Source organism: Chlorocebus sabaeus, chromosome 8 (assembly GCF_047675955.1).
Source record: "Chlorocebus sabaeus isolate Y175 chromosome 8, mChlSab1.0.hap1, whole genome shotgun sequence".
Classification (NCBI taxonomy): domain Eukaryota; kingdom Metazoa; phylum Chordata; class Mammalia; order Primates; family Cercopithecidae; genus Chlorocebus; species Chlorocebus sabaeus.
The window spans coordinates 21,378,141-21,617,866 of NC_132911.1; the positions used below are offsets into that span (position 1 = coordinate 21,378,141).

The 239,726-nt window shown below is 48.9% G+C and overlaps 8 protein-coding genes, 1 non-coding gene and 1 pseudogene across 32 annotated transcripts; 6 read left to right on the forward strand and 4 right to left on the reverse strand.

Moving 5' to 3' along the window:
• Nucleotides 1-10,921: 10,921 nt before the first annotated feature.
• Nucleotides 10,922-22,309, reverse strand: DOK2 (docking protein 2). 3 transcript variants are annotated; one of them, XM_037983732.2, is made up of 5 exons: nucleotides 22,199-22,309; nucleotides 13,955-14,236; nucleotides 13,631-13,718; nucleotides 12,400-12,584; nucleotides 10,922-11,981 (listed from the first exon to the last, which is right to left on the reverse strand). In XM_037983732.2, the coding sequence occupies exons 1-5, from the start codon at nucleotides 22,199-22,201 to the stop codon at nucleotides 11,361-11,363; spliced, it is 1,179 nt and encodes a 392-aa protein (XP_037839660.2). In that variant the 5' UTR covers nucleotides 22,202-22,309; the 3' UTR covers nucleotides 10,922-11,360. The 3 variants fall into 3 exon arrangements, with proteins under 3 accessions (XP_037839660.2, XP_007960012.3, XP_037839661.1); XM_007961821.3 differs by lacking the exon at nucleotides 22,199-22,309 and adding an exon at nucleotides 15,280-15,449; XM_037983733.2 differs by lacking the exons at nucleotides 13,631-13,718; nucleotides 22,199-22,309 and adding an exon at nucleotides 15,280-15,431.
• On the forward strand, nucleotides 21,384-109,770 carry XPO7 (exportin 7). 4 transcript variants are annotated; one of them, XM_037983731.2, is made up of 28 exons: nucleotides 21,384-21,513; nucleotides 69,589-69,735; nucleotides 72,224-72,317; nucleotides 72,874-73,040; nucleotides 74,618-74,710; nucleotides 77,427-77,531; nucleotides 79,075-79,240; nucleotides 80,766-80,839; nucleotides 83,021-83,140; nucleotides 84,659-84,805; nucleotides 85,538-85,710; nucleotides 87,543-87,736; nucleotides 88,484-88,589; nucleotides 90,056-90,191; nucleotides 90,689-90,762; nucleotides 91,901-91,981; nucleotides 92,899-92,962; nucleotides 93,368-93,476; nucleotides 94,422-94,528; nucleotides 96,924-97,012; nucleotides 98,055-98,162; nucleotides 101,891-101,973; nucleotides 102,225-102,439; nucleotides 102,667-102,805; nucleotides 105,283-105,443; nucleotides 106,387-106,485; nucleotides 107,082-107,209; nucleotides 108,174-109,770. In XM_037983731.2, the coding sequence occupies exons 1-28, from the start codon at nucleotides 21,496-21,498 to the stop codon at nucleotides 108,265-108,267; spliced, it is 3,291 nt and encodes a 1,096-aa protein (XP_037839659.1). In that variant the 5' UTR covers nucleotides 21,384-21,495; the 3' UTR covers nucleotides 108,268-109,770. The 4 variants fall into 4 exon arrangements, with proteins under 4 accessions (XP_037839659.1, XP_007960016.1, XP_007960014.1 ...); XM_007961825.3 differs by having other exon boundaries at nucleotides 74,618-74,683; XM_007961823.3 differs by lacking the exon at nucleotides 21,384-21,513 and adding an exon at nucleotides 68,992-69,044.
• Nucleotides 109,771-128,133: 18,363 nt separating this feature from the next.
• Nucleotides 128,134-140,198, forward strand: NPM2 (nucleophosmin/nucleoplasmin 2). The gene is made up of 8 exons (XM_073018633.1): nucleotides 128,134-129,190; nucleotides 129,320-129,405; nucleotides 129,535-129,660; nucleotides 136,423-136,516; nucleotides 137,386-137,552; nucleotides 137,787-137,821; nucleotides 139,737-139,770; nucleotides 139,880-140,198. The coding sequence occupies exons 1-8, from the start codon at nucleotides 129,133-129,135 to the stop codon at nucleotides 139,922-139,924; spliced, it is 645 nt and encodes a 214-aa protein (XP_072874734.1). The 5' UTR covers nucleotides 128,134-129,132; the 3' UTR covers nucleotides 139,925-140,198.
• On the forward strand, nucleotides 135,609-135,711 carry LOC119618971 (small nucleolar RNA U13). The gene has a single exon (XR_005235313.1). It is a non-coding gene; the product is annotated as a small nucleolar RNA U13 (small nucleolar RNA).
• Nucleotides 140,199-152,322: 12,124 nt separating the features above from the next.
• DMTN (dematin actin binding protein) lies at nucleotides 152,323-185,622 on the forward strand. 13 transcript variants are annotated; one of them, XM_037983699.2, is made up of 16 exons: nucleotides 158,146-158,305; nucleotides 170,223-170,411; nucleotides 170,603-170,677; nucleotides 171,046-171,201; nucleotides 172,882-172,926; nucleotides 173,290-173,389; nucleotides 173,748-173,804; nucleotides 174,049-174,201; nucleotides 175,981-176,105; nucleotides 177,361-177,466; nucleotides 184,051-184,115; nucleotides 184,283-184,331; nucleotides 184,489-184,496; nucleotides 184,676-184,741; nucleotides 184,984-185,064; nucleotides 185,216-185,622. In XM_037983699.2, exons 2-16 carry the CDS (start codon nucleotides 170,394-170,396, stop codon nucleotides 185,327-185,329), a joined length of 1,218 nt encoding a protein of 405 aa, XP_037839627.1. In that variant the 5' UTR covers nucleotides 158,146-158,305; nucleotides 170,223-170,393; the 3' UTR covers nucleotides 185,330-185,622. The 13 variants fall into 13 exon arrangements, 1 of the variants encoding a protein (XP_037839627.1); XR_012093653.1 differs by lacking the exon at nucleotides 158,146-158,305 and adding an exon at nucleotides 152,323-152,534 and having other exon boundaries at nucleotides 184,489-184,741; nucleotides 185,216-185,325; XR_012093655.1 differs by lacking the exon at nucleotides 158,146-158,305 and adding an exon at nucleotides 152,323-152,534 and having other exon boundaries at nucleotides 170,356-170,411; nucleotides 184,489-184,741; nucleotides 185,216-185,325.
• On the forward strand, nucleotides 185,329-186,388 carry LOC140712268 (uncharacterized; annotated as a pseudogene).
• Nucleotides 186,389-191,068: 4,680 nt separating this feature from the next.
• Nucleotides 191,069-205,999, forward strand: FHIP2B (FHF complex subunit HOOK interacting protein 2B). 4 transcript variants are annotated; one of them, XR_490149.3, is made up of 18 exons: nucleotides 191,076-191,225; nucleotides 196,145-196,223; nucleotides 198,031-198,203; nucleotides 199,167-199,271; nucleotides 199,369-199,491; nucleotides 199,720-199,962; nucleotides 200,075-200,271; nucleotides 200,595-200,703; nucleotides 200,934-201,010; nucleotides 201,354-201,543; nucleotides 202,227-202,372; nucleotides 202,477-202,605; nucleotides 203,040-203,130; nucleotides 203,308-203,451; nucleotides 203,779-203,919; nucleotides 204,134-204,234; nucleotides 204,399-204,791; nucleotides 205,688-205,999. XR_490149.3 is itself a non-coding variant. In XM_007961860.3 (17 exons), the coding sequence occupies exons 1-17, from the start codon at nucleotides 191,181-191,183 to the stop codon at nucleotides 204,535-204,537; spliced, it is 2,232 nt and encodes a 743-aa protein (XP_007960051.1). In that variant the 5' UTR covers nucleotides 191,069-191,180; the 3' UTR covers nucleotides 204,538-205,999. The 4 variants fall into 4 exon arrangements, 3 of the variants coding, with proteins under 3 accessions (XP_007960051.1, XP_007960047.1, XP_007960049.1); XM_007961860.3 differs by having other exon boundaries at nucleotides 191,069-191,225; nucleotides 204,399-205,999; XM_007961856.3 differs by having other exon boundaries at nucleotides 200,078-200,271; nucleotides 204,399-205,999.
• Nucleotides 206,000-208,523: 2,524 nt separating this feature from the next.
• On the reverse strand, nucleotides 208,524-211,088 carry NUDT18 (nudix hydrolase 18). The gene is made up of 3 exons (XM_007962372.3): nucleotides 210,781-211,088; nucleotides 209,780-209,993; nucleotides 208,524-209,544 (listed from the first exon to the last, which is right to left on the reverse strand). Exons 1-3 carry the CDS (start codon nucleotides 210,940-210,942, stop codon nucleotides 208,949-208,951), a joined length of 972 nt encoding a protein of 323 aa, XP_007960563.3. The 5' UTR covers nucleotides 210,943-211,088; the 3' UTR covers nucleotides 208,524-208,948.
• A 5,225-nt stretch (nucleotides 211,089-216,313) lies between these two features.
• Nucleotides 216,314-232,055, reverse strand: HR (HR lysine demethylase and nuclear receptor corepressor). Of its 4 annotated transcripts, none has more exons than XM_037983695.2 (19): nucleotides 231,945-232,055; nucleotides 230,090-230,736; nucleotides 228,568-229,360; nucleotides 227,121-227,271; nucleotides 226,850-227,043; nucleotides 225,180-225,344; nucleotides 224,321-224,410; nucleotides 224,034-224,149; nucleotides 223,146-223,227; nucleotides 222,600-222,763; nucleotides 222,251-222,493; nucleotides 221,878-222,043; nucleotides 221,640-221,709; nucleotides 221,295-221,425; nucleotides 221,035-221,154; nucleotides 220,818-220,933; nucleotides 218,777-218,941; nucleotides 218,202-218,330; nucleotides 216,314-217,673 (listed from the first exon to the last, which is right to left on the reverse strand). In XM_037983695.2, exons 2-19 carry the CDS (start codon nucleotides 230,693-230,695, stop codon nucleotides 217,611-217,613), a joined length of 3,564 nt encoding a protein of 1,187 aa, XP_037839623.2. In that variant the 5' UTR covers nucleotides 230,696-230,736; nucleotides 231,945-232,055; the 3' UTR covers nucleotides 216,314-217,610. The 4 variants fall into 4 exon arrangements, with proteins under 4 accessions (XP_037839623.2, XP_037839621.2, XP_007960055.2 ...); XM_037983693.2 differs by having other exon boundaries at nucleotides 225,180-225,347; XM_007961864.3 differs by lacking the exon at nucleotides 218,777-218,941.
• A 61-nt stretch (nucleotides 232,056-232,116) lies between these two features.
• HRURF (HR upstream open reading frame) lies at nucleotides 232,117-232,221 on the reverse strand. Its single transcript, XM_073017983.1, has one exon. The coding sequence runs from the start codon at nucleotides 232,219-232,221 to the stop codon at nucleotides 232,117-232,119; it is 105 nt and encodes a 34-aa protein (XP_072874084.1).
• Nucleotides 232,222-239,726: the final 7,505 nt, after the last annotated feature.

A 239,726-nucleotide genomic window follows, 5' to 3' on the forward strand; every position in this document is an offset into this window, starting at 1 on the left:
AGTGCTATCTCCTTGTTTTAGGGTAAGTTCTGTCCCAGGGAGTTCCTCTTTCCCTCATGTTACTGGACCCACCCTACCATTGCTCTGGACATAGCTGAATCCCAGAAGAGAGCCCCATAGGGTTTCAGTTAAGACTTTGAACCTATATTTTCCTCATTCCCTCTTAGCAAAGTCATTCCTGCTGACTTGCTCTCCTGACAATTTCCCCCAAACAAAAGACTATGTAGCATTAATGGGAATTTTGAAGATCTCCTGATCCAGGCCAGGATCATTCTGCAGATGGGAGAATAAGGCCCAGAGAGAGAAGAGACTTGCTGGACAGCCCATGGCCAGTTAGTGGCAGAGCTGGGGTTAGAGCTCCTAATTTAGTTCCCTGTCTAGTATCCATTGTCACGGACCTACGGAGGTTATGGGTTGATGAACAAGCCACAATGTCCAAGCACAGCGCCCTCTGCCCTACTGCGTCCTCACCTGCCTTCCCCATCAAAGAAGTCAAAGACCAGCCTGGCCAACATGGTGAAACCCCATCTCTACTAAAAATACAAAAATTAGTCAGGTGTGGTGGCAGGCACCTGTAATCCCAGCTACTTGGGAGGCTGAGGCAGGAGAATCTGGGATAGAACCTGGGAGGTGGAGGTTGCAGTGAGGTGAGATCGCGTCACTGCACTCCAACCTTGGGTGACAGAATAAGACTCTATCTTAAAAAGTCAAAGGTGGTCGGGCGTGGTGGCTCATGCCTGTAATCACAGCACTCTGGGAGGCCGAGACGGATGGATCACGAGGTCAGGAGATCGAGACTATCCTGGCTAACACGGTGAAGCCCCATCTCTACTAAAAATACAAAAAATTAGCTGGGTGTGGTGGCAGGCGCCTGTAGTCCCAGTTACTCAGGAGGCTGAGGCAGGAGAATGGTGACAACCCGGGAGAGTGAGCTGAGATCGCACCACTGCACTCCAGCCTGGGCAACAGAGCAAGACTCCATCTCAAAAAAAAAAAAAAAAAAAAAGAAAAGAAAAGAAAAGAAAAAATCAAAGGTGACTTTTTTTTTTTTTTTTTTTTTTTTTTAGGAGGCAGCTCTATTTTGCCTGATGGGGAACAGGGCCCCATGCTGGGCCAGCCAAGCCAGAAGTCAGGACCAAGAGAACAGAGATTGGCTGTCTGGAGGGTCCGATAATACCTGAAGATCCGAATGCTCTGCAGAGAGCTGGCCCAGTCTCCGCTGTAGGTTCAGGCTAGGTTTGCCGGGCATGGCTGGTCAATTCGGTCCAAGTGTCCCTGAGGGCCCCAGACCCTGAATGTCTGGCTCTGGGCACCAGTCCTTACTTTCAGCAAGGCTCATCTCCAGCTTGCCAGGCCTGCCCATGAAAGCCTACTGAGTGCTCTGTGTCCAGTCCACCCTGGCTGGCCGTGCTTCTGTGAGCCCTCAACCCCTCCTCCATACCTACCTCCTACTCCAGAGCCAGCCAGGTTCCCATTCTCTTTCAGCTAACAGTCTGAGAAAACCAAATTTTTTCTCATTGCTTCTCTGCCATAATCCCCAGGTTCAGACAAACCAATTTTGTTTTTTGTGTTTTTTTTGTTTTTTTTTGTTTTTGAGATGGAGTTTTGCTCTTGTCGCCCAGGCTGAAGTGTAATGGCAGGATCTCGGCTCACTGCAACCTCCATCTCCCGGGCTCAAGCAATTCTCCAGCCTCAGCCTCCAGAGTAGCTGGTATCACAGGCATGCGCATGCGCCACCATGCCCAGCTAATTTGTATTTTTAGTAGAGATGGGGTTTCACCATCTTGGCCAGGCTGGTCTCGAACTCCTGACCTCAGGTGATCTGGCCACCTTGGCCTCCCAAAGTACTGGGATTACAGGCGTGAGCCATCGCACCCAGCCAGACAAATCAATCTTGCAGGCAGTTTGGCAGGGCTGGAACCTGGCTTTAGTAACTACTCCAGCAACCTCTTGAGGCTTCTCCTTGCCCTGTGACCCAGCAGGATCATCTTGTCCCAGCTGCCCTCCCTCAAGCCATTCCTAGATGACTCCTCATCACCATGGAATCTCTGGTTCCTTTCCTAGACCCCTTGTTCCTTCGTATGTCCATTCCTTCCCCTTCAACCAGACCCATCCCAGTTACTTCTTCACCCCATCAGCCCTAACCCTGTATGGCCTCATGCATACTCATGGGCCAAATGGTTCTTATTTGTAGGTGGAAGCAGGAATTGGAGCCCAGAGTTGGCCGCTGTACCTCCTCTGAAGTTGCCTACTGGGAAAAGCTACCCCTCAGGGATCCAGGTCAATGGTAACATAAGGGGAGTAGTCATCAGAGGAGGATGGAAAGAGAGTAAGTCTGCAGAGCTTTCCTTCCAGCATAGGCAGCGAGGTACTAGCAGGAAAAGAGCAGCTCAGCCTCAGCTGCCTGTAATTAGCCTGGGCCCCTCACTCATTCCCCAGTGAATTTGCTCAGAGCCATGCAGTGATGGCCTTAGGGAGGGGAAGAAACCCTTGCTGAATGATAGTAGCCCTTGCAGGAAGGTAGAATGGAATTAGAAATCTCCCTCCCTTTTGCTCTCCCTCATTCGCATAAAAGGTCAAAAACTATTTCCCATTGGCTGGGCATGGTGGCTCACGCCTGTAATCCCAGCACATTGGGAGGCCGAGGCGGGTGGATCACCTGAGGTCAGAGGTTCCAGACCAGCCTGGCCAACATGGCAAAACCCCGTCTCTACTAAAAACACAAAAATTATCTGGATGCAGTGGTGCATGCCTGTAATCCCAGCTAACCGGGGGTGCTAAGCCAGGAGAATTGCTTGAACCTGAGGCGGAGATTGCAGTGAGCCAAGATCGTACCACCGCACTCCATTCTGGGCAACAGAGTGAGACTGTCTCAAAAAATAAACAAAGGAGGCCTGGCGCGGTGGCTCACACCTGTAATCCCAGCACTTTGGGAAGCCGAGGCGGGTGGATCATGAGGTCAGGAGATCGAGACCATCCTGGCTAACATGGTGAAACCCCGTCTCTACTGAAAATACAAAAAATTAGCCGGGCATGGTGGCGGGCGCCTGTAGTCCCAGCTACTTGGGAGGCTGAGGTGGGAGAATGGCGTGAACCCAGGAGGCGGAGCTTGCAGTGAGCCGAAGTCGCACCACTGCACTCCAGCCTGGGCGACAGAGCGAGACTCCGTCTCAAAAAAAAAAAAAAAAAAAAAAAAGAAAAAAAAAAAAGGAAGAAAAAAAATTTCCCTGTGGATGCAGGAAGCCTTGACTTTGGTGATTGAGTCCTTTCCCTGAAGCACAACCATAAACAAATTCTCATAAAATGTAAAACACCTGAGAGGGATTTAAAAATTAACTTGTCCTCAGTTTCCATAAGTACGAAAATAAGGCCTTAGGCTGGAGTGCTGTTAGGACCTTTCCGGATCAGACACTGTGCTCCTCAAAATCTCCGTGATGAAGAGTTTCTCAGCCCCTGGGGCTTCCAGACAGCCCCATCCAGTGCAGGACGAGGGCTGAGGTGAGGACATAGGCACATGGAGAGAGGTGGGAAAAGTGTCCATGCCCTGTCTGTGCCTCCATCTGCAAGCCTGGCTGCCAGGTTCTGAGATTGCATCAGAGATGCAACACCAAGCAGCCCCCAACTGCAGGTCCTGCTCAAGACCATTCTCACCCTCTGGGGGCCCTGGAGACCTCATTCACTCCAGTGATGCCTCACCCCACAGCATCTATGTTTTAAAAGAAGCCTGCTAGGAGAGGGAAGGTGCTCTACCCAAAATGCAAATGGTGGGATTCTTGGCATCAGTAGGGGCTGTATTTACGGAGACAGAGTCATTTAGAGCACCACAACTCATTACATACTGGAGATCACCTGTGTTCCTCAAAGGCAAAGTGGGCTTCATTTATTTTTCCAATCAAGAAGCAGTTATTTGTACCTACCTCGCGCCAGGCATTGTGTTAAGGGTCAGGCATAGAACAATGGACCAGGTAAAGTACGAACCCTGGCCTTGGAACATTTGCAGTCCAGTGGGAGAGATGGTAAACTCCTTCCGAATGTTCTCTTGGCTCCTTTCTGCCCACCTCCTCCCCAGCTTCCTCCTCTCAGAAGGGTTACTGTTCCCAGAGCTCCTCTGGCTGGCTGCAGGGCAGCGGCCGCGGGGGTCTGTATTGATCGCATCAGTTGGTGAGCCCTGTCAAATGAATCAGGTGCTCCTGCCCAGCAAGGAATCTGCCTCTGCACCCCGATGAGCCGCCTGCTGTGCGGTGAGTGGATGTGGCAGCTCAGATGAAAGGAGGAAAGCCCCCGCCGTGGCTGCCTGTTCTCCAGCCTTGCCTGAAGCCAAAGGTCTTCTAGTCTGTGAAGTATCTTCCCTTCCTGGCTCTCCCATTTCTGGGCATAATAGGCCACTTGAGCATTGCTCTGCCCTGGCGTGCAAATTCGCCCCCGCTAAAGCCCCCCTGTCCAGCAGCTGAAAGGCCATTCATGCTGCTCTCTTCACCTCTCCTGAAACACTCTTCCGCTTTTGTGCTTTCCTGTCAAAAGACTAGCTCCTTCCCAACCAAGTCCTTCTACCCGCAAAGCCTCAGTTCACCCTCCGAAGACAAGGAGGTCTCTGCTCCTCTATGCCTCCATTGCCTTGTTGGTAAGATAGGGATGTCTTGCCTTGCCCACCTGGCAGAGCTGTTGAAGGTGAAATGAGATCATGGATAATCCCGGAGCTGTGTGTGTGGCAGGCACTGTTCTCCGAGCTGGGCATTTATTCACTCATTTCGTCCTCACCACAAGCCTCTGAGACACATATTATCATCATCCTCATTTTTCATATGTGGAAACAGATGCAGCTGCCCAGAGACACAGCTAGCAAGTTGCAGAAGCAGATTTTGGACCCAGATAGTCAGGCTATGGTCTGTGTGCTTAACAGTCCACATTCAACTGCCCCCAAAGCAGTTCGGAAACAGAAAGTGCTGTATGAACTCAAGAATATTCTTATCATCCTAAATGCTGGTGCCCCCTCCGGCACACCTCTCACTCCACCCCACCCACCCCTCTCCAATCAAACACCTGGATGCACAAGGCCAACCCCGCCCTGGATGCAGGTCCCTGAATTACTTAGCCGAGCTCTGGGACCCCATCTCCCTCACAAGTCTGTCAGAACCCAGTGCTCCCCCTACTCCATCCCCGACCAGCCGTCTCTGGCCCAGAGATCCAGGAGCTAGAGTCAAGAAGAGGGTTCTGACCAGGTATGGTGCCTCATACCTGTAATCCCAGCATTTTGGGAGGCTGAAGCTGGCGAATGGCTTGAGCTCAGGAGTTTGAGACCAGCCTGGGCAACACGGAAAAACTCCATCTCTACCAAAAAAAAAAAAAAAAAAACACAAAAAAAATTAGCTGGGTGTGGTGCATAGCTGAGTATGGTAGGCAGGTCTGTCCTGTAGCCCCAGCTACTTGGGAGACTGAGGTAGGAGAATCACCTGAGCCCAGGAGGTCAAGGTTGCAGTGAGCTGAGATCACGCCACTGCACTCCAGCCTGGATGACAAAGCGAGACGCTGTCTCAAAAAAATAAAAAACAAACAGGGCGCGGTGGTGCATGCCTATAATCACAGCACTTTGGGAGGCCAAAGTGGGTGGATCACCTGAGTTCAGGAGTTTGAGACCAGCCTGACCAACATGGTGAAATCGCGTCTCTACTAAAAACACAAAATTAGCCAAGCGTGGTGGTGTATGCCTGTAATCCCAGCTACTTGGGAGGCTGAGGCAGGAGAATCACTTGAACCCAGGAGGAGGAGGTTGCGGTGAGCCAAGATCATGCCATGGCACTCCAGCCTGGCCAACAAGAGCAAAACTTCATCTCAAAAAAAAAAAAAAAGAAGAAGAAGAAGGAGAAAAAAGAAAAAGCAGAGGGTTCCAAAGGTTGCAGGAAGGCAAAGGAGGAGAGAAGCAGGTCTGGCCAGAGCCTGGAGATTGATGGGTTCTGCTTCATGCTGGCCAGCACTGGACCCGCCCGGGAGCTGAAGATGGGAGCAGAGCAATGATGAACAGCCTCCTGCCATGGGGAAGCCAGCTTGAGGCCTAATCAGATCAGATACCCGGCTCCCAGCTCCTCTGGCTCCTCTCCCTCCTCCTTTCAGCTCACCGACCTCCCGCACTTACTCCCCAGCCATGCCCTGCCTGAGGTCTCCAGCCACCCCAACTGGTTTTATTAATGGCCCTTGCAGGCGGTGGGCACCTTGGCTAATTGAGTCAGCACCCATGAGGCAGGAGGCAGGAGGCTGGTTAGCATCATGGCTGAAAGGCAGTGACAGCAACAACTTGAGTGGAGTCGTCAGGGAGGAGCCTGCAGGAGCAGAGAGCGCCAAGGAGCTGGGTCTTTGTAGATTCTCAAGCTCCAGGGGGAGAACTCACGGGGTGGGAAGTGGGGGGACGACCTGGCCACCCCCACTGTCACAGGCTTACACCATGGACTACAGGCCAACACACACACACACACACACACACACACACACACACATCACTTCTATGCTTTGGAAAAAGAAAATCCAAGGTGAGGCAAGAGAAGCAGAGAAGAAAAGGAACGGGAAGAATGATGTTGTGTGCTGTGTGTGCACATCTCTATGCTAGATGCCAGTCATGCAGCCATCCTTACCTGCCCCGGTGTCACCTCTGCATAATAACTAGCAAATGAAACCAGTTTATAAGAATCCTGGTGACAGCAAACCTCATGGTGTCAACAGCTGTCTGACTTCGAACCTTGGAGCTTTCAGGAGGCCCTTCTGGGTGAATCAATCACTTGCTGTGACATTGCCCTGTCCCCTTTGAGGGCAGCTGTTTCCTTACATATGAATTTGCCCCTGGGCATCCTGGTGGCATAAAAACCCTCCAAGGAGGCCCGGTGCAGTGGCTCACACCTGTAATCCCAGCACTTTGGGAGGCCAAGGCAGGTGGATCACCTGAGGTCAGGGGTTTGAGCCCAGCCCGGCCAACATGGTGAAAGTCCATCTCTACTAAAAACACAAAAAATTAGCCAGGTGGGGTGGCAGGTGCCTGTAATCCCAGCTACCCGGGAGGCAGAGGCAGAATTGCCTGAACCCGGGATGTGGAGGTTGCAGTGAGCCGAGATCTTGCTGTTGCACTCCAGCCTGGGCTACAAGAGCGAAATTCCATCTCAAAAAAGAAAGAAAGAAAGAAAAGAACCCTCCAAGCAGGCCCTCACTGCCGTGTGTCTGTTTGAGGAGGGTGATCCCTCAAGTAAGCTCCTTCATTCCTGTGTTCAGTGAACATGTGCCTGCCCACTCCACACTGCAGGCCCCGCGAGGGTGGGATGGGTTTGTGCTGCTCCCCAGCTCCTAGGCGGGGCTGGTCCATGAGAGATGCTCCACAGCATTTGCTTTTTTGTTGTTTTTGTTTTTGAGACAGGGTCTCACTCTGTCCCCCAGGCTGCTGTGCAGTGGCTCAATCACAGCTCACTATAGCCTCAACCTCCAGGGCTCAAGCAATCCTCCCACCTCAGCCTCCCGAGTAGCTGGGGCTACAAACAAGCACCACCAAACTCAGCTAATTTTTACTTTTTCTTAGAGATAAGAGTTTCCCTATGCTGTCCAGACTGGTTTCAAACTCCTGGGCTCAAGCGATCCTCCCACCTTGGCCTCCCAAAGTGCTGAAATTATAAGCATGAGCCACTGTGCCCGGCCCATGGCATTTGTCAAATGGAGGAAGGTATACGTTGCAGGTGACCGTGGTGCCACTGAGGTTGGTTGTAGTGGCACTGACACCATTCTCTGGAGGGTGGCGCACCCCTTGGATCAAATCTTCTGAAAGCGACCCTGATGGCATGATCAGCATTTTTTCAACAACTGTCTTAAGGACTTTCATTACCCCTCCCAACTTCCCCAAACACTACTTCCCCTGCCCGTCCAGCCCTCACCCCACCTTTCCCAAGAGCCCCAATCAACCACTTCCCCTTGCATGGCACAGAGAGCATCACAATGGAAGAACCCAAGTGCCTAGATCTGGAAAGTGACGAGAGGGGACAAAAAGGCGATGTCCAGCTTAGGACCCCGAACTTCTTGAAGGCAGGGTCCACACATCTGGGAGTAGGATTCTGAGGCTCTGAAGGGACAAGCTCTGACATGCAGATTCCTCAAATTATTCCCAAGCCCTTTGGGTAGTAAATGCCTTCCTTCAGAGCCAAGCCCCCAAGCCTGGTGGTGGTGAAGCCCCCAGTGGCCTTTTCTACAGGTTAACACCGCCCCCTGCCGGGCTAAGCCGGGACAGCCACTTCAAATGCCACCTTAGGAAATCGGAAACTTGGCTACCTGGCCAAAGAGAACACCCAACTCCCACAGCTGGCCTGAAGAGGGGAAGAGTAAAATCTTTGGAAGTGGGGCCTTCTAGCCTTCAGTGATCCTGAGGCTGGGAAGGGAGGGTGACAGGGGGCACCTTCCGCACAGACAGGAAGGCCCCTCACTGGCTCTCTCCAGGCAGCTGATCCATTGCTCAAGTTCCTTCAACAAGGGAAAAGGCCACAGTGAGAGGAGAAACAGAGGTCACAGCACACCTGGGAGGTCGATGTCTATGCCTATGTCTATGCCCCTCTTCCTCCTAAGTGCTAGCTCTTCTGCCCAGTTTCAGGACTCGTCTTGCCGGATCAATACCAGCCATCTCCATCTCAATGCATCAGACACTAAGTTCATCTTGTTCTCAAATCCTGAGTCTCAGGTTGGGCACGGTGGCTCACAACTGTAATCCCAGCACTTTGGGAGGCGAGGTGGGCAGATCACTTGAGGTCAGGAATTTGAGACCAGCCTGGCCAACATGGTGAAATTATGTCTCTGCTAAAAAAAAATACAAAAATTAACCTGGCGTGGTGGCTTACACCTGTCATCCCAGAACTTTGGCAGGCTGAGGCAGGCAGATTACCTGAGGTCAGGAGTTTGAGATCCGCCTGGCCAACATGATGGAATCCCATCTCTACTAAAAATACAAAAAATTAGCCGGGTGTGGTGGTGCACACCTGCAGTCCCAGCTACTTGGGAGGCTGATGGGGGAGAATCGCTGAACCCAGGATGCTGAGATTTCAGTGAGCCGAGATCGCACCAGTACAGTCCAGCCTGGGTGACAGAGCAAGACTCTATCTTAGGAGGAAAACAAACAAACAAACAAACCCGAGTCTCTCTTGAAACCCTGTTTCTCTGTGTTCCACATCCACTAGGAGTCCAAGATCCACAGGTGCTAGCTCTATACCATCTTTTGAATCCAGTCCTTTCTGAATTTCTCCCTTTCCCACTTTTCTTGAGCCAGGATCTTGCTCTGTTGCAGAGGCTAAATGATTCTCCAGCCTCAGCCTCCCAAGTAGCTGGGACTACAAGTGTGCACCATGACACCTGGCTAAGTTTGTTTGTTGGTTTGTTTATTTTTATAGAGACAGGTCTCATCACCATGTTGCCCAGGTTGGTTTCAAATTCCTGGGCTCAAGTGATCCTCCCACTTTGGCCTCCCAAGTCGCTGGGATCACAGGTGTGAGCCACAGTGCCCAGATGAATTTCCCCTTTTCTTTTTCTTTCCTTTTCTTTTTTTTTTTTTTTAGACAGAGTCCTGCTCTGCTGCCCAGACTAGAGTGCAGTGGCGTGATCTCAGCTCACTGCAAGCAATTCTCCTGCCTCAGCCTCCCGAGTAGCTGGGATTACATGTGCCCGCCACCATGCCCAGCTAATTTTTATATTTTTAATAGAGATGGGGTTTCACCATCCTGGTCAGGCTGGTCTCGAACTCCTGACGTCGTGATCCACCCTCCTTGGCCTCCCAAAGTGCTGGGATTACAGGTGTAAGCCACCTTGCCTGACAGATTTCCCCTTTTCAATTCAGCCCCAACCTACCCCCTCCCACCTCAAGTCCATCCTCCATAGGGCTATTGGGTTATTGCCCTAAAGCTCAGCTTTTATAGGACTCCTTGTTCAAAAGCCTTTAGTCATTCCACCTTTCCCTCTAATTAGGTACAAATTCCCCTTAATACAGTCAGAATCTGCCTTCCCAACAAGATTGTCTCACCTTCCCTGCACTCTGAGCACAGAACTCCGTCCTGAACACGACACATCCATACCTCCCCATGGCTTCACCCACACTCCCATTCCTAACCAAGATGCTCCTTCACACTCCCTTAATCTCCAAAGAACTCCTTCCCACCCGTAAACGCCCACCTTACATGGTACCTTTGATAGGAAGCCTTTTTGCACTCCCAACAAATAGTTACCTCTCTGGCACTCACGGCCCTGTCTGGCCCCTTGTGGCACTCACACCCACTCTGTGACAGACACCTGTGCCTTGTCTCATCTCATCCCCTTCTGGGCAGTGTGCCTCTCACAGGCCAGGCAGTCTACAGCCTCCCACAGTGCTCATGCTCTTGGCGGACTGGGTTGATAGCTGAAGTCCATGGACACACCCTGCCAGAAAAGCAGGTTTTGATAAGAGGAGCAAGCACAAGGACACAGGCTGAGCTGCGAGGAAATGGTGTGCGGGGACCTGGGAACCCAGGCCCAATGAGAATCACAGAGCTGGAAGGCTCCTCCTTGTCCACATGGTGCAACCTCCTCATTTTACGAAGATGTGCACAAATCTCAGGGAAGGGAAAGGGCCCAGGACCACACAGCTGATGACTCCCACTCCTGGTGCGTAAGAGGCTCCATCAATCCAATTATTTCCTTCCTTGCAGTTCAGCTTTGCCCCGCTCCCCAGTGCTTCCCCCACCATTTTTCTGACATCGACCTTATCCCAGCAAAAGGGAGACATGCTTGAACACTATTCCCAGGGTGCCCTGACTTCTATGGGCCTCTGTGAGTAGATGCTTGAGGCCCAGCCTAGGCCCCAGGGGGACCTTGCAGCTGGAAGAGGGTGTGATCAAGGGTTGTCAGCTGGAGCCTTCTCTCACATAGCATTCATGCCACACAAAACATTCCAAAAATGCTTTAATGCCACCGAGAAATCTGAAAGGTGCAGGAAGCTGCCACCATCCACCTGGGTGCCTGGGCCCAGGCTGTCCCTGAAGTGGCCATGAGCAGGCAGGAGGCTTGCATAGCCAAGCAGCCCAGGCAATTGCTGACATCCTTTGCCCTCTGCCCTAAATGCCCCAGGTTCCCCCTCAGCTGGGGAAAGAAAGAGGAGGAAGTGGAAAAAGAGTAGGAGGAGGGTGGTTCTCTCCAGGGCACCCTTCCTGCTTTGGGATGGTGACTCACCCAGCAGGCCCTGGGAGAGGCAATTTATCAGCCCCAACGAAGGCAGGCTAGGCCTCGGGCTCCAGAAGGGGCAGAGGAGGTTCTTCTGATGCAGTGGTCAGGAGGAGTCACCAGCAGAAGCCAGGGGGCGGTGGACCATCCCTCTGCTGCCTCTGTTACTTCGGGCCTTTCTTAAGTACAACATTGTCATACTCAGTTCCTGGCTGCCAGCCAGAGGCAGAGAAATCCTGCCCGGCTGGGTGGACACGCTGGAGGCCACCAGGGTCCCTGTCAGCGGTTGCCTGCCTCCTCCATGCCTCACCCCGGGGCTCCTGCAGGCTGTCATACAGGGACAGGGCAGCCACTCCTTCGGGCTCATCGTATATGTGGTCGTGTCGAGGAGGAGGGGGCTCCTCAATGCTGTCGTACAGAGGGTCAGCCAGGAGCTGAGGAGGGACTGCCAAGATGCCCCTGTAGTTCTTCCCCAAGGAACGGGCCACCGCATCGAAGGGCATGGCATACTCCCCCTCCGGGCCCCGAGGCCGTGGAGCAGGCACCGGTGTGGTGGGTGAAGGCGGTGGCAGTGAGTCATGGGGCCGGGAGTAGGGGCTCTCAGGCCGGGGCAGCGAGGCGGGGATTGTGGCTGGCTGGGGTTGCAGTGTAGGGGGTGCAGCATTCTTCTGGGCAGAGATGGCCTCTTCCAGGGCCAAAAAGATCTCATTGCCTTGCCGGGTTTCGAACTCAAAGTTGCCCTCTCCAGAAATGCAGCGCCGGCCTGCCTCAAAGGAAAAGGTTACCTGGGCCAGGGAGAAAGGAGGTTATCGGTCAGGCCACAGGGCAAGGATGCTTTTTTTTTTTTTTTTTTTTTTGAGACAGAGTCTTACTCTGTCTCCAGGCTGGAGTGCAGTGGCACGATCTCAGCTCACGGCAACCTCCGCCTCCCGGGTTCAAGTGATTCTCCTGCCTCAGCCTCCCGAGTAGCTGGGACTATAGGCACGTGCCACCACGCCCAGCTAATTTTTGTATTTTTTGTAGACAGGGTTTCACCATGTTCGCCAGGATGGTCTCAATCTCTTGACCTCATGATCACCTCCTGCCTCCTCCTCCCGCCATTCTCTCTGCCTTGGATGTCCACCTCTGCCTCTCCCCGATCACCCCTCTTTGTTTGTAGCTGATCCTTTCTCTCAGCCTGCCCTGATGCACCTTCCCACTCACCTTGTCCCGCCCAAAGCGCCGCAGAAACCTGTAGGGCCAGTTGTACAGCTGGGTCCCTGGCTCGGGCCCACCCCACAGCTCCAGGGCGCTCTCCCCAGCCCGGAGGGTATAGGACCCCCGCAGGTGGCACCTCTCGCTGGCTTCTGTAGGTCTCATGGTCACAGCAAATTCCTTGTGGGGGGCAACTGGGGAGAAGAAGAGAGAGAAGGTGAAAGCAGTTAATGGGAAACAACTGGCCTGCCTCACCACTGCCCAGTTCTAAATGAGTATACCGGAAGTTTTCTAGAAAGAGTATTATCCACGTACTCATGGCCCCCTACCTAGGCCTTGGAGGCTGAGCTGCTCTGTACCAGGTCATACTCTCCAAAAGGTCAGGTACCTCCACCACCTACCCTAGTAGGCATCACGCCCCTACCCACATCCACCCCAACCTCATGCCCACATCCTTCCTGCCCCTGTCGCCAGAGCCACAGTCTTGTCTTCCCCACCCCATCTCTCACCCCAAACCAGCCACCACCCCAGTCCCTATGGTCACAGCTGCAGGTGAAGCCTTGGCCCTGCCCTCCCACTGCTGGGGCCCTGGGGGTGGAGCTTAGATGGAAGACAGATGAAAGCTTCTCCTTCCTCCACCAGCTCCCCAAAAGCAGCACCCAGGGCCGGGCACAGTGGCTCATGCCTGTAATCCCAACACTTTGGGAGGCTGAGGCAGGTGGATCACCTGGTGTCAGGAGTGCGAGACCAGCCTGGCCAACTTGGTGAAACCCCGTTTCTACTAAAAATACCAAAAATCAGCCAGGCGTGGTGGCAGGCGCCTGTAATCCCAGCTGCTCAGAAGGCTGAGGCAGGAGAATTGCTTGAACCTGGGAGGCAGAGGTTGCTGTGAGCCGAGATTGTGCCATTGCACTCCAGCCTGGGCGACAAGAGCAAAACTCCGTCTCAAAAAAAGAAAAAAGCAGCACCCTCACCTGGGTCCCCAGCCTCCCCCTCTCCCACCAGCAGGCCCTCGGTAAGATGAGGTGAACCCAGGGAGAGACTCAGGGCAGGGCAGGCTCCCCTAGGTTGGGCTGCACCCGGAAGCGAAAAGGAGAGGCTGATAAGGGGGCTGACCCAGGCTGGGAGTAACCACAAGGCAGGAAGACTCGGGGCCAGCAGCTAGCCAGCCCACACCTCCTCTCCACCTCACCCTGGGGAGAGCCCCCGGGGGAGAGCAGGGCAGCCCCCGCCCCCTCACCTGTGGCCGCGCTGCTGTACAATTCATTTTCCTCCATGCAGGGCCGGCTCTGCTTTCCCTCTGGCCCCGAGAGCTCCTTCCTCTGCCCCTAGGGAGGAGGCCCCAGGTCTCACCACCTTCCCCGACCAGGCCCCCCTCTGGCCCAGGCCTTCTTTCAGGCCACCTCAGCCTGCTGGCTTTGTCTGCACACTGGGTTCGGGTCCCCGCCATCGAGGAAGCACCCCATTACCCTGACCTTGACTCCTCTAACACTTGCCCACAGGAAGCATCTAACACCCTCGGTCTGCACGCCCCCTTGCCCTTTCGGCACCCCGGGCGACTCACGGGGAAGGCCAGGAGGCAGATGGCCTGCACCCAGTCGCCGCGCTCTGCAGCAGGGGCCGCCAGCAGGTACAGGCGCTCCTTGGTCTCCAGTAAGAAGGCACTGGTGTCCCGGGGGCTGCTGGCCTCTCCGCCGGCCTCGGCCACCCGCAGGCAGTCACTGAGGCGGATGACCTTCCGGGCAGCCTCACCCCGACGTGGCTTCTCCGGGCCCTCCTGCAGCTCCAGCCGGGCCAAGGCGCAGTCCGATTCTCCATACAGTGAGGCCCCGAAGCGGCGCCATTTCTGTGCCAGAGGCGTGGGAGGCGGGGGCGGGAGGGAGCCACCCAGAGATGGGAGATGGTGAGCCAAGGGGAGAAGAGGAACCGTGGAAGGGGCACTGGGGCAGCCACTTGGAGATGGGGAGAGAGAGGTGAGGATCACAGGACACCCAGGGAGGCAGAGAAGAGGACAGTGACTGCAGGAATTAGAAAATCGGAGATCAGCCGCCAGCCCCGAGAAAGAGGGCCACGACCAGGAGCAGAAACTGCCCAGGCAGAAAGCAACACAGGGATGAGCCCAAAGCAGGCTGCAAGAAGGTCAAACAGGCCCACCGCAGCGGACTCCGGTCCCGGAGAGGAAAGCCGGGCAGTGGCCAAGGCCCAGAGGAGGGAGTGAGGAGGGCGGCATGTGACCCGGGCTGACGACTTATTTTCCTTCCGTACAAAATCCTGATGGCGGCCCTGTTCTCCAGGAACTTCTCTCCACCCTCCTGAACCTTGCCGCCTCACTGCTTGATAGGTTGGGCCATGAGAGAGAGACAGGTATTCCCGCCAGTATTGGTTGGGGAACGAGGACTTCCTGGTTCAAGGAGGCCAGGGAAGGAGAAAGAGGATGGACAGCCGGCTGGGGTCCAGGCCCCTAGAGGCCCCAGCCCAAGCTGAATACCAGCCACATGCACCCCACTGGGGTGGGGAAGGAACCTCTACTGTCATCCTAAACTATCCCTCCAGCTGCCCATTCCATTCCCTTCCAAGGTGTCCGGTGAAAAGAAGTCAACACAGAGCAAGAGAGCAAAAGAGGCAAGAGATGAAGCCAGCACAGCGCCCTACCCCCACCCAGGGCAAACAGCCCTCAGTAAAGAGCACAGTTTGGGACCTGGTAGGGGCCTGGTTCAGGAGACAGAGTCTGGTAGGAAAAGAGCCCTCCCAAAGTTGAGCTCTGGGTCTAACTTGGTGGGTGCACAGTCAGACCTATAAGGGTTTTGAGTATGAAACTCCCTCTCCACCCCAGGAATTCTAGCAGCCCCCCAGGCCTCCTGTCCAACCCCAGCCCAGCCTCACTCCTACCTTTCCAAACGTCTGTTGCTGCTGAAGATACAGGAAGCCTTGTTTCACTGCCCCGTCTCCCATCCTCTGACCATCTCCGGGCCCCAGGCTTCAGTAATCTCCTTCTCTCCTGCCCTTGCCTCTCTCTTCTCAGCCGTGTGTTCCCCTTCTCTGAAGTTCATTTCCTCTCTGCCTAGGGTTTTCTACACTATTCTAGTCTGCTCGATGACGACAGGCCGATAGGCCCTGTGGTTTCTTCTGAGTGTGTGTTCTTTTTTTTTTTTCTGAGTGAGTTTTATACTCAAGCTTCCTGCATTTTCAGTGAGCTAGAGACAATTGCCAAAAAGCCAAATGCCAGCTCTTCAGTGAGCAACAGTTCAGGTACAGAAGTTGGCACAGGGAGTCACCAGCAAAGAGTGGCTGACCCGCTGGAAAAGAGACCCAGAAACCAAACTAGACAGTGAAATCAGTAGCAGAAGGGCCCCACCTTAAGCTGTACACAAGTTGGAAGGGACAAACCACTAAGTTACCTGAGGCTTGGAAAGTCTGAGGAATTTATTTGAGGCCACCAAACCAGAACCCAGCCCTCTCAACTCTTAACAGCTAGAACCATACACATGGCATTACACGGAGAGAAATATAAGACAGCTCATGTGGGCCTAACCAGATACCACTTTCACATATACATACACACACACACACACACACACACACACACACACAGAGAGAGAGAGAAAGAGAGAGGCAACCGTTGAACTACATGGGACCACTCCCTGCCTGCCAACAACACACACTCACACCAACCCTGTAAAGATTCTAGAAACATGATCATCCCCTCTGGATGGAGATCAGGAGAAGGGACTGACTCCCCAAGTACATTTCAGCTGTTGGATTTTTGCCTTCAGGCGTTCCTGAGCATTAGAAAGATACTGAGGTTTCATCTGCAAATTATCTTGTTTCAATAGCAATCACTTTCATATACATTTTGAAAATGCTTCATAGTTACCGAAAGTGCTTTGCAGCTCACAAAGCTTCTAGGTACCCACTTTTCATCAGCCACACTGTCCCTTGACAAAGGCAGGGCTGGTGTGAACACATTTATTTGCAACTTGCCTGAGGTCACAGAGGTAGTTGTGGACAGAGGGAGAAGTAGAGACCAAGGCTCCTGATCTGTAATTCGACATTTTGCAGGGCCCCTAAATGGAATCCAGATCCATGCAAAAAGATCCATTGCTGTGGAGAAATCCAAGCTGCTTAGAGAAGTTTAACTTAAAGCCAGATGGTTTAGAGAAGCAATCTGTATGGAAGCACAGTGCAGAAGTGTTGGAAAAAACTTGAGACTCAGACCAACACTCTTGGGGTTAATCCCATAACAGGTGCTTATATAAACAGGCCTGTTTCCTCTACAACAGGGGTTCAGTTACCCTGGCAAGGAGCAAGCAGCACTGTGCACAGCTCAGGCCTTCTGCTATACATGCCATGGACTGGACCAAATCAGCTTGAAAAAATGAATGTCATGAGCTCTGTGAGGACAGGGCTGAGTCACTTCAAGCTGACTGCCCTCAGCCCTGATGCCTGGGTTTGAAGAGGTTGATCCAAAGCTCCAGGGAGAACCAAGGATACTGCTTTGGGAAAAGCACACCTTGGGAAGTGGTTAGGGGTATGGAAATGGGATGTGGCCTAATCTTCCTCTTTAGTCCTTAGGGAGAGTCAACTCTGCCTGGGAGCTGCATGGTCTTCGGCTCAGTGAGTGAGAAGAGGAGGGCTTTAGGGCCATCCTGGGGGCTGCCAGAGCAGTGCCTTCCAAACTGTAACATGTAGATCTTGTTCAGAGTAGATTCCAATAAAGCAGGTCTGGAATGAGCCCTGAGATCCTGCTGATGGCAGCTGGGCAAAACTACACTGAGTAGCAAGGTGACAGAGGATGTCTCCTGCTACCCTGCTCGCCTTCCCCGAAGGTAAAACAGACACGTTCCACTCAGAACCACAGGGGGGCACCCAAGTTTACCAGATTACTTGAAAGCTGTTTAAAACCGGAGGCCTGAACCCCAGGCAACCCAGACACTCCCAAGTCATCCGTTGCTTATGGAAGTTGGAGGAGTTCTCCAGTATCCGTTGTCTGCAGAAGATAGGGCGGCAGAGTAATACCCTTGCAATCCTTCTAGGCTCCTTCAACTGTCCCTAGCAGGATTTGTGGCGACCCTGATGTAGAAACACTCACCCCAGTACCTTCTTCCTAGCCATGGGGAAACCCTGTAAGGAGGAGCCCAGAGACATTGCTCCAAGACACAGCAGAAGCACGGAGAATGAGAGGCCCTTAAGGTCCGTAGTCACCAATGATGTGTAGAAAAAGCACTGTAAAGGAGTTTAGCGTGCCTCTTGGCTTTCAGGAAGAGGCACTCCAAACCCCACCTGTGGCTCATTCTAAACCACTGGGATCCTGCCCTTTACAATGGTTTCTCTCAGCAGGAGTCAGGAACCACAGCTCCAAGAACTTTGTTACTATTCTGCTGCAGTGATTAGCAACCCAATCCTAACATAAGAGGGCTTGGGACCTTGTCTTTGGGGCAACAAAGGAAGAAGAGGAGACTTTGTCTGACTCCTTGGGCAGGCTTGGGGATTAGGTAACCCTCAAATGATGTGGAGGTAGGGAAGCTAGCTAAGGGGTAGCTCTGGCCACACAATAGGTTAAGTACATATAGGATGGGCAGAGAACTGACATGGGCCTGCGACAGGTGAAGGACCAAGTGAAGAAATCAGTGAGCGTGTATTCTGAAGGATCCCATCCCTGGCCTTTCCACCCCCAGTGGTCCCTGACTGTGGGGGGTGGGAGGGGGACAATGCCAATCTCTTGAGCTACATTTGTAGCCCTCACTCTTTCTCCATTAAGTTTATCACTTTTCTCAGTACTAAGAGAGAACCCAGTTCTAGAAACCTGCTGAGAGGAAGGGCCTATAATATAACATAACAGAACATGTTACCTAACAGTGACATAATATTTAGAATGCTTTGTCTTCATATGAAACCCACATGCACCCTAGAATGAGACATGAAGAAGTTAATACTTCAACAATTTTTAAAATTTATTTTTATTTATTTTTTGAGATGGAGTCTCACTCTGTCGTCCAGGTTGGACTGCAGTGGCACGATCTCGGCTCACTGCAACCTCCACCTCCTGGGTTCCAGCCATTCTCCTGCCTCAGCCTCCTGAGTAGCTGGGATTACAGGCGCACACCACCATGCCTGGCTAATTTTTTTTTTATTTTTAGTAGAGACGGGGTTTCATCACGTTGGCCAGGCTGCTCTCAAACTCCTGACCTCAAGTGATCCACCTGCCTCAGTCTCCCAAAGTGCTGGGATTAAAGGCATGAGCCACCATGCCCAGCCTCAACAATTGTTTATTGAGCATCTACTCTGTGCAGAGGTACTAGGGATACAACATAGACAGAATCCTTGTTTATACTATGTCTGCCTCTAGTTGGAGAGACTGACAATGAGTGAGTAATAATACGTAGTTTTGGACAGTGATCAATGCTATGATAGTGATAGGCACAGGGGACAACTTTCAAGAGGGTACTGAGAAAAGCCTCTCTGAGGAGGTGACAAGTGAGCTGAAAAGTCCATGAGGAGAGTGAGCCAGCCACTGCAAGATCTGAAGGGAAACCAATCCAGGCAGAAGTTACTGCAAGTGCAAAGGGCCTGAGGCAGGAGACCCTGGCTTTGCAGAACTGCAAGGCTAGAATGACCCCAGAGCATTGAGCCAGAGGGGGCATGGTAGAGATAAGGTCAGCTCATATGACCTCTTGAGCCACAGCAAAGATTCGGATTCTAAATGCAACATGAGGCCACTTAAGGATTTTAAGTAGGAGTGTAAATTACCTGAATTATGATTTTAAAGGAATGTTCTGGGCAGGCACAGTGGCTCACACCTGTAATCCCAGCACTTTGGGAGGCAGAGACGAGCAGATAACCTGAGGTCAGCAGTTCCAGACCAGCCTAGCCAACATGGTGAAACTCTGTCTCTACTAAAAATCCAAAAATTAGCCAGGTATGGTGGTGGGCACATGTAATCTCAGCTACTCAGGAGGCTGAGGGAGGAGAACCGCTTGAACCAGGGAGGCGGAGGTCGCAGTGAGCCGAGATCGCGCCATTGCACTCCAGCCTGGGTGACAGAGCAAGACTCTGTCTTAAAAATAAACAAACAAACAAATAAAGAAAATAAAGGAATGTTCTGCAGCCAGCTATATGGAAAATGGGTTATCAAGGGGCAAGACAGGAAGTAGGGAAACTAATTAGGAATCTATTACCAGAGCACAGGAGAAATGTAATGGTGGCTTGGACCAAGGTGTTCAGTGGAGATGGGATGGAGAAGTGGTCACACTGGGTATATATTAGATACAGATTCAACAGGACTTGCAGGTGACTTGCATGTTGGGGACTGATAAGACTTGAAGAATCAACTCCTGAGTGTTTATTAGGAGCAACTGGATGAATCGTGGTACCATTTACTGAGAAACGGAAGACACAGGGAGAAACACAGGGAGATTGGGGTTCAGGGGTGGGAGATGGGAAGGTGGACAGAAATTTGGGCTTGGCCCACTGTGAAACTGTTGCCTCTATTAAGTCCAGTAGCTAATCCAAAGAATTTCCATTGCAATTGTGACTCTGAGAGTATATCATTGCCCGATGCCAGGTTCAGAAAGCCACTGACCCCACCATCCTGCCTCTTTATACTCTCGGAGCTAATGATTGGACACTGGGAGGTTTTGGGGAAAAACAAAAACCCAACATCTCAAAAGCTCTATGCTTGCTAGAAGTAACAGTCAAAAGCTATGCCACTTAAATCTTCTGCCTCTTAAATCTCTGAGTCAGCCTAATTGGCAGAGCCAAACTTGCATACAGAACCCTAGCTGCAAGGAAGTTTGGGTAATGTAGTTTCCAGGTGCCCTACCTCTGCAAACCAGGAAGCCGAGATCTCAACTAGGAGGACGTAAGTTGAAATGAATGCTGAGCACAGGTCCACTATATCCACCAAGGGTGTGTAATTCACTACCACCATCGTTTGCATATGATGGTAGCCCTCTGTAAATACAAACTTCAAACAATCAGTGTTCTCAGAATCCAGCTATGATCTAATCTGGGGGCCTTGAATGGAAGCCACAGTGGAATCCAATGGAAAACAGGAACCGGCATTATCTAACAGATAATTCCTAGTGAGGAAGACTGGAATTGGCCTCAGCATGCAGGGGCTGACCTTATCTGACCCAGAGAGATGGCTTTCCCACTCATACCTCCACAAGACCGAGCCTAGGAGTCCTAACCACCAGCCCCGCTGCCTCTTCCAGCATCTAATCCCTCTCGGGAGGTAGTCTAGAGTACTGGTGACGATAACAATGTCTTTGGGAAGATAGAACTTTGCCTTCGTATGTTTTGATCATCACCACTATTCGATGGTTATTTCCGTGAATGTTTATCAAGGACGAAAGGACAGAAATGAAAAACACGAGATCAACCACCGGGGTTGCTGGTGAAATCCAGACCAGAGAGCAGTGGCCCTGGTCCAGAAAGCTAGACAGACACAAGCACAGAATCGGCCCCCGTTGAGAAGAGGGCACTGGAAAATAAGGAATCTCGCAGGTAGCCTAGGTGGGGTGTGGGCGCGGGTGCCCCGGAAGACTCCTCCCGGGTGTGGGGGTCACCGTAGCTGCACGGTGGGGTGGGGGTGGGAGACGTCCAGGGGCGAGACAAGGGGGAAGACGGTTGGGAAGAGAGGAAGCCACTGCGTGCAGGAGTCCCGGGGCGGCGACAGATCCCGGCCCCCATCCAGGAACCCTCACCACGCAGACGAGCAGAAGGCAGCGCCAACTCCCACTCCAGCGCCCGCCAGCCGGAGCGAGCGCGGCCCCTTTAAAAACCATGTAAACAAAGCTTTGTTCCCCCAGCCGCCCCTCCTTCGCACTCCCCTGGCCCGCTCCTTCCTCCCACCCGGCGTCTCCGTGCCGCTGACGTTGCCCGCGCCTTTACGCCGTCCCAGCGGTGCTGCGCATTCTCCAACCACGGCCCGAGCCGCCGGGGCCTGCGCAGCTGAGCGGCGCTACGCCACGAGCGTAGCGCGACGAGCCCCCAGCGCGCAGGCGCAGCGGCGACGGCGTCGGCGGCGGCGGCGGCGGCAGCGGCCCCGGCCGAGGTGCGCGCTGGGGGGGAGGGGGGGCCGGAGAGGAGCATGAATGGAGCAAAATGGCGGATCATGTGCAGGTGAGAGGAGCCGCGGGGGGGAGGGGGCGGCCACGGAGAGCGGCGAGTGGAGTGGGGGGCGCACGCGGCCCACAGGGCGCCAGCCGGCTCGGGGTTCGCCAGGCCCACGCCGCCGCCACTCGGGGCTCTGGAGCCGCCGCCCGTCCCAGAGCCCCGGGGCCTTTCCCGCCTCCCGGGCCGGGGGCCTCCTCCGTCCCCTCCCACCCGGTCCCACGCCTCGCTCGCGGGGCTGCAGGAGCAGGAACGGGCGTCCCGGCGCGCGCAGCCCACAACGCTCGTCAGTCACTGTCTTCGTGCCCAGGGGAGGCCTCCGTCAAGTCCTCGGGGGGCCCCCCCGCCCCACGGTGAAGCTAGGGGGACCCCCTTGCTGACTCTCTCCTGAGGGGGACGCTCCCATTAGGCCCGCCATCCCTCAACAGATAACAAAAAGGAAACCTCGCGCTGATAAACCTCGCTCTCCGGAGTCTTTCCCGCCGCCTTCCTCTCACGCCCTGGAATATGGGAGACCCCCCAGCAACCCCGGCCTCCTTCCCCCTCCCACGGATGCACCCTTCGCTCCGACACTCCAAATCGCACAACCCGGAGGGCCGAGCTCCCCGGTCCTCCAAAATGGGTGCTCAGGCCTCGGCCCGCCTCTCCTCGCGTCCTCCTAGCCACAGTGAAGGAGTTGAGCGCCCACACCTACCATGAAACACTGGGTGGAGGGGGGTGTGTCTGAAAGAAGAGATGAAGGGTTGGGTGCAGACGTTGCTTGGAAGGGTCTTGATCCGGCTCAAGAGCTGCCCCGAGCGTGCTGTGGGACCAGGCCACTCTCCTCAAAGACAGGCACAGGCCCTAGAAAGGGACAGCCCACACCAAACCCAGTAGCAGCTGGAGGACTGCAGGGTTTAATTTCTTGCAAACTAGATAAAAGTTTTTCCTGTCCGTGCCTGAGATCTGATATTTTTAGGACAGTTATTGATGCACGTCCATTGTGGGGAACCTTCCAATTTTCTAGGTAACCAACTGCACAGGTTTTGTGTTGTGGGAAGGAAAGATGAGAGGGCAAGAAATGTCGCCTTTATACTCTATGGCATCATTCCTCAAGTGAAAAGAATGATGTCATTCTTAATACGTCTGCAAGAATCTGGAGTGATGTGACTTCTGCCCCTTTCTTTGTAGAGAAGGGACTAAATAAAATACTTAATTTTCGGGCCAGAGATCAGTAAAGTAGATCTTCGGAGTGTGCGGAACAAGCAGTCAGGACAGAATTATAGCAAGAAACGTAACCACAGATGGAAAACCACGGGATTTGTGTTTCAAAGTCAGTACCTTGGCTTAATTCAGAAGTGGCAGTAAAAGTTGATACAAGGAGATGATGATAATAATAATAGTGTAGCACCTTGAGTTTTATAGCAGCCATTTCTAAGAAGCGTGAAAGATTTTATGTGATTTTTAAAAATTCTTGCATCTTAGAAGACTCAGTAAGCAGGAATTACTTCTGTCATTTAAAGGAACAAAAACCAAAGCACAAGAATGATAATGAGATTTGCTTAAGATAAGGCTAAGTGTCCCAAAGTCTTTGGAGGCTGGATCTAGTGCGCTTCCTTACTGGGGAATGGGGGGTGTCTATGAGCATTCTAGAACAGACTTTTAGTAGATAGCATTTCTGAACCGTGCTTTGGAATGCAGAGGGGGTCAGTACTTTTATGAATATGCATCGTGCTATTTGCTGTTTCCCGTAAAGAAATCTCTCTTAATGTGATCTCCCACGTTTTTGAAGCGAAAAGGTTGTCATTCCTGTGAAAGTCAGGATGCATCAAAGCAATCTTCACAGCATTTGTCGCTCCAAGGAAGGTCTGTTTTATTTTTAGTAAGATGTTGTTCTCCCACTCACCACTCAGAAATCTACGGAAGTAAGAATTTATTAACTTTTCAAAACAAAGGGGAGCATCTTGGTCAATGTTTTATTTGTAGCCTTTATTTACTTTTAAGAGCTACAATCTGTTGGTCTAAATTAGTGCTTAGTGGTCTTCATATCACCGGGGTAAGTTTGTGAGTGAATTTTTTTCTCTTTGGAGAGAATGGGACATACTGCTTTTCTTTGTTAGACCAGTAAATGTTAATAGTATTGGGCACTCACAGACTTTAAGGTGGTACTTTATTGTGGCAGAAAACCTTCCTATGAAAAAGGTACACCCTTCCCTAGGTAGAATGAGTAATTGAAGGATTCATTAAAGACCTGTCTGCAATGAATTGTGGGGAGGGTGGCAGGGATATTTTTCTCATAACACTGATCAAACGTGAAGTTTATATAGGTGTCTGTTACAGATTCATGACTGATTATTTGAGAGTTGCATTTGTAGAACTAAATAGTCGAGTCATTATATATCTAGTGCTTTTCTGAACCACCAGGGTGAGCAGTTTTTTCATAATTCAGGCTGAGTGTCATGATTCTCGGGTTCTCTCAGGCTTATGTCTTGGATATTTCTCTTCTAAGGATATGTGTTTTATGGACGATTTTAAGTGCTATAAAACTTTAGTAATGGGGAAATTACAATATTTGGTTTGCTTTTTAGCTCTGTTGATGTTATAGGCAAGCGTCTGTAGAAGAGTGCCCTTAAGCAGCTCCTCGATGTGATGGGTTTCTTACTCTTGGTCTCAGATAACCTTATCTAACTTTCACCCTGAAGAGAGGGTGGTTACAAAGCTTTGCCTGGGAGAAAAAAAATCAAACTTGTGTTTTGTGTTTAATTATCTTTAGTTGCCATTCCTTTCGTGTTTTTTTTTAAACATATCTAAAGCTGGCAAGTTATTGCAAAGAGATGAAGACAATGCTCAGTGAACAGTGGTGATGAAAAAGATTAAGAAGAATCAGATGTTTTAATAGTGCTAGCTGGTGTTCGGGAGCTCGAGAGGAAAAGGAAAGAATATAATTTATATGTCGAATATGCTATTTAATATGAATTAGCTATACTATAAATAATGGAAATGAAGACTGATTTTAGGATTTTGTTGGAATTACTACGTTGTTGTATTGGGTCTTATTCCAAATCCTGAAGTATTATTTAGTGGACTCTGCATTATGACTATACTAGCAGAATGTACTATTTGCAAAGTAGTCATAGTTTGTTTTAAATTCCAGGCACAGTAATTAAATATTGACTGCCAGTTTAACTCTAGGGAGTTGCGAAGAATCATTACAACTTGTCAGGTTAAATTTTAGCAGGGTGCAAAAATTCGGCCTGATTATAGCAAAAGTGATGGTTGTTTTTTCAGATTTTAACAATACGCAATGATAAGTGCTATGGGTAGTCCATTTTGAGAAGGGAGTTCCGTATAACTTTTGAGAGTTTTAAATGTGAAAAACAATAACTTTTCTAACTTTTTTCCAGTTCAACTAATACCAGAATGCTTAGTGTGTGCAAGGCCCTTTCTGTGCTGGGCACTGCAGAGGATTCAGAATGAGAAAGACACTGGAGCCAGGCTGCTGAAATGTTCAATTCTGTTGCTCTTTTGGCAGGCTTCAGGAGCACACACGTAGATACAAGAAAGAATACATTGATTTCAAATCCCAGCACTTTGGGAGGCCGAGGCAGGCGATCAAGAGGTCAGGAGATCGAGACCATCCTGGCTAACACAGTGAAACCCCGTCTCTACTAAAAATACAAAAAAATTAGCCGGGCGTGGTTGCGGGCGCCTGTAATCCCAGCTACTTGGGAGGCTGAGGCAGGAGAATGGCGTGAACCCGGGAGGCGGAGCTTGCAGTGAGCGGAGGTCGCGCTGCTGCACTCCAGCCTGGGTGAGAGAGGGAGACTCTGTCTCAAAAAAAAAAAAAATAGAAAGAATAGATTGATTTCAAAACATACTACATCTGTGTTGGGTGATAAGCAATAACTATGTCCCATTACCCACTCCCACCCTGATATACCTCTTTCGTGGGTTTATACAAATAATACATGTGTGTTTTATTTCATTATTTTACTTCCATTCACACTGGAAATGTCTGTATTTAAAACATATATATATATATTTACTTGATTACTCTGATTTTAGTATATTTCCTCTGAAAGCCTTGGGAAAAATTAAGGGATGTATATGTACATGTGGGATCATTCAAACACTTAACATACACGTAAAAAATACAGTACAGTGATGGAAGAATCTCTAATTTAGATGAAGGTATAGAAAGAAGTATCAGGAAGATCTCTGTTATATATCTTACAGAGAAATTAGCTTCCATTTGACCCAGAAATTGATGTTCATAACCACCGGCTGTATTTTTTCTTTGTTGGGTTTTGAAAGCAATATTGTACCACAGCCTTTCAAGGTGGGAAAGTTGCCGGTTTAAACCAATAAGCTAATGTCTCTCTGTAGCTACAACTACTGAGGCTACTTTCCCCACTTCACTATGTTCAAGGAAGATAGTGTTTTGAAACTACATCTTTTTTTTTAAACACCTAACATTATCTCACATTTTCTCAGAGTTAGGAATCTGGGAGTGGTTTAACTAGATGGTTTTGGTTAGGGGTCTCACTTGCAGTCGAACTCTTATCTGGGGCTCCAGGCTGCATTCAACCTCAGGGTTTGACTTGAGGATAGATAATTCTCTTTCAGGTTTACTCACAGTGGGCCTGGTCAGGCCTCAGTTCCTCACTGGCTGTTGTCTGGAGACTGCAGTTCGTTACCAATGGACCTCTCCTAGTGCATCATTTTTAAGGACTTCATTAAATTCTGCAATGATATATGCTGTGTATAAGTGACCCATCTTGTTATTTGTTTCAAAAACGTTTTATTGAAATATATACCTGCAGACAGGTACAGAAATCGTAAGTGTTCAGCTTGATGAATTTTCACAAAATGAATACTCCTTTGTAACCGGCACGCAGATCAAGTCAATATTATCGGTGCCCCAGAAGTCCCCTGATAACCCTCTCAACAGCTACCTGTAGCCCCCCACACCCTGCCACTAACTACTATCCTGTCATTTGAGTTTTAAATCTGCTTTTAGAACTTAAGCTGAGTAACTTGAGAGTTTTAGCTTCAAAGCCAGGGGGAGAAGCAGTACAGAGCAGTGATTATACAGCTTTGGGGGGATTTATTTCAGAATGTGATGGAAGCTATGCTAGTGCTCTCTGGTAGGGGTGGGGAGAGTGTGCCTACACAAAATTTTACCTACAATTTTAGGCCATTCATGAACCTTGTTAGAGTTTAAAGATGGGTGCCTTTTTAGATGAAAATGCTTACAATATTTTATTGAGAAACTGATTTACAAGTATTTCTCTTTTGACTTATTTGAAATCTAGTTCAGGACCACGATAGATGTTCCTGGAGAGTTACATGCAAGCTGAATTTTTAAATACTGAATTAAATTCTTGAGGATGATTAATGGTGACCACTTAAGCATCTACTAATATCCCATTTTTGTTACTGTGCAAACACATAGAAGGAAATATAACATGTGATATTCTACTTTCAGGGCCTTACATTGAATTGAGCATCATAACAAGCCTGGTCATTGAGTTGTGAATTTGTAATGAGACTGGTTTTGTCGACATGTCCCTGATTGAGGGGGCAGTTACTACCCCGTTATATTTTTCCCCCATTCCAATACATCTGAGGAATACATTCATTCCTAACATTTATAGTGACTCATTACTAGGAAATTCTCAATGGAATGGGATTGGTACCCGGGAGGCATATCAAAATCTTGGGGGAGGAAGGACAGTTGTAAAAACCTAGATCCTAAGTATTTCTGATATTTGTTTCGATGGCTGTTCACCCCTTCACACATGTGTGCATACACACAGGGACACACACACTCCTACTGCCATAAAATGGGAAGGATGTATTTAAGAGAAGGCAGAATTGGAAACTTCATGCCAGCATTAATTGATCTTATTTAATGCTCACCGCAGCACTGTAACATCGGTATAGAGATAATAGTAATAGAATTTTCCTTGAAATAAGCTGATTGAAAGACCTCATATCTCTGCAAGACCGGAGAACTCGCTGTTGGAAGATTTAGATGATGTTCGTGGTGGTGGTTATTGTAAGACTTACTGGAGTGTGACTTGGTTGGGCATAGGGAAAGGGGAATACCAATATTAACTGAGTGTCTGTTATATGCCAGGCACCATTCTAAGCCTTTTATAGTGTTATGCCATTTAATTGGGAAACTCATTTGGTCTCTGAGCCTGGATTAAGTGATCTGTGAAGTCCCTTGTACTTCAAGCATTCCAGGTGGGATTTCCAATTGTCATCCTTGTATTCTCTCCCCAGTATACGACTGTGTTCTCAATTCTTTTTTTTTTTTTTTTTTTTTTTTGAGACAGAGTCTCGCTCTGTCGCCCGGGCTGGATCTTGGCTCACTGCAAGCTCCGCCTCCCGGGTTCACGCCATTCTCCTGCCTCAGCCTCCCGAGTAGCTGGGACTACAGGCGCCCGCCACCTCGCCCGGCTAGTTTTTTGTATTATTAGTAGAGACGGGATTTCACCGTGTTAGCCAGGATGGTCTTGATCTCCTGACCTCGTGATCCGCCCGTCTCGGCCTCCCAAAGTGCTGGGATTACAGGCTTGAGCTACCGTGCCAATCCAATTCTTATGTACATGTTTGTAAAATTTCTTAAAATATTTATGCTCAAACTAACATTTCCATTTCATCTATGTTAAATATCTCTTCCTCTTCTTTTTGTCCAATTTCTTAAACTCCCAGAGTTTTTTTCTGTAAGATCTAGTCATCTGTAGCACTTCTCACAAATTGAGCTCTCTTATTCCCCAAACAGTAACAAAAGAGGTCACTTAGTTGGACAATAAGCAGTGAAAGATATTTCTTATGGGACAAGAAATGAACATTATTACTCAAATGTTGATGCCCGTAGGCTGAGAAATGATTCTCACTTAAAACCCCTGGGTTTTAAACCTCTCTTAGAAAAACATTAGTTAGATGAAAAAAAAAATCAAAATAATTTTCTCTGGAAAATAAGGTTCCTCTGAAAACAAGCAGATTATTAAAATATCCCTTATACTACTTCAGGAAATTGTAATGTTATAGCTGTGGTGGCCTTTTAGCTTTTAAGTATATGAACTTGTGTTGGACACATGCTGATCTCGTTGGTATTTGCATAAGAATAATATTTAAAGTGTGCAGTCTCAGAAAGAATTGAGAGTTTTGCTAGACATTTGCCCTAAAGTTTTAGTCAATTTATGATTTAAAGGGGTGTATTTAAGGCTAGAAAAGGGAAATGAAGCGTTTTCTTAGGATTTTTTCCAATTCTACTTAGAATTGTTTGCAAAGTTTTGAAAGCATATGTCATGAGTTTGGCAAAAATTATTTCAAAGCTTGTTTGTTGTTTTTTTAACCTCATTCACCTCCACTAACTCCTGAACTCGGTGCTTTATTTCTGTCTTCCAAAAAGACATCTAAAATCAGTTATGAAATTTAACTTAACTCTAAGAACCTGTAACATAAAGTTTGCTCTGAAAAACATCTGGGAAACCCGGTGTATATTTCTCATATCTATACATCTGTACTCAGTTGAAAAAAAATCTAAATTTTACCCAGTATATAGCCACAAATTATTTAGAATATAATATTTTGTGTCAGTAGGTGATATTTTTATCTTCAGCTTGTCATTGACCCATGTGAGGATCCCTGCAAGGTCTTGTCAAAAACTAGTCTGGGGCATACCCAAGAATTTTAAAGATTAAATAAAACTTACTGGAAAATGTGACCTTGTTTTCCTTAGTCTTAATATTTTGAACTGATAATGTTCCAGAACTGACCAACTTTCTTCAGGCTTTCATAAAACCAGTATTAAATTGTTTTTAGGCGAATTGAACCTGAGCAACAGGGAGTATGTAAGGATAAGCCAGGCAGGGGCACAAATGCTTATAGTCCCAGCTACTGGGGAGGCTGAGCTGGGAGGATCACTTGGGTACAGAAGTTCAAGTCCAGCCTGGGTAACATAGCAAGACCCCAAGTCTTAAAAAATAAAATAAAATAAAATTCAAATAAAATAAGGACATTATCCCACAGGTGTTACAAATGAAAATTTGTTGTAATGTAAAAGATTATTTGCTAGTTCTTGGAACTGCAGTTAGAAACACTCCAAATAGGGAGAGCAGAATGTTGTGAGCAAGACGTTTTAATTTCATATAATTCCTAAAACCTGTCCATTCAGAGCTGTTTGGTTTGGGTTACTATTAATGTACCTTAGAGGTTCCCAGAGGCACGTTTCTTGTCAATATTGATAACATTGATAGAGTGAGACTTAAAAACCAGCTTCTTTTTTTTTTTCAGATGGAGTTTTGCTCTTGTTGCCCAGGCTGGAGTGCAGTGGCGTGATCTCGGCTCACCGCAACCTCTGCCTCCCGGGTTCAAGCAACTCTCCTGCCTCAGCCTCCCAAGTATCTGGGATTACAGGCATCCACCACCACGCCCGGCTAATTTTGTATTTTTAGTAGAGATGGGGTTTCTACATGTTGGTCCAGCTGGTCTTGAGCTCCTGACCTCAGGTGATCCTCCCGCCTCGGCCTCCCAAAGTGCTGGGATGACAGGTGTGAGCCACCACGCCCACCTGACCCAACTTTGTATCTATTCCTCCCATACCTGTCACCTCTAATGTAAACAGCATTCACGAAAGTAGATATTTGGTTCATAAAAAGATGACTTTTGGGTAAATCTGATGCCAGTGGAATAAAATCTTTCCTTTTTACTCAGATTTTATGTGTACAGTAAACGACATCCATTTAAAATGCACAAATTGACAGATACATATACCTGTGACTCTGGGATCAAAATATGGAACATTTCCATTTTGCAGTCTGTCCCTCCCTCAGCTCTCAGCCCCACACAACCCTGTTCTGCTTTCTGTCACTATAAATTAGTTTGCGTTTTCTGGAATTTTATATAATGGACTTATTGTGTACTCTTGTTTTCTGACTTTCACTCAGCAAGGTGACTCTGAGATTCATTCTCATTGTTGCATAATAGGAGTGCTTGGTTACTTTTCATTGTTGACAAGTATTCCATTGTATGAATATATCACACTGGATGTATCTATTCACTCTTTGGGAGACATTCAGGTTGTTCCCAGTTTTTAGTCATTGTGAATAAAGGTGCTGTGAATATTCATATACCAGTCTCTGTATGGATGTACATTTTTATTTTTCTTGAGTACCTGGGAGTAGAATGGCTGAGTCCTATGGGGTATGTTTACTTTTTTTTTTTTTTTGAGATGGAGTCTCACTCAGTTGCCCAGGCTGGAGTGCAGTGGCGCAATCTCGGCTCACTGCAAGCTCCTCCTCCTGGGTTCACACCATTCTCCTGCCTCAGCCTCCCGAGCAGCTGGGACTATAGGCACCCACCACCACGCCCGGCTAATTTTTTGTATTTTTTTAGTAGAGATGGGGTTTCACCTTGTTAGCCAGGATGGTCTCGATCTCCTGACCTCGTGATCCGCCTGCCTCGGTCTCCCAAAGTGCTGGGATTACAGGCGTGAGCCACTGCGCCCTGCCATGTATGTTTACATTTTTAAAGAAACAGGCAATTTTCCAAAATGACTGTACCTCAAGTTATTTCATAACTTCACCAATATTTAGTATGTCATTCTTTTGCCATTCTAGTAGGATCTTGTGTTTTTAGTTTGTACTTCTTTGATGACTGACATGTCGAGCATCTCTTCACGTGCTTACTGACATTTGTATATCTCAGACTTGCAAACCAGGCTGGTGTTTCGGCCTGACAGCCTATTTTTGTATGGCCTGCACCCTGAGAATAGCTTTTACATTTTAAATGGTTGAAAAAAATCTAAAAGAATAATACTCCATGTTGCATGATAATTATATGAAATTCTGATTTCACTGTTCATAAATAAGTTTTATTGAAACACGCATTCGTCTCTGTATCCTCTATGGCTGTTTTTGTACCACAGTGGCAGAGTTGAATAGTCTTGACAGACATTTTGGCCTAAAACATTTACTCTCTGGCCCTTTAGAGAAAACATTTGCAGACTCCTGGTAGATTTTCTTTGGTGATGGATCCCTTCAAATCTATTGCCTGACTTTTGGGTGGAGGAGGTACCAGCCCAGTATGTTTCTAATCCAAGCCCAGTTTGACAGGAACTGCATCAAGTTCTTCAGTCGTGCCAACCACGTTTCAAGTGCTTAGTAGCCACATAAGGCTAGTGGCTACCATATTGCATAGTGCAGATATAAAATATTTCCACTATCATGGAAATTTCTATTGGACAGTGCTTCTCTAGAATAAACTTGCCACTGAACGAAAGGGATTAGAAGCAAAGTGGAACATAGGTTATAGGATTGCTTTCCTAGATATCAGTAAAAATAAGCTAGATCCTCGTCCTCTCAGATGTGTGTGAATGCAAATGGATATATTTTGTTATCCATGTATGTCCTGTTCTCTTGGCCAAGTGATGAGAGAAAGCAGTTAACTCATAAAAGAAATTCAGAATTTTACTGATAGGAAATAATTTTAAGAATAAAAACACAAGTGTTAATATATTATCTCCCAAAGCATTTTGCAAAGAACAAACCTTCTAAAATTCCTATGTATTTGTAACTATTTTACAGATGACATGGAGGATACGGAGGGAAATATTAAACCATGAAATCACTTTTTCCTGGTGCTAAGTCCTGATATACTAGCAATCCTAGTTCTCTTCAGCTTCTAATTTTAAAATATTATTTACCATAACGTTTTTCATAATAGCATGAGCTTTGAAAATAATGCAGAAATATTCTAAGTTGAAATGGCTAAGATAGCCTATTTTAAGATTGAATTTAAAGGGTTTTTTTTTTTCCACTGAAAACTGTTTTGTGTGACTGGGCTGAGGGGCAGGCATAACTGACTCTAAAGAGTGAAGTGAAAGTCAGTAAATCTATGATTACATAGTCATTCTCTTTGGCAAAAATATTATGTAATTATGCATTATTTTGTTCTTAACATAGAGATGTTTGTAAGTTTTTGGTGATTCATCACTCATGTCAATAACTTCCTAATCCATCCTAGAAATAAATGTTTTGCTGAAGTGGGAATATAAATGCACCAGCTAACATTGAGAAAGTGGAGGAAATGTGTAATGAGTAAATGTTTTAGAGGCATCCAGAAAGATACGTTTTAAAACAACTTCTACCATTTCTGGTTTCAAACATGGTTTCTGTCACATTCTCTAATTGACTAGATATATTTTATGTGTACCCTAAATGTTCACGTATTTAATAGAATAGTATTGTTTAGAATACTATTATCCTCCTGGTTATTTGGTGAGATACACACATCAGTAAACATTCCCTCATTTGGCTAGTATTGTTTGGTCATGTATTGTGTGCCAGATTGTTAGGCAATGGGAATATAAATGTGAATAAAATACAGTGTCCTTGTTCAAGGACCTGAATAGATAGAAATGTACACCAATAAGGGTTATAGAGTGAGATCAGTGATAGGACACTTTTATGCATAGAACATAAGACACAAGTGTCAGTCCTCCCTTGGAGATCCAGGAAAGCCTTCTTAAAGTGGTGAATCATTAAGCCAGATCTGAAAAGGCCTGGTGTTCTCTGGATTGATAAGAGCACACCAAGCAAAGTACCATAGATAAAGCTATATATATGTTCACGTAACATTCCAGGAAAGCAAATATGGCTTCTATAGGGGAAATCAATGTAATGGTAGGAAGAGACCAGAACATGAAGTGCCTGTTGTAGCATGATAAGGAGTTTGTACTGTAGGTGTATAGTTGAAGGTTTTTAAGTAGAGTGACAGAATAATTACTGCAACAGTGGTATAGGAAATTGATTGTTTATCTGTTATCAAGTTGAATTAGAAGTCACATTTTTTTGATAGTGAAATTCCATTTCAGTAGTCTTTAGATGTTGTAAATATCTCAGATGTCGGCTGCTTTGTTGCCCAAGCTGGAGTGCAGTGGTGCGATCTCCACTCACTTCTGGGTTCAAGCATTTCTCCCACCTTAGCCTCCCAAGTAGCTGGGACCACAGGCACACACCGCCACGCCCAGCTAATTTTTGTATTTTTTGGTAGAGACAGGGTTTCATCATGTTGGCCAGGCTGGTCTCAAACTCCTGACCTCAAGTGATCTGCCTACCTCTGCTTCCCAAAGTGCTGGGATTACAGCCATGAGCCACTGTGCCCAACCCATGCCTATCTTATTTCTCTCTCTCTCTTTTGTTTTTTTAGACAGAGTCTCGCTCTGTTGCCCAGGCTGGAGTGCAATGGTGCAATCTCAGCGCACTGCAACCTCCGCTTCCCGGGTTCAAGCGATTCTCCTGCCTCTGCCTCCCAAGTAGCTGGGACTGCAAGCACCTGCCACCACACCCAGTTAATTTTCATATTTTTAGTAGAGGTGGGGTTTCGCCATGTTGGTCAGGCTGGTCTCGATCTCTTGACCTCGGCCTCCCAAAGTGCTGGGATTACGGGCATGAGCCACCGCACCTGGCCCATGCCTACCTTATTTCTTATTAACTTACAGCAACTGCAAGACTTGGGTGAAACACTGATACTTTATTCTACTTTGTTTGCTGGAACAGCCTCAGATTCTGTTACCACTGACAAGAGTAAAATGTTTTTTACAACCAGCAATGAAATAGGCATGCATTTAATGCAAAAAATAAGAGGTCGTAGTCTCAGGAGTTTGAATAAATCATGAAATGCTGACTAGTCTGGCCGCCAATACCCCTTAAAGGTTTATACCAATTCTGTCTTACGTACCCTTGGTCTGTTTTGTTTCTCCATCCCATGTTTTAACTGTTAGAAAATCAGGTTCATTTTCTTTATCCTTTATCAACTGTTGTTTCAAGGTTATCTAGAAAAAGACTTCTTTTTTAAAATCTTCTATTCTGTTAGATTATTTTATTTATTTTGAGACAAAGTCTTGCTCTTGTTGCCCAGGCTGGAGTGCAGTGGCGTGATCTTGGCTCATTGCAACCTCTGCCTCCCGGGTTCAAGTGATTCTTCTGCCTCAGCCTCCTGAGTAGCTGAGATTACAAGCACCAACCACCAAGCCCAGCTAATTCTTTTATTTTTAACAGAGACGGAGTTTCACCATGCTGGCCAGGCTGGTCTCGAACTCCTGACCTCAGGTGATCCGCCCGCCTCCCAAAGTGCTGAGATTACAGGTGTGAGCCATCACGCCCAGCCAGAAGCTTCTTTTAAATATGCTGTTTGCCTGGTCTTCCTTGTTTGCTGACTTGATTAATAAAAAGCATTTTCCATAGATCATACAGCAGTGTAAACTTGAAAAGCTAATTGATATTTTACAAAACTGTTAAGGGAAAAATGATTTAGAATTCCAGAGAACAAGAAAACTAGCAATATGTGGGGCATGTATGTCAAAACTTCCTAAGAAACATTTACTTAATATTCTTTTTTGCTTTTTTTTTTTTGTCAGAGGGTAAATATGAAACCCCGAATTCTTTGCTTCTGTGAATCAAAGTTCAGGGTTCCAAGATTAAGTATTGTGATTGCTTTTATCTTTCTTCCCTTTAATGCTCTCTTTTGAATTTCTTATGCTTCTTTCTTGCCGAGTCTTCTAAAGGAGTACACACAGTATTTAGGGTTTTCTCGTGGGAAAAGAGATAAGGAGGGCTGAAAAGCTTTCTTTTGAATTTTTGTGCCAGTTAAAACTCTGTCTTCTTCCTTTATGCCTTTATTTCTTATCTCTTCTTTTATTATTTCTAACTTTTAAATGTTTTTTTTTGTGTTTTTTTTTTTTTTTGAGATGGAGTCTCGCACTGTCACCCAGGCTGGAGTGCAGTGGCGCGATCTCAGCTCACTGCAAGCTCCGCGTCCCAGGTTCACGCCATTCTCCTGCCTCAGCCTCCCGAGTAGCTGGGACTACAGGCGCCCGCCACCTCGCCTGGCTAATTTTTTGTATTTTTTAGTAGAGACGGGGTTTCACCGTGTTGGCCAGGATGGTCTCGATCTCCTGACCTCGTGATCCACCCGTCTCGGCCTCCCAAAGTGCTGGGATTACAGGCTTGAGTCACTGTGCCCGGCCTAAATGTTTTTATAATAATTGGACCGCAGTTCAGTAGGCCAGAGGGGATGCTAAATGTTAATGTAGTCTAGCAGCTAGGCTATTCGTTGTTTATACCTGTGATACAAAGTTCATACCTGTCTAAACTGTAGGCTATTCGTTGTTTTTACCTGTGATATAGAGGCGTATACATGAATAAATAACATACAAAATGGGAGCATTCAAGGAAAGTTGGCTGTAATGTATATTTAATATTCACATTGACCTCTGTTAGAGAATCAAAGGTGTGTTTCTACAGGCAAGAAAATATTCATTGGCATGTGGTATACTGTAGTATTTTACTGCCAGGATTATAGGCATACATCACATTCTAAGGTTTTAGAACGTGATGGAAATTTCCTTCTCCTTTTGCTGGATTTTTTTTTTTTTTTTAAGATGGAGTCTCGCTCTGTTGCCCAGGTTGGAGTACAGTGGCACGATCTCAGCTCACTGCAACCTCTGCCTCCTGGGTTCAAGCGATTCTCCTGTCTCAGTCATCTGAGTAGCTGGGACTACAGGTGCATACCACCACACCCGGCTAATGTTTTCTATTTTTAGTAGAGACAGGGTTTCACCATGTTACCCAGGATGGTCTTGATCTCCTGACCTCCTGACCCACCCGCACGGCCTCCCAAAGTGCTGGGATTACAGGCTTGAGCCACCACACCCGGCCCTTCCTTTTGCTGGATTTTACAGTGTTATTGTTGTTACTGTTATTTAATAGATAATATACAGTTTGAAAATTTCTCTAATTTTTGGCTTCAAGGCTATATCTATCATTACTTTCCTGAGCACATGTACACAAGTCTATTTAACATTGAAATATTACCCTGACTCTTGTTTTTAAACAGAAACAGCATTATTCTATTAACAGTGTAACATTTTTTTTATTATATTTTATTTATGTGGTGGGTCTATTAAGAAAGCATTGTTAAGCCAGTTAACATTTCTCTACCGGGTCCACCCCTTTTGTTTGCCCATAGCTGAATATTTGTAGTGTTTCATTTGTGAATGCAGAAATTTTACTGTGTATCCATGGTGTTCAGAATAATAACTGTCATCAGGTTAATGAAGTGATGTTAGAATCACATAGTTTTTAAGCTAGAAAAAAATCTTAGAGTATGATTATGCAGTAAAAAGAATTCATACGCCATTTTTGTAGAGGGTAGCTAACTGTATATTGCCTGTTAGAGATAATGTATGAATTTTTAACTTTTCCAGCCATCAAAATCTTAATTTTGTTTCATTGTTAGCATAATGAAAGAAAATGTACAAGTAAACATGCTTAAGGTTTAAACGAGAAAATTTTTTTCCGGTTGTATATTGTTACGGGGCAAATACTGTGCTACATACTAGAGATAAAACGGAAAACAAAATAGACATGTCCTTGCTTTCATAGTGTTTATAGATACTCAGTAAATTATACCAATAAATATATATTTATAAATTGCAATGAGTGCTGTGAAGAAAAAAGTTGTAATGAAATATTTTTATTTTGCGGTGACAGTATTCACTGAAAGAAGGGGACAGTGTGCCAGACAAAAAGAAATAACATGTTGAAAGTTCCTGAGGTGAGAAAGACCCGGAGGAACTGTAAGGAGACATCCCGACTAAACCTCAAGGAGCTAAGGAGGCAATGGGTCTCAAGAGATTAGCAAGAACTAGAATATGATAGATTGCTATGCAGGCATTCAAGTCAGATTTCCAGAGATTTGAGTGATTTATTAAAATGCGAATTCCATAAATTAGGACAAAGCAAAGAGTGAAACCTTGCGTAAACATCTTGACTATGATTTTCAGTTGCAGGGTCTCGCACAAGGTGGATTATAATAGCAAAAAACTGAAAGTACACCACAAAGCAGGTTGTGACATCTGTGTGATTAATGAAGGAAAAATTTCATATGTTTTCAGTTGGTCTGTTTGTTAGAATTAGATCATGAGAAATGATAAACTGAACTAAGGACATTTGCATTGTATGCAGGCATTACCAAGACCAAAATCCACACTTCCCGTTTGCATCAGGACAGTCACAAAGGAGCTTTCCTGCTTACTGCTCTGGGTTTTAGTTCTCTTCGGTTTGGGCTCTAATTGATTTTGCCTACTCTTTAGTTAATACAGCCAGGCATCTAAAAGGATTTTTGTATTTAAATAGCTGCTGTAGATATTTGTGGCAGGAAGTTTCGATGCTAACTAGTTTGCCATATTGCTGGAACCAAAAGTCTCAACCTAGTTTACACAGTTTTCAAATGCATTATTTCTTTTGATTTTTATGTCAAGGTGCAGGCTTCTTTCAGGTGAACAAACTAATTGGAAATTAAAGTAATTTGGACATTTTGCCTAAAGTCCTACAAACAGTGAGAGTCAGGATTAAAACTCTAGTTTTAAGCTTCACGTTCAGGTATCTTTCCAGTACTCCCTCCTTTCCATTAAATACAGATAATCTTAACTCATGTATTTGGCGTGTCCATTAGTTTTCACTGATTAGCTTGACCTTTTACTTCTTTCTCATAGATAGAATTTTAAGAGGAATTTGTTCCATTAGACCGAATTTGGAGGGCGCATTGGATTTTGAAGCAAGATCTAAATTTTTTTTTTTTTTTTTTTTTAGATGGAGTCTTGCTTTGTCACCCAGGCTAGAGTGCAGTGGCACGATCTCAGCTCACTGCAGCCTCTGCCTCCCAGGTTCAAGCGATTCTCCTGCCTCAGCCTCCCAAGTAGCTGGGAATACAGGCACATGCTACCGCGCCTAGCTAATTTTTGTATTTTTAGTAGAGGCGGGGTTTCACCATCTTGGCCAGGCTGGTCTGGAACTCCTGACCTTGTGATCCACCCGCCTCGGCCTCCCAAAGTGCTGGGATTACAGGCTTGAGCCACTATGCCCGGCCAATGCAAGATCTAAATTTTAATCCATTTAATAGTGGCATGACCTTGGACAAATAACTTGAACCTTCAGAGCTTTAGTTTTCTTATATATAAAATGGTGTTGGGCTTCCTACTAATTAAAACCATGGCCCTTCTCATGCCCATGCAGAGTCCTCATGAGGGGTGATATGGGGCCAGATCTCTCTCTCTCTCTCTCTCTCTCTCTCTCTCTCTGTGTCTCTCTCTGTCTCTCTGTCTCTCTGTCTCTCTCGTCTGCAGATCCCACAGACTGAATCAGCTTTCCTCATTTTTTGGTAGTTGCCACTATTCTGTTCCTTGGGGTTTTGTTTTCTGAAAACCCTTTTGTGGACTATTTCTCTCCAACAGTAACAACAGTATTTATTGAACTCTTGTCACCTATCAGACAATGTCTGCTAACCCTACCTCTGTTAAAATTGCCTGGGACCACATTTGAACCTACTGAATCAGGGTTTCGTTGTGGCGTGTTAATTATTTTTAAGATCAACACCCTCAAGTCATTCCGATTAGCAGCCATTTGTGGATCACTGATAATTATTCCTTCTACCATGGCCTCTGTCTCTGTGTCCAGAAGATGCAGTCAATCAACAGAACAATTTTTTCCCTTTTATTTCATAGATGTAATTTGAATATTGTAGTCTGCAGTCTTGCCCAGTATGCAGGTCACTAGATTTCTGCTCTGTAAAGAATGTTTGATGCTTGTTTTCACCAATGTTACTATGTGTATTAAATGATACATATTCTAAAGATAGTCTCAAAAGATTAATCTCCCAATTTTGATGACTGTTCAAATTTTGTGAAGCCACAAAAGCAGCATTTCCTAAGTATTTTGTGTCTCGTTGGTCTATCACCTATTGCCCACAACAAGGATTATTTGATCTTAAAGTTGGAAACTATGTATTTTATCTTTCTCTTAGAAATTTTTGGCATATATTAGCATACTAAAGACTCTTACGAGTTCTTCTGTTTAAAAACGGGTTGACTTCTGTTTAAATTTGGTTAACTGGGCAGTTCCCAAATTGGAATTTTTTTTATCGTGTAATCCTATTAGTGGTCAGTGTGAAACACCGACTGCTCTATAGGTAGAATTTTCTGGGGGTTTTTCTCTTTTTTTTTCATTTGAAAAAGAGGAATAATATTTACTTTATATGGGGTAGTTTTGCAGGTGAAATGGGAGTTGAGGGGAGAGCATTGTTGAGTGGTTAACGAGGCGACGGACTACTGACCTAAGTGCCTTGCTGTTACATACTGGCCTTAGCAAAATAAAAACTCACTCTGCCATCAACCTTTAGATCGCGCTTAACAGACTCAGACTTTGACTAATCTGTTCCAAAATTATACCTTATTTTTAATGCATAGCACAATAAGAGGTTAAAAATTTCAAAACTGCCTATCTTGTGGAATTTTTGGCATGGCTAGAAAACATTTAGATTAACGTGTAATTTATATAATCATTGGTAGATTATGAACGACCACCATGGGGCATACACAAATTCATATTAGTCGAATAAATGAATGAATCTTATTTGGATGTGTTAAATGTATTTCCAAAACACACTTGAGTTCGGTCATTAAACTGTTTGCTTTTTAAAACATCTTGATCTGTTACGTTTCAGGCTGAAGCACTTTTAATATCTTACGGTAATAGTTACCAAGAAGATTAAACCTCTTAGTACTCATATAATAGGGAAGACTTTTAATTGATGTTTTGCTGGCAGACTCCACAGGAGCTGAGTTTAGTGTACTTTTCAAACTGTGCTTGTCTAATTTCCTAGGATTCTGAAGTAGCTTATGGCTGTTTCCCTCTGTTCCCGTCACTGCTCCTGTCACTGCAGTGTCCCCATCTACAACAGCTGCCATTTGTCAGCACAGGGAAGAGATTTCTCTTTGGAGTTAGTTCATTAATTATTAAAAGGTTCACTAAAATCTTCAGAAGTTATTTATTGGTAACCCTGTTTAATTGTAGAGGATCAAGCAGAAATTGAAGTACCCTGGACCAAAAAGGAAGTCAGTGTCCGATTCTTGGTATCTTTGTTCCTCTTTTATAAAAGCAGTATATATTTGTTAAGCAGATATGTTCAAATTAATCATTAGTTTTTGCAAGTAGAAATGTTACGTGAGTAAACGAGAATCTTAGAAGGTTTTGGAGTAATTTATAAAGTAGATATAAATTTTGCATTAAACTCCCACTTTCATTAAACTTTTATTACTAAAGTTTCAGAGAAATAAAATATAGATAATATTTATGAGCCTTTCATATCAGTTTTTTTTCAAACTTTCTTAATATATTGCCCCCCTTTAAATGGCTATTGGTGTCTCACAAGCCCTCTGGTATTGATTTAAATTATTTTGGTTTTAATGCAACAGATATTAACAAACATAAAAATAGATGTAAATTCCTCAGGGTTGTCTTCTTGTGCAACTATAAACTGATTTACAGATTTAAAACAAACCACAAAACCAATTATGTTCAAATTAGCAACATATATTTAATATATTAAATGATAATGTCTATAATGCTGACTGGTATACCATACTTTCTTTTCTTTTATACTTTTGTTAACATTTACATAACATAAAACTTAAAATTTGAAAGTTAGAGAATTCACTGACTTCCAGTACATTCACAATATTGTACAACCATTAGCACTATCTGCCTAATTCACAACATTTTCATCACCCCACAAAGAAACCCTATACCCATTAAGCAGTCACTGTAAGTTCCTTTTTAGTTCAGTATATCAAGACTGCTGGTATGCCATGTGATGACTCAATTTTCTCACCATTTTTCTGCATTCAAGGCACTGAGAAACTCATTCATAATGTAATTTGGCTTTCACTTGGTAGGATGCATCGTTTACATATTAGGTTCACCTCTGCTCCTTTTATTTAGTCCTCGACGATTAAATTATAGCTACTTGACACTAGTCACCCCTAAACAGGAATGTGAAAACCAAACATGATACAGTACTAGATATGAAGGTGATCAGCCAGATGATTCCGAATACCCTTATATTAACTTTTTTAACAGTCATAAGAAAGAAAATACATCATTAAAAAAAAAAACTCATGGAGAACTCATGGAGCACTGAGACTTATCTCAGGATCCCAGATTGAGAAACATTATAAATGATCCTTGAGGTTTTATGCATGCTGCTTAATGAGAATGAGGAGCCTGGGCCTTTTAAATCTCGTATTATACTTTTAAATGTTTAGGATAATTGCCCTTCTGTCTGAAAATTATCTTTTTGGGAAAGTCTTATTCATGTCTCATTTGGTAACAGCAGGATTTTATTTACATAATTTTTTTTCACTGGGAACATGAAAAATACTCCTCTTTGGAAATTTCAAGGTGATAATAAAATGAAATAATGTAGTTTTTAGCTCTTGTATCCTTATTTTGTTCTTTACATATTCTTTCCATCTTAAAAATAGATAGGTGTAGGTTTTGCCTATGGAATATGCCCATTGTTTTCAAGCAGTAACTTGGTTTTGGGTTTTGTTTTTTTTTTTTTTTTAAAGGTGGAGTTTTGCTCTTCTTGCTCAGGCTGGAGTACAATGGCGCAATCGCAGCTCACTACAAGTTCTGTCTCCTGGGTTCAAGCGATTCTCCTGCCTCAGCCTCCCAAGTAGCTGGGATTACAGGCATGCGCCACCATGCCCAGCTAATTTTGTATTTTTAGTAGAGACGAGAGTTTCTCCGTTTTGGTCAAGCTGGTCTCGAACTCCCGATCTCAAGTGATCCATCTGCCTTGGCCTCCCAAAGTGCTGGGATTATAGGCGTGAGCCACCATGCCCGGTCTGTTTTGGATTTTTAAAGTTGCTTTAGGGCAATTCCTTCCAACAACCAAGTAATGATTTTTTAATGCCAAAATTAATTGAATCAGATTCTTGTGGAATACTTGTTATATGAGCTGTCTCTAGATTTTTGTGGATTAATTTTTAAACATATCAGGAAAACAATATCTCCAAAATGGACAACCTTTTTTAATACTACCTGAAACGATCAGAGGATAAATGACAAAGTGGCAAGAAATGAGACTGAAGAGACCAAATCATAACATGCTTTATGAGCTAAGCTAATGAGATTTAGTTTTATTCTGAAAACCAAGGGGAACTCATTGAAGAATACTTTCAAATGTAATTGGCAAACATTTACTAGTCTTTTAAATTTTATCTGAATTTATTTTCTTTGTATATGTGTTCAGAACGTTATATTTTATAATATCCCTGAATTCTGTCGTATTTTTGAGAACTAATGAGTTATTATCCTTTTCAGAACTGAAATACCTTTGCTGATGGAAATGTACCTTTTCAAATGTGAAGTTGATCTTCACACTCCTAAATCTAAATAGCTAAATCTAGTCCTTAGTAGCCAGAATGTGCTGTTTGAAAATTTGGCAGAGATTGATCAAATATGTTTAAATCCATGGGTTCTTAATGATATTTTAAAAGTAATAGTAAAAATAACACCACTTTCAGAGGATGGTAGAATACTAATACCAATTCATTATCTTGAAAATTGATATAGGAAAAGAATCAAGTATTTACCCTGCCCTTTTGTGAGCTAAACCAATAGATAACCAAATAGTAGATGAGTAATAAAATGTTTTGTTAAGTGTATTCTGACTAATAACTGAAAAAGAAATGGTGGAATTAAAGTATCACCATTTTGTAGTCCCCACTGACTGGAGAGACGTGCGAAGTATGGGTAGTAAGCAACAGTGGCTCACGGGATTACACGGATCCCGGGATTACAAAAAGATACAAAGTCAAAGTCAGGCTTTTTTTTTTTTTTGGAACTGGAGTCGTTGCTCTGTCACCCAGGCTGGACTGCAGTGGCATGATCTTGGCTCACTGCAACCTCCATCTCGTGTGTTCAAACAATTCTCCTGTCTTAGCCTCCCAAGTAGCTGGAATTATAGGCATGTGCCACCACACTCGCCTAATTTTTGAATTTTTAGTAGAGACAGGGTTTCTCTGTGTTGGCCAGGCTGGTCTCGAACTCCTGACCTCAGGTGATCCACCTGCCTTGGCCTCCCAAAGTGCTGGGACTACAGGCATGAGCCACCATGCCTGGCCAGTGGTCAGGCATTTTGATCATCCTGTATAAGTCTTGCCCAAAACACTACCTGTATGTAACCTTGCCATTAGAAGAACCTCAGTCTGATCCAGTCTCTGGATCCATCTGTTAGTTTTCAGGAAATACCCCAAACAGAAGTACCTGCTGGATTATACCAAGTATCTGTAATCAGCACAACTGATTATAGAGGGAACTCTATAGGTCAAACAGCCTGAGTTCTTCAATAGGTAAATTACAGTCATGCCTTTGTGTCTATGGAGGATTGGTTCCAGACCTTCCCCATATATGTAAATCTTGAGGATACGTAAGTCCCTGATAGAAAATGGATTAGTATTTGCATATAATAAGCATATACTCCTATATGCTTTTTTTTTTTCTTTGAGTCAAGGTCTTGCTCTGTCTTGCAGGCTGGAGTGCAGTGGCACAATCCTGGCTCACTGCTACCTCGACCACGCCACCAGCCCACTCCTTGGACTCAAGCAATCCTCCTACCTTGGTCTCTCTAGAAGGTGGAACTACGGGGGGTGCCACCTGACTAGTTAAGAAAATTTTTTTTGTGAGACGGGGTCTGGCCCCATTGCCCAGGCTGGTCTCAAACTCCTGGGCTCAAGCAACCCTCTTGCCTTGGCCTTCCAAAGTGCCGAGATTATAGGCAGGAGCCACTGCACTTAGACTCATATACTTTAAATCATCTCTAGATTACTTGTACTAGCTAATACAATGTGAATGCTATATAAATAGTTGTTATACTGTATTTTTTGGGGAATAATGACAAGAAAAACAGTCTATACATGTTCAGTACAGACAGACAAAATTTTGTTTTCCAAATATTTTCAATCCATGGTTGGTTGAGTCCATAGGTACAGAAGGCCAACTATATAAGGAAATGAAAGGGATGCTGGAGAAACCTATGGATTAAAAGAGACCTAAAAGGTATTTTCATTTGTTTGTTTGTTTGTTTTTCATAGACTCTATCTTCTAGGCTTAAGCGATCCTCCCCGCCTCAGCCTTCCAAGTACTAGCTGGGACTACTGGCATATGCCACCAGTAGTGAATTTTCTAAATTTTTGTTGTTGTTGAGTTGGCGTCTCAGGATGTTGCCTAGGCTGCCAGTTTTTTTTTTTCTGATGGACAAAATAAATAAACTGTAATGTCTAAAGAAGCACACATAGATGCTAAAACCATAAAAAGAAAATGACAAGGAAGTGATTACTATAAAAGTCAGTAATGGGCCGGGCGCGGTGGCTCAAGCCTGTGATCCCAGCACTTTTGGAGGCCGAGACGGGTGGATCACGAGGTCAGGAAATCGAGACCATCCTGGCTAACACGGTGAAACCCCGTCTCTACTAAAAACAAAAAACTAGCCGGGCGAGGTGACGGGTGCCCGTAGTCCCAGCTACACGGAAGGCTGAGGCAGGAGAATGGTGTGAACCCGGGAGGCGGAGCTTGCAGTGAGCTGAGATCCGGCCACTGCACTCCAGCCCGGGCGGCCACTGCACTCCAGCCCGGGCGACAGAGCGAGACTCCATTTCAAAAAAAAAAAAAAAAGGCAGTAATGGTTACTTACATCAGGGAGGGGAGGGTGTTATGTTTGGGATAAGGCACATGGAAAAGGGCTTCTGGGGGTGGTTGGCAAAGTTCTGATCCTGGACTTGAATGATGTTCTTATATGTCCTTATAATAGTATCATTGGTCATACATTGCAATATTGGAGAAGATACAGAGGTAGCAAATAGTATTCCTAAGTATTTCTTGGTAAATAAGATAAAGTAGATCATTTGTAAGTCCTACTGTGTGTAAAGTGGCGCAGGACTCCCCATGGGGAAGCTTTTCATCTTCTGTAGCAGCAGTTCCCAAATTTTTTGGTCTTAGGGTCTTTTTACACTCTTTAATATTTTCAAGGACCTCAAAGAGCTTTTATGTGGCTTACAGCTAAAATATTTGCTGTAGAAATTAAAACAATTTTTAGAATATGTGATTCATTTAAAATAACCTTCTTAAACCCGTTATAGACATTATTGTGAAAAGCTTTTTCAAGCCAAAGCACACAATTTTAGTAAGGTAGCATTATTTTATAATTTTTTGTAAATTTCTTTAATATGTATCTTATTAGAGTACAGCTGGATTCTCATAGTTACTTCTGCATTCAGACTATGATACATTGTTTTTGTTGAAGTGTGTGATAAAAATCCAGCCTCACACAGATACGTAATTTGAAAGGGGAGGAGTATTTTAATAGCCTTTTAGATAATTGTGAGTGTTCTTCAACGCTTCTTCAACAAGTGATAGTTTTGTAAAGGTTAATTGCAGTGTGGAATCTGAAACCATATCTGAACTTTCCTTTTACATGAAAACCCCTTGGTATGCAGCAGAAATATTTATTTATGCTTCCCATATTGTTGTATGGAATAGTACAAAGATGTGTCCTCAAGTTGAGATTTAGTAAAAATAATACTTTTTCTGCTTCTTTATGAAGGGCAGTCTTACTTTAAACTGGCTGGGTTTTTGTTTTGTTTTGTTTTAAATGAGTGTGTGGCAGTGAAGAATATAATGTCTCCCACTCCACTTTGATGCCACTGCCTTAGTTTGTGATAAAGTACCAGCTGCTTTATCCACCATGGCCTTTGTACCTTTGGTGTACTGTTTGTGCAAATGTCAGTATAGCAAAGTATATAAATAATGTCTTGGTATTGCTATGAAAATAACTTAGCTCTTACAGACCTCCTAAGTTTCAGTAACCCTCAGGAGCCCATGGACCACATTTTGGGAACCTATGAACTGGGGAACTTCATATATCCTCACTGGCTGTTATATCCAGCACTCTCAGGTTAATTTTTTAGAAAGATGAAACTAACTTCTTGGATTTTTAGGGAATTGGCACACAGTACAGTTTTCCCTGGCTTGTCAAGAATTAAGAACTTGATATTTTATGGCAGTTCCCTTTGAGTGTCATGAATTAAATAAAATATTTGGGACTTTAGTGTCAGAATGCTATGGTGATTGACAGCATGTTTTAAAGTATTCTAATTCACATCATGTGAGAAACGTATAGCCCCTTTTATTCTTCGGATTACTGTAACTGAATACATTTTTCTCACAAGCGTTTCTTGCCGTAATTTATTTGAAGAAATTTAGATTTAAGGATATAAAACCAGATTTTGATACTATTAAAGGGTGAGTCATTTTGTTAAACGCGTAAAATGTTCCTTATTTCCCTCCCTTGAGAGTAAATACAGAATCCTATTTTTTCCCTCCTGTTTTCCCACTAGTGAGAGTAGGGCTAAGATGAGAATTCTCATTTTCTCACCCAAATATCTCACACATTTGAAAGACATCCTGCTATTAAAAAGCATTTATTTATTGACTGCTTGCTGTATGTTCAACACTGTGGAATATCATGGGAAGATAAGTTATAATCTTACTAAATAGTCAAAGAAAAAGGCAGCATACGGTTAAAGTATTTAAAAAGTATATTGCTGAATTCAAAGTTGTGCCGGAGAGAGTAATATGGTCTGAATATTCAGAAAAGCTTCATGAAGGATGTAAGACAAGCTAATAATGTTCGTAGAAAAGGGAAATGTTAGAGACAAAAATGTATCTGGAGTTTAACAAAGCATCTGATAAAATCTCTCTGAATACCCTCATAGACATTAGGTAATTGACTAAAATGTAAAATTTAATGCAGTCTCAAATATTCGTTGAATCATTGAGTAACTAGTTGAATGGCCATATCCCAGAGTGGTAATCAGTGAATCACTGACAGCTAGGAACAAAGTCTAAGGCCCAGGACTCTGACCATGAGCTTGTCCTGTATCAGTAACTTAGATAAGGACATTCATTCAGTATGCATTTATTGAATACCTCCTGTGAGTTATACATTCCACATGCCATCAAAAATAAAAAATAAGGGCCAAACGCGGTGGCTCTGTAATCCCTGTACTTTGGGAGGCCTAGGCGCCTGGATCACCTGAGGTCAGGAGTTCGAGACCAGCCTGGCCAACATGGTGAAACCCCATGTCTACTAAAAATACAAAATTAGCCAGGCGTGGTGGCGCACAACTGTAATCCCAGCTACTCAGGAGACTGAGACTGGAGAATCGCTTGAACTCAGGAGGCAGAGGCTGCAATGAGCTGAGATCACACCACTGTACTCTAGCCTGGGCAACAGAGTGAGATGCCATTTCAGAAATAATAAAATAAAATTTTAAAATAAGGAATATTCTTTCCTTTAATCTCAAAGGAATTATCCTTTGCTCGCAAAGGAAACTCACATGAAAAACTGCTGGGATAAAAGTCTTAACATGCTGGTCATAGACAGAGAGGGGTAGATTATTTGATAAGAGCTAGAAAGATGTCTAAATTATACTGGAACAGTTCTCCAAATCTGACAAGATAAAATTTCATGCAAATGCAAGATCCTGCAGGTAAGTATGAAAAAACTGCATAGGTATAAAACAGGAAAGATATAGTTTAACAACATGTTTGAGAAAAAATAGGTCTAATGAAATTTTTAGCGTGTGGCATGGTACATTATCTGAAAATCCTCCTACTATACAACATCCAAAAATGCTTAGTAAATAAAATATTGAAACAAATCCTTTTAAATACATAGCCTTACTCAAAGTAAGGAAAATCCCTTGGGAGCAAAAATGAGTAAGAATTCCATTTCCTATTGTATGGCAAACCAATTATTCTAAAGTGCCTTATCACCGTACTATAAGTAGATCCTCTTTAAATTTGAATAAGCCTCCTTTTTAAATACATTGACAAGCTTGCAAGAAATAAGGGAAATCTCAATACCCTCACTCCCATTAATTAACTTAAATGAACCTGTTCATCAAACTGGAGTGTTGGGAGTAGTGAAGTCAAAATTGCTGTAGGGTCAAATGCCAAAGTGAAACACTTACGCCCGCTGCCAGATGAGGAAGCCGAAGCTGAGACTTCAGGACCCTAGAAAGCACCTTGGAGTTGTTAGCTCTCCATAGCCACTAACAGAAACAGGAAAATGGAGGTGCTCGGGATTTCCATAGATTTGTGTCAACATATTACGAGCTTATAAACAAAAACTACCACACATACATGCATCTGCATGGGAAAAGCCACCATAGAAGAGATTCAGCACAAGCTGCAAGTAGCAGGTTTAGGTTACCCCATCCTCCCATGCTCACACATCAGATACTGACTTCAGATACTGGAAAATCATCAGATACAGAATTTTAAAATAAGTTAAATGCTTAACAAAATAATATTTAAAAGGAAAAATAAGCAACCAAAAAGTGATCGTCAAAAACAAGGCATACTTGAAAAAGTATCAAATATAAGTTTAAAATATAACAGTTGAAATTTAAAACTCAGTGATTAGATTAGCGTATTAGATAGTGTAGAAGAGAACTAGAAGATCTGAAGATACTATTCAGATTACAACACAGGGTGACAAAGAACATGAAAAGTACAAATGGTTAAGAGACATGGAGGGTAAGATACCATGAAATAACTAGAAAGAGACTAGAGGAGAGGCTTTTCTAGAATGGAAAAAAAAAAAAAAAGCATGAATCTAAGTTAAAGAAGTTCCACATATACAAAACAGGATTTTTTTTTTTTTTTTTTTTTTTTTGAGACGGAGTCTCGCTCTGTTATCCAGGCTGGAGTTGCAGTGGTGTGATCTTGGCTCACTGCAGCCTCTGCATCCTGGGTTCAAGTGATTCTCAAAACAGGATAAATGTTTAAAACTCATACCTACACACTTTATAGTAAAGCCACAAATATTAAAGACAAAACATCTCAGAAAGAAGACATCACCTGCAGAGAACAGACTGGCAGATAAAGACATCTCAACAGCAACCTGGAAGCCGAAAGAAAAAAGTGAATGTCAGCCTAGCATTGTGTGCCCAACAAAATTATCTTTCAAGAATGAGGGCACTAAAAGTCATTTTTAGATAAACACAAACTGAGTTTACCACCAGCACATCTTTACTTAAGGAACTTCTGTAAGGGATATACTTAAAGAAGGAAAGTCCCATAGAAGTGTTTGGTTATGAAAGAAGTAAAGGTGACCAAAGAAATTGGTAAGCATAGGTAAATCTAAACATTGTATGATATAATAGTATTGTTTAATTTTTAGGGCTGTGGAGACAAAGCCAAAATAAGGGACAGTAACAGCGTAACACAGGAGACAACTGATTGGAGTTTATCTTCTAAGGTTACTCAAGACGGAAGGAATAAGATAGTGCCTAATTTTGGACTTTTTTTAGAATATGTGATAACTAGTACTGGGGAGAAAAATGGAATTCAAAAACAAGCAAAAACTTTAAAAAAGGAAAAATAGGACAAATATAGCACAAAGGAATAAGGGACAGAGGAGTCAGGTATATTAGTAATCACAAATATTAAGTAACCTCAAAATGAAAAGCCAGGTTACATGAATTGAAAATAATACTGTAAAGGAAATTAAACCTTACTAATACCATCACCACTACCCTTGCAACGTAGACACACATCATACACAATACTCAACAGGCTTTTAGATCTTGGGTGAAAACAAAAGAAACAGAGCTCTTAGAAGATAATAGAAAAGAAGATGTTTATGACTTTAGGATAGGGAAAGATTTCTCCAACAGGGCAAGCAAAGGACTCATCATAAAGGAAGATAATGATAAATTAGGCTGTGTTAAAATTAAGAATGTATGGTCATCAAAAGATGACCACACAAGGGAAAAAGCCATCTACAAAGTGGGAGGAAACATTAATAACACGTTCTGACAGAGGCCTTTACAGATTACAAGAGTCACTAAATAACAAAAGATTGAGCTCCTCAAGTTGTATGTGCTTTGTGAAATAGCTTCAGAATATATACAGTAAAAACTGATAGAACTATAGGATAAAACTACAAAACAAACAAACAAAAAACTAGCAGGTCTGAAGCCCAGAGGAAGAAGGAGCACAGTGGATTTGAAAACCAGAGAGACCAGAGGATTCTCATTGAAGAGTAATGAGAGAGTAAGTTTAGAATAGATGAATTCAAAGTCAGATTACTTATCAAATTTGTAATAGCTCTTACTCTCATATATTGACCTAAAAGTGAAACCCAACCCTTCATTAGAAGCAGAGTGCAGATTTCAAAGTGCAGTCATGCCCTGAATAGCGACATTTTGGTCAACGATGGACCACATATATGACAGTGGTCATGTAAGATTATAATGTAACTGAAAAATTCCTGTTGCCTAGTGACATAGCTATCATAGCACAACATAGTACTTTAAACATACCTGCTTATGTGTTTAGATACGCAAAGACCATTGTGTTACAGTTGCCTAAGGTATTCAGTACAGTGACGTGGTACAGGTTTGAAGCCGCGGAGCAGTAGGCTATACCGTATAGCTTAGGTATATTGCGGGTATGCCATCTAGGTTTGTGTAAGTACACTCTGATGTTCACACAACAGTGAAATTGCCTAAGGCTGCATTTCTCAGAATGTATCCCTGTCGATGAGCAAGGCATGACTGTACTTTAAAGGAGTTTTTAAATGTTTTTGTATACTAGATTGACTCACATAAAATTGTCATTTTTACCAGTCATAAATATTTGGATATTTGACATTTTCATATGGTTCAACCTAATATAAGATGAGGAACTGAGCTTTTCTAGTTTTTTTTTTTTTTTTAATTCATCCTTCTCCAGAAAAATAAGTATTGAGAGACCAGAATTCAACATCCTATCAAAAGCATCTATGCCAGAATCTTCCTGAATTCATTTAACATTTTACACACCAGACGGCATCACAGGTTTTAGGAATGACACATTCTCAAACTAGATGGATGTGGGATTATTTCAGAGAAACCATTTGGTTCCTCCAAGGATCCTTTAAAAAGTCACCCTAAAGAGCATAGCTACTGATTGTGTAGACTCATCCATAGTTACTTGAGTCATTACCAGGAAGTATGCCCCTCAGTCTGTGGGCTTCTGGCAGCAGTCGCAAGTTATGGGCCCTGAGATGAGAACGGATGAAGGTTTCCACAAGTCAACTTAGTTTTCTAAAGGTTTGCTGATATCTCTGTTCAAATGATATCCCTGCTTCTAATTTCTGTTTTACTGTTGAATCACATTTTTCAGAAAAATCTCATGAACTGACACATTAGTTCCAAAATTAACATTATACATAAAATTGTTTATTCTCACCCTGTGAAGTTTAATTTCTGCATTTATAATTAAGTGACTTTAGTTCCTAGGGTAGCACAAGTCATGGGGATTCCGTTGTTGCTCTGCCAGCCATCAAAATACTGACCCAGACGTCCTTAGCCCATTGCCTGCCTAGAGGCAGTTGCCCATATAGCTGCCCTTGTCTGAAGCCTACATACTGATAGCATGGCACTGATAATTCTTAGATTCTTACTATGTGTGATACTTCTCCCATTGTTACCACTCAGATGGAACATCTTTTTTATGCATTAATTATGTCAGGGTAGTTACAGAAAGGGTTAGCATTTAAGAATTCAGTTAAAAGCAATGTGGTGGGGGAAGAAATTTTAGAAGAGCAATATAGTGAACACTATAGGAGTGTTACCTATAGTGTTAAAGGCCATGTGGTTCATGACTTTCTTCCCCCCATGTAACAACAAAGGCATGGCAGCCACTGCCCTCTGCCAGGAGTCAGGGTGAAGCTCAGTCATGCCCAGGCTGGTGGTGGTGGTGGTGGGTGGTTGTTTTTGAAATGGAGTCTCACTTTGTCGCCTAGGCTAGAGTGCAGTAGCACGATCTCGGCTCACTGTACCTTCCATCTTCTGAGTTCAAGCGATTCTCCTGCCTCAGCCTCCCGAGTAGCTGGAATTACAGGGGCATGCCACCGAGCTAATTTTGTATTTTTAGTAGAGACGGAGTTTCGCCATGTTGGCCAGACTGATCTTAAACTCCTAACCTCAGATGATCTGCCTGCCTCGGCCTCCCAAAGTGCTGGGTTTACAGGTGTGAGCCCCACCGTACTCGGCCCTAGGCTGTGTTTTTAAAAAGCACTTGACCTCGGCGTCTTCAGTCTCTTGCTCTCAGGTATTGTTCAGTTCTGAACTTGACTGAACACTGTTGGTCATTTTAGGTAGAGATTTGCAGGTAGACCTTTAATGTATTGCAGTTTGGGAAATCTTTTACATTTCTAAAGAAAATGTGGGTAGTTGTAAGGATTTTGCTTTAAACCTAATCACCAAAGCAGAAACAGAAATTTAAGTTCCAAAATAAATTTTAAGGTCATTTTTAATCTCACTTGTTTCATAGACGTTCAAGGACATTTTCAAAGAAACACTTACCTGAAGGTTTAATTAGCTTTAGTGCCATTCATTGATGGAATATTTCATATTCCTAAACTATAAGATCTAATTTTTGTTCTTCTGAAGAGAACAAAAGTGAGAATTACTCTCTCCATCAAATGAGTAAGATTTGTTGGTGAGGTTATGTTGACATGTTTAGGTTGCATCGTGTGTGTTTTGGGGAACATTAGCGGTGTTTTCACTTAAGTTGCTAGATTGTCAAATTAGTTTCAAGTTATCTTTATTAGTCTACAAATAATATTACATGGACTTTCCTTAGATGAATTCAAATTGATGTATCTTGCAACAGATGATTGTTAATTTAAAAGAGTTCTATGAATTAAAAACATATAGTATATACATATATATTCCTATTTGTTTTTCAGAAGCCTTTCCTTGAATTAATTTGTGTAAAATTTATATTTGCCTTTTACTTTTTAGAAAATGAGAATACCAATGGGATTTTGATATTCTACCATAAATTTATATAGAAAATGAGGTATATATAAAGTACCTAGGGCCTGGCGCGGTGGCTCATGCGTATAATCCCAGCACTTTAGGAGGCTGAGGATGGCGGATCACTTGAGGCCAGGAGTTTGAGACCAGCCTGGCCAACATAACAAAACCTCGACTACAAAAAATAGGAAAAAAAAAAATTAGCTGGGTGTGGTAGTGCATGCCTGTAATCCCAGCTACCCAGGAAGCAGAGGCTGGGGTGAGCCGAGATCATACCACTGTACTCCAGCCTGGGCAACAGAGCGAGTAAAATAAATAAATAAGTAAAGTAAGTAAGTAAGTACCTAGCATAGGGATCAGCACATAGTTGGTACTCAGCAAACTGACAGACTTTCCCTTTTGAGGACTTGGTGGGCATTATCCAGAGAGAATCCTTGTTAGGTGACATAGGTAGATGTGCTCACCTCTTTGGTTAAGTACCTCCTTTTCTTTTTTTTTTTTTTTAAACCTGCGAGGCCTACCTTAATTACCCTTTTGAATACTGCAACCTGCACTTCTATATACCCACATATACTCTTAATCATCCTTACTCTTGTCTGTTTTTTTCATAGTATTTATCACCTGCTAACATACCCTATAATTTATTATAATATGTTTAATCAACCATTTAGAATTGTGCTTGGTACAAAAGTACTCAGATATTTGTTGTTGTATGGATCCTGTTTCCCATGTAATGAAATAGAAACATTCAAGAATTAGGGGACTTCAGAGTCACATAGTCTAGGGCAGAGCTGCGCATAAAACCACCAGTTAAAGGCCTTTTCTGATTTGCATGTTCAGTAGTCTGCTTTTCTGCCCGTTTTGTTGAATATTAGTGCAGCTTGTCAGCATCTGGTCACGCTTAGAAGAACCAATAGCCATGTAAGTGTGTTGTCAACTGTTTTGTTATTGTCTCCAGCTATTGCTGAGCTTTCTCAGAACCTCATGTTCTCAACCCAGTATTTTGGAAAATTCTTTCTGAAGAGTATGTATGGTATTGGAATTTACATTAAAGTCATATTAATTATGAGTCTTATGACTGTCGATCCTGATGCTGTCTCTACAGTGTGAATCCCTAGAAGTGATGGAGACACAGCAATTAATCAAAATAGGAGGGATTGATGATAACCAGCCCAGTCTCAGCAAATTTCAGTAAAAATCCAGTATCATCCCCACATTGTGGAAAAATGTCTCCTTGGCGTTAATAACCTGTTCAGCAGGTGTTACTTCTCTCCTTTCATAGGATGGCCTGCCTTCTTCCTTTGTGAAACTTTGGCCCAAAAAATATGCCACTTTAGGATGTGAGGGATGGTAAAATACCTATAGTCATTTCCTGCAACAAGTTCTTAAATGAAAACTATTAGGAATATTCAAAAATAAATGTATTGGTATGCTGCACACTGACTTTTTTGTTACACAGTAACATATCTACTGTGTAACAACAAATCTGCTACAATTTACTATCAACCCTGTTCTTCAGGTGAATGAGTATTGTATTTTTTTTTTTTTTTTTGAGACGGAGTCTGGCTCTGTCGCCCAGGCTGGAGTGCAGTGGCCGGATTGCAGCTCACTGCAAGCTCCGCCTCCCGGGTTTACGCCATTCTCCTGCCTCAGCCTCCTGAGTAGCTGGGACTACAGGCGCCTGCCACCTCGCCCGGCTAGTTTTTTGTATTTTTTTTAGTAGAGACGGGGTTTCACCGTGTTAGCCAGGATGGTCTCGATCTCCTGACCTCGTGATCCACCCGTCTCGGCCTCCCAAAGTGCTGGGATTACAGGCTTGAGCCACCGCGCCTGGCCATTTTTTTTTTTTTTAATGGAAGCAAATGCTTGATTGAGCTGCAGGAACTTACAAAGAAAATATTTTCAACTGTTGAAATATGTCAGAATTATATTCAGAATTTTGAAAGGAGGGTAGAACACCAGAGACGCTATATAAAATAGAAGACCCATACAGCAAACTAAAGTATACTTTGCTGACCTAACTGTAGAGACATATGTTTGGATAGGTGGCAGGCAATAATTTAGAAAAGTAACAGTAGATTATTTAATATGAGCATTACTTAGAAATGACTTTATAAATCTAACTAATTGAAGGACTTTCTATATAGATCCTCTAGCAGAAAAATATTTTATACCAGATAGGTACAGTATGGATTCTAGTTTAGAATGGCAGAGAGCCACGCTCGGTTACATTGGCTTTGACAGTGAATGTCAGTGTTATAACACCTGTGTTTTCAGCTAGAGAATTGTAACCATTCTGTTTCCGTGTCAGGTGGTAGGGAGTGGGAGTTAGGTGTGAAAGCTAGGATATAAAATGTCATGTTTTAGTATTAAATATTCATTAGTAAACCAGCCAGTATTAAGATAAAACTCTGGAAGGAAGAATAGGACGTCTTAAACTGGCAAATTAGATGTTTTTACTAGACTTTATTTTTTAGAACAGTTTTAGGTTTATAGAAAAATTGAGCAGGAAGAACAGAGTTCTCACATACCCTGTTACCCCGAACATCTTGCATTGGTATGGTATATTAACAGTTGATGAGCCAATAATGATATATTATTAACAACTGAAGGGCACTCTAAGTGTTGTGCTCTGTGGGTTTTGACAAAGAGACAATGACATGTATCTACAATCATAGTATCAAAAAGAACAGTTTCACTGCCTTAGACATCCCCTGTGCTCTGCTTCTTCATTCTTCCCTCCCTGCCTCTGTCACCATCATTTCTCCCCGCTGCAAACTCCTGGCAACCGCTGTTCTTTCTGCTGTCTCTATTGTTTTGCCTTTTCCAGAATGTCATATAGTAGTCGGAATCATCCAATAGTGTAGCCTTTCATATTGGCATCTTAAACTTAGCAATATGCATTTAAATTCCTCTGTGTCTTTTTGTAGCCAAGTTTTGGTAATTATGAATAAAACTGTTATAAACATTTGTTTACAGGTTTTGTGTAGACATAAGTTTTCAAGTCATTTGGGTAAATACCAAGGAGCGCAATTGCTGGATCATATGGTAAGAGTATGTTTAGTTTTGTGAGAAACTGCCAAACTGTCTTGTAAAGTGGCTGTACCATTTTGCATTCTCACCAACAGTTCCTGTTGTTCCACATCTTTGCCAGCATCTGGTGTTATAAATGTTTTGGGTTTTAGCCATTCTAATAGGTATGTAGTAGTATCTCACTGTTACTTTAATTTGCAGTTTCTTGATGATACATGATGTTAACCATCTTTTCATATGCTTATTTGCCATCTGTATATCTTTGGCAAGGTGTCTGGTCAGATCTTTTGACTATTTTTTAATTGGGTTTCTTATTGTTGAGTTTTAAGAGTTCTTTGTATATTTTGGATATCAGTCCTATATCAGATTTTTGCGAATGTTTTCTCCCATGTCGTAACTAGTCTTTTCATTTTCTTAGCAAATTAGATTCTGTTTGTAAATGCAATTTCTGTCAATCCTGAATATTTTAAGAACTAGTAACATTATAGAAAGAAAAGGGGCACTGAGGAAGATATTCTCTGGGTCATTTTATGTATTTGGCTAACCTAATAATAAACCTGACTATAATTGCTTGAATCTAAAATCCTTTTTATCTAGTCATTGTAAAACATGATGATAGGGCTTAGTGATTGATGGCCTCAGAGAATTGGTGATTGTGTGTTTTTGATCGCTTCCTTTGCTCTTATTGTATATAATGCAGTGTTTAAATGGAGGTTTTAATAGGATTCTGTACAAAATACACCCAATAATCCGTTTTGAATGTTGTATCAAATTGATAGTAAAAACATAAACTTAAAATAATAAATGTGGGCTGCGTGCAGTGACTTACACCTGTAATCCCAGCATTTTGGGAGGCCGAGACAGGCGGATCACAAGGTCAGGAGTTTGTGACCACCCTGACTAACATGGTGAAACCCCATCTCTACTAAAAATACAAAAATTAGCCAGGTGTGGTGGCACACATCTATAATCCCAGCTACTCGGGAGGCTAAGGCAGGAGAATCGCTTGAACCCGAGAGGTGGAGGTTGCAGTGAGCTGAGATCTTGCCACTGCACTCCAGCCTGGGCAACAGCGAGACTCCGTCTCAAAAAAATATAGATAGATAGATAGATAGATAGATAGATAGATAGATAGATAGGCAAATAAATAAATAATAAATGTGTCCCTCTGCAGTATAGCTTACATAAGAACTCAAAAACAAATAGCTCTTGGAAACCAGAACTTAATGAAGTGAGTTTATACAACTCTTTCTCATATTTTGACTCCTTTAATATCTAGCCAGTAGGTTATCATTTTCTGAACTTCAGAAGTCAGTTGTTTGACCTTGCTTGCTATATGGTAAACACTATTTGTAAGGAAAAAGTTGATAAGACATTAAATCGATCACATCAGTTTAAGTTATTTGAGATGTTGGTTAACATTCTTAGGAGTACTGAGCTATTACAGGATTGTTCTCCCAGTATAGACCTGCTTATAAAAATGCAGTTTTTAGGGAAATGGTAATATAGCAGAAAAGTTTTATTTACATACATGGTTGTTTCACATTGCAAATTTGGGTTCTCAAATAGCTGGATATTGGCATCCTTTCTTCAAGTAATCTGCCTGGCCTGTATAATCTTTCATACTCAGCCATTTTCTTTTTTTTTTTGAGACGGAGTCTCGCTCTGTCGCCCAGGCTGGAGTGCAGTGGCCGGATCTCAGCTCACTGCAAGCTCCGCCTCCCGGGTTTACGCCATTCTCCTGCCTCAGCCTCCTGAGTAGCTGGGACTACAGGCGCCCGCCACCTCGCCCGGCTAGTTTTTTGTATTTTTTAGTAGAGACGGGGTTTCACCGTGTTAGCCAGGATGGTCTCGATCTCCTGACCTCGTGATCCGCCCGTCTCGGCCTCCCAAAGTGCTGGGATTACAGGCTTGAGCCACCACGCCCGGCCTACTCAGCCATTTTCATAGTGGAGTACATTGTTTTGGTCTTTTAATATTGTCCATGCAGAATCAAGTTCCATAAAAGACATTAAAAACCTTTTTATAAAGAAGGAGTGAAGGTGGCAAAAGCCAAGTATATTGGTTTTTTCTCCTCATCAGAATTCAAACTGTCTTTTGTCTTTGGAACATTAGTTAAAAATGGTGGTGCACCTTTGTAGAAAAACTTTCCAAATTTAAAGTACAGTGTTTACTTTGTCAATCGAGGGCTTTTCTGTGCACTAAACTTCAACATGGATTAAGGTGAAATCTTAAATGAGAATTCTCATCCAGGTATTCTGTCCTCAGGTTAAAGCAGGCAGTGGTGGCAGGGATCTTGGTGATGATTCTGTGAACATGACTTGTCCCTAAAGCCACACTGCTTGAATAAGACCTGGTTGCTCTTAATGGCCAACTCACAGTTGTTGTCCTGTGCCCTTCGCCGTCGTTCCAAGGGTTTCCTTGACATCCCTCTTCTCTGTTGGGTTTCATAGGATCAGCATGGCCGTATAACTCATGGCCTGTAGTCTTACCTTATTTATTTATTTATTTATTTATTTATTTATTTATTTATTTATTTATTTTTGAGACGGAGTCTCGCTCTGTCTCCAGGCTGGAGTGCAGTGGCGTGATCTCGGCTCACTGCAACCTCCGCTTCCTGGGTTTATGTGATTCTCCTGCCTCAGCCCCCAGAGTAGCTGGGACTACAGGTGCCCACCACCACGCCTGACTAATTTTGTATTTTTAGTGGAGATGGTATTTCACCATGTTGGCCAGGATGGTCTTGATCTCTTGACCTCATGACCCACCTGCCTCAGCCTCCCAAAGTGCTGGGATTACAGGCGTGAGCCACCGCGCCCGGCCCCCGTGCTTACCTTTTTATGGAACTACACTTTACTTTGGCGTGAAGTATATTCCTTAGTAGCTCTTCAAAAAGGGGAGCATGGAGGATAGATTTTTGTGATCTTACACCCTCAAAGATAGCTTTGTTCTAATCACACATGATTCCTTCCTTGACTGAGTATAGCCGCCTATGCTGGAGCTCTTTCTCTAGAGGATTTCATAGGAATTGTTGTGTTGGCTTCTTGTGTCCAGTGTTCCTTTTGTGATGTCCAGAGCCATCTGATTCCTGATCTTGTTTTGTTTTCTAAGTTTCTGTCTCTGCTAAAAGCAGCTTATAGAATCTTCTCTCTGTCATCAGATTTCTGAGGTTTCCTAGTGGTGTGCCTTGGGTGTGGATTGACTTTCATGTATTATGCTGGCATTAGGTGGACACTTCATTCTGGCAACTGATGTTTCTCAGTTCTAGGAAGTTATCTCAAATTATTTTGTTCATAACTTCCTTTCCTTCACCATTCTCTGTTCTCTCTTTCTGTAACTCCTGTTAATTGGATGTTAGGCCTGTGGAACTGGGTCTCTGATTTTTTTAAACTTTGCTCTTTCCATCTTGGTCATTTTGCTCTGTTGTCTGTGAGATTTTAACTTTATTTTCCCACCTTTCAATAGAATATTTTGTCTCTGTCATTGTATGTTTATTTTCTAACATCTCTTTTTATGTTCTTTGAATGTCATCTTTTTTTTTTTTTTAAAGCATATCCTGTTATTCCACACTTGCAATATTGGGCTTAATTATATGTTTTCATCTTTCATTTTTTGGTCAAGTTTCCTTCTCCCTTTATAGTTTTTACTTGTTTCAGATTGCTTTTTGTGTGCTTGTTTAGCTCTCCATCTTCTATGTTGAAGACTTTCTTCAGATTTCTGATAATACTTGATTATTTGCTCATGATGAAGATTAAGATAATACAGAGTTGACTGGAAGCTCTGAAAACGTGGCGAGGCGTGTCTGCTGAGGTATCACAGGAGAGTAATCGGGTGTGCCATTTGTGGGGTAACCTGCATATTAGTGTATCTGCACCTTTTTGCTTTGTAACTAATGAGATTCTCAGGGGAAAATCTTCCAAACTCCTTCCTAAAGAGTATGTCTGCACACTGAAATTTCTCGGTGGAACCCAGTGAGGGAAGACTCAGCGGCACTCCCACTTCATCAACCTATTTGTTACAGGGTGCCCATAGCTTCAGATGTGCTTTTGACTGGCTTGGTGTCTCCCAGTCCGAAGAGAGGGACAGTTACTGAGAGGCATACAGTGAGGAGGACTATCTGGGAATCTTAACTTCTCAAAGATACTTTCACCCGGTTTCTCCTTCTTTGGGCCACCCCACTTCACCTTAACATCTGAGCATGTAGTGTAAATGAGATTTGTTTTCAGCTTTTCTCACTGCTGGCTAGGGATTTGGCTTTCTTAGGTCATTTAAGTCAGTTACCATTGATTTTTCTATATTCCAAAATTATGTTGCTATTGTCCCGTTCCTGTCTTCCCTATCTATCTTTGTGGGATCGTGAGGGTTTAGGGGTTTTGTTTTGTTTTTAATACCATTAGTGTTGTGTTAGTTGGGTTTTGGGAGGGAGTAAAATTAGATATGTGATCAATCTGCCATTTTAATACGAAGCTCCTTTGAAAGCTTTGAGAGTTAGACTTACCCAATGTTAAGACATTCTTAGGAAGCTCTTACTCTGTGCCAGACACCCTTGTACTTTCCATTTCCATACCAGTGCATGCACTGTGCTCACTAAAGTCATAATTCCTGTGTAATTAATACAATTGGCGATTTAAGCAAACATTTGAGACAGTTGTACGGACATTAATTTGGAAATTACATAGGCTAACAAATACTTCTATTTGAACAAATAGCTTTAAAAAGTGGCAATAAATATAATTAAGTTTCTGTGGGGAAGTATGTGCTGAATCCCACCCAGTGATGCCAGAAATAGAACTGATCCTCATTCCTTGTTGTCATGTTCTATAAAAGTCACCGAGAACACAGTTAGCAAATACTGACCCATTGCTCCTAGGGGAAGTATAGGATTAGATCCAGGCCAGCTCCTGGTCGCCACATTTGCATCAAACAAGCAATATGTAACCATGTTTCATTTGTGTTTTTGTTTAAAGATACTTTAACACATATTGTTGATTTATTAACATTAAACTAATAGCCAAAAGCACAGTAACTCATAACTGAATGAAATTTATTTAACACACACAATTTCACCATAAGTTACATCACAGCCTTCTTGCACTTAGGAGCTAGATGTAGACAGCACTTAGCACTCTGTGGGCCATTTTAAGCAGTGGAATTAGCAATAAAAAGCACAAAACTGCAAGAAACAAGCAGTGAAAAAAAAGACCCCGAAAAGGACCTTACAGTTGTTTACATTGTGAAAGCTGAAACAAGAAGACAAAGCAAGGCCGGGCATGGTCGCACATGCCTATAATCCCAGTGCTTTGGGAGGCTGAGGCGGGCAGATGACCTGAGGTCAGGAGTTGGAGACCAGCCTGGCCAACATGGGGAAAACCCCATCTCTACTGAAAATACAAAAACCAGCCGAACATGGTGGCACACACCTGAAATCCCAGCTCCTTGGGAGACTGAGGCAGCAGAGTCACTTGAACCCTGGAGGTGGAGGTTGCAGTGAGCCGAGTTCACGCCACTGCATTCCAGCCTGGGTGACAGAGCAAGACTCTGTCTCAGAAAAAAAAAAGAGAAGGCAAAGCATGGCAGTGTTCAGCCTCAGCTGGGAATGTGTAAGTCAGGTAACTCAAATTGTTGATCACTCTGTCCATGTGCATGAATGACTGCGGAAGCACCCTGAGCGAATATCGATTTGATGATTACAAATACATTTTAGTGAGTAGGTGAATTCACAAAACAGAATCTCCGAATAACAGGGATCAATTATATATTTTATCCCTGATGCCCCTGGCCCTACAGGGAAAGGGTGTTTATAATCCCCTTAGAAGAAACAGTGCAGATTTTGTGTGCATTTATGCAAGCAATAAAAAAGCTGCTCTTCTCCAGAGGTTTTGATAGCCAGTATAATCGGTAATAGCCAGTAATAATTAGCAGTGCACACACATTACTTCATTGATTTTTACAACCTTGTACAGTGGGTGTTATTTCTATGTAAAAGAAAGAGAAAATGTTTGAATGATTTGAGTAACTTAATCATGCTCCTACAGTAGACGGAGGAGTAGGGATTTGTCTGGCGCGTAAAATCTTACCCATTACTCTGTATTGAATCAGCTCCAAAAGAAACCTTGTTCCTGTTGCTAGGTCACTGAAGTTGTTTGTGGGTAAAGATCCTATGCTACAATCACAAGGATGTGAGTGTTACCCAATTTATTTTTTAAAATATCATTCTCACTTTAAAAAAAAAAAAAAAGTCCTAATCATCATTTTCATGATCATTTTAACTTTGGTATTTGTTTACTTGGAATTCTGATTCACTAATATAATTAAAATATGAAGGATAGTATATTACAGTCGAAGAATTTTAGAACTGGAAGTGTCTTTTAAAAGTCATATAATAAAATGCATTTACTTTATCTATAGAGAAACTGAAGTTCCTGAAAGTTAACTCACCCACAGTCACACATTAAGACCAGTATCTAACGATCCAGTATCAACCGAACTCTTCTTTGCCTAAGTTTTATGTAGTTCCTTGTGTTTTAACCAAATTTGGTGAAGCAGTAGTACCCAAAGGTAAGCCCAAATCTGTTGTCCTATCATGCGTGCTGCTTTTTAAATTTGACATCCAGGAATGAACCACTGATAGGAGACAAAATTGCCGGAGATCAAGAGGAGAAAACAGCTGTCTACAGAGGAGCCATGGGGAACTAAAGAGAACCTGCCCAGGAAAGCACTCCCTCTGTGACCCTTTGCAGACCCAGTGCTTTCAGAGCTTCTCATTTTTCATAGGAAGCTGGAAAACCAGATAGTGTGAAATACTGCCAACTGTGTCACTTTAAAACCACAGTTCAAGACAAAAACCAAAAATGACTGTGGGCCTGTTTCAGGGCACCAGATTGAAACCTCTTCTTTAGCGGATTCACCTTGCCCTGCAGCTTTCATTCCTCTGCACCATTAGTGGCAATGAGAAGGAATCCAAGCTAGTTTCTAGTGACAACTTAAGTGAATGCTTTTGGGTTAAACTTATAAGTCAATAAACCTTTAAGTGACTAGGTGCATTCTGGCTATTTATTTCATGAAATAATTTGTTTACATGTGTTTTGGCCACATATTACCCATAACACAAAGATCATCTGTGTTTATTACAAGTTAGAATTGATTAGTATTTTGAAGTAAATGTAGAATTTTGCAGTCTCATGTGGTAGCAGACTTGCCATCCTTATCTCATGCACGCCAGGCTCTGGCATAGTATTATCACTTGCTGAAAATATGTATTTTATCTTGTTTTACTGTAGTAGACATACACAGCATCTGCAACCAAAAGTGTTACTCACTGTCTTAGTCTTACCTTAGTTCTTCCTGAGAAATGAATGAGAGTCATGGTTATAACAGCATTTAGTGTTGTAAAACTAAAGCATTCTGAATCTGAAGTGCAGCTGTAGGTTGTTGATGAAAACTTCTTTTCCATTAGTATTAAAAAGTAATCTATGACAATAAGTAACTAGAAAATTTGGGCAGAACTATGGCATTCATCCATCCATATACAAAAATACATGAATTATAAATGTACAGATAATTAAAATATGCAAATTAGAAATACACAAACTCAGTGAATTTTCACAAACTGCACATGCCTGGGTAACCAGCACACAAATTAAGAAATGAAACATCCATACTGCTACTGATGGGCATTTGGCTTTCTATTTGGGAACTGTTAACGTTTAGTGCTGCCATGAGTGAGCTTAGTATGCATCTCTATTGAGTGTATATCTAGGAGCGGAATAGCTGGGTTGTAGGGTGTTTTTTGTTGTTGTTGTTGTTGTTTGAGACAGAGTCTTACTGTGTCACCCAAGCTGGAGTACAGTGGCATTATCACAGCTCACTGCAGTCTTGGCCTTCCAGACTTGGGCAATCCTCCTGCCTCGGCCTCTTGAATACTTGGGATGACAGGGGCACACTGCCATGCCCAGCTAATTTTTTTGTTATTATTATTTGTAGAGACAGAGTCTCCCTGTATTGCCCAGGCTGGTCCCGAACTCCTGGGATCGAGCAGTCCTCCCATCTCAGCCTCCTGAAGTGCTGGGATTATAGGTGTGAGCCACTGTGCACAGCCTCCATATGTGTACCTTTACACTCCCAGTTTTCCAATGTATTTGAATCAATTCAGACTAAATTAGCAACATACGAGTTCTAGTTGTTCCACATGCTAACTAACACTTGATGTTGGCTTTTTCATTTTAGTCATTTTTTTCATTTCGTTTTGTTTCTCTGAGACAGAGTCTCACTCTGTCGCCCAGGCTGGAGTGCAGTGGTAGGATCAGTGGCAGGATCTTGGCTCACTGCAGCCTCCACCGCGAGTAGCTGGGACTACAGGCACATGCCACCACATTCAGCTAAGTTTTGTACTTTTAGTAGAGACGGGGTTTCATCACGTTGGCCATGCTGGCCTCAAACTCCTGAGGTCATGTGATCTGCCTGCCTCAGCCTCCCGAAGTGCTGGGATTACAGGCGTGAGCCACCACGCCCTGCCTCATTTTAGTCATTCTAATGGCTATCTTATCGTGGTTTGAATTTACATTCCCTGATGATTATTGAGGTTGCACACCTTTTCATTTGTTTATTGGCTGCTTGGCTTATTCTCTTGTAAAGTACGTAAACAAGTATTTGGCACTGACTTGGTAAACTTTTTCCATAAAGTGAGTTTAAAAAATAAATAGTGTGCATTTATAAACATTCAAAGAGCAAGCTAGTTTGCCCTGTGAACTCCACTGTAGTAAGTAACTTTTGAGAGGTCTACTGATACATCTGTAAACCAAGACGACTTTGGCCACCACAATTGCCTTTCGTATAAATTTATAAACAAGAAGAACCCTTGAATGTGCTTTTCAGGCCACTGAGGCTACCAGCATTGGTAAGAAAAAAGAAAATAAAATTAGCAATAAATGCAAATGCAGTTTTTTGTTTTTTAGCTTTGGGAATAGCTTTTTGTCTGTTTGGTTTTATGAATTGTTATATGAATTCTGATTGGTAACAGAATCAGCTGTTAATTAGTAAAATGTTACTAATGTGAAGAGTTAATTTAGGAAAAGAATGTAGCTTAAATTGCCCTTTTAAAAAATGCTTATCTTTACAGTTGTTAGGATTTTTTTTCTGCTTACAGAGGAATACGTGGTTGTGGTCAAAATTTCCAAGGTTACAGAAATTGAATATTCTCACCTCCCAGAGACGATTAAGTTTGGTTTGTGTTCATCCAGGTTTTCTTCTATAAATTTACTAACATGTATCACAAATGGTGATAAACTCAACATACTGTTTTGCCATTTGTCTTCTAATCTAACAATAATTGTTGTTACTAAATTTTTAAAGTTTCTTTTATTATCTATGATAATTGGATACTCAATTACTAAAAGAATGCCTTGTTAAATAGATAAAAATGTAATTTATATGTCAGTTAACCTTCTAGGTCCTTAAAATGATTCATTTTCTGGCACGGTCCAGTATAAATATTTTAATTTACTCAATACAGTGTTTCCCAGTACACAGAAAAATTGCAACTAAGGGGGATGTAAATTAAAAGGGTTTGTGAAAAGGGTGAAAGTAGCTTGGGTTTTTGACCATTCTTTTTATATTTGTGGCATTAGAATTATGATAATTCAGCTACAGAATTGGTAAATCTACTCTAAGTTTGCTAGAACTTCTCTGGATTGAGCCTATATTTTGTAACATGATGGCAGCTTCTGCTCATCTCTGATGGCCGGGTGGCAGTCAGGTTAAGAATGTGCTCTTCAGAACACCTGCAGATCTGACTGGTCACCCAAGGATTATGCTTGTGTATAGTTCAGTACTCAGTATTATTGGGAGTGTCATTAACTCCTTCCTAAAAGCAAGAATCCCGTCTCTGATTGGAACTCTCCATGTGGATTTTTTTTAAGCAGTGAGGCTAATTTTAAAATATAGACCGGGCACGGTGGCTCCCGCCTATAATCCCAGCACTTTGGGAGGCTATGCCGGGCAGATCATGAGGGCAGGAGTTCAAGACCAGCCTGACCAATATGGTGAAACCCCATCTCTACTAAAAATATAAAAAATTAGCCAGGCGTGGTGGCACGCGCCTGTAGTCCCAGCTACTCGGGAGGCTGAGGCAGGAGAATGGCTTGAACCTGGGAGGCAGAGGTTGCAGTGAGCCAAGATTGCACCACTGCACTCCAGTCTCTGGATGACAGAGTGAGACTCCATCTCAAAAAAAAAAAAGTATAACCACTGGGCTATTTAAAGAGCAATTCTATACAAATAAAGTAAAATCTGAGGTATTCTGCTTTGTGGAGTAATATAACATCTAATGTACAAACAAAATCTTTATTTTCCTCTAATTTAGAGGCAACTTGCCAGACAAATTATTATATTCTAAGGTCTGTAATCTCAACAAATCTCGCCTTATGTTGAAATAAGAATAACTTAGCTGCATATCCTCTATCCAAGTTGAATAGACTAAAATACTGGTGTTGCTAGATATTAAAGAAGATGCATTATTTTAATACCTTCATCGTGATTGTTGTTGGTGAAATCTGTCTGATTCTAGGTTTGGGAATTAATCCTCTTGAGTTTCTTATGCTAAAAAGCAGTATTTTGCTAGCTGAAGATCACCTTTCACTTTTATAAAGCATTTTACCAAATGTGCTTTTCTGTTTCAGCGAGACCAGGCAGAATTTTCTCCGTGGATTATAGGCAATTTTTCAGGAACAAAAAATAGACATTCTTCTCTGGAGGATTTTCTCTGACCAAAGTGGCATCACAGAATAGATATCCTTAATAAGAACTGGCGAATAGGAAAACATTTGACATAGATGTTATCATGCCAAGGAGAGTGCCGTGGTGTGTTTTTGGCCACCCTTAGTGTGAAGTGCTAGTTTTAATAGCTAATCAAATAATTGTAGGATAAATTATTTTATGCTAGGCCAAAAAGAAGGTGATTCAAAAGAACCTAACCATTAGTTTTGTTTGGGAAACGCTGGTAACTAAAAAACCATAAATGTTAATGTCTCATTCCTCTCTCCTTCATTGGTAGTGTGGGCAACCCAAAGAAAATGACCCTGTTTTTCAGATGTTTCCACTAATTGTTTGGGAAAACAAAATTGTTTCCCATTTGTTCTTCTGGGAACAAAAAAAAATGGAGCTGTCGTTCTTCAAACTGTGTAAATGGTCAAATTGCGTTTTTGTTTTTTAAACAGTCTTGTTTCCTGAGCTGAGAATGCATTACCAGACTTACCCTGCAGTATGTTTTGTCTGCTAAATTAAAGCAAATCAAAACAAAACAACAACAAAAAGCCCACCATAATCTGCATGTAGGTTTTTAGCAGTAAGGAATTACCTGTGACAGATGCTTAGCCATTGTCATGTGAACAACTTTGTTGTAATAAACATAAACAAGAGTTGCATGGGGGAACCATGGGAACTGATTGATCAGACTTTAAGGAGAGCCATTATACCGTAAGCATCAGGACTGTTTAGGGAGTGTCTGTTCAGGATGTTGGAAAGCTCAGTGTGTGATGGCTGCGGAGATTCTGAGGCTGCTGCTACTCCCGGATACCTGATGCCAGGTTTTATAGCAGCTTGCGTTTTAGTTACAGTGTCTTTCTCTTGATGTCTTTCTTGTTACCTGTTTTCCTAAATAATTTTTTTCAATAAGGTCTTGAGCAGTACTGGCAAGCATAAAAATGGCATTTGCATGTATTTTATGGAATGTACGTAATTAGCCTTATCTTCTACATGTGTTCATAAGCCATGTGAATAAACTCAGGTCCTACTTGTAGAACTTTATTGCTTGAGATCTGACTTTGCAATTGCAATTTTCTCTGTGCTCTTGAATTGAAGAAGATATTAAGTGGGACCCCTGGAAATCAGAAACAGGTTAAATATAAGCCTAATCAGAGTCCCAAGATTATTCGAAAGATGGTTTGTTTTGTTTTAAGGGCAAGGTTGTTGTGTTTGTTCTTTTGGGGGCTCTCTGAAGTGAGACTGATGATCTTAGGGTGTCAGTATTCATCGTTCTTAGGGTGTCAGTATTCATCGTTCTTGTTTCCTTTCAGTTAGTGTTGGAAATTTATTAACCAGGTTGAGTAAAATATGAATCATGCCCTAAGGGCTTTCCTGCTTAGTGGAAAAGCTGTGATTTATAAAGACACAGTGTAATGAAATAAAGTGATAATGAAAAGCCTTGGGCAGACTGGCTGTGTAATGTATTTTAGGCAATTTACACAGGTTGGTTTAATTATTATTATTTTTGTTCTTGTCAGAATTGTCCTTTCTAATAGTAGGATCTCTCAGACTATCCTTGCTGCTGGTGAAAATAGGCTCCAGTTTTTTCTTAAAGTCCAAACCATTCCTTTAAAGGCTAACAGATGTTTACTCTCCACTTCAGTCAGTGAAAGGTGATATTTAAGTATAGTCTTAACTAGTTACTTTCCTCTTTGCCTTTAAATGCCACATTAAGTGCAAGTATATATGCATCCCTGTGGGTTTTTGACCAAAGCACACACCCATACCCCTTCCTGCCTCCCTGGAACTGGTTCAAGATTTGGAGAGAAGAGTTTGCTTGTGGGTGTTTCCCTTGTCTTATCTCTGAGTGAGCATATGCTAGGGTTGAATTTATTTTGATCCTTTCATTTTAAATTTGGAACCGAAGTAAGAGTTTAAAGTGCAACAGAAGAGAGTCTGCTGAACTTTAGACATGAGGGATCCAGGGAGGAAGGTGCGTAAATACATCCTGAAGCTTTCTCTAGAGGTTTTCTCATACAGGTGACCATCTTTACACATATACAGTATTGTAAGCTAATAACTACTATTCAAAGGAATATTTAAAGCTATATGAAAATGTATGTGGCACTTATGTCATGTTTATGTGCTTAATTTTAGTAGCCGTGCCTCTGGTGTTTCATACTTTTTACATTAATAGCAGAATAAGTAAATTCTGAATTTTTATTTGAAAGCCTTTTAGGAAAGCTTAGGAGGCTGGGTATTTGTAAGGGGAAAAGTGTATCATGTATGATTGATCTTCAAGGGAATGATGAAAAAGTATATAGGTATTTTAAGCATTTTATCATTTTGTCTTCTATAGCATCAGATAAAGAGACCTATAAATGGTTATTAGGTGAATGTTACCCAGGTCCTCCTCAGAGTTCAGAAGCAATTCTTTTTTTACTGATTATTATTTATCTTTGTTCATTAGTTTTAAGCACAGTTGCTTGCATTTGTAGTAGGCTGAACTGATTTCTTTCCTGACTGATCTTTTCCAGAGCCTGGCCCAACTAGAGAATCTGTGCAAACAGCTGTATGAAACCACAGACACAACCACTCGACTCCAGGCAGAGAAAGCCTTGGTTGAATTTACCAACAGCCCCGATTGCCTGAGCAAGTGCCAGCTACTCCTCGAAAGAGGAAGTGTGCGTAAGATCTGAAAATCCTAAAGGATAACGGGCACTTAGGAAACTTTATTCTGGTTGTCTGTGTAGGGATGGCTTGGGATAGCTTCTGTTTCCTGATTTTTCTAGCTGTCCCTGACTTATTTTCACTTTTCAAAAGTACCATACCTACCAGGTTGGCAAAACGGCCATACAGCCTCATCAAGAAAATCTCTTTGAACATGCATTTCTGTTCTGTAATTTTTCATCCTAAATTTCCAGAACTTGTTTTCTGCTTTTACATTTAAGTGCCATATCCTATCCTTTCCAGAATAAGATAGGACTGTAGATAAATGACCTTTTTATTTATTATGTTTTTCTTTTTTTTTTTGAGATGGAGTTTCAAAAAAACTCTTGTTGCCCAGGCTGGAGTGCAATGGCGCAATCTCGGCTCACTGCAACCTCCACCTCCTGGATTCAAGTGATTCTCCTGCCTCAGCCTCCCGAGTGGCTGGGATCACAGGCATGCACCACCAAGCCTGGCTAATTTTGTATTTTTTTTTTAGTAGGGACGGGCTTTCTCCATGTTGGTCAGGCTGGTCTCGAACTCCTGACCTCAGGTGATCCACCCGCCTTGGCCTCCCAAAGTGCTGGGATTACAGACGTGAGCCTCTGCACCCAGCCAATAAATGACATTTTTAATCCGAAGTCCTAGTACAAGATCCTCAGTCTTCTCTGTGTTTTGTGTCCTCTCTGCCACAGCTGCTGTTTATTGCCTTGCAAGTCCAGGAACAGTGACCTTGACAATGAAATTACAGGAGATTGTAGGATTTTAAATGGAATTAGAACCTCCTCCAGCTTAAAAATGTCATTGCAGTGATCAAAATAATGTTCCTAATGAGATATAATTTGATAAAATCACTATCTTTGGCAAGATGGAAGTGTTGGGAAGGGCAAGATCCCCCCAGGGTCCCATGAAAGGGCATCATGAGAGGCAGATCCCAGCTAGACTTCAGCAGCAAGCACTGGCCTTCTTTAAATAAAGTGGCAACGTACAGTGCAGTCCTCATATTTTCCCTAATCCTCAAACAGCTTCCCAGTCGTGCTTACCTATATTACGCTCTTTCACAGATGAAAGAGAAGACACCAAGAAAAGGCACATATATTAACCATCATTCTTGTGTGTGTGAAAAAAGAAATGATAATGCCATGTGGTATTCTGAACAATCCCTAAAGAATTAGTTAATCAAAATTTGCTTTCCAAAAGTTTCCATAAGACTGGAATGAAATGTGAAAAAATGAAAGTTAATTGGTTGAAAGGATAGAATTCTAGTTGACTTTATTTTTGACTTTTTATAAGTATTATAATATTGTTTATACAATAAATAGAACAAATTATAATTGGTTGAAATTATCCCTTAGTAGCTGAGGGATATAACTTTTTCCCCAAGTGTCTGAATGATACAAAGTCATGGTCAGAGATTGTGTGGTGGTCTGTTCTGAGTTTTATGCACATAGTGTTTTATATATTTCTCTTAAATCAGTTGGTGTTTGGATTGATGCGCTTGTATTTGTCCTGTGGGAGATGCCCAGCTAGCTCTGCCAGCTAACTCCTGCTGGAGCGACAGTACAGTCTCTCTCACCACTAATCTTATACCTGGTGGTATTATGTAATACTAACATAAATGGATAGTCTGAAGGACTACCATCTTAAGGACTTTCTGTGTCATAGAAAATTGTCCTTGACCCTTGATTAAAATACTTTAATGGTTCTGAGCCTGTTCCTGTTTTATGGCATTGTGTATAATATAGCCACATGGAGGAATTCTTCCATGGCTCCTTTTTAGGCATTTTGATCAAATGGAATGCTTTGAGTCTCCATAAGGTTAATACTTGTTAAAGCCACATTTGAGAATGTGATGAAGCTATTCCATTGCTTAAGGCATAATTTTTATTTCTCACAAATAACCTTAAGTTTACTTTTAAACTATCATATACATTTCCCAGCACAATAGCTGATTGGTAGCTGCACTGATGGAAAGATACAATTTGGAGATTAATTATACAGCATAGTATGGTGGTTTCCTCTAATAATTCTTTTCTTTTTTCTCTAATATCATGCCATAGAAATATTTTGAGGTGAAACTGTTTGAAATGTCATTGTAACAGATACTGAGGGTAGATTTCTTGGTTTAAATAAGGGGAGAGATTTTTTTTTTCTAATCTCTCTCTTTCTGAAAAGATGCCCTCTAGTGTCTGTCCCTCAGAGTGAAGCAGATATCAGTATTAGATTCAGTTTGATCATACTGCTACTTTATGTTTCCCATTGTTCATTGTTGAAGTCAGCTAAATAAACTTATGCTGTGTGGTTCATTTTTCCTCAGAGCAGTAGACCCTCTAAAATCCAGAGGATCAAATCTGCCAAAACTGATTGCCTTTTCTTGAGTCTGAGCACAGATCTCCAAGTTAAAAACCTTGTGGCTGGCTTGCTCAAAACAATTTTAAGTCCTTTTTCCCTCTCTTTTCACAGTCCTCTTACTCCCAGTTACTGGCAGCTACATGCCTTACCAAGCTTGTATCACGCACAAACAACCCCCTACCATTGGAACAGCGAATAGATATTCGTAAGTGGAAAATTTTCTGTTCTGTCTTGAAGAAAATAGTTTGTTTAGTGATGCGCTAGTAATAGTCAAATGTACGTCTTTGTTCAGTGATGTGCTGAGATTGCTAACCGTACAAAAATGTCTAGAATCCAGCTTGTTTCCAGAATTTGGGGCTTGTGAAAGTGAAGGGCCCAGCGCAATTACTTCTGAATAAAGCCTAAGTCCTCCCTTTTGTCATCAGAAGATTTCTTTCATTCATCTTTTCTTTACTGTCACTAATAACTAAGAAAAACATTATTAACGATTTTGAATTCTGTGTAGACCACATTCTTTAGCTACCTAGGAGTAGAGTCATGGTGGCTATACTGCAAATTCTTCACGTGACAAAATAAAATTCTGAATTAGAACACCTACTAATCTTAAATTTGGAACAGTAGCATAAAGAATTAAGACAGTTTGGGTTAAATAGTCTAAGTTTATAATTTCTTGGCCATTTAGCATGTCTAAAGATATACACGCTTTTCTGGCAGAGCTTCTATTATGTGGATTGGTTTTGTTTGTTGTTTTTTTTTAATAGGGAACTATGTGCTCAACTACCTTGCCACTCGGCCAAAGTTGGCTACTTTCGTGACACAAGCACTTATTCAGTTATATGCCAGAATCACAAAACTGGGCTGGTTTGACTGTCAGAAGGATGACTATGTCTTCAGAAATGCAATCACAGATGTCACAAGGTTTTTACAGGTACAGTGTATATATTTGATGTAATGGGAATGACAGAGCCAGCATATACATATATATAAACACACACACACGCTTACGTGCTTATCTACTTTTTAAACATGACACAAAATAGAATTATTTGATATATTCTCTTCTGCATGTTTTTTACCCTTAGTGTGTCTTGGTAGTGTTTGCATGTTGGCAAAAACCTTGTCTCAGTCTTTCAAATCCCTATATATGGTCCCAAGCGAAAATATGATAATTTAATTAATTAGTTAATATTTTATAGATGGGCATTTCTTGTTTTTTTTTCTGTTTTTTTTTTGTTTGTTTGTTTTTTGAGTGTTAAATTAATACTTCAGTGAATAGCCTGGTAGATTTATTTTGAATAAGTGTGTTTGTAGGGTCAATTCCTAGCCTAGGAAAGATATTTCCAAGTTATCTTCAAAAAAGTTATACAGCATGCACTTCATAATGATGTTTTGGTCAACAGTAGACCACATACACAACAGCAGTCCCATAAAATTATAATGGAGCCTAGTGATGTTGAACTGTCTTAATGTCATAGCACAATTTATTTTTTAAGTAAATTTAGTGTAGCCTAAGTGTACATATTTATAAAGTCTGTAGTGGTGTACAGCAATGTTCTCGGCCTTCACATCCACTCACCACTCACTCACTGACTCACCCAGAACAACTTTCAATCCTGTAAGCTTCATTCATGGTAAGCGCCTAGACAGGTGTAGCTTTTTTGAAAAAAATCTTTTATGCTGTATTTTTACTTTATCTTTGCTATGTTTAGGTACACAAACACTTACCATTGTTATAGTTGCCCACAGTGTAGTCATGTGGTATACAAGTTGGTGCCTAGGAACAATAGCCTGTACCATATAGCCTAGGTGTGTAGTAGACTGTACCACGTAGGTTTTTGTAAGTACACTCTATGATGTTAGCACAACAGTGAAATTCTCTAATAACACATTTCGTAGAATGTATCGCCATCATTAAGTGACTCATGACTGTATCTACTTCCACCAACAGTTGATAAGAGGACCTGCTTACCTCAGCCCTGGAGGCTAAACTTTTTACTTTTTCCCATTTAATAGGTTAAAAAAATTGGTATCTTATTGTTTGGGTTATGAGTGAGACAAATTTTCATATGCTTGTATTTATTGCTTATGTTTGTTTTTCTGTGAACTTCTATTTATATCTTAAGCACATTTCCTCACATTCTTTACCTTTTGCTTATTGTTGTATACAGTCTCTTTGTAAAATGTGTTGCTTACTTGTCATTTACTTTAGTGATGTGTTTTGCAATTTACCTTTTTAAAATGTATGTGCTATAATGTTTATGGGAACTTTTTTAATGTAAAAGTTTTAAATTTTGATGAAGTCAGATTTCTCAGTGTTCCTTTGTGGTGACAGTTAGGTTTTATGTCCAGCAAAAAAACAGTTTTAAACTATGATTCCTTGCTGCCTTGTCTAGGCAGTTTTACTAATGACACAGGAGGCCATCATTCAAAAGTATGAGTGCATGCCAAATGCCAAAACCGAGCACCCATGACAGCTCTTTCTACCTTATGCTTTTTTTTAACCAGGATAGTGTTGAATACTGCATCATTGGTGTCACAATTTTATCTCAGCTAACCAATGAAATTAATCAAGTAAGTGCTACAGCCTTCCTCATTGAAGTAAGTGCCATATTTTTTCTTAGTATTGGTGTTTTCTGCTGTGTGTGGGATGATCTTTTTTGGCAGTTGTGTGCTTTTGCGGTAAGTGATTAATGCCCTTTTGAAACAAAATAGTTCCATTGGGTTTTCCTCTGTAAGTGCAACTCACTTTTTGTCCTGTTCCCCTTCTGTCTCCAGGTTATTTTCCCCTTTTCCATTTTAGCTTTTTTTTTTTTTTTTTAATTGGTACTAATTTTCATTTTAGAGATAAAAGCGATCCCAGCACTTTGGGAGGCCAAGGCAGGCGGATCACCTGAGGTCAGGAGATCCAGACCAGCCTAGCTAACATGTTGAAACCCCGTTTCTACTAAAAATACAAAAAATTAGTCGGGCGTGGTGGCATGTACCTGTAGTCGCAGCCACTTGGGAGGCTGAGGCAGGAGAATCGCTTGAACCCGGGAGGTGAAGGTTGCAGTGAGCCAAGATCGTGCTATTGCACTCCAGCTTGGGCAACAAGAGTGAAACTCCATCTCAAAGAAAAAAAGGGCGAAATACTACTGCTTTGCCCATGAAAGAGAATGACTTCAAAAAAGGGACCGTAAAGGTCGACCTTTTGTGTGCCCCTTCTGCTCCTGTATACCTTGAAAGTTTTAAATGGTCATTGATGTCACAGAATACTACAGAGGAAACACCAGTGGCTTTCTTTTGCCCTGGCTATATTTTAGTCATTTACTTTTTTATCCAGCTAAAAATTTGTGATTATAGAACAGGCCCGTATCAATATTAGTTATAACATCTCACCCTTAAGTTGGAAGCATATTAATGATATTAGCATTACTGTTGCTATTGCTCATAATTCTGCAGACATTTTTATTAACCCTGAGAAATCTTAACTGTGAGTTGGTCCTATTTCAAATGTGTTAGCTTAGATTAGCCTGTGAAAATTGGGAGTCCATATTGTGTTCTCTTGCCACATGCAGTCCCCATTGTGATCAGTAATTACCAAAATAATAACAGCTTACACTTTTGAGTGATCACTGTTACCACCATTCTAAGCACTTTATAGTAACTAATTTTATTCTCGAAACAGTCATATGAGGTAGGTACTGTGTTTATCCCATTTTCTGGATCAGGAAACTGAGGCACATAAAGATGAAATCATTTGCCTAAGGTTTCACAAGCAACGAATGTGATTCAAACCCAAATAGTCTTATCCTAGAGCCTGTGTTCTTAACAACTAATGTGCTGTTTAACCACTCTTACCTTTGCAGCAGAAGAGCAGATGCATTAACTAAGGATAGAGATTGTGGACTTAATGTTTTCCCCTTTGAAGCTTGGCCCCACAGAGTACATACATCTTGATATATGTGTAATAAAAAACTTTTCAAGATTTTACTTTTCTAAGAAAATGATGAAATTGTGTGTACCATTTAGTGTGTAGTCATTCTCTGTATTATGATCAGTATAACAGATTATATGATATATAATTTAGCAAGACCTTTATTATGTAAGACACATGATAACACAATGACAGAAGCAAAAATTGGAGAATATTTTGAGCCTCTAAATCATTTGAATTTTCCATTGTTTTGTGATTGTCAGATTCAAAAAAGAAAGTATATTTCTGCCACTATTCTTACTTAGAACCTAGAGATAAAATTAGGAAGACTTGTTTGTCAGTAATCTTGGCTGCGTTACACTTTAATGTGGCAAAAACAAAATGAGTCTCCTCTTGGATGAATTGATCAGTAAACAGAAGAGATTTAAGCTTTCAGTACGTGGTTAGACTGAAAATACTCTTGACAACTTTGAAGTTATTTTATTCCACATGTTGAGTACCTACTGTGTGTTAGGACTAGGAGCATACTAAAGAAGTAAAAGGTTTAGTTCTTAGCCACAAAAACATTTATAATTTAGCTGAAAACACAAGAACAGCGAAATAAGAGACCAATACAACCACTTAAATTAAGTTTTCACTTCTGCGGTATAGACAATATGTTGAAATAGGTTAGAAAAGGAGGCAAATATTGTGGGCTGTTGTCATCTGGAAATTCTGCAGTAACTTCACGTTGAGGTTTTGTTTTTATTTTTGTTTTTGTTTTGAGTTTTGCTTACCAAAATCAAAGCCTCGTTACTCTGTCTGTGAGTGTTTAAGAGACAGGATCTCACTCTGCTGCCCAGGCTGGAGTACAGTGCAGCCATGAATGCCTGGACTGAAGGCCCTCCTGAGGAGCTGGGACTTACAGGCATGAACCACCACACCCACTTTTTTTTTTTTTAAATTTTTAGAGGTGGTGGGGGGGGGGGGGTCTCACTGTGTCTGCTCCTGGGCTCAAGTGATCCTCCTGCCTCAACCTCCCAAAGTTCTAGAATTACAGAGGTGAGTCACCACGCCTGGCCCATTAACCCACAGTACAACATGAAAGTAATTATCAATAATGTCTGCCAACAATTTAAGTTTTACCTCCCTGAATACAAAGGAAAATAAGAATTTGCAGCAGAGATTATCTATCCTTTTGTTTTCCTTCTGTAAGCTAGAGAGAAAGGATACCCTGGCTATTAGCAGTTTACTATCCTACATCCTTTCACTAGATATGGTTTCACAATAATTTAAATGTTAAAAATGTATTTTATGTTTATGTTACTCTTACTGGAAATCCTTCTAGCTTATTTGAAGTCTACATGAAAAATTCTTTTTTTGCAGTTCTTTGCATTGGTTTCTTCTTTTTCTGCACAGGCAGACACCACCCATCCTTTAACCAAGCACAGAAAAATAGCCTCTTCTTTTCGCGATTCATCATTATTTGATATCTTCACACTTTCCTGCAATTTACTAAAACAGGTGAGCATGTAGTTTGGGTCATGTTTCCCAGTTTCTTTTGAAAGAATGAGAATAGATGGGAATTTGTTAAATGTCAGCTTTTAACTGACCCTATGAGAGTTTATGCATCTCTTTAATCATCATCTCTTACATAAGACTCATAGAGGTGTTGAAGGAACTGGTCAGAGTGACCACTGAGGTTGGAGAAATGATTGTCACTTCCCTGTTTCAGATCAATTCCTCTAGGTAAAGAGAAGTAAGTGAGCACTTATCCCATACTCCTATCTTAAAGGGATCTGGTTTACCTAACTCAAAGTTTGAAGTTCTGTTGTTGTTGTTTTTATAACCACATAAAATATTTCTATGTAGTGTGAAAAGCATGTTAGTTTTATGGTGTTTAGACTACATTGTTAGCATACAGAAATCAGGCTGGTTCCCCTGTCCCCCGCTGAGTTAAAAGCAGCACATAAACAAGCAACATCTGTAAGGAAAAGTAGATTTTGAATTTTTAACATCCATTTGGATTTAATAACCTGGAGGGGTAGACAGTATCACATAAGGAAATTACCTGTGTTAAAATTGAAAGTTGGTGTTTCAGTTCATTTATTGATAGAGCTGAACTGAGAAAGAAGTGTTAAGCTGGGAGTTCCACACAGTTGCAACACAGCTCGGATGCTTTGTCCCTATAGAAAGCTAAATAGGGTTGGCCTCTGGCTTTTTGTTCATTTTTGTGGTTTTGTTCTCATTTTCCAACATTTCCCAATTTTAGTTTTAGAAGCCAGTTTGTATTCTTTCTGTTATTCCAGTTAATGATATTCATCTTTTTCCTCAATTACTTAGTTTTACCTTAGAATTCCCAGATAATCCTCAGGTTAAGCAAAGCTGCCTAGCAAAAGCTGTTGCACCCCCTGGAGGGGAAAAGCTTTTAAGAAAACTAAGGATTGAATCCTCCTTACTGATACCATCAGAACAAATAATTAGCCAGCCAGTCACGAAGGCTCAGCTAACCTTGGAAGGGACAGGCACGGTAGCTATGGCCAGTCCTCACCTGTAGTCTGCAGGTACATTGCAGATGAGTAAATAAAATTCAGTGATGATTTTAATTCTGGTTTGAGAGATTTTTGGTAATAGTGGTTGTAAAAACAAGGAAAGAAAGTAGGGCAGGGTGCTACTTTCTCAGAGCTCCCTCCAGAGTTTAATCCCTGCCCTGTCTAGAAATAACTAGGATCTCACATGCCAATAAAATAATCACAGGAGCCATATTGCTTCAGAATTCTCTGTGACCATTATGTCTACATTGTGTGAGGAATAAGTGTGTTAAAACGGGGCTTTCTTTAAATACCAACTTCATGTTTTTATAGCAAATATGTTTTAATAGTATATAAGGAGCTAGGTAATTTCATAGTAACAGGTGATAGAAGTATAGTATCTTTGGAGAGAAGGGGACATTTTACTGTGCTCCCACATAGCCCTCCTTTTCTGACTTAACAGCTTTGTTGAGTCTGGTAGCAAGCTGGGAAGAGAGGAGTGATTTTGGGGGCTCATTATGTGGTAATTTTTACAGGCTTCAGGAAAGAATCTAAACTTGAATGATGAAAGTCAGCATGGCTTGCTCATGCAACTGCTCAAGCTCACTCATAACTGCCTCAACTTTGACTTCATCGGCACTTCCACTGATGAGTCCTCAGACGACCTGTGTACAGTGCAGATTCCCACCAGCTGGAGATCAGGTAACAGAACTTTCTCCACCTCAAAGGCTGTCACTCCCCTACAGAGTGTCTGTAGGATGATCTAAAGAACTCCTGGCAACCCCTGTGTATTCCTTTTTTTTTTTTTTTTTTTTTTGAGACGGAGTCTCGCTCTGTCGCCCAGGCTGGAGTGCAGTGGCGCGATCTTGGCTCACTGCAAGCTCCGCCTCCCAGGTTTACACCATTCTCTTGCCTCAGCCTCCCGAGTAGCAGGGACTACAGGCACCTGCCACCTTGCCCGGCTAGTTTTTCGTATTTTTTAGTAGAGACAGGGTTTCACCATGTTAGCCAGGATGGTCTCAATCTCCTGACCTCGTGATCCGCCCGTCTCGGCCTCCCAAAATGCTGGGATTACAGGCTTGAGCCACCACGCCCGGCCAACCCCTGTGTATTCTGAGGGAGAATTGAGAAAAAATTCGAACGTCTTTTTTGTTTGTTTTTTAAAGACAGGGTCTCACTCTGTCACCCAGGCTGGAGTGCAGTGGCATGATCACAGCTCACTGCAGCCTCAACCTCCTGGACTCAAGCAGTCTTCCCATCTCAGCCTCCCAAGTATCTGGAACTACAGGCACATGCCACCACACCCGGCTAATTTTGTTTGTTTATGTTTTGTAGAAGTGGGGTCTCACTATGTTGCCCAAGCTCGTCTTGAACTCCTGGGCTCAAGTGATTCTCCTACCTTGGCCTCCCAGAGTGCTGGGACTACAGGTGTGAGCCACTGTGCCCGGCCAGTAACATCTATTTTATAATGTGGGGGAGGTTGTTGGAGTGATCTTATAGATCTGCCAGTGTCAAAGAACTTTTAAAATTGCTGATTAATAATAGTTACGTATTTCACCTTGCATTAATTGCCCAGAGACTTCTGTAATCTAGTTAGGATAATAACTGTCTTTAAAAACAAAATCAAACAGAACAACTTGTTCTTATGTTTGTCTTTGTATTCCAGAAGGATAAAAGTTTTGAATTCTTTTTATGGACAGAGGTGTTCAGATTAAGTTCTCAGAGAATTGAAAGAATGAATCTGTTTCTTAGAGAAGCTAAAACAGTACTTTCAAAAAAAGAAAAGAGGCTGGGCGCGGTGGTTCACACCTGTAACCTCAGCACTTTGGGAGGCCTAGGCAGGCGGATCACGATCTCAGGAGTTCAAGACTAGCCTAGCCAACATGGTGAAACCCTGTCTCTACTAAAAATACAAAAATTAGCCGGGCATGGTGGTACGTGCCTGTAATCCCAGCTACTCGGGAGGCTGAGGCAGGAGAATCTTTTGAACCAGGACCCAGGAGGTAGAGGTTACAGTGGGCTACAGAGGGAGACTCCGTCTCAAGAAAAAGAGAAAAGAAAAAGGAAAACCAAAAAGCCCCTATTTGCTTATCACTTCCAAATGAAATAAATGCTCTGTCAGATAAGTAGGCATAAGGATGTGCTCCCTGATGTACAGTGCTGGAAGTATGCCAGCGGCAGTGTTCATCCCTAATAAAGTGATGTCTTTTGTCTTTTTCTTCCCCAGCATTCTTAGATTCTTCAACCCTGCAGCTGTTTTTTGACCTGTATCATTCCATCCCTCCTTCATTTTCACCTCTGGTGAGTCAGGACTACTGTTTCTTAAAGCAAACCTATTTCTAGAAGATAGCAATGGTGAATGAGCCTTATATTCATTTTGTTTTATAAAATTATACAAGTAAAGCATAGAAATACTAGGCTAGTTATCTAGTCTTTGGAGATTAAGCTTGTAGCCTAAAGGTTCTAGCCATAAAGTCTTAATTATTTTTAAGTTATTCCTGTCTAAAGGCCAATTCCTGCAGATGGTCAAGCTCTTTTGGGTCTCATCGTGTGTCTGACTTTATGCTGTTCCTGAAATGGCCACAGGCTAGCACCTGGGGATTCACCTAATACTGTCTAGTTGAACTATTAAGATTGTCCTGACTTAGAAAACCCCTCAGGTGTACGTTAGATTGTCATAAATGGAAACTGTAATGGGAAGGCTAATTTGCATACTTACCCTGAATAACATTTGAAAGCTATTGGGAATGGTGTATTTCTCCTTTAAAGCCATAATTAACCTAAAACCTCAAAATTCATTCAGGTTCTAAAATACTATTGGTCTGGTATTTCAGATTGTTGGTGTAAATTACTGGTTGGTGTTGTACACAAAATATATAAAGAAAACACAGTGAAGTAATGAGTAGTATGCGTAGTGTTTGTGCAGTAGAGGACTTTTCTGGTCATTGTAGCACTTCTCCAAATTAATATAGACCTTTATGGTCGCTGAAACATGATTTCAGTGTTGTTGGATGTATCGTTAAGGTTACTGCAAAAAAAAGTAGCACAGTCAAGAGGGATAATTAAGAAAGTACTTCTTGCAAAGGTGTGGTTACAATGAAGGGACACCAACACGGGTTGGTGGTGCATGCCCCTGGGGCTGGCAGTAGTGGGGAGCCTCAAAGGGCAAGTGAAGGAAATCTGGAGAGAGTTGAAGCTGTGGCTTAGAGGAGGGCTGGACAACAAGAACCATGGCCATCACTAGAGAAACTCTGCCACCACATAGCCAGGTGGATGGTCGGAAAAGGGGTACCATCTTCCCTCTGCCCTCTGATCTCCTGCTGGTGCTTTCCATTGGTTGAAGCCAACTAGAAGCCAGAGGGCAAGGGAGCCTGGCTGCTGTCCTCAACAGAGGTCAGCCTCCTAGGGAATAGGGCAGGGTAGAGAAGGGTCAAAAGCAGATCTAGAGGGGCAAACACAGAATATAAATATCTGACAGCAGGAACAGGGGGAAATGTCTTCAGGGATAAAGCTGGCTTGTGTTTTTTTGTTTGTTTCTTTGAGGCAGAGTTTTGTTCTTGTTGCCCATGCTGGAGTGGAATGGCACGATCCATGGGTTCAAGCGATTCTCCTGCCTGAGCCTCATGAGTAGCTGGAATTACAGGCATGAGCCACCATACCCAGCTCATTTTGTATTTTCAGTAGAGACGGGGTTTCTCCATGTTGGTCAGGCTGGTCTCAAACTCCCAACCTCAGGTGATCTGCCTGCTTCAGCCTCCCAAAGTGCTGGGATTACGGGAATGAGCCACCATGCCTGGCCAAAGCTGATTTTTTTTTTTTTTTTTTTTTGAGACGGAGTCTCTCACTGTTGCCCGGGCTGGAGTGCAGTGGCACAATCTCAGCTTACTGGAGCCTCCACCTCCTGGCTTCAAGCATTTCTCCTGCCTCAGCCTCCCAAGTACCTGGGGTTATAGGTGCCCGCCACCATGCCCAGCTAATTTTTTGTATTTTTAGTAGAGACGGGGTTTCACTATGTTAAGCTGGTCTCAAACTCCTGACCTTGTGATCCGCCTGCCTCAGCCTCCCAAAGTGCTGGGATTACAGGTGTGAGCCACCACGCCCGGCCGATATGCTTATTTCTTTATAGCATGTATTGACATAAGCACATAATATCTACATGTCAAGCTCAGATTAGCCAAGAAAACTAAATCTAAAACTTTTAAGTATAAATTGCTTGATATTTTTAAGGGTGAAGTAATATATCTTAGCAAGAACAAAGATGCCATTGGAGTGGTCAAAGGAATTTGTACCTAAAGGAATTTCCAAACTGAATTTAAAGGGCTGCTATGGTCTGGTTGGATCTATGCTCTTTTCTTTTCTCTTTTTAAAATAATGTTGTTTCAGATATCCTAAAGAAGGATATTGTAGGAGGTGGAACGTTTCTGGTGAAAATAACTGTACAGTCTTTTTAATCATTGTGTTTGGGTTCTGCCCTGCATTTAGGTATTATCCTGCTTGGTACAGATTGCCTCAGTCAGAAGATCCCTGTTTAACAATGCAGAGAGGGCCAAGTTTCTCTCTCATCTTGTTGATGGTGTTAAACGAATACTGGAAAACCCACAAGTAAGTTTACCTGAGAATTTACATATGTATAGAATTAGTGTGCGCCCAGCTGTTATGAGTCAGAAGGAAATCCATCCCAAGGTCCAGTAAACAATTCAGACTGTTGTTCTTCAGGGAAGACTGATGTGAATCTCTATTTGTAGGCCAGTTCTGAGAGCATTTGCCCAAAAGAGGAGCTTACATCCTCCAGCTTCAGAAATGTAGGAGTTACGGGAAAGAATCACTTTGCTATAAGGAAATAAGGAAGAAGCTAGTCATTTTTCCCCCAAGAAATTAAGAATCTAACATCGCCAGGCACAGTGGCTCACACCTGTAATCCCAACACTTTGGGAGGCCAAGGTGGGCATATCACTTGAGGTCAGGAGCTCAAGACCAGCCTTGCCAACATAGTGAAACCCTGTCTCTACTAAAACTACAAAAGAAATTAGCCGGCCATGGCGGCACGTGCCTGTAATCCTAGCTACTTGGGAGGCCGCTTGAACCCGGGAGGCGGAGGTTGCAGTGAGCTGAGATCGTGCCATTGCACTCCAGCTTGGGTGACAGTGAGACTCTGTCTCAAAAACAAAAAAATGTAACATTTGCTTTTTGATTTTGTTTACCATTTTTAAAAAATGTTTATTGGTAACCTAAGTGTATAGGACTGCTTTTAGGTGGGAAGGAATATACTTCTTTCAAATGTTCATTTCATAACTCTATTGCCCTTTTTGTCTTTTGAAGTCCCAGTGATTCAGTATTTTTTTGAAAGTATCACTTCTCTACACTAGAAGAAAATTAAAAAGCAGTTTATTTTAAAATATACTCAGTTTTGTCCCTCTTTTTAAAATTCATTCATTCATTCAACAAATTATATTGAGTACCTACTCTGTACCAGGGATACACCGGTGAACAAAACAAAGTCTTATTCCACATATGCTAACAGAGGAAGACATATCAGGAAACATACAATTAAATATACTGGTAGAATAGATTTTAAAATATCTGTAATATTTGTTATAACTATATCATATAAACAATATATGAATAAATTACAGTAAGTGATATAAATATATGAAACATTTGTATAACTTTGCTAACTATTGGTTAGTTTTGCTTAATGATCAGTTTGACAGATGTGGAAATGAAAATTTCATTAGATTCCTTTTGTTGGTAGCAATCAATAAGCAGACAAGCTAGTCACGTCTTAAGTCGTGCCCACTTCTGCCATAATGAGCTTTACTGCCTCAGTGTGATCCTCCTGGGCTTCTGTTTCAAACTCTGTCCATTGAGGCTAATAATGTCATCTCATGGGATTATTATTGTGAACATATGAAATAATAAATGTGACTGTCCCTTTTCAAAGTGACTTTTTAAAAAATTGTTTCTGAACATTATACAGACGTATCATTCTGAATCATGACCTGCAGCCCAGAAGTTAAAAAGTAGATTTTACCCCTTCCCCCATGCCATCTCAAGTATACATCATTCTTGAAGTATGTTGTCACATTTTACATTTTTATTTTTCTCCTCTGCTATTGCCAGAGTTTATCAGACCCAAACAATTACCATGAGTTTTGCAGACTACTGGCCCGATTGAAGAGTAACTATCAACTGGGAGAACTGGTAAAGGTGGAAAACTACCCTGAGGTCATCCGATTGATAGCCAACTTCACAGTGACCAGCCTACAGGTTTGTCTTTGATTACTTGTGTCTTCCTTCCTAAATACTGTAATCTCTTCTCTTGCCTGTTGGTTTTAATCATGTAAGAATATATTTTTTTTCTTGGCAAAGGTAACCATAAATATAGTATGGCCTTGCAGAGTAGTTACTATTGTGGCCTGTGATTTATATTTACACAAGTGCAAGTAGTGTGGGGAGAGGAAAATGTGGGAATTACTAGGATAATATTTAGATTCATCCCAGAGAGAATTACCTCATAGTCACCCCAAAAAAGCCAAGGTTGGAACAGGGAGCTAGACAGAAGAGTAAAAAGAGAGTTGATGGCCTATCTTTTTTATGCCTTGTATCACAGTCATCTAGGGGACTGATGAAAAAATATAGATTCTTGAATCTTATCCCCATAATTTCTGGTTCACTAGGTCCTAATGGTAGAGCCTTGGTGTGTCTTAACAATTTCTTCAGGTGATTCTGATACATACTAATGGTTGAGACCCACTTACACATGGCTTTCCTTGTGGTAAGGCTTACACAGCCAGCATAGAGCAGCCCTTCTCATTAGATGCTTACTCTCTGAAATACTAATAAACACATTTAACTAGTTGTCATACACAGACCAAAGCCCACAAAAGTCTATCCTCTTTTTTAAAAAAAGAAAAAAGTCTTTATCTTCTGTGTTGATAGTATGGGACTAACGTGTACAGAAATGAAAAATGTGCCTTCTGCTTTTCTACTTTTCTTTAGCACTGGGAATTTGCTCCAAATAGTGTGCACTATCTTCTGAGCCTGTGGCAGCGTCTGGCAGCCTCTGTGCCGTATGTCAAAGCCACAGAGCCCCACATGCTGGAAACTTACACTCCTGAGGTCACCAAAGCCTACATCACATCCCGGCTGGAATCTGTGCACATCATTCTGAGGTAAGGAAACTTAGCCTCATTCATCCCTGCACCAGTGGTCTACTGTCACACTTCCTAGAGATCAGACACCCCATTGGCAAAAAGGTACTAGAAGGTTGTCTCATTGGAGCTGCTGCTGTTCATTGATTCTTTTTCCTTGTCAGCAGAGTAGCCTGAGAGCATAAAGCCTGATAGAATGGTCTTGTTGCTTGAACCTTTATATTCTATTCATGTTCCCCCTTTTCACTGTCCATAGCAATATCTTTGAATACCGAGTATATCCATATGTTTGTCCTTGTCGCTGTTTTTCTTTCAATGTGAGAAACATTTATAAGATATAGATGATAAGAATTATAATGTGTAACTTATAGTGCTTAATGTGAACTCCTAAAGAAATAAGTAGATAAAGATTACACAATCTAGTTGTCAATTCTAATGCCAGAGCTAGAACACATAAGAATTCTAAGCCACTGATCACTGATTGCATTACATTCACACATGGTTTCTGGCTGCATTGACTTAACTGAACCAAAAACCCGTAGCTAAAGAAGGGTCAAGCCCTTTCAAAAATGACCTATTTTAAATGAAATTATCCCTGTTTAGGTAGCTTTCTTCTTTTCACTGGCTGTTTGTCAAGAGAATTTACTTGGAGTCTAAGGGTCTGGGGCCTTTTTAAGTTGGATTCTTAATTTGCTTAGCCCCAAGTGCATTGAATAGTCGTGAGTTATAGTCTTAACTGTTTATGACTTGAATCAGTTCAAAATCTGAGTATTCATGAAGTTCACCAGCAGGCCTTCTCCTGTCACCTCCATAGCTTCCACTCCTGAGGATTCAGCTGGCTTTAGTGAGGCATTGTTGGGGAGTGGTTATATGTTTGTAGGCTCTGGGGCCAGATAGCCAGTTAGTAGCTGTGTACTCTTGGGCAAGCTGCTCCATTTCTGTATTTGTAAAATTCAAATAATAATAGGCCTACCTCATAAGATTCTTACAAGGATTAAATTCGTATGACCTGGCACAGTGTGTAGCACATGGTAAGCACACAGCTAGTTTTAGTGCTGCCGCTGCTGCTGCTGCTGCTGGCATTATCATACTGCAGTGTAACAACAGAAAAGCTCCTCAGTGGACAAGATGTTAAAATCTAGGAGCTGGCAGATAAAGCAAGACCTAGTACAGGTCCACAATGCCTTGTCTGCAATTGCAAAGTCAAAGGTGTGACAAAAGAAATTTCCTCATCAGTTTGGCATTAGAATTCACTTGTTACAAAACTGGACAGGAGTTGGTATGAGACCATTTATAGTTTTTTTTTTAAATCCTACTTAGTATGACCATTTATAATATTCGTAAGTTTTGCTATAGGAACGTTGAGTTTGATGTGCCACAAAGCTCATCAAGGGTTTTATATGATGTGGTAGAAGCATCATACTGCCTTCCTCCAATCTGAACAGTTCTGAATTCCAAGACACATCTGGCCACAATGGCCTCCCACACAAGACTGTGTACTTATCCTATAGTTTACTATAGTCAGGAACAAGCGAAAGACTAAGAGTCAAGAGGTCAGAGAGGTGAGAAGGGCAGGACTTTGAGGTTTAAGGCAGAAAAACATTAAGAGTTGAGAATTCAGATTGTAAGATTTGACGCCAACAAGCAGAATATACCTAAGGGAGACTGATGCTAGGGCGAAGACATTGGCCTTCTGCCTCATTAAACATTCTTCCTTGGGAAAAAGTAATGTTGGGATGTAGGCCTCTACAGTCGGAAATGGTGGCTAAGTGAAGAAATCAGAGAGCTGCTATAATGGGGAAATCAGTAGTCATATTTTAAGAGCGCTGCCTTCCTTCTTCCCTTGGGAATAGAGATGGCCTGGAAGATCCTCTGGAGGATACGGGGCTGGTCCAGCAGCAGTTGGACCAGCTGTCCACCATTGGGCGTTGTGAGTATGAGAAGACCTGTGCACTCCTCGTGCAGTTGTTTGACCAGTCGGCCCAGTCGTACCAGGAGCTGCTACAGAGCGCCAGCGCAAGCCCAATGGACATTGCAGTGCAGGAGGGTGAGTGTGCAGCATGCTGGGAACTCAAGACCTGTGAGGAGATATCGTCCGGTACCCCTTCACTTATTGCTACCTCTTTCCTACCTCCCTGCAAAAGGATTCTTTCATCATCAGTTACCTCCATATGCACAAAAGTCTTTATGAATGAATAAATCCCTCAGGGGATTAGGGAAGAAGAACTGAAATCACATCTGCAGTGGGATTTTGTTTTACGAGATGAGGTCTTGCTATGTTGCCCACGCGGGCCTTGTACTTCTTGGCTCAAGTGATCCTCCTGCCTCAGCCTCCCAAAGTAGCTGGGACTACAGGCATGTGCCACCATACCTGGCTCCTGTCTACTTTTTAATGCCCCACAGCACAGCTGGGACCAGGCCGAGAGGTTTATGACTACTAAATAAAGGCCTAGGGGAAACAGGGAGATAAGTACAGACAGTAACCTGGGCTTCCTCTTTTCACCAGGCCTGGCTGGTGTTTGTAACATAGCACTGTGCCCAGCTTGGGTGTTTTAACTCTAAGGAAATACTACACTAAAAATAATGGCCTTGTCTGATACAGGAACGTTGGTTACCTAACGAATTTCCCCGTTCGCATTGCTCTTAACCAAAGCAGAGAAGTAGCCATTCTCTGTAAGAAAAGTAAGACTTTATGGTTTCACCATAGTGTTCTTAAGATTAAGGAAGTTCAGAGTGAGGAATGTCTTCAAGAAACTATCACTGGAGGTGACACTGGGTCTGTCTTCTGCTGTAGGAAGGCTGACATGGCTGGTTTACATTATTGGAGCAGTGATCGGTGGCCGGGTTTCTTTTGCCAGCACTGATGAGCAAGACGCCATGGATGGTGAGCTTGTCTGTCGGTAAGTGCTCCCTACAGAATCTCTCCACTCCACCTCGCTGGCACTTCTCCACTCCCCGATAGGGTCCTCTCCACTTACAGAACATAATCTTAACATGCTAACTACCCATGAGACACAGCTTTCAAGGCTTTTATAAGTGCCGTGATAACTCTGCCTATGATCTTTACTTCAAAAACAAAAACAGTAATTCAGCCAGGAAATAATGGATACAGAATTAGGAAAACTAAAGCAGAGATTCTCTGTTAGGTCTGTTTAAGAACAATACCTCAGAGTTAGTAAAATATGGATTGCTTTTGCCATCCCATAATGGTTCTTTAAAGTTCACCAGCGATGGAGTTACAGAGTTCCTACAGCCTTTCAAACCTCTTGGCCATACATTTCAAGTTATTTTGCATCTGTGCAGTTCTCATTTTATCAAAACTTTTTAAAAATTTTTTTGGAGATGGAATATCGCTCTGTCACCCAGACCAGAGTGCAGTGGCGCTATCTCAGCTCACTGAAGCCTCTGCCTCCGTGTCGCGGGTTCTCCCAGGTTCGAGCGATTCTCCCAGGTTCAAGCGATTCTCCTGCCTCAGCCTGTCAAGTAGCTATGGTTACAGGCACATGCCACCACATCTGGCTAATTTTTGTATTTTTAGTGAGACGGGGTTTCACCATGTTGGCCAGGCTGGTCTCGAACTCCTGACCTCAGGTGATCCACCTGCCTCGGCCTCCCAAAGTGCTAGGATTCCAGGCATGAGCCACTGCGCCCAGCCTTCAATATATATATATATCTTCTGAAAATCCTCATTTGTTTCTTTCCACCCCCATTTTGTTTATCAGATGCCCATCTGCCCAGAGGTCCCTTAATCCTGACAAAAGTCTCCGTAGCATTTTCCCACTGGCGTTTTTTGAAGAGTTGAGCAAAGCTTTAAGTAAGAATGAAATCTAATGCTTTCTGATTCTGCAGCCCAGTTCAGTACTGTGTGTGTCATAATTTTAGTTCAAACAATGTCTTGCAGACTGGTTCTGAGCTTGAGTGTAGCAACACAATGATGGAGTCTCATTCACTCATGGTGTGTCACAAATAGTTAACTATTCCCACACTCAAATGTCAAATGACTCACTTATTATGACATCTATATTTGCATTCACTCACTTGCATTCCCATATCCTTTCTTTTGGGGAGAGGGTACAGAGAAAAGGGATGAAGTCACAGGTAGCATTTCTGCTAGTAATCCGTGGAAGTGTTACCTACCTGTGAACATCATCCTTCATGTGTCACCATTCCTTTCACGGCTCTGTAAGAAAAAAAGATCGAAAACTCGTGGTCTAGTCCTGTCTCCCTCATTTATGTAGATGAACTTGGTTGCAGGAGATTGCTCTACCCAAGTACAGGCATATATGACCATGTCAAGATAGCTTGGGTTGTCTAGAGTAACAAGGATGTCCTGCTGTTGAGAGAATCATTGCTCCTCTTCCTCCAGGGTGCTCCAGCTGATGAACCTAACAGATTCTCGTTTGGCCCAGGCGGGTAATGAGAAGCTAGAGTTGGCCATGCTGAGCTTTTTTGAACAGTTTCGTAAGATCTACATTGGGGACCAAGTGCAGAAATCCTCTAAGGTAACAGCCTGTTAATTGGCTCCCCTTAGTTCTCACTTCTTCTCATTTGTGCGATTGCCGATAGAGGGAAACAGTTGCTGATAGTTCACATAACCTCCAGATTTCAGGTAATAGGACAGTGCAAATGTTTTCTCTTAGCTTTTAAATTCTGGGAGATTCATCAAAGAATTGGGCCTCTAGTGCTTAACAAATGGCCAATCAAAACATCTGTTGTTCTCCCACAAATGGGCAATTCTTAGTCTCCATGCATGAATTAATATTCAGAACAGCAGAAGATTTGGACTGTCTTTTTGTAATTTCAGGATTGAAAGGGACCAGTAAGATTGCTCAGCATCTGTCCAGTAATACTTAGAAACTAGCTTATCCCTTCGGTGAAGTCCTCTCTGGGAGTCTTGTCCATTTTCTTCCACATCTTACCCACGAGTATGGGCAAAAATAGTACCGGGATGTGATTGTTCTAATTCATGTGTTCTGGTTACTTTCTCTTCTTACACCAGCTGTACCGCCGACTCTCAGAAGTTCTGGGCTTGAATGATGAGACCATGGTCCTAAGCGTCTTCATAGGAAAAATGTAAGTGTTTCAGCTTGCCACCAGCAAGAGTCCTTTGCAATCCTGTTGCAACTGTAAAATGTGATCTTGGCATTGTGCTGCCAGTGCCTGGTATTCCAGCATTGATCGTTTGCGTCAGAAAATTGTGCATTTGAGTGTGTGACAAGCTGTGCTTAGAGATATGGCCCGGCCCCAGAGCATTCCAGGCTTGTACAGGCAAGGATTTAATTTTGTTCTTGCAGAATCTCCTCTTCAGCCTCTGGAATCACAGGTGAAACCCTGTCATGTCATTAGCAAAACAGACCTCCACCCCAGTAATTGCTGCTCAGCCCCTCACCCAGTTGCCGTGCTCCAGGGATGCCCAGCGTAGGCATTCACTTTCTGTTGCTGATTTCCTCTAGTTATCCCCTCGAAGGGGAAAGCCCCACTTAAAAATGGGCTTATTCCTCCCAGAAAACATCACACCGTTTAAGAGTGTTGAGTCTCCAAAATCTAGTGCTGCTGTTTGAACTGTCTTCAGAGTTGGAGCTCCTAATTGGCCCTTTTTTATTTTTTTACGTTATACCCCTTCGGTTACATTTTGCCCTTTTTAGGAGCTCAATTTATCAAAGCACACACTAGGAGCCAAATATATTACCCAGGGCTGTGTGCAGAGTGACATTTTGCCTCCTACCAACTGTCCCAACCCTAAACACTCATATCCATGAGCTGGTTAATAATTTAAGATGGAAAAAGCAAAGGGGGTCTAAAGGACTCTGCCAGCCAAGAATCCAGAAGCAAGGGCTACTAGAATTCTGCAGCTGACAGTGGATGGTGCAGGTGCAGAATTGCATACGTCTGCATGTTATCACTGCCGCAGAAATCTCTTACCCTTGCTGCAGAAATCAGCCCTGGAGTGCCCCAGAATTCCAAGGGCCTGGGTATGGGCCAGTGTAGCTTTGGAACCAAGTAGTGAAGATTATCTGAAGGATAATTTTTCTAGTCAACCAAATGTAAGTACAGAGATTTCCTACCCATCTTTTTTTGTGGTCGTGATGTCTGTGAATTGGTGGTGCAGATGTGTGGTGACTTTTGATGAATGACTTTCTCTTCTCCCAGTCCTCAAGGAAACCAGCAAATCAAAGGGGTCTCCTGCTTTTTTTTTCTTTTTGTCCTCCAGCATCACCAACTTGAAGTACTGGGGCCGTTGTGAACCAATCACCTCCAAGACACTACAGCTTCTCAATGACCTCTCCATTGGATATCCTTTTCTAAGCTAGTTTCTGTGCACAACAGAAAGTGGCATGCCACAATCTTAGAATCATGGCCTCCTGCTCTTTCCACTTCAGTTTAACTTTAGGGTGTACTCACATATCTTCCATTTTCCTAGGAGTCCAAAAACACCAATGCCCATGCAGAATATAGGAATAATTTCAGACCCCAAAAATGAGCTGACACCCGACCTGATAGTTCAGTACAGATTTATCCCTGTCTATTCCTAAGTTCCAGAAGTGCATAGTAGCCCCATCTCATAGGTACACACTGTGTGTGACCAAGGTTTTAGTATCCTTAGTAGAGACAAACTCCTTAGGTTGTCCCATCAGCTGGTTGGTAGAAACATCCTGATTCCAAACTTTATGATTGAAGTAATGACTATACTTCCTCTTGACTTGAACTAGATCTGCTATAAAGTTTGAATTGCTGTAGGGCAGCTTTTCACAATCAGGGGTCTGCAAGAAGGGTAAACCCTGTAAAATTATTGAAGTGATTTTCTTCTCGCTTCTCCAAATACTGTATATAGCTAGTACCATTCTAAATAGGAAAGAAGTTCATTAATTGTACACAATATATGCCTCTTAGGCTGGGGTTTAGGGCCTAATTCTCCCTTGGAACACCCACTGAGAAAAGCCATTTTAGGATATTCATGATTGTTTGGGGAAACTGCTAGGTTTATCTATTTTCTTACAAATAGGAGTTTGGTATAGGTGTTTTCTTATTGATTAAATAGTGTTTAGAAGAGAACACATTTTTTCATATTTGGCAGTGGTATACTCAAGTTTTTTTTTTTTTTTTTTTAAAGATATTTGGGTAAAATGTTCTTTATTCTGGAAAGTTTCCGTCTGCCTTAGAGTCTCGGTCTGCTTCACACTTTCCTTGACCTTCTTCCTTTGTCTTTACGTACAGTAGTGTAAGGAAGCTAGTGAAGCTTAGTGCGGTACAGTTCATGCTGAACAATCACACGGTGAGTGATTTTAGCTTTTTTTCCTGCCCCTCCTACCACCCACACATACACTTTCTTGGCACACAAAGGAGATATTTAAATTGAGGTCCTGGGTATTGCTACAGCAAAAACTGTGGTCCTGATTCCCACCACACTGCCAGATTACACTTACTGTCATCAGAATGGCTCTTTGAGATCCAGATGATCTGAGTTATGGTGAAGTCACCTACTGCTACTCATACTGCAGATAAATTAGTAATAGTAACAACGGTAGCCTGCCTTCAGAAAAAAAAAAAAACCTTCAGATCCTCAAGGAATGACTACATAGCCGTTGGCTTGAAGGGCTCAGTACTTCTCTGATTACTGGCTTGTATTCTGCCTCTAACTCATGTTTTTACCTTTAACTTGTTTTCTTTTTTTCAATAGAGCGAGCACTTTTCATTTTTGGGTATTAACAATCAGTCCAACCTGACAGACATGCGGTGTCGAACTACCTTCTACACAGCACTGGGGCGTCTCCTCATGGTGGATTTAGGTACTGTAAGAAATCGTAGTGGCTCATGAAGTCATCTGGCACTATTCTAAATTTTTATTTGAGGACTGAAAACTAGATGTTGGGGAGGGCTTTTCTGTTATTTCAACGTAACAAAACTATCTGAAATAACAGTCTGATTTCACCAAGAACAGAGCATGCTGTCGAGGTCCTTGTAACTGAAAGAGAGTAACAGTCTGCTCCTGAAGTTTTCATCCGACATGCAATGGCTTTAAAATTTTCTTCATATTCTTCAGGTGTTAAATAAAGGAATTGAGATTCCTAAATATATCTTGTTGGCCAGATAACTTCACCCCACAGGGAGGTATACACCCACTTGAAACAATCAACATGACTTTTTATTATCCAGTTTTCTAGCACAGATGAGCCAGAAGGGCTTAATCACTTTTGTAGCAGTAGTGGTGATATTAGCAGTTTCAGGTCAGTTAATAACTAAAGCTCAGTGGTATTACTCTAATTTTCAGCTGTTTAAATTTAATCCTACCAAAATGACATAAAACCTTCTAGGTTTATGAAAGATGACTTTTTAAAAAATTGAGTGTGAATGAAACCTCTGTACCCATTTGAAGTTTGAGTCTCATCTAGTTCTCACGCACCAGCTTCATTCTTTTCTCCAATGACTTGCTAATTCTCAGCAAGGCAAAATAAGTAAATAACATAGTACCTTATACACATACCAATCTCTAATACTGTGGCTCAGCATCAACAAACCTAGCCTAGACTAGGTGATTTGTGTCATCTTCTAGTTTAAAAATTCTGTTTCTATATATACATGTTATTCTTAAATTGCTACCAATTCCTGTTGGGATAATAAAGGGAACCCCTTGAGTTCTCCTGGGTCTGCTCATCTTTCATCCCATCTTCCCATGTATGCACAGCTTTGAATTCTTGGTATTGGGGTAATACCCTGGGATGTTTCCTTTACAGGAGAGGATGAAGATCAGTATGAGCAGTTCATGCTGCCACTCACAGCAGCGTTTGAGGCTGTGGCCCAGATGTTTAGCACCAATAGTTTCAACGAGCAGGAGGCAAAGGTGAGTGAGTCTTTTACCCAGTAATTAATCAGCTTCTGGTTTAGGGCAGTCCCTGATTGAAAATTGTGCTTGACCGTAAACTATCCACTGCCTTAGCTTTTTTTAATATCTTGTACTTCTAGGGTTTTGGAATTGCAGAACCAGATTTGTAAACTTCTATTTTTATATTACAATGTATTTGCTTAAGTAGCTCTTAGGAATTTTTTTATCTGAGTTTTCAAATATATTAGCATAAAGTTGTTTACAGTTTTCTTACTGCCTTTTTAATCTCAGTTTTATCTTTAATTACATCCCCTTCTCATTTTTAATACTGCTCATTAGTGACAAGTTGGGTTTTCTTAAAATTGTGGTAAAAAACAAAGTTTACCATCTTTACCATTTTTACATGTACAGTTCAGTGATGTCAAGTATTTCTACATTGTTGTGAAATAGATCTTCAGAATCCATGATTTTAATATGGAACATTTTCATTATTCAGTTTTTTGTGATTTCTAATATCCACTGAGATTTCTTCTTTGATACTTGAGTCATTTAGAAGGTTTAAGAATTTCCACATATATGAGTTTTTATTTTTAATTTTTTTTTAGAGACAGAGTCTGACTCTGTTGCCCAGGCTGGAGTACAGTGGCATGATCCTAGCTCACTGCAAGCCTTGAACTCTCGGCTCAAGCAGAGTCCTCCTGCCCCAGCTTCCCATGTGGCTGGGATTATAGGCATGAGACACGATGCCCAGTGAATTTCCACATACATGGAATTCTAAGTTCTTGTTTTCTAACTCTTAGAATTATCATTTCTTGATTGTTGCTTTCCTCATCTTTTTACTTCATACATACTGTTCTCTTGACCTTTGTCAAAATCAGAAGACACCAGGATGTTAGTATTGGTAGGACTTTTTACAGTATTCCTCAGGGCACCAAGGCTGAATGGTAGAACTACCAGATAGCCAGGGTATTGCCAGAAAAAAATGCCAGGCTTTACCTAACATTCTAAAGCTCTCCTTTTTCATCTTTAGCCTTTTCTTTTTCCATCTACAAATCAGCAGGGTAGACACAAAACAATACTTAATCCAGACCTCTCTCCCCTTTATACTTGTGTTTTAGGGTCTGAGATAGGTACCATTCAAAGCCTGGGTTATTCTGGACCATATTAGCAACTGTAGGCTAGAGTATCAACCAGTATCAAGGATTTAGGGATATCAGTGAATATCAGCCCTGTTCCCATTATATGGTATTAGTTTCATGTAAAGCAAGTAAAATTAACCAAAAGAACAACCTTGGTAGTGGACTACAGCTATCACCCACTTCTTTGTCATGTCCCATGTAGTCTTTTAAGATACTGACCCAGTCTTAGACTGGAAAACTGAGCTTGTGGTATCAGCTTAGGAGAGAACTGTTTGCTTACAAGCAGACTGTTAACAGAAGGGACGTTTTTGCCAAATGTGTCAAGATCCCCAAATGTGCAACCTTCTTGAGCATATTGATGACGACCAGATATTGTTGTTGTTCTGTCTCCACGTTTGGAGACAAATCCCAAAGTACGATTTTTAAAGTAGTTTTATTGCTGTTCATGTCCCAAGTAAAAGTTTTATTGAGAGAGTGAGTATTGGATTTGGAGTCTTGGTGTTATGTGTGAGTCCTGATCTGGGCCCTCCTACTACCTGGCAGCATGACTGGGGGAAGTTTTTTGGCCTTTTTAAGCATCAGTCTCTTTTTCTGCAAATGGAGAGTACAGATTAAACATAGTCTCATCTAGATGGCCCACCCAAAGGGAGAGGTGCTGTGTGGACTCCCCTTTGTCTTCCTCTTGGCAGGGCCTGCATCTGACTTCCTTTAGGGTATAAACCATTAGGGTATATATGACTCTTCTACCTCTTCTTCTTTGGGACTTCTGTTTTTCTTTTTTGCTTTTTTCTGGCTTTTTGAGTGGGTTTCTTTGCCATGTGTTTCTCTGTCTCTCTCTGTCTCTCTCTGTCTCTTTGTCTCTCTCTCCCTTCCTCCCTCCCTCCCTCCCCGCCTTTCCTCCCTCCCCGCCTTTCCTCCCTGCCTCCCTCCCCTCCTTTCCTCCCTGGGTGGACTCAAAGCTTTTTCACTTTTTACATGTGATATATTACTTCAATGTCTTAAAACCTTATCAGCCTCTATTTTTGCTATGAACCAGGAACCTAGTTTCTTGGCAAAACAAACTTCCAAAGCTAACAAACTTCAAACTTCCAAAACAAACTTCCACTGCTAGAATGAAAATATGCCATTCTAGCATAGAAGAGATTGAATCAGAATATTTGAGAAGGAGTGTTTGTTGAACAGTGAGAGGAAGAACTTGATGACACATGTGTGGAATCCTCATTAGACTGTTGCAGTTTTGTCTTCTATTTTAACATTTTTGCCTTCTACTACAGCGAACTCTAGTTGGCCTAGTAAGAGACCTGAGAGGGATCGCTTTCGCTTTCAATGCCAAGACCAGCTTCATGATGCTCTTTGAATGGATGTATCCTAACTCAAACTAGGAGCACACTGCAGCATGCCTTAACTGGAGTGTGATTGGGTGATGGGGTCCAGAGAGGGTGTGGGGGGAAGGGAGGGTAGTGAGGCGAAGAAGATGAAGAGTTACCCAGAAGGCCTATATATGCCCTGGAAGCCACCTTATGACAGACATAAGGTTGTCTGAGGTTAGAACATGAATGAGGTAGTCTCCCAGTTTTTCTTTTGGATCTCAAATATAAATGCCTGCGGAACTATATACCACTGTAGGCCTGTTGGTTTTGCTATATTTAGAGAGATGTTTCAGTCTACTAAAAAAAATTAAAAGGCCGGGCGCGGTGGCTCGCACCTGTAATCCCAGCACTTAGGGAGGCTGAGGTGGGCGGATCACGACGTCAGGAGATCAAGACCATCCTGGCTAAGATGGTGAAACCCCGTCTCTACTAAAAAATACAAAAAATTAGCCGGGCGTGGTGGCGTGCGCCTGTAGTCCTAGCTACTCGGGAGGCTGAGGCAGGAGAATGGCGTGAACCTGGGAGGCGGAGCTTGCAGTGAGCCGAGATCGCACCACTGCACTCCAGCCTGGGTGACAGAGCGAGACTCCGTCTCAGAAAACATAAAAATAAAAAAAAAAAATGATAAAAAACAACTTTTACAAATTAGGAAATCTGACTTTACTGACTTCATACCCTTATGCAGATTATTTCAAATCCAGTTGCCTCTTTAATAGCTATGTAAAGGAAATGAGCTGATCCCCTCTAATACCATAGAAGTGATGAAAGGATAAGTAACAATATGAAGTACATCATACTCTTCAGAAGAAGGGCACTTTGTAAACTAAAATGTATTATTAGATGCCTTTTACAGGTTAAAGAACGCAAAATCACTTTAGTATCTTCTGGTTAGAAAGACCCTAAGATTAGCAAGCAAGAGACAGGAACTTAAAGAACTGTAATTTGACAAGTTTGTGCTTGGCTAGTGCTGAAAAACACTTTTAAATTCTGTACCTTTCTGGAATCAGAAATTTTTCCTTAGCTTCTCATTTACAGATATCCATCCTATATGCCAATTCTCCAACGGGCAATTGAGCTCTGGTACCATGATCCAGCCTGTACTACACCTGTACTCAAGTTGATGGCTGAGTTAGTTCATAATAGGTAAGCAGGAGGCAGAGTTTGCAAGGGCACATCTGCCCTGTTATCTGAGAGAATTTGCTGTATCTAGTGCTTTGGGCAGATTGTAGGAGATAATAAGATTCGCTGCTGCATTTTAAAATTTGAAAAGTTTTTGCGTTTTTGTTTGTTTGAAAGAATAGTATTCCTAACTACACAAAACCATAGTCAACTGCAGGAAATAAGTCACTTTTTTTTTTTTTGAGGTGGAGTCTTGCTCTGTCTCCCAGGCTGGAATACAGTGGCACAATCTTGGCTCACTGCAAGCTCCGCCCCCTGGGTTCACTCCATTCTCCTGCGTCAGCCTCCCGAGTAGCTGGGACTATAGGTGCCCACCACCACGCCCGGCCGATTTTTGTATTTTTAGTAGAGACGGAGTTTCACCATGTTAGTCAGGATGGTCTCAATCTCCTGACCTCGTGATATGCCTGCCTCGGCCTCCCAAAGTGCTGGGATTACAGGCATGAGCCACCACACCCAGCCAGTAAGTCACTTTTAAAAAGTCTCCAGTGGGGCACGGTGGCTCATGCCTGTAATCCTAGCTCTTTGGGAGGCCAAGGTGGGCAGATTGCTTGAATGCAGTAGTTCTAGATCAGCCTGGGCAACATGGTGAAACTCACCTCTACAAAAAATTAGCTGGACATGGTAGCACACAACTGTAGTCCCAGCTACTCAGGAGGCTGAGATAGGAAGATCGCTTTAGCCTGGGAGGCAGAAGTTGCAGTGAGCCAAGATTATGCCATTACACTCCAGCCTGGGTGACAGAACAAGACCTTGTCTCAAAATAAGTAAAATGAAAAGAATCTCCAGATGTCCATTCTGAGGAGAAGTAAATTTGGCAACCAAGATTCTGATTTCCTGCCCACAGATACAAAAGTTAACATCTGGTAATGGTGTCTTGTCCATCACATTTCATGGTTAGAGACATTGAGAAGAATAGGTATTAGAATACCCTTCCTTAAGAAAGGTATTTATTAGAGAGGTTGTGGCAGGATCAATAAAAATTTGCTTTTAAAAAGTGAGAAAGAAGGCCGGCCGCGGTGGCTCACGCCTGTAATCCCAGCACTTTGGGAGGCCAAGGCGGGCGGATCACGAGGTCAGGAGATCAAGACCACGGTGAAACCCCGTCTCTACTAAAAATACAAAAAATTAGCCAGGCGCGGTGGCAGGCGCCTGTAGTCCCAGCTACTCGCGAGGCTGAGGCAGGAGAATGGCGGGAACCCAGGAGATGGAGCTTGCAGTGAGCCGAGATCACGCCACTGCACTCCAGCCTGGGCGACAGAGCGAGACTCCATCTCAAAAAAAAAAAAAAAGTGAGAAAGATTTTCAAAACACCAAATTAAGGATAGTGAAAAAGAAAAGTCTAGCATCTTAGCTTTCCTAGAATTTCAGGAATGGGCATTGGTCTCTGATGGCAGTCCTGAGAGAATTAATAAGGTCTTTATTTTTATTATTTATTTATTTATTTATTTATTTATTTATTTATTTATTTATTTTGAGATGGAGTTTCGCTCTTGTTGCCCAGGCTGAAGTGCAATGGCACTATCTTGGCTTACTGCAACTTACGCCTCGGGTTCAAGCAATTCTCCTGCCTCAGCCTCCCAAGTAGCTGGGGTTATAGGCATGCGCCACCACGCCCAGCTGATTTTGTGTTTTTAGTAGAAACGGGGTTTCTCCATGTTGGTCAGGCTGGTCTTGATCTCCCGACCTGAGGTGATCGCCCGTCTCGGCCTCCCAAAGTGCTGGGATTACAGGCGTGAGCCACCACGCCCAGCAGAATTAATAAGTTTTAAAACTGCCTTACGGAGTAGGTAATACTTAAAGAGGCTATAACTTCCCAGGAGACCTATATTCAAGAGTTATTCTTTTATAAAATAGATACCTGAGAGCACTTACTCTTTGCCAAAACCTTTTTTTTTTTTTTGAGATGGAGTGTGACTCTGTCGCTCAGACTGGAGTGCAGTGGTGCGATCTCGGCTCACTGCAAGCTCCGCCTCCCGGGTTCACACCATTCTCCTGCCTCAGCCTCCTGAGTAACTGGGACTACAAGCGCCCACCACCACACCTGGCTAATTTTTTTGTATTTGTAGTAGAGACGGGGTTTCACCATGTTAGCCAGGATGGTCTCGATCTCCTGACCTCGTGATCCGCCCGCCTCGGTCTCCCAAAGTGCTGGGATTACAGGTGTGAGCCACCGTGGCCGGCCTCTTTGCCAAAACTTCTTAGCCACTATGCCAGACAAAATCTCTACCCTCTTTGATTTTACAAATGGTGGGGAAGACAGACAATAAAAATACGTATGAAAGATCTTTCCAGTGATGAAGGGCCATGAAACAAAATAAAACAAGGCACTAAAATAGAGGGGAATTGAAGGACAGGAGGGTCAGGGAAGACCTCTCAGAGAAGGTAATATTAACTAGAATCTAAATGACAAGAAAGATTCCAGTAGCCCTGCAAAGATAAGGAGTCTTCTAAACAGAAAACAACTGCAGGAGTCCTGAGATAGGACAAGCTTGTTGGGACTTGTGGCAGGAGCCTGGTTGGTGGGGGAGTCTGTGGGAGTGGGTCAGACCAGCGAGCGGAGCCAGATCATCTAGCACCTTTGCACAGCAGTGATGAGGAGTGGCATTCATTCTCGTTGCAGTGGGAAGCCGCTCGAGTGTTTTCAACAAGGGATTAAAATGGTCTCATTTAAGTTTTTGAAAGGCTACCATGTGAAGAATGGAACTGAAGGCAGATAAGAGTAGAAGCAGAGAGAATATAAGGGAAAGGTGGATTTGGGGTTATTTTAGAGTTAGATGTTGATGGATTCAGTGTGGGGGTGTAGGAAAGAGGAAGTAGGAAGGACTCCTGGGCTTTTCAGGTCTTACCAACTTGAATCTAATAAAGCTCATCAAAACATAGAGCAGACAAAAGAGTCAGGAACTTAAAACCAAGATGGTTACAAATGTTGGCCTTCTCTGTCTGACTTCTTTTGGACCGTTCCAAGTCCCTGTGCATCTTTTCTTCATATAAAATGGCAACAATGCTTTGGCCCCTCCCTCAGTTGCCACTGAAGCCGTAAAGGTGAAGGGCTCTGCGTTAGTATCAAGAGGCGGTGGGTAGAAAGTATACTTTAATCAAGGCCAGGCGCAGTGGCTCACGCCTGTAATCCCAGCACTTCGGGAGGCTGAGGTGGGCGGATCACAAGGTCAGGAGATGGAGACCATCCTGGTTAACACAGTGAAACCCCGTCTCTACTAAAAATACAAAAAATTAGCCAGGCGTGGTGGCTGGTGCCTATAGTCCCAGCTGCTTTGGAGGCTGAGGCAGAAGAATGTTGTGAACCCGAGAGGCGAAGCTTGCAGTGAGCTGAGATCGCGCCACTGCACTCTAGCCTGGGTGACAGAGCGAGACTCCGTCTCAAAAAAAAAGAAAATATACTTTAATCAAATAAGAATTTTCAAATAGTAATTTTATCTGCTGCTGCATTTTTTTTCTTATAAATGTTTTTAATTTGAGCAGCAGAATCTGAATCTAGCATGTTGGTCTTCAAGGTAGAAGCTACTTCATGGTTAAATGTCTATAACTTGGTTATTCTCATATTAGGATAGGCAATTGCTTATCTTAATGTAAATACAGGATCACCCAAAGTACTCAGATGAGAGCCTCAAGTACCCCAGTCTTCTAAGAAAACACCTCTGACTTTTTCTCCTTCTGTGCTCTCTGCTCAGATCCCAGCGACTCCAGTTTGATGTCTCTTCCCCCAATGGCATCTTACTCTTCCGAGAAACCAGCAAGATGATAACAATGTATGGTAAGTGCTTCAGATAATCATGCCTCTAGAAGTTAATTCCAGCTCAGTCACCACACTGTAACCAGCATGTGGGTCTCCAGCCAGCCCTGGCAGGAGCCAGGACAGCATTCCTATTTATGCTAATACGTGTGCATTAGAGTGCCACCTGTCACCAGGGACCTGCTGGAACTTGTATGCCTTTGGAGTAGGAAGGCTGAACTAAACGAGCGCTTCTAATGTGGTTGAATAACATATATGACATGTCTACTCAGGCAATCGCATCCTGACACTAGGAGAGGTCCCAAAGGATCAGGTCTATGCTCTGAAGCTCAAGGGCATCTCCATCTGCTTCTCCATGCTGAAGGCTGCTCTCAGTGGGAGTTACGTCAATTTTGGAGTCTTTCGTCTCTATGGAGATGATGCCCTGGACAATGCTCTGCAGACCTTCATCAAGCTGCTCCTCTCTATTCCCCACAGTGATCTCTTGGTAAGCCTTATGCTGCATTGCCAGAATCTTGTTCCTCATCACATTCAGCCTTTTTCACCTGAGACCATGATTAAACACTGCTCTTGAGAAACTATATAAGCTGGCTCCTTTTGCTGTAACTAAGTCTTCTGTTTTCCCAGCTGAAAGGAGCTAAGCTATTTAAGATCGTCTCCCTGCATGCTGGAGTGCATAGTGCCTAAGCTGATTTTCTTCCTCCTCTCCCACAGGATTACCCCAAGCTCAGCCAGTCTTATTATTCACTACTGGAAGTCCTGACCCAGGACCATATGAACTTTATTGCAAGCCTGGAACCTCGTGTCATCATGTATATTCTCTCTTCCATTTCTGAAGGACTTACTGCACTTGGTAAGCACCTGGGTGGGGTGAGTTGGTAGCTTTGTTTTTTACCACTTAACTAAACAGAAAGAGAGAATCTTGCCCCAGTGTCCAAAAAGATCACTGCCTTGGGGGTTTGGCCATAACAATAAAGTATATAATGCACAGCACATGCTCATCCAGCAGACATTCACTGATCGCCTCCTAAGTACAAGGCACTGTGGAAGCACTGAGGATACAGTAATTAACAACATATAGTCCCGTCCTTAAGGGGCTTATCTGGTGGGTAGAACAGACACATGAGCAAACAACTGCCTGTTTACCATACTTAACCACTTAAACATTACAATAGGGGTGAGTACAGAGTGCTACACAAGCCCTCAAGAATACCTAGACTCCTGGTTATGAGGAGGTCAGGATCAAGGAAGACTGGCTGGAAGACTTGGCATCAAAGCATAAACCTAAAAGCTGGACAGGTGTTACTCTGGTTAGCCAGGGAAGGTTCCTAGCAGCAGAAACAGCAACCACTTGCACCTGTAGACGAAGGAACCAGGAAATCCAGATGGCTGGCACACTAGTCCAGAGGAGTCAGGAATGAATTGAAGCTTTAGAGATAAACAGGAGCAAATCTGGAGATCTTGAGGGGGATCCGCCCATAAGCGGTATCAGGCTGTTTGAATTCTATCCTGAGGGCCGTGGAGGCTGGGGAAAGGTTTCATGCAGCTAGCTCCATAAGTTTTTTCATCCTAGTCCATATGGCTCCTGTCAACCATTTTGTTTCTAGGCTACCTTCCAACAATGTTTTTTTTTTTTTTTTTTTTTTTTTTTTTTTTTTTTTTTTTTTTTTTTTTGGAGACTGAGTCGCTCTGTTGCCCAGGCTGGAGTGCAGTGGCGAAATCTCGGCTCACTGCAACCTCTGCCTCCCGGGTTCACGCCATTCTCCTGCCTCAGCCTCCTGAGTAGTTGGGACTATAGGCACCCACCACCACACCTGGCTAATTTTTTTGTATTTTTAGTAGAGACGGGGTTTCACCATGTTAGCCAGGATGGTCTCGATCTCCTGACCTCGTGATCCGCCTGGCTCGGCCTCCCAAAGTACTGAGATTACAGGCATGAGGTACTGTGCCTGGCACAACAATCTTCTGTGTTCAGGGAATAAAACACATTTTTATATTAGGCTGAACAAAACATAAGTAGGAAGATTAAGTCAACTGCCAAATAGTGATGATATATTGCAAATACACATAGACTGACTTTTGGATTATCAACTGTGGTGAATTATCCATGCCTCTGTGCCACTTTGATACACATTGACTTCCATCATTCTATCAGGGTACGTGGCCATACGTAGTACAGTCCAATCAAGGTATCAGCCCTTGTTTTGGAAGACTTTTTTTATATCTTATTAAAAATACAGGGACCTGGCTGGGCATGGTGGCTCACGCCTGTAATCCCAGCACTTTGGGAGGCTGAGGCAGGCAGATCACAAGGTCAGGAGTTCAAAACCAACCTGGCCAATATGGTGAAACCCTATCTCTACTAAAAATACAGAAATTAGCTGGGCGTGGTGGCACATGCCTGTAGTCCCAGCTACTTTGGAGGCTGAGGCAGAAGAATCGCTTGAACCCAGGAGGTAGAGGTTGCAGTGAGCCAAGATCGTGCCACTGCACTCCAGCCTGGGCGACAGAACAAGACTCAGTCTCAAAAAAAAAAAAAAGAAAAGAAAAAGAAAGTAGAGGGACCTTTGCATAAACCGTCAGTCCCGTAGGAATCAGAGACTTGTTTACTCTTTTAAGGGTTCAGCCCCTTAGTCCTTTGGCCTCACCTCATCAGAGTTCTGTCCACAGGTTGTGCTGTACTGTTGCCTTTGTAAAGATGCATAGTTGAGTCTGCAGCTCCCCCCAGAGATGCTTTGGAGATAAACAGATGATGCAGCACACCCTATTCTAACAAACAATAAACATTCAGAGGCTACATCAATCTGGGTTTAATTACATCCCACTGGTAACTCAGAGCATAGGCTCATAAGCCAGGCTTCTTGGATTCTAATCACAGCTCCTGCAGTTACTAGCAGTTGATCGTTAGGCCGATGCATAACCTCTCCTAATTCCAGTTTCCTCATGTGTAAAACAAAAAACCTACTTCCTGAATTCTTGAGAGGATAAATTAGAGATAACACCTATAAGGTACTTAGAACAAAATCTGGCACAAAAGAAGCACTTGCTGAATCGAACTGTTTGTTATTTTGTGTGAGGCAGAAGACGTATGTACATCCACAACCCATTGAGCCAATAATTTCGGTATTTTTTATTACCACATACTCACTTTCAAACTTAGAAATTGAGCCCTGCTATACAGTGAGTGTGAGAGGTTAACACGAGTCATCTTGAGCAACTGCCTTGGCTGAATTGGCCACAGTACCCTAATGGATCTCACCCAAAGATAGTCCATATTTGCTCAGGCCACCATCAGCAGCTCTGCCCTACCCCTGCCTTTCTTTCTTACAGACACCATGGTATGCACAGGCTGCTGCTCCTGCCTGGACCATATTGTAACATACCTCTTCAAGCAGCTATCACGTAGCACCAAGAAGAGGACCACACCCCTGAACCAGGAGAGCGACCGCTTTCTGCACATCATGCAGCAGCATCCAGAGATGATCCAGCAGGTAAGAAAGTGGAGGCATAGGAGGCAGTGATGGGGTGTCCCACAGAGGAAGGACCTCTGCAAGACAGGGGAGCCCACACATGATTAATGTAACATCTCATCAGGTTCCTGCTGCTGAGATGAAGTCCGTGTCTTAAAGTTGCAGTGGATTTTGAGTTTGCCAGGTAATCACTGGATGTAGAAAAAACTCAGGTTCTGGATTATTATTATTCAGTGTCACAACGACCCCTGTGCCCTGGACCTATCTCATGAGCACTATCCTCTATCCGTGAAAATTACTTCGCTCACCTGCTGCTATAAATAGAGCAAGAGTTAGCAGCATCCAGCTTTCTAAAGGCCTGCGTTCCTGTTTACAAAACAGGAACAAGAATGTAAGACAGAAGGAAATAACTGGCCACAGAGAGATCAAACCATATGCTTGCTTTTATTTTATTTGTATGTGTCTTGAAGTAACTTACAGAAATACATGCTAGATGAAAATAGATAAGGAAATGGGATCAGTAACTATTGAGATTTTAGCCAGTATTACCTTTGTCCACACTGTTCTCTAAAGAAGCAGAGAAATAATTCAGAACTCCATCACGTTCACAAAATGTCATAAAGCTGTCAACTCTGAGTACCTGGAAGGGATCATACAAGGTGGTTTTGCTTACTGTAATTTTGTTACGTGACCCCATCCCATTCCCCACAAGTCGGGGTGACCTGGAAAGATCCATTTGTAAGTGAAGTAATCAAACCAATTTTAAGAATAAGAAAGGAAATGAGTATCTTAGAAGAAAAGGTAACCTTGAAATATAAGACTCAGATGAAGCTTCACAAACTATTTGTCTGATTTACCCTATACAGAAAAGGCCTTCAGCCTAATATACTCCTGTATTTGGAATCTGTCGTTTTATCTTGGGTAGCAGTACATTAGGTCACTGCCTCAAATTCTCCATTTTCAGATGCTGTCCACGGTGCTGAACATCATCATCTTTGAAGACTGTAGAAACCAGTGGTCTATGTCCCGACCACTACTTGGCTTGATATTGCTTAATGAAAAGGTGAGAGAGCCGGCTCCCTGGTGCCAACCCCAGAAGCAGTGGCAACCACGCACTTGCTATCACCAAGCACTGGGAGAAATGTGTATAGAAACACCCCACGGTGGTGAAACAGGGAAAATGGGTCATTTACTGAGCATGTCCCTTGCGATTCACATTTGTGCTTTCAATATCACATAATCACTTAACTGTTAGAAGTCAGCATGTGTGGTGGCTCACAGACACAGGATAAAGGAGTGTTTCCCCTAGGCAGTAAAAGAAACCTTTCAAGGAAATAATTTACCTGCGTATCAGAGGACCTAAAACCTAAGTTCCAGTTCTAGCTCTGCTATAAACAAGCCTTGAGATTCCAATAAAAGAAAGGTCTGGATCAGATGTCCCTTTTAAAGTACTTTACAATTTAAAAATTTTTTATTTTCTTAGTAGGATGAAGACATATTATCCCGCAAGTGCTTGCCTGAAATTTTTTTTAAGTGTCCAATTTTAGTAGATACTCCATTCCTCCTTAGCGAAGAACATTCTTCAACCCTGCAGATGACAGAGGGCTAATCTGCTTTCCCCTGCTTCTCTTACCTTCTGTTCCACTCCTTGCCCCACAGTATTTTTCTGACCTAAGGAACAGTATCGTGAACAGCCAGCCACCAGAGAAGCAGCAGGCCATGCACCTGTGTTTTGAGAACCTGATGGAAGGCATTGAGCGAAATCTTCTTACGAAAAACAGAGACAGGTGAGTATAGAGCGTCCTGCCTAGAAACCTCAATTGCTATTTTTCAAATCAACGAAACAGGCAGTTCCTTTAAAGTGTTTGTACATCTGTGTTTGGAGGCCATCTAAAGCAGTGCTATCCAATAGAAAAGGGAGCCATGTTAAACAGGCAAAATTCATTTTAATAATATATTTTATTTAACCCATTGTATCTAAAATACTGTATCAATGTGTAATCAATATTTTAAAATTGTGGGTTTTCACATTCTTTTTGTACTACATTTTCACAATCCTGTGTGCTTTACATTTAACAGCATATGTCAGTTCATATATTTTCATCAGAAATACTTGATCTGTATTTAGATTTCATAAATTTACAGTTGACAAAGTAGGTTCCTATAATACCCAGATTGTTTCAAACATACCTAGGGATTTTCCAATAACTGCATTGTGTATCTGGGCTTTGCAATTAATTTTTAAATTTTATTTAATTTTAATTAATTTAAAATAAGGCATTTTAATTTAAAATTAAGATGCAGTTGGGGAGCTGAATGTTAAATTGTATTTAATTTGGATTCATTTTCTCAGTCACACTGGCCATAATTTAGGGGCTCGGTAGCCGTATGCGGTTATCAGCTGCCCTAATGGACAGCACAGCACTACACCACCTGGTCTTGCTGCATTAAGAAATGAGATGGCTTCGTTGGCTTACTGCCCTCACATGTGAGGGCAACTTCCTACCTCTGTGAGATTTCTTTTGTGCTGCCATAAGCCCATGGTAGACCTCAGGGCCCCAGATTTGACCAGATCTCTAGGCCAACTTTCTCTTAGAGTCTTAAGACTGAAATTAACTGATCTTTGAAACAGAACCCATCAATTCATACATTCTACTTCCCATGGTTTAAAAAAAAAAAAACCTGTTAGGCAAATACCTCCCCCAACCCCCGCCACTCTCCTCCCCCAACCCACATGCATCCTCTCTGCAGGTTCACCCAGAACCTGTCAGCATTCCGTCGAGAAGTCAACGACTCGATGAAGAATTCCACTTATGGCGTGAATAGCAATGACATGATGAGCTGACACCTCCTTGGACTCTACCTGTACAGAGCAGCGTCCCTTTGGTTTGGCCCAGAGGGGCGAACAATTGCAAGGGAGAGGGCCTGGCTGATCCTGGCTCTTTTCTCCAGGGGTGTGGGGAAAATGGCAAAGGTCAACTAGCTACATCCCCAGGGAATAGGGGTGTGAGTGCACTCACTAGGGGGCAGGGCGCTGCTGGTTCCTGGGGGACTGGGTGGGAAGGGTGGTGGGAGGAGATAAGAGACACAAACTGAGACTCCAGCCTCTCTTCCCGGGGCCACCCAAGCGGGGAGAACCCCTAGTGTCCTGCCACAACCTGCCTTGTATAAACATGTACATTTTTTCATAACATTTTGAACAAGGTTTATATTGACTCAAGTTTAAAAACAAAAAGTGTGACTGAAAAATTTTTACAGAGTCTAGTGCACCAATGCTGATGTGAGGGGTTGTGTATGCGAGTGAAGAAAATGTGTATTCTGGTGGCCTGAAGCTTTACTGGACAAGGATGTGTGAGAGTGCAGAGATATATTTAGTGACACAGTAGAGAGGCAAAAAGAAAAAAAAGCTAAAATTCCAAATGTATATTTTTTCGTATTGCCCTGTCCTCACCCAGAAATGATCACTTCCTGTTACTGTATTAACCCTTGTTATTAGGAACTCTAAGCCATGCCAGAACACCGTCCCTCCCCTTGGACCATATAGATTCTGCCCTGGGTCCCTAGCCCCTTGCAGTGATAAATAACTCCAGCTAAAAGTGTTTGGTGTTCTTATCTCCATCCTCTTTCCTACTTTGCTTACCCTCATCCTCAGACAGATGCCTCTTGCTTTTAAAAGTTGGATTTAACGACGTGTTGTAGGGTTCTTGGTCTCTGTGAAGGTAGAGACCAGAGAGAAGGAAGTGAGCCCACTGCTCTCCTGTGGAGCAATGTGGGTGAGTCCACCAGAGGCCCTGCTGTGTGTGGCCAATAAATTTTAGTCTTCCCCAGCCCTCGAGGCAGTGTGTGTGGATGTATGCGTGTGGATATTTATATATGTACCCTGCACTCATGAATGTATGAACTGGAGGAAGTTACTACAGTGGAGGGGTTCTTAATAACAAGGTCTACCTAGCATGAAGTATTTAACATTCTCCCACCCCTTAAAAAATATACATTTTTATAAAATGAAAACCATAATAAATGTTTTGAATATTAAAAAAAGAAATAACCTACAGAGGAAAATTAATGGAGAAAGCTATTTGCCTTGTACTTTTTCCACAACTGTTGCTGCTAGTTGTACACATCTCTAGTTCAGCTCTTGCCCACAGGACACTCATCAATTAGGTTTTATTTTTATTTCTCTCCTCTACCCTCAGAAACAAGCCTGTTAATTTTTTTCCCTTCTCCTCTGGCGACTGTGTGATGAATCCTTTCTTGCGTGATCAGGTTGCGGATAGACTTGTAAGGGTGTTTGCTGCATACAGTGTAAGCATTGTGACCGCCAATAAACTTCAATGGTTTCTACTGACCTGGCTTCAGCAATCATGTCCAGTGTGCGTCCAAGGACATGTGTCACTCAAAACACGTGAATATGTGTGGAACCTTCTTTAAAAGCCCGTGAATGACAGGGGCCCCTCCACCTGATCAAATTCACTTGTTTCTCATTGTACAAAGTCTGACTCAGTTTCTTTCAAAAGTATATGATTGATATATCTCTGTCAACAAAACCAGTCACATGCTATTGTCCACAGCTATGAAGCAGAAGCCATTCTACTTTTCTATTAGCTTTCAAATAATAACATGGCTACTAGCAGACAAGTAGTAATTGAAGAAAGCCCACGGTGTTAATATTCTGACATCAGCTTCTCTGGTGTGGACTGGGTTTCATTCATTAGACTATGACAAGTTCAGGGGCAAGTATTATCCCCCTGGAATACTTTGCAGACCTCACAGGCCAGATTTATCAAACGAGGAACGCTTGTTAACAGAGACTACTTCTAACCCCTGCACTATGTATTCAGAGTACCTGAGTATGAGGAAATTTGATTGCCAGAAACACAGAAAATTATTAAGACACAGACGTGTGTGTACCTTAATGCAGGTTTCCATCCCATGACTCTCAGGCGCTAGGGTGCCATTCTTGTCTGCCTTGTGTAGATGTACTACTGCCTTTGCAGTTTCAGCTCTCTGGGAACTGCTATAGCTGCCTCGGTTCTAAGTTATTTCAAAGGCAAAAAAAATATTCTGATGGCTACAAGGCAAATGGAGTTGATTCATCTTAGCTAAATTCCATCTCTAAGCCTAACAAATATTAAATGGTGAGTTTTCATTAATATGCATATACTTCTGACACATGACCCAGGGACCTGGAATTCTGATTCTATAGTTAGGTGACACAAAATAACTTTCTCATGGATACTTGAAGAGGAGTCCCCTTTCCCCAACTGTTTTGAGATGCTAATTAATCAGCAAAACCCCAGACCTCTCCCTTCCCTGGGCAAGAAACTCACCAAGGATGGTGGTCTCCTCAGTTCAGCCCTGAGTGTAGTCCAGTCACAAGGAGCCATGATTAAAATCTTCCACAGCTTCATCAGATTTCTTAAACAGTGAAGCTTTTCCCTCCTCTGCCATGGTTAAAATTTTCCACAACTTCATCAGACTTTTTGAACAGTAAAGCTGTTCCTTCCTTTGCTGACAATTCAAAGAGGGGGCACCAAATCACCTTTTGGTCAAAAATGGTCAGCGATTTCATATGATTCAACTTAGTAAATGTAAAAGTTGATTTTCTTTAGATTTTGGTTTCGCCAGAAATCATGAGATTTTATTCAGTCAAAACAAAAGTGTATTTGGGAATTTCTAGGTTTATTCCCTAGGCACTGTGTTCATCAAGTAAAGTGTCTTTAGATAGTGTTTCCTGACACAAACTATGCCTTACATTGAAAACTTTCTTTACTACAGATTAGTAAATTGTATTCGTGTTCGTTGGCTCAGCCCAAGGGTTATCTATTCCCACTAACGTGTAAATCAGACAAAGGAAGAAGGGATTTGGCGCAGGATTGCAATTTTAAGTTTTTAAATTTGAAGTAATGACTTTGGACATAAGTGTCCATTTTCTAATGACAAGTGACAACCTAAGAAATAAGTTTTTCATTCTCTAAAACATTGGCTTTATTAAGGGACTTTTTCCCCTCCCCACAACCCCCCACTGGAAATAATGTTTTAGTACCTTTTGAAATTTCAGCTAAGTACATCAGACCACTTTCCAAAATATCCATGCTTGTGGGGTAACATGAATTAAATCTAGAAAGCCAGAAAAACTCCCTATATCATATTTGCCACCAGCCAAACCTGTCCAGGCCAACCCTAGCCCACGATCTTTGGCTAGATCTACGAGCCTAAATTGACATATAATGCTGCCAAAACTGTCAAATGCCAAAGCCAAAAAGGAAAGGAAAGATAGTTATAGGGACCCTGTAAAAGCTGCAAGCTTGTTGATTAGGTCTTGAAAACTGTAAGTGATACTAACTACTTAAAAGTCCTGGTGGTTCTTTAAGTATTTGAAAGGATGAAAATGTGTTCATCAGCCATAATTAGATACTAGGTCATGTCTAAAAAGATTCTTGCCTCTGTAGCTTGTCCTCTGGGTCCATTACATTTATCTTGGGTGTCTTTATCCTGAACTCACTGGTCGGCTGCCACTTGGTGCTTTTCAGGAAGAGCAGATCAACTAAAGGAATCAGGTGCCAGACAATGGGACGTGAGACTGTCAAGGTAGAGGATGAAATTAAGTTTGGAAAATCATTCCCCTTCCTCAGAAAAGCCTTCTGGTTCTCAGGACAGCCGGACTGCTACCCTTTGTCATCTGTTCATCAAATACTTATTCAGCATCTATTATGGGCCAAGTATCTTTTTGATGGTCAGCAATGGAAAAGGAAACTCAAAAGTAGAAAAAGTCATTTGCAAGGCAAATTTATCTCCATTCTTCTGTTTTGTGATCACTTAGTAATACAAACTGACTCTAAAATACAGTGAACAGTACTTAGAAAAGCACCATGCACAATTATTCTACTTGATAGCCATGAAGACAGCTCAGCACACTTAAGCATATGGCAGCACCCATATGGCCTAAAAGAATGGCAAGTGGGGAATCTCCTGACCCTTGCTATTGAATCACAAAGTTAGCAAGTCAGAGCGTCTGGATTCAAGGTCTGGAGGACAGACTCAGGATAGAAACTAACTAATGGGCAGTGGATCAAGCCTTATGTAAAGCTCAGAAGGGACAATAAAGAGTCTAACGGGCACTCCCTACAACTAGTGAAAGGGTGGGAGAACGTAAGAGCCGTAGTCTCAAAGTCAGAAAATGCAAACTTCTCCCTAGTTGACTATACTGTGTAAAGACGGTAAAGCATCCTCTCAAGGCCAAATTCAACTGGAAAATGGTTGAGTGTGCCAACTAAGATGATGGAAACAAAACCACTTTTAAGTTTAGAAGAATGCAGGCCATTATTTCACTAGGAAACTAGGTATCTACCCTTTAACACTTTGCAGTCCAGGGCATGTGTCACAAGTTAACTTTTATCAGCCAAGCTACGAATGCTGCACCAGAATTCATAAATTCAACGATGCGGATACAACCACGATCTCTGCCTCCATATCCTACGCCTGGCCTTTGCAGGTCTGCAGAACTCTGCCTTCTCAGTCTAAATTTACATGCCCTTTGCTCGCCTACGTTTTCTTTTTTTTCTTTCTTTCTTTTTTTTTTTTTTTGAGACGGAGTCTGGCTCTGTTGCCCAGGCTGGAGTGCAGTGGCCGGATCTCAGCTCACTGCAAGCTCCGCCTCCCGGGTTTACGCCATTCTCCTGCCTCGGCCTCCCGAGTAGCTGGGACTACAGGCGCCCGCCACGTCGCCCGGCTAGTTTTTTGTGTTTTTTTGGTAGAGACGGGGTTTCACCGCGTTAGTCAGGATGGTCTCCATCTCCTGCCCTCGTGATCCGCCCGCCTCGGCCTCCCAAAGTGCTGGGATTACAGGCTTGAGCCACCGCGCCCGGCCTCGCCTACCATTTTCTAAACCCCAAATTGGACCCAGTCCCTCTCTCAAGTCTCCCCTTACTGTGCCCGTTCCTGAGAGCCTTAGAGCCCACCTGCTCTTGTTTGGAGTGCTCCTAACCTCAACCCCTGCCTGTCCCAGTAGCCAAAGTGTGCTCCTTACGAGATGCGCCCAGACCATGGTGTCATGGGCAGTGACAAGGATGTACAGTTTCTGGGGCGTGTACAGTAAGGGGAGCGGTGGAACTAATTTGGGTGAAGCCCCAGCAGAGAGATGCCAGACTGTCTGATTTATGCGGGTTAACCTCACATCGCTGCCATAGCTCACTACGACAATGAAAAGAGCAAAAGCTGTTGACACCATCCCGCCTGCACCCTGCGAAAGAAAGGGCGAGTTCCTACCCCACCCGGCCTGACCCTCCGCGGCCAGCGCCGCAGCCCCGGAAGTAATTTCGGAAGACGTTTCTTCCACCGGGAGGTGGCGCCTGCGCACTCAGGTGTCCGCGCCCTCTGGTCCGGCTCTCGCCCCGCTTACGCTGCCGCGCGCAGGCGCAGTCCAGACTCGGTCCTGGCCGGGGTTTCTAGTGTTGCCGCTGGAAGAGCGAAGGCTTTAATTGGTTTGCGGTGCTTTGCGGGAGCGTTCTTGGGGAAGTCCAAAGCTGGGCTCCTGCGGCCCTTGGGTCCCCACGGCGCCGTGTGCCTGGCAGAGGTTCGAGTTCACAGCAGGCAGCCGCAGTGCTAATCAGCGGCGCTGTTCCCGGGCTGGGTGCAGCTGCTAAGGACAAGGTCCCTGCTCCGAAGAATGTGGTGGCGCAGGGATACCCTGAAAGGGACGGCCATGGCGCACACGAGATGCCCTAGGGTTCGTGGGAGGGCATGCAGGAGCAGCCCCCGCAGGGTTTGGCCCGCCGGAGAAGGCAAAGGAGAGCACTCGAAGCTGCACAAATGGCGTGGCTGGAGGGAAGGTGCAGCCTAGTGTGTGTCTGGATGAGGGCTGGCACAGGAGCTTGGTATTTGATCCTGAACGCTCTGCATTTCCAAAGGCCACTTGGCAAAGCAGCCTGGTGACCAGTCTTTGTTTAGCCCACCAGCTAGTGGGGAATACAGACTTGGACCAAGACAAGGACTGCAGGGAGAGTTGGGCGATGTTAGGAGAGGAGGGCTTTGTGATCAGTTGCATTTGGAGTAAAGAGGATTCAAGTATGATTCCCAGGTTCCAGGATAGAGCGGCAACTGAGTAAGGAAGAGGGAGTGTGGAGCACTTTGGGGATGAGGGTGCAGGAGCAAAGGCACCGCGCTGGGTGAGCCTGAATGGGACTCCCATCCAGAGAATTCCCTGCTCTTGCAGGCAGAGCACTGGGGAGATTGCTACAGAAGAAAATGCCAGTCCCACAAAAGCTCAGAAAATAGTATAAAGGGGGCCACGAATGGTGGCTCATACCTGTAATCCCAGCACTTTGGGAGGCTGAGGCAGGAGGATCTCTGGAGCCCAGGAGTTCAAGACCAGCCTGGGCAACATGGGGAGACCTTGTCTCGATTTTTCAAAACTAAAAATAGTGGTAGAGGGAACACCTCCCAGCTTACTTTGAAATAAGCAGTTTCCAAATACCAAAACCACAGACATTAAAGAGAAAAACAAAACCTTTTTAGACCACTATCCTTCATGAACACAAATGCAAAACTCCTTAACAAAATAGAAGCAAGTCAAATCCAACAGTACATTTAAAAAGTGGCTGGGCACAGTGGCTCACACCTGTAACCCCAGCACTTTGGGAGGCTGAGGTGGAAGGATGACTTGAGTTCAGGAGGTGGAGACCAGCCTAGACAACATAGTAAGACCCCATCCCTACAAAAAATGAACAAGACTCACGAGCATATTGGCACTTGCCTGTGGTCCAGCCACTCTGGAGGCTGAGGTGGGAGGGTCACTTAAGCCCAGGAGGCAAAGGCTGCAGTGAGCTATGATCCCAACACTGCACTCCAGCCTGGGTGACAGAGCAAGACCCTATCTCAAAACCAAAAAACACTAGGGGGAAGGGGAGGCATATAAAATGACCAATGGGATTGATCCTAGGAATGCAAGGTTGGTTTGAATTTTTTTAATAAATGTAATTAACCACATAAAATAAAGGATAAGTAATGGCTCATCTCAATAGATAAAGATGTGACAAAACTTAATATCCATCCATGATTAGAAAATAAAAACTCAGCAAACTAGGAATAGAAAGAAAACAATCCAATAAAAGACATCTGTGAAAAACCAACCATTAACAACATACTTAAAAGTGAAAGACTGACTAATTCCCCTAAGATCATGAATAAGGCAAGGTTGCCTATTTTCAACACTTCTATTCAGCATTGTGCCAGAGGTTCTAACCAGAGCAAAAAGGCACAAAAACGAAATGACAGGCACACAGATGAGAAAGGAAAAAGTAAAACTCTTTATTCACAGGTGTCATGATTTGAGGTGTAAAAAAAGCTATTGTAACAAGGGAATTTAGCAACAGAATAGAATGTCAACATACAAAAAATTTTATTTCTTTATACCAACGATAAACAATTACAAGGTGAAATTTTAAAATACGTACCTGAATCTTAGCTGAGAATGTTTTTTTAATTAATTAGCAAAATATATACCATTTTCTGTGGCATCCAAAAACATGAAATACATAATAAATTTAGCAATATATCTGCCGTATCTGTACACTAAATTCTGTAAACCATTGCTGAGGAAAATTAAAGATTTTAATTGGTGTAACATGTTTGTGAATTGGATGAATAAAATTTGTGATGTCAAGTCCCAATAAAAATCCCAAGAGGTTTTTTTTGTAGCAACAAGTTGAATCTTACATTTATATAAAAATGCAAAGAATCTGGAATAACTAAAACAATTCTGAAATAGAAAAAGAATCCTAACTCATGCTACCTAATTTCAAGGTTTACTATAAAGATACAGTAATCAAGACAGTGTGGCATTGACACTAGGATAGGATAGACATGCAGATCAGTGAAGCAGAATAAAGTCCAAAAACAGAACAACATATGTGGTGAATTGATTTTCAACAAAGATGCCGAAGTAATTCACTAGGAAAACATTATCTCTTCCAAAAATAGTACTGGAGGAACTGGATATGCAGTTGAGGGGAAAAATAAACTCTGATCCTTATCTAACACCATACACAAAAGTTGACTCAAAATGTACGACAGATGTAAAAGATAAAATATTTCTAGAAGAGAACTTAAAACAAAAACAAACAACTTTCATTACCTTGGGTTAAGCCAAGATGTCTTAAGACACCAAAAGCATGAGCCATAAAAGAAAAAAAAAAAAAAAAAGAACTTCAAATTTCAAATTTTCTGCCCTTCAAAAGACACGTTTTTTTTTTTTGAGACAGAGTGTCACTTTGTCACCCAGGCTGCAGTGCTGTGGCGCCATCTCGGCTCACTGCAAGCTCCGCCTTCCCGGGTTCACGCCATTCTCCTGCTTCAGCCTCCCAAGTAGCTGGGACTACAGGCGCCTGCCACCACACCCGCTAAGTTTTTGTATTTTTAGTAGAGGGTTTCACTGTGGTCTTGATCTCCTGACCTCGTGATCCGCCCACCTCGGCCTCCCAAAGTGCTAGGATTACAGGCGTGAGCAACCACGCCTGGCCCAAAAGACCCTATTTTTAAAATGAAACAGCAAGCCACAGATTAGAGTGAAAAAAATCTTTGAACATATATATTTGACACAAAACAGGTATCCAGTAAATTTTTAAAAAAAGAAGGGCCAGGTGCAGTGGCTCACACCTGTAATCCTAGCACTTTGGGAGGCCAAGGTAGGAGGATTCCTTGAGCTCAGGAGTTCAAGACCAGCCTGGGCAATATAGTGAGACCTCATTTCTACAACAACAACAAAAAATTTAATTAACCAAGCATGGTGGTGCATTCCTGTAATTCCAACTGTTTGGGAGGCTGAAGTGGGAGGATCACTTGAGCCAGGGAGGCAGAGCCTGCAATGAGCCATGATGTTACCACAGCACTGCAGCCTGGGCAACAGAGAAACACCTTGTCAAAAAAAAAAAAAAATAAGAAAAAAGAAACACACACACACAAAACTCACTAAGAATAACACAACTTTAAAATGGACAAAATAGTTGAACATGCATTTTGTAAAATAAGATCTACAAATGACCAATAATCACCTTGAAAAGAAGCTCAAAATCACTTGTCATCGAGAAAATGCAAATAAAAACCACAATGAAATGCCACTATACATCCACTAGAATGGCTACAATTAACACCGAATGCCAACTGTTGGCAAAGATGTAGAATAATTAGAATTCTTATACACTGGCCGGGCACAGTGGCTCACGCCTGTAATCTCAGCAATTTGGGAGGCCAAGCTGGCTGGATCACAAGGTCAAGAGATCGAGAGCATCCTGGCCAACATGGTGAAACCCCATGTCTACTAAAAATACAAAAATTAGGCCAGGCATGGTGGCTTACACCTGAAATCCCAGCACTTTGGGAGGCCAAGGCAGGTGGATCACAAGGTCAGTAGTTCAAGACCAGCCTGGACAAGATGGTGAAACCCAGTCTCTACTAAAAATATAAAAATTAGCCGGACATGGTGTGGGTGCCTGTAATCCCAGCTACTCAGGAGGCTAAGGCAGAGAATTGCTTGAACCTGGAAGGCAGAAGTTGCAGTGAGGTGAGATTGTGCCACTGCACTCCAGCCTGGGCGACAGAGCAAGACTCTATCTTGGAAAAAAAAAAAAAAAGTACAAAAATTAGCTAGGCGTGATGGCACACACCTGTAGTCCCAACTACTTGGGAGGCTGAGGTGAAAGGATCACCTGAGCCCAGGGGGGTCAAGGCTACAGTGAACCGTGATCATGCCACTGCATTCCAGCCTGGGCAACAGAGTAAGAACCTATCTCAAATATAAAAATAATAAATAAAAGGGTACAGCATGTCAAAGTAGTTTTGCAGTTTCATATAAAGCTTAACATATGCTTACCATATATCCAGCAATTCCGCTCTTATTTACCCAAGAAAAGTTAAAACATATATCCAAAGGCTTGCTCTCAAATATTCATAGCCATTTTATTCATAATTGTTTAAAACTGGAAAGTTCCCAAATGTTCACCAACAGTTCTGTCTGACAGGGACTTACTGCAAGGAATTGGCCCATGTGATTATGAGGACCGACCAGGAGAGTCTGAAATCTGTAGGGCAGGTCATCAGGAAGAGCAGCTTGGAAGCTGAGAGGAGCAAGGAGCTGAAGCTGCAGCCCCCAGGAAGGACTTCAGGAAAACCTCGCTTCTGTTCCTGAGGTCTTTCTATTATTATTATTTTTTTTTTTTGAGACGGAGTCTTGCTCTGTAGCCCGGGCTGGACTGCAGTGGCCGGATCTCAGCTCACTGCAAGCTCCGCCTCCCGGGTTTACGCCATTCTCCTGCCTCAGCCTCCGGAGTAGCTGGGACTACAGGCGCCCGCCACCTCGCCCGGCTAGTTTTTTTGTATTTTTAGTAGAGGCGGGGTTTCACCGTGTTAGCCAGGATGGTCTCGATCTCCTGACCTCGTGATCCGCCCGTCTCGGCCTCCCAAAGTGCTGGGATTACAGGCTTGAGCCACTGCGCCCGGCCTCCTGAGGTCTTTCAACTGATTGGGTCAGGCATACTCACATCATCAAGGGTAATTCCCTTAACTCAAAGTCAATGGATTGTAGATATTAATTACATCTACAGATTACCTTGATAGCAACACATAGATTAATATTTGCTTGAATAACTGGGTCGATAGCCTAGTCATGTTGACACATAACTCTAACAGGCAGATGACTGGATGGACCAATTGTGGGATACTCTTCAACCAAAACCAGAAACAAACTACTGATAGATACAAGCACCAGTATAGACAAATAAATCTCAAATACATTTTGCTTAGCAAAAAAAGGTCAACAAAAAGACCCTGTAGGATTCTACTTATATCAAGTTCTAGAACAGGCAATACTAATCTGTAATGTCAGAAAGCAGATCAGCATTTGCCTAATGCCAATTAGGCATGGCAGGGGGTGGGGTGGGGGCATTGACTGCAAAGGGAAACAAAGGAGGAAGGGACAATGGAAATTATATCTTGACTGTGGTGATGCTACATGGGTGTAGACATTTGTCACAGCTCAAACTATACAGTTCAAATGAATGCAGTTTTGTGAGGTTTTTTAGACAGAGTCTCACTCTGTCGCTGGAGCGCAGTGGTGTGGCCACAGCTCACTGCAGCCTCAAACTCCCAAGCTCAAGTGATCCTCCCACCTCAGCTCCCAAGTAGCTAGGACTACAGGAGCGTGTCATACCACCTGGCTAATTTTTTTTTTTTTTTTTTTTTTTTGAAATGGAGTTTCAGTCTGTCGCCCAGGCTGGTCTTGAACTCCTGACCTCAAGCCATTGTCCTGTCTTAGCCTCCTAAATATCTGGGAATACAGGCGTGAGCCATTGTGCCCATTCAAGTGCAGTTTTTATATATAAATTATTTTTCAATAAAGTTAATTTAAAAAGAAAAAGCTAATTCCTGCACAGCAGAAGCCTGGCTCATGCCAAAGAGATAGATCCAGTTCCTCTGGCACCATTTTAGAAAAGACCACCCAGGCCTGTGTGGTGGCACATGCCTGCAGTCCCAGCACTTTGGGAGGCCGAGGCAGGCAGATTACTTGAGGCCAAGAATTTGAGACCAGCCTGGCCAACATGGCTCTGCTAAAAATACAAAAACTTAGCTGGGTGTGGTGGTGCATGCCTGTAATTCCAGCTACTCAGGAGGCTGAGGCACGAGCATCACTTGAACCTAGGAGGCAAAAGTTGCAGTGAGCCGAGATCACACCACAGCACTAGCCTGGGGGACAGAGTAAGACTCCATTAAAAAAAAAAAAAGAAAAAAAGAAAGGAAGGAGGGAGGGAAGGAGGAGAAAAAGAAAGAAAGATGGACAAGACCTAGACATTTTTCCAAAAAGACAAACAGCCAACAGGTGTATGAAAAGATGCTTCAACATCACTAACCATCAGAGAAATGCAAATCAAATCACAAGGGATATCATCTCACACCTGTTAGGGCAGCTATTGTTTAAAAAAACAAAAAATGGGCCGGGCACAGTGGCTAATGCCTGTAATCCCAGCACTTTGGGAGGCCGAGGCGGGCAGATCACGAGGTCAGGAGATCAAGACCATCCTGGCTAACATGGTGAAACCCTGTCTCTACTAAAAAATACAAAAAAATTAGCCAGTCGTGGTGGCGGGTGCCTGTAGTCCCACCTACTCAGGAGGCTGAGGCAGGAGAATGGTGTGAACCCGGGAGGCAGAGCTTGCAGTGAGCCGGGATCATGCCGCTGTACTCCAGCCTGGGTGACAGCATGAGACTCCGTCTCCAGAAAGAAAAAAAAAAAAAAAAAAAAAAGGTGGCTCACACCTGTAATCCCAGCACGTTGAGAGGCCGAGGCAAGAGGATCACTTGAGCTCAGGAGTTCAAGACCAACCTGGGCAATATAGTGAGACCCCAACTCTGCAAAAAAAGAAAGAAAAAAAAAATCAAGAAATGTGTTGGCCTAGTGGTACACACTTATAGTCTCAGCTACTAAGAAAGTTGAGGCAGGAGGATCGCTTGAGCCCAGGAGGTCAAGGTGGCAGAGAGTCATGATCATGCCCCCACACTCCAGCCTGGACTCCAGAGGGAGACCCTGTCTCAAAAAAAACAAAAGAAAACAATTGTTGAGGATGTGGAGAAACAGGAACATTTGTACATGCTTGTTAGGAATGTAAAAGCTGCTAAGGAAAAGAGTATGGAGGTTCCTCAAAAAGTTAGAAATAGAGGCCAGGCATGGTGGCTCATGCCTGTAATCCTAGTGCTTTGGGAGGCCAAGATGGGAGGATTGCTTGAGGCTAGGAATTCAAGAGCAGCCTGGACAACATAGCAAGACCGTGTCTCTCCAAAAAAAAAAAAAATTAACCAGACATGGTGGTGCACACCTGTAGTCCCAGCTACACGGGAGGCTGAGGTGGGAGGATCGCCTTAGCCTAGAAGTTCAAGGCAGCAGTGAGCTATGATCACACTGCACTCCAGCCTGAGTGACAGAGTGAAACCTGTTAGCAAGAAAATTAAAAATGGAACTACTGCCAGGCGCAGTGGCTCAAGCCTGTAATCCCAGCACTTTGGGAGACCGAGATGGGCGGATCACAAGGTCAGGAGATCGAGACCATCCTGGCTAACACGGTGAAACCCCGTCTCTACTAAAAAAAAATACAAAAAACTAGCCGGGCGAGGTGGCAGGCGCCTGTAGTCCCAGCTACTCGAGAGGCTGAGGCAAGAGAATGGCGTAAACCCAGGAGGCAGAGCTTGCAGTGAACTGAGATCTGGCCACTGCACTCCAGCCTGGGTGACAGAGCAAGACTCCGTCTCTCAAAAAAAAAAAAAAAAAATCGAACTACCTATGTTCCAGGAATCCCACTCCTGACCATATATTCAAAGGAACTGAAATCAGAATCTCAAAGGGATATCTGCACTTTTGTGTTCATGACAGCATCATTCACAATAGCCAAAATATGAAAACAGCTTAAATGCCCACTGATGGATGCAGGATATAGAAAATAGTACATACATACAATGGTATATTATTTAGCCTTGAAAAAGAAGGCAATTCTGTCATCTAGGACAACATGGCTGGATCTGGAGGGCATTATGTTTAATGAAATAAACCAGACACAGAAAGACAAATATGCATGATCTCACTCATGTGGGATCTAAAATAGTCAAAATAACAAAAGCAAGGAGTATAGGAATGGTTGCCATGCCCTGGGAGGAGAGGAAAACAGGGAGGTGATGGTCAAAGGGTACAAAGTTTCAGTTACTCAAGATAAATCTGGAGTCCACTATGCAACACGGTCTCTAGAACTAACAATACTAAGCATAGTAAGTACAGTAGTATACTTACTATCTGCTAAAAGAATAGATCTTACATTAAGTGTTCTTAATGAAAAAACACAGGCCGGCCGTGGTGGCTCACACCTGTAATCCCAGCACTTTGGGAGGCTGAGGCAGGTGGATCACCTGAGGTCAGGAATTCAAGACCAGCCTGACCAGCATGGTGAAACCCTGTCTCTACTAAAAGTATAAAAATTAGCTGGGTGTGGTGGTGGGTGCCTGTAGTCCCAGCTACTCGGGAGGCTGAGACAGAAGAATGGCTTGAATCTGGGAAGCAGAGGTTGCAGTGAGCTGAGATCACGCCACTGCACTCCAGCCTGGGCAACAGAGTGAGACTCCATCTCAAAACAAAACAAAACAAACAAAAATAATAATAATAATAAAGAAGGCAAGAGAAAACTTCAGGAGGTGATGGATATGTTCATGGCCATGATGGTGTTGAAGGTTTCATAGGTGTATATTTATCCCCAAACTCAACAAGATATATACCTTAAATATGTACAGCCTTTTACATGTCAATCATACCTCATTAAGGTGGTTTCTTAAAAAAAAATCAATGAACTTCATATATGGATGAGAAGTTTCCTAGGTGGAATTGCAGGGTAAGAATACCAGGAGAGACAAAAACCATATAATCGTCTCAATAAATGCAGAAAAAGCATCTGATAAAAGTCTACATCCCTTCATGATAAAAACTCTCAACAAGTTATGCATACAAGTAATACACCTTAACATAATAAAGGCCATATATGACAACCCACAGCTAACATCATACTGAATGGGAGAAAGCTGAAAGCCTTTACTCTAAGAACTGGAACAAGACAAGGATGCCTGCCTTTACCAGTCGTATTCGACACAGTTCTATAAGTACTACCCAGAACAACCAGGTAAGAGAGAAATAAAAGGCCTCTAAATTGGAAAAGAAGGGGCCGGACGCAATAGCTCACACTTGTAATCCCAGCACTTTGGGAGCCCAAGGTGGCCAATCACTTAAAGTCAGGAGTTAAAGACCGGCCAACATGGTGAAACCCCATCTCTATTAAAAATACAAATATTAGCCAGGCATGGTGGCGGGCACCTGTAATCCCAGCTATTCAGGAGGCTGAGGAAGGAGATTCGCTTGAGCCCAGAAGGCAAAGATTGCAGCGAACCAAGATCACACCCCTGCACTCCAGCCTGGGCATCAGAGCAGGACTCTGTCTCAAAATAAAATAAAACAATAGGCGGGGCACAGTGGCTCACGCCTGTAATCCCAGCACTTTGGGAGGCCAAGGCAGGTGGATCACGAGGTCAGGAGATCAAGACTATCCTGGCTAACACGGTGAAACCCCGTCTCTGCTAAAAGTACAAAAAAATTGGCTGGGAGCAGTGGGGGGCACCTGTAGTCCCAGCTACTCGGGAGGCTGAGGCAGGAGAATGGCGTGAACTCCAGAGGTGGAGCTTGCAGTGAGCGTTGATCGCGTCATGCACTCCAGCCTGGGCAACAGAGTGAGACTCTGTCTCAAAAAATAAAATTAATTAATTAAATAAAACAATAAAAAGAAATTGGAAAAGAAGTCAAATTGTCTCTCTTTGCAGACATGATCTTATGTATAGAAAAGCCTAAACAATCCACTAAAAAACTCCTAGAACTGATAGACAAATTCAGTGAAGTTGCAAGACACCAAAATCAACATATGAAAATCAGTAGTGTTTCTATACACCAATAATAAAATAGAAAAGAAATCAAGAAAGTGATCCCATTTACAAGAGCTACAAAAAATAAAGTCCCAAGGAATAAAAGTTAACTAAGGAAGTGAAGGACCTCTATAACAAAAACTACAAAACACTGATGAAGGTAATTGGAAAGGACACAACAAAATGGAAAGACATCCCATGCTCGTGAACTGGAAAAATTAATATGGTTAAAATGGCCATACTAGGGCTAGGCACAATGATTCATGCCTATAATCCCAGTGCTTTGGGAGGCCTAGGAGGGAGGATCACTTGAGCCTAGGAGTTCAAGACAAGCCTGAGCAACATAGTGAGACACAGCAAAAAAATTTTACAAATTAGGCGTGATGGTACACACCTTGTAGTCCAAGCTACTCAGGAGGCTGAGGCAGGAAGATCGCTTGAGCCCAGGAGTTCAAGGTTACAGTGAGCTATGACCGTACCCATGCACTCCGGCCTGGGCAACAGAGCGAGACTCTGCCTCAAAAATAGAAAATAAATAAAATTTAAAAATAAGAAATAAAATTAAATTTAAAAGGCTATACTACCCAAAGCAATCTACAGATTCAGTGCAATCCCTATCAAAATACCATGACATTCTTCACAAAAACAGAAAAGACAATCCTAAAATTTGTATAGAATCACAAAAGACTCCAAATAGCCAAAGCAATACTGAGCAAAAAGAATAGAGCTAGAGGCATGACCTGACTTCGAAACATACTACAGGGTGGGCAAGCTCATGCCTGTAATCCCAACACTTTTGGAGGCCAACGTGTGTGGATCACTTAAGCAGAGGAGTTTGAGACCAGCCTGGACAACATGGAGAAACCCCATCTCTACCAAAAAAAAAAAAAATAGTAGCCAGGCATTGTGGCTACTCCAGAGGCTGAGGTGGGAGGATCACTTGAGTCTAGGAGGTGGAGGCTGCAGTGAGCTGAAATTACTCTTGCACTCCTGGGAGATAGAGCAAGACCCTGTCTCAAATATAAATATAAATATTATACACTACAAAGCTATAGTAACCAAGCAGCACGGTATTGGTATAAAAACAGACCCAGACCAACGGAAAAAATGGAGAACCCAGAAATCAATCTATGTACTCATCACAAACTGATTTTTTGACAAAGGCACCAAGAACTTACATTGGGGAAAGGACATCTTCTTTAATAAATGGTGCTGGGAAAACTGGATATTGATAATAAGAAGAAAAGTAGACTCCATCTGTCATCACATACAAAAATCAATTCAAAATAGATTAAAGACTTAAACGTAAGGCCTGAAACTATACTACTACTAGGAGAAAACCTAGGGGAAATGCTTCAGGACATGGGTCTAGGCAAAGATTTTATGGCTAAGACTGCAAAAACACAGGCAACAAAAACAAAAATAGACAAATAAGACTATATGAAACCAAAAACGTCTGCACTGCAAAGAAACAGTCAACAGAGTGAAGAGACAACCTGCAGAATAGGAGAAAATACTTGCAAATTATTCATCTAATAAGGGACTAATATCCAGAATATACAAGGAATACAAATGACTCAACCGCAAAAAACAAATAATAATATTAAGTGGGCAAAGGACATGAATAGACATTTCTCAAAAGAAAACAAACAAATGGCCAATAGGCATATGAAAAAATGCTCAGCTGGGCGCAGTGGCTCACACCTGTAGTCCCAACGCTTTGGGAGGCCAAGGAGGGAGGATCACAAGGTCAAGAGAATGAGGCCATCCTGGCCAACATGGTGAAACCCTGTCTCTACTAAAAATACAAAAATTAGCTGGGCATGGTGGCACGCACCTGTAGTCCCAGCTACTCGGGAGGCTGAGGCAGGAGAATTGCTTGAACCCAGGAGGCAGAGGTTGTAGTGAGCCAAGATCACACCACTGCACTCCAGCCTGGCAACAGAGCAGGACTCTGTCTCAAAAAAAAGAAAAGAAAAGCTCGACATCACTAATCATTAGGGAAATGCAAATTAAAACCACAATGAGATATCATCTCACCTCAGTTAGAATGGCTGTTATCAAAAAGACAAATGCTGGCGAGGATGTGCAGAAAAGGGAACTCTTATACACTGTTGGTGGGAATGTAAGTTAGTACAGCCATTATGGAAAGCAGCAGGGAGATTTCTCAAAAAACTAAAAATAGAACTACCACATGATTCAACAGTTCCATTACTGGGATAAATAACCCTAGAAATACTGATTCCTAGGAAATCAGTATCTGATTTCCTTTGGATACATAACCCAGTAGTGGGATTGCTGGATCATATGGTAGTCCTATTTTTAGTTTTTTTGTGAAGTCTCCATACTGCTTTCCATAATGCAAATCAGTATCCAAAGGAAAGGAGGGATATCTGCACGCCCTTGTTTATTGCAGCACTATTCCAAGAGCCAAGATATGGGATCAACCTAAGTGTCCATCAACAGATGAATGGAAAAAGAAAATGTGGTACCTATACACAATGGAATATATCCAGCCATAAAAAAATATGGAAGCCCTCTCATTTGCAGCAATATAGGTGGAACTGGAGGTCATTATGTTACGTGAAACAAGCCAGACACAAAAATATAAATTTCACATGCTCTCATTCATGTGGGAGCTAAAAAAAAAAAAAAAAATTAGAGAGTAGAATGATGGAATACTAGAGGCTGGGAAGGGGTGGAGGGATGGAGAGAGATTAATGGGTACAAACATACTATTTAATAGAAATAAGTTGAAATAAATAATAATAAGTTGATAGTACAGTAGGGTGACTATAGTTAACAATAATTTACTGTATATTTCAAAATAGCTAGAAGAGAAGACTTGAAATGTTTCCAAGACAAAGAAATGATAAACGTTTAGCCAGGCCCAGTGGCTCACACCTGTAATCCCAGCACTTTGGGAGTCCGAGGCAGGAGGATCACTGAGGTCAGGAGTTCGAGACCAACCTGGCCAACATGGTGAAACCCCATCTCTATTAAAAATATGAAAATTAGCTGGGCATGGTTGTGGGCACCTGTAAACCCAGCTACTCGGGAGGCTGAGGCAGAAGAATCGCCTGAACCCGGGAGGCAGAGGTTGCAGTGAGCTGAGATCACACCACTGCACTCCAGCCTTGGTGATGAGAGTGAAGCTCTGTCTCCAAAAAAAAAAAAAAGAAATAATGTTGAAGGTGATGGATACCCAGTTACACTGATTTGCTCATTACGCATTGTGTGCAAGAATCAAAATATCATATGTACCCTGTAAATATGTACAATTACTATGTATCAGTTAAAAAAAAGTTAATGAAGATGGTACCAGTATTATAGCCCCATTTAGCAGATGAAGAAACTGAGGCACTGAGACATGAATTAACACACCTGAAATCACAGAGTCCAGACTTGAACCCAGACTGTTCAGTTCCAGTCTCCCAGCCCTAGGTCATGACCTCAGGGTCATCCCCCTCCCCTGCCTCAATTTAGCCTTCACTGTGAACCCCAGCTGCAGCCTCACATCAGTGTGATTATTCACCGGGAGGGTAGCCTGGGGCCACTGAAGACCGGTTTGCTTTGAGCACTACTCTCCAATGAGGCTGGAAGCCCTTTGAGGGGCTGTTTCGTATTCACTGCAGGATGCACAGACCCCGCCCGGCTGGCGGAATCACCGTTTGTTGAGTGAATACTTGAACGTCTGTGCATGGCATGCATGTGCCTGCAATTTGCTCATCTTTACCACACACTTGGCTGCAATGGCTGTCACCTCCAGTAGGCCCCCTGCCAAGGACAGAGATCTCAGGGACAGTCAAGGAGACTGGAACTGCTCAGCTGGGGACAGGGAGCCTAGGGGGCCCTGGCAGGCCCCCAAGCCTCTCCTGGGTTGTCCTGGCCAATTCACAGGGAGGTTGACCCCAGCTCCCAGGAATAAAAGATTCTGACCTCTCCGTGGCAATGAGCCCCTGCCCCAGAGGTGTGCGGGAGATCCCTGGTTATCTGAGGTGTCTCCAGGGTATGTCCGCTGAAACCCCCCCTTCTCTTCACTGCCCACTGAGCCTGGGACCCGCTGCTGGTCACGTGCTTGGCCCTGTAGCATCGCTAGCCGTGCTCCCCAGTGTGCTCCCCGCCCCCTGCCGCGGAGCCTCCCGGCTCCCCTCCCCACCACACCTGCGGGCTGTGGCTCTCCGCGGGAGATCTCACCGTTCTGGAGACAGGGCTCGCCCTCTCTCATTGGAGACTGGAAGGACGGGCTGTCTGGGCCTTAGGAAAGGCCCATGCTGTATAAGGCATGGGGAAAGGAAAGGAAGAAAGGCAACGAACAAGGAGCGCTTCTAACTGCTGCTTCCTGCCAGCTGCAGGCCTCCCTTCCTAAGTTGGGCTAAGGTTTCCTCTCCATGGGCTGGGGAGGGGTCGCCAGTAGGCCTCAGCGGGTCCTCTTTGGCTCGGACAGCGGTTCTCACGAAGGGTCCTGGGCCGGCATCATCAGTTTCACCTGGGAACCGGTTAGAAAAGCAAATTCCCTCGGCCTCACCCAGACCCACGCCAAGGGCAGCTGTGGAGTGGGGCCCAGCGATGCGCACATTAGCAGCCCTCCAGGTGATTCTACCGCGCAGAGGAGGAAACAATGGGAGAAGGGAAGGGGAGAGGCAGGCGGCTTCTTTGCGGCTGATTGGACACCTGCCCTTCCCCTTCCAAGGCTTCTTAGCCCGGGCTTGGGCAGCAGCCCTCCGGCCAGCGGGGATGAGGTTGCGCTGCGCTCCGGGAGCGCCAATGGCGTGACTGGCCCCGCGCGAAGCAGCGACAGTAAGGCTGGGTGGGGGGAGCTGGGACCTAAGCCGCGCGCACACCCCTTTCTCTGCGCCTGGTGGAGGTGCACAGAGGCTTTTGAGTTAGGCCCAAGCGCAGCCAGGTGACCTCCCAGCGGACTTTCAAGCCTGGGCTCGGTGGACAGCTCCCTCTCGCGTGAGTCCCGCGGTCCTCTCCGCACCCGGCCGAGCCCCGGGCTGCGCGCCCCCCTGGGAGGTGGGTACTCGTCCTCCAGGAGTTGGCGGTGAGCCCTTGACCGTTGCGGGCGCTCTCCAGCCGCGAGCGACGCCTCAGTATCTGCCGATGCCTGCCGGCCTCTGGCATCCTCCAGTCGAGGGTCAGGGTCAGGGAGCAAGGCCTCACGCGGGCGCCCTCCTTGCAGCTGCCCGGCCACCCTGCTTCTCCGCCCGGAGCCATGAATCTCAGTAGCGCCAGCAGCACGGAGGAAAAGGCAGTGACGACCGTGCTCTGGGGTGAGTGGGAACTCAGGCTACTTCCCAGAGCCACGCACCACCTCCGGTGCGTGGCAGCTTGGGGCCCAGGTGAGCCCCTCCCTCGGGAACGAATAGAGGGCCCCACTTCCCTCCCTTTCTCCTCCGCAGGCTGCGAACTCAGTCAGGAGAGGCGGACTTGGACCTTCAGACCCCAGCTGGAGGGGAAGCAGAGCTGCAGGCTGTTGCTTCATACGGTCGGTGTTCCCAAAAGAGGGGAGGAGGAGGGAGTCCGGGGACTTTCTGGTCCCAACAGAGGACTATGGGTTTCTCCCGTCTGCCCTCAGGGTGATGAGGGGCCTCTGTCTATTTTCAAACCCACGCAGATTTGCTTGGGAGAGAAAGCCGAAGAAGAGATGCATCGCGTGGAGATCCTGCCCCCAGCAAACCAGGAGGACAAGAAGATGCAGCCGGTCACCATTGCCTCGCTCCAGGCCTCAGTCCTCCCCATGGTGGGCCTTTCCCTGCTGGCTGGAAAACTGCTCCCAGCCTCAGCCTCAGCCTCACCCTCACCCTCACCCTCACCTTGGGTGGGGATGGACACACACGAGCATGCATTCACCCTACAGAAGTGAGCCATGCCAGGGAGGTAGCACAGCCCATGCAGAAAGCTGGGGTCCAGCCCAGCTCACCCCTTCCTAGAGCTGTGTGACCTTAGGCAAGTTAAGCTGTCTGCAAAAATTACACTTTAAATCAGGGGTCCCCAACCACCGGGCCAAGGATCAGAATCCCTCTGTGGCCTGTTAGGAACCCGCGGCACAGCAGGAGGTGAGCAGCCAGCTAGCCAGCATTACCCCTGAGCCCCGCCTCCCGTCAGATCAGAGTGGCATTAGATTCTCAGAGGAGCATGAACCCTATTGTAAGCTGTGCGTGCGAGGGGTCTAGGTTGCGTGCTTCTTATAAGAATCGATTGCCTGATCTGAGGTGGAGCAGTTTCATCCCAAAACCACCCCCCACTCCCACCCCATCCATGCAGAAATTGTCTTCGAGGAAACCGTTCCCTGGTGCTAAAAAGGTTGGAGACTGCTGCTTTAAACGATTCACTGCTAGTAACAGGAACATGGTCGATCTACGTATTGGTTGTGTATCCAGAAATTCTGTAGTTTCTAATAATTTGTCTCAAGTTTTCTATGCATATAATAATTGAATAATGGCAGTTTTTTTCCTTTTTTTTTTTTTTTTTTTTGAGATGGAGTCTTACTCTGTCACCCAGGCTGGAGCACAATGGTGCGATCTCAGCTCACCGCAACCCCTGCCTCCCAGGTTCAAGCAATTCTCCCGTCTCAGCCTCCCAAGTAGCTGGGATTACAGGCATGTTCCACTACGCCTGGCTAATTTTTGTATTTTTAGTAGAGATGGGGTTTTGCCATGTTGGTCAGGCTGGTCTCAAACTCCTGACCTCAGGTGATGTACCTGCCTTGGCCTCCCAAAGTGCTGGGATTACAGGCATGAGCCACCACACCCAGCCAAACTGTCTTTTATCCCATGCCCATATCTGATCTACCAGCAGTCCTGTCATCTCTGCCTCCATCTTATACCCCGATGGACCACATCTCATCCTCTTCCCTGCTACTCTGGTATAGGTGACAGTTGTCTGTGGCTCCATTCTAATTGCTGGGCCTTCCTACCATCACATGGTCCCCTGTAGTCTATTCCAGGGTAGGCAAACTAGAGGGCTTGAATCTAGCCCGTTGCCTGTTTTTGTAAGTAGTTTTACTGGGAACACAGCCACACTCATTCATTTGTACCCTGTCCATGGCTGCTTTTCCTCCGTAACAGCAGATTTGAGTAGTCTCCATGGAGACCATATGGTTTGCAAGCCTAAAATATTACCTTCTGGCTCTTTACAGAAAGTTTCCTGGTCTGTGCTCCACATAGTTGCCAAAAAGATCTTTTTTTTTTTTTTTTTTTTGAGACAGAGTCTCGCTCTGACACCCAGGCTGGAGTGCAGTGGCGCAATCTCAGCTCATTGCAACCTCCACCTCCCTAGTAGCTGGGACAACAGGAGCTCCCCACCACACCCGGCTGAGGTAGTGGTAGTGGTGGTGGTGGTGGTGGTTGTTTTGTATTTTTAGTAGAGACGGGGTTTCACCATGTTGGCCAGGCTGGTCTTGAACTTCTGACCTGAAGTCATCCACTTGCCTTGGCCTCCCAAAGTGCTGGGATTACAGGCGTGAGCCACTGTGCCTGGCCAAAAAGATCCATTTAAACACAGGTCAGATCATGTGGCTTCTCCACGAGAACACTTAGGTCATGGCTCTCTCTCACTTGGAATAAGAGCCCAGAGTGTATTACGGCCTGCTGCGGAGCCTTTGTGTTCTGGCCTCAGCTACCTCTCTGTTTCAGATGTGTTTTATGTCTTATGTTCCAGGTATGTATCTTTTACACAGTATGTAGCTAGATTTTGTTCTAGCTGGCCAGTATAGTCTGTATTCATTGCAATTGCTGATGGAATTGGATTTGTGGCATGTACTTTGTACCCCTACTTTCTTTGCTTTTTTATTTTCTTCTCCTTTTCCTATAATTTATTAGATTAATTAAAGTTTCTTTTCCCCTTCTCACTGGTTTGGAAGTTATAGAATCTCATTCTAATTTTTTACTGGTTATCTTTAATTTTTTAACAATCATGCATGACTCAAAGTTTAAAATTAATGTTTTATTTCCTCCCAGACAATCCAAGGAGGTTTTCTGATTCTCCTCTTTTTATTTTTTTATTTTCGAAATGGAGTCTCACTCTTGTTGCCCAGACTAGATTGCAGTGGTACAATCTTGGCTCACTGCAACCTCCACCTCCGAGGTTCAGGTGATTCTCCTGCCTCAGCCTCCCGAGTAGCTGGGATTACAGGTATGCACCATGATGCCCAGCTAATTTTTGTGTTTTTAGTAGAGACAGGGTTTCACCATGTTGGCCAGGCTGGTCTTGAACTCCTGACCTCAGGTGATCTGCCTGCCTTGGCCTCCCAAAGTTCTGGGATTACAGGTGTGAACCACCACACCTGGCCTGATTCTCGTCTTTTTATTTATTTATTTATTTATTTATTTATTTATTTATTTATTTAAGATGGAGTCTTGCTCTGTCGCCCAGGCTAGAGTGCAGTGGCCGGATCTCAGCTCACTGCAAGCTCCGCCTCCCGGGTTTACGCCATTCTCCTGCCTCAGCCTCCCGAGTAGCTGGGACTACAGGCACCCGCCACCTCGCCTGGCTAGTTTTTTGTATTTTTTAGTAGAGACAGGGTTTCACCGTGTTAGCCAGGATGGTCTCCATCTCCTGACCTCATGATCCACCCATCTCGGCCTCCCAAAGTGCTGGGATTACAGGCTTGAGCCACCGCGCCCAGCCAATGATTCTCATCTTTTTAACTTCAATATTATTATCTAGTGTTCTAGCTCCAACTTGTCAACCTGCTCAACACTACTCATTACTAGTACTATTGTATTTTCCAGTTAATTCTTAGGTAGGTTTACTTTGTTTACCAATGAGTTTGGTTACCACTGCTTCTTGCACCCACTTCTTCCTTCTTGATTTATCTTTTTTAGAAACACACTTTAGTGAGCCTGAGAATAGTAAACTTACTCAGGCTTTGTCTGGAAATATCATGATTATGCCCTTATTCCTTCACGATGGTTTGACTGTGTATATAATTCTAGGTCGAGAGTTTCCTTCAGCTTTGAAGCTGTTCTATTCTGGTTCCCAATGTTGCTGTTGAAATCCTCAATCTGTCTGATTATTTCCTTTTTGGAGATGTCTTTCCTTTCTGGTTTATTTTAAGGTAATGTCTTTTGTTTTTATTTTATTTTTATTTATTTATTTTTTTTGAGACGGAGTCTCGCTCTGTCGCCCAGGCTGGAGTGCAGTGGCCGGATCTCGGCTCACTGCAAGCTCCGCCTCCCGGGTTCACGCCATTCTCCTGCCTCAGCCTCCCAAATAGCTGGAACTACAGGCGCCCGCCACCTCGCCCGGCTAGTTTTTTGTATTTTTTAGTAGAGATGGGGTTTCACCGTGTTAGCCAGGATGGTCTTGATCTCCTGACCTCGTGATCTGCCTGTCTCAGCCTCCCAAAGTGCTGGGATTCCAGGCTTGAGCCACCGCACCCGGTCGTTTTTATTTTCTATAGTTTTACCATGATATGTTAAGGTGTAGATTTATTTTTATTTATCTGTTCAGGACTTAGGTTTTCAGGTATGAGGATCTATGTCTTTGATCAATTCTGGAAAATTCTTGGTTGTTTTCCCTTTGAATATTGACTGTCTTCCAGTCTTTCGAGTTCCTTTTCCAATTAGATATATGTTGGGCCTTCTCACTCTGTCCCCCGTGTTAGCTTTTCTTTCATGTTTCTTTAACTCTCCCTCTGTGCCTTATACTTGGTAATTCCTTCACAGTATTGTTGATCATACTAATTCTGCTTCTGCTGCTTTATTCTGCTTTTTAATCATTTGTTGAGGTTTTCTTTTATTTTTGTTTTAAAAAAGACAAGGTCTTGCTCTGTTGCCCAGGTTGGAGTGCAATGGCCTGATCATGGCTCGCTGCAGCCTCAAACGCCTCGGCTCAAGTGATCCTCCCCTTCAGCCTCCTGAGTAGCTGGGACTACGGGCACAAGCCATCATGCCCGGCTATTATTATTTTGTTTTGTAGAGCTGGAGTCTCACTATGTTATCCAGACTGGTTTCTAAATTCTGACCTCAAGCGATCCTCCCACCTTGGCCTCTCAAAGCGCTGGGATTATAGGCATGAGTCACCACGCCCATCCTCAGCTTCCGGTTTTTTATATCTAGAAAGCTGCATTTGGTTCTTTTTCTTGTTCATAATGTCTTGTTCTTATTATAATGATTCCTACTTTTACATTTACTTGGTTTTAAACATATATATATACACACACACATATTTATGTATATACATGTTTTAGAGACAAGATCTTGCTCTGTCTCCCAGTCTGGAGTGTAGTGGTGCAATCATAGCTCACTGCAGTCTTGAACTCCTGAGTTCAAGCCATCTTTCTGCCTCAGCCTCCCGAGTAGCCTGGGCTACAGGCATGCACCACCACACCCAGCTTTATCTGATATTTTTTTAGATTGGGGTTCTAAGGTCTTGGTTGGGCTAGTCTGCAGTCACTTGATTTCTTTCTGTTGACTCTAGCTGGATTGTTTCTTGTATGTTTTGTAATTTTATACGGTGAGCTCATCTTCAGTTTATTTTGTTGTTTTCCAAAAGAATTCGATGTTGCCTGAGTTTGGAGAGTGTCCCAACAGAGTGGTTTCGTGTTTGCTTCTGCCATTTACCTCAGGAATATCATAAACTTGGGATTTTCTATACATTTCTTGGCTTGGCAGTACTCACTGAGTAAATTCAGACCCTGTAAGTGAGAGGCGCAGCTGTGGGTCGTGGGCTCTCACTGGAGGCTTCTTTTATTTCCATTCATGCTTCCTTGTTAGCTTCCTTTTATGGTGGCTAGGGTTTCGATTTTTCTTTTTCATTTTTGAGGGGAAGAGGGCTGGTGTGGGCTTTTTAGTCTGCAATCCTCAACACTTACCTTGGGCCTTTTACTAAGAGTATAGCCCTTGCGGGTTCTAGCCTCCCCATGGTGGTCTCAGCTGCAACTCTCCTTCTCGCCTGAGCCCGAGGCCTTGTCTCCTGTCTGTGAGGTTTTTTATGTTGCTTTGTTGTATTTTTTAAAGACAGAGTCTCGTTCTGTCGCCCAGGCTGGCATGCAGTGGCACAATCTCGGCTCACTGCAACCTCCGCTTCCTGGGTTCAAGCAGTTCTCCTGCCTCCGCCCCCTGAGTAGCTGGGATTACAGGTGTGCACCACCATACCTGGCTAATTTTTGTGTTTTTAGTAGAAACAGGGTTTCACCATATTGACCAGGTTGGTCTCAAACTTTTGACCTCAAGTTACCCGCCTGCCTCGGCCTTCCAAAGTGCTGGGATCATGGGCATGAGCCACCGTGCCCGGCCTGTGTGTGAGTTCTGAAGCGAAAAGTCCTGGCTGTTTTCAGGCCCATTTCCCCTCAGTTGCTGCACACCAGCTCCTGCACCCGCCTCTCATTTCTTTTTTCTTTTTTTTTTTTGGAGATAGAGTGTTGCTCTGTCGCCCAGGCTGGAGTGCAGTGGCGCGATCTCAGCTCACTGCAAGCCCTACCTCCCAGGTTCATGCCATTCTCCTGCCTCAGCCTCCCAAGTAGCTGGGACTACAGGTGCCCGTCACTACGCCTGGCTGATTTTTTGTATTTTTAGTAGAGACAGGGTTTCACCGTGTTAGCCAGGATGGTCTCAGTCTCCTGACCTCGCGATCCGTCCACCTCGGCCTCCCAAAGTGCTGGGATTACAGGTGTGAGCCACTTCGCCCAGCCAAAACCTTTATTATGTATATCCATACATTATGCATAAGACAAAAGTACCATACAGGCTCTTGTCATTTATAAGTGTGATGATTGGGGTTTCACACTTGTGCGTAAGATGTGCCTCCCACAAACCTGGTTACAAGTTGGCACATTACCTGTCCGATGTGAAAAAAGAAAGTAGTACTGTACATAAAAGCGTGAATCTGCTTTCTCATTTGATGAGTGTCTCAGTCTGCCCAAGTTGCTATAACAAAATACCACAGACTGGAAGGCTTTAGCAACAGACGTTTTCTCACAGTTCTGGAGGCTTGAGGTCTGAGATCAGGGGGCCGGCATGGTTGGGTTCTGGTAAGGGTCCTCTCCCTGAGTTGCAGATGGCAGCCTTCTTGCTATGTGTTCACATGTGGGGCAGGAGAGTGGAGAGAAAGAGAGTGAGTTCTCTAGTGTCTCTTACTGTAAAGGTACTAGTTCTATCATGAGGGTCCCGCCCTCATGACCCCAAACCTAACGACCTCCCAAGGCCCCCATTTCTAAATACTATCACGGTGGAGAATAGGGCTTCAACGTAGGAATTTGGAGGATGGGGGAACAGCTGTAATTTAGCCCATAGCAATCAGACTTCCTTATCGACAGCTGCCTTTCAGCTTGGAGGCCCATCTGTGAGCCTAGCAAGAACGGGATTACCAGGTTCAAATTCTTGGACAGAGCCCACCTCAGCAGGGGGTACAGGGCTGAGAACACAGTAAGGTCCACACAATCCATGAGTAGTGTGTAGAGTTTGGGGAGGGAAATCAACTCAGTATTTCTGCCTGAGGCCAGCCCCCGAGAGGTGCCAGGCCTAAGTGGCCCTCTCTTCTCTGCTTCCTCCCACTGCAGGTCACCATGGTAGGAGTGCAGCTTTCTCCCCCAGTTACTTTCCAGCTCCGGGCTGGCTCAGGACCGGTGTTCCTCTGTGGCCAGGAACGTTATGGTAAGTCAGAACCCGGGCTCAGGAAGGTCTGAGAGTACCGTGCCAGGCAGGGGCTCGAGATATACTAGCTCTTCAAACCCTGGAGGGATTCTTGAATTTTGGGAGAAAATCCCCAAAGGCAACATGACGACCAGCAGCCTGGACTGGAAGGCAAGGGCGCTGGTCCCTGTTCTTCTTTACCCGCTATGACCTCTGTAGGCTGCAGCCCCTCGCTTGTAAACTTCAAAGAGCAGTTGTGAAGAATAAATGGGATATTCAGGAAAAGTACTCAGCATAATACCCGGTACTAGGGAGCCACTGTTGAGGATGTGGCTGCTGCACTGATGCAGACCACAGCAACGCAGACTGTAGCAACGCAGCATGATGCTGACTCCTTCAAGATCCCTTCAACTGGCCCTCTTTTCTGTATGATTATGCCTCATTCATAATTATGATTATGCTAAAAAGCCTTGGCAGGTCCCACTTCTCTTAGGATAAGGTTTCAGTTCATTAGCTATTTGCTTTAGATTCTTTCCCCTTCTCCCTCCTCTTCCTCCCCCACTCTGCCTACCTTTAGCCTTGGCCCCAGCCCTTGCCAATATGAATCCCCCTCCTACCCAGCCAGAGCCACTTCCCCTGCCCTCTTTCTACCACCCTAGCCCTCTGGAAGGCTTTCCTAGACCCCCTACCCTACCCTGGCCTCCACTGTCAAGAGGACCAGAAAGGGTGCCGCCCTATACAGGTAGCAGGCAGGTAACCACTGTTAACTCCAGACTAGGATTCCTCCAGGGCAGTGCTTGGAGCAGCACGCATCACAGAATGGGAGGTGGGCATCGAGATTCTGTTACTCTGAAGCTGTACCCCTGCCCCCTTTCCCATTGCTATCACAGAAGCATCAGACCTAACCTGGGAGGAGGAGGAGGAGGAAGAAGGGGAGGAGGAGGAAGAAGAGGAGGAAGATGATGAGGATGAGGATGCAGATATATCTCTGGAGGAGGAAAGCCCTGTCAAACAAGTCAAAAGGCTGGTGCCCCAGAAGCAGATGAGCGTGGCTAAGGTGGGGGAAGGAGTGTGGCTGTTTGGAAGGAAGTGGTGCCCCTACAGAAGCACCTCAGAGGGATGGGCCACCGGGAGCCTGGGCCAGCCTCCCAAGCTGAGTGTGCAGGATGGGCCAAGGCCACCTCGGCTAGTTCTGGCCAGGTGCTCAGCGGGAACCTTGTGGACCTTGGGAATCTGTTCTGGCTCTGGACTTTGTCCTAACTCTCCTAATAAACTGTTTTTTGGTTCCCAGAAAAAAAAGCTGGAAAAAGAACAAGAGGAAGCAAGGTAACTCTTCCTACCTGTTAAATTAGCTGAAATCTCTTAGCTGAGATATACAGTGTTAGAATACTGTGCTGTTGGCATGTACGCGTACAAATGTCCACACGGTGTATATACCTGCACATGCAGGCACACAGGTATGGAAGTTCTGGAGGGTGGCATCACCTTTCTGGAAAAGCATTACAACATACTTACCTTGGGACCTAATTCCACTGAAGGCAATTCCTTCCACAGAATTCCATCTAAAATTCAGGGGAAATTATCTGCACTAAGATATTTCTCATGGCTGGACACAGTGGCTCGTGCCTGTAATCCCGGCACTTTGGGATGCCAAGGCAGGTGGATCACTTGAGATCAGGAGCTCGAGACTAGCCTGGTCAACATGATGAAACCCTGTGTTTACTAAAAATACAAAAATTAGCCAGGCCTGGTGGCGTGCCTGTAATTCCAACTACTCAGGAGGCTGAGGCATGAGAATTGCTTGAGCCCAGGGAAAAGTTGCAGTGAGCCGAAATTGTGCCACTGCACTCCAGCCTGGATGACACAACGAGACTCAATCTCAAAAAACAAAATTTAAAAAAGATGCTTATCATGGCATTATTCAAATGGTGAAAAAATGGAAGCATTCTAAATGTCTACCAATGTAACAATTGACTAAACTACATCTGTTTTCTCAATGGAATATTAATAATGCTTATGAAAAATATAGCAGCCTGGAAAGTATGTGTATAGTTTTGGTTTGTTTGTTTAATGAGACAGGGTTTTGCTCTGCCACCCAAGCCGGAGTGGGATGGCACAATCATGGCTCACTGCAGCCTTAACTTCCTGGGCTCAAGTGATCCACCTCAGCTTTCCAAGTAGCTGGGAATATAGGCACGTGCCACTATGCATGGAGAATTTTTAAGTTTTGTGTAGAGACAGGGTCTTTCTTTGTTGCCCAGGCTGATCTCAAACTCCTGGCCTCACACAATCCTCCTGCCTCAGCCTCCCAAACCACTGGAATTACAAGTGTGAACTCTGCACCTGACAAGAGTATTGATAGTTCATATAGCAGGATATAAAGTCATTTTTATTTTATTTCACACATTTTTTTTTAAGAGTTTGACCAGGCCAGGCATGGTGGCTCACACCTGTAATTCCAGCACTTTGGGAAGCCAAGGTGGGAGACTCACTTGAGGTCAGGAGTTCAAGACCAGCCTTGCCAACATAGCAAAACCCTATCTCTACTGAAAATACAAAATTTAGCTGGGCGTGGTGGCACGTGCCTGTAATCTCAGCTACTCAGGAGGCTGAGGCAGGAGAATTACTTAAACCCGGAATGCGAAGGATGCAGTGAGCCAAGATCACACCACTGCACTCCAGCCTGGGCAACAGAGAAAAAGAAAAGTTTGACCAAAAAAAAATAATAACCCTGAAAGAAAATACACCAGAATGTTTAGTGTGGGCAGTAAAGAAAACTCTAAGTAATGTATTTTCTTGTCTATTTGCTATATTTTGTACAAAATGGTTAATATTTTATAATGAAAAAGACATTTGTGGGCCAGGTGTGGTGGTGCACACCTGCAGTCCCAGCTACTCAGGAGGCTGAGGCAGGAGGATCACTTGAGCCCAGGAGGCTACAGTGAGCTGTGATGGTGTCACTGTACTCTAGCCTGGGCAACAGAGCCAGACTCCATCTCAAAAACAAAACAAAACAAAAGACATTTGTGATAACCAAATGAAGATAGAAGCTTAAGGAAAACACATGTGCGTGTGCATGCACACACGCACACCCCTTTGTTTAAAGAGTCCGAGTGGTCCCCAGGAGGAGCAGCCAGGCTTGCTTTCCAGGGTGGGCACTGGGAGGGCCCCGCCACAGATCTGGAGCAGAGCTCTCTCTCTGACCCCCATCCCACTCCTGCTCCACTCCACCCTGTTGCAGAGCCAGCGTTAGAGACAAGAGCCCTGCGAAAAAGGTGAGTAGGACCGGGGGCTGTGGTCCCTGAGACAGGCGGGTATTTTCTTGGGGGGCTGCCTGGTATGGAGAAGGGAATGGGACCCTGGAGCCCTGCCTTCCCTCCACAGGCCAAAGCCACAGCCAGACCCAAGAAGCCAGGATTCAAGAAATGAGGGCCACGCTTTGGGGGCCACACAGGGTGCCCCTGCCTGGCCCCTCCATCTGTGTCTGAATGTGACAGGGGTGTTGTAGGGGCAACATGAGAGCCCCTCACCCCCAACTCTCCGCTTTCAGGAGACCCCCAGTGAAGAGCCCCACCTCGGGGTCACAATAAAGTTGCCTAGTCAGGACTTCCCTTCTCTTCCCTGGAGCCGGCCTCCTTGTCCGCAGCGCCAGCCCAAGTGCCCGGCAGAGGGCAGTCTTGAACCAGTGCACCCGGGCCCTGAGGTCATACCCACCTCGCTGTACCCAGCCCCCGCGGCTTGAGCCTGCTGTGTCCCTCCTCCTCGGCACCCCCAATTCTCCCCCAGTGGCAAGGGAAGAGCCTAGAATCTGCCTTCTGCTGAGCTGAGTGTCAGGTGTATTCGCAGCCCACACACTCCCTCTGGGCAGGGCTAGGTTTATAGGCACCCAAGGGCTACAGCTGCTCAAGCTACCAGAAAGGGCCTTGCCCTAGGGGGCCAGCCCCCATGGTCTTCTCCGGACCATACTCCTGTCAGGCAGCTACTGTGTGCAGAGCATCTCTAGGGACCTCAGGGACATCCATTCTTCCTGCTTGCTTCTGTTAGGGGCCAGCTCTTACAGAGACCTCCCACGTGTGAAGATCTGGGTCAGGCGGGAGCCAGAGGCCCGCGCCCTCAAGAAACCTTTGAGGTGGGATAGACGGGATGAGCTTTACAGAGGCACCAAGCCCCACATGCTATCAAGCAGGCCTCAATCAAGCATAGGGGCGAGGTCAAGAGAGGACTGGAAAATGGGGTGGGGGACCCCCACCCTCTCCCCGGTGTGCAGAGGGGACTCTGGAGGGCTGTTCACCCGTGGGTGATGCTGGCGCAGTCCCTGGAGCAGGCAAACACACAGATGGGCCCCCCACTCGGGGTTATCCAGGTAGCGCCTCTGCTGGCTTCTCCCTGCCCCTCCCCAGCACCCTTGGGGGCCAGGCCTGAAGTGAACCAGTGGGAAGCTGGTCCTGCCATCCTGCCTAGGATCCCCAGGTATGGGGCCCAGGAGGTCGGAGCTCTTTGAACACCTGCCTGGGAAAGTCAACAGCCAGGCTGGGGCCTCCTGTCCAGCTATAGCTTCTCTTGAGACCAGAGACAGAGGTAGTAGAGGGCAGGGTGGTATTCATTTTTTTTATTTTTATTTTTTCACTTTTTTAGAGACAGGGTCTCACTCTGTCACCCAGGCTGGAGGGCAGTGGCACAGTCTTAGCTCACGGCAGCCTCGACCTCCTGGGCTCAAGCAATCCTCCCACCTCAGTCTCCCAAAGAGCTTGGAACTACAGGTGCGAGCCACCACACCACAATGAATTTTAAATTTTTTTGTAGAGACAGGGGGTCTTGTTATGTTGCCCAGGCTGGTCTCCAACTCCTGGGCTCAAGAGATCCTCCCGCCTCGGCCTCCCAAGTGCTGGGATTGCAGATGTGAGCCACCGCGCCCGCCCACGGTGGCATTCTCCCTGCATGTTTCCTACACCCATGAGGCAGATGTGGGTGCTGTCCCGCCCTCCAACAAACAGACAAGCCACTAACTTCAGGTCACCCAGAGTCCCACGCTCCAACAAGGGGACAAACCACTAACTTCAGTCGTCCAGAGAGTGACGAGGGGGACTGCTCCATGTGGGCAGCTGGTGCTTTTCGAACTTGGTTTCATCCACAGTGACCCGGGGTAGACAAACCCAGTTCCTCACCTTCAATTCACTTACAGTTTAGGGAAACAAAACTCAACACAATCATTTCAGTTACTGTCTGGTGCTTTGAAGGGAGTGGAACAGGTGAATTTGGGGGGCAGGGGGAAGCAGTTTGGCGAGAAGGTCTCCTGGAGGAGGCAATGGACAAGAAGGGGCCAATGGACTTCATAAGGAGCTGGCAGAGGACGTCCCTGGAAACAGGAGCAGAGCATGCAAAAGGTCCAAGGCAGACACCTACTTGAAGGGGGATCGCTGCAGTGACAGCTAATTAATACCCACGACCCACTCCTTTAATCCTCATAACTGTGCCTTAAGGGGATTGTGATTGGCTCCATTTCTTTTTTTTAATTTTTTTTAGAGACTGGGTCATACTCTGTCACCCAGGTTGGAGTGCAGTGGCGCAATCATGGCTTACTGCAGCCCAGAACTCTGGGTTCCACCTGTTTCCTCCCGCTTCAGCCCCCTCAAGTAGCTGGGAATACAGGGACGCACCACCACACCCAGCTCATTTTTTAACATTTTTGTAGAGACGGGGGTCTCACCATATGGCCCTGGCTGGTCTCAAACTCCTGACCTCAAGCTATCCTTCTACCTCTGCCGCCCAAAGTGCTGGGATTACAGGTGTCAGCCACCACACCTGGCCCAGCCCCATTTCTCAGATGAGGAAAGTGTGGCACAGAGAGGTTAGACAAGTTGCCCCAAGGTGACACAGCTGGCAGAGGAGCCAGGGAGTCCGGCCCCAGAGCCCTGGATTTTGACCACTCTGCTGATGGGAGGGAGGCATGAGCCGGTGCACAGTTTACGAAGTCTTGTAAACTGAGAGCAGGAGTTAGAAGTCAGTCAACCATGTAATGGTAGTCCTCAAGGGACAGCCAGGCCTCTCTACAGCCAAGCACGTATTTGGCCCCAAGCACATGAAGGCACGCAGCAGATAAACCAGTGATCACTTGATTTTGATTTGCAAGCAGGCAGTAGGAAATAAATTGCAAAGGTGGAGGCCGGGTGCTGTGGCTCAGGCCTGTAATCCCAGCACTTTGGGAGGCCGAGGTGGGTGGATCACCTGAGGTCGGGAGTTCGAGACCAGCCTGACCAACATGGAGAAACCCCGTCTCTATTAAAAATACAAAATTAGCCGGGCGTGGTGGTGGGCACCTGTAATCCCAGCTACTCGGGAGGCTGAGGCAGGAGAATCACTTGAACCTGGGAAACGGAGGTTACGGTGAGCTGAGATCATACCATTGCACTCCAGCCTGGACAACAAGAATGAAACTCCGGTCTCAAAAAAAAAAAAAAATTGCAAAAATTCCATCCTCCTTGCTAGAGCGCCCTTTGCCCTCTGCCCTTCGCCCTTCCCCTGCCCCAACGCTTCTGTTTTTCAGCAGGAAGAGGGTGGGCTGGGCTCAAGCAGGTGGTGGCAAGTGGCTGACCTGCAGGTGGGCTCTGTGTTTGCACCAGCTGGGCTGTTAGGAGAGGCAGGCGTGAGACGACCCCAGCTGGGGGGTGTTGAACTTGGCACTAGGGGGTGGGGATTAACCACAGCAGCCCAGGCTACTTCTCAGTTCCCTTATCACCTCCTGAACGCCACCCCCCAAGCAATGAATGTTAATAAACTCCACCCTTCTTCATTCCCCCTTACCCCCAGCTCACTCCAGTCAAAGGAGAAAGTCTGACAGTTTAGGTCAACTGAGGCTAAACCACAAAACGGGCCCCTGCCCCCATTCTTGTGGCACTTGTTGCGTTTCTGAGAGTCCTTTATCTCAGCTGACATGGATGGCGGTGGTTTTGACAGCATCCCTGGTAGTAGCCATTTCCTTTTTATAAACTGGGACCCTGAAATCAGAGAAGTGAAGGGACCTGCCACAGGTCACATAGCATATAAGGACCAGGGCAAGGATGGGGGATAAAATCAAGGGCTCCATGATGCCTCCCCACTCAGGGCCCCCCACTGGCTTCCCCCTGGGCGTAAAGGAGCACACCAAGTTAGAGGGCCAGGCTTGCAGGTGCCCAACCAGAAAGGACAAGGAGCCACAGCTGTCTTGCCTGTGACACAGGCCATCCAGCCATGCCCAGAGCTAACCCCCTGGCTAAACCCCGAGGCCCAGCTTGTCTGCTGGCATCTGTTACCATGGAGACCCGGGCTGGCCAGTGACAGCAGGCCCTGTCCCCATGGATAGAAACCAGGTGCTTGGGCTCAGAGGCCTTGAGTGGCTCCCATTGTCCCCATGGCCAGTAAGTCCCGACAGCATAAATTGGAACCCTCACCCAACTTTTGCCCCCAGCTGACACCTCCACCCTGGAACCCAAGGCCTGAGCTGTCCCCTCCACGTGTCTGTGCTCTCTTTAATGCCCTGCCTGGGGGTTGGGAGCTGGTGAGGATGTGGATGTGAGGTTGAAGGTTTCTCAGGGAATGAGCCAGAGCTGCCCGAAGAGGCAGAGTGTAACCCAGACTGCAGATGATGGGAAGAACGCGGAACAGAAGTGACCCAAAGGATCCACAGGGGGAAAGCAGAGAGGTGGGCACGTGGGCACCCGGTGCCTTGTCCCAGCCATGCCACTAGCTAGCTGTGAGGCTTTGGGCGAGTCCCTTGCCCTCTCTGGCTCTCATCCAAGGAATAAGGAAGTTGGAACAAATGATGAATCCCTAAGACCCCTTCTAGCTTTGACGTTCTTTGAGTTTCATTCCAAATCCCCAGACTCCCCCTGGTAAGCAAGGCCAGGGCTCGCCCATCCTCCCCACACAAGCTCAGGCTGCACCCACTCCTGGGCTGGGTCCCCGAGGAAGAGCCTGTGGAGAGGAGAGCCCGGAGCTGCCTGCACTGGTCAGTGCATGGGGGCAGGGGTGGCAGACCACTTTGTGGATTGATGGAGCTCAGAAAGGTGAGAAGGAACCCACAGGTGAGAGTTTCGCCCACCCCCCCCATCATCTCTTTAGGTAAATAAATCCACATCCGCCACTTCCCCTTCCCTTCCCACCCTGGGCACGCAGAGAACTCCAGGGAGCCCAGAGCTGGGGCCTGAGCTCTGCTCACTCACAGTGGGTCTTCCCTCAGAGATCCCCAAGCAGACCCCCAGGCCCTCCTATCTTCTGCAGTCACCGTCATCCACTTTTCTGTAGGGAGGGAACAGCATGGAGCTCTCTGTTCATCAGTCTCCAGGACCTCGGATTCCACCTTTAATCCTGAAAACCCAGGAAGGCTTCTGTGTCCCTACAATGAAGCAGGTTTGGGGCTGGATCTGGAGGGTGGCAACTCAAACCATGCAGAACAGAAGAAGGATAGACTTTTCCATTCTGGCTATTCCATTCACTAGCTGGGCCATTCTGAGCAAACTACCTCCCAGTGTGCCTCAGTTTTCTCATCGGCAAAATGGGCTAGTCCCTGGCATTGTACCGGGCAATGTGGGACCGGAGGTCAGGGGAAGAGGCTAGTAGGCACTTCATCCCAGGCAGCTGCTCAGGAACACGGGACACAGGGAGGGGACTCTGAGCTGCTCCTAGCTCAGAGAGGCTCCAGGGACAGGCACTGGGAGGAAGGGGATGCAGAATGGTGAGTGGAGCTGGATCTCGGAACACAGACCTCTTGAAGTCTGCTGTGTGCTGATTTCACACTAAACCCCCAACACCCTGAGGCATTCCTGTCCTCATTTCTCAGATGGAACTACAGAAGCCCAAGGAAAAGGGGCTTAGGCCAGGACACCCAGCTCTTCTCTGAGTCTCTGTCTCAGGCCAGCTTTTGCACCTCTCCATTGGGATTCTTCCTAGACCTCCATCTATACCTGCCAACCCACCTCTGACCCCCAATCTGTTGCGCCCAGTATTTGCTGCTGGTCAGGACAGCCTTAACCCCTCCTTCCCAGCAATCAGCTGCTCCAAGCCAAGCCCACCCCTGCCCCCTGGAGGGAGGCTCCTCCTTTTAAGGCTGCTTCTGGGAATTTCTACTCCTGAGCCAGAACAAGAGACCCCAGCCCCGCTTGACACCTGCAGCTCACCCTTGGGGAGGTGGGGCACCAGACCTGAGGGCAGGAGACTGGGGAGGCGGGGCACCAGACCTGAGGGCAGGAGACTGGGGAGGTGGGGCACCAGACCTGAGGGCAGGAGACTGGGGAGGCGGGGCACCAGACCTGAGGGCAGGAGACTGGGGAGGTGGGGCACCAGACCTGAGGGCAGGAGACGCAGACCCGGAGAGGGGAGGAGGGGCTCCCCCTCCCTTGCCTGCCACACATCGAGTTTGCCTGCGTCGAGTTTGGCCAGTCTGTGAGGGTCAGGAATAGAGCGGGAGACAGCAGGGCCACCTCCTTCAGGAGGCCCCCACTGCTCCATCTCTGCACTGGGTGGCCCAGGAGAGACTGGCAGCCCAGAGGGCACAGCGCGCACGCCCCCACCCGCATCTGCTTTGCAGCCTCACTGGCCAGGAAGGTGGACACCTCATACCTCAGTCTCCCAATTACGCCCTCCTCCTCCCCCTCCTCCTCCCTCTTTTCTCTCCTCCTCCTCCTCCCCCCCTTTCTCTTCTCCTCGCCCCCCTGAAAACCTGTGGCTCGGAGAGACCTTGGCTTCTCTGGGACTCTACCCCTGGGGACTTCCCACATCTGCTCCTGAGCTTGGGGGCAGGGGGGCAACCGCCTGAGGAACCTCTCCAGCGATGGGAGCCGCCCGCCTGCTGCCCAACCTCACTCTGTAAGTGTGCTACCTCTCCCACTGGAGTTTTGTTGCCATTTCCAGCCTCAGGGCAGCCCTCCTCTTCCCAGGACTCCCACGCGTGCGTGTGCAGGGCTGGCAGGGCGGGGGTGGGGGCCTGGGTGCACCCTAGGCTTGTGGCTGGCACCCACACCTGGGCTTACCTCCTCTCCCCGCACAGGTGCTTACAGCTGCTGATTCTCTGCTGTCAAACTCAGGTAGGCAGGCGTTCCCACCGGCTTTCCCCCAGTTTTCCCACCCCACCTAACCAGGGCGGGTGCAGGGGACCGGCTCCTTTCAGGTGGACAGAGGCAGAGTCTGGCCTCTCCCTGGGTCCAGGAGGCGCTGAGGTTTGGAGGGGAGTGAGCCTTTGATGGGGAGGGCAAGGAAGGGGGCTGACTGAGGTTTTATCTCTGTCCTCCCTCTGAGGACCCTCCCCACTTCCCCTGGGTCTCTGCTCCTCTCCCTCCCTCTCCACCGGGTTCCCCCAGAAGGCTAAGTGCGTGGGCGCTCCGGACTTGAGGGATGGAGCCTGGAGCGGTTGGAAGCGGGTGGAGGTGATGGCTCAGGTGAGGCTTGTGTTTGCCAGTACCTGAAAGGACAGGTTGTGATGCGAAACCACTCATATGTCCCTCTCCCACCCCACTCCCATCAGTATGGATGCCCAGGGTAGGGGTCTCATGAGCATGTCTGGAATGCCCGGCCAGGGTGAGGTGACTCCTCACCTGAAGGGCACAGAGGTCAAGCCCAAAGAGGTTTGTTGGGGACAGGATGCAAGGTTTGCTTCTCCACACTTCCCCCACCCCAAGTCGGCCCCCCACCTCCCTCCATGCACACCTCCCACCCCCAAGTCTCAGCCCTCAGTGCGAGGCTTGCTCCCTTTTTTGTGATCCTCCATAAAAGTGCAGCTATTAAAATGCACTGGTCCAGAACCGCTCTGGGGCGAGATCGCTTGGCTTTCCCAGGCCAGAGGCCCGCTTCTCTTCATATCCAGTGGGGACTTTTTTTGAAGGTAAATGCCTTTTCTCTGGGAGAGGGAAAGGGGCAGCCTTTGAAGCAGTGGGGGGGTGGGAGAGGGAGAGACAACTCCCCCCCGCTTCCTTCCCCCTTTTGCTCCAGCCCCGTTCCAGGCCTTTTGCTTCACACATCCAGGGGGAGCCAGAAGAAAGCCCCCAGCCTGGCTGGGAGGGGGCTGGGGGTGGGCCCAACCTGTTCTGGAGGGGAACTAGCACAATGGTGCGGCTGGCCGGGCGTTTATGGCCTGGCTGAGGCCCCATTCAGGATTCAGGGAAGGTGGCAAAGCGGTCCTTTCCCCCTTGAAGTGCCCCCTCACCCCCCTGGGAGGGGGGGCCAGCAGGCCGGACCACAGCCATGCTTGAGGGGCTGTCTGACAAGCAGCTGTCTGCAGTGGTGGAAGGGGAGGTCCTCCCGCAGCGGGAACATGAAAGGGACAGGCTAGGTCCCGCGGGGAGAGGGACTTGTGGGTTGTGGGCTGTGGGGGGGCGTGGGGCTGCCTTTGTGAAAGGCTTGAAGGGGACAAGGAAAGGAGGGGGCTTCGGGGGGGCGCTCTCTGCTCCTGACCTGGAACAGACTGCCAGAGGAGGCCGTCGGCCAAGAGGGGCGGAGGGCCTGAACCTGGGCCAGGAGGCGGGACTGGGACAGGCAGGACCCCACCCCCTGGAAGGGAGGCCAGGGAGGGGCAGGTTGGGCAGGTCCCCCACCCCAAATGCTCCAGGGTGGGGCAAGGGGCAGGTCTTGCAGAGGCTGAGCAGAGGCTGCTCTATGGGGAGCTGCAATTGGAAATGAGCAATGGTGCACAGGAAGTGTGAACCCTGCACAGGTTAAACGTCCAGCTCTGAGAGCTGCTCCCTCATTCCCCCTGCCTCAAAGGTGATATTTCCCGCCCCCTCCCTAGGAGAGAGTAGCCCCTAACAGATGCTGATCTGGGTCTAGCTCTGTCCAGATGGCTGAGGTTGGGCCTGGGATAAAGGTGGAATTAGGGATTTGGGGCAGGGGATAGGAAAAGCTGTCCCAGCACAGGCAGCAGCATCCAGGTAGAGAGAGAAACAACAGAAAAGGTGCATTCTCCTGCCAGAGCTGAGGCTGCTGCCAGCAGCCAGGAAACCTAGCCCGGGTTGCACCTTGCAGGATGGAGAGGAGGAAGTACTCTGAGTCTCTCCCACTTAGCCTTACAGATGGTTAAGGAGAGACCTAGCTGGGAGGCGGTACTCCTCCTGGCTTTGCACAGTGTGTGGGGGGAAATGGTTCCTCTCCCCCAACCCAAAGGGGAAGCAGGTGGCCGGGAGCCTCTGTTACATTGTGGCTAAGGAGCCGCCTGGCAAGGGCAGCCACTGGGCCACTGCTGATAGTGCCTGTCCTCTTGGTGCTGCCTCTGCCTCCCTCTGCTAAGGAGGCACTTTGCCTGCCTGTTCTCCCATAGTGCCCAGCCCCAGCTCCAGCCCATAGAGGAGGGAGGAACGCTGGAAGGGCCCTGAGCACCAGGGGGTGAGGCCAGGGAGAAGATGGGTATGAGCTCAGGATTCCATGGTTAGTGCTTTGAAGAAATGCTCACGGGACCCTGCAGGAGCTTTCAGAGTCCCCCACATGCTCTCTGGTGACCCTAACTCGCAGCACCATCTGCTCTGTGCCCGTGTGCTGGGCACAGGGTCTTTCAAGGCCAGTGGAGAGGATGAGGAAGGAATCTGGTTGTCCTGGCTAATGGAGCATGTCCCTGGAGTTCTGGGGGAGATGACAGGCTCTGGTCTAAGAAGCAGGGACAGAGGTTCTGTCCCTAATGAGCTGTGTGTCCCGTGCACCTCCTTCATAGAATATGAGGATGGGACAGAACCCCCAGGGCTCCTTCCAGCTCCCAGAATCCTGATTCCAGGGCTGTGCTCTGTCAATAAGTGTCCCCCAGACTGGGCAGACCCCACTCCCTTCTGTAAGGTAGACGCAAAGCCAAGAAGTTATGACCGGCTCACCCAGGGGCCTGGGAAGGTTATGGCCACATGCCCACTTCACTCTGCAGGACAATTGGCCTGTCCCCAGTACATTCACCTCCTCACCCCTCTCCCTTGGATGGACCAGTGGTGGTGTCACCCAAAGCAAATTGACACTATTTTTCCCTTGGTAACCGCAAAGGGGGAGAATCACCCGTCTCCTAATTTTAACCAGTACGTGAGGGACCAGGGCGCCATGACCGACCAGCTGAGCAGGCGGCAGATCCGCGAGTACCAGCTCTACAGCCGGACCAGCGGCAAGCACGTGCAGGTCACCGGGCGTCGCATCTCCGCCACTGCTGAGGACGGCAACAAGTTTGGTGAGAGCTGGCCCTCCCCCCAGGCCACCCACACCTCCACTCTGCCTCACCTCCTGGTCCATTCCCAGATCCTGTGTCAGGGCTGAGGGCCCCAAGGGCCTGAGTGTCCCCAACCCCTTCGCCTGAGTCTGGAGGTCAGTGTGGCTGGGTGGTCCCCTGCCGTAGCCATAGGCTGGCAGCCCCAATGGACGGAGGTCTTTCTCCCCTTCCCCACCACAGCCAAGCTCATAGTGGAGACGGACACATTTGGCAGCCGGGTTCGCATCAAAGGGGCTGAGAGCGAGAAGTACATCTGTATGAACAAGAGGGGCAAGCTCATCGGGAAGGTGAGGCTGGGAGACTGGAAACAGTAACAGAGAGTCAGCCCTACTGGGGTGAGGACATATAAGGCATCAAGCTCCCCTCTCTCCTCTGAGCCACACCCTCCTGCGTAAAGACTTCCCATCCTACTCTCAGCCCGCCCACCCTCTCTGGTTTCATTTTATTTTAGAGTCCGGGTCTTGCTCTGCTACCTAGGCTGGAGTGCAGTGGCACAATCATAGCCCACTGCAGCTTCAAACTCCTGGGCTCAAACAATCCTCTCGCCTCAGCCTCCAAAGTAGTAGCTGGCACATGCCCAGCTAATTTTTTTTTTTTTTTTTTTTTTTGGTAGAGATAGGGCCTCACTATGTTGCCCTGGCTGGTCTCAAACTCATGGGCTGAAGCGATCCTCCCACCTCAACCTCCCAAAGTGCTGGGATTACAGGCGTGAGCCACTGAGCCTGGTCTAGTTTCTCTATTTAAATGAGTCCCCGGGACTCTATTAGCCCTCTGAGGGGACTGGCAAGCCATTGGGATCTGCGGGGCTGATGTCAGGAGTATTTCTCCAGCAGGCATCAGTAGGAGTTTAGCATCTACCTGACACTGCAGCCTCTGGGTGGAGGACTAAAGGCTGTTGAGGGTGGAAAGTGGGGCACAGATGTAAGACAGGAACTCCCCCAAGTTCATGGGGCCAGTGGGCTCCAGCTAGCAAGACAGACACTAAGCAGCTGCTCCTGTAACTGAAGCGCACAGTGGGCCCAGTCCTGCTGGGTGGGAGAATTCCACTTGGTTTGAAACCAGGCAATCCCATCTTCCCATTCGGCTGTTGCTGACCAAATGACCTCTGGTTTGCTTATCTTTGTCAAGTCTCAGGCTTCTTGTCTGTAGAAATGGGCACAGATCCCTGATTGCTGACAGGGTGGGATGGGTGGCCACGCTGGCATCCTTCTTTCTTCTCATTGGAGGCTGCTGCCTCCTCTCCCATGCTCAGCAGCACCACTCACCTAGGCTCCATGAGCATTTCAGTGCTAAGGGCCCGGGCATGCTGGGAACTGCTGCAGGACCTTGATCTTCACCTGCATCTCAGAAAGCTGAGGCCCAGCCTGCTACAGGACGGCTGAATGACAAGACTGCAACTCAGATCCACAAAGCCTGTTCCCGTTGGCCACGGTTGCCTCTCTAACTAGGATGCCATCTCACCAGGCAGAGTTCCCTGGGTTCACGGCCCCGTTGTTCCCGTTGTCCCTCCTCAGTCGTCCAAAATAGGCCCTAAGGGCAACACCCTAGACCAGGGTAGGTGGACAAATGCCCTTCCTGTCCTTGTTTCTCCCGCAGCCCAGCGGGAAGAGCAAAGACTGCGTGTTCACGGAGATCGTGCTGGAGAACAACTACACGGCCTTCCAGAACGCCCGGCACGAGGGCTGGTTCATGGCCTTCACGAGGCAGGGGCGGCCCCGCCAGGCTTCCCGCAGCCGCCAGAACCAGCGCGAGGCCCACTTCATCAAGCGCCTCTACCAGGGCCAGCTGCCCTTCCCTAACCACGCCGAGAAGCAGAAGCAGTTCGAGTTTGTGGGCTCCGCCCCCACCCGCCGGACCAAGCGCACGCGGCGGCCCCAGCCCCTCACGTAGTCTGGGAGGCAGGGGGCAGCAGCCCCTGGGCGCCTCCCCACCCCCCTCCCTTCTTAATCCAAGGACTGGGCTGGGGTGGCTGGAGGGGAGCCAGATCCCCCAGGGAGGACCCTGAGGGCCGCCAAACATCCGAGCCCCTAGCTGGGAAGGAGGAGGCCAGTGCCCCAGGGGCGGCTGGTACAGCGCCCCCTTCCCGGACGGGTGGCAGGCCCTGGAGAGGAACTGAGTGTCACCCTGATCTCCGGCCGCCAGCCTCTAGCCGGCCTCCCAGTCGGGCTCCTGAAGCCCGCTGAAAGGTCAGCGACTGAAGGCCTTGCAGACAACTGTCTGGAGGTGGCTGTCCCCAAAATCTGCTCCACGGATCTCCCTCAGTCTGCCCCCAGCCCCCAGACTCCTCCTGGCCAGACTGTAGGAAGGGGCTTTTGTTTGTTTGTTTCAGGAAAACAGAAAGAGGGAGAGAGAGAGAGAGAGAGAGGAAAATAGAGGGTTGGCCACTCCTCACATTCCACGACCCAGGCCTGCACCCCACCCCCAACACCCAGCCCCGGAATAAAACCATTTTCCTGCAAATAGGTTATCTGAAGCGGGGTGGGGGATCCGACCACCGAGTACCCCTGGAAACGAGCCTGCCGTCCCCGGCCGGGCGTGGCCCCGGCAGGTGCAGGCGCGGCCCGCAGCACTGGGGCCCCGCGGGAGGCGGGCGGTCCAGGGCGCGTCCAGGCCGGGCGGCCCCTCCCTGGCGCGGGCTCGGGTTTCCTGGGCTCGCGCGGCGCGGCCCGTGCTACCTGTTGGGGAAGAAAACCCGAGCCCCGAGAGGGGCCGGGGCCGGGACGTGCATCCAGCCGGGCCCCAGGCCCGAGGCGCAGGCGAGGGCCCTGCGGAGCCCGGCGAGGCCCGGGCGGCCCGCGGACGCCAGGAGCCTTCTCGGGCGGCGAAATTGCTTTTTTTCCGGTGAGGAGGGCGGGGGCGGGGATTGGGGCTGGGCGGCCGGAAGGGGGAGGGGGCGAGAAGGCGTCCCCTGTCCTCCCGGGTCCCCGCGGGGCCGGGGCGGGGGCCACACCTGAGGGCAAATCTCAATTAGAGGCAGCGGCCGGGCCCGGATGGCCCGGGGGGAGGGGGAGAGAGGGGCGGGGAGGAAGGGGCGGCCCTGCCCCCACCCCAGCTTCTCCGGTGGGCTTTCCCAGGGGCTCCAGGTGTGCGTGTGGAGAGTGGAACTCGGGGGCGATAAAACCCGCCTCTTCAGTGCGTTGGCTTTTAATCTTGTCGAGGGGGAGGTCCTTCCTCGCAGGGACCACCCCCCCCCACACCCCAACAGGTCAGCTCTTCAGGGGGAACACCGTCAGCGAGCCCTCTCTTCTGGGATTGGGGCCCCAGCCTCAGTTTCCTCTACCCTCACTGAGCCCTCTCTTCTGAGGATGACCCCCAGCCTCGGTTTCCCGTTCCCTCACTGAGCCCTCTCTTATGAGGATGTACCCCCTCCCCTCCCTCTTCCTTCTGAGAGTACCTTGAGGAGGGGCATTATGGAGAGAGAAGGATGAAGGACATCCCTTCTCCTCTCTGCTCCCTAGAATGGCCTAAAAATAAGGAAAGAGGAAGTGGGGAAGGGCCCTGGTCCAGGGAAAATGGGAGGTGGGTGCAGCTACAGTCCTAGTTGATGGCGAGGGCTGGCGCAGAGTCTGACACCCCCACCACGGGGCAATTTAGAAGGTGGGGACAGCGGCAGCCAAGAGGGAGGTCCCCGGCCCTGGGACAGACATTCTCCCTACTGCTCGTCATAATTGCTTTTCACCAGGTTACTTTTTTCTCTCCCCCATCACAAAGAGCCTTAATCCCAATGAAGACCGCGCCGTGTTGGGGGTAGTTTTCTGGGATGTGTGTTGGGAGGGTGGTCTGGAGCCACAGCTGATAACTGGCGAGTTCAATGGGACTTAACGGGGGAAACACCCAGCAATTACTTGAGGACAAAGGGTTGGGGGCCCCCCAGGTGTAGGGGACTGGACTTTGGGGGGTGGCTGGGGAGGAGGCTGGGAAGGAGGTGTGTTGGGGAGGGGGCCTCTTACAATCCCTCTGATTTCCGCAGGAATTTGAGACATTCTTTAAAACTAGACTGCCTCCCCGCTAGCCGGGCTCTCCGGCCCACCCCCGCCCCTCCCTCGCTCGGGTTAGAGACGGCTTCAAAGGTGGATGGGGCCCTTTGTCTTGCCTCTGCTTTCTTCTCGGCCTTTCTCCGGCCCCTCCCTCCCTCTCTTTGACCTCCCCAGTACCGACAGGCCTCTGGGGGCTGGCTCCAGAAAGCCTTCACTGTTTTCTTTCTTGCTTTTTGAGGTGAGACCTGGCAGGGAGGGACAGAGAAGGGAGAGGGAGGGCCGCTCTGGAGGCCTGTGCTGTCCCAGGGAGTGCCCTCATCCCACCCCATCCCCGAGGTGTCCAGCGCCTGCTCTCGCCCTGGGGCGCTGGGTCCCTGGGTCCCTGGCTGGACTCTGAGCCTTCTCCTCACCACACCTCTCAGCGCCTCTGCCCAGTGTTCAGGCGCTGCCATGCCCCAGGTGGCTCTTCAGGCTCTGGAAGTCTGTTCAGCTCATTCCCCCTGAACTAGTGGTGACTTCGAAGATGCTAAAAGGAAGAAGCCAAAAGAATAGATCCCTAATGATGGCACTTCAAATGGACTGTTTGAACATGCACATCTAGGCAGTGGGAAGGAAGGAGACTTCCCCCAGGTCCTCAGACCACACCTGGCTTCAGCAACCCTGCTTGCCTCTGACTGCCCGGGTCTATGCAGGTGTGAGCATGGAGTAGCCACAGGGGGCTAATTGCTAATAGCCCCTTGCTGTTGGGGAAACATGAACCCCTTTAGGGGAGTATGTGACCAGGTGGACGGAGGTGACGGCAGCGGCCACCAGTGCCTCAAATCTCACGCCAGTTTGGGATTACCAAGAACTCTCACTAAGAATGGCTCACAAATTGACCTCCCCTTTCTCCGTCCTGTCCTCCAAACAGCCGGATGAGGCAGAGGGGAGCCAAGCAGGTCGTCAGAGGGAGACATCACTCACTCTTTAGGCCACACAAACTGGTTCCACTTACATCAGTCTATTCAACCCTGTCCCTCTGATGCTGAGACAGTGACTTTCCAGGAACCAAGCCGAAAGCCTTGCCTCAGTCCTCAGTGTCTTCAGCGTCAAGCGCTTGCCATGGTAAAGAACCGTTTCTCCTCGAGCCACACCCCACCCCCCTCGGCCTGCCCTTGGCTGTCCTGCCTGGCTTCTCTTTCCCAGCTCCTCACAGAGGACCCTTCCCGAAGATTCCCTCCCGCTCTGCTCTCCGTCTGCCAGCTGCCTCTCTGAGCAACCTCAGCATCTCAGCCACCGCCTCCTTGCCCTCCTTGCGCGTGACTGCTCCCTCCCAAACTCTGGGGCTCTGCACCGTGGCCAGACCTCACTGGGATCTGTCTAAATCTCTGCTCGCTCCCTGCATCATCTCTGTGCCTCCCAACACTGCCCTCTACTCCAGTACGTCCGAGTTTGCTCCACTTACCTTCTCTACCACAACCACAGCTCTACCCAGCCCACATTATCCCGGCCAAACTCCTTAGCGTCATCTTTAAGACTCCTATCCAGCCCTGTCCAGTCTCCCTGTTCGGCCCTAGCCCCACAACTACCCTTTAAGAATGCTGGAAAACTGGAACTCTATCGGGCAAGCATGTCCCCATCCTCATTCAAAGGGTTCCTGCCACCTGTCGTGTCCTGCTGTAGCACACGCGCGCGCGCGCACACACACACACACACACACACACACACCCTAGACCGCAGGCTCCTCTTCTGCTCCATAGGCTCTCGGCACTACCCAGGGAGGAGCAACTGTCTCCACTGCCACTGGTCTTGCCAGCCATTCACTTGCCCTTGCCTTATGGTACATGTCACAGCTAGTCCAGAACTGTCATGATGTATGTACTTGTCATGATTCCGCTAAATAGCAAGTGCCCCAGATGTAGAAATAGTCCATCTTTTCCTCCCTGACTGCCCAGCACAGTACGTTCACAGGGTAAATGTTTACTGAGGAAATACACCACCTGAAGCCCCAGAAATAAGTCATTATCCCAACACCCCACCATCCCTCTAGGCAGAGGCAGGAGAGAGGCCAGAATCCTGCCTTCTCCCACCCTCTTTGGCAGAGGTGGGTGGGGCCGGGGCCTAAGCAGTTAGTCCAAATGTTTATTTTTCGGCCACAACATTCAAGCGCTGTGCTAATCCTTCCGTTAATAAAAAAAAGATAGACAAGATAGAGCTCTCAAGGCACTTGAAATTTAATCGGAGGGATAAACCCATAAAAAGGCAATTATTTGTTCTTTGATGGGACTTTTGGAAATCCCTCTTTTACACATGACATAACAAAGCGACTTTTTTTTGTTTTTCGTACATCCCCAAAGACGTAAAGGGGAGACAAGAATTATTGGAAATAAGGAAACTAATATGTACCGAGCTCAGGAGATGTGCTAGGCCACATTCAGGGCACATTTGTTGCACTCCTTCTTTAGGGCGGTGAGATGTTCCTATGTAGCACATGTGGATGAGTTCACACTCAGAGATGCCAGGCCATTCATGGTCTCGCAGCTAGTGAGCACTGCACTCTAGATTCTGCCCGGCTTCCACACTTTGCATGCAAGGTTCTCCACTCCCTCCCCTGCCCATGCACCGTGGGTTCTGGGGCAGGAGAGGGCACAGGCCGGGGTGCTTTCGGGGGCTTTGTGGAAGGCCTGGGGTTTGCATGATTTCGTTGCAGAAAATATGCACAGAGCGGAAAATGACGAAAGGAAAAACGGGCATGAGAATCAAGGCGGGAAAATGGGAGGTGTGCTTCAGGGAAGGGGAACAGTCTGTCTACCTGGCTGGAGCTGAAATTTGTGTAGAGAAGTGGCAGGAAGTGATAGGATCAAATGATGAAGAGTTTGATCCTTATGCTGTGGCAGGGAGAAGATGGTGAGGGGCTTTGCGGGGGCCCAATGCAGTGGTCTGGTGGCAGCATGCTGGAGGATGGAGGCTCTGGGGTCCGGGCAGCCGAGTCCAATGCCCGGAGGCAGGGGCACATGGCTCCCAATCTCTGATGAGAATGGTGACTTTGGGGCCCTCATCCTTCTTTTTCTTCAGGTCTCTGTCACCCTTTCCCTCCTCCCTGAGTATCCAGGTGCCCTGGCTCTACCTCTCCAGAAGTTAATATTTACATAGCTCCCCCGCCCAGCAGGTTGGTGTGTGGGGTGGGGCCAGGGGGCACTGGAGTGAGACAGACCAGACGTGGACAGAGAAGCCTATCGAGAGGGCCTGGGGGAGGGAGGAAGCAGCAGGGCCGGAGTCCACCCAGGACATCTGGCACCAGTGACCTTGTGGGGAAAGGAGCCAAGAATGGGGCGTCAGGGGGCCTGGGACCCCCCTGCCTGAGAGACACAGGAACCCTGGCCCCGTGTTGTGGACACAAGCGCCCATCCTCAAGGTCTTGAGAACTCCTGAACTTCCAAAGGTACGAGAGCCCTGGCAGCCACTGCCTGCCTCCTGGGTATGGAGCAGAGCTGAGGAAACCCACCCGCCTGGGGCCCGAGCCAACAGGCACCTGTTGTTCAGTGTTGCCAGCTTTCAAGGGGCGAACCTCCCCTTTCAGACAAGCCATGGGGGAGTTCAGTTCAGCCGGCCTTGAGGGGTCAGAGGCCTTCCCAGGGGGAGGAGGCTGGAGGCAGAGTCAGTCTTTCCATGGGACAAGGACAGTGATGAGGTGGGGGCAGAGGATGGCATGGGTGAGAAGGGTCCCCTTGCCTCCCCTCTGAAGGCCCACCACGAATACACACACACACACACACACACACACACAGCCCAAATCCCTGGCAGCAAAATGACCTTGGCAGTTACCACTCCTCAGGTCGACAGAGGGAGCTCTCACTCTGCAATCCCCTTGGGTCCAGGCCTGGCTGGGCTGATCACTCTTCCTGCCCAAGGTGGCCCGCCCGCCCCACCCATGGAGGGACATTCCGATAGAATGTGAGACTCGGGCATGGTGGGGGACAGTGGGAATGGGGCCTTGAGGGATTGGAAGAGAGCTGTCCCGTGCCCTGACTTTTCTCAGTGGAATGAGAGAGGGTTTGGGACCAGGTGAAGGTGCTCACGTAGAGACGGCAGAGGTGTGGGGCCCGCAGCCGAGTGCCCAGTGCAGCCAGCGCCCAGGGGCCTCTGCACCCTGCTGGAGCAACCCCTCTGGCCCTTCAGCACAAGGACTGTGCCTGCCTTGCTGTCTGTCACCGTCCCAAGCTCCACACTGGGCTTCCTGGAGTGGGGACTCTCCCCAGTGCTGCACACTCTTCAAGACTGGCCTGCTCTCCGGCCCTGAATTAGGGTTCTCCTGAGGTCACCCCTAGAGCCAATTCTAGAGCCTTATGAAGGGAAGTGGGGGGATGGCGCACTTGGTGGGGTTCACTGGGCACCCTAGCTCCTGAAGCTGTCCCCTAACCCCCAGTGCCAGCACTGAGGACACACCCTCAGGCCCCCTCCCTCCATCTCTGAGGAAGAGGCAGCAGGAGCCACAGCTTCCTCCTCCCCCCTCCCTGCCGCCGCAGCTGAGCCGGGCCTGAGCTGCCGGCAGGTTGTCTTGGCAACGGGAGGCGGAGAGGAGATGCGCCGAGGGATGGAGGTGTATGTCACCGAGGAGGCTGCTGCGCTCCTGCCCCACGCCCTGGGCCCTTGAAGGTACCGAGCACCCTCCCCTCCTTTTCCCCTCCGCCCTTTCCCCTTGACTCCCCCGACTCGGCCCTACAAGTGCTGGTTTCGATAGGAGGAGGCACCCCTCCTCCCAGGCCCAGCGGTCCTACACATTCCTTATCACCCACCTCGTTCCAGGCCCCTGGCCACAGTGTCCTTCCTGGCATCAGCTCACTTCAGCTCTACCTCTGGGGACCCTCGCACCAGAAGACAGCTCTCCTGGGGTGGGGCCTGGTGGGGGAGGGGCAGCGGCAGGGGAGGAACCCAGGTCGGGTGCGGCAGGGATCAGGAATCCTAAAGGGCTGAGGTGTCAAAGCCCCCAGTACCTGGTCAGCTGGAGGGACCGAGAGATCATCTAGGGCTGGAGTGGGGCTGGGGCTTCCCCTCTGCCTCTCAGCCCCTGATTACAGGGAAGTAAGGGTGGGGTTGAAGGTACAGAAAGCCGAGAGGCTGGGCTGAGGCCGGGCTGGTTGTGGAGCAATGGCCGGGGTGGCTCCTCCTCCAAGGCTGTGCCCCTTCCTGCCACATTAAAGGTATGCCCCCTCCCACATCACTTTCCTGGCCTTTTTCTCCGCAGTTCCACGGATCCCGTGCTTCATCCCCCACCCCCAGGTTTTCTCTATACCTTCACAGCCACCCCCACCCGGCTACAGCAGCTCAGCCTGTGTTCTGTCTCCTTTCTCAGCCACCTGCCTCCCTCCTTCCTCCCTTCTCTCTGGAGCCCATCCCTCAGGTTACTGTCCTCTCTGTCCCCACCAGCCAGATACATTCTGTCCCCTCCTGGCCTCTTCCCTCAAGCCCCTCCCTCTGTGCTTCTCCATTCAGACACCCCAGAGCCCCCTCCCCAGATTCTAGATTTCCTCAACAACAGCTGATACCATCAGCTGACCGGCTGTGGGCAGGGTTGCCAGGGCAACGGTGAGGGCTGCCTAGGTAGGCAAGTCTGCGGTGTGGAGGTGGAGAGGATGCTGGGGCCAGGGTGAGGGTCAAGGGCAAGGCTTGTTGTCCTTCCCTGTCCTGCCCAGGGGGCCCAAAAGGCCAATGACAGGCTCCTGGGATGGTTGAGGCTTTGGTAGAGACAGGGAAGGCACGTGCCTGTAAATTCTGTGCTGGGACCCAGGGGTTACCGGGCAGGAAGCTCGTTTTTCATGAAGCCGCCCTAGGGAGAGATGGGGTCTTTCTCTCTCTCTGCTGCATCCCATTGGAGTTCCCAGGGGATTCAGGTTACCAAGGGGCCAGCCCACGTCTCAGTACTGAGGACCTGGTTGCATCCCTCCATTCTGCCCTCCCAGGAGAGAGCTCATCCTTGGGTAACCAATTCTGGCCTGTGCCTGCACCCCCACCTCGAGAGGCTGGGCCCCAGAAGCCTCAGTTGCTGCTGTCAGATGGTGGGTTGGTCATAAATAGGGTAGGAGGTGCCTGGAGAAACCAGGCGTTGTCCCCCTGGGTCATCAGTAGCCCCCTCCCCCTACCCACCGCCCACAGCAACTTGAACTCTGGCTGTTTAGGAGGAGGCTGGGGGGCTCTGGGTGCATGTAGGTGTGTGTGAGTGTGAGTGCTGCAGACTGGGGTGTGGGAAAGGGAGAGGACAGTGCTGGCTGATTCTGCTTCGTCATGACGCTGGGTTAATGCTCCTCTTGTTTGAAATGGATTGAGCTGCAGCGTTGGTGGAAGAGCGCGCACATCCACACACACACACCCTCGCCAGCCACACGCTATCAGCTGGAGGTGGGGAGGGCGCGGGGAGGGCGTGGGGGAGCCGGCAGCCCGCCCGCCCGCCCCCAGACAAGGACTCCCCAGCACCGGGGGATCCAGGCGGTCGTGGCTTGCAGAGAAGCAGGGTAGGGGCAAGGGGGGTGGGGACCCAGAGAGGAGATCAGACCGCTCAACCGAGACCAGCTCCCCTCCTTCGCCAGCTCCCACCCCGCCCACCCACCCCAAGCTGGCTTTTTTCCTGTTATTTGTGCTCCGGGGAAGCGCGGCTGGGTTCCTGGAAGAGACGCCTATTACCTAGGCTCCTGGGGGAAGTGGCAGCCCTTGGATCTGGCCTACGCCTCTCGGGCCTCTGTGGCCTCAGAGCGTCTGGTCCACACTGTCTGGGAAGAGGTAGGTGGCAGGGTCTCCGCCTCTTCTCCCCTCTGTGGGCACTGTGGGCCACAGCGCTTGCTGGTGAGCCAGGCTTTGGGTGGTGGCAGGGTATCTGGGGGGAGCCCACGGTGGTCCCTGTTCAGTGGGAGGATGGGCCGGCCCCTGGGACTAGCTGGGCCTGATCTAATGGAACCTTCTTCTGATTTGGGGAAGAGGGCCTGGGGTGTTCTCATCCCAAGGATGAGAACTGCTCCCAGCCCAATCCCCTCTTCGTTAGCATCTCTGCCCGGCCCACCTAGCTGAGCAGGCCAGCAGTGGAAGGGATGGACTGTGGGGGCACGGGGTGGGCAGGCGAGCATTCCCTGTCTGCTGAATACTGGCCTGCTGGCCTCCCCGCAACCACTCCACATGCTCTGGGGGTTGGAGCAGTACATTTAGGGGCCTGGGGCTGTTTATTTGGAGCCTGAATTTTAGGGGGAGTGGGAGGAGAGCCTGCTCCCAGCCAGTGACTGGCCAGGCTGGGGTGGGGCTGAGTGAAGAGTGAGGCTGTGGCAGGGCACAGCTGCAGGCCCAAGCCCAGTTCTCCCCCTGTGCCCGCTGATGGGATGCTTGAAGGGGGCCAGGGCTGAGCAGACATGCAGCCCCCACAGGGTTCCGGGGCTCCCCTCCCTAGCTCTGTCCCTCAGGGCCCAGCAGGCCCAGCTCCCTATCTTGGGCAGACACACCCGGTGTGTTCCTTCCAGGGACCGGTTGCCTGGTTGTGAGAGTCAGGGGAGCAGGGACAGGTCCAAGACAAGGAAGGCAGTTGGGCTCTGGGAATGGGGAGCCCAGGGAAGGCCTCCGGAGCTGGGCAAGTGGAGGGCTCTGTGTGTGTTGCTGTACACGTGCACAACTCTGGGATGGATGCCAGGGACAGGACCAGTGGGTGGGTGCGAGCGGGTGTTGGCAGCACCATGTGTCACTGTGAGGGGGCCTCGATGGGAGAGTGGGGGCGTGAGCTGGCACACAGGGCTCTGGAGTCTCCCCATGTGCGTGAGTCCTGCAACAGTTTCAGCGCAGGTGCTTCTGCCTGTGCCCACCTGTCCATCTTGTGTGGTGCTGCCGGCCTCTCTGTGGTCAGATGTCAGACTCCTGGGTGAAGTTGTCCACCTGTGGTGGATGTATGCAGAATCCCTCTTCTAGAGCTCCTGGGTGTTGTGGGGACCGGAACAGGGAGGCCCCAGGATCCAGAAAGCTGAATTGAGGCTGCATCTCCCCCAGCTCTGCCAGTCCTGCTTGTACAACAGGACCAGCTATAAATGGAGGGGGAGCAGTCAGCCTGAGGGGCTGCAGGGATGCAGAAAGCAGAAAGCAGAAAGCAGGGTCTCTTCAGAGGGAGAGTGGAGAGGGAACATGGAAACCAAGCCAGAGAGAGACCTAGGAGAAGATGGCTGCACAGATGCGTCTCTGGGTGGGCCAGAGAGGTAGGAGGGGGCATCTGGGCCCGGTTTTGTTGTTATCAAGAGGACAGGGAAGGGCAGGCCTTGAGCAGGGGGACTCTGGGCTCCCCACCCACCCAGGCCTGGTCCTTTATCCGAGTGTGAGAGGGTGCCTGTAGTGCTGGGTTAGGGGAACCTTCATCCCAGCAGACACAAGGGTAAAAAACATTGGGGTAGGGGAGAGGGAGAAACTGGGAGAAGAGGAGGGAGTCCCCAGGCTCTGCCAACCTTAGGACAGACTCGGAATTCAGGCTTGGCCTAAGTAAGGGACACCTCTGAAGAGCCACTGGCCCAGAGCAGGCCTCAGCCTCCTGGTGTCCTTTTCCAGTGGGGGGAGGGGGGAGCAAGGTGCCCTGCCCCACCCACATCACATACATGCACAGCACCCATGGGAGCGCCTGGCCCCTGCCCTGCTGCGCTGCACTGCTCCACCCTCCCTGCCCCTCCCCGCCCAGGATGCTGTTTTGGGAACTGGTGACCTAGCTGGATCCTGCCTTTATTTCTGGCGTTGAATTGTTACCACAGTAACAGCGGGGGTGGGGCCGGGTGGGGGAGAGGGTGAAAGGGAAAGAGGGAGGGAGGGAGAAAAGATGAAGAAAGCAAAGAAAAGGGACCAGAAGAGAAAGCAGAAAGACGGGAGGAAGAAAGGGAGAGAGGGCCAGGCAGTCACTGTGAACAGAACAGGAGAAGGCGAAGCGGGGCAAAGTTCCCTGCCCACCAGATGCCAGCCCGCTTGGATGACTTGCCTCATTTCATCATTCGTTTACTGTCTGCACCGGCTGGCCTCCAGCCTGGCTGGACTTTGCTGCCTGTGTGGCCCAGAGCCAGAGGCCCCCAGACTCCCAGCTGCTCTTCTACAGATGCCATCAGTGAGCAGGACTCTGGGTGGCTCCACTGTCTAAGGTTAGCACGTGGGACCCCCAAGTCCCACATTTTGATTGAAGTGGGATCTCTGGTACTCATTGAAAAGAGCACTTGGCTTTGGCCTCAGGCAGGCCCTGGTAGGAATTCTGGCTTGGCTTCTATTTGGGTGGCCTTCGGCAAGTTCACCTTTCAGCCTCATTTTTGTTCATCTCTAAATGAGGAGAACGTTGTTTTGTGTGAGGTTTAGAAAGGATGTATGAAAGTCCCGAGTACAGGGGCTGGCACCAAGCAGATAGTGGTTGGCTGGAGACAGGAGCACAGCTAGACTAGGGGCCCCCCAACCCGAAGCTGCCATTCTGCCTGCGGAGGTTTCATTTCTAAAAGCCCAGGGGAGCCACGGTCTGGATCAGTTTCTGCCTGGAAGAAGAGCCCGCCAGGATGGGTGGGCACAAACTCGGAAGGCCCAGTGGGCAGGTCTTATCACCCACATCCCGGGGAGCTGTGGAGAGGAGAGGGTGGTGGGTGAGGTGGGGCTGGGCTGGCTGCTCAGATAAGGCAGGGACACACAGCTGGGGGAGGGTGGGGCTGAGATGGAGGGCGAGCGGCCGGCTGGCGTCCGACCAGGGCCAGGGGCAGCTGAGCTGTCCCTTCCGTTACCTGGACCTGCCTTCCTCTGCGGTGCTCTCTCTTCCTCCATCCCTCCCCTCTTCCTGCTGCAGCTCGCCCTTTCTATCTCTTTGTGCACGGAGGTCGCTGGGACCCTGGGGGCGCCTGCACAGGCAGGCGGGGTGCCTGGATGGGAGAGGGGTCTGGATGGGAAGAGGTGGAGTGAGCCGGCACTGACCTGGGAGAAATGAGCTGTGACGGAAGGGGCTGCTTGTGGGTGGAGTAGGCAGGGTGTGATTTGAGAGAAGCTGAGGAAACTCTCTCTCCCTCTCTCTCTCTCTCTCTCTGTCTCTCTGTCTCTCTGTCTCTCCCTCTCCCTCACACATGCACGCACACACACATATACACACACTCTTCTCCACCCCCAAACATTTTCCCTGCTGGCCTTCTGACAGCTTAAAATTTAACCAGCAAAAACTTTATGCCTTAAGGCTAGGCCCATGTTTACATGCAAATGTCCCCCAAGGGGTAGGACCAAATTTCTGCCTCTGTGGAAATAATTTATCAACCAACATGCTCTCTAACAAATGGCAGGGGGTGGTGCCAGGGTGCAGGGCCCTGGCTGACCCCAGGAAGCAGACCCAGATGCTAAAGGACAAGATCCAGCAGTGGGGTTGTGGGCAAGAAGGGACTGGGGACAGAGCAGAGGTGAGAGGCCAGGGGCTCAGTGACTGACATCAGCTTTGCCTGGGTGGTATCGTGGTGAATGGTTTTAGAAGTCGACAGACCTGAGCTTAGATTCTACACAGTACTGTGTCCTTGACCAACTACTTGACTTGTTCAAGTCTCAACTTCTTCATGTGCAAACGAGATACTCGAGATACTTGCCAATCCAAGCCAACCCACAGGATTGGAATGTAAGGGTTAAATTGAAACAAAGATGGGCTGGGCAGTGGCTCATACCTATAATCCCAACATTTCAGAAGCAGAGGTGGGAGGATCACTTTTTTTTTTTTTTTTTTTTTTTGAGACGGAGTCTCGCTCTGCCTCCCAGGCTGAAGTGCAGTGGCACAATCTCGGCTCACTGCAAGCTCCGCCTCCCGGGTTCCCGCCATTCTCCTGCCTCAGCCTCCCGAGTAGCTGGGACTACAGGCACGCGCCACCACACCCAGCTAATTTTTTGTATTTTTAGTAGAGACGGGGTTTCACCATGTTAGCCAGGATGGTCTGGATCTCCTGACCTCGTGGGGAGGATCACTTGAGCCCAGGAATTTGACACCAGGTTGGGCAACATAGGGAGACCCCCATCCCTACCAAAAAAAAAAAAAAAATTGTTTTCGGGTGTTGTGGAGTACTTCTGTAGTCCCAGCTGCTTGGGAGACTGAGGCAGGAGAATGGATTGAGCCTGGGAGGTCGAGGCTGCAGTGAGCTATGATCATGTCACTGTGCTCCAGCTTTGGTAAAAGAGTGAAACCCTGTCTCAAAATAATAATAATAATAATAAAAGAAAAGAAAAAGAAAGAAAAAAATGTGAACTGCCCAGCACAGTGCCAGTCGTAACATAGACATTCTATAAATAGCAGCTGTTAATGTGACTGTGACCATCAGGATTTCAAATCATGCTTCTGAGTGCCCGTGCCTCTGGGACGGTATTTGTGCACGTGTGAGTATGGGGATATATGACCACATATTCCTGAGACATGGCTCACCCTGGGCCACTCACCTCCCACCTCTCTGAGTAGCCACCACTCTGACAGATAGCTGCTGTCACACTCTGTACCCCTCCCCTGGCTGGTGTTCCCAGAAGATTCCAGGGCCTCCCCCAGGCTCCAGAACACACTGAAGTTATCTAGTCTCCCTCCGGCCTCTCTCTGTGTGCAGCTGCACAGGCTCCTCAGAGTGACCCCTCCAAACCTCTGACTCACTTGTAAGATCTGCAGAGAACCTTAATTCTCTCTCTCTCTTTTTTTTTTTTTTTTTTTTTTTTTTTTTGAGACAGAGTCTCACTCTGTTGCCCAGGCTGGAGTGCAGGGGTGTAATCATAGCCCAGTACAGCCTCAAGCCTCTGGGTTCAAGTGATCCTCCTGCCTCAGCCTCCCAAGTAGCTGGGACCACAGATGTGCAACCACCATGCCCCGATAATTCTTCATTTTTTAAAAAAATAAAGACAGGGCTCACTATATTTCCCAGGCTGACCTCAAACTCCTGGCCTCAAGCGATCCTCCTGCCTTGGACCTCAAAGTGTTTTTACAGCCATAAGCCTCTGCACCTGGCCACCATCTCTCACTTTTGCTGGGAAAATGGAAGCCCTGTATGGTTGTTACCCAACTTCTTTCCCTGTCCTCTCCTTTCCAGGGAGCACAGTGACATGATCATAGCTCACTGCAGCCTTGACCTCCCAGGCTCAACCCATCCTCCTGCCTCAGCCTCCAAGCAGCTGGGACTATAGGTGTACTTCACGACATCCAACTAATTAAAAAAAAAATTCTTTTGTAGAGATAGGGTCTCTCTATGTTGCCCATGCTGGTGTCGAATTCCTGGGCTCAAGTGATTCTCCCACCTCTGCATCCCGAAGTGTTGGGGTTATAGGCATGAGCCACTGCCCAGCTTATCTTTGTTTCCAGGAAACCTTTCTTCCCAGAGCCAGTCTTGTACTTGGCCATGAACTTGATCCCTTCCCTCCTGCTGCCATCTTGCTCCGCCCACCTAGTGCCCACTGCCCCCTGCAGCCTCAGTCTTTCCTGTCTACTGTTCCCTCTCTGCTGTCTGCAAAAACACATTAAAGGCCTTAGGCCAATCTTGCCTCCTCCAAAATGACCCTGCCCTTCTATCACACTTCTTGGAAGGGCCACTCCTCATGGCTGTACCACCTGGCCAGCACCCTGGTCACCCCCCAGTCCCTAACCAGGAGGCCACTATGGCCTTGACATTCAAGCTGGAGGAAAAGCACTTCTCCTCACCTCCACGGTGACACTTGGCTTCCATGACGTTCTACTCTCTCACCCCTCCCTCTATCCCTCCCTCCCTCTCATTTTCTCTCTCAATGTGCTTTGCACATTTACTGTGTATCAGACCCTTTGCTGAAAACACAAAGACTCACTAGAGACTCCCTGGCCCCTGGGAGCTGCCATCTAGTTTTCCTCTCTCTTTCTGACTGTGCCATCTCTGGCTATTTCTTTTCAGTCCCCCAGGTTCCCAGGATGCTGTTTTTGACCTTCTTTCTCCTTTGGCAATCTTGTATTCGGACTATGACCTCTAGGCAAATGGCTCCCACATCTCTGGTTCCAGCCTGTCCTCTTCTGTAGGTTCCTTTCCTCCTGGACATTCCTACCTGTTCCCCTGCTGCACCCACCACAACCTTCACCTGTCAAAGTGACTTCCTCCTTTCTCCTCCCAGTTTCTCAGACTTGCAGCCTCCGCCATGGGTGCCCCAGATCCAGTCCTGCTTTGCACATTCTGCCTCTAGGTTTCTCCAATTTGCCCTCTCTCCTTCCTGTCCAAGTCTAGATCTTCACAGTGCCCTGCTGAACTACTGCTGCAGCTTCCGGACTGGTTTCCCTGTGGACATGGATCAGCTCTGCCTGTCCAATCTGGCTGTCAGGCTGCCACCAGATTCATTTTCCCAAAACACTGCTTGAGTTGTGTCACTTTTTTGCTTAAACAAAGTTTTTGAGCCTTCTATGCCCCTCTGTTGCCAACAGATTACGACCTAACCCTAGGTTGGGTTCAGGGCCTCCACAATCTGGCCTCGACCACCTGTCCCAAATGCATCTCAACCTCATGAGTTCTCCAATCCAGCCATATTTGCTGTTCCCCACGCAGGCCCAGTACATCCCCATGTCCCCACCTTAGGCTGCTGTCTCTGTCAGGAGGCCCTTTTTCCATTTTTGCATGACCTCAAACTGGGCATCTTTCAAGGCCTACCTCAAACACCTCTTCCTCCAATAAACCCTTTCCCCTCTCTTGACATCCCAGCAGGAGGAATCTCTTCTGTGACTTTTCATAGTGCTTTATACTATGTTATCTGGTACATGTAGTTTTCTACTTTGCATGGGAGTTATCTAGATGCATGCCTTATTTCTGGAGAGGCAGCTTAGCTCCTCTGACTCATCTGTCTGTTCTCCATAAGACTTACTGCAGAGTCCTGCTCTGTGTTCATTGCAGAATAGGTGTTCAGAAAGTATTTGTTGAATGGATGAATAAAATAGTACATGACTAAGTGGATGGATGTATGGATTCAGAGATGGATGGATGGATGGATGGATAGATGGATGTAGGATGGATGGATGGATGGATGGATGGATGCAGAGATGGATGGATGGATGGATGGATGGATGTAGGGATGGATGGATGGATGAACAGATGCATACATGCTTGGATAAGCATTTGCCCCTAGGGCTAACTCAAGTATATAGCTAGTTTGATACTAGCTATAAACAAAGTAAAAATAAGAGAGGAGAGAGAGCTAACAGCTCTTCAAGTATGTACCAGAATTTATTCTTCTTTTTGCTTAATTAAAAGCATTACAAAGCAAGTACTAAGAAGGCAAGAGGAGTATAAAGTTCCAGAATGGAGTCTTTCCATGCGCACCAACACCTTGTGTGACTCTGATGGCCAGAGTCTTTTTTTTTTTTCTTTTTTTTGAGACGGAGTCTCACTCTGTCGCCCAGGCTGGAGTGCAGTGGCATGATCTCGGCTCACTGCAAGCTCTGCCTTCCAGGTTCACACCATTCTCCTGCCTCAGCCTCCCGAGTAGCTGGGACTACAGGCGCCCACCACCTCGCCCGGATAATTTCTTGTATTTTTAGTGAGATGGGATTTCACTGTGTTAGCCAGGGCGGTCTCATTCTCCTGACCTCGTGATCCACCCGCCTTGGCCTCCCAAAGTGCTGGGATTACAGGTGTGAGCCACTGCACCCGGCCTACTATAGTCTTGTTTTGGAGATGCCATGGTTCTAGAATCCCAAACAGACTTGAGAAATGTGGCAGATTCTAGCTTTCCTCACTCTCACCTGATACTGAGGACTAGGTAGGCACTGTGAATCATGCTGAAGACACAGTCATTTTCAACTCCACGACTCTGGACAAATTTTTAACCTCTCTGAGCCCATTTCCTTATCTGTAAATGGGTCTACCTTATAGGGCTGTTGTGGCAATGAAACAAAATAATCCTTGTAAAGGGCTTCTCAAAGTACCTAGCGCATAGTGAGCACTGAATAAATGACAGCTCTTTGCTCTGCCACCTAAGCTGGAATACAGTGGCGTGATCACAGCTCACTGCAGCCTTCACATCCTGGGCTCAAGCAGTCCTCCCACCTCAGCCTCCAGAATAGCTGAGCTAACTACAGGTGCACATCACGACATCTGGCTAATTTTTAAATTTTTGTTAGAGACAAGGTCTCCCTATGTTGCCCAGGCTGGCCTCGAACTCCTGGCCTCAAGCCATCCTCTCTCCTTGGCCTCCCACATAGCTCTTCTTGTTGTTTTCACCCTCCTGCAATTAGCAATCTGTCTAGTTAGGGAGAAAACATGTTCCCTGTAATCAAGTGCTTAGCTACACTGGTCTGTTTTTAAGTCCCACTGGGATTCAGAGAAGGGTTGATCCATGAGGACTAGACTAGTACAGGAGGCCTCCCAGAGGAGTGGCTTTGGGATGGTCCTGGAAGGCTGGAGGCACCTGGGAGGCAGAGAGGTGGACAAAGCAGTGGAAAGTGTCAAAAGCAGGAAGGTGGGGCTGGGCACAGTGGCTCACACCTGTAATCCCAGCATTTTGGGAGGCCAAGGCAGGTGGATCACTTGAGGTCAGGGGTTCAAGACCAGCCTGACCAACATGGTGAAACCCCATCGCTACTAAAAATACAAAAATTGGCCAGGCGTGGTGGCACACGCCTGTAATCCCAGCTACTCTGGAGGCTGAGACAGGAGAATCGCTTGAACCTGGAAGGCGGAGGTTGCAGTGAACCGAGATGGCACCACTGCACTCCAGCCTGGGTAACAAAGCAAGCCTTTTTTTTTTTTTTTTTTTTTTTAACGAGGCAGGGTCTTACTCTGACACCCAGGCTGGAGTGCAGTGGTACGATCTCGGCTCACTGCAGCCTCGATCTCCTGGGCTCAAGTGATTCTCCCACCTCAGCCTCCCGAGTAGCTGGGACTACAGGCATCCAGCACCACGCCTGGCTAATTTTCTTCGTAAAGACAGGGTTTCGCTATGTTGTCCAGCCTGGTCTGGAACGCCTAGGTTCAAGCGATCCTCCTGCCTCAGCCCCGCAAAGTGCTGGGATTGCTGGCATGAGCCACTTATGCTCGATCTATGCAGTGTTTTAAAAATAATTTTGTCCATGAAACAAAGTTTGTGTGAAGTTCTGACGTGTGGAATTTCCACTTGTGCGTCATGGTAGACACTCACAAAGTTTCGGAGTGCGGATGTCAGGTTTTGGATGAGGGATGCTGAAGCCGGGCTGCTCATGGAACCCTATCTGTTAACCCTTCCTGGGCGAGCGCCGGGAGGTGGCGGCGGGGACAGTGTCCCGAGCGGGAGTGGGACCAGCGGCCGGGAGGGAAGGGCCTGAGCCGGGGCCACAGGCCAGGCCGGGGCGGGGAGGGCAGGTGCGGCGGAGCCAGGCCATGGAGGCCTCCGCCCGGGCAGCAGGCTGACCCCTGCCGTCATTTCCTTTGGAACCAGAGAACAATGGCTCAAAAACAAGCGCAGCCCGTCCCTCGGTCGCCTCCCGTCCACGCGCGCGTTCTCCGGGGCTGAGCGGATGGGAAGCCTGAGCCGCACGGGGCCCCGCTGCCTGGAGAGCTGCGGACCGCGGAGGTCCCGCAGCCTAACGCCGCCCCGGCGCGGCCTCCCTCCCTTCTCCCTGCAGCCTGGAGAGTTACCGCCGAGGGATGAGGACGCGCCAGCCCAGGGGGACGCGCCGGCTGCTTTCGCGGCCCCAAGCGCGCAGCGCCCAGCAGCCGCGCGGAGCCTGACACGCTGTCCTCTCCCCTCGCGCACAGGGCTCTGCGAGTGACCTGGCCGGCGAGCTCCGTGCTGCATGGAACGGCTGCAGAAGGTGCGCAGCGCCGCCCCGGGCCGGGGGCGCCGAGGGCGGGTGGGGGCCGCTCGGGAGTCCAGGGCGCCACCTGGTGGCCACCAGCCGCGCAGCGCCGCGCAGCGCCCCGGGTCCCCCAGGCCTAGGGCCGCCCCCGCCCCGCTCCCGCACACACGCACGTGCCCACCCGCCCGCCTTCTCGCTCTCCCCAGCAACCACTTACCTCCCCCGGGAGCGTGAGCCCCTCCCGAGATTCCAGTGTGCCTGGCTCTCCCTCCAGCATTGTGGTGAGTACCCCTCTCGGCCACCAGCACCTCCTGGCTGGGAGGGGGGAGGGGGGAAGACCCCTGGCTGCTAGGGGAGCTTCCCGACGAGCCTCCCCAGTGGTGGTCCCGCCGGTGCTGGCGGGCAGAGAGAACCCAGAAACCCAGAGAAGCTCTCGTATACCCCTTCCACTGGTCTGGCCTCGTTACACCCCAAGTGCTAGTCAAAGGACTATCATGTTTTAAGGTGACTAATTTCTTAAAATAATAGAATTGTTAACGTCTGCAACGGCAGTCTGTTTTCTTGGTAATTAACGTAAGTCTAGCAAGCAGGGCCAGTGTCCTAGGCCAGGCTTTCAGCACAGCCGTTTAACGCGCACCTTTCCCTTCAGGCCAAGATGGACAATCAGGTACTGGGCTACAAGGACCTGGCTGCCATCCCCAAGGACAAGGCCATCCTGGACATCGAGCGGCCCGACCTCATGATCTATGAGCCCCACTTCACTTATTCCCTCCTGGAACACGTGGAGCTGCCCCGCAGCCGGGAGGTGAGGGGGCTCCCTCTTGGGCAGGACTTGGGGGGAGGCCCCCCCAGCCACACTGGGTGGGGACTGATCCCTCCCGTGCTTCTTTTCCTGGAGGTCTGCCTCGGCAAAACAAGACAGGGAACTGTGCGCAGGAATCGGCCAGTCAGTCCGTCCAGCGTTCAAGAGAGCGGGCAGAACGGGCTCTGGGCTGGCATGTCGCTCAGATGTAGAGGGGTGGTGGACACATTTGGATGGCAGCAGCACACAGGAGGCACAAAGAGCAAGATTTGTGGAAACAGTTTGGAAGCACTGAGTGTGGGGGCTGAAAGTCTAGTGGAGGGACCTGTGTGATGTTGTGGCCTCAGTTTACCCTCCTGTAAAATAGAGGTGACCTCTCTGCCCATCCATATACAAGGTAGTCAGGGTGCAGGAGAGAGTGCAAGGCCGGTACTCATCAACTGCCTTCCAGACAGGGTAGGCCGGGCGCGGTGGCTCAAGCCTGGAATCCCAGCACTTTGGGAGGCCGAGACGGGCGGATCACGAGGTCAGGAGATCGAGACCATCCTGGCTAACACGGTGAAACCCCGTCTCTACTAAAAAGTACAAAAAACTAGCTGGGCGCGGTGGCGGGCGCCTGTAGTCCCAGCTACTCGGAGGCTGAGGCAGGAGAATGGCGTGAACCCAGGAGGCGGAGCTTGCAGTGAGCTGACATCCCGCCACTGCACTCCAGCCTGGGCGACAGAGCGAGACTCTGTCTCAAAAAAAAAAAAAAAAAAAAAAAAAAGACAGGGTAGTGTCGTTGCTGACCAGTGACAGGGGGCTAGACCATGGGGTGACTTCAGTACCTGCATGATGAACCCCGATCTCATCCTTGGATGCTTCTTGGTCTTGTCCCTTCTATTTGTTTTGAGGCTCTGAGGACAGGACCAACTATTCCCCAATTGGTTCTCAGGCTAGGCAGGCTAGGCACGGTGGCTCACACCTATAATCCCAGCACTTTTGGAGGTCAAGGTGGGAGGGTCACTTGAGGCCAGGAGTTTGAGACCAGCCGGGGCAACATAGGGAGACCCCCATCTCTACAAAAAGTAGCAAGGCGTGGTGGTGTGCGCCTGTAGTTTCAGCTGCTCAGGAGGCTGAGGTGGGAGGATCCTTTGAGCCTGGGAAGGAGAGGCTGCAGTGAGCTGTGATAGAGCTACTCATTCTAGGCTGGGCAACAGAGTGAGACCACAAGAAAGAAAGATGAGAGAGGGAAAGAGGAGAAAGAATAAGAGAGAAGAGAGAAGAAAGTGGAGAGAGAGGGAGGAAGGAAAGAGGGAAGGGAGGGAGGAAGGAAAGAGGGAAGGGAGGGAGGAAGGCAGGGAAGGAAAGAAAAAGGAAAAAGGAAGTAGGAAAAAATAAAGATGAGAGAGGGAGAGAGGAGAAGAGGGGAAGAGAGAGGAAGGAAGGAAGGAAGAAAAGAGTTGGCCCTCGGAGCCCCAGGCGCACTGCTGCAAGGCTTGCATGCTTCTCTGTGTCTCCTGTGGGAAGACTGAGGACTTGGTGCAGGGAACTGTGGGAAGGATCCAAGAAAGCAGAGGTGGCCCAGGAGCTGGCCAGGAAAGTGTGCGGCGTTGGGTGGGGGATGAGGTGGCCTCTCTGGCGTTCTAGGGAAGAGGCTGAATCTGCCCCTGTAGCTCTGACCAGCCCCCTCTCCATTCACAGCGCTCGCTGTCACCCAAATCCACATCCCCCCCACCATCCCCGGAGGTGAGTCTGCCCCACACCTGCAATTTACCCTGCCCTGCCCTGAAGGGAATCCTAACTCCCTCCCCTCACACATCAGACTGAGCTCTGCGGAGCCCAGGGAGTGCCTGAACCAGCGGCGCCCTGGCTGTCACTGGCCAGCTCTGTGTCCATCATTCTGTCGGACCCAGGACCTCATTCAACCCTTTCTCCCTGGGCCAGGCACCATCAGTAGGTCCTTGGAACTGTGCCACAACATTGCCCTGGGTTTGGAGGGCTGCAGCCTGCCAGGATGGGAGGATAGAAAGGGTGGTATGAGCTGACGGGGGTGCATGTGTGGGTTGGAGGGGGTTGGGGGGCCTGGAGCCACACGCTTCTGCTCTGCAGGTGTGGGCGGACAGCCGGTCGCCTGGAATCATCTCTCAGGCTTCAGCCCCCAGAACCACTGGAACTCCCCGGACCAGCCTGCCCCATTTCCACCACCCTGGTAGGTCTTCTCGGCGTGACCGCATTGGTTCCTAAGACTTTCTCCATCAGGAACCCCAGTGTGCCCTTACGTTCAGTCCCCCACTCTCTGGGGTATATGCTCGCCTCAGACCTAAGTAGACCCCAGGAGGCCAGGACCCCTCCCGAAGATGGGAGACCTGTCACTTTTTCTCTCTCCCCCAGCCAGAAAAGTGTAAAAAGTCCCAAACCCCTGAGGGACAGTGGCAGGAATGCCAGCCCTGTCTTGGCTCTTGACAGGGGCCCGTGAGTTCCCCACCTTGTCCATCGTCTCCATTCTCCTGGCCCCAGCCTCCCTGCCATCAGCATGTCCTCCTCCTCATCTCTTCTTCCCCCCACAGAGACCTCCCGCCCAGATTCCAACATCTACAAGAAGCCACCCATCTATAAGCAGAGAGGTGAGGGTGCCCCTGGCTCACCAGAGCCTGCTTCCGGCTGCTTGCTGGGAGGCCGTGCCCTGGGGCTGGGGGCTGGCTGGAGGGGGACAGGAGGATAGCATGTCACGGCAGCACGTGTGCCCTGTGCTCAGTGTGTACACTGCTTTTACCTGCAGGACCTCACAGGTGTGAAGAGGGAGGGGTGAGGGTAGCCAAGTTGGCCTCGGGCAGGGCACACCTGGCTGACCCTGGTCTTTGTCTGCAGAGTCCGTGGGAGGCAGCCCTCAGACCAAGCACCTCATCGAGGATCTCATCATCGAGTCATCCAAGTTCCCTGCAGCCCAGCCCCCGGACCCCAACCAGCCAGCCAAAATCGAAACTGACTACTGGCCGTGCCCGCCGTCTCTGGCTGTCGTGGGTAGGAGAGATGGGGAGAGGGGAATGGGAGGTCTGGGACTCCCTCCCCTTGGCTCCTGCCGAACCCACTCCCACCCCTGCCCTATGGTGTCCTTGTGGGTTTCTTCCCACCTTCATGAGCCCCCAGGCTCGTCGCTCACCCACTCTTGTGTTCCCATAGCGCTTGATGTAAGCGACCCTCTTTATTGGTTATTCATTTACTTCCCATTCATTTATTTAGTGACTCAACAGACATGTATCAAACTTCTGCATCCCAGGCTCTGTGATGGGAGCTCTGGGAAAGAGACAGATAAATCATAGACGGTTTGGTCCCCAGTTAATTTAATTTTAATTTTTATTTGTATACATTTATGGGGTACAAGTGTAATTGGTTACCTGCATGGATTGCACAGTGGTGAAGTCAGGGATTTTATGGTATTATTATCTGAATAGTGCACGTTGTATCCATTAAGCAATTTCCCATCACCACCCCCCACACCCTTCCGAGTCACCATGGGCCATCATCCCACTCTCTACATCCATGCATACACGCTATTTAGCTCCCACTCATGAGTGAGAACATGCAGTCTTTGTCTTTCTGTGTCTTTGTTTGACTTAAGACAATGGCCTCCAGTTCCATTCATGTTGCTGCACCCACTGAATGTCAGTCGTGAGTGTGTATATGTGTGTGTTGCCTACCCAGCCTCATGGCAAGGTGAGAAAATGTTACTCTTATTTTACTTTATTTTTATTTTATTTTATTTTTGAGATGGAGTCTCGCTCTGTCACCCAGGCTGGAGAAGTGGCACGATCTTGGCTCACGGCAACCGCCACCTCCTGAGTCAAGCATTTTTCCTGCCTCAGCCTCCCAAGTAGCTGGGATTACAGGCATGCACCACCACACCTGGCTAATTTTTTATATTTTTAGTAGGGACGGGTTTTCATCATGTTGGCCAGGCTGGTCTCGAACTCCTGACCTCAAGTGATCCACCCGCCTCAGTCTCCCAAACTGCTGTGATTATAGGCATAAGCCTCCATGCCTGACTCTATTTTTTAGTTTTGAGACAGGGAGTCTTGCTCTGTTGCCCAGGCTAGAGTGCAGTGGCACCATCTCAGCTCACTGCAACTTCCACCTCCTGAGTTCAAGCGATTTTCCTTTTTCAGCCTCCCAAGTAGCTAGGATTACAGGTGCCCACCACCACACCTGGTTATTTTTTATATTTTTAATAGAGACGGGATTTCACCATGTTGGCCAGGCTGGTCTCAAACTCCTGACCTCAAATGATCCACCCACCTCGGCCTCCCAAAGTGCTGGAATTGCAAGCGTGAGCCACTGCACCAGGCCTTACTTTATTTTTATTTTTAAATATTTATTTATTTATTTATTAAGACAGGGTCTCACTCTGTTGCCCAGGATGGAGTGCAGTGACGCCATCACAGTTCACTGCAGCCTCCAATTACTGGTCTCAAGCAATCCACCTACTTCAGTGTCCCCAGTAGCTGGGACTACAGGCATGCCCTACCACACCAGGCTAATTTTTTAAAATAAATTTCTATAGAGACTATATTACCCAGGCTGTTCTCAAACTCCTGGGCTCAAGCGATCCTCCCACCTCAGCCTCCCAATGTGCTGGGATTACAGGCGTGAGTCACCTTACCCACCCTACTTTATTAAAAAAAAATAATTTGTAGTGGTCTTATCAAGGTCCAGCCCAGGGCAGTGCACAGAGGCTGCGCCACATAAATGCACACTGACCCCACGGCGAGTGACTCCCTGCCTGCCTTTGCTTGTGTCTCCTAGAGACAGAATGGAGGAAGCGGAAGGCGTCTCGGAGGAGAGCAGAGGAAGAGGAGGAGGAGGAAGATGACGACTCTGGAGAGGAAATGAAGGCTCTCAGGGAGCGTCAGAGAGAGGAACTCAGTAAGGTAGCATCTCGCCACCCCTCACCCTCCACCCATATGCAGGAGTCTTGTTCTGTTGCCCAGGCTGGCATGCAGTGGCATTATCTCAGGTCACTGCAACCTCTCCTCCTGGGTTCAAGTGATTCTCCTGCCTCAACCTCCTGAGTAGCTGCTGGGATTACGGGTGTGCCACCACCTCACCCAGCTAATTTTTTTTGTTTTTTTCTAGTAGAGACAGGGTTTTGTCATGTTGGCCAGGCTGGTCTTGAACTCCTGACCTCAAGCGATCTGCCCACCTTGGCCTCCCAAAGTGCTTGGGTTACAGGCGTGAGCCACTGTGCCCAGCCTACCCTGTGTCTTTTTGTGGACAGAAGTTCTGGCTCCGTAGCCAGTCTCCTACCCATTGTGCTTTTTGGAACATGTGGGGGAATGTCTTCTTGCCAAGACCCCAGGTTTTTGCTTTTGAAGGGACACCTCGACTTTATGCTGCTTTCTGGGGGACACTACTTGATATTAGGATCAAAAGCACAGAAAAGGATGGTCCCACCAGAGCTGGGCGCTAGCAGCCTGAGTGATCCGTGCGAAGAGCAAAAAGGAGAGTATGGGCTACGGGCCTCCAGGGGAGGAGGGAGAACCATGGAAAAGCCATCGACAGTGACATGGGCCTGGGCTCTGGGCAGGGTGACCTGGGACAGGGACAGGGAGGCCACCGTGGTAGAGTTCTACCAAGCAGCTCAGACTCCTGGCTCTCGAGGGTGGCCAAACCCAATGTGGCCATGTGTCAGTCACGAACGAGAGGCTCCGTGAGCTCCAGAGCACGAACTAGCCACTTGGGAAATGTCCCCAGTCCTGCCGGCGGCATGCCCGACTCTGGACCTTTTGGAGATAAGAAACGAGTATTGGCCCAGCACGGTGGCTCACACCTGTAATCCCAATACTTTGAGAGGCCAAGGCAAGAGGATCGCTTGAGCCCAGGATTTTGAGACCAGGCTGAGCAACATGGTGAAACCCCATCTCTATAAAAAAACAATTAGCTAGCTGGGTGTGGTGGTGCATGCTTGTGGTCCCAGCTCCTCAAGAGGCTGAGGAGGTTGGATTGCTTGAGGCCAGGAGGTCAAGGCTGCAGTGAGCCATGTTTGTGACACTGAACTCCAGCCTGGGGGACAGAGTGAGACCCTCTCTCAAAAAAAAAAAAAAAAAAAAAGAAAGAAAGAAAGAAAAAGAAAAGAAAGAAACAAGTGTCTACGTCTTGGCTCCATCTTCCTTTCTCCCTCCTCAGGTTACTTCCAACTTGGGAAAGATGATCTTGAAAGAAGAGATGGAAAAGTCATTGCCAATCCGAAGGAAAACCCGCTCCCTGCCTGACCGAACACCCTTCCATACCTGTGAGTGCTGTGGAGGGGACTCAGAGTCACCTGGCCAGAGATGGAGGCCTGACTCTGTGCGTCTGTTGACTTATGACACATACAGGATGCAATCCCTGACCCAAAGTATGGCTGCTCTCCTGGGAGCAAGACTCCCAGTCGTAGAACAATGTCAGATGATAAATGAGAGTATCGGCTAAAGCAGAATTCAGCAAGTTTGGTTTAATTAACAACCATTTATTGAGCGTTTACCATGTGCTAGGCACTGGGCATATAAGCAGGGAAAAAATCTAGTCTTGTCCTCTGGTAGCTTGCGGTCAGCAGGGAAACTGTCATGGAACGTGGGGTTTCGGTGCAGTGTGGCCGCTATTGTGATCAAGGTGTGCAGGGTGCTTTAGGAGCACAGCAACAGGGCCTGAGAGGCTAAACTGAGGGGTTTTGTTGTTGCTGTTTGTTGCTTGTTTGTTTTATTGAGACAGGGCCTTGCTCTGTTGCCCAGGCTGGAATACAGTAGTGCAGTCTCAGGTCACTGCAACCTCCACCTCTCGGGCTCAAGCAATCCTCCCACTTCAGCCTTCTGAGTAGCTGGGATTACACGTGTGCGCCACCATGCCTGGCCAATTTTTAAAATCTTCTATAGCGACAAAGTCTCACAATGTTGCCCAGACTGGGCTTGAACTCCTGGACTCAAGCAATCATCCCGCCTTGGCCTCCCAAACTGTTGGGATTACAGGCGTGAGTCACCATATCCAGCTTAAACTGAGTCTTGAAGGCTGAGACTCCAAGCAAGCCAGACAAAGTGAGTGGAAGAGGGCATCGCAGACATTGGGAATGGTGTGGGAGTGAAATTTGAAACATGAAACCTCTGGCTGGCTGAGCCTCCAGGAGTCTGGAATTACAGAGCACAGAGCACACTGTGGGGCAGTGGGCAGTGCGGCCAGGAGACCGGGAGTGGGGCAGGCTTTGAATGCCGTGGTCCACTATCCAGCACGCTACCCTGGACTTCCTCAGAGCTTGGCGACTGGAGAGGAGAGGGAGAGACCTGAAAACCCAGGAATGGAAGCTGCGAAGACTCTTAAAGCCTAAGAGGGGGCCTGGCATGGTGGCTCACGCCTGTAATCCCAGCACTCTGGGAGGCCGAGGCAGGCGGATAACAAGGTCAGGAGTTCGAGACCAGCCTGACCAACATGGTGAAACCCCATCTCTACTAAAAATACAAAAATTAGCCAGGCATGGTGGCGCATGCCTATAATCCCAGCTACTTCGGTGGCTGAGGCAGGAGAATCACTTGAATCCGGAAGGTGGAGGTTGCAGTGAGCCGAGATCAAGCCACTGCACTCCAGCCTAGGTGACAGAGCGAGACTCCATCTCAAAAAAAAGAAAAAAACCTAACAGGAAACCACATAGTGTCACTTCTGCATTATAACTGCCAAAGCCAATCACTGGCCACCTAGATTCAAGGGGAGGGGAGCTAGACTCTCCTTCTCCTTCTCCTCCTCCTCTTCCTCCTCCTCCTCCTCCTTCTCCTTCTTCCTTTTTTTTTTTCTTCTTTTTTTTGGCAGGGTCTCGCTTTGTTGCCCAGGCTGGAGTGCAGTGGCACCATCTTGGCTGACTGCAATCTCTATCTTCTGGGCTTGAGTGATCCTCCTGCCTTGGCCTTCTGAGTAGCTGGGACTACAGGTGCATGCCACCATGCCTAGCTAATTTTTTTTTTTTTGAGACAGAGTCTCACTGTTGCCCAGGCTGGAGTGCAATGGTGTCATCTTGGCTCACTGCAACCACTGTCTCCCTGGTTCAAGCAATTCTCCTGTCCCAGCCTCTCGAGCACCTGGGACTACAGGCACACACCACCATGCCCAGCTAATTTTTGTATTTTTAGTAGAGATGGGTTTTCGCCATGTTGGCCAGGCTGCTTTCAAACTCCTGACCTCAGGCGATCTACCCGCCTTGGCCTCCCAAAGTGTTGGGATTGCAGGCATGAGCACGTCTGGCCTAAGTTTGGTATTTTTAGTAGAGATGGGTTTTCATCATGTTGCCTAGGCTGGTCTTGAACTCCCGGGCTCAAGCAATCCTCCTACCTCGGCCTCCCAAAGTGCTGGGATTACAGGCGTGAGCCACTGCACCCAGCCAAGACTCTAATTCTTGATGACAAGCACCACAAGGTCTGATTGCAGAAAGCATGAAAGATGGGAGGCAATGGTACAGGCCATCTTTGGAAACAATCTACCACACTCTCCAATAGTCTGGATAAGGGCTAAAAAAAGATGTGGGTCCAGAGAAGAGGGAATGGATTTGAGAATATATAAACAATTTAATCTGCTGGATTGAATCCAGTGGCTGATTGGACGTGGGAGGTGCGAGAGAGAGGAGTTGAGGTTTTTGTCTTGGGTGCTAGGTGATGACCAACTTGGAACTGAGATAATAAGAGAGGCGGAGTTTCAGGGCAAGATGAGAGACTGGTTTTGGACATGTGGGGTTTGAAGTGCCCTGTGTAGAACACTGTGGGTAGGAGGCGCATCTGGCAGAGTCGGGAGCTTGAGGGTCTTCAGCTTGCTTATATGTGGCAGGAAAATAGTGAGGAGAAAGTGAGATTGTACAAAGAGAGAAGGGAAGGGTGCCTAAGGCTTCCATTAGAGGTCCAGTCGGGGCTCACGCCTGTAATCCCAGCACTTTGGAAGGCTGAGGTGAGAGGATTGCTTCAAGTCAGGAATTTGAGATCAACCTTGGCAACATAGTGAGACCCTGTCTCTACAAAAACTAGAAAAATTAGTTGGGAGTGGTGGCGTGTGCCTGTAGTCTCAGCTAGTTGGGTGGCTGAGATGGGAGCTATGATTGTGTCACTGCAATCCAGCCTGGGTGACAGAGTGAGACACTGTCCCTAATTTTTTATATATATATATGGGCTGGTTTGAAGGCTGGTTGAGATCGAGCCCCAGAATGTGAGGGAGGCTGGCCTTGAAAGGCCTCCCCTGGTGGTTGGGAACTTGGATCCAGGGGCAGGCCAGATGAGAAGCTGAGGTTGTCTGCTGAGCATTAGTGGGTGATACTTCGTGAGAATGGTGAGGGTTTGGAACTGCCGTGGAGGGGAGGAGAAATGTGTGAGGCTTGGCCTTTGTAGTGATGCTCATCTACATTGTGTGGGCTGTATGTCCACAGCCAGGGGCAGGATGGGAGCTGCTGGGTTGACCCTGGGTTAGTGTTTTGTAAGGATAGGTGCTGAGGGGCCAGGCTGCGCCGTGGAGGAGCCGATGAAAGTGGTTACTGTGCCCAGCCACAGGGCCGAAGCGGAGAAGGTAATGACAGAAGGCGGGCGGTGGAGGAGGTAGGAGGGGAATGAAGAAGCTAGAGGTCTCCATGAGGTTGGTGGGCTGGGTGGTGGGGATGGAGCTGAGCCAAAGCCACAAAGTGAATGGTCCAAGCTTACAGTTTCTAGGCATCGTGGTTCGGCTGATGACAAGATCCTGGGCGTGACCCTTTGAAAGGGTTGTCTCACGTGGAGCAGAGGTGAAAACCACTGAAACTGGGGAATTCAAGGACTTCAAGGTTAATACGTGGTTAGGACATCTGAGTGTTCCCCAGAGCTCTCGGGATGCTGTCTCTGTGGGTGGGAAGAGCTACAGAAGTTTATTAGAGAATGTGGAATAGAGTTAAGGCCTGAAGAATGATGTGGACAAAGGATGTGTGAAGGTTGGATTCAGTGTCAGTGTTCTGCCAGAATCTTCTATTCAGCCCAGGTTAGCTCTTTAACTTCCATTTCGGCCTCGTGAAGTTGAATAGCCAGATGCTTACCTCAGGATCATCTTTGGCGTCCCTGAACTCGCGGGTGATTAATGATCACATGACTCTGTAGGTTACTGTCATATTAAAACAACCTGAATTCAAGAATCATGAACAGGCATGTCATTCTGATTTAATGGTGCCACTGGAATAGTCGCTGTGGAACACACGTGAGCATTTTATAATAGAAGTAATTTGGAGGGGAGAATCTTCGTGCAGGGTTTGAAGGTTGAAATTCTATCAGTCGGTTGAATAAATGTATACTTATTATTGTAAGAGTGAAATGCTTCTATACTGAATGGTGATTGCGAAACCTATTTTCTAGATAAAAATAAGTGTTAGGGGGAAAAAAATGAGGTTTTGTTCTCAATAATCGAACCCTTCCAAGCAACAGATTTCATAAGAATATTTTAAGAAGAGGCTGGGTGCTGTGGCTCACGCCCGTAATCCCAGCACTTTGGGAGGCCGGGGCAGGTGGATCACCTGAGGTCAGGAGTTCAAGACCAGTGTGGACAACATGGTGAAACCCTGTCTCTAACAAAAATACACAAATTAGGGGGGCATGGTGGCATGTGCCCCAGCTATTTGGGAGGCTGAGGCAGGAGAATCACTTGAGCCTGGGAGGCAGAGGTTGCAGTGAGCCGAGACTGTACCACTGCACTCCAGCCTGGGCAACAGAGCGAGACTCCATATAAAAAAAGAAATATATATATGTGTGTGTGTGTGTATACATGTATATTTTTATATATACGTATATATACATTTATATGTACATATATTTATATATGTGTATATATATTTATATATGTATATATATTTTAAGATAGTTCCTCATAGTTTTGAATCTATGGAGGTTAACTATTTATACAGAAATGCTTGTGGAAACAGTTGGTATAGATGCCAGCCATTTCTAGCAATTGGAGGTGAAGGCATTTTGAGATCACATCGAGCTGAGGATCTTAGGTACAAAGTTATTTCTAGGAAAACATTACTGGAAACAAATTTTCTTGAATTACAATTTGCAATACTTGAAAACTGAGAGATCCTATTAAATGTGCAAGTTGAGGCTGAGGTCCAGTAATGCTGACATGAAGTTGTTGACTGCTGGTACAAACCCCAGTGACAGTACTGAGAACATGACTCTTTCTGTAGTATAATGTCAGACCTTTTTTTTTTTTTTTGAGTTGGAGTCTCGGCTCTGTCACCCAGGCTGGAATGCAGTGGCCGGATCTCAGCTCACTGCAAGCTCCGCCTCCTGGGTTTACGCCATTCTTCCGCCTCAGCCTCCTGAGCAGCTGGGACTACAGGTGCCCGCCACCTCGCCTGGCTAGTTTTTTGTATTTTTTAGTAGAGATGGGGTTTCACCGTGTTAGCCAGGATGGTCTCGATCTCCTGACCTCGTGATCCGCCCGTCTCGGCCTCCCAAAGTGCTGGGATTACAGGCTTGAGTCACGGCGCCCGGCCAGACTTTTTTTTTTTTTTTTTTTTTTTTTGTCTGTTTTTGTTTTTGTTTTTTTTGAGATGGAGTCTCGCCCTGTCGCCCAGGCTGGAGTACAGTGGCGTGATCTTGGCTCACTGCAAGCTCCGCCTCCCAGGTTCACGCCATTCTCCTGCTCAGAGTAGTTGAGACTACAGGTGCCCGCCACCATGCCCGGCTAATTTGTTTTTGTATTTTTAGTAGAGACAGGATTTCACCGTGTTAGCAGGATGGTCTCGATCTCCTGACCTCATGATCCACCCACACTGGCCTCCCAAAGTGCTGGGATTACAGGTGTGAGCCACAGAGCCTGGCATAATGTCAGACTTTTAAAATTTACTTAGTTGGCTCACGCCTGTAATCTCAGCACTTTGGGAAGCCAAAGTGGGAGGATTGCTTGAGCCCAGGAGTTCAAGACCAGCCTGGGTACCATAGTGAGGCCTGGTTTCTACAAAAAAAAAAAAAAAAAAAAATTAGCTGAGTTTGATGGTGTATGCCCCTAGTCCCAGCTACTGAGGAGGCTGAGATGGGAGAATCACTTGAGCCTGGGAGGTTGAGGCTACAGTTAAGCTATAATCACACCACTGCACTTCAGCCTGGGTGACAGACTAAGACCCTATCAGACCCTATCTCAAAAATAAATAAATAAACAAATATGAGTACTAGCTGAGCAGGTGGCCCATGCCTGTAGCCCCAGTACTAGGGAGGCAAAGGCAGGAGGATCACTTGAGTCCAGGAGTTCAGGTTCAGCCTGGGCAATATAGTGAGACCCTATCTCTATCAAAAATTTTTGGCCAGGTGCAGTGTATTTTTTAATAGAGACAGGGTTTCTCCATGTTAGGGTAGTCTTGAACTCCCAGCCTCAGGTGATCTGCCCACCTTGGCCTCCCAAAGTGCTGGGATTACAGGCATGAGCCACCATGCCTGGCCAAAAAAAATATATGTATGTATTTAGATTTGATTACTAACATTGTTAATAATATTATAATAATGTAATTATTGTGATTCGATTTTAGATTTCTTTGTGTATCCCAGAGGTTCATTTTCTGATGTGAGCCTTGGCTCCGGCTGACTCAATTTTCACATCAGGCATTGGGCCCAGTTGTATATTTGGGCCACTTCTAGTTGGAGAGAAGAGGGATGGTGGTAGAGACAACTGAGAATCGCCGGCACTGTATTGTTTGCTGAGGGTGACCAGTTGGAGCTGGGAGCTAGCAGAAGCCTGCCAGGTTCCCTCCAGTGTGACCCCTTCCTGCCCTGCCCCAGGTGTGGAAGGCCAGTGAGGAAGCTCTCTCAGAAAGGGCTGTCAGGGCCAAAGCAACTGAACCCAGGGCCTTTTGCTCTCTTCCAGCCTTGCACCAGGGAACGTCTAAATCTTCCTCTCTCCCCGCCTACGGCAGGACCACCCTGAGCCGGGTAAGGTCTTGGGACCAGAGATATAGACTGTGTGGGAGGGGCGTGCCCATGGGGTGCTGAGGGACTGAGCCACTTGGGCACCCTCAGGGAGTGGGGAGGCCCCCAAAGTGAAGGGGACCAAAGGCGAATATCCCCAACTGCCTCTGATTCCTTTGTGTCCTTTCTAGTTACAGTCCACAGAGTTCAGCCCATCAGGGAGTGAGACCGGAAGCCCAGGTGAGAAGTGGGCCCTGGTGCCGGCATCTGGGGAAGGGACTTATGCGGGTCCCTGGGCATCCGGGGTGTGGGCTGTGGGCAGGGGTCTGGTGAGGTCAGTTGTGTTGGCCTGCTGACCTCAGAGCTGCCTCTGAACCATGCCCCTTCTCTCCCACAGGCCTGCAGGTGAGTGCCTCCTGGAGGGGAACAGGCAGAGCACCAGAAGCTGGGTCCTGGCGCCTGGAAGTGTCAGGGGAAGGGGGGTGTGGGGCCACAGAGTTGCATGGTGAAGAAGAAGAAGTCGGGGTAAGGCTGGGAAGGTCTCCCTGCCCCACTCTGGCTCACTGCGGCTTTGGTCTCCCCAGAACGGAGAGGGCCAGAGGGGGAGGATGGACCGGGGGAACTCCCTGCCCTGTGTGCTGGAGCAGAAGGTGAGGGGCAGGGGACCCAAGCGCCTATAGCGGGGCGGGAGGCTGGGGAGATGCCAGGCAAGTGGAATGCGCTGCGGGGTCTTCCTGGTGTCGAAGATGGGAGGGATGGCAGGGAAGTTGGGGGAGACAGAGGGCAAGATGGCATGAACCCCAGTGGCCTCTGCAGGTTGATGTGGGGGGCTTAGGGAGTCAAAGGACAGGACATTCTATGAACCTAAGATTGCCCCTCCCCCCACTCCCAGATCTATCCCTACGAAATGCTAGTGGTGACCAACAAGGGACGAACCAAGCTGCCACCAGGGGTGGATCGGATGCGGCTTGAGGTAGGCAAGGAAGATGCCCTGGATGGGTGCAGGGCTGTCCATGGGCACTCTCCTGCCTGGGAGAACACCCGGGGCCTCTTTGAGTGAGTGTCCCCTAGGCCACTGGGCACAGCCCCCACCCCACGCTGAGCTGCCTGATTCCCCCACGCAGAGGCATCTGTCTGCCGAGGACTTCTCAAGGGTATTTGCCATGTCCCCTGAAGAGTTTGGCAAGCTGGCTCTGTGGAAGCGGAATGAGCTCAAGAAGAAGGCCTCTCTGTTCTGATGGCCCCCACCTGCTCCGGGACGGCCCCCTTACCCCTGCTGCTTCAGGGCTCTTCCCCGGCGGGTTGGGAGGGGCAGGAGGTGGCGTGGAAGTAGGGTGGGCTCCTTTCCTCAGGTAGAGGGGGGGCCAAGACCTCTGCAATCCCGGGCAGTGAGCTATGGACTTTCTTCCCCCTCACAAGCCTGGGGGCCTCCTGCTCTCGTCCCTGACCCTCCCTGCACAGGGCAAAGCCAGTCGGGGTTCCGGCACACAGAGTTCATGTTTGCACCATCTCCCTGCCCCTCACCCCAGAGGGTGAGGAGGAATGAGGGGCATTGGTGGTTAGGCCTATTGGCTGTCTTGAACAGCTGGAGGGAAGGTGCAGGGGTGGGAAGCGGCCAGGCAGAAAGAGCTCCAGGCTCTCGTGTCGCCCACCCATCCCTCCCACACTCACTCCTGACAGCTTTCCCGCACTGCAGCCTCCTGCTCCTCTGATTCTAGTGGGAACAGGCCCCAGCTCAGCCTCCAGCAGGGAGGTTGCCTCCCCACTTCAGCTTGCCCTGACCTCTGCTCGAAACCCCCGAGCTTCGAAGCCTCTTGCTCCAGCCCTGCGGCTTCCCCAGAAGCCTGGGCCGAGGGTGGAGATGCCGCCTACACATGACCCTGGCCCTCCACCTGCCTCCGGGCCACGAAATGGGAATTCCAGCACCAAGCCAGGCACCAGGCAGAAGCTGGGCCTTCCGCCTCCCTTGGATGGGGTCAAGAGGCCAGGCCTGGCACATTTTGGAGTGTCCTGGCTACCAGCTCTCACCCACACCCACGCACCCCCCACACACTATGCTCTCTCAAGAATGTAATTTATTGGGGCCCCCCCAGCTGCTTTCCTCACCTGCCCCTGCCCTACCTTACACCCCCAGCTTGACTTCTTTCCAGTCCACGTGTGTATATAATGATATCTATATTTTTGCCCAGGTCTGGGTATTGCTTCTGCCCAGACCCTGGCATCCCTTTCCACTGTGTGTGTGACCATGCTGGGGGAGGGGACTCTGCTTGGAATTAAAAGGTTGCATTGGGTCCCTACATCTGTCTTTTCCTTATGAGCCACCAGACCTGGGTGAACGAGACAAGCCATATCAGGCGGAGGGAAGCCCTGGGAGTCAGGGTTCCAACGCAGGGGCCACCTAGGGCTGGAGGGGTGGAGACGCAGTCCCTCAGTACTTTTCCTCCAAGCCCAGGCCCAGAAGCAGGGGCCGTCTAGACGGACCTGTCTGCCGCTCCTTCAAGGACTCTGTGATGGGGGCAAGAGCCCTTGAGTTTGGGGCCAGAGGGAACTCACACCTCAGGGAAGGCCTGGTAGAGAACTGGCTGGGAGGAAAGACTGCCCCAGCCCTCCACCAAATCCCAACGTGCTCGCGTTGGTGGCCAAGCTCCACATCGGACATGGTTGTCCCTCCCAAGGGGCAGGGTGCTCATGGTTCAATGGGGAGGCCAAACACAGAAAAGGTCAGCAGATGTGAATGTGTGGTGAGCTGATCCCCAAAAGTCAGGCAGGGGCAACTAAGGAATGGAGAAATGGCAGTTGGAGGACGAGTCAAGTGGAGGCCAAGGGAGGAAGGTCTTGGAGGAATCTGGTCTTGGTTGACTTGGCAAGGCCTCCCAAGGGGAATAGACAGGGAATTGCATGTTGTGGGCGGGAGGTGGCAGAGGGGCTGCAGATCTGACGGAAAGACCAGAAGGAGGACTGCCTGCAGGTGTGGGTGCTTATGTGGAGAGGGGCCGCCCCCACCTGGCTGGAACAGAACTATGTGTGGGCACATGAAGAAGCGGTAAGAAGGACCAGGTGAGTTGGAGGGTACGCAACTTGTGAACCTGAGACTGGAGCTGGGGCCTGGCCTGAGTCCCCTAGTTGAGTTCCTAGCCCCTGCGGCTGAAATAAGCAAAGTGGATAAGAATCCCTCAAATGTGAACGATTATTTTACATTGTAGGAGTTCTGTTGCATCCACAACATCATTTTATCCCTTCAGCAAACCTATGAGGTCAACAGGACAGATCACTGTCATCTTCTTAGCAAACGAGAAAATGTTGGGACAGAGACATTTCCTCTGAAGCCCAGCACGGCAGGAAAACAATGAGTGGAGAACGGAGACAGCATTCAGGTTTCTAGGACTTTCCCAGTAGGTACTGTTGTCTGTGAAGGAGAAGCAGAGGAGGGCAGACTAGGGGGGCAGAAAGAGAGAAATGGTTTCTGCACACATACCCAATAGTAGGCATTCAGAAACTGCTGGGGGGCTTACCCTGCTCTGAGCATGGGGAACACAGCAGTGACCAGGCTGGCGTGCCCCTTGTCCACAAAGAGCTCCCAGGCTGTTTGGGAAAATGTCTAGGTCATTGAACCCTAAGGGGTGCTGGAGACAGGGTTTGGGAACCGTATATAGTAGGGGCAGGTTTGAACCTAGGTCCTAAAGGATTTTCAGTTCATGAGAATTTAGAGCATATATATGATGGGATACTACTCAGCCATAAAAAGGAATGAATTAATGGTATTCGTAGCAACCTGGATGAGATTGGAGACTATTATTCTAAGTGAAGTAACTCAGAAATGGAAAACCAAAAATCATATGTTCTCATAAGTGGGAGCTAAGCTATGAGGATTCAAAGGCATAAGAATGTCACAAAGGACCAGGCGCAGTGGCTCACGCCTGTAATCCTAGCAGTTTCAGAGGCCAACGCGGGAGGATTGCCTAGGCTCAGAAGTTCGAGACCAGCCTGGGCAACATGGCAAAACCCCGCCTCTATTAAAAATACAAAAAATTAACTGGGCGTGGTGGCACACGCCTGTAATCCGAGCTACTGAGGAGGCTGAGGCACGAGAATCGCTTGAACCTGGGAGGCGGAGGTTGCAGTGGGCCGAGATCATGCCACTGCACTCCAGCCTGGGTGACAGAGCAAGACTGTCACAAAAAACAAAAAACCCACGATGGACTCTGGGGACTCAGGGAAAGGGTGGGAAAGGGTCAAGGGATAAAAGACTACAAATTGGGTACAGTGTATACTGCTCGGGTGATGGGTGCACCAAAATCTCACAAATCATCACTGAAGAACTTATTCATGTAACCAAACACCACCTGTTCTCCAATAACCTATGGAAAAAAAAAAAAAAAGTCTATGTCTGTAATCCCAGCACTTTGGGAGGCCAAGGCAGGTGGATCCCCTGAGGGTCAGGAGTTTGAGGCCAGCCTGGCCAACATGGTGAAAACCCATCTCTACTAAAAAAACAAAACAAAAAAGCTTACAGCAGCTCAGAGTGGAGCTCTCTGTCCCTAAAACAAAGCCTTAGGAAGTGCCTCTCAGTGCCTCCTCCCCACAACACACACATAAATAAAAAATAAAAAAATTAAAGTGTAAGCAAATTCTTTCACATTGAGAGTCATTGACTATATGGCTTTTTTTTTTTGAGACGGAGTTTCTCTCTTGTCACCCAGGCTGCAGTGACAATTAATGCTAATTAATACAATGCTAATTAATACAAGCTAAGTGCTAATTAATACAAAAAATTAGCCGGGCGTGGTGGCAGGCACCTGTAGTCCTACCTACTTGTGAGGCTGAGGCAGGAGAATGGCATGAACCCGGGAGGCGGAGCTTGCAGTGAGCCAAGATCGCACCACTGCACTCCAGCCTGGGTGACAGTGCGAGACCCCGTCTCAGAAAAAAACAAAAACAAAAACATAAAACCCAGTTTACCATGAAATCGTCTTCAAGTCTTCATTTAAGCTAATAGGAGAGGCTTCATTCAAAGATCTTCCCCTAAATGGGCTAACCTGACATCCGAATTTAATATAATTTAATAAAACATCACGGTCTCTGACACTTCTGGAATAGAACACATGTAGTGTGTACACTGACTTTATTAGAGTTTTAAAAATAACATTTAAAAAGTTAAGTCGGATAAAAGGTTATGCACTCCTGATGTACTTTCATTATCCCCTAGAGTCCTCTGAGACATACTGAAGGGAAGCAAGCTGATTTGATCTATCCAGCCTGCATCCTTTACCTGTGAGGAGGTGGGCCTAGAAATCTGCAGAGAATGGACTGGAACTCTCACCTGTCAGAGAACTGAGGTCCCAATCAATTCTCACTCGGCCTGGACTTGGCCGAACCCTGGCCCTCCCTAGGGCCTGAGGCCCAGACCCTGGCCACCCTGGCTCAGAGTCTGGACTGCGGGCTCCACACCACAGCACAGAGCCCACTCTGGGCAGGTCAGCATTTCCTGTGCCTCAGCCCCACTCGGGAATGGGTCCTAAAAGGTGAGGTGGGTCCTGTGAAGCCGGAGACCCCAAAACTCTAGGTTCTGTAATTCTGACAGGGGCTATTCTTCCTTCCCGAGGGAAACTGATTCCTTTCCCTCTCATCATATGTCAGTGATTAGCAGAGACACTATTTTTTTGTTTTTGTTTATTTTAGAGACACTATCTTGCTGTCACCCAGTCTGGACTGCAGTGGCACGATCATAGCTCATTGCAGCCTCAAACTCTTGGGTTCAAGTGATCCTCCTCCCACCTCAGCCTCCCGAGTAGCTTGAACTACAGGCGCATACCACCACACCTTGCTAATTTTTTTTTTTTTTTGTCGAGACAGGATCTTGCTATGTTGCCCAGGCTGGTCAACAGTCTTGGCCTCCTACAGTGCTAGGATTTCAGGCTTGAGCCACCACACTTAGCTGCAGAAACTTCCTTTTTTTTTTTTTTTTAGACGGGGTCTCACTCTGTTGCCTGGGCTGGAGTGCAGTGGCATGATCTTGGCTCACTGCAACCTCCACCTTCCGGGTTCAAGTGATTCTTCCACCTTAGCTTCCCAAGTAGCTGAGACTACAGGTACTTACCACCATGCCTGGCTAATTTTCTGTATTTTTAGTAGAGACAGGTTTCACCATATTGGCCAGGCTGGTCTCAAACTCCTGGCCTCAAGCGATCAACCCGCCTTGGCCTCCCAAAGTGCTCTGATTACAGGTGTGAGCCAATGCCCACAGCCCATAAACATTTTCTGATAGCCATGTCAAAAAAGTAAAAAGCAAGACGTGAAATTAATTTTAACAATATACGTTATTTAACCCAACACACCTAATAGTCACTTTAATATGTAATCAATATAAGCCATGATTATTGCAGTTTCACATTCTTTCCTTTCTTACTGTATCTTCCAAATCGGGGTGTGCTTGGCATTGCACATCTTGGTTGGGACCAGCACATTGCAGGAGCTCATCAGCCCATGTGCCTGGGGCTACCTGAGACTTCAATTCAGGAGGAATTGTAATTCCTCCTCGAAAACACCCCCCTTAGCTCCCGCCTTAACCCCAGCTACTCAGGAGGCCCTGGCAGGAGAGTAGCTTGAGGCCAGGAGCTCAGATCAGCCTAGGCAGCATAGTGAGACCTCCCCTCCCAGGAAAAAAAAAAAAAAAATTGGCCAGGCACGGTGGCGCGCCTGTGGTCCCAGCTACTCTGGAGGCCAGGGTTGGAGGATCGCAAGAGTCCAGGAGTTGGAGGCTGCAATAAGCAGAGATCGCGCCACTACACTCCAGTCTGGGCAACCAAGCGAGACCCTGTCTCGAAAGAAAGGAAAGAAAGAAAGAAAAAAAAAACCCTCCCAGCCAACTCTCAGGGCCTACCGCTGGCGGTCCCCAACCCCCTTCCCCGGCCCGACCCGGCGCCCCCAGCCCGGCTTAACCAGCGCCACGCAGCCGGGCCGGGAAGGGGCGGAGCGGCCGGGCCCCGCCTCCCTTGCCGTGCCGGGGCCGCCGGGGCCAAGGGGCTGCCTCCTCCGCCTAGAGCGCCGCCGCCGACGCCTTCGCCCAGGAGCCGGGGGCCGGGCGCCATCATGCTGAGCCGGCTCGGGGCGCTGCTGCAGGAGGCCGTGGGGGCGGTGAGGCCGGGAGTGCCAGGCCGCCGGGGGTCGCGGGCCTAGGCCGGGCCGGGCGGGCGCGGAGCCGGGTGCGGCCGGCGGGAGGCAGGGCGGGCGGGCGCGGGCCCCCTCGGGCAGGGACACCCGGGCTGCGGCGCCCCTTCCCCGGCCTCTCCTCGCCGGCCGCGCCCCACTTCCCCTTGCTCTTCCCAGTCCCGCTCCCAGACTCCTCCCGACCGCCCCACCTCCCCGGCCTGCTCCCGCGTCGCTTCCTGTCTGTGCGTCCTGGCCGTGGAGTCTCCCAATTCCCGAACTCGCCTTCGCCGGGACGTTCCCTGTCACCCCTTGGGGTGTTTCCTGCCCCCTCGGGCCCTAGACCGCCTCCCCCAGTACCGGTGGGCCTGCCTCCTTCCTCCGCTCCACCCCGCCTGGGCTTGAAAAAATCGCCGCCCCTTCTCCTCGGTCTGATCTCCCAGACAACTCCAGGACCTTGTTGGGGTGCAGGACGCCCTTCCCGTCACCCCGGGACGTGGGAAGTGCGGGCCCTGCCGGTCCAAGTCCCCACGAAGGGTAAAGACCCGGGGCAGGCTGGTGGGTGCCCAGCCGGGGAAACCGCCTTCTGCAGCGTGCATATGTTTCCAGCGAGGCTGTCACCCCTCACAAGCCAAATTGACTTTGAGTGAGGGACAGGCCTTCCGTGGTGGGGCCTGAGTGGCCCTGTGCGGGGAGGAGAGTCCATTGATGCTTCACATGCCGTCAGAGTTTGTGTTTTTGCCATTTTTTGTTAGGACTGCAGGCTGGCAAGCAGCCCACTACTAGGGTTCGTTCAGCAAGATGTAGTGCTGTGTAGGGAGGGCGGGGGTATTCCTGGTAGGGTGGGGGTTGCCTGCTGTTGAAAGTAACTCTGCCAAGAAGCTGTCTGTAAAGTCAACAATACTTTTCTGCCTCCAAGTAAAAATCTTCCCCCAATTGATGAGTTGAGTATCAGATTTTCTCAGGAGAGAAAGCCTTGGGTTTCACCCTCCTTCCCCCCCACCACCTCCTCCCCCACCCGCATGGGAGCTCCTGTTGAAGGAAGTTTGCCTTAGGCAAACTTGGGAAGAAAGTCAGAAACTATGACTTCCTACACCTTCCCAGCCCTGCTGTTGACCCAGGTCCAGGGCCTTGGGGCATCCAGGTAGAGAGGGTTCCAAAATGATTTTTCCTCCCCTTCCCTCATCCCCAGTCAAAACAGCTGTCATCTTAAGAAGTGATCTGATAAACTAATTCGTACCTCTGAGGAACACTCCATTTACAGGAGGTGAGACAGGCCAGACAGTTCCTCAGTCCTGAGGAGTGAATTTCTTTTTCTTTTCTTTTTATTATTATTTATTTATTTCTGAGCCCAGGCTGGAGTATAGTGGTTCAATCTCACGCTCACTGCAGCCTCCACCTCCTGGGCTCAAACAATCCTCCCACCTCAGCCTCCTGAGTAGCTGGGACTACAGGCATGCTGCACCACGCCAGGCTAATTTTTGTATTTTTTGTAGAGACAGGGTTTCATCATGTTGCCCAGGCTGGTCTTGAACTCCTGGTCTCAAGCGATCCACCCGCCTTAGCCTCCCAAAGTACTGGGATTACAGGCATGAGCCACTGCACCTGGCTAGGAGTCAATTTCTAAGACTTCCAATGATGGAAGATTTTGGCAGTGGAGGGACATCTTTTTAGCCAAGTGATCTTCTGGGCCCTTTAGTATTGAACATGTAGGCTATGTCCGGGAGGTGTGGCTGGCCCTACAGGGAGACAAATTCCTCTTTTCTGCTCTACCCCCAGGTCTCCAGTCTAGGTCTTTCCCAAGCTTGGGTCACCAAGTAATGTGTGATCCCAGTAAGTCAACTGACTCCTCAGTGAGGAGGAAGAGTGCTCCTCCCCACCCTCTTCTGATCCAACAGATTAGGAATCATTACAGCTCTTTTTTTTTTTGGACTACAGGTCTGCGCCACCACGCCCAGCTAACATTTGTGTTTTCAGTAGAGACGAGGTTTCACCATGTTGGCCAGGCTTGTCTGAAACTCCTGACCTTAAGTGATTGACCTGCCTCGGCCTCCCAGAGAGCTGGGATTACAGGTGTGGGCCACCACTATGTCCGGCCACTAATAATATCTTTAAAGAGAAATTGTTGGGTTCAGTGTCTTTGGTTTGGAGTTACCATAGCCGGTCATGGAGTCGGGTAAAGATGACACACCTATGTCACCAGCTCTCTAATGGCCTGTGCTGGTTAACCTGCCTCTCCCATGTCTCCTGTCGTACTGGAGTGTTCTTTCTGGTTAAAGCCCAGCTCAAGGTTTTCAAAGACTGTTAAGTCAATTTTGAGGCTAAAGGAGACCCCATCACAGAAATTATGAGATAATTGTAGGGCTGCTGAAGGGCCAGAGGACTTTCTGAAACAAGGAACTAGGGAAAGAATGTCTCCAGCAGGTTCCTGAGATATGTGGTAAATATTCATGAGTATTCACTATGCGCTGAGCCCATCGAGGGCAGGCTAGCGGTGAAACACAGAACCCTGGCTCTCAGGGAGCTCATCGTCTAGCAGAAGAGACGACTGCTCAGCACAGCAGGCACTGTCACATGGAAGGTGGTGAGATGCCATCACTCCACAGGGATAGAATATTTGGAATAACTATGGGTGGTGCTACTTTTGAGAAGGGTCATAGCCCCTACCAACTAGCTTTGAAAGAAGACAAGATGCCCTGTGGACCGAGGGGAGTTGCCAGTTCTCTGAATGTCGTCCCTCCCCGTGTTGCAGTGGCCTTCTAAGCATATTCTTCCTGCCTTTACCTCCTCTCACAAGCTCAACTGCCAGATGAATCTTCCTAACACTGCTCAGACAGTGCCAGTGGCTGGGTGTGGTGGCTCACTCCTGTAATCCCAGCACTTTGGGAGGCCCAGGCAGGCAGACCACTTGAGGTCAGGGGTTCGAGACTAGCCTGGCCAACATGGTGAAACCCTGTCTCTACTAAAAATACAAAAATCAGCCAGGCGTGGTGGCACACATCTGTAATCCCAGCAACTTGGGAGGCAGGAGAATCACTTAAAACCAGGAGGCGGAGATTGCAGTGAGCTGAGATGGTGTCGCTGCACTCTAGCCTGGGTGACAGTGAGACTCTCTTTTATTTACTTATTTAAAAAACAAAAAACAAAAAACCTGTCATTGACCTGCTGCCTGCAACAAATGATAGAGGCTCCAGAGTCTCACCAGCACCCATTCCCCAGACACACTTTGCAGAGTTCCTTCTGGTTCTTCAAGTTTTAGTACAGATGTGATCTTGGTAAAGCCTTCCCTGTTCCAGCCTGTTAGAAGTTTCCCCTTTTTCTGAGAGGTCACCACTTTCCACCTCTCCTGAGGCCTCACACTACTTCCTTGTAGCTTCATTATTCAATGCAATTTTATATTGTCTTCTCCATGGCACGTTTCTTGAGGACTGGGTGTTAGTCATCCTCATGTTGCTTGTGGCATCCAGCATAGTGTCTTGTACATAGTGGGCGCTTGGAATGAATGAATGATTTCATGAGTGGCTACTCAGCTCTGTGGTGCAGTGAAGTGTGAGGTCAGAGAGAGGTGTGGGCAGGCAGGGACACTGGAGAGGGCTTGGTGGAGCTGCTGGGGACTGAACCTCACTGGGGACTCTCAGGATCCAGACAAGTTATCGGGATACAGAGCACCTTGGGCAGAGGAGTGGCCTTAGCAAAGACCTAGAGGCAGAAATGCACAGCTGTGGGGAGGGATGATTAGAATTCTTTTTTTTCCTGAAAACATTTACTCTGCAAGAAAAGCGAAGGAATGGTTTTGTTTGTTTTGATTTTGAGAAGTTTTCAGGGTAAGTGGTTGTTCTCAGTGCAAGGCCAGTATCAGCCATGGTGTAGAGATGGAGAGAGCGCTTATAGAAAAGGGGGAGGTTAGGGGCTTTCCCAGAGCAGAACCAGAATTTTCCGAGGCTTGATAGAAGGAGCCGGTAGACGAGGAAACGAGAGCAGCACTGGCTAAGGAGTTGGGGTTGTGCAGGCTCAGGCTTTGGACACAAGATGAACGCATGTTAGAAGGAAGGCACTTTGTTAATATCATGCTAATGTTACCTGCCCATCAAAATGAACAGAGCCTGTGGTGGTCTTGAACAGATTCTCATAGACTCTCAGATTGAGAGGAATGGGAAAGCTTTGCCTTTTCTTTTCTTTTCTTTTTTTTTTGAGATAGGGTCTCACCTTGTCACCTAGGCTGGAATGCAGTGGTGCGATCACAATTCACTGAAGCCTTGACCTCCCCGGGCTCAGGTGATCCTCCCAGCCCAGCCTCCCAAGTAGCTGGGACTATAGGCACACACCACCACGTCCTGCTAGTTTTTAAATTGTTTCTAGAGACAGAGCGTCATCATGTTGCCGAGGCTGGTCTCAAACTCCTGGACTCAAGCCGCCTGCCCACCTTTGCCTCACAGATTGTTGGGCTTATGGGCCTGAGCCACTGCATCTGGCCTTTGCCACATTTTCGATCTGTATCATTTTGCTTTTCTTTGGGGGACTGCGTTCCTCTATGTGCCTCTACTGTAGTGTAACCATGCTGTGTTGAAATAATCTGTGTCTCTTTCCCCCAGCAATATTCTTAGCACCTCCAGGACAGAGACAGGACAGGATTGTGACATATAGCAAGAAAACAGCATTTCTAGGAGGGAGGGGTATCTAGGGAGAAGTGCCTGTCAGGAGATACTTGGCTAGATATGGAGACAGTGCCAGTGTGTCCGGGAGGAAATGTGTTATTCCTCCCTTTGAAAGCCAGGGAGCAGGGTGCCCCCTCATGAGGAGTCCTAGCATGAACCTGACACTCGGCATGGAATGTCTGTTCCCATGAAGGCAGGGGCTCCCTGGCCTTTGTGGCCCCCACCGAGGTTGTGTCTCTGCCCTCTCCGCAGCGCGAGCCCAGCATTGACCTGCTGCAGGCCTTCGTGGAGCACTGGAAGGGCATCACGCACTACTACATCGAGAGCACAGGTGCGGCCTGGCCCTCCCCAGCCGGGGGACCCTGGAGGGAGCGGGGAGGAAGGAGTGTGCAGAGTGTCACCACGCAGGTGTCCTGGGAAAGGTAACGTGCAGAATTGGAGCCGAGTTCATGGAGACAGAGAACCAGACAGACAGAAGACCCAGAGCCCTGGGCCACTCTGCTCCTGATGATTTAGCTGCCGGTCCCACCCTGACCTTTTGGAAAGGGCTGTGTGAGGGAGGAGTAGCCTCGCTGGGGGTCTCACTGGCCTGACTCTGCAAGGGAGAGGTGGCTGCACTTCCCCCAGCTTCCAGCTCCAGGCCTTCAAGCCCCAAGAACATGCCTAGGGTTTACTGATCAAAAGAAAAGAGTTTAACAACCTCCCCTTTCCCCTGAGCCAACTTAGGGGCATTTTCCTTGTAGAGATCTGGGGTAGGAGGAGAACGAAAACCAAGATGGGTAACATGCCTGGGTCCCTCTCCCCAAGCTAACACCCCAGAGAGCCAAAGCCTTGGGTCACCTGGTCCCATCAGGATCGCTCACTGAGGGGACAGCATCTGAGTGGCTGCTCTGCAGTCATGATGCTGCCACGGGTGGATACAGACTTGTTGCCAGGTAACCATATCCTGCGTCCCTCGCTTTCCCCTTCCTGGAGTTCAGACTGGGGCTTCATTCCAGCCCACACCTTTCCTACAGCCTTTCTTTCCAGCCCGGGCCAGCCCAGGAAATTCAGAAATCTGTGGGACCCTCTGAGGGTTCTGCCGGATCAGGTCTCTCAATCTTGGCACAGTTGGCATTAGACCTGGAGCCTTCCCTGCGCGGGGCTGTCCTGGGCAGTGTGGGATGTGCAGCAGTAATTCTGGCCTCTACCCACTAGGTGCCAGTAGCACACCCCACCCCCGAAATGGGACAACCAGCAATGTCTCCAGACATTGCCTCATGTTCCCTGGGGGAGAAAAGCCCACCCCCGGTTCTGAACCACCTCTTCAGGTGAAAGAGCTCTTGAAGGAGAGCCTCGGTCCACCAGCTGAGTAAGATCAGATCAGAACTGGCTTAAATTCACCTGGGGCTCCCCCCACCCCCCAGCCCTTTCATTTCCAGAATGGTCCCTAGACTAGAAGGGTCGGAAGTGCCTGGGGCAGGCCACCCTACTCAAGCTCTTGTTCCTTAAAGGAAAGCTAGGGGGTGCTCCAAGGCCAGTCCTGAAGCACCAGAACTTTCTTTAAAAGACACACCGAGACTCTGACTGGAAAAGCCCCACTAAGTAGCTTCCCTGTCAGGGCCTTGGTACAGAGAGCAGGACTGGGTCAGACCTGAAGGTGGTGATGCAGATGTTTTTTTTCTCTTTGTGAAAAACAGAGGCTTGCCTTCTCTGAGTGTCAGTTGGGGAGGCCCCGGGAGGTTCTCTCTCAGGCAGCTGCTGGAATTACAGCTTCTAAGTTATGTGACAAGAGCCCTGAGCCCACAGCGTCTCACTCAGGCCCAGAGCTGACAGCAGCCTTCTGTGGGCCCAGGACCACGTGTCCCTGTCTCTGTACCTATCCCAGGGTTTGAAGGAAGCCGATGCTGCTGCCCCCAATAAAGTGCTGGGCATGCATGCATTCTCAGAGGACTGTGTCCTGAGCCTGGAAAGACTTTTGTCTTCTTAAATATTGAAGCATCCACTGTAAACCCATTTCCCAGTTGCCGGCAGCTCTCTTCCCCCACCTCTCCCAGACAGGACCTCCCCTTTCTGGGCTTTGGCAGGAGATGGTGAAGTTTTCAAGCCAGGGTGCCCCTCTTCACCCTACTTACCCTTGTTTCCCAAACATCAATTAGATGAAAACACCCCCGCCAAGAAGACAGACATTCCCTGGCGGCTGAAGCAGATGCTGGACATCCTGGTGTATGAAGAGCAGCAGCAGGTGGCCGTGGGTGAGGCAGGGCCCTGCCTGGAGTACCTGCTGCAGCACAAGATCCTGGAGACTCTCTGCACACTGGGCAAGGCCGAGGTGGGAGGCCCCCTGCGCGCTGGGCCAGGCCGAGGTGGGAGGCCCTCTACGCGCTGGGCAAGGCTGTGGTGGGCAGCCCCGGGCTCCCTGGATTCCAGGCTGAGGTGGGCAGCCTGGGGTTCCCTGGATTCCAGGCCTTTCTGCCTGTGCTCTTCCCAGTCCTGACACTGAAAGTGGCAGCTGCGGGGAGAGGAGCAAACAGGACAGGCACTGTGGCTGTCTCACTTAGAACACTCCACCATCCCAGTACCCCTGTTCCCAGTTCACTCCACAAAGGTGGGCCTGCCACGTGCCAGGCTCTGCTCTAGATGCTGGGGACACAGTAGGGATTCAGACTGACAAGAACCAAGGCATGGTGGTGCGTGCCTGTAGCCCCAGCTACGTGGGAGGCTGAAGTGGGAGGATTGCTTGAGCCCAGGAGGTGGAGGCTGCAGTGAACTGTGATCATGCGACCGCACTCCTGCCTAGGAGGCAGAGCAAGATGCTGTCTCCTAAAAAAAGGAAAGAAAATCCGACAAGAAACCTAGTGGGAGAGGCAGGACCGTCCTGTGATGGATCAGTAATGACCCAGTTATGGAGCACAGTGATGCAGGAAAAGGGGTTGCGAGTGCCAGGAAGGCCAGTTTCGAACAACGTGGCGACGGAAGCAGGCCTGTGAGAAGGGGCCCTCTGAGCCAGGATTGAGGGAGGAGTTGAGCCTGGGGCTCTCTGGGGGTGCAGCGTTCCAGGTGGGGGACACACCTCTGACAGGAGCTCCTTCCCTGGCCTCAGTCCCCCCAAGACATGCGGCAGGCAGGGGACACAGCCTCTGACAGGCGCTCTGTCCCTGGCCTCAGTTCCCCCCAGGCATGCGGCAGGTGGGGCCATGGTCCTGACAGGCGCTCTGTCCCTGGCCTCAGTCCCCCCGAGGCATGCGGCAGGCGGGGGCCAGGGTCCTGACAGGCGCTCTGTCCCTGGCCTCAGTTCCCCCCAGGCATGCGGCAGCAGGTGTTCCAGTTCTTCAGCAAGGTTCTGGCGCAGGTGCAGCACCCCCTGCTGCATTACCTCAGCGTCCACAGGCCTGTGCAGGTGAGGGGCCCAGAAGCCAAGGGGTGTGTGGGCATAAGACCCCGCTCTCTCCCCCGCCACGCCTCTCCCCAATGTTTCTGTCCTGCTGCTCTTCCAGAAACTCCTCCGACTCGGTGGAACAGCTCCCGGATCTGTTACAGAAAAGGAGGAGGTGCAGCTCACCACTGTCCTCTGCTCCAAGATCCAGCAGGACCCAGAGCTGCTCGCCTATATCCTGGAAGTGAGCACTCCCATTGGGAAGAGGAGCGGGAGGGCCTGGAACCCCAGGGCAAGCCCCCTCGGCCCTCCTGAGGAGGCAGAAGCAGAGAGCAGGTACCCAGGAGGCACGCAGGCAGCTTACCCTCTAGCTCCAGGCTGAGGCCCTGCCAGCAGCCCACCCTGCGGTCCCAGTGGGGGACCCTGGGAAGTGGTCCCCACCAGGCCTGGCCTCATCCCACCCTCTTTGCAGGGTAAAAAGATTGTAGGTAGGAAGAAGGCATGCGGAGAACCCACTGCCCTGCCTAAGGACATAGCCAGCCACAGGGACAAGGACTGCTCCCACGATGGTGCTCCTGCCAGGCCCCAGCTGGACGGGGAGCCCTGTGGGGCCCAGGCCTTGAACAGCCACATGCCTGCTGAGACCGAGCAGCTGGATGGTGGGACTGCAGAGAGCAACCTGATCACCTCCCTGCTTGGGCTGTGCCAGAGCAAGGTGCTGGCAGCAGAGATGGAGAGGGTGGGGGCGGGGGAGGGGTGGGTCGATGGCCAGGAGGTGATTTGGGGGCTCACATGCATGTCCCTGAAGTTGCGTCCTCATCCCCTAGAAGAGTCGGGTGGCCTTGAAGGCCCAGGAGAACCTGCTGCTCCTGGTGAGTGTGGCCTCCCCAGCAGCCGCCACTTACCTGGTCCAGAGCAGCCCCTGCTGCCCTGCGATTGTCCAGCACCTCTGCCAGCTGTACCGGTCCATGCCTGTGTTCCTGGACCCCGCAGACATTGCTGCCTTAGAGGGCATCAGCTGGAGGTGGGTGCCCAGCCCAGAAGGCTGGCCAGCATCTTCAGTTGCTGGCAGCCCTGCCTGTCTTTAGTGGCCAGCTCCCCTGGTATTCCACGTTGCTAGCGACCCCTGCTAGCCACCGTCTCCCCAAGGCTGCAGCTGATCCCCAGGGGCCTTCTTGCCCTCCAGGGAAGCACTGCTTTTGCTGCCTCTGTCCATAAAACCCCCAAGATAACCGATCCCCAGCCACAGAGGTTCCACAGGAGAGGGGAAGGGCCCAGTTTCGGGAGACATTGAGGAAGACCTTGAAGCTCCTTCCCCACTCTCTGAGACTTCTCTCCCCTCTTCAGGTTACCCAGTGCCCCATCTGATGAGGCTTCCTTCCCTGGGAAGGAGGCCTTGGCTGCCTTCTTGGGCTGGTTTGATTACTGCGACCACCTTATCACAGAGGCACACACGGTGAGCAGGGGCGGGCAGGGGCCGGGCTCTCATGCTATTCCCTGTACCATTATCTCGAGGACTAAGTGGAGCAGGGACATGGAAACATGGGGTCCAGGAGCTAGGCGGGGCCCCAGGCAGGCTGGGAACCCTCTCCTGTGGCATCAGGCGCTGCGCAAGGACGTGGTTATTTCTCAGTGGGAATTGTGATGAGCGCAAAACACGTTGACGACATGCTCTGTGGAACCCAGGTGGTTGCAGACGCCTTGGTGAAGGCCGTGGCTGAGAAGTTCTTCGTGGAGACCCTGCAGCCCCAGCTCCTGCATGTGTAAGTGTCCAGTTACCTCAGGCATGACTGTGGTCTACAGCAAACCGCCTACCCCACCCAGCCTCATCCTGTCCCTAAGGCCAGACACCTTCTTGACCAGAATCCCATCTGTGGACCCCATTGGGTGATGTTTGCCAGGCCTGCCCTGTGATGTGCACATGGCTCTGAGCTACGTGGGCTAAACGAAGGCCTCCTACCCTTCCCTGCAGGACCTCAGCAGGGATGGGCAAGTGACCACAGACATACCAGCCAAAGATGCGAGGCAAGCAGGAAGGGTTCTGCCACCCACACTCATGTGCTATCTGCACACACCGGGCCTGGCTAAGGTGCCCTCTTCCCATAGGTCCGAGCAGAGCATCCTGACCTCCACCGCGCTCCTCACAGCCATGCTGCGCCAGCTCCGCTCCCCTGCGCTGCTGCGGGAGGCCGCGGCTTTCCTCCTGGGCACAGACCGGCAGCCTGAAGCCCCCAGGGACAACCCCCATGCCCTGTACGCTCACCTCATCGGGCACTGTGACCACCTCTCTGATGAGGTACGGAGGGGGACCTCCATCTCTGTTCCTCTCACCACCCCTGCCAGAGGGGTTTCCTGAACACTCTTCCCATTTCATGAGTGTTCCCAGCTAACTCCACCTTTGAGACGCTGAACTGCAAAACTGCCGAGCCGCTTTTGTCACACACTAATTTTCTATGATCATATGCATTTTTTTTTTTTAAGAGACAGGGTCTTGCTCTGTCACCCCAGGCCCTGGAGTGCACTGGTGTGATCCTAACTCACTGCAGTCGCCAACTCCTGGCCTCAAGCGATCCTCTCACTTCAGCCTCCTAAAGTGCTGGGAATGCAGGCATGAGCCACTGTGCCCAGCTTATTTTACAGTATTTTATATTTTGGACAGTGCTTTTATACTCACTTGGCTTGCGGGAGGGCTGACACCTACCCCGTGAGGTAGGCGAGGTTGATACTCCCATTTCTCAGACGTGGAAAGTAAGGCACAGAGAAGCGATTTGGCTTGCCTGAAATCACACATCAAATTAGTCACGTACCAGGGACCACCCAGACTTCAGACTTCTTGATTCCTAGGCCCACACCTTAGCATCCAGCCAAGGGAGGTGACTCTGCCTCAGAGGCCTTTTCTTATCTGGGTTAGCCATGCCAAGGCACCCCTGGGAGCTGGGTGGGGAAGGGGCTATCCTGCCGACCGCCTTCCCGCTCCAGATCAGCATCGCTACGCTCCGGCTGTTTGAGGAGCTGCTGCAGAAGCCCCACGAGGGTATCATCCGCAGCCTGGTCCTGCGCAACCTTGAGGGCCGCCCTTATGTGGCCTGGGGCTCACCAGAGCCTGAGAGCTATGAGGACACACTGTAAGTGAAACCGGCGCCCTCTGGACCCAGCCCGGCCCTCAGCACTCGCACGCTCACTCTGTCCATTCATTCATTGGTGCCGCACTGTTCTGTCCTGGCCATAGAGATCTGGAGGAAGACCCCTACTTTACCGACAGCTTCCTGGATTCCGGCTTTCAACCTCGTGCAAAGCCTCGCCTAGCTCCTGCCACCAGCTACGATGGCAAAACAGCAGTGACCGAAATCGTCAACAGGTGGGGAACAAGTTAGGCAGTCTGAACCACTCGAGTTTTACTCTCTTTTTTTTTTTTTGAGATAGTCTGGCACAATCTTGGCTCACTGCAACCTCCACCTCCCGGGTTCTGGGTTCAAGCAATTCCTGTGCCTCAGCCTCCCGAGTACCTGGGATTACAGACATGCACTACCACACCCAGCTAATTTTTATATTTTTAGTAAAGACAGGGTTTCCCAATGTTGGCCAGGCTGGTCTCGAACTTCTGACCTCAGGTGATCCGCCCACCTTGGCCTCCCATAGTGCTGGGATTACAGACCTGGTCACCGTGTCTGGCCTGAGTATTTTTCTTTGGTCACAGCCCTGGGGTCCAGTTGGGGAGGGAGATAGGGGTCCCACGAGCAGGGGAGAGCAGGGTGAGCCGGGAGCGCCTCCACACCAGCTCCTGTCTCTCAGTTTCCTGTGCCTGGTCCCCGAGGAAGCCAAGACCTCTGCCTTCCTGGAGGAGACGGGCTATGACACATACGTCCACGATGCTTATGGCCTGGTGAGTGGCTCCTGCTACCAGCTCCCACTTCCTGTCCTTCAGAACAGCTGGGTGATAAGCTCTGAGTTCCCCCTCTCTCATCTGCCCAAGGACCCCAGCCCATCCCTCCTACGTGGGGCCCCGTCTGCTGGTTCCCAATCCCTGGGCCTGCTGCTTCTACTCTCCCGCCTGTCTTAGTTCCAGGAGTGCAGCTCCCGCGTTGCGTCCTGGGGCTGGCCTCTGACCCCCACACCTTTGGACCCCCATGAGCCTGAGCGACCTTTCTTCGAGGGCCACTTCCTCCGAGTGCTGTTTGACCGCATGTCCCGGATTCTGGATCAGGTAGCCAGTGAGTCTGGGCCAGGAGAACTCCAGGCTGGTGCCTCTGGGGTCCTTTGAGAGCAGGGGCTGGCCACAGGGTTGCCTCCACTTCGGTTCTTTGGTGCACAGCACCCCTGTCCTTTCCCCAGGTGGGAAGCCCCATCTCGCCCCTGCTCCACACGTCCTAACATGTTCTGGCCCTCAGCCCCATGGAATCCATGACACACACACATCACGTGGGCCTCCCACCCCCACACACATTCACACTGGCCAGGCATCTTGCTGGGGGAGTGCAAAAATACTCACCAGCCCTGCCAGCCCTCAGCTCTGTCCACCATGTTCCTACAGCCATACAGCCTGAACCTGCAGGTGACCTCGGTCCTGTCCCGGCTTGCCCTCTTCCCCCACCCCCATATTCATGAGTACCTCCTGGATCCCTACATCAGCCTGGCCCCCGGCTGCAGAAGCCTATTCTCCGTGTTGGTGAGGGTGAGGATGCCTCGGCCCGAGGGAATGTGCCCAGTGGGGGTGGAGGGAAAAGCAGGGAAGGGGAACGGGGCAGGTGGTTGGGGGCTGGAGGGGTGGGCACCCTTGCCAGTGCCAGGGAAAGCACAGTCTCCCCATGCTCTGCATGGTGTGGCAGGGCCAGGGGACCCGCTGGTGTTGCTGGCCCCATCTGAGTCCCCCGTGGTTCCTAATCTAGGTGATCGGGGACTTGATGCAGAGAATCCAGAGGGTACCCCAATTCCCAGGCAAGCTGCTTCTGGTGCGCAAGCAGTTGACGGGCCAGGCTCCTGGGGAGCAGTAAGTACCAAGGGTGCCAGGTGAAGCCTGGGGGTGGGAGGGTAGAAAGTGCCTCTGGAGGACAGGTGGCCGGCCACAGGGTCAAGCCTCATGGATGCTGGGCTGTCATGCTGGGCACAGTCCTGCCCCCACCCAGCCATGCCCCCTGTGCCATCTCCCCTCAGGCTGGACCACCAGACCCTCCTCCAGGGCGTGGTGGTGCTGGAGGAGTTCTGCAAGGAGCTGGCTGCCATTGCCTTCGTCAAGTTTCCCCCGCATGATCCTCGCCAGAACCTCTCCCCAGCCCCGGAAGGGCAGGTCTGAGCCAGGAGCAGGGCGGTGGGAGACTCCTGTCCACACCTCTGCCCCAGAGCTGCCTCCTGCCTGGCACTGCCGCCACACTCCCCTCCTGGGATGGGGCTTCTGCTCCCAGGCTCAGTCAAGGAGACTGCGGCATGTTGACCACACCAGACTGGGTTTCAGGGAATGGGCATGCCAGGCGCCAAGGAGCCAAACAGATGGCTTTCCAGGCAGCAGGGTCCTTGGGGCCTTCTTGGAGGAGCTTGGGTGACAGCCAGGTGAGCACCCAGGCCCCAGACCCTCATGTGCTATGTGCCTGGCCCCCTCTGTACTGGCCATTTGTGGCCAGGGCCAAGACCTGTGACTCAACTCCAGAGGCAAGATGGGGAGTGAGCTGATGGCTCTGAGACTGGTCGGGAGCCCAGGCCAGGGAGATGGGGCCTGGAGCCTTGTCTGTGTCACATTAGGTACCATGGGAGCTGCTGAGACCTGACATTTTGTCCCCTGCCTTCACGGCTTGGCCCACTTGGCCCATGGAGGAGGAGCAGTGAATAGGATCGTCAGGGAAGCCCCTCTTCCTACTCTGCTCCCCTGAAAACTGTTGCAAAACTCCCAGCCGCCTCATGGCAAATGCCCAAAGCATGTTCCGCACCCAGGCGGGGGCCGCTGCTAATGAGAACCTTGGTGCAGCTGCAGCCAGGAGGGGAGCGGGCCCGGGAGCCAGGCTCAGGTCCAGCTAGTTCCTCTCTGGCGCCTTCTGAACCCGTCTCAGCAGGTCCACAGCACCTGGGCAGAGAGGTCAGAGACCAGGGGAGGCCAGGCCTTGCCCTCCCTTCTGCTCAGGGCCCAGTGTTCTTGATAGAAGACCCTTCTGGGTGGCCAGGGAGCTCAGGGGACAGATAAGGGCAGGACGCCCCCTGACTCCAGGCCCCTGAGCCTGGCGGGGAGTGGCTGTGGCCCAGGCAGCCAGTCCTGGTGTTGTTCTCCCTGCATGCCCTCTGTGGCTGGGGCTGCCACCCCACCCGGCCCGAATCTGTCTTGACCTGCAGGAATACACGGGCGGCGCCAGGCATTACCTCACAGCGGGACTACACAGTTGCTGGCTTTGCTCCTGGGCAAGGAGGAGCAGGCCAGAGCCTCTTTTGCTTCCTTTTCTTGCCCATGCCACTTCTAGAAGCCAGACACAGGTTGCCAAGAGGTGACACGAAACAGGAGGAAACTCAGTGACCTCTGCCTCTCCCGCATTCCTCCCCACGGGGGAGGACCTCGCCGCTCTGAAGAGCACCGTGCGCATGTGCGTGCACAAACGTGGGTGTTGGTGTGGACAGGGCGCAGATCTCCGTGGATGAACTATGTCTGGACTCTTAGATTCATAAAATATTCGAGGGTCTGGGAGTCACAGACCCTCCCCTCTTCTCCATGCACTTTGGCGTTTGCACGGTGTCTTCCCCGGACAGCACAGCAATAAATGGTGTGATTGCGTGGACATGGTGGCTCTGTTCTTGGCCAAGTTTCCCTCCTTCTGCCCAGGACTCCACTGCTAATTCGGGCCCATCTTCCTCCCCAAGGAAGACAAATTCTTTTTCTAGCACTGGAGCAGGGAGGTGGGGTGGGCGGTAAACAGACAGGCTCTGGCAGTGCAGATCTGCTGATCCTCAGAGCCTGCCAGGAGCCAGACTCTTGGCAGAGCAGTGCCACTTCTGCTGGGCTGACCTGCAGCCGAGAGCCTGCCCGCCCCGGAGACACCGTGAGGGAATGGACCACGTGGGAGCATCTGTGTGCAAGTCTCACTTGGGTGTGTTTATGCTGCGTGTTGTATGCCTGTTTTAGTTGTAAAGTAGGCCTGGTATTTAAAACCTTGTCTTTAAGTTCAAGGCTGCAGTGAGCTGATTGCACCACTGCGCTCCAGCCTGGGCAACAGAGTAAGACCCTGTCTCTAAAAAAAATAATAGTAATAATTCACAGGTGTGTTCTCAGGGAAACAGAAAAGTTAACACATAAATAAATCCTTTGTCCTTAGATGTGTGTGGAGGGGTGGGGGATCCTCTGAGGGGGTTCCCCAAGAGACTGCGAGAGGGCAGGCTGAGAACTTGGAGGAAAAGGAGCCAGACGGTGGCTCTCAACTCGTGTTGATCACTGGGTGGCTTTTTAAAATCCCAATGCCCAGTGTCCCATCACCAGTTAAATTATTGTTGCTGGGGGTGGGCCCAGAGTTCAAGCTCTCCAGGTGGCTGTGCATGGTGGCTCATGCCTATAATCCCAGTACTTTGGGAGGCTAAGGCGGGAGGATCACTTGAGGACAGGAGTTCGAGACCAGCCTCGGCAATATAGCGAGGCCCCCATGTCTGCTAAAAACTTAAAAATTAGTTAGGTGTGGTGGCATGCGCCTGTGGTTCCAGCTACTTGGGAGGCTGAGGCAGGAGAATCACTTGTCACTCGAACCTGGGAGGTCAATGCTGCAGTGAGCCAGGATCACACCACTCCACTCCAGCCTGGGTGACAGAGCAAGACCCTGTCTGAGAGAAAAAAAAGAAAGAAAAACAAAAACCCAGGTGACCCTAATGTGCTCCCAGGGTTGAAAACTACTAGGCTAAATAATGGGGGCAAATAGCCAAACATCATTGCCCGGCTGACTGGATGTGGGCCAGTGGGTCCCTTCGACACTGACAGAAATGAACTGAAACAAAAGGGTTTGGTTCCATCATTTGCGAGGCATTTGTCCTCAGAGAGTACAAGGATTCCTACCACCTTCCAGGGGCCAGAAAGAGGGCAGCCAAGAGAGGCAGGGAGGGGGCTGGAAAAGGGGCCTTGGAGGTTATCTCGGCCCTCAGGAGAAGGGGAGCCCGTGCAAGTGTTTCCTTGCTCAGAATCAGAAATCTCTACCGTAGAACACTTGATATATTTTGTCTGTTCATTTCCTTCGATTTTCGCTTAAATGTTCTTTCTTTTCTCTTTCTTTTTTCTTTTGAGAGAGGGTCTTGCTCTCTCACCCAGACTGGAGTGCAGTGGCCTGATCATGGCTCACTGCAGCCTCCACTTTCTGGGCTCAAGCAATCCTCCTGTGTCAGCCTCCTGAGTAGCTGGGATTTACAGGTATGCGCCACCTTGCCTGGGTTTTTTTGTTTGTTTTTTGTTTTTCTGCAGAGACAGGGTCTATGTTGCCCAGGCTGGCTTCAAACTCTTGCCTTCAAGCGATCCTCTTGCCTTCAAGCGGTCCTCCTGCCTCAGCCTCCCAAGGCACTGGGATTACAGGTGTGAGCCACCGTGCCTGGCCAAAGTTTTTTTTTTTTTTTGAGACAGTCTGCCCAGGCTGGAGCTCAGCTCACTGCAACCTCTGCTTCTGCGGTTCAAGTGATTCTCCTGCCTCAGCCTCCTAAGTATCTTGGATTACAGGCATCTGCCAACATGCCCGGCTAATTTTTTGTATTTTTAGTAGAGATGGGGTTTTGCCATGTTGGCCAGGCTGGTCTCGAACTCCTGACCTCAAGTGATCCACCTGCATCAGCCTACCAAAAAGTGTTGGGATTACAGGCGTGAGCCACTGTGCCTGGCCACTTATTAAAAAAAAAAAAAAAAAAAAAAAAAATTCCTACCGTGATTCAGCCAGGCTGAGGGGAAATGAAAAAAAGGTTTGGTCTGGTGTGGGCTGAAGCTGTGAAAAGGCAGAGGCAGGAGAGCCGGGGGAGGGGTCTGTGCCAGGGAGGCTCAAGGAGAGAGCAGAGGCAGCACCTGCAGCCCGTCCCACGTGAAGTTCCTCTGGGGCCACCCGCTGCCCAACCCTTGGGAGGACTCAGAGCTGTGTTTCATTAGGAATGGGTCCCCTCAGAGTCACCTCCCAGGCCAGCAGGCCAGCTGGAAGGAGCCCCAGGGGCCATGCTGGACAGCAGACTGGCCCACACTGTCAGTGCACTGGGAAAGGCATGGGCAGCTGTGGGTAACACGAGGGGAACAGCAGCTCTTGGACAGGAATCCCCAACACTTGCTCCCCACAGAGACGTTTAGGCAGGGAGGCAAGGTAAGTAACACCTCTTTACTCAGCAAGGGGCTCCTCCCTCGGGACACCTTCCCCAGTGCCCCCCCAGGCTCCAAGGGCCTGGAAGGATCAGGATGCAGGCCTTTCCCAAGGAGGGCACAGAACATGAGGAGATGCCACTGGTGGTGCAGAAGGCTCCCCGTCCCCCTGGGGAGAGGTGTCAGTGTGCCTTCAGGGTTGTCAGGTCCTGAGCTTTGGACTCCTTGCTTGGTTAAAGGCACTGTCCCTTGTGCAATGTAGAGGAATGCTGCTCAAAGCATCTCTCCTGGGAACCAGGAGAGCTGCCCCTGCTCCCAATGCAACAAGATCCCTGATCGCCAGCCTCTTGCCTCCCTCAGAGGGAGACATGTCTGCACTGGAGGGAGCATGGCTGCTTAGCTCCTTGTCACCTCCTCCACCTCCCTATCTGTTCACTGGGACAACAGAGGATCCCTGAAGCCGCTTGAGGAGCTGGCTTTGCAGGTCCTCCTCCGTCACCTTCCACCAAAAGAAGTTCTCACCCCGAATCTTTGGGGGTTCATCCTGGATCCCTGGGCTCCGAAAAGCCACGGTCACCAGCACATTCAGACAGATGCCATCACTGTGATCTCGGCCCAGGTGCTGCAGTCCAAGCAACCCCTTGATCTCCACCACCAAGTGGTGCAGGGTCAGACACTCCTGCAGCAACCGTAGGATGGCCATCTTCATGCCACCCCTCTGCTCCACAGGGTCGAGGCCACAGGCAGTGACAGGCAAGTGAGGTATCCCCACTGTGCCCACCAACACCCACACTGTCTGGGCGCTGGTAAAGGTGACCACGAGCCGCTGGCAGACCAGGTCACAGGGTAGCTCTTGCGGCAGAATGAGAGGGTGCCTGGCTTGCTGGCGATACTGGGCGGCTAGCTCAACCAGGTGCAGGATGTCATGGGCTCGCAGCGGAGTGGGCAGGGAGCTCCGTGGGTACCAGGCAGCCTGCAGGGACTCCGCATCGGCCTCCTTGGAAGTCTTGAGAATTCCACCTGGGGGAAATGTGGGGGATGGGGCAGGGACAGGCTGTGTGGAGAGAAGTGCAGGTGTAGCAGTCAACAGACATCCCTGACCCAGAAGAGAGGCCCCCAGCCCAAAGGCTGGAATCTGCCCATGCCAGGCTGTGCCAGTCATAACAGGACTGGCTGTGGAGGGGCTCACCTCACCGAGGAGCTGGGGGAAAGGTGTCAACTGGCCCTGTTCACACTGCCTCCAGGTGGGCCATACCTGTGGGGCGAGCGAGGAACACGAAGCGGACCCAGGAGGGGCCCCGTTCCTCCACGGACAGCAGTGTCTCGGGCTCACAGTGCAGCCCCGCCTCCTCCTTCACCTCCCGCTGCAGCGCCTCCACGATGGTCTCCCCCGGCTCCATTCTCCCCGCAGGCAGGTACCACGACCCCCGGCACTCCCTCTTGGCCTCCTGGATCAGTAGCACCTCATCCTGAGGGGACAGAGGATCCTCACTTCCTGCCACAGCCTTCCCTTCCCTGGGGACCAGGGGACACCTCAAACACAGTCGCCCGAGACTCCCCTCTGGGTGGACACCCTTAATCCGGCTAGCGCTCCAGGAGACCTGCCCTCGTGTCGCTGGGGGCTGCAGCCCTCTCCTCCCTGCAATTCGTCCCTCTCTGGATTTAAGAAGACTTCCATTTCAGGAAGGGCTGAGATTCCTGGAAGCTGCTTCAGGGGCTGGAGATGAGGTCCCAGAGTGAGGGTCACCATGTGTCTTGCACTGATTTGCGTCTGTACATGTCACTGTGTATCTCTCGCTTCCAACGGCGTGGTTTACAAACTGTGATGGGTCCTCACACTGGGGTCTGGCTTTGAAACACGACCCCCCACCTCCACTCTGTACAACCCTGCCCTATGGCCCTGGCCCCTTCTAGTTGTCATTACATCGCCTACTACAGGGATCAGCACCAAAGGCCTGAGGGTAAACACGAATTGAGCCACTGCTACCCGGGGGACCCTGGGCATTCCGCTAGACTCTGGGGAAGGGAAGGAATGAGCCCTAGTGGGATGAGACAAACAGGCCCCGGGCCTCAGTTTCCTCTTCTGCACATCGGGACGAACGCAGGACACAGATGCGAGTGGGAGTGGGAGTGCTTTGCAAAACTGGGGAGCGCCACGCACACGGCAGCGCTGGCTGTGGCCGTTGGGTCTTCTGTCCCCACCTGGGCTGGCTGCGCGCTCCCGAGGCCCGGCGGGCCCGGCGGGCGGCCGCTCACCTGCTCGCTGAGGAACACGGCCAGCACCACGTAGCACACGTTCTTCCGCAGCCGCACGGGCACCGGCGGCTCCCCGGCCGGCGCCGAGTCGCAGCTCTGCACGCTCGGCCCCTGGCCCGCCAGCACGGCAGCCAGCGCTCCCGTCAGGCCCTCCGAGGCCATCGGGTACCCCGGGGGGCGGCGGCCTGAGTACTCGCAGACTGGCTGAGCCGAGCCGCGGGCGAGCGTGGGCTCCGGCGCCCTCTCCCAGTCCCTGCGGCAGCAGGCCTGTCCCGCACGAGAACGCGGAAGCGCACGCGAACGCGGAAGCGCACGCGAGCCCTGGCCGCTGATAGGCTGCGCGGCGTCGCGGCCTGCCCGGATTGGCCGGCCCGTGGCAGTCTCCAAAGGGGCGGGGCCACCCGGGGCCGCCGGGCAACTGGGTGGGCGCCGGGCCGGAGCTCGGAGGACCCCGCCCGGGTTCTGCCGCCTATCAGTCCCGCGCGCTCAGGACGTCTCCCAGCCGCCCCCGACTCGCCTACTCCCCGAGCGCGCACTGGTCTGCAGGAGCTCCGACCGTGACGTCATCCTTCCTGCAGGGCGCGTTGCGACGCAGGGGTAGGCGACTATGACGCAACAAGCCCGGTGACGTCACGGAGGCCCGGGGCCGTCCCTTGGACCCACTGCCCAGCTGTTGCCGTGAACACACGATGGCATTGCCGGAGTTGATCATCTCCCAAATAACTTTCTTCTCACTGCATTCAAGAGTAATAAATGTCACGGGGCCTGTGGGGAAGGGGACATAAACCCCTGCCTTTAAGGAGATTCTGTTGTAGTTGGAGAGAGAGACGGAGTCCTAGATGAGGAGTCAGCTGAGGGTTCGAGACTAAGTGCTAAATGCTTGGTTTGGGCAGGAAGAGTGACAGGCGCTGGGAGGAGGGAGGGGAAGGGCTGGGGATGGCGGGAAGGGTCCGGGGCTGAGAGAGGGCTGCCGTCAGCCGGCCCATCCTCATCAGTGTCCCTCTGGCCACCGCATTTCCCACGCAGCTCAAGGCCCTCTCCGCTGCAGATGGTGCGCCCGGGGAGGGCGGGGGTGGGGCCCCGCTCCTCCATCCTTGTCGTCACCCTCCCACCTAGCGTGCAGGACCTGGCGCGTGGAGAGCAGGGTGGGGGTTGTTGTGGCGAGCGCCTGCTCCTCTCCCAGCTCGGCCTTTCCTCCTTCACCCCCCCCCTCAGAACTGGAAGACAAGGCCAGCTGGAAGGGATCTGCGAAGCAGGCCGTCTGGCTCCTCACCCGGCAGAGGCCACCCCTTTCTTCTCCCTCGGCTGGTTTTCTGTGCCTCCCTGCTTGATGGTGTGGACAAAGCTCAGGACCTGGAGCCAGATGGCCAGCCGCTGCTGGCTGGCTTGCTCTGTGCTCCTGGGTGAGCTGTGAGCCTCAATTTTCTTATTTGTAGAGTAGGGTCATAACAATTATTGTTTTACAGGGATGTTTGGAAGGCACGACAATCGGAGAGGAGCTGTGTGGATTGTCCAGTACTGGGCACCGTCCCCAGGCAGCCCACCGACCCTCAGGGGTGGGCCCTCTCCACCACAGCTCTTCTTGCTACAACACACAAGGCCCGCCCTCATGAAATGTGCCTTTTGTTACCCCCTAGAGACAGGGTTTCACTCTGTTGCTCAGGTTGGAGGTGCGGTGGCATGATCACAGATCCTGCTACAGCCTTGATCTCTTGGGTTTAAGCCGTCCTCCTGCCCCAGACTCCTGAGTAGCTGGGGCTGCAGGTGTGCACCACCATGCCCGGCTAAATTTTTAATTTTTAATCTTTATTTCTTTGTAGAAACAAGGGTCTTGCTATATTGTCCAGGCTGGTCTTGAACTCCTGGCCTCACTGATCCTCCTGCCTTGGCCTCCCAAAGTTCTGTGGTTGCAGGCATGAGCCACCATGCCTGGTGAAATGTGCCTGTAGAGCTGCCTTAGAATTGGACTGAGGAACTTCAACGCAGGATGTGTTTCTTTAGACTCCTCTCACCTGCTGATACCACAGGCTTCCTGGAGGCAGGGCCCCGTGTTAGGCTGTGGGATATCCCTACAAGGCTCATGAATTTTGAGGCACTTGCTGAACGCAGCTGGGCCAAGCCCTATCCTGGACCTCTCACCTCCCAAATAACTGCAGGCACAGGACCCCAGGACTGCAGAGCAACTTATCAACATATTTGCTCTGTGTGTGTGTGTGTGTGTGTGTGTGTCTTGTGCATGCCCGCACATGTGTGAATCCCTCAGTTTTCCCACCTGTGAAGTGGGGGCAGGTTGGTCCCAGACTCCTGTCTGCCTCGCAGGGATGATTTGAGAGAGTGAGATCATGTCTGGGCAGGGCTCTGGGAGCTTCAGAGGCAGCCTAAGGTAAACAACAGAAAGCCTCACTGCCCAGAGAGCAGAGACCGCAGCAAACCATGGCTCCATGCCTCCCATTATCCCCGGTGGGGGGAAGCCCTCCCCAAAAGCCCCTTGTAAACTGGGAAGGGAGTGCTGAGACAACAGAGAGGCAGGCGTTCCCAAGGCCTTGGGAGAGAACAGCAGCCAGACAGAGGCTGGAGAGGCGCCGACACAAGGGAGGCAGCTGAGGGAGGACGGGAGGCTGGATAGGAACCACCAGGGTCCCCATCAAGTCAACTGTGTGTCCTCCAGTCCCAGAGAGGGAAGAACCCTGGCTAGTGTGGTGGGCCACACAGCATGGTGAATGGGAGTAGCCTAATGCTCCCAGCACCAATGGGAGCCAAGCCGGAGCCAGCCATTTCAGGGCATGTGTGTGTATGTGCCGGGGGTGAGCGGGGGGAAGCACATGAGCAGGAAGGCCTGGGTAGGTGGCCATGGGGATGGGGACAGGGACAGGGGCAGGCAGGGCAAGGTTGTATCAGGGCGTCTGTGATGCTAGAGTCATGGACAGAGCAACAAGACCTGTGTCTTGACAAGGTAGGAAGGTAAGGAGGGCAGGAGCCCAAGCTACAGTGGGAGAGGGAGGGCTGGCCACAGGCTAGCTCTCTGAGGGACCCTGGGGATGCCACATCTACCCTCCAGGCCGTCTGTCAAATGCAGGCATGGTTGGATCCTGGAACAGAAAAAGGGCATTCGTGAAAAAACTGGTAAAATCCCGGTGAGGCCTGTTGCTTTGTTAGTAGTGTGGTATCAATATTAATTTCGTAGTTTTGATCAAGGCACCATGGTTATGTAAGATGTTCACAATAGGGGAGGCTGGGTGAAGGATAATTGGGAACTTCCTGTGCTATCTTTGTGACTCAGCTGTAAATCTAAAATTATTTCAAAATAAAAAGCCTGAGCATGTATATTCAGGGCAACTTGAATCTATGCTCCTGGGTAAAAAGGGAAAAAAAAAGTCTAAGAATTTTATCAGAGAAAAAGGAAAGAAGGCATTGGATATGCAACCCTGCGCTCACTTCCAGCTTGGCTGGTTGTATGTCTGGGATTTCTGAGCGCCAGAGGGGCTGCAGCAGAGCACGGCTGGTAAACCCTGTGAGCAGCAGAGGCCCAAGGGTCTCTGTGAGGAACAGTGCCACCGAGTGCCCCACGAGGAGTCTCAGGCTCAGTCCCTACCTGGCCTGGCTGCATTCTCAGGAACAATGCTGGGACAAATGAACATTGATTCACTTCTGTTTACAAAGAGACTAAATATATCCTCAAGGGCATTGTGACCCACCTGGAAGGACAAAGGGGGTCTTTTGGGGAAGACAGAGGCTCAGTGATGCACTGTCCCCAACCCTAATGGGTAAAATTCAGAGAACCGTCTTCCCACAGGAACGACCCCAGATTTGGGGTTCTGAGGTGACATCAGGACATGACTACAGAAGATGAAGTGAGGCATGGTGGATCATGCTTGTAATCCCAGAACTTTGGGAGGCCAAGGTGGGCAGATTGCTTGAGCCCAGGAGTTCGAGACCAGCCTGGGCAGTGTGGCAAGACCCTGTCTCTACGAAAACTACCAAAATTAGTCAGGCATGGTGGCACGCACCTGTAGTCCCATCTATTCAGGAGGCTGAGGTGGGAGGATGGCATGAGTCCGGGAGGCAGAGGTTGCAGTGAGCTGAGATTGCGTCACTGCATTCCAGCCTGGGTGACGGAGTGAGACCCTGTCTCAAACAAAAGATGAAACGTAGGTAGGAATGGGTCATTCAGGACCATTTGGAACATGATCAGCTATAAAATAAAGCACATACATTGGAAGAAGAAGGACAGACAGGAGGGCAAACCTGTCTTTAAATTCCACTAAGAGTTAAGACTATAATGTATACAAGGTGGCTTGACTCAGAAAACTTCGTTCAAATCCCGTTCTGCCACTAAAATTGCTATATGACCTTGGGTAATTTACTTAATTGTAGTTTGCCTATTTCTTTTTTTTTTTTTTTTTTTTTTTTGAGACAGAGTCTCGCTCTGTCACCCAGGCTGGAGTGCAGTGGCCGGATCTCAGCTCACTGCAAGCTCCACCTCCCGGGTTCACGCCATTCTCCTGCTGCAGCCTCCCGAGTAGCTGGGACCACAGGCACCCGCCACCTCGCCCGGCTAGTGTTTTGTATTTTTTTAGTAGAGACGGGATTTCACCGGGTTAGCCGGGGTGGTCTCAATCTCCTGACCTCATGATCCACCTGGCTCGGCCTCCCAAAGTGCTGGGATTACAGGCTTGAGCCACTGTGCCCGGCTAGTTTGCCTACTTCTTCTTCTGTAAAATGGAAATAAATCCTATCTGTCTGAAAATCATAACGGATTAACTGAAATCATTTTAATGAAAGGGGTGAAATGGGATTAATAATAATAATTATTATTATTATTATTTTAGAGACAGGGTCTTGCTCTGTCCCCCAGGCTGGAGTGCAGTGGCATGATCTCAGGTCATTGCAATCTCCACCTCCCAGGTTCAAGCGATTCTTCTGCCTCAGCCTCTGGAGTAGCTGGGATTACAGGCACCTGCCACCATGCCCGGCTAATTTTTTTTTTTTTTTTTTTTTTTTGGTATTTTAGTAGAGACAGGGTTTCACCATGTTGGCCAGGCTGGTCTTGAACTCCTGACCTCAAGTGATCCACCTGCCTCTGCCTCCCAAAGTGCTAGGATTACAGGGGTGAACCACCTCGCCTGGCCAGATGAGATCAATTAAATGAAAACAATAGCAAAGTAAACGTAGAGTTCTCAGTTTTTTCTTTTCTCCTCTTTATCCCATAAAAAAATGAAAATAACTGAGGTCTCCAAACAATGAAGAAAGCCCTGCTTTTTTTTTTTTAAATAAAGGATGATTTTGTAAATCATGGCAAAGCTGCTTAATGGAATATAAGCAGTCATTTAAAATGAAGGTTAGAAACACAGAAAATGATTATGATATGGTGTTGAAAGAAAGAAACCAAGGACAAAACAGCAATCCAGCCATGTGTACAGCAAATCCTTGGGGAAAGCACTGGGAGGGAATACACCAAAATATTCATAGTTGGAGGTGTGTAATGATAGGCTTGAAGGTGACTTTCTTATTTTCTAAATGTTCTGAAAGTATATTACACTTATAATAAAAAAAAAAACCTTTATTTAATAAAAAAAATTCCCCAAACCACAGCAGGAACAATTAGGTATGACAAGAGTGGGAGTGTTTCTCTTTGTAGGGCTGAGATACACAAGGGAAGCCGCAGAGGGCAGAGTGCCACCGGAAGGCTGCAGGTGTGGAGGGGGGACAAGGAGGGGTCGGCTGTCTGAAGCAGTCAGGCTCAGTCCCAGGGTGGCTGGGCCTGGCGTCGGTCACGGCCACCAAGGGCAGACAGGTGGGGCAAGGGCTCCTCTGGGCCACACTTCTGGATCTTCAGGTCAAGGTAGACGGGAGAGACGGGGCAGCCTGGAGCTTGCTGGGTGGAGTAGGGCTCCAGAGCCTCTGCACAGGGAGGTCACCTCGTGGCTGTGCCCCAGGACTCTGCCTTGCCTGCTGTTGCACTAAGGAGCATCTTTGGGGAATAGCCCTCCACCCCACCCAAAGGTTCCTCAGTGGGAGGCAAGGACCCAGGCCCTGCAGGAAGGAGGAAGAGCAGGCAGTGGTGTCCTGTCCCTCAGGCCCCAGCTCCGGGCTTCCCTACTCCATTTGCCTCTACTCTAGGGCAGATTTCCATGTCCCCCTCCCTCCCTCCCTGGACCATGTGGCCTGCAGGGGCAGGGCCAACCACACTGGCAGCAGTCACAAAACAACAGACTTTAATGGAAATCATGAAGGAGGGAAGCGGGCGGACCTGGAAGGGGCTGAGTGACATCGCCCATGCCACTCCCTCAGCCAAGCCTGAGCAGCTCCTGATGTCACCCTCTCCTCACACTCCCCAGATCTTTTGGCAGGAGGGCGGAGGGTCAGGGACCCCTTGTTCAGCATGCTTGCAGTGAGCCCAGTGGGGATGCGGTGGTAGAAGCGGAGCTGGGGCAGTAGAGCAGGCTCAGCAGGAGTGAGCAGCAGGCGGAGGTGTTGCTTAAGCCAGAATGATTCCCAAGGTCCCCCAAGGAAGGGCTGTTTGTCTCCTGGGTCAGGGAGGAGTGGGGGTTGGAGGAAGTCAATCGACCCCAATGCAGGCCTGGTACCATGGAGAGGGGCACAGGGTGGGGGAGGTGCCAGCCTGAGAAGGACAGGTGTGAGCTAGGTGGCACTGTGGTTGTTGGCTTAAGGGGGAGGGGAACAGGGTGCCCTGCTTGTGCCCGGAGTGGTGCTTGTGGGGTTGACCAGAAATCCTCAAGTCCCCTAGCGTCATTCCCTGCTAAAGTTGTACCTGGGCTGAGCACCTGGTCTACCTGTCCCCACCCCGACCCCAAACACCCAGCATCCCTCTATTTGGCCTCCTGCAATGTCCCCACGGCCACCTTCACTGCTTGGAACACAGCCCAGTCCATCTAGGAAAAAGAGAAAGGACAAAGCATTTTCAGCCACATTCCTGGACCCCCCACTGTCCCCCACCCTGCTTAAAAGGAATACTCTGGCCAGGTGCAGTGGCTCACACCTGTAATCCCAGCACTTTGGGAGGCGGAAGTGGGTAGATCATTTGAGGTCAGGAGTTCGAGACCAGTCTGGCCAACATGGTGAAACCCCACCTCTACTAAAAATTAAAAAAAATTAAAAAAAAAATTAGCCAGATGTGGTGGTGGGCGCCTGTAATCCCAGCTACTTGGGAGACTGAGGCCAGAGAATCGCTTGAACCCAGGAGGCGGAGGTTGCAGGGAGCTCCACTCCAGCCTGGGCAACAGAGCAAGACTCCATCTCAAAAAACAAAATGAAACAAAATAAAAAGAATACTCTGCCCCTGCACAGGGTAACTGCATGCTTGGCACAGGGTGGGATCTGCTATGTCCACCGAAGCTGTGGCACAGGGAGGTGGGAGGCTTGGGCAGCACACCCAGCCTGCTGGCCCACATCCCACTCACCTGGGCATAAAGCAGGCGGCAGTCAGGGGGAAGGCTGGATCCCTGGTGGCAGAGCTGAGCAGAGAGGGCAGAGGTCTCAGGGGAGAGGAAGTGCTGAGTGACGCTGACTGTGCTCACCAGGCCCTGCACCTGTGTCGGGGGAAACATGGACAGTGAGGCTCAAGATCACACATCCTCTCCCTGTCCCCCTGGTCCCTGAGGTTCGCTTCCTCTAATGACACCCACTCCCGACCCCTAGCTCTCAGAGAGCAGATTCCTGGATGCACCACTGGACACCTCAAAGGCTGGGCCAAAACCGGGTCTCAGGACTGCCAGAGAGACCCCGAAGTCTCCCCGCGAGCCCCCTGACATCAGCACGCCCAGGAAAACAGGAGTGGACTCTGGCGCCAGTCCCAGTTGGGCTCAGTGTCTTCAAGGCCTCTTGGCTCCCCTGTTTTCTCTTCCCCACAGCAGTGTGCGGCTCCCTGCCCTGCCTGGCTCTTGGGTATTGAGGTGATGTTGGATGCCTGCAGCCTTGATCGGGTCGCTCCTGCCATCCTGATCTCCCCGCAGAGCCCCTGCCCGCCGGGAAGCACCTGGTGGGGAGCCCCTGCAGGCACCAGCACGGCCTCTCCGGGGGCCTGGAGCAGGGTCCAGCAGCTCACGCCCCACTCCTCCCGCAGGCGCCGCCGCAGCCCTGCGTCCAGGTAGCAGCTGCCTGGGGCGCCAGGCTCCAGGGCGCCTGCCCCGGCCGGGCACACCTCAAAGAAGAGAAGGGGGAATGAGCAAGATGGGGAGGGAAGGGCAGGGCTGCAGGAGGATGGGACATGGACTTTCCAGAGGCCAGAGGTGGAGAAAAGAGCTGAAGGGTCAAGTCTTGAAGGGCCGGCAGGGAGGGTATGGTTGGGTTTGTTTGGGGCTGGGGCAGCTCAGGTTGGCAGAACACACATTTGGCTGGAAGGAGCTTAGAAGGAAGGGGTTCAAGGCCCTACAGGTGGGCAGACTGAATCCCTGCTTTTCTGGGGCTGGAGACCTTTAACAGCCTCTGTGACCTCAGCCCCTCTGCTCCCTCTCTCAATGGTGCCCCTTTCTGCAAAGCCAAGGGAGACGTCCTGCATAATCCCAGTTCATAAACTGACTACCAGGACTTCTTACTCTGGAATGGCCAGAATTGTGTGCTAAGTGGGTGGGTGAGCAGGGAGCTGTATGTCCCTGGGGAGACAACTCAAAGCGTTCATCAGGGTCTCCCTAAGATTCTGGACGCGGAAAAGGGAAGGACCACTGTGAGGCTGTGAGTGCCAGCGGGTGAACAGGCTTTCGGGCCAGGCCCAGGTCTCTGCAGCAGCCACAGCTACGGGGACCTCACAAGCCCAACCAGAGCAGGGAGCTCTCTGGGCAGGCAGGGACTCGCGGAGGCCAGAGGTGCCTAGGGAACATGTGCAAAGGGGACGCCGGCATCATGCTCCAACCCGCCACCAGCCCAATCCACCCCCTTCGGCAAGGACCTCAGCCATTGCCCCTAGGCTTAGGGCTGCAAGATGGGGCCATCAGGGAAGGGAAGGCTAGTGAAGCCGATGGGACCCTAGAGGAGTCCCGGTTGGGTGCCAAGATTCCCTTGCCCTTGGAGATTCAGGTCCATCCTGGAGCTGAGCAGTGTTTCCCAGGCCACCCAGGGAGATTGTGCCCCTCAGCCCTGCCCCGTGAGTCACTGGGTTGGGCCGTGGGGACTGCCCACGGCCAGCCACACCCAGCCCGGAAGAGGCCATCTGTGTGTGGAGGTGTGCTCCCCTCTGCATGTCCCAGCATCTGTGTGTGCATCTACACGTGTGTATGCCTGTGGGCAGGAGGGGTGCACACCATGCTGGCCTCTGCAAGTCTCTGTGTGTGTGCTTTGGCAAGGGGTGACACTAGGTGGAAGTCTTTTCCCCAGGATAATGAGGGCCCAGCTGGACTTGGGAACCACGGGGTTGCCCTTGCTTTACCCCTGGACTCTCCTCTCCTGCGCCTCAAGCTTCTTGCCTCCAGCCCACCCCATCACTTTCCCCTTCCCTGGCTCCTTACCTGACCCATCTCTCTTTCTACTTCCCTCAGCCCCCTTCCTTGCTAGCCCCTCCAGGAGCATCTCCTCCAGGCAGTCTCCCCTAACAAGATGCAAATACCAAAAGAGGGGCAGCAGGACGGAGTCTCAGAAGGGAGGGAAGGCTGCCTGCCTCCAGGAGTAGCACAGAGTAGTGACCTGGGGCCATGACAGACAGAAGCTCAGATCCCAGCCCTGCCACTAAGCCTCGGTGTTCTCATTTGCCAATGGGAAAGGAGCAGTACCTGCCTCATGGGGCAGGGGACTGAGACAGGTAACAGATATTACGCCTAAGGCCCTGGTACCACGTCCAGCCTCAGGTAGCTGGTGCTGTCATTTCATCATCAGGTCCAGGCTGTCCTGCCACAACCCCCTGCCACTTCTCTGAGCCCCATGGCAGAACTCTGGGTCCCCTCTGCCTTCTCTGCACCTGTCTGTGCGAGTTGGTCTGTGCAGCTCACCTGAGGGCACGGGGTGGGGAGCGAGCACACTAGGGTGGGACTGGACGAGCTTCTAGGGCTGAGCAGGGGGAAGGGTAGGGCTCCCAGCTGCCTCCTCACCATCTGGAGAAAGCGGCGGATGCGCTGGGCGTCCTGTGCCCGGAACACGTGCCACACAGTGCTGACCTGGCTGCCCGGAGACCAGAGCCCCTCCCCGTCCAGGCCTGAAAGGAAGTCTGAGGAGGAAAGAGCACTCAGGCAGGCCCTGGGCTGGTGGCAACAGACACTCGCCTCTGTATCTTGTCCCTGCTCCTCCTGCCTCTGGCCGAGGACCTACCTTTCTGTACCCGGTGCCAGGCAGGCAGTGGTGCCTCGGCGTGCACCAGGATGCTGACCAGGTCAGCCACCTCCACACAGAGGTTCTTGGTCCCCAGGTGTCCCTGGTGCGGGGTCACACCTGCATGGCAATAGAGAAAGAACAGTTAGAAATGGAATCAGAGAAGTACTTCAAGCCCCAGGGCCCTGGCACAGATGCTCGTGTGCCCTGAGATGACAGGCACGGGAGTAGGGACTGAGCAGGAGTGGAGGGACACTCACCATAGGCTGCCCAGAGTTGGGGCTCCAGTGGACGCAGGACAAGGCCAGGTGGGAGGTAGGAAGCCAGGTTGAGTTTTCCATGGTGGGCGCAGTACACCGGGAGTGGCAGGCTGGCAGCTAGGTTCTCCACCCTATGGGGCGAGGGGGTCATGCCCAGCAGGTCCAACCCGTGCACCAGAGACCCCATCAAGGCCCTCCCACTGCCAGGGTAACTCCCAGAGGGCAAACATGAGAGTACCAGGGGCCACAGGGTGGCGGTGGGGGGCAGAGGAGGAGGGGAGGGCTGAACCAGGTGGGGCCTGCAGTGGCTGGGGAGGTAGGGCTGGCCCTTGGTGACATACACACCTGCTGGTGTCCTCATCCCCCAGAGCTCGATGCAGCAGGAGGACAGAGCCCTCGTCTGACTTTGGGCGAACTACAGGAGGAGATAGAACGGCCATTGGCCTCCTCGTCTCCAAAGCCCCTGCCCCAGCAGCAGCAACCCCTGCTTCCAGCCCCTCAGGGTTACTCTGGGACTCCTCTGCCACCCGGTCCCTAGGGCTTGGGCTCCCAGCTCCCTCTCCCCTGTGTCGGGGACACTTACGTTCAGGCCAGGAGAAGCCCTCCCAGAATGCTGTGCTGCCCAGGCTGGTGGGCTGGGGAGGCCTGAGGGGACTCAGCGCCTGCACCTGGCCTCCAAGCGCCCCAAGAGCTTCTGTCCCCCACAGGTTGCCCTGCAATGTCCTTTGGATCCCTGACACCAACACAGGCTGTGGTGGGAAAGGAAGGAGGCCATGAGGAGAATGGCCAGGGTGCCCGCCGTGGCCAGGCAAGGGTGTGTTGTAAGGGCAGTGAACAGCTCAGGGACAGCCCTCTTGCTCCTTCTGAGCCATTCGGTCTGTCTGAGCCTAGGGACCAAGGCCCCAAGGGGCAGGTGGGGTGGCCAGGGCTGGGAGGGGAGGGGCAGAGCGCCTCACCTGGCCCTGCCTCCAGTGCTCCTGGAAGAGGTGGAAGCCACGCCGAGGCCGAGGCCGGGGCTCCTGCAGCCACAGCAAAGCCCCCGGGGGAGGCAGTCGGGGCCGCACTGGAGAGAGAGGCAGGCCCAGGCTCTTGCGCAAGCCCGGGCCAGCTCGAAGCCCCGGCCCCAGGGCTTTCTCCTGGATCTTCCGTTCCACCACCTGTGCGATAATGCTGTCCAGGATGTTGGTGATGCGGTCGTCCTGCAGGAAGGGGCACAGTGGCTTAGGACCCGCTGGGCCCCACAGGGAGGGCAGGCCCAGCCTCTAGTCCCCTGGCTCCTAGCCCTCCCTCCATGCCCTCACTCACACTGGGCAGGGCCGGAGTGACGGGGGCGAAGGCCATATGTATTCGCTCATGGCCCAAGCAGAGTTTGACCGCAGTAGAAGCCAGCAGTTCACAGAGAGAAGGACAAGGCAGGGGCGCTTGGCCAGCACGGTCCTCTGCTGGGGTCTCAGTGGAATCAGGGGTCTCTGTTGGGGGGAAGATGGTGGGAGGCTTCGCATTTGGTCCTTCCCCTTCCCCTTGAGGCCCTCTTGCCCATGCTGCTCTTCCCTCTCTTCCTGGCTGAGCCCACTCTCTCCCCAGCCAGCATCCCCCACCACAGCTCTGCACTGGGTCTCCCCACGCTACTGCCTTTCCTGCTGGCAGCTCCAGAGCCTCTAAAAAGAGGGGTTCAGGGGGGGTCTGGCCAAAGAAGGTGTTCGGAGGCGTGTCCTGAGGGGAGTGGTGGAGATTATTGGGGGTGAGAGGGTTGCTAAATCCCTGGAGACTTCTGCTGGCTGTCCCCTCCTGCCTCAAACTCTGGCCCAGCCTCCCTCCTGCACAGGCCGAGGGGCAAGAGGAGCCGCTCACCCTCTTTGATGCTCTTGGTCCTGTGGGTGTCGCCATTGCACGAAGGTTGTGGAGTTGGGGTCATTTTCTGTGTCAATTCCTTCTGTTAAACCCATCCACCACCCCCCAATCCAACCAGAGATTTTAAAATGGCAGACACAGTTCAACACAACCCACAAGAATGAACAGCGGACTCTTGTCAGCCCTAAAATCGTGTTTATAGGAGCAAAATGCTATAGGATATAACATTAGGTGGAAAAAAGTTGCTCATAGACTTCTACCTATGGTAGGGTCTATAGTCTACTAAAATAGACAAATGGCTGGAAAGAAATATGTCAAAACTAATGGTGGCATTAAAGTCACCATCATTTTCTTCCTTATACTTGTCTGTATTTTCCAAATTTTCCACAGTGGGTATACAACACAGTGTCTGGCACCCAAAACGCATTCAATGAACGATTTATTTTGAATGGATGACTTTTATAATAAGAACATGAACTTCATAAAAACTTTGCAAAATGCACATTGAGCGCCTGCTAGGTGTTAGGCGCCGGGGATACTGAGAAGGCAGGCCAACACTCCAGCCAAAGGAACCCATGGCCTGGGGACCGGGCCATACCAACAAGCACCTCTAGCGTGATGTGGCAAGCGCTGAACTAGAATATGCACAGAGTAGGGCAGATATGCTCCAGGAAGGCAGGGGGTGAGGACCTCTAGGGTGTGGGGGTGGGAGGGGCCAGCGCTCAAGATCGTGCATGGCTTCTGATCCCCAAGGTGGGAATTAGCCTGATTCCACAGGCTTCTCTATTGCTCTTCATCCCCACCAAAAAAACAAAAGGGGCCAAACCCCTGCAAAGCTCAGTCATTTGCAGGCATGATACCCAACCGGTGGCATGCCCTGGGTCTTACCTGCTGGCCTGCATCCCCGGGGGCCCACACCCGGGCATCAGCTTGGCAGGGGCAGTGCCCCCGGATATCAAACTTGACCCAGACCTGGTGCATTGCAGTGCTCAGCTCTGCCAAAGCTGGGGGTGGAGGTGGGCAGGAGAGGGAGGTTGGTGGTGAGTGTAGACCAACAGGCAGCTTGGCCTTGCCAAGCAGAAGGGCATGGCACTGGGGGGAGGGATAATCAGACAGGAAGCTGGTCTCTCTCAGGACCCAACCTCTGCACGCCCCACCCCTCCAAGATGGCTCACCCTGGCTGGAGACAAACTGGGTCAGCATCAGGGAACAGGCAGCGTGCCCAGCCTCCTGCGTGCACTCCTCCGTGGACTGCTCCTGAGAGCCTGTGGGGCAGGAAGGGAAAAGCTGCAGGTCCAGAAATCAAGGTAATCACAGGTTAAGGTCAGAGAAGGTCAGGACATGATATCTAAATCAGGGGACTCAATAGTCCATAAAACTCGTGCTTTCTGGGAAACCTGGGTCACATAGAGACACAGCACTCTTTGCTTGTAGAATGCACAGCCTTTAACATGCTGAGATGCTTTGCAAGCCCTTAGGCTAAACATGTGGAAGACAATGTTCTAAAATGTATCTGACCGTGGAGCTCCTTTCGGTCATTCCTATTGGAACACAGGGAAATTTCAAGCTCTCCCATGGCCATCTTGAGCCAAGGGGGAGAAAGCTGAGAACCATGAAAAGAACAGGACGAAATCAGAAGACCTGAGTCTAAGTCCTGGCTGCAACACTTTACTAACTGTGTGACCTCAGACAAGTCACTTATCCTCTGAGTTTTTCTTATCTGGAAAACAAAAGCAATAATACCCACTTCACAGTGTTACAGCAGGTTTTAAAAGGTGCCGGCTGAACAGAGTGGGAGACACCAAGTGGGCACATTCGTCTTTGTTTAAGGGTGGTCAAGGGCGCAGGCATGGTCCTCTGATCTGCAGAGAGGGGAAGTCTGCTCTAAGGGCATTGAGCCACTGTGGCTGAGGCTGGGGCTGCGCAGGGAGTAGGGGGCTTTTTGGGGAGAGGCAGTCAACGAATGACCACAGGCTTGCAGCTGTCCCCCTGAGGGCTCCATCCTGCCCTCCCACCCCCAGCTCCTCTCCCTACCTGCTTTCTCCCTGGCCCGCCCAGCGCCTGCCACACGACCGCAGGCCACACACAGCCGGTGGCTGCAACGGGGACATCGCCAGTGGGTGTTGAAGAGTCCGTGGTGGCAACGGCTGCAGCAGCGTGGAATGCCTGGGTTGTCCTCTGTCACGGCTGGCCCTTGGCCTGCTGACCACGGAGAGAACAGGGTCAGAGGGTGAAGGCAACAGGCCCCAATGGAAGGCTTCATGTGGCAAGGATCCAGGCAGGGGCAGGAGAAGCAGGGAGCAGCTTCCATGGAGGGGCCCCCCGGGGAAGGGAGACAAGCCCCTCGACAGCTACCCACTGCTTACTCCTCAGCCCTGTCAAGAGCCTCCCTGCAGAAACCATCCTGTCCAGCAAAGCTTTCCAGGGATAGTGGAGGCCTCAGCTCCACCATTCCTGCCCCACACCCAGCCCTGCCCCAGGGACTTCCCCACTGGCCCTGAATTACTAATCCACACCACTTCTAGCACATTCTTTCCTCCACCTCCTTCCCTCCAAGCCGTATGTGCTACCAGAAATGGTAACCATGCCCAGGTGTCATTTCCTCCAGGAGACTTTGTTGTCGTCATTTTGAGATAGGGTCTCACTCTGTCACCTAGGCTGGAATGCAGTGGTGTGATTACAGCTCACGGCAGTCTCCATCTCCTGGGCTCAAGTGATCCTCCCACCTTGGCCTCCCAAAGTGCTGGGATTACAGGCGTGAGCCACTGCACCCAGCCAGGAGTGGGGTTTTCTAAGAGCCAAGTATCAGACTAAGCCATTGTTGGTAGGTAGAAAAGGTGCCACTGAGTACAGTTCAACAAACACCTTGCCTTGGGGTACAGGGGACTCAGAGATGGTCAGGACTTGGCCCTGCCTCACGGTGCACACATTCTGGGTAGGGAGATGTACCCATAAATATGGCAATGACCGTGGCACCATGAGGCGGGTGCTGGAGGAAAATGCCAGGGAAGGGTGAGGATGGGAATGCGGGGGAGCTTCCCAAGAGGGCCCCAGAGGATGAGTAAGTTTTCATTCACCAGGTAGAAAGGGAGGAGCAGGGCATTCCAGACACTGGGACAGCCAGTGCCAAAGCCTGAGGGGATGACAAGCTCCAGGGAGCCGGGAAAGGAAGGATGGGTGGCGTGTGTGCTGGGAACCCAGGCTGGGAGTGGCAGGAGCCAACAGGGAGCAGGGAGCTGGCTGAAGATGCACCAAGGGGCCTGGCCTGTCTGAGGCAAGAGGGAGCCCCAGGGGTCTCCACCCAAAAACTGACCGGCAGCCCAGGGCTGTGTGCTTACGAGGAACTCCATCTGCTGCAGAAAGGCGACCAGAGGGAGCGCCGGCAGCCAGAGGGACCTTAGCCCAGGTCCTGCCAGCCCTCCAGGCCCAGGAGCTTCGCCTGACCCCCAACCCCTCAGGAGCTCCCCCACCTCCCAGTGCCTTGCAGATACTTGGCACTCATTCTTGTTTTCCCAGCAAGCCCAAAAACTCCCAGAGAACTGGGCTGTACCCAGTTTGACACCTTCCTGATGTCCCCACCCAGGCCAGGAGCTCTTCCGAGGTTGCCTTAGGTCTAGGAGCTGGCAGTGTGGGTGGGGTCAGGGGAGGGACATCTGAGGCTCCCCCTACAGAGACCCCATGCAGACCCAGGAGGTCCTGTTCACCTTCCCGCTGGGCCCAGGCCAGGGCTTCCCGCTCTCTCCGCAGCAGGCGGCACAGTCGGTCCCCTAGACCACTGAGCAGGTGCTTGGCGAGGCCTGTGCTGAGCCTGCCATCAGGGCCGGACCCTGGGCTTTCCTCAGAGCTGGAGTTGGCGGCTGTGTCTTCCTCCTGCTGCGGTTCCCCTCCCAGAGGTGATCTGGAGAGAGGGCAGAGGGAGATGAGGAGGGAGCCCTGGCGGGAGGGCACTGGAGGCATCCAGGGGCAACGGCTCACCTCCGCACTTGCTGAAAGTGGCCGGCGGGCCCTCCTCCCTCTCCAGCTGCCTGAGCACAACTTTGGCATTGAGCCAGTTTTGCAGGGAGAGCCAGGCATGGTATGTCCTGAAGTCCTGGGTCCTGGAGACTGGCCTGGCCATCTCGGGGTCCTGAGGGGACAATGCGGAGGTCAGGAGTCTGGGCTTCCTGGGCTGCTGAGAACCCCATCCCAGCCTTAGCGCCCACCCCGTCCACACTCAGAGCCAGCCCAGTTCCTCGCCCCAGGCCTCTGAAGCTTAATTCAGAACCAGCAAGAGTGGACCAGGCAGCTGGAAGGCTCGCACGCCAGGCTGAGCAGGGAGTCTGAGGATGCCCTGACACGGACCAGCAGCCGAGCGAAGAGGTTGTCTGTGTGTTGAGCCCAAGGCTTTGGGCAGCTGGGGCGATCGTCCTGACACACATGCAGGATCCAGTCAGTGTAGACTTTGGATAGCTCCACTGAAGGCTTAGTGATACGGCTGGCTGTGTGACATGAGGAGACAATCCCAAAGTGGACGGAGGGCGCCGGAAGGTGAGAAGGCCGGAGAGTTTCGACACAGGCCACAGGTGCAGTAACCCAAGAAGGCGAAGGGGCCAACTTCCCAGCCAGGGCAGAGGCCTGGGAGGGCACACACAGGCCCATGCCAGGTGCAGGGGCATTTGAACAAGGCCATGGAGAGTCCTGATCCACACCCAGCCGTCCAGGAAGCTGAAAAACTGAAGTGATCCTGAAGAACTGAGGCTGAGGCCGGCAGTGCCAGGGCCCTCCGTGGAGGGCACAGTGTAGCAGAGGACTCCAGGGTGCGCCCAGAGCCCTAACACTGGCAGAGTCCAAACTGAATATCCATTTCCCTCTGGCCAAGAGAGCAGCCGTTCCTGGGGCAGGACAAGGGATCCTTCAGGAGAAGCAATCCCCAAACAGGGATTTGTGGCACAAGCAGTCATCGCAGTGAACATTTACGGAGTGTTCACTGGGTGCCAGGAATTCTTCCAAACCCTTGCTATGAATTATTCTAGCATTTAACTTTTGCAGTAGTCTTCCTGAGGTAGGTGCCATCTTCATCCCTATTTTATAGATGAAGTAACTGAGGCCCAGAGAGGTGAAGTTGCTCATCCTAGGCCACACAGCTACCAATCAGCAAAGTCAGGGACGAGGTGCTCTAGCTCCAGAGCCGTGCTCTGAACCACGTCATTATACTGCTACCAACACACCAGGGCTTGGGAGGAGACAGAGATAGAAGCTACTTGCTGGAAGGCTCTGGCCTGGAGATGCTGAGGAACTCCCAGAGAGCCATTGCGATCCAGGTGGGAGGCTAACCACTGGCTGTGGTCCATTCATAAAGCCTACGGACCCCGCCCCATGCGAAGCCCCAGCCCCGGCTGCCCCCCTCCCACGCAGGGCCTGCAGCCCCTCCCGGCCCCCTTACCTCTCTGGTCATCATGCTGTCCCGAGTCTGCCTCCTTGTTCCCTATCGATGTGTCCCGTACCTCCTGCCAACCCCCAGCCCCCTGTTCTGCAGTGCCTGGGAAAGGGTCCGGTGGCCGCTTGGGGGCTGGGCTGCCCACTGCTCCTTGGATCTCGGGGCTGCCTGCCCTTTTGAGGGCCCGGAGCTGAGCAACCGGCCTCTCCTCGGCCTCAGGGCAGCCGCGTGGACATTCAAACTGCTCCGAGTGCCGTGTGAGCCATGTCTTCTTCAGTTTGGTGTGGTGGCTGGGGGGGCAGGCCCTGGGGCCAGAGGCTTTGTTCACTTCCTCGCTGGGTTCGCTGGCTCCACTGGCACCCCCCTCCAGGCCCTCCTGGCACTTCCCACAAGGGCCAAGACCCCCATCTTTAATGGGTGGATAGGATGAGCAGCAGCCCCGCTGGGTGATAGGCGGCTCGGGAGAGGGGCACCTTGGTGTGGCTGGTGGCCCCAGCTGGTACCCAATGCTCCCACCGCTTGGTCCAGCCCAGACGTTGCCAAGAGTATGAACGAGGCCTGGGGGATAAGCGGGCCAGGGGGTCCGGGGCACAGTGTCTGGCTGCCCCAGGAAGAGTGGGCAAGGATTCTGCTGACAGCCAGCTGCCATCTCTCCATCCCTCTGGTGCGGTGAAGGACGTTCGGCCTCACCGGCTCTCTGCAGGTGCCCACCAGGGTTTAAACCCAACAACCCAGGTTCCGCAGCTGCCAAGGGCTCTTTTGCCAACCTGAGAATGCTTGGATCCTTGTGGTAAAAGCCCTAAAGAGGGGAGAAAGTGTTACGCCTGGGCTGACTTGGGCTCCCCGTGCCTAAATGTATGGGCAGAACTGACAAGCAAGAAGGAAGGGGAGAATACTGAAGCCCTCACATTCTGATTAATAAATGGCACTGCCCTAGGTCTCTGGAGTGCCTCCGACACTGTCCTGGCAACCCCCACCTCCTCCCCCAGGATTTCTCAGACTTCCTCACAAGGAAGTCTAAGAACTAAAGGGTGAATGCCTGGCACAGCCAAAGGGCATCCAGGGTCTGTTTGGGCCGTTTGGTGTCCTGTGCCATACTGAGTTTTAAGTGTTTTAAAATCTCATCCCTGGGAGTGGGAGTCATCTATGGGGGAGGTACCCTAGACACGGGCCATGGGGTCCCCTGCACATCCCACTCTCAGATAGAGGGGCCTTGTCTGCCTGCCCATCTCCTCCCAGGACAAGCCACACATTCCAAGGCTACAGTTCCCAGGACCTTATCCTAGGCAGACAATGGGTGAGTCAGTGGCTGCAATGACCTGAGGGCAGGGGAGGCCTAGAGAGATGGAGCTGCTCAGGGAAGGGCTTGCTTGGAGTTGACTGTGGGGCCTGGGACAGCTCCAAGCTGATAGACCCCTCTACCTCGGTGTTGCCTTCTCTTTTCATCACAGTGGAAGGGCAGCTTGGGGACCACCGAGCCACTTTGCAAGGCCAGAGCCACAGGTACCCTCTCTGCCCCTGCACTCACCTTGCTGCCTAAGCTGAAGGCAGAGGGCACTTTGGGCTGGCCTCTGGAGTGTACCCAGGGGTGTGGGGCCAGGGGCCAGTCACGTGGACGCTCTGGGGGCAGGCCAGACACTAGGTAGGGTGGCAAGCAGGTGGGCACCCAGAAGGGAGCTCGCTCCAGGATCTTGGTCTCCAGAAGGAAAGGGCAGTGCCAGGGCCGGAAGGCCACAGGGTCACTCTTGAGATGGCCACCACTATTCTCAGGCATCAGGGGGCCACAGCGAGGTGGGCACGCTGGCCCGCAGAATGCCAGCGGATGGGTAAGCATGGCCTCCTTCCAGCGCAGTCCCTCTTTGCTGCCCAGCCAGTTGACCTTCCTCTCCCCATTCTGGGGGCCCTCGCCCTCCACAAGTGGGAGCGTGTCCTTGGGGCCCTGGGGGAAGCCAGGGGGAAGCCAGGAGTCTGGGGTGCTTGGGATACCCCCCCAAAAGGGAGCAGGCTCTCCCAGGCACAGCGGCCCACGGTGCAGGCCATCTCGAGGCGGGCTGCTGGGCTCCTGTCTGACGATGCCGTTCTCTGGGGCCGTCTTCTCCCAGGTGCCCTTCAGGAAGCTGGGCGAACTCTCCATCACTCTCCTGCCCTCATGGGGCTCTCCCAGAGGGGGGGTCCCTGGAGCATAACCATCAAAGCATGAGCTTCTGGGGCACATTCCCCAAGCACCTTACTGCCTGGCACAGAGTGGGCACTGCCCTGGCAGCACCGCGGCAGCTCAAACCAGTAAGGCAAGTGCCAGCCCACAACTGGGCACCGTGCTGCCTCTCCACATGCAGCCAGACGCATCTTGTTCCTCCAGTATGGGGATATCATCCCTTCCCCAAATTCCACCTAGGCCAGTGCCCCTCAGCGGAGGCTGCCATCGCTAGTAGGGCATGTCCTGGCCTCACGGAGCTAGGAATCTGCTCGGGACCCATGAGGCAGGACAGAAAGTGGAAGGCCCTGAACGAGGAAAAAGGCAGGATCCTGAGCCTGACTCTGTCCTATGCTGCATGGCCCCGGGTAAGTCATGTCACTCCTCTGGGCCTCAGTGTGCCCTTGAGGGTTGGGTCGTCTCAGAGGATTCTTCTCATCCTGCAATCAGTGGTTTTGGGGGTGCTGCCAGCCCAACCCTAGCCTACAGCCCCAGCCAGGTTTGTAGCCGTGGGAAGTGCAGGCCTGGCAGGCTGCAGTCACTGGGGAAAGCTGCCAGCCAGGGCCGCTGGCTGTGTCTCTCTCTACACCTGGGCGGCCCTGAGTCAGCCTCTTCCCAGAGCCCTGCAGTTTCTCGGCTTCTCAAGCAGAGTCCCAGGACAACTGCAGGGGGCTAGGAACCCCGCCCTGGCCCCCAGCGGGAAGAACGCGCCGGCACAGGGGAGGGGGATTAAGAAGCCTCAGCTGGATGGGTCAAGTTGCCCTAGCCCCGCCAGCAGTGCCAGGGCAGCCTCCACCGCCGCTGGAAACTTCAGCTTGGCGGGGAGGGGAGAGGGAAGGAGGCGGGGAAAGCGGGCTGGGCCCCAGAGAGAGGCAAGGGAGGGAAAATTGAACGTGCGTACAAGGGACCAGGATGACAGGTGGCACTAGAGCGGCAGCGCTCTCTTGGCGCGGTCCCCTCGGCCAGCGCGACGAAGCCCCAGGCAGGAGGTGACGGCGCAGTGGCAGAGGGCGCCCAGGTTTTCTGGAGCCACGGCTCCGCCGTGGTCTGGCCGCGTCGGGCATCCTAACTTTCAGGTGTCAGAATGGGTGGCCCAGCCCAGAGGGGCACGGGAAGTACGGGCACCGAAGGCTCGGCTCAGAAATCCCCCGCCATGAGTGTCCCCAGATGGCGCGCTCCTGGTGCTTACCTGGGCTTCACCGGCCGGTCGCAGCGCAAGCGGTGGCGGTCGTCGTGGCCAGCACCGGGCGCCTGCTCCCCATGGGCCAGCTCCGGGGCCTCCCGGCCGGCGGGCGAGGATGCGTTCTCCCGCTCTGCTCAGCGCGCTCGCGCTCTCCTTTCCCCGGGGCGGCGGGGGCGCTCTAGGGCCGCAGGTTGGAGGGGTCGGACTCCGGGATCTGCAGGATGCGGCACACCGCGCGGATCGGCCGCACCAGCTTCTGGGCCGAGGCCGTGGGTTGCGCCATGGGACGCCGAGACTCCGTGCTGCGCCGCGGGGAGGGCCGGGCCGGGGCTGGGGAGCGGGTGCCCCCGGAGGGAGAGAAGGCGCCGGGCCGGGGGGAACACGCGCCCCGGGTCGGAGATGGCCGAGTGGGGGGGAAAGGCCGAGGGGCCGGGGGAGGGGGTCGTGCCTGGATGGGGGTGCCGATCCTGGGACCCAGGAGAGAGGCACCAGCGAGGGCGCAGTACCGCGCAGCGCGGCTAATGGAGGTAGAGCGCGGCGGAGAGCGCAGCAGGACCTCTGATCGCCATCGCCAGACGCGCAACTGAGAGTGGGGAAGCTGCTCCGCCGGTTTCCTCCTCCAGCACCCTGCGGGAAACAGGAGCCCGTGATTCGGCGGCCGCGCCTGGGCCTGCCCCCTCCCGGGCCCCGGGGGCTTCCGCCAACGCCCCGGCGATGCCACCGGCTGCGCACGGGGAGAATGAGCCCTTTGTTCCCCCTCCCCCCCGCCGCACCCGGGCGCCTGCCGAGAGAGGCTCCCCCGGGGCAGCGTGCCAGCTTCCCAGCCGCCCCACCCTCCCGTGGGCCCAGCCCCGGAGCCTGGCAGGCGGGCGGCACCCCCACTATAGGTGCCAAGCCCGGGAACTGGAGCAAAGGGCGGGAGGGGCCGGACCAGGCCACGTTGGGGCGGGGTGCCCCCCAGGGTGCTAGGGCGGGGTGGCTGGGAGGGGGCAGTACCAGAGCTGGCAGGGGCAGACGAGTTCTCACGGGTCAGTGATGGGCGCTCTGGCCCACGCCAGCCGGGCTGTGCCTGCCGGGCCACTGGCTCCTGGTCCTCTCCAGCTCTGGCACATGGCACGCCCCACTGGCCTGTGTCTGCCCTGCCTCATCCTCACCTGGTCAAGCTGCTCTTTGCCATCTTCCACCCCAAACACTTCCCAAACCCCTTCCAGAGCCCAAGGGCACAAAGGGTTGCGGCCTAGGACCTCTGGGAGGGCCTGGGCTCAGGTCTGTCCCTGGTCTAAGGGCCTTGATTTCGCCAAATGTCTGGAGAGGTCATGGGCCCAGATGAGCTCCCACACCGGCTCCAGACCCCGGGCTGTGAGTGTCTGCCCCATCCCCAGGGTTCCTGGTGCTTCCAGGCCAGGGGCTGGAGAGGCGCCCATGGGAGTGGCTCCCGGGAGAGCACAGAGAGGAGGAGAGGAAATGGAAAAGCAGGGCACCCTCCACCCGAGGAAGCATCCCGGCTCCGCTGCGGGGGTGGTTCCAGTGCAGACACAAACAGACAGATTCAAACACACACAGACAGATTCAGACTCACACAGAAACCCACACGCCCAACGGGCGCTTCCCTTCCCCTCAGGCACCCACCTCCCACCCTCAGCTACCCTGGCTCCCTTCGGAAGCCATCCTCAGCCTGCCTGGGACAGAAGCTGCACTCCCTCTTTCCCATCCCATGGAAGTGATGGGTTCTGGATGCCTCTAGCTTGGTCCCAAGTCACACCACCATCCGGGCAGAGGGAAGCTCTGAAGAACCAGAAGCCTTCCTCCTAAGGGATGAGCAAGGCCTAGAGCCTTCTACCAATTGAGAATAATGGGGGTCCTGGGGAGCGGGGGCCTAAAGGAGCGGGCACTGGGCCGGACTTGGGCTGTGTTGGCATCGATTCACCCTGCCCCTGGCCTCCCCCCAGAGGCCAGTTCTGTGGCAAGGCAGGCTGGTAGGGGTTGTTTACATGACTGAGTAACACTCCCTTCCTCCCCAGCTCCCCTGAGGGTGGCTGGGACCTGAGTGTGCCAGGGGAGATGCTTGTAGAGGGTCTAACATGGACTGGAGGCCCCAGGCTCTGAGGCCCGGCCTCCCACTTCCAGCCTGGCTCCAGGGGTGAAGGTGAGGGACTGGGGTGTGCCTGTGGTCCCCCATCTGTGTCCTCTGGCCTCCCTCCTCAGCAGCTGAAGCTTGTGGGAGCGCCAGGGGGAGATTCCTGCGGCTTGGGGCCTGGAAGAGGCCAAGATGGGAGCCTGCGCTGTTCAGAACCCTGAAAGCCTATGACTGACAACCCCAAAGGGGTTTGGGACTATCCCAGGGGTGTGGGGCGGATACCCCTCTACCCCACTTGCCATGTCTGCTTTGTCAGGCCACAGTCCCTGGACTAGAGCAGCAGGGCTCTTGGAGACAGGCTGCTGAAAAGCCCAGGGGCTCGTGGGGACTTGCGGGGTGGAAGGAAGGACCTCTTCCCCACCCTCACCCAGCTCCCCATCCCGCTTTGGGGCCCATGCCACAGGCCCACAGAGTCCTTGCAGCCGGCTGTTCTGTGCCTGAAGACGGAGCAGAGCTGAGGAGACACACAAAAGACACAAACACAGAAGGAAAGCCACACGGCGCGTGGACACAATGCCAGACTCGTGGACAAAGGCAAGCTGACCAGCACCCCCAGCCGTTCGTGGACCGAGCCCCAGCCCCTCACCGACCCCTGGCGCACTGACACACACTCGCTCGCTGACATACGCTCGTGCTGACGGGCACAGCAGCACTCACGAGCCGGCGGCCCTCATGCCATCCCCAGAGCCCCTTACCTGGGCAAGCACAGTGCCCCCCGGGCAGAGCAGCCCCCGGCCCAGGGGAGGGCAGCAGGCGGGGGCGGGGGAAGGAGCCCCGGAGAGTCAGGCCAAGCTGCCACTAATCCGGGCAGGGAGAGGGGGGGCACCCACGTCAGAGCGGGGACTGCCGGGTGGAGGGCATCTGAGGACATCCCCTCCCACACACGCGGCCGTCTGGGCACCTAGCCCTGCTTCCCCAGCCCCTCCATCCTTCAGACAGCTGAGGCTGGCCTCCCCCCACCCCACCCCCACCCTGTGGCAATGCCTGGGGGGGATGGGGGAGGGGAAATACCAGGCGAATTCTCCCAGGACCCGTGGGGGTGGGGGCAGGGGGTGGGGAGGAGGGGAAGGGAAGTGTGGAGATGCGTTTGGAACCCGGAGGAAGCTCCGAAGCAGATGCCACCCTCCCCTCTCGCCCACCCACCTACATCCCTGACCTAATTCCTCTTCTCAGTCTGCACCTCCCAGTGCGCTTCCTCCTCCCCCCACCTCCCCTCCCCTCCAGGTTACCCTCACAAGCTACCCACCCGGGAAGAGGAAGCCAGCTCCACTCTGCCCTGGGCTCGGGACCTTTGTGCCTACCTGGAAACACCAACTGTGGCCCCCAGGATTTCTCCAGCAGCAGAGCATCCTCCTGCCCAGGCATCTGCCCCCTACCCAGCTCTTGAAACCCCTGGTCCCTGATGCTGGGTAGAGGACGGAGCCAGAGCCCGGGTGACACCTCCTTAACCCCCTCAAGGTGGAGGGCAGTGCCAACCAGCCCCGACCCAGCTTGGGCCAGGGCTGTGTCAGAACTATAGGCTAATCAGTGGCAGCTAAAAACACAGCCAATGCCTGCGGCACACATGGAGGCTGGAGATGGGGAAAAGGACCAGGACACGGAGGGCCCCAGGCCGAGAGGGACAGTGATGGGGGCTGAAGAGACAGAGAGGGAACGGAGCCACCTGGAAGGGCCAAGGGATGGCAGTGGGTGGAGAGGAGAGAGAAGAGAGGGGCAAGAACAAAGGGCCATCTGCACCCAGAAACCAGGATGGATACGGAGGAGCCCCTCAAAAGCAGACAAGCTGCAGGGGAGGGGAGGAGTGAGACCAGGGCACGAACCGAGTGGGGCAGGGGCCAGGACTCAGCGGAGGTATGCAGCTCTAAGGGGGCTGGCTGTGGCAGCTTTATGTCCCCACCAGCCCTGATCCTGCTGGTGGTCTACTGTCTGGTGGGGAGGAGAGGGTTGAGGGTGCTTAGGCTGGCTGGCACACAGCCTACTCTTCCTAGAGAGGCCAGGCCAGAGGAGGTGGAGGGTGAGACAGTAATCTCCTCCAGTGTACAACCATGCTGGGCAAAGGTGAGGTCTCAGGGGTTCTCAGAGAGGCAGGGCTGGCTCTCAGGGAAGCCCAGTTGACAACCAGTGCCCTGAGCCTTCGGGTCACATGTGTGCTCACCCAGAAATGCCCCAGAACTTGGACTTCTGGCTCCTTCCTCTCTGTCCCCAGCATGTGTTGGACTTCATACAACTGCAGTCAGCCGTTCACCAAACCCGTGTTCTAGCGGCCTTGGCATGTTCAAGGCTTGGCGGTAGGCCCCAGGTGATGCAGAGCACAAAGGCAGAAATCACGAGGCCATCCCACCCCCACCCCCACCCCCGGCCTCCCCCACCCAGAACTTATGGTCACTTGGCGCATTTGTTCTTTCACCAGCAAAACTCCTCCAGGCCTCTTAGGTGCTGGCCCGGTGCTGGGCGCTGGGGGTGTTGGGCTTGTTCATGAATGATTACAAGATGCTTCTAGTCCCGCCCTGGGGAAGTCAGGGGAACTTCATGGAGAAGGTCAGAGAATGAGCAGGACTTCACCATCCAGTCGCGAACTTACAAAAATATTTCACTGTGGTTAGACCATTTGTTCCAGGCTGAGCTACAACAGTGTGTAAAATACGTCTGTTCTTTATGAAGTCACAACACAGTGGGGGAGAAAAGGCAATGTGCTCAAGGCAAAAACAGAAGTCTGTGCAAGAACAGAGGTGGTGTGGTCCAGACAGCAAACCACTCTGAGGTGAGGGAATGCTTGCAGAGGGCTTCCTGGGGAGGCGATGTCTGAGTGGGGTTCAAAGGGCAAGTAGAAATGGGACAGAGTTGGATGGTGGAGGAAGAGCATGTCAGAGGCCAGCATGCATAGGGCCACACGCAGCCACCAAACAGTCTGATGAGATGGCGAGGACAAGGCATCCTAAGCTCCGCCAAGGGGCTTGGTAGCCCTGTGGCCCTCTCCAAGCACCCATCCTAGGAGGGAGGGCAAGTGAAGCCCCCGCCCCAGTGAAATCTCCCTCACCACCCCACGACTTCAGGCCTCTCCCCAACTCTGTTTTCTTTCACTGTTTTGTTTTGCCATTCACCACATGCCCTTCTGGGTTTGTTATTTATTTATTTTTTGGAGACGGAGTCTTGCTGTGTCATCCAGGCTGGAGTGCAGTGGCTCAATCTCGGCTCACTGCAACCTCTGCCTCTCCCGCTCAAACAATTCCTGTGCCTCAGCCTCCTGAGTAACTGGGATTACAGGCACGTGCCACCATGCCCGGCTAGTTTTTGTATTTTTAGTAGAGAAGGGGTTTTATCATGTTGGCCAGCTGGTCTCAAACTCCTGACCTCAGGTGATCTGTCCGCCTCAGCCTTCCAGGGTGAGCCACTGCGCTTGGCGCCCTTCTGGTTTTTTCTTTGTTTGTTTTTTGTTTTTGTTTTTGTTTTTGTTTTGAGATGGAGTCTTGCTCTGTTGCCCAGGCTGGAGTGCAATGGCACGATCTTGGCTCACTGCAAGCTCTGCCTCCCGGGTTCACGCCATTCTCCTGCCTCAGCCTCCTGAGTAGCTGGGGCTACAGGCACCTGCCACTGTGCCCAGCTAATTTTTTGTATTTTTAGTAGAGACGGGATTTCACCGTGGTCTCGATCTCCTGACCTCGTGATCCACTCGCCTCCGCCTCCCAAAGTGCTGGGATTACAGGTGTGAGCCACTGCGCCCAGCCAGCCCCTCTGGTTTTGTTCCCTCGGTTTGGGTACATGGATCCTGCCAGCCTGCCTCTATCAATGCAACACCCAGGCAGAGGTGCATCAGGAGTCAGGGCCCCTGGCTCACAAGCAGCACAATGGTACACAAGTTGTTGTGGCTCTCCAAGCCTCGGTTTTTCATCTGTAAAATGGGTATAGCCCTGTGGGTGCGGTGGCTCATGACTGTAATCCCAGCAGTTTCAGAGTTCAATGCAGGCGGATCACTCGAGCCCCAGAGTTCAAGAACAGCCTGGGCAACATAGGGAGACCCTGTCTTTACCAAAAAAAAATACAGTAATTAGCCAGGTGTGATGGAGAGTGCCTGTAGTCCAAGCTACTCAGGAGGCTGAGGTGGGAGGATCCCTTGAGTCCCGGAGTTCAAGGCTGCAGTGTACTATGATCGTTCTGCTGTATTCTAGCCTGGGCGATTCAGTGCGAACCTGTTTTAAAAAATGGATATAGTCCCGGCCGGGCGCGCTGGTTCAAGCCTGTAATCCCAGCACTTTGGGAGGCCAAGACGGGTGGATCACGAGGTCAGGAGATCGAGACCATCCTGGCTAACACAGTGAAACCCCGTCTCTACTAAAAAATACAAAAAACTAGCCGGGCGAGGTGGCGGGCCCCTGTAGTCCCAGCTACTTGGGAGGCTGAGGCAGGAGAATGGCGTGAACCCGGGAGGCAGAGCTTGCAGTGAGCTGAGATCCGGCCACTGTACTCCAGCCTGGGCAAGAGAGCCAGACTCCGCCTCAAAAAAAATAATAAAAAAAATGGATATAGTCCCTACTCGGTAGGCTTGTTGGGAGGATTCAAGGAAATCATCTCTGTAAAATGCCCAGTACAAGGTCAGGCACACAGCAAATATTCCATACGTGTTAGTCTCTGTGTCCTTGCCTCCCAAGCAAGAATCATCTCCTTCACTCTGGTACTGCTTAGTGATTAAGTGCACAGACTCTGGAGCCAGACCGCCTGATTCCAAGCCCTTCTGCTACCTACTAGCTGTGTGACCTTGGGCAAATCACTTGCCCTCTCTTTGCCTGTTTTCCTGTTTGTAAAATGGAGACTATAAGACCAGTATGTACCCATCCCCCACAAGATCGTTATGAGAATTAAATTAATATATGCCAGGGGCTTAGAGCAGCGTCTGCGTGGGCAGCCACGCTCTGGGCGCCAGCCGTTACTACTCCCTGCATCCCTGCAGTGTCTGGCAACATGTCTGGTACCTGCTCGAAGCTCAATATTCATTTTTGAATGAATTAATGAGGAGATAAGACAACCCCACGATGCAAAGGCAGGCCATGTTGGACGCCAGTGAGCCCCCATATGTGAGAAGCTAAATCACCGCAGTAGATTAAGAGCCTCCCCCAAATAAAACCCAGATAATCCCCACACCAAGAGTTAATCCACACTCTGGGGCCACTCCAGGTTACCACCCTGTTTCCCCTCTTCTCATCCCACACTCTCACCCACCTCTTTGCTTAATCAAAAGCAGGGAGGAGGAGCAGGTGCGGCCGTGGCAGAGGGGTGCACCCTGGGCATCGTGGCGAGACCAGCATCAGGGGCAGGAGAGGGCAGAGCTGGGTACCCCAGTTGCCTCAGGAATCGGAGGAGTTGGAGTGGAGCCAGCCAGGCAAAGAGCCTCGGTCTCAGGAGAGCAGAGGAGACTCCTTGGATGGGGCAGGCTAAGGACCAGTGACCACAAGCAGCAGGCAGGGCCATTGGAGGCCTTCTGAATTCCGCCAGGCCCCGCAGGGTGAGGCTCTGGCCAGTCTCCCAACCCCACCCTCCTTGACCTGGAAGCCGGGGGCAGCCCAGATCCTGGCCACTGCTGCCCTCTGGTGGCCACTCCTCAGAGGTGCAATGGTGCCCCTGCTGTTTCCTGAGTATTTACAGAACTAAATGTCCCC

Excerpts from the sequence above, each read along its gene's own strand:
- DOK2 (XM_007961821.3), bottom strand. The coding sequence starts at position 15,342 with ATGGGAGACGGGGCAGTGAAACAAGGCTTCCTGTATCTTCAGCAGCAA. Across the intron at positions 13,719-13,954 it reads TCTGCCTCCTGGCCTTCCCC|GGGCAGAGGAAGGAGCTCTC; the intron begins GTGAGTCGCCCG and ends CCTCCTCCCTAG. Across the intron at positions 11,982-12,399 it reads GGCGCTTTGGGCGGGACAAG|GTAACCTTTTCCTTTGAGGC; the intron begins GTGAGTGGGAAG and ends TCCCTGGCCCAG.
- XPO7 (XM_007961823.3), top strand. The coding sequence starts at position 69,024 with ATGAGGGATCCAGGGAGGAAG. Across the intron at positions 84,806-85,537 it reads TCACAGTGACCAGCCTACAG|CACTGGGAATTTGCTCCAAA; the intron begins GTTTGTCTTTGA and ends ACTTTTCTTTAG. Across the intron at positions 94,529-96,923 it reads TCAACGAGCAGGAGGCAAAG|CGAACTCTAGTTGGCCTAGT; the intron begins GTGAGTGAGTCT and ends CTTCTACTACAG.
- NPM2 (XM_073018633.1), top strand. The coding sequence starts at position 129,133 with ATGAATCTCAGTAGCGCCAGCAGCACGGAGGAAAAGGCAGTGACGACC. Across the intron at positions 129,661-136,422 it reads AGGCCTCAGTCCTCCCCATG|GTCACCATGGTAGGAGTGCA; the intron begins GTGGGCCTTTCC and ends CTCCCACTGCAG. Across the intron at positions 139,771-139,879 it reads ACAAGAGCCCTGCGAAAAAG|GCCAAAGCCACAGCCAGACC; the intron begins GTGAGTAGGACC and ends TTCCCTCCACAG.
- DMTN (XM_037983699.2), top strand. Across the intron at positions 170,678-171,045 it reads GCTCTCCCTCCAGCATTGTG|GCCAAGATGGACAATCAGGT; the intron begins GTGAGTACCCCT and ends CTTTCCCTTCAG. Across the intron at positions 176,106-177,360 it reads AGAGAGAGGAACTCAGTAAG|GTTACTTCCAACTTGGGAAA; the intron begins GTAGCATCTCGC and ends CTCCCTCCTCAG.
- FHIP2B (XM_007961860.3), top strand. The coding sequence starts at position 191,181 with ATGCTGAGCCGGCTCGGGGCGCTGCTGCAGGAGGCCGTGGGGGCG. Across the intron at positions 191,226-196,144 it reads TGCAGGAGGCCGTGGGGGCG|CGCGAGCCCAGCATTGACCT; the intron begins GTGAGGCCGGGA and ends CCCTCTCCGCAG. Across the intron at positions 203,452-203,778 it reads TGTCCCGGATTCTGGATCAG|CCATACAGCCTGAACCTGCA; the intron begins GTAGCCAGTGAG and ends ATGTTCCTACAG.
- NUDT18 (XM_007962372.3), bottom strand. The coding sequence starts at position 210,942 with ATGGCCTCGGAGGGCCTGACGGGAGCGCTGGCTGCCGTGCTGGCGGGC. Across the intron at positions 209,994-210,780 it reads CCGTGTTCCTCAGCGAGCAG|GATGAGGTGCTACTGATCCA; the intron begins GTGAGCGGCCGC and ends CTGTCCCCTCAG. Across the intron at positions 209,545-209,779 it reads GTTCCTCGCTCGCCCCACAG|GTGGAATTCTCAAGACTTCC; the intron begins GTATGGCCCACC and ends CATTTCCCCCAG.
- HR (XM_037983693.2), bottom strand. The coding sequence starts at position 230,695 with ATGGAGAGTTCGCCCAGCTTCCTGAAGGGCACCTGGGAGAAGACGGCC. Across the intron at positions 229,361-230,089 it reads CCTTCAGCTTAGGCAGCAAG|GGCTTTTACCACAAGGATCC; the intron begins GTGAGTGCAGGG and ends TCCCCTCTTTAG. Across the intron at positions 222,494-222,599 it reads TCACTCCGGCCCTGCCCAGT|GACGACCGCATCACCAACAT; the intron begins GTGAGTGAGGGC and ends CCCTTCCTGCAG.
- HRURF (XM_073017983.1), bottom strand. The coding sequence starts at position 232,221 with ATGGCGCAACCCACGGCCTCGGCCCAGAAGCTGGTGCGGCCGATCCGC.